Genomic DNA, 213523 nt, shown 5'->3' with positions numbered 1-213523 from the left:
TAGTAGCCATGACCACACGGGGCTGCTGAGCCTTTGAGAAGTGACTGGTTGAAGTGGAGATCGGTTGTGTCAAATACACACCAGATTCAAAGATTTGGGACCCTCAAATTGAAAAAAGAATGGAAAATACCCTTATATTTTTTAATTGACTGCATATTTTTATATTTAATATGATTGCATATTAAATCTTGTATTAAATGTCTTGTATTATCTTGTATTAAATAAAATATATTAGGGCTAACTTTACTAGTCTCTTTTACTTTTTAAATGTGGCTAATACAAACTTTTTAAGTTATGTGGGTGTCCTGCATTCTACTTCTTTTTTTTTTTCTTCCCCACATTCTGTTGGATAACACAGTTCTAGAATGCTATGGGCTGATGCTGGCCTTCATCCTTTTATAATAATATTTCACTTCAAGGTTTCCTGGGTGGCTCAGTCAGTTAAAGCCTCTGCCTTCAGCTCAGGTCATGAACCCAGGGTCTGGGGATGGAGCCCCATGTCAGGCTCCTTGCTCAGCAGGGAGCCTGCTTCTCCCTCTGCTGCTACCCCTGCTTGTGCGCTCTCCCTTTCTCTCTCTGACAAATAAATAAATAAAATCTTTTTAAAAAAAGGTAATATTTCGCATCAGCGAGGTCTTCATCTTCTCAAACTAAAGGAGTGGGCCTCACAGAACTCCAGGCCCCATGCAGCCTTTGTGGGCAGATCACTTTCAGATCAAATCAGAGATGGTTTTCAAACCTACTTAAACGGCCCTAAACGAAAAAAGTCGTGTTTCTTAAACAGATACAACAGTGTCTCTCAAGTTCTGAAGTCAAGAAGCAAAGCAGAGCTCAGGAAGGACTCAGCAGAAGCCCCTGGGGAGCGAGGAGTCACGGTTCCTCTGTTCGCCTCCTTTTGCAAAGAGTTTCATGATCTCATCTCTTGGCTCAGCTGCTTTCATTTCACTTGAAGCCCTGCACCTGAATGTCCTTCTGCTTCATCGGAGTTTAGCCAAATCGATCACTGGAGTCACCAGAGCAGAGTGGAGGATCAAGATGGCCTGCTTTCCTGATTACAGGTAATATAGTTATCTCTAGCGGTGCCAGACACTACATTTTACATCTGGGTCTCGTGGCTCTGAGCTGCGATTTATGTATTAGACTTGACAATGAGATGAGTCTGCCCTGTGCATACAGAAGACATTTCGGCCAGAATCCGAAAGTGGAAATGTTATGCCAAGGCTGGCCACTGCTTTAATGAAGGGCAAGCCCCCCTCTCTCTCCAGGAGCTGAGCTTCTGGCTTGCAGAATCAGGCCGAAGGGGATGGATACTCTTATGATAACTCATCATCACAAAGATCTCCATATGAGGAGGATTGTACGAGCAAAACCTCATCCCTTAAAACCTAACGGGACCTGGTGGGATGAAAAAAAAGCAGCCAGAGCTAGACCTCTCAGGAGAGAGGCAGGTGCCCCCCAGGTGGAACGAACAAAGCTCCACCAGATAGAAGCCTCCCCCGCCCTCCCACTCAAGTCCATCCCAGAGCCCGGACGTCTGTCCCCCACTGCGTCTCACTAGCACCAGCAACCACGTTACCTGGAAGGAACAACACCTTGCCCTAGCCAGAGAGCCTTCACCAGCTTACCTAGCCTGAGAGCACAGCCCGAAGAAAGGGGCGGAGAGCTTCCTGAGGCCGGCTGGGATGGGCAGTAACAGTGTAAGCCGGCCACAGAATGTAATGTAGAACTATGCCAGCCCAAAAGACGCCTCTTTGAGTGGAAGGCGCTTAGGAAGCAGCAAACATAGGAGAGCGCTCTCTACCTTTCCTCCTTTCTGCCTAAAGGCAGGGTATAACTTTCCCTTTGACCGCAGACAAACTCTTCTCGGCCTACCAGAAGAATCTGCAAACTACTCCATGTGTTTCCTCCCACACAGTCGCCTTTCCCGCAGTTCACCGCCCTTGGGAGCCCGAGACCCCTTGCCTTTGTCCTGTCGTCTCTTTATGAAGCAGTGCTCCTTGTTGAAGCTGCTGGCAGCCCCGGTCGCTACTTCGAGTTACTCCTTATTTGAGGTTTCTCCTACGTGATGTCACCACTGTATTAATAAACTGTTCCCTCTTGGTAAGCTGTCTTTTCGTTTGCGTCCCCACTGAAATCCTAAATGCGGAGAGGTAACATTTTGCCTCCCCTATGAGAACCTCTTTTCCAAGAAAGAGAGATGGAAACCAGCGGGGAGGATCCTGGACCTGTGGGGGAAGGAAAGATTGAAGGGGAGGGGGGCTTCCTGTAGGGAGAGGTGGAGAAGCGCCCACTGGGGAAAGTGTTTTTTCTTCTGGACAGAGAATCTGAAATCCCGCATCGGCAGAGGGAGGGTCAGGTGGAACCTCGCAGGAAGCAGACCCTGTGGGTGGGTAAAGGTAGGGAAGGAGGCGTGTTCTGACGGGAAACCCCAGGCACTGCAGGGCCCCAGAGCTTGACCTTCCCTTTTCGGCACCAGGAGCCTTTAGTAGCTCGGATGTTGCCTCCCTGGGTTGGCCTGGTTACAATCTGAAGTCTCACAGTGGATATTTCCTTGGTAGCAAAGCCTGAGCGGTTTTCTCCCTCTAAAAATTATGTTACATCATTTCCCAGGCCCGGTGGCCTCAGAGCTAAGCCGGCCTTGTACCACAAGCAAAAGGATGGCATTCCTTTGTCTCTAGTCTAGCCTGGTAATGCAGAACTTCCAGCCTTCATCAAATTCTCCACCAATAGGTCCTGTGGTCACCAAGAGGAACACCTGTGTCGGCACCAAAGAAGCCATCTTGGCCACACCTGACACCTACCATGGCCTCCCTCATCAGCTCAGGCTCTGCAAGGCCTGACTGTGATGGAGGCCTCAGACCTAATGGCCAAGTGACGGTTTCGGGGGCTGTGGTAACTGCAGGAAAGTTATGGGGAAACCTGTACAAAGCCTCTTCCAGGGACTGCCAGAGACACTCATAAATTCTCCAAGTACAGCCATCCTGTCTTTGCTGCCTCTTCCTGTGTCAAGGCTCCCCTTCCTTTGACTGAGGGAAGGAGAGGGGCTTGGTCCCCTGAGGCAAACGGACTGCTAGCAGGGCCCTCCTCATCAGCCTCCCCCCTCTGGGGCTCAAGCCAGAGTCTCTGCTGTACAAGGTTATCCCTTGGCTCCTCTTTTCCAGAAAGAAATCCTATTGACTTAAAAGAGGGAGGGGGGAAACCCTGCTAGGGTTATAGGATTAGGCTCTGTGAAGCCGCTATTAAAGTTTTATGGAGCCCAGCCTGGCTGTGAGGGGTTAGCCTGCAGCCCACCAGCTGCTCGGCCGCCCGCTCCAGCCTCCCCCTCCAACCTCCCCCTCCAGCTGCCCCCTCTGCTTCTGAAAGGCAAAGCACAATTCTGGCCTCTGTGCCCAGAGCGGTTCCTAGCGGACAACTCTCACTTGTTAACACCTCTGGCGGCTTGCCGGGAAAGCCTCCAGGATCGCTTTGTGCAATGTCTGTTTTCCTTTCTCTTTTCACACTCCTCTATGGGGGCCGCTGGCCAAAATTCATCACCTCGGTGTCTCCCCATCACTTACACCCCCACCTGCTTCAGCCCAGCCCCGGGGGAGACATTTTGTTTGCACAAACCAGCAGGATGACAGAACGGCCATTAATATTCATGGCCTGGGATCCCAGGAACTGGGTTTTTCCATGGTGTGGGGGAGGATTCCTTGAGTAGGCTGGGCTGACAGATCCGAATTGGGCTTGGAATGCTCTGCCTCAAGTGAGGACTCAGCCCTATCTTCTGTCAAATGGGTCTCAGAGCCGCCGGAAAATCCTGGCTAGTGCCCTGATGTGACCGCGTCGCCCAAGAGTGCCAGATCTTCCACTGTAGTAACAAGTCAGTAGCAAGAGAAGGGACCAGGGAGGACTACCACATGGGTGAACTCATGTATGCTAAAGGGATTTCTGTTTAAGGGGATTTGTTTAGGAGGAACTAGCCCTGGAATAACCCCGTGAGACCGCTGCACCTGTGGGGCCCCTGATTTGCAGTGGAATGTGTTATTCTTGGACCAAAGGCCAGGGTGATGGTAACAAAGGAAAGTCTTCCAGAGACTGCCCACCGCTCCGGCATCTCACCCTCTCCACAGCCACCACTCACACCATTACAGCCACTATGGCGGGATCAGCCCCTGACCTCCCCTGGAGAGCGCTGTACTTCTTTGTAACTGGGTTTGTGTGACTTGTAGCACTGTAGAGATTTAACGGGAACGCAACAAGGATGAATTAAAAACCATCAGACTGGGACTTGGTGACAAGCCCTTGCTTGTTGGAGGCCTTGATTGTAATGGCTATAAGGGATGCTGTGAGAAATAATGAGTGTGAGTGAGGGTTGTCGTGTTGGGAGATTATATAGCAGAAAGTTCTTTAAAAATTGTATATAGATCGACCTCTGTATACCTCTTAAGACGAAGGCTAATATATTCAGTTTGGGGGCTGAGATAACGGGCAAAGGAAGATTGTGTTCTTCTTCTTTTTTTTTTTTTAATTTTATTTATTTATTTGACAGGCAGAGGTCACAATCAGGCAGAGAGGCAGGCAGAGAGAGAGGAAGGGAAGCAGGCTCCCCCGCTGAGCAGAGAGCCCCACATGGGGCTCAATCCCAGGACCCTGGGATCATGACCGGAGCCAAAGGCAGAGGCCTTAACCCACTGAGCCACCCAGGTGCCCCAGACTGTGTTCTTCTACGTGAAAAATCATCAACAGGTGCCCACAGACTGGGAGTTGCTGCAGACCAAGCATCTGACAACAGGGGGCAGAAGCCAAGCCACTGGCTGTCACTCTCCATGTCACGACATGCAACCGCTGGAGAGGAAAAACTTTTCCTCTCCCACTTAGGTTCTGTGTCTGGGGTCTGTGAATTAAATTGACAAAAGACAGATTAACGAGAGGACAAGATTTATTTGTATACACATGGGAGCTGACAGAAGAAGTAGCTGGCTCTTTAAATACTTGAAGTTAGACGGCTATGCACCAAATTCAGTAGGAGAGAGGTTGGGGGAAGAAAAGGCTTTTAGGAGAAAATAAATGGGTTTTAGGAGAACACTCAAGAGATAATGTTCATGATAGCATCTTTCTAAACAATTATGAGTGAACTTTCTGTTTCTGTCAGGGCCTTAAAACCACCCTGAGGAAGGGATTGGAGTAGATTTTATTCACATTCTCCCTTCTGGGAGTAGGTCTGGCCTGAAGAAGGAATTTATCGCAGCCTTATTTCCCAGATTTTATTGCTTTTAGAGTCAGATAAGGGAAGCTCTGAGAAGGTTTCTTTCTGCATCTTTTGATTTTCAGTTGCCTTCAGCTCAAAATAATCTTTATGCCCAAGTGGTATATTTCGTGAGAGACATATTCTTATCTCTTTCAAAACTGAGAGGGGAAGTCTTCAGCAAACCACTGCAGGGTGAGGCAGCCCTCTCCTCCCACCCCGAGCAGTCACTCTAGAATTCTGCTGGGAGCACCTTGCCCCCACAGAGCACTCACCTGCCCAGAGCATCCTTGACCTTCTAGCAACACTGGTCCCCACACCCCAGCTCCCTCTGTTGGAAGAAGAGAGGGCAAAGTGGAAGACACAATGACCACTGTTAAGGGAAACACAGGCTTCTACCTTTGCTGCTGTTTTGTTCCTAGCCAGCCGGGGGTGGGGCAGTGTGGGTGGGTGATGATCTATGAAGAAAAGTTGATATCTCAAAAACCTAAGTTGTTGCCGGAAAACAGCCTCAAAATGAGTGTTAAAGGGAAAAGGTGGGGGTGGTGTGAAGGGTAAGGCCAATTCTCAGGCTTGAGCCCCCAAGATGGCCTTGGCTGTGGTGGGAGAGATGTGAGAGCAGGAATGGGAACCCTGGCTGAGACTGAGAGAGGCGCTGGTCCATGTTCATGGAATCTGAGCTGTGGGGACAAGGGAAGCAAGGGCTGGTTGAGATGCGCGATCAGATGAAGGGCCAGGCTGAAACCCGAGGGGCTGGTCAGGATAGAGGAAAGGAGAGTGGATTCCCTTCTGGGCGAGATGGACTGCAGGGAAGTGGAAATGTGGGGAAGAAGCCTCGGGATACATGCACACGTAGTAGCAGGCAGACTACAGGCCAGGAGACAGGAGCTCTGGATGCTTCCGTCGCCTGCCTGCAGCATGGGGAATGGGGACCCTGTCTGTCCACATGGCCCAATAAAGATGCTCCCAGGAGATGATAGGTCCAGAAGGGCAACATACTATGCGGTCTGGTACACACGTATGGTAGTTTAATGGAAAGCATTACTTAAAAAGGAGGAATTCAGGTGGACACACACTTGGATGGAAGCCCCCGGCAACTTCAAGAAGTTTCTTCGGAGCAAGTCTCTAAGACAACAGGAGCCCCAGACGAGAACGGACATGGTTAATGCAACAACATGCCCCATAAAATGCCCACGGGGCACAGGGCTCGGCACAGTGAGCCAAGTGCCCACTGGGGATGCAGCATGAATAGAGCCAACCCGCTCCTGCCCGGAAGGACCCCGCAGCATGGTGAGGGTAGTGGGAAACGCACCCACCATGGCTATTCCTATGCTCCGAGCATCGCCCGTCTGACTCAGGTTAATGGCCGAGCCAGCTCTTCATTTGGGAATTCGGATGCCTTCCATCTGCCATGTTTGGTGAGCTGTGCACCCCAAATTAAGTCAAATGCCTGGTGATGGAATTACCAGGAAGTACAGGGAGTATTGACTGTGGGTGTGGGGAGAAATTGAGGGGTGAGCAGCAGGCAGGGGAGGGAGTTGAGAAAGCAGCCGGCAGCTGCGGCAAAGGAGAGGATAATGAGATCTAACTGGACTGAGCGAAGGCAGAGCGTCCTGTCTGCGTCTGCTGAGCACCTGCTCCAGGCTGGAGGGGGCAGTGAGCAGTCCCACGGGCCACGCATGGGCCAGACTTACTTCTGAGCCAAGCTGGCTTTGTCGCTTCCTTTCCCACCTGCCCAAATGCTTCTACTCAGCAGAATTTGGAATTTGCCAGCCTTTAGTTCAGATCTGTAGGATATGATTTCAAGGACTTCAAAATAGGGCCCCCGGAACCCCTCACCCACTTGTAAGGTGGGGAAGGAAGCTCCACTGTTAGAGACCCCTTCTCCCTTGGGGAGGGGGCTTTGAGATGCGTATCACCTGTCCAAAGACCAATGGAGTGCCTTTGGAAACCAAGGGATTTGGTACCCTATCAGTGGTTTGCCTCTCACTGTCAATGAGTTTCTCTTAAAGAGCTAGAGAGAGCCTGCCTGGGTCTTATCAGAAGGGCTCTGGGGAGGGAGAGAAGATGCCCCCAAGAGAACAAGGAGGGGGGCTGATCCTGAGATGAAAGGAGCAGGGAGAGGGAGGGAGACAGTAAGGGCTGATGGAAAGAGGAGACTCAGAGAAAACAGGAGGGAGGGAGGGGCGCCAGAGAGACTCCTGCCGAACAGTGACATCATGTTTTTCCATTTACCTCTTCTGGCGCAAGCTGCAAAGGGGCTTGTTTTCCTGCGAATTAGAATGTCACTCAATTTGGTTTTTGTCTGTTTACCCCCACGAGCTATTCGTCCTAATGACTATCTCTAATCACACTCCCAGCCAGCTCCACGCTTCGCGACCTGCCCTTCTGGAGGCCAAGGACGGAGATCTATCCGGACACACGCAAAGCACACCCACCAAGCGGGAAAACCGACTTATAAAAAACTGTGGAAAGATGTGGGGAGAGCCCTGCGTGCTGTTGGCCCTGGGCCCCTGCAGGAGAAGTCGGCACCACTCATCTGACTCCCAGCACGCTGGTCTCTGCTCTTCCCTGCTCTGGGAGGCCAGAAATGTCTGTTCCGCCTCCGAGACCCTGACTCGAAGACCCAGCACCTGGAGCCAAACCTCCCTCAGAATCAGGGAAGAAATTAAATGAGCAGGAACTGATTGAGTTTCAGAGAGAGCAATGCCGGGTTTATAGAGGTGGTGCCCTGCTGCAGCCGTTCCCATCTGATCCTTGGACCTCGTTGTTCCAACTGAAGCGGACAGTAGGAAATGAGGACATCTGGAAGTGGAGAGGTAATTGGCAATTGGGCCAGTGTCCGTCTGAAAGTTTTCCTGTCCCTGTGAGCTTAGGTCATCCTTCTGTGCCCCTGTTTCTTGACCTGCAAAGCCAGGACAATTAAAAATTACTTCAGGGGCCTTTGGGTGGCTTTGCTGGTTAAGCGTCTGCCTTGAGCTCAGGTCATGATTCTGGGATCCTGGCTTTGAGCCCCAAGGGTTCCCTGCTCAGCTGGGAGTCTGCTTTTCCCTCTCCCTCTGCTCCTGCCCTCCCTTCCCCCTGCTCCTGCTCTTGCTTTCTCGGGAGCTCTCTCTATCTCTCAAATACATACATACATACATACATACATACATACATACATACCTTAATTATTCCTTCAATGAAAAAACATGGGGTGAGGATCTGTTATATCCCAAGGACTGGGGCAAGGGCTGGGATAACATAAGAATGACAGTCCTTGAACAACCAAAAGCACATGTCCTCCTTCCCTGTGAGAAGACTTCAGAGCTTGCAGAGGGAGCATCCATGTATGACCTCAGCCCAGACAGGGAGAAAGGCAGGAGAGTTCCAGATGGGAGCACCAAGGGAGCAGATCTTCCCTGCTCTGGCCATGACCCCACAGCGGGTCTGTGGCTGGACTGGGGTATGGAATCGGGTCCGAGCTTTAGGGGTAGCCTATGATGGGGGTGGGGGAGGTAAGTTCTATAGACTGGATGTTTGAGTCTCCCAACATTCATACGTTGATGGTGATGGTGTTAGGAGGTAGGGCCTTTGGGAGGTGATTAGGTCATGAAGATGGGTGCTCAGGTGTGGGATCAGTGCTCTTACAAGAGAGATTCCACAGAGCTCCCGCACCTTCTGCCATGTGAGGACACAGTGTGAAGACAGCAGTCTATGAGGAATTGTGTTTCCCCCAGACACTGAATCTGCTGGCTCCTTCATCTTGGGCTTCCCGGCCTCCGGAACTGTGAGACATAAATGTTTGTTGTCTTTAAGCCACCTTGACTATGATTTCTATCAGAGCAGCCTGGACGGTCTAAAACAGAAACGATCCAGGGTGCCTGGGTTTCTCAGTTGGTTAAGCAACTGCCTTTGGCACAGGTCACGATCCTGGAGTCCTGGGACCAAGTCCCACATCAGGCTCCCTGCTCAGCAGGGAGTCTGCTTCTCCCCCAATCTCTCTCCTCTCATGCTCTCTCTCTCTCTCTCATTCTCTCTCTCAAATAAATAAATAAATAAAATCTTAAAAAAAAAAAAGATAAAACAGAAATTGGTCCATGAAGTGGGGGGGGGGGGCTGCCATAATCAATATTTAAAAATGTGGAAGCAGAATTAGAACTTGGTGCTGGGTAGAAGCTGGAAGGGTTTGGGGGTTCCTGCTAGGAAGAGCCTACATTGCCATGAAGGGCCTGTCAAGGCCTATGAGGATGCAGGGGGGCCCAGAAGCAACGAGGAGAGCTGAAGAGAACGCCTTTTCACCTGATGTGCTTCTCCTTTGCCTCTCTTCCTCCTCAGACTGGCTTTTTCTGCCTTCTCAGCTGGTTGAAGCCTAAGGAGGCACCAGCTGCTAGTGGGATCCAAAGCAATGAGGAGAATGCAGAGCCCTTGGATAAAGGGGTACAGGTGAACGGCCCTGTGGAGGCAAAGCCTTCTGGTGGGGGAGAACAGCCCCATTACCTCAGGAAATTCCTGGTAACTAGCTGTGAACAGCCCTTCTTTCTTGACAGACAAAGCCAGGCTGAGCTGTAATGCCGCTTTCACGTTGTGAGCCTCGGAGTAAATTCATTCATTCATTCATTCAACAACTGTTTGTTGAGCACTTGCTTTGGGTCAAACCCCATGGGGATAGAGTGATGAAGAAAGCAGACAAAGCTCTCATCTGCAAGGAGCGTGTGGTCTAGTGCAGTAGACCCCGACTTTCCCACCTTGTGTACACCTGGGAAATGAGAACATGCATGTTGCATAGCAGGGTGAACGATGAGGTTCACCTGGCTAGAGGGGACCAGCCCAGATTCTCTGGCTGACCTGGGACCACCGCCCCACCCCCGGGCTGTGAGGATTCATGTTGCAGTAACCCACTTGCAGTAGCCCACGGGCTGGGACACTCCAGGTGGAGGACCACAGGCTGATCTACAGCCAATGGGGCAGTGGAGCTTCATGGGGGACCACGAGTGTCACCTCAGAAGAGTACGACGCTGCCACTTCTTGACACTCCTCCAAGGCAGGGGCAGGGTCTGCACCCTTCTCCTTGAATCAGAGCAGGCTTGTGACTGCTCTGACCAGAGTGGAAGTTATGCTGTGTGACTTCCAAGTCTGGGTCACGAAAGGCCAAGTTGTTTCCATCTTGCTCAGCGGAGCCTGTGCACTTGAAGAATCAAGACTCCACGTGAGAAACTCCACCTCCCATGATGGCATCCCAGGAGACCTCATGCACGTGCTTAGGTCAGCAGCCCCTGCTGAGCTGTCCTTCAGTCAGGCCCCTCATGTGTGAGCCAAGAAGCCTTCCGGGGACTCCAGAGTCCAGCTGTTTGAGTATTCCCAGACCGCATGGAGCAGAGACAGCCCTATCCTCTGTGCGCCTTCTGTATTCTTGACCCACAGAATCAGTGACATAATGACCTGCTCATGGTCTTACACCGCTAGTTGTCAGGCCGTGGTTCTGCAGCAATGGAGCAACCAGAACCAAGTCAGGGCGGGGGCTGAGGTTGCTGGACTGGCCCCAAGTGGTGAGGAAGACTCTCCGATGCATGCCGGGAGAACATGGCTGCACCTCTGGTCATTCTAGCAGCAGGAGAGACCTGTGGGAGACTTAGATGCTCTGGTCCTCCGAAAGGCGAGGCTGGTGGGGGAGGAAGGACGGTTTATAGAACCCTCGGACTTCCTGGCAGTGACAAAATGAGTGCTTCCTGAGGAGGTCAGCCTTGTGATGGTCTACAGTCCACTCCTCCGACCTTCATGAATTTGGCTAGTACCCAACTCCCCATATTAAGTCCCCTTGTCAGATAACAGCCAGAGTGGCCTCTGACACCTGCAGATGAATCTGCCTAGGACAGAGTCCACACACCTGCTTAGAGTCCCAGGGCTGACTGGATGCCTCTCCATTTCAGAGGCTGGACCTCAGCCTTTTCATTAATTCTCTGAGCTGCCCAGAATCTTTCAGTAGATTCCCTTTGCTTTGCCAAAATTGATTTTCCTTGTTTGTGGCCAAAGAACCCCAAATGATACAAAATTTAAGTTGCAAAATGAATGGCTATCTTGTATTTATTCCACTTTTGAAGAATCACTTTTCGGATGAACAGGATAGGCGAAAAAAGATTTCCATAGCACTGGAAGATACAATTACGATTTTTTTTAGTCTTTAGGAGCATCTTGTTTGTATAGAAAAGAATATTCAGGAGCTACTTTGAGATTGAAGGTTAATGTTCAAATCATTCAAAGGTCTAGTTTTCCCTACGTTTTTAAGTTCAATTTAGAGAAAAATTCTATTTATAAATTTCACAAATGTTCACAATAATTTTTAAGGAGACTTCTGTAACAATTAAATTCCTTTAAATATTTTAACTGTGTTGATAAATCCAATACACTCAATTTCCTTTTTGAACTAATTCAAATGTCTGGCAAACCAAACAGCTTTTGCAAGCTCTTAAACAATTCTTACAAATCTAATAAATGAAGTTTATAAAAATGATGGGTAAGCTCTTCTCAGTGTCGTAGTGCTGTTTATAGGCCAAAAATCTCTTGGCACTTTTTAGCTTAAAACCTAGATGAATTAATTGCCCAGTACCCTAATAAGACAAAATCTCCAAGTACTTTCCGATAACTCTCATGCTCTAACCAGAGCCTCTCAGTCACACTCAGCTGTGACTGCAGCCCACCAGCTCCTCTTAGGGGAGGCTGACAGACCCCCACACCCCCCACCTCTCTTGCTTCTCGTCCTTGTCTCAGACCCAGAGCAAAGCTCTCTTGGGAGCCACTCTGCATTCCCACATGCACATGGAGAGGAAATCCAGTGGGAAAAAAACACCAGTGCTTCTTTTTTTTTTTAGATTTTATTTATTTGGGAGATGGAGAGAATGAGCAGGTGGAGGGAAGAGCAGAGGGGAGAGGGAGAAGCAGACTCCCTGCTGAGCAGGGATTCCCAACGTGAGGCTCGATCCTTGGACTTGGGATCCCGACCTGAGCCAAAGGCAGACACTTAACAACTGAGCACCCCACCAGGGCTTCTTTCGATGCACTTCTCTACCGTTCCTTGGGCAGATCCATGGCGCATTCCAGAATGTTCCTCAGAGGTGCCGGCAGGATGGAGCCTCAGTTACCCACAGCAATAACCAGTTCACTTTTGCGCCCAGTTCTATTGTTTTACTTCTATTCCCTGGGATTCCTTGTCAAAATAAACCACCTACCCCCTAGCCATCATTGTAGTTCTGCTCTCTAGGGGGGAAATGCAGGCTAGGACAGATACCGGCTATACACGTTATTCCCAGATTTCACATAATAGTCATACTGTGGGTTTGGTTGGGTTCCTAATCTCTGTTCTCAATTGTGCATTCTCCTCAGGTTTCAAGTACCCACTAGAGCTGGCATAACGAAGTCCCACAAACTGAGTGGAAATTTATCCTCTCCCAAATCTGGAGGCTAGAAGTCTAGAGTCAAGGTGTTGGCTGGGCTGTCATTCCTCTGAGACTCTGGGTAGAATCTTTCCTTGCCTCTTCCTAGCTTCTGGTGGCAGTTAGCAATGCTTGGACGTCTTTGGCTTATACCTGCCTTCTTCCGTCTTTGCCTCCCCCTTCACATGGCCTCCCTGTGTCTTCATATCATCTTCCTTCTATATGTGTCTCTGTCCAAATTTCCCCTTTTTATAAGGTTACAACTCATATTGGATTACGGCACACTAGAATGACCTCATCTTTACCTGGATAAATCTGCAAAGACCCTGATTCCAAATAAGATTATATTCTGAGGTACTAGAAATTAGACCTTGAATTGATCTTTTTTTGGAGGATATAGTTTAATCTATAACATCCATTAAGGGAACAATGAAGTAATTCTAATCAATGAGAGGATTTCCAAGCAAACTCTGAGGTTTTCTTAAAGATGGCCATTTTGCAAGTTGTCCAGAGACTGTGGGAAGATACAAGAACAGGGACTGTCATTCTCCAGGACAAGGAGAAACAGAGCCATCTTCTATAATCATGGCGCCAATGTGAGTCTAAGTCCAAGTCCATGCGTTCCAAATTGGGATTGTGAAACACATCGTACGCCACAAATTCTTTCACTCAGCTTTGGCTAGAAAGTGTGGGAGGCAGCAGAATCTCTAAGACCCAGCTAGTTGTCGCTAAAGAAGAATTCTGGGAAAATTGCCGATTGTTGATACAGGTGCTCTGAAAAAACAAGTCTTGAGGTAACCATTAAATCTTATTAGGTAGAAGAAATAATAGTGAATATTTACACACCTGTGAACAAATAATGTAAGCTAATTCTACCCACTTTCTGCATCTTGTCATCAGAGTTAAAATCCTGTCTAGTTTGCTAAAAAGTGCTGAAAGTTTTACTCTTATATCTCAAGGATTTTGACTCACAATCTAAAGACTAACATGTAACTACATTTGGGAGAATGTTTATGATAGAAAATGGTGTTTGTTCACTTGGAGTTATAAGCTACATTTGTCACAGGAAGTTGGTATTTCCCAACAATCTTGGTGACAAATTCACTATGACATTATTTGTCTGGCTCAAACTAACTCAAAAAGATTGAACCAGTTTTCTTAACATTAGGAATATAGCTAAAGGGATAATTTTTCTGACAACATGCATTTATTTGTGAAGTGGTTCTAACAGATTAATGTTAGTCATAGTCTGACAGGGTGATCTTACTAAGTTGCTTGAATTCAAGTTGCACATGACCTCATTCTTCAGTTGAACGACTCTGTACCTAAGTCAAAGCAACTTGATGGGATTTGACTGTTTACCTGATTCTATTATGAAATCTTTCATAGTCTCCCTATAATCCATGAATCCATTTGAACCTATCAAAATGACATTTGACTGGATTCTGCAGATCTCTCTGACTGTGTATCTAGCTTACTAGTCATAACCTCTAAGGTCATACAAATGACAGGAGAGAGGTTGATTTCTTTCTTTCTTTCTTTAAAGATTTTTTAAAGATTTATTTACTTATTTTAGAGAGAGAGAGAGAGAGAAAGAGAGAGAGAGTGGAAGGGCAGAGGAAGAGGGAGGAAGGATAGATGGAGAGGGAGGAGAGAAGTAGACTTCCCCCTGAGTGCAGAGCCTGATGTGGGGGTTCTATCCCTTAACTCTGAGATCATGACCTGAGCAGAAATCAAGAGTTGGACACTTAACCAAGCCACCCAGGCACCCCGAGGTTGACTTCTTGAAGAAATATTATCAGATGAGCATCCACTTGAATCGCAGATGAGGTGAAAAATAAATAATGAACCAAGAGGTTGGATCCTTACAGGGAATAGTTAAAACCTCTTAAAGAAAATCAGTGCAGTGTTGGCAAAAATTGTGTATTTGGGTTTTATTTATATTAAAAGGAAAGCATGTATTAAATTATATCAGAATAAATTATATTAAAAGTTTCAGAGAGCTCCCTGCCTCTAGAGTACTTTGAACCAAAAGACCCTCTCTCTGGTCTCTGGAAGTAATGAAGCAAAAAAACCACACATTAGCTTCTGGCTGAGCAAGGCAAATATTGCTAACATCAACCTGAATTACCTGGGCTGCTCCCCCAACCCCTGCCCCAGGCAGGCTGACCAGCAGAGAAGTCTCCCAGGCTGTGTCTCATTTTTCAACAGTAAAATACCTCTTACTTACTGACAGGAATCTAAACTCTTCGAAAGATCAAGCAGGGGCAAAGTGGCCACTTCCAAGACACAGACAGTTGTGCCACCCAGAAATACATGCCCATGGCTGGTTGGAGGGGTGACAACTAAGCAGGTGTCAGTCAAGATGGCTAATCCACCTTGATTTCTTTGGAAGCAGGCTCTGAACAAACAAATAGATACAGTGAAGAAAGCATGGGGAGGTTGAGGGGAGCCTATGCCTCTCTTGAAGGTTTTGCTCCCCCTGATATAGTCATTTCCCTCACCTTCCTCCAGCCTGCCTTCAGTGCATGGAGCCCAGGGCCCCCCACTGCGAGGGCTGTCTGGAGGAAGTCTGGACTGTGAGGGTCCTGGGGCTTCAGGCTTGGAGTGGGAACCACATCTTTGAATTTGGCAGTTTGGTTGATTCTGGAGGCTTCTCAAAGAGCACTTGGGGTTCATCCTCCACCCACCTCCAACCCACCAGAGGCTCTCCTGGCCATTCAAGTCAGATAGCACTCAATTTACCTCCCAGGAGACAAACCTAGCTCTCAGGCTACCTGAGTGCCCCTACTCCCAAGCCTCCTGCTCCTGGGGGCAGTTCTGGACCCAACAGAACTATCCTCGCCCCTCCCATCACATCCTCATTCTGCCCCCTCTGGCGCAACTTACAATTTTTCCTGGTCTTTCCAATCTACAGTTGACAGCTGGCCATGGGCTCAAGGCTGATGCATTATCCACTTTCAAGACTCACTCAAGTACTCATGAGAAACTGTGGGAGTTACAAGTCATCATGCCTTTACAGGAGTCTCACTGTTGCTGCTTCTCTTCTGCCTTTCTAGGTTACTACACGCACATTCCTGTGGCTCTCAAGTGTCCGATGTGGGTGCGAGAAGGTGACAGTTCACTCCTTGGTTTCAATTCTGCCCAGCAAATGTGATCCCCCGAAGACTCATTCTGCTTGAAAGTCATCTTGAGGTTTTGAAATAGGATAATGGGTGTTCATCCCCTTCAACTTGGGAAACATCTCCGAAGTCATATCCTTGTAAGTTACGACCCAGTCACAGCCAGGCATGGAGACAATGTGGAGGAGCCCACACCCATTGTTTCTGAACTATCTGGATCCCTTCCTGCGAACCATGCTTAGTGAATGGGAAGATAATCACAACAGCAACACCATTGACCACTGAGCCACACTAAGACAACCACCAGGAGAGCATGAGCACTAAGGAAACCACGTAGCACCAGAGATGTGATAAGCCACTTGACAACACTTTCACAACCTCCTATAATAAAGACAGCTATTAGTGGTAGAAATGATAATGATTATAGTCAATATTTATTGTCTGTTGACCATGTCTAAATCAGTTCCATGGCTTTCTCTAGGTTTAGCAATTTTAAACATTATCTATTGACTTATTATAATATATAAAATTTTTAGGGGTACCTGAGTGGCTCGGTGGGTTAAGTGTCTGCCTTTGGATCAGGTCATGATCTTGGGTTCCTGGAATCAAGCCCTGCATGGGGCTCCCTGCTCAGTAGGAAGTCTGCTTCTCCTTCTCTCTCTGTCCCTCCCCTATCCCTGCTCACGTGTACATGCACACTTTCTCTCTCTCTCTCAAATAAATACATAAAATCTTTAAAAATAGAATTTAAGACCTCATACCACATCCCTTTCTGCTTCCACCTGTGAAGAACCTGCCCCCAATGAAATTACGATTTTGAATTAAGTCCATATTTAGAATTTATCACTGACAGTGTTTATCACTGAGCTAAGTGGTATTCTACAATTACATTTCTTTTCTTATATTTTGTTTTTCTTGGAGTTAATAACTGTCTCTTTTTAAAATGCAGTCGTTTTCTTAAACGTGTGGGTAAATTTTCCTACAAACTCCAACCATTCTGTGTAACAGCTCTCATTCAAAATGTCTATACCCCCAAACCATTTTATCAGATAACTTGTCAGGTCTATTTTCTCCTTGGGGTCCCTCCTGGAGCTCCGCATTCTCCTGCTCCACTCTGCACCAACATTCCTGACTCCTCAGCCCCGCTGCCTGGCTCTCATCCTCACACATCACCCTTCTCTCTCTGGAGCTGGCCCCAGACCCATCAGGGGTATGGGATTTATCAGACTGGGAATTTGAAACAACTATGATGAATGTATGAAGGGCTTTAAGGATGAAGTAGACAGCATTTAAGAACAGATGGACAATGTGAGCAGAGAGAAGGAAATCCTAGGAAAGAACCCGAAAAGAAATACTAGAGATAAAAAATATTGTAGCAGAAAAAAGAACGCCTTTGATGGGCTTGTTAGTAGACTGGACCCAACCTGGGAAAGAATTTCTGAGCTTGAGGATATCTCAACAGAAACTTCCAAAAGTAAAAAGCATAGAGAGCAAAGACTGAGGAAAAAAGAAAGAAAGGAAGGAAGGAAGGAAGGAAGGAAGGAAGGAAGGAAGGAAGGAAGGAAGGAAGAAAAAAGGAAAGGAAATAAAATAAAATCCCAGGACTGTGGGACACCTACAGAAGGTGCACTATTTCATAGCCACAGCAACTCGAAGGGGAAAGGGAAGTTCCCAAGCGGAGACAGAAATATTAGATGAACAGCACTAAGGACATTTTGCAGGAGGTTAATTTTTTAAAAACAATCTGCACGGGGAAACTGGGTGGCTCAGCCGGTTAAGCATCTGCCTTCGGCTCAGGTCATGATCCCAGGGTTCGTTGGGCTCCTTGCTCAGCGGGAAGCCTGCTTCTCCCTCTTCCTCTGTCCTATCCCCTGCTCATGCTCCCTCTCTCTCTCTTTCTCTCTCAATCTTGCTCTCTCTGTATCTCAAATAAATAAATAATATCTTAAAAAAAATAAAATAAAATAAATCTGCATGTCCCAAAATGTCTTTCTTGCTTTTCATACTCCATCAATAGTGCCTGGGACCAGAACTCCAGACGGGAAACAATTTCAGCTTCAAGCTGCAGGAAAGTCTCAGGCTCGTCTGTGTGGTGACACTCTGTAGCCGGACTGTGGTTGCTGGATTTTTTTTCTCCTCTCCCTGGTAGTTGATAGGATATTCTTTTATCCCTGCTGTTACAATATTTCACAGTGGCATGCCTGCATAAATATTTCCCGCCCATTTATCATCTAGGCTCTTGCTGAACACTTTTGATCTGACACTTACTCACTTCCCTTCTGGTCAATACTGTTGCATTTTTGGCTAAGCCCCTTCCTCCTGTTCTCTTGGATCTTTCTAGAGTGGCTATTAGAAGTCAGCCTCCTGGAATGGTCTTTTATTTTATCTCTACTTCCTCTTTGTTCTTTTTGTTGCCGTACTTTCTAGGAGACTTTCCAACTTCATCATCCCATCATTTGACATATTTTTAGTTTTATTTCCAAGCTTTTTTTCTTAACTGATGCTTCCCATAATGTTGGATTTTGTGCCATTCTGTAGGCAGACCTTTTCCTTAGGCTCTCTCTCCTCTTTCTGGCACCTCGCCCTCTGCTGTGTCTTGGTAACTTGTCTCATGACAACGCCATTTTCCCATTGTGCTCCAGAGGAACTGGGTGCCTGGCGACTGGTTACACTCACCATACCTCTGACAGGACAAAGTTCCAGCGTCTCTTCTCATATCTCCTACACCCCGTTAATCCCACATTTTAGGCTGTTCCACATTCAAGAGAATTGGAGCCAGAACCCGACTGAGCCAAAATTCCTGATCACTACACTGAGAGCAAAAAGATCAGTCAATCAACCAATCAATATTAAAAAAATAGTAATAACAAAAACAACTTTTCAAGATGCACATTTTTTCCCCTGTATGTCTTGTAAAAATTCAGTGTTCCTGGAACTCCTGGCTGGCTCAGTTGGAAAAGCACGCTACACTTGATCTCGGGGTCATGAGTTCAAGCCCCATGTTGAGTGTAGTGATTACTTAAATAAATAAAAGTAAAAAAATTCAATTTTCCTAGCTGTAGAGTAGATTGTTCAAGTATTTATTGAACATCAGGCCCTAATTTGGGTACCCAAGACACAACACTGAAAAAAAAGTGACAAAGTCTCTGTCCTGCTTTCTAAAGAGGGGAGATAGGCAATTATCAGGGTAATATGCAGAAGATGGCAAATATTAGACAAAAATAAAGAAGACAGTGCAGCTCAGAAGTGCTGGCAGATGGAGATGGGTGATGGAAGGTGCTATTTTATTTTAAGAAGCCTGTCTTCCTAATCAGGTCATCTTGAGGAAGAGAAGGCACAGCTCTGTGGGCAGGTGGGGCACAACATTCCAGGCCAAGGGGACACCAAGTACTAAAGCCCAAGGTGACAGTATGCTAAGCATTCAAGGACATGCAGTGTGTCTATAAGCCCTGTGATGTGCTCCAGTGTCTGGAAAGCCAGGCCAAATCATTTGTTACTGGAAGGGACCAGGTTCTAGTTGTAATAGTCATGGACACTTTCAGCCTCTAAAAGATGGTGCAAGATATTTCTTTGTGACTCCCATTAACTCACCTCATAGTCCAAAGGGATAGTCTTAGACAGAGGAAAGGGGAAGATGGAGAGAAAGAGGAGTGGGGGACTGCTAGGGTAGTGCCTTGCCATGGTCTTTATGAAGACTAGGTTATAAAGAATTGGAGGAATCACTGTGAAAGCAAGGCTGTGAGACATTTGGTGATGAGTGACACCTGTTCTCACCTATCCCCAATAATCAAGATGAGAGCTCCACCCCTCAGCCAAGGGCCCTCACTCAGACCCCCACTAGTTGTTCTCAATTAAAGTAGAGCCTGAATAGGGACACCTGGGTGGCTCAGTTGGCTAAGCGTCCAACTCTTGGTTTTGGCTCAGGTCATGACCTCCGGGTCATGGGCTTGAGCCCTATGGGCTCTGTACTCAGCAGGCAACCTGCTTGAGATTTTCTCCCCTCTCCTCTGCCCACCCCCCCAACTCATGCTCATGCTCTCTCTCTCTAAAATAAATAAATAAATCTTGAAAAAAAAAAAAAAAGTAGAACCTACGTCTCTAGAAAGAGCAAATCTCACCTTTACTGACTTCTCTGTAATGGAGTTCTAACCAAACCCCTGACCTCTTGGGCCCTGTGTGGCCCTGCCTGCTTCAGCTGACTTCCTTAGACTTACCTGTTACCTATAAAACCACTTACATTGCCCTTCCAGCTTTGTAGGTTTCCTGAAATCCTGGAATTTCCTCCCAGAACTATGGTAGCAACCAGACCTCTTGTGCCAATGAGGATGCTTTTTGTTGCAAATAACTGAAAATGCAATACACATTCCCTTAAACTCTAGGGGAATTTATAAGCTTCTATAACAAGAACACCCCAAGGTAGAAGGATTTCAGACATGGTTTGATCAGGATTAGGCTCTAGTTATCTGTTATTCTCTTAGCCGTGTTCCTCTTGATGTGTCAGTTTCTTTTTTTTTTTTTTTTAAGATTTTATTTATTTATTTGAGAGAGAGATCACAAGTAGGAAGAGAGGCAGGCAGAGGAGGCAGGGGGAAGTAGGCTGCCCACTGAGCAGAGAGTCTGGATGCGGGGCTTGATCCCAGGACCCTGAGATCATGACCTGAGCCGAAGGCCGAGGCTTAACCCACTGAGCCACCCAGGCGCCCCTGATGTGTCAGTTTCATTGCAGACTGGCTTCTTTCATGAAAACAAGAGGGCAGCCACAATTTGGGGCTTCATATCTGTATACCACATTTTGGAAAGCAAAAAAGATCATTGAAGTCCAGACTCTCCACAAAAGTCCTGAGAAGCATTCTGGTTAGAGTGACTTAGCCAGTCAAAACCAATTCCTCTGGCCAGTGGGAAAGAAGGTTCAGAAGAGCTTAGCCCAGAGGATCCTCAGTGGAAATTGAGACTATTGGGAAGAGTGAAGCAGGACCTAGAAGCCAGAGAGACAACCAGAAAGTTTCCAATGTAGCTCACTCATTGGCTCCCCAATCTCCATTTATGTCCTTCTCATAAGCCACACTTTCTGATAAGCTCAGGTCATATACTGTATGCTCAGCTCCTCCCCAAAAGAATGAGTCAGTTGCTTCATCCACCTCCAAATGCAGGATCTCTGAGAGATAAGCAATCCTCTGAGAGACCTTGGTGGAGCAGGTCAATGACCAAAGGCTAAAGAATAAGCCATCTACCCAGGCATGGCCAAAACCCAGTGGTGAATGAGAACAGGATAACTGCCATACAAACTCCCATGAGGAAAAGGGAGAAAGAACATGGGGACTGCTGGAACAGAAATAGCAGGGACTCCCTGCCTGGGTGTCAGCCCAGTCTGGCTGCCCTCAGTTCTGCTTCCTGAAGATTTCCCTTGAAGCTTGTCTTTCATGACCACTTCTCAGGTGGGCATGGAAAAGAATGTCCTTTCTGAGGATCCTGCTGGTTCAACAGCCTGTTCTATGTGAGCAACTTGATGTCTAATCTAGCGATTGTCTGCCAGCTCTGGGATTCTTTGGCAATAAAGCTTCCTTAAAATGTAATAGACCTCTGGTCCATTTCTAGTCAATGCCACATGCTCATAACTCAAAACCAGAGTTCTTGGCTAGTTTTAATATTATGATCTAGAATTGGGCCTGGAGTTGACCTGGATGTTCTGTTCATCCCCCTGGACCTAGGTTTAAAGAAAGCCCACTTTTCCAAACAAATGTAACACTGTGTGTCAACTATAGTTCAATGCAAACAAATAAATGATAAAAACTAAGGCTGCACACTTTTGTAAGTCAAACCTGCAAACTGGGGTGACCAGACTAGGAAATTAAAATTCTTCCCTCCGGCTTGCTCCCGAGCTTACATTTTCACAATAAAGGAGACTTTACCCTTTGTCCAGTGGAAGACCATTAACAGGAGTTGCCTATATGAAGTTTATAGAATCAGCATAAATAAGTCTCTATTTTAGAAAGAGGAGTACAAAATCAGACACTTGGGTATCTTGAAAACGGGATAAGCTTCTCATTAAAAGAGAAATGTGAAACACATTGTTTGGATCTGAAAGTACTTTGTTATTTCATGTAATAAGTCCCTTCTGAATCAACATCATTAACCATCAGGGAAACACAAATCAAAACCGCAATGAGATACCACATTACCCCAGTTAGAATGACAAAAATTAACAAAACAGGAAAAACAAATGTTGACAAATATGTGGAGAAAGGGGAACCCTCTTACACTGTTATACTATTGGTGGGAATGCAAGCTGGTGCCACCACTCTGGAAAATAGTATAGAGGTTCCTCAAGATGTTAAGAATAGAGCTACCCTAGGACCCAGCAACTGCACTACTAGGTATTTACCCCAAAGAAAAAGATCTAGTGAAAAGAAGGGGTACATGCACCCCAATGTTCATAGCAGCAATGTCCACCATAGCCAAACTGTGGAAGGAGTCAAGATGTCCTTCAGCAGATGAATGGATAAAGATGTTGTGGTCCATATATACAATGGAATATGACTCAGCCATCAGAAAGGATGAATACCCACCATTTGCATCCACATGGATGGAACCGGAGGGGATTGTGCTAGGTGAAGTAAGTCAAATAGAGAAAGACAATTATCATATGATTTCACTCATATGTGGAACATAAGGAATAGCAGGGAGGACATTAGAAGAAGGAAGGGAAAACTGAAGGGGGGAAATCAAAGCGGAGATGAACCATGAGATACTATGGACTATGGGAAACAAACTGAGGCTTTCAGAGGGGAGGGGAGTAGAGGGATGGGTGAGCCCATTAAGGAGGGCACATACTGCATGGAGCACTGGGTGTTATATGCAAACGATGAATCATGGAACACTACATCAAAAACTAATGATGCACTGTATGGTGACTAATGTAACATACATGCACACGTACATACACACATATATACATAAATACACACGTGCACACATGCATACACACACACACACACACACACACACACATACATACATACATAAATCCCTTCTGGAAAAAGGAGTTCGAAGATAGAGAATATTTACCACCCAGGGATCCAGAAGAAAAAACAATTTGCTTGCAAATCAGATTGACACAAGGTCTCAAGAAAGACAATTGAATTATGCTCTGTTCAAATGACACACATTTCTTTTCATGTTTTCCTGCAATTCAAAACAAAAAGAAAAGAACTCTGGCTAGCTAACTGTTTTATTCCAGGATCATTGTTTACCCATCTGAAACATAAGTCTAACATTTGCATCAATGTCAGGATTTGTAAAACGAAATTTAAATAATTACAGAGGGCGCCTGGGTGGCTCGGTGGGTTAAGCTGCTGCCTTTGGCTCAGGTCATGATCTCAGGGTCCTGGGATCAAGTCCCGCATCGGGCTCTATGCTCAGCAGGGAGCCTGCTTCCCTCTCACTCTCTCTGTTTGCCTCTCTGCCTACTTGTGATCTCTCTCTGTCAAATAAATAAATAAAATCTTTTAAAATAAATAAATAATTACAGAGAATAAAAATACGGCTCATGCAAGGTATAGGTAGTGCTAATAGTATTCTATAGCTGCATAACAATACACCAAAACTTAATACTTAGAACATCACCCATTTATTACCTCCCCATTTCGGGGGGTCAGGTGTCCAGACACAGCTTAGTGGGATCCTCTGCTTGGGATCACAAGGCTGTAATCAATGCATTAACCAGGCTGCATTCTCATAGAGGTTCAACTGGGGAAGAATTTGTTTCCATGCTCATTCTACTGTTGAGCTATATGACTGAAGACCCAGATTTTTGCTTGCTGTCCACTGGAGGTCACCTTACCATCTAGAGGCCTTCTGCAATTCTTTGCCTCTCCAACATGGCCACACACTTCATCAAACCAGCAATGAGAGCTCCTCAAACACCTTTGCCACATTCCATTGGCTAAAAACAAATCACAAGTCCTGTCCACACTCAAGGAAAGCACATATTAGCTTGAAAGACTATGGAGCATTAGGAGTTAGGAAAACCAGATGCGAAGCCCAGCCATTCCACTTTCTAGCTCTGTGTTCTTGGACAAGTAGCTGAATCTTTCCTGACCTCAGTTTACCTATGTACACAATTAATACATGAATTAGGATGTTCTCAACTGCAGGCAAGTGAAAACTAATTAAAAGTAATACACAATGATTTATTTTCTTACAAGAACTCTGGAGATGAGGCAATTACATGCTTAATCTTACCTTTCAACATCTTCAAGCAAATTTTTTTTTCCTGTTGAGTTTTTTTTTAAATTATTTTTTAAGCAGGCTCCCTGCCCAACATGGAGCAAGCACAGGGCTTAAACACAACCCTGAGATCAAGACCTGAGCTGAAATCAAGAGTCTGACGCTTAACCAGCTGAGCCTCCAGGTGCCCTGGGGTTGAGATTTTAAATTTTTTTAATTGAACTCTTTCTTAGAGCAGTTTTAAGTTTACAAAAGAACTGAAGTTCCCACATATTCCCTTCTCTCCCCTTCAGTCTTTCACATTATTAACCTCTTACATTACTGTGGCACTTCTGTTAAAGCCGATGAACAAATATTGACAAATTATTAACTGAAATCCATAATTTACATTAGATCCATTCTTTGTTTTGTACCATTCTCTGGGTTTTAACAAATGTGTAATGACATGGATCCATGTCATTAGACATTACATTACACATTACACAAGCCATTACAGTCTTGTACAGAATCCCTCCACGACCCTGGAGGCGTCCCCTTCCTGCTCCCCTTAGTGATCTCTCCTATCCTCCCCTCAAGTTTCTGATCCATAGTTTTGCCTTTTCCAGAACCTCATATGTTTGGAATCATGCAGGATGTGGCTTTTCAGACTGCCTGTTTTAACTTAGTAATATGCATTTAGGATTCCTTTGTCTGCCTTTCTGTGGCTTGATAGCTTGTTTCTTTTTATTGCTGAATGATATTCTATTGTCTGAAGGCAACACTGTTTATTCACCTATTAAAGGACATCTTGGTTCCTTCCAATTTTTGGCAATCATGAGCAAAACTTTTATAAACATTTCTGTGCATGTTTTTGTGGGGACATAAGTTTTCAACTTATTTGGATAAGTACCGAAGAGGGTGATTGATGGGTCATATGATAAGACTATGTTTAGTTTTGTAAGAAACTGACAAACTGTCTTCCAAAGTGGTTGAACCATTTTGCACTTTGATCATCAATGAATGAAAGTTCTTATTGCCCCACAGCCTCATTGGCATTTGGTGTTTTTGGTGTTTGGGATTTTAATCTTTCTCATAGGTGTGTAGTGGTGTCTCACTGTTCTAATTTACAGTTCTCTAATAAATACGAGGTAGTGGTTGGAGTCTGGGATGTCTGAAACTATGGTTATGGAGAGTGGAGTTATTGGTGAGGACAAGGACAAGGGAACAGCAGTGGAAGCTGGTGGCTGTGGTAGGGTTGGGGAAGAGTACCACAGGAGAGGAGGCTTGAGAACTGGGAGATCAGGTCAGAAAAGGAATTGTCTACACAAATAATTATATTGCAGAATCTTGGGCTAAGGTTTGGAAGGAATCACATCGTGAATGAAAAGAAAACATCAGGAGTAGTAAGTAAGAAGAGTGCCAAGGGGTTGGAGAATAAAAGAAAAGCACCTTATTCTCAAATAGTCCAGGCAGGCTTAAAAACAAAGAGAATGGGATAGAATTAGGAGTCTAGAAACCATACAGCAACGGTCAACTGATTTTCAATGAGGATACCAAACCATTCAATGGGGGAAAGGATGGTCTCTTCAGTAGATGGTGCTGTGAGAACTGGATACCACACGCAAAAGAACAAGGTTGGACCCTTGTCTCACACCATATACAAAAATTAACTTGAAATGGATCAAAAGCACAAATATTGAATCATCACATTGTATCTCAAATTAACGTAACTTACATGTCAATGATACCTCAATTTTATAAACCCACAGGGATGACACTTCTGTTTTATTTAATTAATTTATTTATACTTTAAAGAGAGAGGGAGGGCGCCTGGGTGGCTCAGTGGGTTAAGCCGCTGCCTTCGGCTCAGGTCATGATCTCAGAGTCCTGGGATCAAGTCCCACATCGGGTTCTCTGCTCGGCAGAGATCCTGCTTCCCTCTCTCTCTCTCTGCCTGCCTCTCCATCTACTTGTGATCTCTCTCTGTCACATAAATAAATAAAATCTTTAAAAAAAGAGAGAGAGAGAGGGAGAGAGAGCACACACAAGCGCAAGCATTGGGGGCGGGGGAGGGAGGCAGAGGGAGTGGAAGAGAGAGAATCTTAAGCAGGCTCCACACCCAACATGGGACTGGATCTCACAACACTGAGATCATGACGCAAGCCGAAATTAAGAGTCGGATGCTTAACTGACTGAGCCACCCAGGTGCTCCTGGATAATGCTTTTAAAAAATGGATCAAAGGCCTGACTATAATTATTAAAACTATAAAACTGCTAAAAGAAAACATAAGGGCTAATGTTTTCATTACCATGAATTTAGCAATGGTTTCTTAGATGGGACACCAAATAGCAGCACAAAAGAAAAAAATAAATTGGGTATCACCAAAATTAAAAACTTTAATGCAGCTTTCAATGAAGTGAAAAGACAACACACAGAACAGGAGAAAATATGTATAAGTCATATATCTAATAAGGTTCTACTATCTAGAATATATAAATAACTCTTGAACTTCAACAGCAAAAACACAACTAACCCAATAATTTAAAAATGGGCAAAGGACTTAGCCAGACAATTTTCTAAAGACGATAAACAAATGAAACCAGCAGATGAAATAATGCTCCCCACCAGTCATCATTAAGGAAGTGTAATCAAAGCCACAAAAGTCCCTTCACCCCCCACTAGGACAGATATAGTACTAACGTTACTGATAATAACAATAATACAAAAAGGACAAACGTTGAAGATGTGGAGAAATTGGGATTCTCATGCATTGTTGGTAAGAATGTAAAATGGTGAGCCACTATGGAAAACAGCTGCGCAGTTCCTTAAAAAGTTAAACAGAGTTACTGGGTTAACTCAGCAATGGCACTCCTAGGAGTATACCCAAAAGATTGAAAGCAGGGACTCAGCTACTTGTACACCAATGTTTGTCGCAGCATTATTCATAATGCCAAAAGATGGAAACAACATAAACATTCATCAAGAGATGAATGGGTAAGCCAACTATGGTACGCCCATGCAATGGAATACTATCCAGCCCTAAAAAGGAATGAAGACCTCATGCGTGATTGTCAAGAGTTTAGCTAAACTACATTATGGTATTGTGGCCTTGGCATACATTTTGTTTGGTCGGGCATCCTTTGGGGACCTCAAACCCACACTAACCCCTTTGTGCAAGCCCATGACCTGATAGCAGCCCGCAAAGTTTTGAGAACATGAAAGCTCCCAATAGGATTTCTGCAACAGCCATTGGGATCAGCAGTCACTCCTGCATCCCAGTGCCTGTTTGACTTATGTAGCTCTTAGATGAGATCCCAGTGGGGCTTACCAAAACCATGCTTTGGAGGGTTCAACTGAGCAAACCAGCCCTAGCTCAGGAACCCCAAAGCACTCCACCCATAGACTCTCATAGAGGCCTGCGGCTCAGGTCGTGCCCTTCTCTGCACTCTGCCTTGACCTCCTCGTGTGGCCCCTGGAGGTGTGCTTTGTCCTTCCTCCGGGACCTGAGAGTCACCAACCGTGACTGTGGTCTGTGAAACCAGGGCTTCCCATGGGTACCCTGGGCTCCACTTAACAGAGGTTAACTTCACAAAGTCATAACAATGCTACGTTGATGAACTTCAAAAACACTATGCTGAGCAGAAGCCAGACACAAGAGACCATATGTGTGTGTATACATATGGCACGATTCTATTTATATAAAATGTCCAGAATAGGTAATTCCATAGAGACAAAATGTAGATTAGTGGTTGCCCAGGGCTGAGAGGGAAGGGAAGTGAGAGTGGCTGCTTAAAGGGTAGAAAGCTCTCCATCACTGGGAAGAACGTTCTGGAGCTAGATTCTGGTGATCCTATAATGTGGAGCATGTAGTGAATGCCACTGGATTGTACACTTTAAAATGATCTCAGTGGTGAGTTCCACATTATATGAATATAACCACCAAAAAACCAACAAACAACGGGGAAGGGGCTCTGCAGAGGGAGGAAGGAGCCAGCCCGAGAACAGGAAGAGGTGGTTTCTGTGGGACAGCCCAGGTCTGGGGCTGGTGGGTGGGGTTGAGGCACAGGGCAGGGGTACCTCATAAGTCCAGAGGTTTACCCGTGGCTCCCACATAACAAGGCGGAGTGACCCACAGACAGTTACTAACCAAGCACGTCAAAGGGCTTCAAAAAAATTCTTGAAAGTCTGGAGACATGAAAGAAAGACGTTTTCTGCTGGCATTATGAAGAGCGATACCTTCCCCCTCCCCTGACTGCAGGGGGAAGACAAAACCTTTTAAATGGCCTGGAAATCCTAAACCATGCTTTGCCCTGACCAAAGAATTGCTCCTACAGGGTCAAAGGCAGGACGTTGTCGCCCTCCTCTGGTCACCGAGCAGCTTTGGTTTACTCCCTCTAAGGGGAGAAGAACCGCAGGCTGGATGGAGCGTGTCTCGCCTTGCTGGGTGTGCAGAGCTGTGTCCTGAGATGTCTGGGAGCTGAACTACCAGGGGTTATGTAGTTAGCACCTTCCTTGTCGTCCTCGCCCCGCTTCACACACACACACCAGCGTTCCTGGGCCCTCCATCCGCCCACGAAGCAGGCTCCTGGGTCTCAGCCTGCCCACTTCTCCTATATGACCCCACAGACAGCCACGTTCCTCTACTCACTGCTTGAAAGACAAGTTCATGCCCTTTTCCATGTGTATTGATGATCTCTACAGAGAACCTGGAAAGATGTAATGCTCCCAGTTTATGGTGCCCGGCTTCCTCCTTTTTAAGCGATACATTGGGCTGGGTGGAACCCCAGCTTTTGGTTCTGAGGAAGGAACTCTCCAACACCCTGTCATCCAGTCCTACAATCCTCCCAGGGCCAGATGGACTCTTCACCAAGAAGGTCCCTCTCCCCAGGCCGGTGATAAAGATCGGACTGGGCAAAACGTGTCCCTTTGTCTCAGGTGGTCTAATTTCCTCCACGAAGACCTAACGGGGTGTGCTGTCCAGTTCACCAGAATGTCCACCCTCCCTCTGGATCCGAGACGGCCTGGCCTTTATGTAGCTAAAGAGCTGCGGGCTCAGGGTGCCTGCAGAGATCTTCACTATCTTGCCCACCCAAAGATAGTTCCCTTACCAGCTGACCACTTCACCTTGATGAGTCCATCAGAAAGATGTTCCGACTCACAACTAAGAGAAATGCAAAATAAAACTGCTCAGAGATGTCATTTTTTACTGAGACTGGAGCAGATCCAACAGTCTGATAATTCCTCATGTCAGTGAGCAAGTGGATAAACACAGACACTTCCCTTTCCGTTGCACATGAAGGTGCCCATTGGTACAGCCTCTACAAAGACTTACAAAGTAAGTCGGCACTATCTGTCAAAATTTTTAATACGTGTTCCAACAATTCAAGTTCTGAGTATTTATTCTACAATGTACTTGCACATGAATCCAATGACAAGGCTGTGTGTTGCAACACAGTTTGTAGTAGCAGAAGAAGAGGGAAATCCTTGACATTCATTGTTAGGAGACTGGTCAAATAAATCACACCACAACCACCCACAGAACATCATGCATTTCTTTTGGTAATGAGGCTCTTTACTATGTTCTAATGGGAAAATATCTTCCAGGTTTATTGTTGGGTGAAAAAGGTAGTGGGTCATACAGTGTACTGTTTCCATTTGAACGGAAGTATGTAGATTTATGAAGATATATATTTATATGTGTTTATAGATGCACAGAATATGCCTGGAAGGAAACTCAATAAACTGATGATATGATTTTTATGGAAAAGAGAATGAGGGGATAAGGAAGAGAAAGTCACATTTTACTCAATATTTCCTTTTCTAAATTGTAGTAAAATGCATATAATATAAAATTTACCATTTTAACCGTTTTTAAGCCTATGCTTCAATGGCGTTAAGCGCATTCACATTGCTGAGCAATATCACCACCATCCGTCTCCAGGACTTTTCCATCTTCCCAAACTGAAGTTCTCTCCCCATTAAACACTGGCTCCCCATTGGGGAGCCCCCCCACCAGACCCAGCCAACCCTTATGAAACGGACTACTCTAGGTCCCTCATGTAAGTGCAGTGATACAGTTATTTGTGGTTTTGTTTCTGGTTTATTTTACTTTGTATAATGTCTTCATCAATACATTTTTCTATCTTTAAAAGCACCAGAAGAGCTTTTTAAGAAACACTGATGCCCAGGTCTTCCCCCTAGGAAGCCCGACTTCAAGGTCACCTGGTTTTTAAGATGCTCCAGGGGATTCTAATGTTTGGCCAGGCTGCGCATGCTCCCAGATCAGACTCACTTGAGATGCTCCCAGAGCCCCCAGGTCCCACCTCTGACCGACTTATTCAGAATTTTCAGGAATATGCTGTTTTAACCAACACTCTGAGTGACCCCCAGCAAACATCCTGGAGCTGAGAAGCCTCTGGGAAGCATTTTCCCATATCATGCTCTGCCGGGGGAGTGTGAGAACTCAGCATGCAGCCCGGACCCCGCATCAGGGATTGACGTGCATGGGGGCTGTCCTGCCTGGGTACTGTGGAAACAGAATGGGGAAAATAGACTATTTATGGAGAGAAAGCTGAGAGAAGTTCCTACTTTTTTTTATAGTGAGAATGATCATTTTCACAGTTCCTGTGATAGACTCGATTCTGAAATGATCCGATTTGGGGAGGGAGGTTATAGGAGCAGACATTCTGTTTCTTGTAACCTCCTCAGGGTGGGATCTAAGCAGCCCTGGTGTCAACCTCCAGCTGCCTGAGGGCAGAGAGAGGAGTGGGAATAAATGCACTGTCCAGAACACCAACCCATACAATCTCTCCTCACTCCTGTGTCCCTTCCCAGGGACAGTTGCTGCTCCAGGGGAAGCTGAGGGAAGGCGCCAGGGAGTGGTGGTCTCATCCATCCACATCCTTACTCCTCCACTCACTGCCTCCCATGCACCGCCCACCCTCCCCCACACTGGCCAGTTAGTAGCTATTTAACTTTCTAGTCCCAGCTGAGCTCTCCGAGGCAGGGTGACCCTGATTGTCCCAGGTTAACCCTGAAGGTCCTCTGACTCAGGAAACCCCTTTATCCCAGGCAGACTGGGGTGATCAGTCACTCTGGGGGACACCACTAAGGTGGCGAACTTATGACGGGTAAGAGAATAGTGGGTGCAGGACGAGAGGGGGTCCTGTATTAACACCTCCCCTGATTCTAGATCAGCGAAATGAGCCCCAGTGATTCGTCCAAAGTCACAGAGCTGTTGTCAGGGCCAGTGATGTACCAGCCTGGCTCTTCACCACCTCGGTGCCAAAATGACTTAGTTGGTATTTCCCAGAGGCAGAGGGACAAATTGAGTTTGGCCTCCCAGCCCTGGCTCCTAGTCAAGGAGGGCCACCATGAGCCTCAACTACAACTATCTCCTCCAGCTTCGGGAATTGGTGCCCCTACCAATGGCTTACTTCCCTCTGTCCCTCCCTCCCTCCTTGCCGGCTGCACAGGTTATGGTACAGAGACTGCTGCATTAACCCAAACACACTGAACCCCCATCAGAGCAACCTTGCTCTTAGAGAGCGCAGGTGACCGTCCCCAAAATCTGCTTGCGGGGGAATTCCTGGCTCAAAACCATCTCCTGGCCTGCCTGGCTTTGAAAGCGTATGTTGGAGCAGCCCCGTCCAGGAGAAAGAGAAGGTGAGCCACAAACGCAAACCCCAGAGATGACTTTCAACTTCTGAGCAGCCATACTGAGAGACAGTAAAAACAAACAAATGAAATTAATTTTGAAAAGTATCTTTTATTTAACTCAACATAGCTAAAATATTGTCATTGAAGGTGTGATCAGTAGAAAACATTATTGAGATGAGATAGTTTATATTCTTTCTTTCATATAAGGTGTTTGAAATCCAGTATGTCTTCCACGTACAGCACATCTTAATTCAGATGAATCATGTTTATTTACCTATTTTTAAGATTTTATTTATGTGAGAGAGAGAGAGAGCATGAGCAGGGGGAGCAGCAGAGGCAGAGGGAGAAGCAGGATCCCTGCGATGTGAGGCTTGATCCCAGGCCCTGGGATCACGACCTGAGCCCACCCGGGTGCCCCTCAGATGAACCGTATTTAAAGTATTCAGTAGTCTTATGTGGCTGGTGGTTACCATGTTGGATGGCACATATGATGGGCCCAGGACACAATGCAAGTATCCCTGGGAAGAGGGTTACCACACAACCTTGCTCAGGGATTGTTGCTCCAACAACTCTGACCCCTTGAAGGTCATAGAGAACAGGGTTTTCACAAAATAGGTTATGCAATGATTCGTTATTGATCTTAGCAGAGAGAAGTCAAGGCCAGGACAAGAAAAGCAAATTCAAACTCATATGGGGCTGCTGCCACCACCCGATGCTGAGCGGGGGACCCACAATACAAACTCTCTGCCTGGGTCCGTGGTCCAGGACAGCAGGCTAGGGGGCTGCTAAGGGTATTTATACAGGACCGAGGGCCCCTGATGAGCAGGACTTTGAGAAGAAGGAAGTGAGAAGGGGTGTCGTAGAGCCGTACAGAGAATTGAGGAGAACTTCACGTGTGCCTTCCTCCCTGTTCAGCTGAGGCTGCCTGCTGACATCTCCGTGAGCCATAATCCCACACAGAGCACCTCTCCTCCCAGGAGCATTCCACAGAGGCCATTACACCAGACTGCTATGGAAGCAGAATCTGTCAGGCAGCGCTTCCAAGTGCGGGGCCCAGGAAGAGATGGGCAGATCTTAACAGAGAACACCTTCTTGAAGAGATCAAAAGAACGCAAAGGACCTGGCGGGTCTCTAAGGGCCCTGAATTCTGAAGACTGTAATGATGGATCAGAGAAGGGATTGATTCTTGAGCCTAATGGTTAAAATCTCAAGTGCCTCAGGGAAAAAAAAAATCTATAAAATAAAAGGAACCCTGGCAATATTGGGCTCTCTGTGGTGGTGGGTTGGTGGTGGTTTATAAACAGCTCCACCGAACTTTCCAGCAACCTCTTTGAAACCCTGGTTCTTTGATAAGTGGTATGTGCTTGGAAGAGGTTTTCTCTCTGCAGTTGCCCAAACATACTTGTATGCACGCACTCACCACACACACACAGACACACACACACACACACACACACTCCATAGGTTTTCGGAATGAACGGCCTTTGGTTGTGTTGAAGTGTCTGAGAAGTCAAGCAAAGCAATGTGCTTCCGTCTGGTTAGAAATGACAGTCTGATGGCGTGAGGGGCCGGGGACAGTGATCCTGACTGACCGCACTTGCCCTCCTTGCAGGTTCTGGGCCCCGATGATACCAGCCACACTTCTGGATAGTTTTAGAAAGGGCAGGGCAGCAGGAGGGATCCGGAGTCCTCGAGGCAGCCTTCCAACTTGCTGCAGGAGGTGACGGGCTACAGCGAATCATCCAGCAGAGAAGTGCGAAGCCTCAGCTGAGTGATTCGTGTTCCCTGACAGAGAGAGCCTCCAGTGAAAGGGCCGTATTCAGAAGAACAAGGGAGTGTGCCTGGTGGGGCCCTAGCGGGGGCTGTGTTCATCATGGGGAGGGAGGAGTTAAGCTTTGAGGCCAGAAATAACTTCAATCACCTCACGGCACATACCCAGCAGGAAAATCCCATGGTCGCCAACCCTTGCCTTACAGTAAGCTGCACGTGACGCCTTGCCCACCGTGTTTTTCTACAAGATACCACACCTCGCTAAGCTGGATGTATTCCCTCAGTAGAGCCAGGGAAGGGCCAGAAGGAGAGTGGGTGCGCGAGCCGGAAATGAGGCAAGGGGGGTGTCAGTTGGTGTTTTTTTGTTTGTTTGTTTGTTTGTTTGGGTTATTTTTAATGGTTGTTTTCTGCCCAGCCATAAAAAAAAAAATCTACTGACTGTTGCTCTCATTAGTTGAGAGAGATCACCGTTAATGATCTCTTACTAAAGAACTCTGAGGGGGAAGGACATCCGGAAGCTGAACCCTCTGCCTTCAGCTGCCTCCCGCTGGCTCCACCGAAGGCTCCACCTAGGAACACTTAGAAGCAGAGAGGGTGAGATCTGGATGCCCCTGAGAGAGAACGTAAACCATCCTCCTCCTCAGACTCCTCCCCATTCTAGTCAGAAGAGAAGGGCTTTCCTTGAAGCCAGGTGGGGACCGTCCTGAGCCAACACTGGGGAAACCAAAAGATACCAGGCTTTGATTTCTCAGGCTGACTTCATTTATTGACATATATGTTTAAATCAGATTTAAGAAAAAGTCATGTGAAATCCAAAATGCTAGGCCTGCCTTTCCTTTTCTTGGGAAAGGTAAGAGCAAGGAGGTCAACCAAGAATTACGTTGAAGTATAAACACAGATCTAGGTAGGTCAAAGGGCCTTTAAGATTAAACAGACTTGGGGGCGCCTGTGTGGCTCAGTGGGTTAGGCCTCTGCCTTTGACTCAGGTCATGATCTCAGGGTCCTGGGATCAAGCCCCGCATTGGGCTCTCTGCTCAGCAGGGAGCCTGCTTACCCCTGTCTCTCAGCCTACTTGTGATCTCTCTCATTCTGTTAAATAAATAAATAAATAAACAAATAAATAAATAAGTAAAATCTTAAAAAAAAAAGATTAAACAGACTTAACTGTGCATATTCTATTATCTTCATGATAAAATCCTTTCTTTGTTTACTGAGAGTTAATGAGAAGCAACAGTTACAAATAAGATAGGTTAACCATCTAAACAAGTAACCCCTGTTTAATACAGGAAATTGGGTTTGCTCTCTTAAGTCATACAATTTTTGTTTATGAAATTGAATCTACTCACTAAAGTCAGAAAATGAGCTCATTTGCTTTGAGTTCATTTAATCCAGGACTCTGCACATTGTATAGATTTTCTTGCTGGTCAGGAAAATCTCAGATCCTTGGGTTTAGTCTCCTCCGGCTTGTAAAGGGTTAGTAAATAAACTGTCACTCTGAGAGTTTTAAATCCAAACAGATCAAGATTTTCATTTTTCCCTAACAGAGTCCTAAGTATCTTGAATCGAATTTGATCCCAATATTAGAATAGTCCAAAGAAAGAGTTGCCTGGGTTTCCACAATTTTTGAATGTTAGTCATTATCTCTTATCCAGAAAGTTTGGGTGTAACTAAATTATATAAAATAGATACATGTTAAACTTGTAAACTGATCCTAATTCACATTGTGACAGGGGTACTTGTTATCTGGAGAAGCACCCTGATATATAGAACAATGTATTATACCCAATTTTACTGTTTTCATATTTTTAAGATTTTTTAATATTGCATATTACTTTTAAATCGGGGTCTCTGTTAGTGCTGTCTTTCCTTCTTCCCACAAATTCCCTTGTATAAAAGTCTCCATTGATCAGTGGCCACCGTGCCCATGAGCACACCTCATCATGGGCTAACACCTTACCATTTCCACCCACTGTCTCATTTTACCATCACGGGACCTTGGGTGGTAGGTTCTTCCTCCTGTTTCACAGATGAAAACCCTGAGGCGCTGAGAGGTTACGTGACTTGATGAAGGTAACTGACGCAAAACCAGGTTTCCTGACACCAGCTCATGTGTCCTTCCAGCACACGTGACGTCACCTTTGGGACTGAGCTGCTTTCCTTCTCCAAGGAAACCATGCCTGCTGATGTAGTCAGTCCATGCAAGCATGTCGAAAGGCCCTGGATTTCCTATCGCATTTTCGCCTGGGCAGAGGCATGTGCCTCTAGCCGCATGGCTTAGGAAATGACATTTTAACTCTCTGATCTACATTTCTGAAAAACATTTTCTTCTTGCAGGGAGACATTTGGGCCATTACCTGGTTAACATTTGCAAAGTGCTGCAGGAAATTCATTAGCTTGAAAGGAACATGATTACAGTAATCACACTCAGAAACAGAAGGTGGGGTATTAATTATTAACAAGAGATCGCCCAAAAGATACAACACAGAATTATTAACGGAGCCACTGGGGCTGTTCAGACAGAATGAAAAGAGCCTATTGAAGCTGGCTCTGGAGCATAAAAAGCCACTGCTCTTGCTCTGAACACACATGACACCCAGACAAGAGCCCAGTGGGAGAAAACGACTTGCTCTTCTCATTCAGTTACGATTCTCATTCTTATGAAAATGTATTGGGCCATTCTAAAGCCAACTGCGAGGTACTAGTTTCATGCTCAGGCAAGACACCAGCATTAGCAACTCCACAAATTCAGTATTCTTTATTGAACACCCATGGTGGGCAAGGCTCAACGCTACAATCCTCAGGACGTGGGGAGGATAAAGAGGCAGAGCTGACTCTAGGACTACAATCTCTCATTGGGGAGGATCAAGATGACATTCCCGGGACGCCTGGGTGGCTCAGTTGGTTGGACGACTGACTGTCTTCGGCTCAGGTCATGATCCCGGGGTTCCAGGATCAAGTCCCACATCGGGCTCCCAGCTCCATGGGGAGTCTGCTTCTCCCTCTGACCTTCTCCTTGTTCATGCTCTCTCTCACTGTCTCTCTCTCAAATAAATAAATAAAATCTTTAGAAAAAAAAAAAAAGATGACATTCCCATCCCACACTGAAAGCCAGGATGGGCCTCGCTGGAGACCTGGGCAGCATCGAAAAAAGAAGGAACAAGAACTGGAGAGCTGGTTGGAGGTCAGGAGCAAAATTAACCAACATTTTCTGAGCATCTTCTATGTGTCACGCACTATGCAAAGTGTTTGATGTTGTACAATTGGATCTTTGTAGCATGCCACCACTGTGGGTAGGATTATTATGCCCACTTCACTGATCAGCTAACTGAGGCTTGGAAGGCTGCCTTACCCAGGTTTATACCAGTAAGTGGCAAAGCCAGATTCACAATGAGGAGGGCCTGATCAGGACCCATCTTGCCATCTTCCTAATTGCTCTGCTCTACCTCTGAAAAAGAAGGACACTCGGAATGGTCTATCCACCCAGTGAATGGTGGATAGAAACAGGCAAATGGAGGGTGAAGCACTCCAGGTAGGAGAATTTAAGAAGAGCCAAGGGAAATCATAAGTTGGCGTCTGTTACAAAGAATCTTACGTGTCAGGCTTGGGAGTCTGCTTAACTTGATAATTTAAAGGGGCCTTTGCAATATCAAACTCTCTCTCTTCGGTAAACTGGGATGCACTGAGTTTCTCTAGAACCCCGAGGTTTTTCTAAGAGCGTTTAACACATAAATAAAAACAGGAACAAAAGACTTATTCTCCTATGGTCATAACAAAAGAATGTGAAGTCAGTAAACATAAATACACTGATAATCATAAGTCACTTTATTTGTCATTGATAGGCTAAAACGACAATGTCACAAAAGGACAAAGGCAAACACATGCTACTGAGAATGAGCGAAAACCATCCCAGGCTCTCCGAAGCACGCCGCCTTACACACCAATAAGCAGCACGCCCCTGACACACCAATACGGAGTCCATTTTTACATGTGTTCTATGATTGCAAAAGTAATACATGCTTATTGCTGAAAACCTGGAAAATGCAGAAAAGCACAAATACATATTTGCCTTATTTCTAGCACTATCTGCTAGCTGTCCACACAGCTGCTATTTCTGTCCTTGTAAAACACACTCGTGCTTTTTATAACTCAACATTATGGACCGGAATTCCACTGGATTCTGTTCACAGTGAGTTCCAGTACTGATTTTACTCGTTAGATTTTCTACTTCCTTCTTTGTCTTTTTCTCCTTTCTCCTTCCCTTTAAGAAAGGTTCATCATTGGGCAATGGGAAGTAGTGACCATGTTTTATGTGCATCTCTACCCTGAGCACATAGCACGGTAACACCTGAACATTCCTTTTTCTTTCTTTAATTCACTCAACTGTTGCATATCTAGTGTTTAAAAGTAAAAAAAATGTCAAAGCCTTACCTTTAGAATAGCAAATTAACAGGCATCTTACAGGGAAAGGGTTACTTAAGTAAACAAGCATATAAGTCACCTACAGATGGGTTATAAGGAGAGAAGTGATGGTCCTCATTTGACAAAATGGGCTTCTCCCAAGGGGAAGTAGCTTCAGATGACTTCCAGACTTTTTCCTCCCCAATCCACATTTATTTACTAAGCACTTACTGAGTACCTTTGAGGTCATGTGACAGACACAAAGCTAGATGTGTAGGATCCCTCCTTCAGCAGCTTCCCTTGAACCAGGGGGAAAAAGACATGGAGGTAAAAACTTTCAAAGAGATCAAACATGTCAAGCAGCATAAGACTGCTAGAATGTTCTGGGAATTCAGAGATGCGAGCTCTTTCCTGATTGAGGGAATCGGGCAATGATCAGTCTTAGAGTACAGAGAAGATATACACCTGAGATGTGTGTATGCATGGCTGGGGGGAGGGGATTCAAAGCAAAAGGAGACTGAGCAAAGGCAAAGGAGCCTAAGAGACCAAGAAGGGTTTAAAGAGAGAGGAGCCAAACTTGGCTAAAGCAAAAAGAGTAACAGAAGAAAAAGCTGGAAAGGAAGAGTGTGAGCCCATGGCTAAAAGCCCAGAGTAGCAAACTACTTTGGATGCTGTTCCCGCTACAATTTGCAACTATTTAGTCATTGAGCAAATGTTTCTGGATCAGCTGCTGCATGCTGGGTCCTGTGATGCACAGGGTGAGATAGAAAAAGGAGAACAAGGCATCCAAAGGTCCAACAAGGTCCAAAAAAAGGCATCCCTTGCTCTCACTGCAGAATTCCATCATAATATAACTTTCTAGAAATATAGTTTAAACTCAAAGAGGACTTAATAAGAGCAAAACAAAACTGGCCAAATGACAAAATTAGTGATTAGGAACCTCTTTTGGTTACTTATTGCCAGGTGACAAACTATCCCAGAAGTTAGCGCTTTAAAACAGCAATCATTTGATTCACTTGCTTACAATTTTGCAACTTGGGATGGGCTTCATGGAGACAGCTGGTGTCAGCTGGGTCATGTGGACAGCCGGAGTCTGGCTGGAACGGCCAACGTGAGTCACGGGTCTGGACCTCAGACTTCACTGTGGATTGGGTTCGTCATCTCTCCACATGGCATCCCATGCAGTTAGCCTGGTCTTTCCTCCAAAATGGTGATCTCAGACATTCTTCTTCGTTCCTGGTAATCTGGCATCTTACATGGCGGCTGGCTTCACCTGGAGCACAAAAAAGGAAGCTGCCAGGGCTCTTACAGAGTAGCCTGAAATTGGCATACTGGTATTTCCAGCACATTCTCGTGGTTAAAGTGGGCCACAAAGCCAGCCCAGATGCAACGGGAAGGGTCTGCACAGGGCATGAGTGTTAGGAGACATGATTCATTGGAGGCCACCCAAGTGAACAGTCCACCACAAATCTTAAAGCCAATTCAATAGCATCTTCCACAATTTTATCCAACTAAGGGGCATTAAGTACATAGATGTCTCTGCTCTAGTGCACATAACCTGCCTGCCCCATTTCACCTCCAGCTTTGTCAAATGCTGGCCAGATGCAATTACTTAGCCTGTTCATGAAGGAAGACCTAGTGGAGGGACAGTGACCTTCCTTGGACCTTCCCTGCATTACCCGAGTCTGTGGAACTCAGTGCTCACACCTTGGAAGCCGACTGCCCCTAGAAGTCACCCTACTGAGGAGCCAGCTTTAGAGTAATAGTGAAAGGCTCTGGTCATTGGGTTTCCAGGGAATCTTATCATTTTCAATAAATATTTTAAAAAAGATGGGGCGCCTGGGTGGCTCAGTGGGTTAAGCCGCTGCCTTCGGCTCAGGTCATGATCTCAGGGTCCTGGGATCGAGTCCCACATTGGGCTCTCTGCTCAGCAGGAAGCCTGCTTCCCTCTCTCTCTCTCTGCCTGCCTCTCCGTCTACTTGTGATCTCTCTCTGTCAAATAAGTAAATAAATAATCTTAATTAAAAAAAAAACTTTAAAAAAAAAATCGCTTAGCAGCATTCTACTGGGACCTTGCAACATAGTTTCAAACAGGCCAACATCTGGGAAGGGAGAGGGCTCTCAGCTCAGAACCATCCCAGAGTCTTTGTTCATTCCCGAGTCCCTGGGTCACGTACCCCAGCCTCAAAATAGGAAGGAAGAAAATTCGTTCATGTCTGGTTCCTGCTTCCCCTTCTGCCATCTGCCACATTCTTGTCTCCCCTAGGAGACACCCCTCATCTGTGTTATACAGTCCCGTCTCCGGAAAGCTAGAGCGGAAGATTAAGTTCCCAGTTTTCAGAACAATATTAAGATCCCTCTGCAGCACTTATGACCCACTTGTGTTTTCCATTTCCCAAACTGGACACAGTCGTCCCGTATGGCCTGAATGCCAAGTTTGGTGATAATATCAGGATTTCTATAGGAAAAGCGTGTAAGGCAAACTGGTTGGAGGGAAAGTAGGAGGGGCTGAGGTTTTTCTTGAAACTTTTTACATGAGCCATGTGATCCCTCCTAGAATTAGAATTGACTGCCAAAAAAATTGACATAATTAGCCAAGAGGTGACAAGTAAAAATATGTACTTAGACCACCAATTAAATTAATAGAGATGTGTACTTAGTACATATAAAAGCAAAAGTTAACTGAGTTAAATAGAGCAGAAGCTGAGTGGTTTTTTTAAATTTGTTTTGTTTTGTCTTTTTTTTACGTTTCTATCCATCTGTCAATTATTCTACACTGAGGCAGAATCATATGGTGATTGAATATGGGCTCCAGAAGTCAGACGGTCCGGGCTTGAATTCCAGCTCTGTCTCTCACCGGGTCTTAATTTCCCTGTGCCTTAGTTTTTCTCACCTGGAAAATGAAGATAATAATAGTACCTTTCTCATAGGGTTGTTGTAAGTATTAAATAATACTTGCAAAGCGCTTAGTGTCCAATAAACATTGTCTATAAATGTTACTTATTATTCCAAACATTACTGTTAGCCTGAGGTTTTACAACACACACTTTCTAGATTTTTTTTTTCTCTTTATTAATTTGTGTTTGGGATGATCCTGGAGGCAATGACTGTTGAAGATTATGAGAAGCTAAAGGTAGTCTCCAAACCCCCTTCTTGGGCCTTTCACCAACTTTAAATAGATCCTGCCAATAAAGTCATCCATAACAAATTGCGAAGTACCAATGACAGATTAAAAAAACCACTTGAGGTAATATTTCCTAAACCTCAGAAATTAAAAATAAAATGAAAAATACAAGATAGGTGACAGAGACGAACTTAAGCAGCAAAAAGAACAAGAAGCATCGAATCTACATATGCTTTCAATGTTTTCAACAAAGCAGGTACCTTCTCATCAAATTTGCATGGGGAGGAAATGAGATACATAAAAGCAATTGAGAATTTACTTCGGATAGAATCATACAATTCCATGCAATTGCCATCAATTGTTCTCCCAGCATCCCGTTTTCTATTACAATCCCAAGAGGCAAGCAGAAGCATCCGAAGAGTTAAAAGAGGGCGGACTATCAGCCCCCCAGCAAGGTGCTCACTGGAACAATTTCCCTGCGGCTCTGTGTTTACAGAATCTTATTTGCATAGAAGAACTGCAGGAGCTCTGGATGATAGTGGCTCTGAAAGAAATCAGCAAAAGCGCTTGTGAGGGACGGGTTCAACACAGCTCTTTGGCAGTTGTCAAAGGCAAAGCGTGAGGACCATCAGTCTTCAGACTCTCAGATCATGGCCTGTGTTCATCTAATGGTCTACACTAAGAGTGCCAATAGATTTTGTGTGTAATCCTCTGGGCGTTTTGTCATTTACATTGCATGACGGGTTAGTTACAAGGGAAACACAATTGGCCTGAGTTCTTTTATGGGGAGTAACCCCCAAGTGTGGCTGCCCACCCTCTGGGTTGACACCAGGAGGGCAGGGACCTCTGGGAGAATTCTCTCCCACCCTCTCTCACTCACCAGCTGCCGGCAGAGTTTAGGGTTCCTTTGATCTTCTTCGGTCTGGAAGCCGGTTTCCTTTCTTTCTTTCAGATATGGAGAACAGGCTCTAAATGTTGTTTTGCAAGCCTGAGAAAAATAATATTACCATGTTATTGTCAAAAACATTAGAGAGTTCTAGAATCCAACTGAGGAAGAGCACTGCACCGGATCTGTGGTCTGGGGGCCACTGAGGGTATGAAAGTAACTTCCAGAAAGTCTGAAGACGTCAGCCTTAAAGGATTTTGCTTCTAAAATAACCATGTCTATAAGTTGGGGCTGGTGAGGAGAGCAACACTTTATAGTTTACCACCGGTTATCATCCCATCAAAAGTAGTTCTGGATTCCTAAATTCCCAAATTCATTCTCTCTCTCTCTTTCTCTTTCTCTCTCTCTTTCTCGTGTGCACTAATTTATTTATTTTTTAACCTTTTTTTTTTTAAAGATTTTATTTATTTATTTGATAGGCAGTGATCACAAGTAGGCAAAGAGGCAGGCAGAGAGAGAGGAGGAAGCAGGCTCCCTGCTGAGCAGAGAGCCCCATGCAGGGCTCGATCCTAGTACCCTGGGATCATGGCCTGAGGGCTTGATCCTAGTATCCTGGCATCATGACCTGAGCCAAAGGCAGAGGCTTTAACCCACTGAGCCACCCAGGCGCCCCCTCGTGTGCACTAATTTAAAAAAGACAAGCGGTTTAGTGGAACCTTTCACTCTCGGTGGTTTTTGAAAACCTACATAGATCCAACCCTATTAGGACATGTTTTCTCTAAGAATAAAACAAAAGCTCTAGAGGGGATTGAGAAGCCAGGGGTGGGAAACATACGCAGTGACAGAAGCTAGCTGGCATGAGCTCATGTCCTCGTCATGTGGGCTACTGCCCCACAAATTAGACCCAAATTAGGGCCTCTCTGCCCCCAACACTCCAGTAACCTGAGTTTATCTACCTCTGGCAGGCACTGGATCAGGCCCGTGGGGCAGGAACAGATGCAAAAGAGCCCGCTGGCTCAGAGAGAGATGAGTCCCTGGGCAGGGACCTTTCCAAGGATTCACTTCTTTTCTTTTTTTTTTTTTTTAAGGTTTTATTTATTCATTTGATAGACAGTGATCACAAGTAGGCAGAGAGGCAGGCAGAGAGAGAGAGGAAGGGAAGCAGGCTCCCCGCTGAGCAGAGAGCCTGATGCAGGGCTTGATCCCAGGACTCTGGGATCATGACCTGAGCTGAAGGCAGAGGCTTTAACCCACTGAGCCACCCAGGCGCCACACGTGGATACACTTCTGAGTGTCCCTAATGGAACCGGCAGGAAGAGGTCTAGCGGCTCAGCGCAACAGGGCACCACTGCAGCCCCTTTTAGGAATGGCCAGAGCTTTAGCACAGCCGGTGGGACTCTCACAGACTTACCTTGGCAACCTGCGGATTTCTGTCCTGTAAATGTATCAGGAGGGAATCTTGAGTCTGCTTGACCTGGCTGGTGAAAAATGTCTTCCATTTCCGCCCAGCAAAGGCCGCCAATTGGCCAAACAAGACGAAGGCTGAGTATCTCAGGTTGTCATTCTCCTGTGGATCCCCGGTGAACAAAACAACAGAACCCAGGTCATGACCGAAAGGGCACTGCATCAGAGGACATCCCAGTCATTGTGCTTTGTTGCATGGGTGGGTGTGGATCACAAGATCCAGTCTAAAGCACTTAGCTGGCTTGAACGACAGTCTTGACCGACTGTCTTCTCCAGAGGACAAGACAAGCAGACTGGGGGAATCACTGTGCTAATCCAAGCTTCCCAACTCTGTTCTTTATTACTCAAAGTTTTGGAGATAGAATACATTTGTATGGTTCAAATTTCAAAATAATCAATTCATTTTATTAACAAAAGTAAGTCTCCTTCTTACCCCTTTCTGCCTGCCACTCAATTTCCCTCCCATGAATGAACAAAGTTATAAATTTTGTGTGTATCCCTCCAAAAGATTAAGAAGAAAAAGAATAAAATATGCATCATATAGTCCTTTCTCACATTTTTAGGCAAACAGAAGCACACCATCCCATTGTCATGTACTTTGATTTTTCATCAAATGATCTATCTGGGAGCTCTTCCCATGTCACTACCTAAAGGAATTTAGGGTAGCTGCATTTTAATTCATTTGACCCATCTCCTTTTGATTATTCCCAGTGTTTCTACTAGGGCATCTCCTTCACTTCTGGTCTGAATTTCTCGCTTCTGTGGTAGAAATAACAATTGTTTCTTTCCTGACACCTTGCCAACTTTCCCTCTTTTTAGTTAGCGGAATGGTCTCTGAGGGCGTCTCAGTGGGTGCAGTCCTTTCTTCTTCTCCAAGGTGAGAGGTCTGGTCCAAGTATCTCCCTTTCCTGATGAGTAGATCAAGGCTTAGGGCATTTCCGTGACTTGTGGAAGTCTCGTTGTTGGGTGACAAAGAACCGGGGTAGCACCCAGTCTCCTGACTGTTGGCGAAGGGATTTTATATCAGCGTTTCCTGGTCCCATGAAATCTCCAGGCAAACCAAGAGGAACTGAGCTGGGCTGAGCCTCTTCAGGGGCAAGAAGCACCAAGAACTGGGGGTCACAGACACTCAGCAAGACCAAAGACCACTGACCATTTCATGAAGAACTGAAAAATATTTTTTTGGACATGGGACACTCACACAAATTGCTTTAGTGGTGCACTTTCTTCACTGTTCTACCAGTGTGTGTGTGTGTATGTGTATGTGCATAATTCAATTCATTGCTACCCTTCCACTCTAAGAGGTACAAGACACATAAGATGGGTGCCTGGCCTGCTTGGGACCTGACAATCATATGACAGGGAACACATGCACGAGAGAGCACAGGGAGAGATGGGCAGTCAAGAAGGCTCCACTAGATACACACTGTCAGGAAACAACTCTCCACAAGTATCTCCAGGTTACTATATACCCAGGGCTTTCTGGTCAAAAACTGTAGTTCATCTGGGTATAAAAAAGTGATTGCATGGCAAACAAGCCCTGGAAATTAAATTAGACCTGCAGAGAGATTTAGACATCTCTCTGGAGATATTTGTTTATATTCCAGGGAGGTAGAGACCTTCCTCTCCCCACTACCCACAGAGATGACTAGTTTGCATTCCAGAGCAAAGGTATCTTCTGTTTCTCTGAGCAGGAGGAGGGGCAAATGGGTCAAAAGCTCCTATATAAACTCTGAGTTTCATAATTTCAAGGTTTCTGTTCCTCTCATGTGGCTCAGGTCCATCCGGAGAATTCAGTGTGGGGAACTAACGCAAGGTGCTTTGTGAGTAAATAAAAGGTCTGTAGGTCTGTTTCCTATTCTAGGGGGTATTATCTCTCTGTTAGAGGGTGTGTGTGTGTGTGTGTGTGTGTGTCTGCAGCAGGCTAACTGGTCAGATTGAAAAGAAGGTATCTCAGAGTCCCCACAGTTTCAGAGCAAACAAGGTATCAGTGCACTTTTTACTTAGCCCACCTTGTCCCGTGTGAGTGAAAAGCCCAGGTCCTGTAGTCAGAAAGTCTGGGGTCATATCTGCTCACTGGTTCTATGAGTCTTGGGCAAGTCACCTAACCTCTCTGCGCTTTTGTTTCTTCATTTATAAAGTGAAGATAATAATAGTGCCTACCTCACAGGGTTATTGAGAAGATTCTATGGGATAACCCACGAGAACTGCCTAGCAGTGGGCCTGGCACACAGTACTCGCTCGCTAAACACTAACTAGTGTTATCGTCACACCTTAACAGAGCACTCAATACATGTCAGCACTGTTACCATCACCTTGACCATCATCTTCATCACCATATTCATCATCAGTGTGTATATATTCACTTCTCCAGAACAACAAAAACTCTTCCTTCTTTATATGTCTTCCATAACTGCCAGTATGATACTAGTCTCTCAATGATTTCTTAATAAAGAAGTGAATAATACAGACCATGGTCTCTGAACAACACACCAGCCAGGGCTCATATATATCTCATCCTACCTCAACTTTAATAATCCAGAATTCTTCCAAATTGTCTCACTTACATCATCTAATAAAGTCCTGGTCTGGAGAGTGATGTCTACGAAGAAAGAGCCTAGACTTTTCCCCTGGATCTTGCCCAAGATGATGGTCAGTGTCTTCAAGCTTTCGTGGATGACTTCAGCACTCACAGGGTCATACAATCCATGCACCAGCAGGTCTAGGACAATTTTCTTATACTTTCTCACCTGTTAACAAGTTTGAAAAGCATGAGTAGTCCAGAAATTGCTCCCTGCGAGTTGAAAAGCAATCCTACTTCTAATCCCCCAATAACCTAGGACTTGGACTGAGAGCGCAGCTTTCTTCAGGTACTACAGCAACAACACTCATTGAAATACAAATGCTTTCCATTAACCTGACCCAACATCCAGCTCAATCTTGGAAGAACAACAGGAAGAGCAGTCTGGAGCTTGGCTTATGAGCAGATGAGGGCGGGAAGGGAGCATCAAGGAGTGCGGTGGGCTGGATGATCTAGGCCTCTGGGGCACAGCAGATACTTTTATCAGGGGTGAGATGAAATGATGACTGAAGTTGACAGTTGCTAAAAGAGGTGGGGAAAACATCTTTTACTACACAGGCATAAATTACTCAAAATAAATTAAATTCACCCAAGAGGGTGATGTCCAGGTGTGTGTTAATCCCATCTGCCACTCTATTTCCCAAGGCTGATACTACTGAGGTGTAAAGATCCCCCAAATAACCCCAAATGAGTCACGCCCTTGTCCAGTCTTCTTCTCCTGAATGTGGAAGGAAGCAGTGACTTTTCTTCTAGCCTCTAGAATATGACAACAAGGATGGGATATCATTCCCATGGTTGTATCACATTACATAAGAGTTCATCTGAGCAGGCATGAGCGGGTGAAGCTCTCCTGCTGGCCTTGAAGAAGAAAGCTCACATGCTGTGGGAGAAGAGCCTCAAGGAGTTGAGGTGGCCGGTCAGCAAGAGAGCAGGGACCTTGGTCCTACACCTAGAAGGACCTGCATTCTTCCAACAGCCACAGAGGCTTGGAAGAAGAGCGCAGGCTTCAGAAAGGAAGGCAGTCTGACCCACACCTTGGTGGTAGCCTGTGAGATCCAGGGCAGAGAACCCGGCTATGCTGTACCTAAACTCCTGACCCAAGGGAACTACAAGAGGATGAATGCTAGGTCTGTGGTGATCTGTCGCACAGCAGCGGGTAACTGGTACGTGGAGCACCGTCTCCCGGTCCTGGGGACTCCAGGCCATGAGGGCCAGTTGGGTGCCACCTTCCCCTCCTACCTTGTCAGGGGTCTCACAGGCCATGGTTCCCAGGCCTCTCATTGCCATGTGGCGCTTTTTAGCGTTGGGGTCCTGGGCTCTTTCTGCCAAGATGGAAAACACATTCTTCAGAGACTCCCGCTTCTGGAACCTCAGTGACCAAGAGACCTGTGTAGTAAGTCAAAAATGTATTGATCTGGGGAATGTTCGGAGTCATACCTATTCCAACCCCAATCCCTCCCTCTAAAGAAAATCCTGTGTGGCCTGCTCAACTCAGCCCTTCTTTCTCCACCTAAAGACACCTGATCTGGGGTGCCTGGGTGGCTCAGTCATTAATCAACTGCCTTTGGCTCAGGTCATGATTCCAGGGTCCTGGGATCGAGCCCCGCATCGGGCTCCCTGCTCAGGGGGAGGCTGCTTCTCCCTCTCTCACTCCCCCTGCTTGTGTTCCCTTTCTTGCTGTGTCTCTCTGTCAAATAAATAAATAAAATCTTTTTTTAAAAAACCACCTGATTATTCCTGGAAATACATTAGTTTGATCTACATAATGAAGAATTTTGGTGGAAGAGGAACTAGGTAGAGACAAATAATGCAGGGCTGGTGTTGAGGTAGGTTGGGGGGAATATGGGGACAGGTGCTCTAAGATCACTGAGGGTGTGCTAGAGCTCAGAAGAAAGGGGGCTTCAGGGGCGCCTTCAGTCAGTTAAGTGTCTGCCTTGGGTTCAGGTCATGGTCCCCAGGTCCTGGGATCGAGTCCCACATTGGGTTCCCCGCCCACCATTTGTGCTCTCTTTTGCTATCTCTCTCTCTCTCTGTCAAATAAATAAAGAAAATCATTAACAAAAAAAAAAAAAATAAAGGGGGCTTTAGAGAGTTGATGTGAGCTGAGACCAGGGATCCTTCACAGGACGAGAAATGCTGGGCAGCTTCCATCTCAAAGAAAAGCATTTTCCCAACCCTTCGTCCTCCTCCAGCTCTTTCCCACTTTCCTGCTCTACCTTGAAAGATGTGTTTACGCTTGTTTTCTCCAATTCCTCTCTCCTTTATCTCTTGAACCTTCTGCAGTCAGATTGATGCCCCCTCCCCCACCTCCACGTGACTACATCCAAGGGTTAATTCTCAATGCTCGTCTTCCTCAACCTCTTGAGCATTTGGCCCGACTAGCAAAGCACACCTACAAACATTTCAGGACACCTAAAGGCTGTCCCACCCCAGAATGCGTATATCTGAGCAACTAAGATTAGGAACAGATATGCATAAGTAAGGCAAATGGGAAACACCGTGCGGCTAGCACAGGAAGCCACATCAGGGACTAACTGTCACTGCAGGGCTAGAACCGGGTCCCCTCTGTGGTGAGCCTATGAGACCAGGCAGGGCACAGTGTTCTGTGCCTCATACAACACAGCAACATATGCTGATGTCAGAACAAAGACAATCCAGACAAGATCCAGGAAAAGCCACCTCCTTACCGTCCTGGGGCACAAGGGGCTGCAGACTGGACCCACAGTCCTATTCGGTATTTGGGTGATTACCAGGTCTCATCATTATTTCTCAGCATGCATTGTAGCTCTTTCTATACTTTTATGATTAAGTTTGCAGTAAACTAAATTCCTCCCCGCTTATCTCGTTGCCCTATGAACCTGCGGTCTGTGTTATGAGAAGCGTCATCAAGCTTTTTCCAGAAGCGCCTCAGCGGAGCGACCACAGCCGATGCAGACCAGGCGCTGTTACAGGTAGTTGTTGGGGAGGGACCTCTGTTCATAATATTTTGTGACAGACCTTGGAAAAGAAAGACATCACTGACGTCCTTTTCTTCTTGGGCTGGGTGGTGGGGACCGGCTCGGGCTGGCCCAGGATTCCTCTCTGTGTTTGATCCATGGAACTAGAAGAAAACAGAATTATCATATGAGCCACAAACACTCTTCCAAGACTTGTCATTGACAAGCAGTGTCATACAAAACACGGTGCCAGGGTAAGAACACAGAGAAGCAACATCCCTGAGGCCTGTCCTTTAGGACCCCGTCCCCTTGGTGAGGCGACGCAGCTGCCCCATCAGTAGATAAACAGCAGGAGGAAATGCAGCAGGGGCACCCAGACCGTCCGTCCCATGGCTCCCATTCTGTCCCGGAGCCTTCTTATATCAGAATCACCAAGGAAATAAAACAAAGGTTCAGGGCCCCACCCAGATTCTCATGAGTTAAAGTAAAAAGTAGCCTGAAACTCTGTGTTTTCAAAAGCTCCCCAAGAATGTAAGTTGGTATTGCGTTTTAGAGGGGATCTTGATATCATCTCCTATAATTCTGAAATGTACATATCTTTCAGCCACTCTTGGACCCCACAGAGACAGTGGCACATCATTTACCCCAGACACAGACGTATACGATAGGCACTGCCACTTCGTAATGCGAACAATCTATAATGTCCTTTGATAGTTGTGACTAATTATTTAATATAAATAAGTTAGAACTATATATCACAACTACACAACTATAGATGACCGCAATGCTGTCATTGAGAAGAATACCGAGGGGAAAAAAACACTAAAAACATACTTGAAAAAAAGAAAAATTCATATGGATAACATGTTAATAAACATAATTTTCTGGAAGGAAAAAAAGAATATTGGGCAGACCCACCCATGCTAAAATGATCTCCAAAACATGCTGTTGAGTGAAAATCAGTATGTGCTGTTAGTATGAAAAAGAGAAACATATTTGTACCTCTATGCTTGCATGTGCATAGAACAGGGAAGAATGCCCAAGCGATTTTTTTTTTTAAGATTTTATTTATTTATTTGACAGAGAGAGAGAGATCACAAGTAGGCAGAGAGGCAGGCAGAGAGAGGAGGAAGCAGGCTCACTGCTGAGCAGAGAGCCCGATGCGGGGCTCGATCCCAGGACCCTGAGATCATGACCTGAGCCGAAGGCAGAGGCTTAACCCACTGAGCCACCCAGGCGCCCCTGCCCAAGCGATTTTAACAAAAATCTCCTGTGGGGTAGAAATCTGAGCAACCATACTTCTTATTTTATATCTACAGTTTTGTAATTTCACTGCCAGTATATATTGTTTAAAATATATATTATAAGTAAATACAGCTCACAAAGTATTGCTGATCTACCGTGTGAGTTGAAGTACACTAGTGTAAACTAGTCTGAACTAGGATAATAGAATCCATTGCCAGATCCAAAGTCATGAAGAATTCCCCTATGTTTTCTTCCAAGATTTTTTAGAGTTTAGCTCTTATATTTACATTGTTGATCCATTTTGAGTCCATTTTTGTATGTGGTATGTGGTAGGAGTCTCGCTTCATCAGAACCACTGACTTTTGTTTTGGTTAAAAAAAAAAAAATTAGTGGGAGAAATGACACACAAGGAGCTGCAGGGGTTGTCGGTCGCTAGCCACAATAAAGTCCCCTGAGGAACTTTCCATCTTCCAGATGTCCTGGTGGTGCCTGGGACGAAGTCTATCACCATCTCTGGAGGTGAGCCCCGCCATCAGTAATCTTAAAGCTCACCCAGTAATTCCAATGGGCAGTCACTGAACTAGGGTGAGTACCGACCATTCACCTCAGTTTGCCCTGCAGTATGGTGACTTATAATAAATATATACTTGGTCTCTCTCCCTGTTTCTGGCACAGAGCTCCTAAACCCGTTAGAATTTCCCAAGTGATTACAGCGATCAGGGCGTCTTTGTCATGTTAATGAGGTGACTTTCTGAAAGCCTTTTCTTACCAGGGGGACGAACCCTGTGACTGGAGGGCGGGAAACTTCAGTCCCCTCCCCTCCTGTTGGGAGGCCGGAGGGGCTGGAGACAACCCACAGTCAATGACTGAATCAACTGTGCATAGGTAAAATGAAGCCTCGACACAACCCCGAAAGGTTGGGGTTCAGAGAGCTTCCGGGCTGTTGAACACGTGGTGATCTGGGGAGAGTGGCACACTCAGGGTGTAGCAGCTCTATACCTTTTCCCCATACGTTACCCTATGCATCTCCCACCTGGCTTTTGCTGAATCATATCCTTTAATAATAAACTGGTGACTCGGTAAGTAAAATGTATCTCTGATTTCTGTGAGCCGTTCTGGCAAATTCCTCAAACCCAAGGAGAGGACTGAGGGAACGTCCGGTCTAGCTGGTTGGTCATTGGTCACCTGCCGATGTCAGAAATGAATTGAATTATGAGACGCCCTGTCGGTATCTGCTGAGAATTGGAGACTTGACTGGTGGTGTGGGAGAAAAACACACACTGAAGCCTGGCCCCCCAGGGTGGGGGGGGCTCCTGGGATGTGGGATTTTGCGTGCTAAGACCAGGGAAGTGTCAGGCAAACCTGGACATGTTGGCCACCCTACTTACTGTACTTGAATTGCAAACTTATTTAAACACGGGCGGCTGACAAAACCCAGCCCCGTTAAACAGCTTGGAACATTTGACTCCGACCTGGAGGTTCAAAGAGAGTGGTTTCTCCACTCTCTTTGCCCCTCCCTCTCTGCGGGTTCCGGTGATGCTCTCTTGGTCCGAAGACACTGGAGAGATCCATGAAAACGCCTCTTCCTCTCCACACCCTAGGCTCTTTTTCTTCTTCATCTCTGGTATTAGAGCTCCCCTCACTACCACAATGGGGATCTCAAACAAAAGCCCAGAAAAAAAATCGCCCCCACCAATCAGCAATATTTTCTTTGTTTGAATAAAGGCATTTCCATAAGTTCTACATTCCATTAAATGCCAGTGGTTCTCACACCTGAACATGGGCTAGAATCACCCGGAGGACTTGTTCTAACACAGATTCCCAGCCCTGATCCCCAGAATTTCTGATTCTGTGTGTCTGAAGCAGGGCCCCAGATCCACATCTCTAATAAGCTCCCGGGGAATACCGGCGTGCTGCTGGTCTGGGGACCACACTTAGAAAACCACTGCATTAAGAGAAAGAAACGACACTATTCCTATGTCTCTAAAATGAAGGGATTTTAAAATTCACACTGACGCCAGACAGGCTTGGCTGTTTCTTTTGGGGCTCTTCTCCACACAACCTTCTGTTTCAGTAGAACCTCACGGGGTTGAATGCTCCTGATAGAGCTGACAAGCACCTGGCTGTGGGTAAAGGAGCTGAAAATGGTCGAGCTGGGGGCTGCTCACTAAGGAGGCCTCCTTAAAAGACAGCTGGTATCTCCGTTCTGATGCATGAAAATCACACCTGCGGCTTCTCTCCGTGGAGAAGGAAAGCAGAGCCGGTTCCCTGTTCATTACACTGGACTTCTGTCTGATTGGCAGAGCAGGGAAGGGGTTTAGCCATCCAAACCGTCTGCTCCAGGCTTCAGAGGCCAAGCATCCAGCCCCGTCACTTCTTCATAGTCAGGTCGAAATTTAAGGTCCTGGGAGGCTCTCATGCAGTGCTAAGTCCGTGACGGCTGAGTGCTGTTCTTGGTAGGTTCGGTATGAGGTTAGGAAAACGCCCGGGGCTCTGCATCTAGCTCACCACCTCTGCTAGCAAGCCCTTCCTACTGCCCTACCTTCTCATTACAAGATGAGAACTATGATCTAGTTCGGTCACACAGCTTGTCAGGGCTCATCTCCATTTCTGGAGCAGGAAAAACAAAGCCATTTCTCACCATGTCAGCCCAGCCTCCAACATTAGAATCCCCCACAGTGCTGGGTATTAACCCCAGGCCTACCTCATTGTTACTGGATCAGAATCTCAGAGGGCACAGGACCCGACCCCAGCACTGCCTTTTCTTTCTTTCTTTTTTTTTTTTCCCTCCCTGCCTCTACAGTGGAACTTAAATAACTCCAGAATTGACATACCCCACACATCGGGAGAGACCCCAGAAGTCAGAGAAGCAGCTGGGGTCAAGGGGATAAGAGAGGAGAGAGTGTCAGGGTCTTTGCAGAGGACACGGTATTGACATCATGTGTTCGTGAAGCTCCTTGAATTTCTTTCACGATAAAAATCACATTGAGCTATACAGGCTATGATTTGTACCCTCTTCTTGGATACTATTCCCAAATAAAAAGTTCCCTTAAAAGTAAAAAGAAACATAAAAGTTAGCTTGGGGTCCCAGAGCCCCTCACCCGGAGTTTTGTGGCATGTGAGCTTGCCGCACCTCCTACCCACAGGCCCTCCTTCCTGCCTGCGGTGTCCTCCTCTCTTCTCCTTTCCAACCCGTAAGTCCCTTAGACCCAATGCAGCCAAACAAAAGGACAATTTCCGTCTGTTGTCACGCAGGATCTCGGAGAGGAGGATTTTAAACATGGCCTATGGAGTCAAAGATTTCTTAAGTGTTCTAACTGGAGCTGCAAAGCCTACTCATCCCCACACTTTGCTTTGAGGGGTTAGGTTTTTCTGGTGGGTTGCTAGGGTCATCCCAGGTGCTCAGGCCAGTGTGATGGAGTCTGGGAGGCCACCTGGCCACAATGAAGCCAAAGGCATGGCTCTGCTTATAGTTTCGTTCATCCCCGTGTGCATCCTTCCTCCAGGAAGTCCTCCCTTGGTGTGTTAATACCTTGTGCCCTGGTTTTCACTATTTCTGAAAGCCTGGAGCTTGTCTTCATCACCATGGTGTGATTTTTCCTGGTCTTCCTGAACAAACATGGATTTAGGGTGACCTAGAAAACTGCTTTGTGCTTTGGGCTGACTCCCAAATGCCTCTGTAATTTTAAATCCTTCTGACTCAAAATATTAGGTTTATGGTCAATAATCCTTTTATTCAGTGAAGCCAAAAGGTATATTATGAAGGCCAAAATTATAAAACACTTTGATCATTTCTGTAAAACAAGGGGAAGAAATTGTTAGATTTCTCTTTTTTCTTTTTTAGGAGGGGAGGAGGAGAAGGGGCAGACAGAGAGAATCTCCAGCAGGCTCCATGCCTAGTGCTGAGCCTGACGCAGGGCTCGATCTTAGGACCCTGAGATCATGACCTGAGCCGAAATCAAGAGCCGTGTGCTTAACCCACTGAGCCACCCAGGTGCCCCCAAACTGGTAGATTTCTAAAAACCCTCCCAATACTGACCTTATTAATCATCATAATAATATTAACAGCTACCACATATTGGGCACTGTGTATGCTAGGTACCACATTTAGCGCTTTGTCCACACTGCAGGGAAAACCGTTTCAGCTGACCTCTGCTGAGCCAACTTGCCAGGGGAACCGTGTTTTCCATACCCTCGTGACTTGCACCAACCAGTGAGTGTGGCTGATGGTGCCCACTCCTCACTTCTCCTTTTATGCTGACCAAGAACCAGTTTCTGACACCTGTACTTCTTATCATAACTGTGGCATTTAAGCATTCAAGAAATTGATGAAAAATGAATACACAGAGAAAGGAAGTTGTTTCTATGAATGCAAAATGGAATGTTTTGGAAAGATCCAACAACAAGAAGCTGCTCAAACCTTGCTGTCTACTTAGAAACGGTGTGGACAGTAAGCACTGGGGAAGAGTCTTCATGGAACCATGACTGGGATCTGAATGACCGTGCAGAAGCGACTTTATACGGGTCTCCCCTGGTGCCTTTCAGATTTCATTCCACTGAATGAAACCCAAACCAGAACTCACAGATGATGTGTGTGCCTCAAAAGCCACCAGCTCGTGGATCCATATTCAAAGAAAAGACCACAGCTCTACATTAAAGACCGGGGAAGTCTATATTTTAAGGTAAACTATGTGAGGCGTGTATGGCCTTCTCTGATTCTCTGCTTTAACAACCCTCTTCCATTAGCTCTCTCCAATCCAGTCCCAGTCTCCCAAATAAGGGGCTTTTCTTGCACTTGATTTAATCTTCGAAGTAATCTTGAGAGGTCAGTTTAATTATGTCCATTTTAGAAAAGAGGGAAATGATGCTTAGAGTAAGGTCAATAACTCAGGTCAAATCTCTAGTAAGGACACAGCAGAGACCATGACCTGTACTTCCACGTGCAGCGTGTCACCGTGTGTAAGGCGGATGTCCGGTCCCCAGACCGCCCTGCGTGCTCGCTGGGGAAGGACATGCTGTGTCCACATGTTGGCACCAACATCTCCCCTTCAGTGCCCCTCCCGCTTCCTAACGCTCTTTGATGACTTGATATAATGACCTATAATCTACCTATTGGACAGAGGTGGACTGACAGTTTGCGAACAGAAGAAAGATTGGCTTTATGGCCAACATTGCCCACTTCAGTTTTATAAAGACAATGTCAACTGCCCCTGATGTCAGTGACCCGAGTGACATTCCAAAACCTCCCGGGATATCCCGATCGACCTTGGCCTCCTCTAGGCGCTGGGCGGGTTGCCGGGAGCCCCGGGGGCCCTTACCTGGCGGCGGTCACGTGGTCAGCTGCTGCAGGTGCGGCTGGAGCCCGGGTCGGATCCGCTGTGGTCGCCAGGTGGGGTGACTAGGCTCAATTTTCCCAGCCCTGAATTCCTAACGTAGAAGAATGGGAATGAGAAGGTGAAAGAAGATCTTTTCGGGATAACGGGTCAGCACAGAGTGTTGGAAAGTGAGAATCCCGGGGCGGGGGCGGGGGGGGCACAAAGTTTAGATGACCGCTTTGCGGTGGGGGAGGGAATTGCGCTCGAATACCGACGAGATTGTTCTTAGTGGTTGCAAGCATCACTTGTGTCCTTTACTTTCCCAGACTGTGCTGAGGTGTCGTTCCCCCTTCCCCTTGCTGTCTTTTCCCCCTTATTCTTCCCTCCGTTCGGGTCTCACCCACACTTTTTAAAGAAAGGACTGCAATTCCGAGGCTCTGCCCCTGCACCAAATGAAGGGCTCTGCCCAGAGCAGTTCCCCGATGACACCATTAGATGGCAGCATCACTCAATGGACGGGTTCCAGGCTCCGCGCACAGCTGCAAAGCCTCCTTCCCTAATCCAGTTCCAGCAGCATTAATCTAGGGATGGGACACTGTGTTCCAGGCGGAGCAGCTTCTCTGTGATTGGTTGGTGCACCCACAGCTACAGCTTTAACGCTGACGCCCCCTTCTGCTCCACAAACACCATCGATGCTAGGAGGACAGATTTAAACTCTCAACAAAACTGTTGATTTATTGGGAAAACAAAACAAGAAAACTGGGAATTAATTGTACTTGCAAATTTGGAGACCTCCTCTCCTCCCCTCACTTCTCCCTCCCTGGACTTCCTATAAATCTATTTATCACTAATTATTTATTGTCTGGCCTTGTGTTTGGCAAAGTGAGCAGGCTATATGTCCTAAGAGAAAAGAAGTCACATTTTCAAAGCTCTTGGAGTTTATTGTTATGCTAATAAATGTTTATTGGGTATTTCTACGTGCCAATCGTTCAGGTAAATATTTCGTAGACTATCTTGTTTGATTCTTACCACAAATCTAAGGTAAGTACTCTAATTATGAACCCCATATTAAGGATGGGGAAACTGAGGCACTGGGAGATGTCTTTGCCAAATGTCATGCAGTTAACTGGTGGCAGAGTTAGAATTCAACCTTAGGTTAATGTCGGAGCTCAGACTCAGCCATGATGCTGTGTGGTGAACAACTTTAGGAAACACGATTAGTTGACACACACAGTGTAAGCAGAGAAGTAGGTCAGAGTGGAAGTGTGAAAGAAAAAGTAGAGAGAAAGAAAAAGTGAAGCTTTTGAGAAAACAAGAAGGATGAGGCTAACACAAAACCCTCTCTGGCCTGGGCCCACCCGGCACCCATGGTGACCTCTGAGAATGCAATTTCAATAGTGAAAGAGAAAGGAAGCCATAGCACTAACCTCTGGGAAGAGGAAATTGAGATGTCTTGCTAGAGGAAGAAGGCAATAAATAGACAGGAAGAGAGAGCAAGGTCAAGCTAAGGCGTTCTGGTGTTTGTGTGTGCTTTTTATAATAGAATGGAGATTGGGCGCATTTGAAAGCAGCTGCAAGGGAGACCGGGCTCATGCAAGTACTGGAAAGTGGAAGAGGAAGAGGCAAAACCAAACCAAACCAAAACAAACAAACAAACAACAAAAACATCCCCCCCAAAACAACATAAAACCCAGGGGAGGTCAGTCCAGGACACAGGAGCAAGGGTGAGCTCTGGAGAAAAGGGAGAGAGAGGCCCCCCTTTCATCCAAAACTGGGAGGCAGCCACAGAGATGAGTAAATTTAATTCTTCCAAGTGAGCCTTAATCTTCTCAGTAAAACCAGAGTTGGGTTGTCTGCCAGGAGTGGGAATAAGATTTGGGAGGACATTTTCTTATGGTGAACTAATCCACAGAGAGCTCAGAATGACCAAAAAGCTGATAAAATTAAACCAGGCAATGGAGGTGGCTGGAGAAGGGAAACTGCCCTGTAAGGGTGTGGATTCCCTGCCAAATCTCGCCCCAGAACCAGGACTGAAATTTACCCACTGCACGGACAGGAACACAGCTGATACAATGCATGACCCCTTACATTTTAAGTTTGCTTTCTATTCAGGTTTTAAAACATTTGCCAGATAAATACTGTTCTTGTTGCCTGCCAAAGGGGAAAATTAAAAGGCAGACATGTTCTCCCTGTTTGGCTTAAAGCCACAGAGAAGATCACAGGCAGAAACAGAACCGGTGCCCAGGAAACTCACCGATCCAACTCCAGTTCTATTAAACACTTCCCACAAAGGGCATAGGCACAGCTAATAGCCCCAGCGAGTTCCAGACACAGCACAAAGCTGGGAAGCCTCCACATTGGGATGTGATACCCAGCAGAGCTAAGCTTCTCCTAACGTGGCCTTAGGACACAGCACCATTCTAAAGGGAATTAGAGAGAGGAAGTGTCTTTGATAATTTGATTGCAACATATTGATACACTGATGACACAATGTCCTTCCCACACCATCATTATTTAATTTTATTGCTTAAACAACTCCATTTTCCTTCTCAACTAATATTTCCTTATCAGCAAAAGTCCATTACTGGGGCTGATGTAACCAAAAAATCAAAGAGGATGATGACTTGGCCTGCATTACTGATGAAAAGGGCAATAAGAAGCACTAAATTAATCAACAACAGTTCACCTTCCCTTTAGACTTGGGAAATGAGGACAAATCGTCACCGATCTAATGGTTTTTCTCCAGCGTGAGCATTTTCAGAGTTCCCTCCTTCTGTGTCAGTGCATTGTCTAGGTGAGAAGCTTGTCTTAAAGAGGTGGTATTCCATTTCCTCCCTCATCTTCTTTTAGGAAATCCCTTCCAGCTCAGGCCAACCCCTGCCCCCTTGGTTTTCACTTCCAGAAAGAAATAAAATCAGCTGCTTGCTCAGTCACAAATGGACAATACCCACTTCTCACTCATCCGTTGTTCATTCTTCAAATGTTTACGGAGGTCCTACTCTCAACAGGGCACGGTGCTCTCCAGGTGGCACAACTCTCAGACTGTGCTCTCCAGGAGAGCCAACCGAGAGAGGAGTTGAGACATGGTCTGGTGTGTTCGGAGGAATCCGTATGTGCTGTAGACAGGAGCTGACAAGGAGCACGGAGTCAAAGCCTAGTCCATCAGGATGTCCTTTGTAAGGGAAGGAGCATCTGTCCCAGGGCTTGCCAGAAAACAGAGATTAGCAGAGGCAGACAGAAGAGAAAGGCTTTCTAGGAGGCAGGTGCGGCATGGGTTTAGGAGCCCAGATGGATGAACCAGATGACCCAGGGAACCTCACCTTTTCAGATTCTTCCAGAAGCCACCTGCAGCAGTGTTGGAGCCCAGAGCTTCCTGCTGCAACAGCTATCCTGTGAGAGGCTCTTCTCAAACTTCAGCACTGGGTGCTTCCCACTCTACTATGCATCTGGGTTTTTCCCCCCACATAAAAACCATGGCCTTTTGGTCTCAAATCTTTGAATAAGTAAATGCCATAGGGAGGAGCACCAAGTTTATTCCTTGGCTTCAAATACCCTCTTGCACAGGGAAGCAGAAGCCTCCTGATACCCAGGTCGGGGGAGTGGAGTGAAGATTTTCCAGCCCGACAACCTCGAAGATCAGAAACTTGCCGTCAGCCATTTGCTTGTCTAACCCACTGTCTGGCTGTCCTGCCTTCTGTTTTCCCGACTTTGTTATTTGACAGGCATTATTAGTACCGGATTGTGAGAAAAGTTCCAGCTCTTCCCTACGTAGCCTGAGATGATCTCTGAAAATTGTTCTCTATTTGACCCAAAAAACCCTGACCAATCATGCAAATCAAGAGGTTCAAATCTCTGTGTTTACTTTAAGAATATCCACGAAACAGCCCAGAAGATCAAAGGTACGCGTCTCTGAAAAGCCACCAAGTCTCTGAAAGATGTCACATTACAGAAGCCATGCACACCCCTGCATCATTGCAATGGTGTGGGACTCAGGCCAAACGATGGGGCTAGACACAGGGTCAGTGGCCCCAAAAGAGGGCTGAGTTTTGGCTGCACGTGCTTAAAAATGGAGAGAGTAATGCTGAACTTAAGAATTTAGATGTTGAGGGGCACCTGGGTGGCTCAGTCATTAAACATCTGCCTTCTGCTCGGGTCATGATCTCGGGGTCCTGGGATCGAGCCCCACATTGGGCTCCCTGCTCAGTGGGGAGGTTGCTTCTCCCTCTCCCTCTTTCCCTCCCCCCACTCATTTTCTCTCTCTCTCTCTCAAATAAAGAAATAAAATCTTAAAAAAAATAGAATTTAGACCTTGATTCATCAGTCACTGGGTTCATCTAGATGAACGAGTCCCCAGAGCTGCACCTCGGGATTTCAGAACTCCTGGTCAGATGAACCCCCCATAAGCTCCTCTGCCCGCTGAGATGACCCTTACTGAAACAGAGCAGATTATTGAGCTGAAGAAAAAGACAACCCCAGAATTAACTGGAGAAACAAAAATTGATGGCTCAGGAGTAAATTCAGCATAAGATAAATGCCACTAGAGGCTTAAAAAAAAAGTTCAAGCTCAAACACCTTTCCTATCTGACTCATGAATTATGCCCACATCATCACCAATGCCCCGACTTCCAAAAAATAATAATAAATGTACATAAACATCTTTCAAGCTAACTGGTTAAATCTATAGCAATCATAGAACTGTAGAGTTTGGAATCAGTTGAATACAGGAGATGTTCTGTGCGGTCTTACCTGAGCTAGGCAGTGAGCAGCGCCGCGGGACTGGCTTCTGCCTCAGACCTCATCCTGACCAGAGGTGAATGTAACTAACCCCAGGAACATCGCAGTCCTCTAACCAAGCGTGGGGCTGGCCAAGCTGCATTTTGTCCTTGAACATGAAACATAGAATGAGTTGGAGTTTTATCACGAGAGGGAAATACATAATAAGACCTTTTTAGGCTATCTACCCCGGATAATTGCTAGAGATACGTTTCGGGCCGTGCTGTTTTGCAAACTTTGAGGATTCTTACGTTAGTTTCCTACTTTTCAAGGGCCCCCTGAGAAAGCTACGTGTACCTATTGGTGAAGGGAACCGGAACAACGGACATCACCATGAGAGGCCAAATCCATTCCACCAGTAAGACTGGGTGTCAGTTTGTCCCTGCTCTTAACGGCCCGAGGCATTGTTAAGCTATTTGTCATGTTGTCCTCACAGTCCTGGGGGAAAGGGGGGTCATTCTCATGCCTCCTTGACAAGCAGAGAAACTGAGAGGCAGGCTGAATGAGTGGGTCTTGCCCGAAGTCTCAAAGACAGTTGGTGGGACTGGAGACTCCATGCTTGGCTTCCTCTCCTGTTTTGACCAGCTAGCAGCTCTGTGGATCTGGCCACTCACCTCTAGAGGCCACTCTTATTCTCTGTGGCCTTCCTTCCGGAAGATCTTCCATCCCTTCCTGCCATCCCTTTCTTCTCCACCCTCTGCCCCACCTTCCTGGTGTCTATTTTCAGTTCGTTGTGGACACTGCTTAGTATAGTCCTTCTTCTTAAACTGGACAGTCTCGGAATTGCATTTACACTTACAGTAGAATCCCAAATTCTACCGTAGAGAGTGAGTGACAGAGTGTGTGTCACAGAGAGTGTGTCAAAGAGTGACAAATGTGTCAGCATTTTATGACACGATTTCAGACACACCTTTACCAACGGAACAACGCGCCCATGTCCAGAAGTGCTTGACAATGTGTGCTTCTGTCATTAGAAACGCAGTCTGTGGTTGGGATAGCTGACGCTTCCTTGAGCGACAGGAGAAGGCTATCGTACTAGGATGTCTTTAACATAGTCCGCTTCCTAATCCCGTCTTTGATCCCGCGATCCCAGCCTCTCACCGCAAGTCCATCACAGCTGACTGTGTCTTTCCCAGCATTGCTCATTTGATTCCTCCAGAAAAGAACACGAGAAGACAGTTTTATCAACAGACAGGAATCAACTCTGTGGGCCTTAGGTCTCCAGCAGCTTCTTCTCTCTCCCACCGATCTCTCCGTGCCTTTAAGAGACTATACATTAGATTGTCCCCAGAGAATAAAGGAAAGTAGGTAATAAGCAAATCACCTAATACCCACTGGGATTTTTTTTTACTAGTTTTTTTTTTTTCAAAGAGATTTTATTTATTTGAGAGAGAGACGTCATGAGAAGGAGGGAGGGGTAGATGGAGAAGCAGACTTCCCGCTGAGCAGGGAGCCTGATGTGGGACTCAATCCCAGGACCCTGGGATCATGACCTGAGCCGAAGACTCTTAACAGACTGAGCCACCCAGGTACTCTTTTTGGGTAGCTTTTAAGTATTCCTGTTCTCATTCTTTCTTATAATTTCAGGTAAATGAACATTGATCATGGCTTAAAACAACACAGCAAGTTTTTGACCTTAGAATCCACTGCTATCAGGGGCGCCTGGGTGGCTCAGTGGGTTAAAGCCTCTGCCTTTGGCTCGGGTCATGAACCCAGGGTCCTGAATCGAGCCCCGCATCAGGCTTTAGGCAGGGAACCTGCTTCCCTCTTTCTCTGCATGCCTCTCTGCCTACTTGTGATCTCTGTCTGTCAAATAAATAAAGTCTTAAAAAAAAAAAAAAGAAGAATCCACTGCTCTCTGTCAAAACTGGTGCCTATTAGTACAAACATTTTAGAGGGGAAGTTGACAATATCTATCAAAAGTCCTTGTGGATATGCCCTTTGACATAGTAGTTCTGTTGATAGTCATCTAGCCCCAGGTGCTGTGGTGATTTTGTGCAAATCAGGAAAAGAAACCCTTTCTTTTTTTTTTTTTTTAAAGATTTTATTTATTTATTTGACAGATAGAGATCACAGGCAGGCAGAGAGGCAGGCAGAGAGAGAGAGAGAGGAGGAAGCAGGCTCCCCGCTGAGCAGAGAGCCCAATGCGGGCTCGATCCCAGGACCCTGGGATCATGACCTGAGCCGAAGGCAGAGGCTTTAACCCACTGAGCCACCCAGGCGCCCCAAGAAACCCTTTCTTAAGACATTTTATGCTATCTGCCAGAAAATTATCATAATAAGTATTTAAAGTTATGATATCTACAAAGATACTGTTGCCCACATAGATGAAGTGCTTTGTGCAATGTACAACCAATGCAACTGTATATGTTCTCTCCAGTTCCTTATGAATACATATGAAGGATGACATCAAAATATGTGTAAAAAGTATTCATAGAACCATTATTTGTAATACCAAAAAATTGTTGCAAATGTCCATCTGCAGGGGACAGGTTAAATAAATATAGTAGGGTACCTTTATATAATGGAATACTAGGGAGCGGTATTAAAAAAACAGAGTAGGCCTATGTATGCTGATACAAAACGATATTCGAGGCATATTATTAAATGAAAAAAGTAAGGTGCAGAGGAGAATATATTAACAATTCAATGTATGTGAATGTCTTTTGAGGAAAATTTGGCTCTATCTGCAATTTTTTTCTCAAAAGACATTCAAGAAATCATTAATAGGAATCTTCTAGGAGGTGAGTAACTGGCAAGAAAAAAAGGTTTTAGTTCAAATGTATACTTTTCTGCATTGTTTGAATTTTCTTACCAAAAGCATTTATTACTTCCAGTTTTAACAATCAACAGGGATAATCAGAATAGAGACATCAGAATAGAGATAAACAGGGACACCTGGGTGGCTCAGTGGGTTAAAGCCTCTGCTTTCGGCTCAGATCATGATCCCAGGGTCCTGGGATCAAGCCCTGCATCAAGCCCTGCATCAAGCCCTGCATCGAGCCCCAAATCAGGCTCTCTGCTCAGCAGGGAACCTGCTCCCCCCCCCCCGCCCCCGCTCTCTCTACCTGCCTCTCGGCCTACTTGTGATCTGTCAAATAAATAAATAAAATCTTAAAAAAAAAAAAAGAATAGAGATAAACAGAATAATCTTTTTTTCCTTGCACTTTTAAGCATGAAAAAAATCCAAGAAATTTTTTTTTACATCTTTTAAAAATTCAAGTTAGTTCACATGTAGTGTAGTATTGGAGTAGAATTTAGTGATTCATCCCTTACATATAACACCCAGTACAATTCCAACAAGTGCCCTCCTTAACCTTCCAGTAACCTCAGTTTGTTTTCTATATTTAAGAGTCTTATGGTTTGCCTCCCTTTCTGTTTTTATCTTATTTTATTTAAAAAAAATGTTTTTTAATTGCTGTGCACATCTCCCAACAGAATATATTTAAAAATAAACTGCAGTTTTCTTGGCTTTTGGATGTTTGGGGTTTTTTGTTGTTTTGTTGTTGGTGGTGGTGGTGGTTTTTTCTTTTCTTTTCTTTTCTTTTTTGGTTTTGTTGTTGTCATTGTTGTTTGGTTTTGTTTGTTTCTAGCAAAGGGGCTGAGGAGGAGAAGGAGGAGGGCTGATGGAGAAGCAGGAGAGCAGAGCCCTCTCTGTGCCCTTCCACCTTTCAGTTCTTGTTTGAAATTTGTTTCCATTGGCCAACCAATATATTTAATCACAGAACAAGAGTATCTTGAATCTCATCTTCTTTTATTGATTCAGGTCTAGTTGAGTGTAAACTCAGGGCGTCCAGAGTTGCCAGGGATCCGTTAGAAAGCTACTCATTGTGTGCTTCCTTCGTCGAATGGTACTAAGAGGGGGTAGAATAATGAGATTAGCTGTCTTTCTCTTTCGTTTTGATCCCTAGAGAAAAGCAAATTCTAGCTTTCTCTTTGTTCCTAAAATTTTAAACATGTTAGAATAAAAGTAAAGCTTAATTTGTTGTGACAAATTTTATATTAAAAATCTATTCCCTGGGACTCCTGGGTATCTCAGTGGAGTGGGCCTCTGCCTTCTCCTCAGGTCATGGTCTCAGGGTCCTGGGATCAAGCCCCACGGAGAGCTTGCTTCCCCCTCTCTCTCTGCCTGCCTCTCTGCCTACTTGTGATCTCTCTCTCTGTCAAATAAATAAATAAAATCTTTAAAAAAAAAAGAATCTATTCCCACAAATGAATATTGATTTAGTCTTATTCCAAAAACAAGAGTCTGAAAAGAAAGATTTCGTCTTTGATGAGCAGAAATAACATTTAATATAATTAAGTAACATAGCAATCCCAAATCTAACAGTACAGTGACTTTGATATCTTTAAAAAAAAAAAAAGAAAAAGGAACTATTTGTATTTCTTAAGAAAAAAATTTCAGGAGCGGATGTAGGAGGGGAGCACTCTGAATGTTATAAATTTTACAAAGTATTTTTTTACTTTGGGGCTTTGTATTTGAGTCATGCATTTGTTCCAGTGTCAAGGGTACCAGACCTTGATTCTGATTACAAGTGATACATATTTTGATGATAAGTTACATACGTTCTTGTTCCTCCACACGTTGGGAAATGGGTTTTAAATACTGAGCTGATTCCCGGGTAAGGTCTTCTCTAATTACTGATGTAATAAATACCCTTCTATACCTCGCTGAGTTTCTGTCTGGAGACTGATCATTTAGAGCCCCAGTGTTTGTTTGCTTACCTTGTTTGCCTTGGTTGCCCTGACTGTGTCACTAACCAAGTATTTATGCATTCAATAAACATTTATTGAGAGTCAGAGTCAGTGCCAGGCTCTCAGCCCAACACTAGGGCATGAGGGAATATAAAGATAACTCTACAGATAAAAATATATGACCCCTGCGCTCAGAGAGCTCACAAGCTGCCAATCCATGGGCTCTTACGTCCGACGTCCATTATGAGGTTTGTTCAATACAATCCGGGCCTGGGCTAAAGGAGAGGGAGAGAAATGTGGGACAAAATTTCAGGAGACTTTCCCTCTCAGGAGTATGTCAGTGCAGGTGGGTGCCTGAGAGGGAGGGCCTCGGCAAATGGTGAGCTCTAGGGCTACTGGTTTCACCCTCCTCCTCCTGCCAGTCCCCTAGCCTGGCCGCCTGACCTTCCCACATGGCCTCCTCTTCTCTTCCGCTGCCCTTCCTCCAACTTACTGACATGGTCGCCCTCAACTCAGCTCCTTGCACTTCCCTGAAAATGTCTGCCCTCAGGGTCTGTTTTTTATGCCTAGAGCTATGCAACTCTCCCTCTAAGCCATCCTGGTCGTGTTCAAAACCCCCTCACCCCCCACCCCCCACCCCCACTCCAAAAGTCTGCCCCAGACCTAAGCGCCTGATCCATTTCTTCCCACGTTCGCTCACTCCTGCTACGACCTTTTTCACTGGCCTGTTAGTATTCAAATTATTATATAGAAACCCACCTCCCCACCCCCCCTCCCCACCCCCAGTTCTGAGTCTTTGTGGAATGTCACTCCAAACCCGCGGCACCCAGCACAGTGTTTACACAGGGTGGGTGTCCTAGTCCCTGCGGGCTGCTAGAACAAACAGACTGGGGGGCTTAACAACAGACATGTATTTCTCACAGTTCTGGAGGTTGGAAGTCCAAGGTCAAGGTGCTAGGGGATGTAGGGTCTGGTAAGGGTCTGCTTCCTGGTTTGCAGATGGCTGTCTTCTGGCTGGGTGCTCACAAGGCAGAAGGCAGAGAGGAAGGGCGCTATCACTTGTGTCCTCTTGTAAAGGCACTAACCCTGTTCCCAAGGGCCCTGCTTTCAGGACTTCATTATCTCCCAAAGGCATTTAGCCATAGGGTTTCAACATAGGAATTCTGGGGGGAACACACACACTCGGTCCATTGAGTGGGCTTTTAGCAAATGATTCCCCCATTTACCTGAATCTTTATAGCCTTCAGCACATTTTTTTAGTGTTTCTTTTAACAAAAGCAAACATTGGTTGGAGACATTCACGATACTCAAATTTAACTATACAGAAGCAAAACAGGAATTACAATGAGTTAGTTTGCTTTAAGGGGGGGGGGCATTTTTTGGTATTTCCCAGCAGCTAATTAAGCGCAGTAGTAGCTTAAGTAAAAGGACATTTCATTTAGCGCTAATTTTGTTTGTGTGTAGGGAGGCAGGGGCAGGAAGTGGGGGAGGCAGGGGGTGGGCAGGAGGTTGTGATTAAATTGTAATGACAATAGGCTTTCTCTGCTCTGCATACAAGATAGTCACTGGGTAAAGAACTACACAACCACTCCTCAGGCAACAGTGCTTCTGAATGGCTTCTGATAGAGGCTGACACTGTGGACCCCTGTTCAAGTCCGGCAACTCTTAATGACAGCCAAGAGTCTCCCAGAGGAGCCGGTGGCCTGGGACACTTAGCATAATTTTACTGGTGGCATTTGCTTTATACAAGGCCATGGAAGAGATTATCTATCAAAACTGTCCCAGTATCAGGGCGCCTGGGTGGCTCAGTGGGTTAAGCCGCTGCCTTCGGCTCAGGTCATGATCTCAGGGTCCTGGGATCGAGTCCCGCATCGGGCTCTCTGCTCAGCAGGGAGCCTGCTTCCCTTCCTCTCTCTCTGCCTGCCTCTCTGCCTACTTGTGATCTCTGTCTGTCAAATTAAAAAAAAAAAAAAAAAAATCTTAAAAAAAAAAAAAAAAAAACCTGTCCCAGTATCAACCCCACCCTAAGCATTTGTGAAATCCATCTTGGAACTGATTTAATGGCCAAAGCTTGAATTTGTCCACCCATTGGAACTAAGGAGTAGCCATTCCCTCTTCTTACTGTTTGCCTGAAAGGACCTGTTGTATGAGACTTGTCTTCATGGTGTGATTTCACAAAGCAGCTTGGAGTTATAGCAACTCCAGTAAAACATTTCAAGTAAATTCAGAATACTGAATGAACCCTTATCTTTCTTGGAAGGTCTTACCAAAGCCCTTTGTGATATGTTTCTTCTACTTCCTCTCTGCACATGCAGGCATCAACCCCCTCCACCTCAGATGTGTAAAAATTAGAATGAGCTCCACGTGCTAAATGTGGAACGTGGCAGGATTTTCTGGTCCGTGGTGACTTTACTGCAATTTACGCAGACACTGTCAACCAGGAACGTTTCAAACTTGGAAGTCCTGGCATACATTGAGGAGACATGACTTGAAATGCAGCTATGTTGTAGCTGGAGGGTAAATGAAGAGAAACTCACTACTCAGTGTCTGGGCTTCTGGACAGCTAGCTGGGCAAACACTGAAATTCTGTCAGATCAATGAGATTTTAAAAAATTAGTTAATGGGGGAGTTGACTGTGTTAAAAGAAATATAAATGAAGAATCATTGATTTTATCTGCCTTCCAAGTTTCGACTTTAGGGTTTTCTAAAAGTATGGCGGTTCCTCAAAAAATTTTTTAAAAAGAGAACCACTACATGATCCAACAATTTCACATCTTGGTATTTATCCGAAGGAAGAGGGAAACCTTGCCATTTGCAACAATGTGGATGGATCTTAGGGCCATTTTGCTGAGTAAAAGGAATCAGAGAGAGGAATGGATGAAGGTAGTGAAAAAAAGGAGTATTTTATGACTCATGAAAATTAAAAGAAACTTAAATTTCAGTGTCCATTAGTAAAGTTGGATTGGAACACCAAATAAGCAAGCCAGCAAGCCAACCAGCCAGTTAGTGCTTTGAGACTCAGATTTCCTAAATACAGACCTGAACCACAGAGAAGGTGATGAAGGGGAATCTATACACATGTCCCTCATTTGAACTGGTAATGACGGAAAGAAGACTAGCTCGCCCTCTGTCTTGGACTTTGTCTCTGCCACCACACATTCCATTATTCTTTGCCTCAGTGGGTTCACAACCTAAAGTTAGGATTATCACAAAATTACTGGATTGAGAGTAACTGCCAGGTACAGGTCAACTGCCACCAAGTAACCCATCCCAATTGTTGGTCATTTGTTCTTAGAGATCTCCTACAAAGTTTTGCAAAAGAATTCCAGAATCACCTTGTGATTCGCCTTGAGCATGTGTTTCTTTGTAATATTGTCACTTCATTGGTTTGGAATGAATAAACAATTTTGAGGAATAGTTTTTGAGTGCATATCTTGGACATAATGTGATTTATACACATATGTACAACATATAGATAAAAGATGAAGCCTCTGCTTTTGAGAAGTTTATAGATTCAAAAATCAAAACGAATTTCTCTGACTTCATTCTCTGTGCACTTCACATTATCCCGCAGTGTGACTCTAACTAATCCTCCAGAACCTTCCAGAACTTTTCAACATCAAGTTCGGGATCCTCATACTGATGACCCAAACTTTCCAGGCTCTGCCCCATTTTATCTCTCCAACCTTATCTCCATGGTCCGTTTTCTGTACACATTCCATCTCCCCCCAGACCCAATCCTCCTCTGGGCAGCCCAGGGGTCTCCCCATCACTCCAATGGCATTTGTTTGGTTCAGCCTCCCTGTCATTGTTCATTCATTAAAGATCATCATCACAATGGCACCAGTCCACAAGGCTTTACATTCAAGAGATGGTTCTAGAGAATGAAAGCCTATTTTAAAGATTTCCTGTGCTGTCCTGAGCTAATTAGCTTCTGTCTCTTCACTTTAGATATGCTCCTTTTTATCCAGACAGTATATTTTTGTGTGTAGTAAAACTTAATTGATGCTCATAATTTGGAACTTATGGAGAATCTGAAGTTTGACTTTTGCTATTGACAAATAGCAACGATTAATACACAAGCAAATTTAATGGGGGGGGGGAGGTTTAAATATCTTAAAACTCAAATATTTTTTGAGCACCTTCAAGTATGCCTGGGATACCCTTTACCAAAAAATAACTGGTGTACTATTAAGAGACAAATCTTACCTATTTATCAAAGCAAGATTCATAAGGTAATCTGCTAAGACTTCTATTACCTTCACTGAGGTATCCCATACATACTTCTAAGTAATCAAAATCCATTCTCTTTACGTATCTTTTAACTGAACTTTTCCCTCTCATTCAGATCCCCTTCAATTTAGTGCAAAATAAATAAAATTTTATTCATTTGGAGATCATTAAAATAATTCTCTATGCCTGATTCCTGGCTCTAAAATGTTCTGTGTGACCTTGAGCCACAGTTATTTTAGCAGCTGTAAAGGTCAGGCCTATCATCCACAAAATAGAGAAGATAATACCTCTTGTGAGATTTGCGAGGAGTACATGTGAAGACATGTGGTGTAGAGCCAGGCCAGTGGCAAAACACAGTAAACATCAGTTCCTTTTTCCGTGAGTCATTTGTCATTTTACTGTACATTTCAGTGATTGTTAAAGGATGACCTGTGTGTATTTTTTTCATTGATCTGGGGGCACTATATTTTTATTCTGGGCGCAAATGAATTACTTTTGTAAGTCCCAAATTCCCTGACTAGCATTTCATTAAAATTCCATAAATGCTCTTTGTCAGGGATAAATTATTCCTTTTACTGGGGACACCTGGGTGACTCAGTCAGTTAAGGGTCAGATTCTTGATCTCAGGTCTTGAGTTCAAGCCCTGCAATGGGCTCCCTATTCCTTTTACTAGGACTGCCTCATAATCTTTAACCCGGCTTAACCCCCACCTACTGTACAAAATAGACCCTGAAGTCTCCAAATGATAGTCAAAAAAGATGTTATGAAAACAGAAGGTGCAAATGACCTTAGCAAACACGGCCTTCAGAGCCTCATCTGTCCAAACCCTTCCATCTGTGCCGGTCTCCACAGTGTCCTTGCCCCAGGCTGAGATGATCTCACAGATTCCTGTCCCCAGTGCTCTTTTTCAGGTGTTGGGTGCTGAGTGCTTACCTTTTCTGGCTATAATGACTCCCCACCCCACCAGCACTGCCAGCAGAGGCTTTGCTCTTCCTGGAAGCCACATCCTTGCTGTCCCTCTGTGGGCAGAGCCCCCACTGTCCAGAGCCATCGCAGTTCTCGGTGCTCAAGATGAGCCCCCGAGGGTCCCGTGCTGTGCCCAGGAGACTAGAGCTTGCCAGATCTGGCCCAGCACCATCTGCTCTTCCGTCTCCCTGCCTGCACGTGGTAAATCCTCCGGCAGGTGCCCGAGGCCTCCGCCTGCCGCAGACAAGTAGGCCCAGTGGTGGCAGAGGCATTGAGTATTAAGAATGCAGCGACCACTACGACATAGTGTCTGACCTGACTGTACCTGGCAGAGGGCATGGCATCGTGATGATCCGTAGTTATGTGAGCAACCTGGGGGTTGGGCAAGACTCTCAGGACCCCCCATCCCATCTTTCCCCCTCCAAAAGAGGTACACACCTGTGCCCACCAGAAGACACCAGGGCTCTCAGGCCTCACAGCTTCTGCCACAGCCTGTGTGAGCGCTGGCTGGAGCAGGGGCTTATCACATCCCCACTCTGCCTTTGAAGGTCATATCACCATAAGCCCTGAGGCTTAGGTCAGCTAGCTCTAGACTGTTCCATTCCTGAACTCTCTGGCCCTGGCGCACAGGCAAGGGGTGAATGCTTTCACAGTAAACAATCAACACTCTGAAAGTCATCTTTTCCTACGTCCTAAACCAGATCCACCTTACACGATGGGTAGTGGATCCATATGGGTGTATCTCAGCCTCGTCCCCAATCAAACCCTTGGCGGAGGGCTGGTCCTCCTTCCTCCACTCTGCCTTGACTGCCCCAGACCCCTGGAGTCCCAGAGACCTCTGTGTTTGCCTCTCATGTGAGCTCACTCCCACCTTGAGTCAGGAAAACAGCATTCCAGTCCACAGGCAGCTGGGGCAGAACTGTCCAAGGAAACACAGCTTGCCCTTTCTTCCGTCCCTTACAATTCCCTGCTAGGGGCTCGTCACTGTGGATATTGCCTGGTTTGTTCTGTGGAGAGTCCGGGCCTTCAAGGGAGGAGAGTGGAGAACAGCAGCAGGGGTGGCTTCTGTGGAATGGAAAGCCCGAGCCTGCTCCCCGGAAAGAATCTGCAGAGGCTCCATCTGGGTCTCTTTGGTTCCAAATCCAAACATCGCAGCAGGTTGGTGTCTGTCTCTCAGGCAACCCTGAGTTCTAGAACCTCCGGGTGGCCTACTCGTGGTTGCAGCAATACACAAATATTCTAGATGAAATAGAGTCGCTGAAACTCCCTTAAGGAGCTCTTCTTCAGAACCTGAAGAGGATAGTTTTGATCACTGGAGAATTTTCTTCTAATTAAAAAAATTCAGCAACTGGCAAGGAGTTTTTAAGCTGTCAGTTGTCTGGTTTGGGGCATGCAGCAAAATGGTTAAAAACTTGTCCTTGGAGGGGGCACCTGGGTGGCTCAGTTGTTTAGCGTCTGCCTTTGGCTCAGGTCATGATCCCAGGGTCCTGGGATGGAGCCCCGCATGGGGCTCCCTGCTCAGCGGGGAGCCTGCTTCTCCCTCTCCCTCTGCAGCTCCCCCTGCTTGTGTTCCCTCTCTTGCTGTGTCTTTCTCTGTCAAATAAATAAATAAAATCTTTAAAAAACAACAACAACAACTTGTCCTTGGAATTTGATCTGGGGTCAAATCTCAGCTTTGCCACTTAACATTCCGTAACTCTTGGAGCCTCAGTTTCCCTGTCTAGAAAATAGGGACATGACCACAGCCTGCCTCGCTGGGCTGTAATGAGGACTGATTGAGAGGACCTATGCTAAGCGCTGACTATAGCCGGGGGCACTTAGGAAACAATACATGTTAACTATTGCTGTTACTATTAGTAGCACGTGCGAGAATCGAACCAATGGATGAGTGCGACAAGGTAATTAAGACTGAGACAAATGATACAGAGTATATAGAGTTGGGTCCTAACTTCAGATATTCTTTTTTTTTTAATTTTTTAAAAAATATTTTATTTATTTATTTGACACAGAGAGAGAGACAGCAGGAGAGGGAACACAAGCAGGGAGAGTGGGAGAGGGAGAAGCCAACTCCCCGCTGAGCAGGGAGCCTGATGCGGGGCTTGATCCCAGGACCCTGAGATCATGACCTGAGCCGAAGGCAGATGCTTAACGACTGAGCCACCCAGGTGCCCCCTAACTTCGGATATTCTTGAGTATTCTACTTGTTTGCTTGTCCACATGACAATGCATTAGAGCCATAGAACATTCATGATGGAAAGAACATGCAATTCACACTCCTTTCTTATTCCTGAGAAATATGGGCAAATTACTTATCCTCGTTGAGCCTCCATCCACTCAACTACAGAATGGAGTAATTCTAATTAACTCTAAGAGGCCTCATCTTGTCCCCAACTCTCCGGGGCTAGCAGCCCCTCCCTTGGGCACCAACAATTCTCTTACCCCGTGGGTGTCCTTATTACCTTGTACCACGTTGTCTCCTCCACAGGAGTGTAGAATGAGTCTATTTTGTTCGTTTTCAATCTCTGGTATTTCCTGTACCCCTTGGACACAATTGGTCTTCAGCAAAGGCTTGTTAGATGATGGAATGAACGAATAACTGAAAATGGCAGAAATAGAGTTGGTAGGAAAAATGAAATTCTTCCATTGCTCGTGTTCCAGGGGGCAACCCTAGTCATTGTACTGTGAGCTCTCTGTTGTATGCTGAGGTTTTCTCACTGTAGTAGATGTAATTTGGTTTCTGTTTACCCAAGTCTTTGTAGTAAGTGGTATTTTGAGGCGGTCCAACAGATCCCTAGATCCTCTGGGTTCTGTGTTATCTAACCTTGCTTCTAAACATTCTTCTGAACGGAAATCTTTTCTTAAATCATTATACAGATAATACATGTGTGCAGGGGCATGCTGATAGGGTGGCGGCCGGGGCTGCGGACAGTGGAAGAACTCACCCAAGGCAGAACAAAAAAGATCCAGGTTTACTGCATACACCACAAGGGAGCAGCAGGTAGGACAACTAAGGAGTGACTATTTGTGACAGGACAAGGGTGAGGGGCCACAGCTAGAGGGTGGAGTGTGGAAATACAGGAACCTATGGACTTTTCCCTTCTGTGGTAACTGCCTGGTTGTAAGCAGCCCATTGGTTAGTCAGGGCCTCTGGCTAGTTCCAGGTAGGGCACTTAATGAGACTATTTGTGTTCAGCTGGGGGGTCGCTGGGGGCCCTTGTCCCTTGCTCAAATTTCCATAGGTCAAGCCCATTGCCTAAAAGCAGCCTCTACAACACAGTCACCAAAAAAAATCACAAGTCTGAATGAGCTTGACCTCATAATAAACCTAAAACACTCCAAATCAGTAATTCTTGTTAACATTTTGAAGGTAATCTTCTGATTTTTTTAAAACAGCTTTCTTGAGATATAATAAACATACAGTATTAGCTTGCTAGGGCAGTATATTAGGGTTCTCCACAGAGAAACAGAAACAACAGACTGTGTGTGTGTGTGTGTGTGTGTGTGTGTGTGTGTGTGTATGTGTAGAAAGGGAGAGAGATTGATTATATATTAATTTTCAGGAATTGGCTTACATGACTGTGGAGGAGCAAGTCCGAAATCTGCAGAGTTGACAAGCAGGCTGGAAACCTGGGGAAGAATTACAACCCAAAGACAGTCTACTGGCAGAACTCCTTCTCCCACAGGGGAGGTCAGTCTTTGTTCTCCGAAGGGCTTCGCTGGACCAGGCCCACCCACATTAGGAGGTTGCTCAAAGTCTGATGATTCAAACGTTAATTCATCCCAAAAACACCTTCCCAGAAATGTTCGAGTTGACGTTTGACCAAATACAAGGGCATTGTGGTCCAGCGAAAGTGGACACGTAAAAGGAACCAGTGTAGGCTGCCTTACATAACAAGGTACCACAGAGTGGATAGCTTTTTTTCTTTTTTTAAGTGCCAAAATAAGAATATCCCCAAGGATGCTCCCGTCTGTCAATAAATCTCACGGCTGAACCAACTGGATGATTGTGCTGCTAGATATGTGCTTCTTCTATTCTAGTTCATCAGCATGTTACCTGATATTCTGGCATAATGTTTATTACCCCTGAGAAATAGATGCAGAGCGCCCTTCTCAGAGAGTGAAGTTATCCAAGCCAGAAGTTTTCGCTTTTCACCCACATACCTAAGGTTTAGCTCCTAACACAAATGCCAGCAAATAACTACGATAGCAAATGCTCAGAAATGCCTCCACAATATCTCCACTTGGAAGAGACAAATCAACTTGTTTTATTTACATTATTTAGAAAAGACAATGGGAAATGTCAAGACAAAGTATGTGACGGGTATATGGTTCCTGGGTTGAAAAAACAAAACACAAGGAGAGGGGATTTCCCTTCCAGTTATGTGAGTCCCTAAGTTGCTGGTTACTTTTGACATTTAGTTACTCTTACTTTCACTTTCACTAAAGTGACTTCAAGCAGAGTGGTCAGCGGCTACCTTCAGACTTCCAGTCCTATGAATTTCAAGCATTATCACCGTGTGGTTTGAAGACGCGTACTCAGTATACACTGTTGTATAAAATAAACAAATGAAACAAATTAGTAAGGTTAATTCTGGGGTGGTAGGGTTTCCCATAAAAGAAAGCATTATAGGAGACAAAAATTACAAGATATGGAAAACGCTGTGGGATAAATGTTGATAAAAGTGAAAGTGAGTGCCTTTCAACCAAGCTAATGTCTTTTTTGTGGAACCTAGTTTACTAGATATAAGGGCCTCAAAAAAATTAGGAATAATATACTCTGCATTATCATAAATGCAACTATGCTTTGTTAGTACTTCTTTAACTATATTAGGGCATTTAAGACGCATCAAAGGGTTATAGAACGAAGGCTGAATGAAGCCCAATTATCAGAGTCAAATATCGGCCAGTGAGAAAGAACTATCATCACACTCTGGCTTTGCTTTGCAGTGCGAAGATTTTCCAGGCCTAAAATCTGGAAACAGGCCCAACATCTCTTCAGTCAAAAGTCAGAGCACGGTCAAAGTTGTTGTTATAGCCCTGTTCCAATACATGCGGCTTCTGGCTTGACAAGGCAGTGCACACCCAAATTTCCAGCTCTTACATCCAAGAATAGAACTAGAGACACGAGCCACCCTCATTCTGGAAAGAGACTTGGATGCCGCAAATTTCCCTGCCTCCACCCAGGCTCTATGCCTCTCCTGCCGGCCAAAACAAACGCATACCTTGTCGACTCCCGACTGAGGCAGTCAAAAAGAATAATGCAGAAATTTACGACAGATCATTTTTGCTTCTCTATGATGCAATTGTCTATAATTAATAAAAAAAAGATACCATTAAGAGCTGGTATCGGCTTTCAGAAGAATTCACTGACATATAGGATCCTGGAAGTACAGACAGATCCACACCAAGAAGAAGCAAGCTGTGCTAGGACCCATACGGGTGCAGCAAGGTGGAGGCTTGCTTCCCAACTCCTCTGTCTTGTCTAATGCTATCACCAGTTCTCAGTCACTTGAAATTCCAAAACTTGGGGGATCTTTGATTCACTGTTCTTATCTCCCTTGTCACCAAAGTCATCAATTTATAGGCACTGTTTCCTTGAAAATTCTCACATCCTCCCTTCTGTCCTCAGCCAGGGCAGGTGCTCAGTAATCACGTGCTGATTATGACAACCCCTACCCTTGGGTCCTCTCTGTCCCATCTGCTCCATACATCATAGACAGGCGTCCCTGAAATGCCATCTTTTTTTTTTAAAAGACTTTATTTGTTTATTTGACAGACAGAGACCACAAGTAGGCAGAGACACAGGCAGAGAGAGAGAGAGAGAGAGGAGGCAGCCTCCCTGCTGAGCAGAGAGCCTGATGCGCGGGGCTCGATCCCAGGACCCCGAGATCATGTCCTGAGCCGAAGGCAGAGGCTTTAACCCACTGAGCCAACCAGGTGCCCTCCTGAAATGCCATCTTCATTGGGTCATTCCTCAGGGTGAACACAAAGAATGGCAGCCCTCTGGCATCCCCAAGATCATTTATAACCCACCGCTGAGATTTCTCCATTAGCCTCCCACTTCCTAGATGACAAGGCTGGTCTTACTGATCCCCATGGTGAACTGGCACAGTGTGGAACATGGAGGAGGCAGGAAGTAAATTCCAGCCAAATGAACCAACAAACTTTGAAGCCCATGGAGCCGGTTATATCACCCATTTCAAAATATTATTAGGGCAGAGTAGTTAATGAGTGGTATGAATGTTTTGCTTTTGTACAGGTGAGAAGGCATGGGAAGGGCATTTTGACAGGTCAATTGCTTTGCCTCGTCTTATAAGCTCTTGAGATCTTTCTTGAGTGAGAACAATAAAGCACAATTAGTTCATGAGTATGTATAAATAGCAGCTATTTATACTGCTCAGAGGAATCAATGTCAAAAATGTCTTAAAGTTTACTATACATAATTTGTGGTTATTATAAACATCCTGTCTGATAAGAGCCCATGGACCTTATTATTATTTTTTTTTAATCATGAGCACTTATGCAGAGATCAGAAACACTATAAATAGGGCTACTTGAAAACATAAAAATACCAGGACAGGTGACTTTGGGCAAGCCACTGGATGTTTTTGAGCTACAGATTCCTTGTGTGTAAAATGAGGAGGTTGCGCAAAGCGGATGATTTCCATGTTCCCTTCAATTCTTATTTTATTCTACATACAAAACAAACAAGCAAACAACAATGACAACAAAAACCCCTCTGCTCCTTAAAGCAGCAAGTTTATTACTTTGAGCATTTAGTCTTAAGATTTCATGGGCCAGTAAGATGCCCTTGTCTCCCGTGATTTTCTGTGGACTCTTCATAAAGTAAAGAGCCTTTTATTTTGACAAGGAAGAAGTTTTTTTAGTTTTAATACCTCCATCCTACCAACTATTACCATCATGTCATTTTTTTTCATTAAAGTATAGTGTATTTCTTTCTTTTTTTTTAATTTTATTTTTTATAAACATATAATATATTTTTATCCCCAGGGGTACAGGTCTGTGAATCGCCAGGTCTACACACTTCACAGCACTCACCATAGCACATACCCTCCCCAGTGTCCATAATCCCACCCCCCTCCCAACCCCCTCCCCCCATCAACCCTCAGTTTGTTTTGTGAGATTAAGAGTCACTTATGGTTTGTCTCCCTCCCAATTCCCCATCATGTCATTTTAACAAGCCATTTTAAGACCAGCAATTTAATCTCTGGATAAAAGATAATCCTTGTGCTTCATACCAAATTCATTGCAGCCTCCTTATTTTTCTCATTCCACCACAGACTGGTGACAGCCTTGTCCCAGACTGATAACCGTTGTCATCCAGACTTATCATTTTGATTCCTCTGTGTGACCTAGGTTGTAATAAACCCAATTTCCCCAACTGCAGCATAGGGCTATGAGTAAATCCACCATTTTATCATCCACAAGAATGATAAAATCTCAAATTTCAGCATTGGAATGTATATTAAACAGAAGTAAGGGTAATTGGGTCCAGCCATCCATCAGAAAGATATTTATGTTCTTTCTACTACATCACTATAGACAGTTATCCAAACTGAACGCTGACAACTGGACAGTTCTCTCTCTGTGCTATGCTTTAAAATGCTTATTTACCAACAGCTTCCCTTTTACAAGTCCCTTATTGGTGATTTACTCATTCTGAAATGAGACTGAGAAACGTGAAAGTGGTTAAGTGTATACATTTGACGTAATACAGATAAAATGCCCCATTTTTGCATGTTTAAATGGGCTCTGTTTTTTTAAGGTTCAACGCAATGTCCTCTCCTCCAGGAAGACTTCCCCATCTCTCCTGCCAGAAACAATCTTTTAAACTTCCTCCATGGTGTTTGACCATGTCTTATGGTACTACTTTCCGGTTTCTTCTACCTTTGTGTTATGGTAAAATATGTGAAAATCTTATTTCCTCTATTTGATTGCAAAGTCCTTGGTGTCAAGAGCTATGTCTTTGACTGTTCATGTAAGGCCAAACACATTTAGCAGAGTATCCTGCAGGAATCAGATTCCCTGTATATTGAGGCAAGAATGAAAAAAAAAGGAGAGGAAGCAAAGGAAGAAGGAAAAAAAAGTCTGTGATATATCGGAGAAGCCTTCCTACCTGGAAAAGACCTTTAAGGGAATGTTCAAGACAAAGGGAAACTGAAAATGAAAGTGATCTGAGTTAAAAGCCAACCCATCAATGAAAGGGATTACGCCTAAGCAAAGGGGCAGAGGTTGGGGTGAGGAGCTGTCTGGGAACGTGTTATCGTTATGGGGGATACTTTATAGCCTGACTTTCCTTCTTCCTTAACCTGTTGCTCTCAAGTCCACTTGCTGAATGAGTACTTGCTGCCCTTAAGGGGGTGAGAGGTAGCGAGATGCTATAACCGCAGGCTGGCTTAAACTCCAACAAGACAGATTAATTCCTTCCCTAGAGTGTAAGCGTCATCTCTCTGAGAGCAGTCAACTGACAGAAGCAGAAACTTTTCTCCACTGCAAATGCACAGATTTGTTCCTGCAACGAAATCACTGGAACATCTTGTTCAGTCAAATTCCTTTTTCATCAAGGAAACCTACGCCAGGCTGTTCCTCCCCAACCCAGGACACTGTCTTGTCAAATCAGCTTAGCCTGAGTCAGCAGGGGCAGTAGGCAAACCCTCTGTCTCTGATTGGATGAGAAGTCACATTGCTCACACAATGCCCCTCCGGCCACCCCTCCCAACCCAGAGCTTATTTTCCTTTGTCCCTAGCTTGGTTTCAACCACTGAGCCCATTAGTCCAGATCTGGCTCCCCATGACTAGATTGTCCTCGTAGAGCCAGCACCTCAAACCCAAGTTGTCCATAATGGAACCCTTCACCTCCTGCTTTTCTTCCTGGTTTCTCAGTCTTTGCTAAACATACCTATTTCCCAGGTCAGGAAGTCTCAGATCTTTCTACTACCCAGCTCCCAAGGCTCCCTCTTTCCTGGGCTTACTCAGAGACAGCAATCTTCTCCCATCTTTGCTGCAAACTCCGGGGATGAAGGCAGGGTTCCCTTCCTCATGCCAGGCTTGTCGCCAAAGCCAAAATTAAGTCAAAGAAAAGTGAATGACTTTTCCTAGGAAGAGTTTTTTTTTTTAATTTTTTTTATTTTTATTTTTTTTAAGATTTTATTTATTTATTTATTTGACAGACAGAGATCATAAGCAGGCAGAGAGGCAGGCAGAGAGAGAGGAGGAAGCAGGCTCCCTGGTGAGCAGAGAGCCCGATGCGGGGCTCGATCCCAGGACCCTGAGATCATGACCTGAGCCGAAGGCAGCGGCTTAACCCACTGAGCCACCCAGGCACCCCTCCTAGGAAGAGTTTTATAGCTACTCCCATGGCACAGGAAAGAGTTCATTGTAAGAAAACAACACATAGTTTATAGAATTCAAAAGGTCATAGTCTAAAGGGGCTTCCAATCTTTACTCAAAAGTAAAGCTCTTTAGACCTCACCATTCCCCTTTCTTCTGGCCTGACGTTCAGCCCAGAGTGTGCAAGGCTCACAGAATAGAAGAACTGCCCTCTCTCAAGCAGGTGGTTTGTATTTCTAAGACTCTTCTCTTTCTGGGACTCTGCTTGACCAGTAAAGATCACTTTACATTTTCTTAACACCTTTTTTTTTTTTTTTTAAACCAACCAGTCTTAAAACTTTAGAATAACTCTTCCCTCTTCCTCTCAAAATTGTAATACTCTATTCTCTACCCCTTTCTTTCTGTTCCCATCCCATTGTCCTGAGTTTGGCTCTCTTCATGGTTTAATTCGTCCAGACTCTTGCTCTACCCTCTTAACTGGTCACCTGATTTCTGATACCACTCTAGAATGATACTTCTTCTTTTTTTTTTTTTTTAAAGATTGTATTTATTTATTTGACAGACAGAGGCCACAAGCAGGCAGAGAGGCAGGCAGAGACAGAGAGAGAGGAGGAAGCAGGCTCCCTGCAGAGCAGAGAGCCCGATGTGGGGCTTGATCCCGGGACCCTGGGATCATGACCTGAGCCGAAGGCAGAGGCTTTAACCCACTGAGCCACCCAGGCGCCCCTAGAATGATACTTCTAAAGCACACTTTGGTCATGTCACTACTTTTACTCCCTCCCCAAATTTCCAATAACTGCCTATTACTCACAAAGCAGAGGCAGAATAACTTAGCATGGTAGTCAAACTTCCACATTTGCTCCCAACCTGTCGGTCTACTCTTACATTCTCATACTCTAAATTCCTGTCAATGGAACAAGCTCTGAGATTTTAAATGCGCCTCTGTTTGGAATGCACGTCTACCCAGTAAACCCTAACAATCATCCACACAAAAACCTGCACACGGATGTTGACAGTAGCTTTATTCATAATTGCCCAAACCTGGAAGCGACCAAGATGTTCTTCAGTAGGCGACTGGGTAGATCAGCGGGTACCTGCAGATGATGGAACACTATCCAGCACTAAAAGGAAACGAGCTATCAAGCCATGAAAGGCATGGAAGAAACTTAAACTCATGTCCCTCAGTGAAAGAGGCCAATTTGAAAAGGCTACTCGCTGTATGATTCCAACTATATGGCAACCTGGAAAAGGCAAAACTTTGAAAACCATAAAAAGATCAGTGGTTTCCAAGATGGGGTGGGGCGGGGTGAGCAGATGACTAGGCAAGAGCACAGAGAATTTTTAGAGCAGCAAAGTTACTCTGTATGGTACTATGATGGGGGATGCATGTTACTTATTGTCCAAGTCCATAGGAAGTCCACACCAAGCATGAACCCTAGTGTAAACTATGGACCTCAGGTGCTGGTCATGTGTCGATACAGATGTAGGCTCACTGACCATAACAAGTGTGCCACGTGTTATTTATAATGGCGGATCATGGTGGAGGTTGTGCCGGTGAAGGGATTGGCTTATATGGGAACTCTTTGTACCTTCCTCTCAATTTTGCTGTGAACCTAAAACTGCTCTTTTTTTTTTTTTTTTAAGATTTTATTATTTGAGAGAGAGCAAGAGAGTGAGAGAGAGCATAAGTGGGAAGAAGGAGAAGCAGTTTCCCTGCCAAGCAGGGAGCCAGATGTGGGGCTGGATCTCAGGACCCATGACCTGAGCTGAAGGCAGATGCTTAACCAACAGACCCACCCAAAAATTGCTCTAAAAAACCAAAAACCTTTAGCTATCTTTGAAGGCTCAGATAAAATGAAGCCTGCTACACAAACCTTCTTAACTTTTCCCTGTCTGGAATGCTCTCCCTGAACTCTGTGGGCCAACGGCACTCCCACACACCTCCTCCCAGCACTTGTCACCTCGCGCTTAGTGTTACAATAATTGGTGTGCGCATTCTATCTCCTCTGTAAAATACAAACTCCATAAGGTCAAGGGAAGTGTATTGATTTTTATATCCCTTTCAATCCCTCACACATTTCCTCGTAAAATTTACTTAACAACTTTTGTTAATAGGTAGGTAGCTTCAATTTCAACCTACCACCATTTTGAATTTATGTATATTTTATCAGGAAATTATGTTAATCATTACTTATGTAATCATTACTCTCAGTCCAGAGGTTAGTCATATGGGGATGGACTTTAATTACAAATCCAAGCGAGTTCTAGTCCAGATAACTGTGTCACGCCTACTTAACCCTCTACATAAGAACCAACTCCTTGGTACTCCTCGTGCGTCAGGGGAGAGGGAAGGAGACCAGATGGGTGAGGAACACAGTCAAGGTCCCCAGTAAATGAGGGCAGAGATTAGATATAGAACACTGCAAGGCTGGGGGAAAGGTTTGGGTAAGTCCCTGGGGTAGCATTCTCTGAGCAGCTGGTGAGTCAGCCATGAAGGTGCTGATTAATACACAGTAAGGGGGCACCTCAGTGGCTCAGTGGGTGGAGGCCTCTGCCTTCGGCTCAGGTCATGATCTCAGTGGGATTGGGTCCGAGTTGGGCTCTCTGCTCGGCGGGGAGCCTGCTTCCCTTCCCCTCTCTCTGCCTGCCTCTCTGCCTACTTGTGATCTCTGTCTGTCAAATAAATGAATAAAATCTTTAAAAAAAATACACAGTAAGATTCGGCCAGCATTGTACACACAATGCCAAAGACAGCTAGCTCGTGGGCAGATGGCTGGCCTGTCAGTGTGGTCAGTGGAAGGGAGAGCTCTGGCCCAGCAGTCAGGACAGCTGGGTTTTAGCTGGTCTTGCCCACTGCGGGTCCTCAGGGGACTCCTTCACTCACTTGTCCAAGTCTTACTGCACCTCCAGAGAATGGTTAAGGATGTCAGACTTAGGGAACCACAGGCTCTTTCTGGCTCTAAGTCTGTGATTTTTAGGAATTCGTTCACTCAGTGAGTAGACACACTGAGTGAGTGCCTTTGTTGCATCCCTGGGAAGGGGGAAAAAAAAAAAGAGCCTGGAGCCCAAATGGGGAGGGAAAAATTACCACACCTGAAAAAGAAAATTAATATCTAGGTTGGGGAATAAAATAGGGAAGGAATAAAATGAGGCCAACTCGTGGAGAGTCTGGGGAGTCGGGCTGTGAAATCTCAACTTGACAGAGGAAAGGGATAAGAGGGGGAAGAAGAGGGCAGAGAACATCAGACTTTGGATTTTATAGAACCTCCCTTATCTCATCTGAGCCTCACGGTGAGTACTCTAGGAGTTGGGTGACATATAGAGACAATGAGCAGGTTCACTAGAGTTAAATAAAATATTTCATGACCCCCAACAATAATGTCCCAGCTACAAATCTGGATAGGGGATAGATTCTAGGCCCCTTCTGGACTAACAGGCTCCTGAAATTCATGCTGGCTTTTCACTAGCGCTGGTTTCTTACGGCACCTCCCCAGATCCCAGCAGACAAAGAACCTAAATGAGAGAAATAACGTTTGCTAGACTCTTGATTTGAAGGTGACTGCTTCCTTCCACTGCCCTGACATGGGGGCATGATATGACATCAGTGATGTTTTTGAAAGGTAAGTTAGGCATCCATTTGTAAGAATGATGAGCACTGGAAGAGGAAGGAGACAAAAACATGACCAGTTAGCTGTGGGGGGGTGGGGGGTGGGCAGTGGAGAAGGTAGGGGAGGTAATTCATAAGGGCCAGGGAAGGCATTGTAAAGAGCAGGGATTGGGTCTTCCTTGGTGATGCATTCAATGTAGGAGGTGAAGGTAAAATCATATTCAGGTTCCATTGTTATCTACTGAGCATTTATCAGATTTCTAATTATACACTTGGGTGCTCTCACATGCCCATTTAATTTGGTCTTCAGAGCAACCAGGCAGAGCTAAGTTCTATAAGAGATGTTGAGAGAATCATTTGTGGTCTCTGGCTAATAAATGTGGAATTTGAATCCAGCCGTCCTAACTCCTAGACCCATGTTTCCTTCATGACACGATGGATCTAGAGAGATGTGGCATTTACAGAAGCAGCACAGTTGAGAGGAGTGGCCCATGGAGAGGAAGTATGCTGGGCTTGATGTTGGACCCACAAATATGAGCCACAGTGAGACATCCACCCAGTTGGAGATGTTCTCTACTGACTTGGCTCCGTCTTGCCTTCCATCCCAACTCTTTAATGCAGCCCCTCAACAGGGCCTGTGATCCCCAGTGCATTTGTCCCCCTGAATGGCACCAATCCTACCATCTCAGACAAATGCTCTGCCTCTTCCCAGCCCACTTTCTGCTTGTGACTCCACAGCCTCCCCAGCTTCCAGTTCTCTTACTTGCATTACAAATGGCTTTGGCCTTTTGGAAACATCAGTCCCCTGATCTTTTTCTTTTCTTTCAACATTTTATTAGTTGTTCCAGGTTTCTCCATCTCCCCAAATCACCTTAGGCTCCTAAATCCTGCTCTTACCAGCACTTCTGATTCCCCTCTACTCCCTCTCTCTGTAACCTCTCTCAGACAACACCCCAACCTTGGCTCAATATTATCATCTACCTTCACGCTTAGCTAGTTTCCAGAGAAAAATTTCTCAGCCTTGCAGAGTACTTACAGACCTGTGATCCCAAACTCACCTGAGCCCTCAGCACTTCCCTTCCTCCTTTCCCTGCCCAGGGTCCCTCTCTGTTGCCTCCTACATTGTAGAGAAAACCTCCAGACCATCACACATGCTTTCCCCATGTCCCTGCCATCTATACATGTATCAGTATGTCCCCCCTCCTCCCTGTTTGTCCTCCCACAACAGAGAATCAGCCTTCCCTTCTGCCCAAGGCCCCAAGGCTAGGCCCCATCTTCCTCTGCTCCCTCATAGCACCATAGGTCACCTCTCCTCCTCTGCAGGCCTCTTTCTTTCAGTTTATAAACATTCTCCACCTTTTCTTCTTTGACCTTCTGTGGCCTCACAGTCCTCTTAGCCTTTGTCCAACTTCTCTTCCCCTGCTTGTCCAAACTTCCCAGAAGAGTCAGTCTCTACTGCCTCATCTCACACTTGCTTCTCAACCCACAGCCGTCGGACTTTCTCCTCCACTAACTCATAGAGCCTCATTCCTACGAATTGATATGTATAATTTGTATTTTTCCAGAGCTCTCTGCTCTACTTTTTTTATTGCAGTAAAATGCACATCACATAAAATTTACAGTCTTAACCATTTTTAAGTGTCAGTTTAAGAAGGTTAAGTACATTCACACTGTTACATAACCACCTTACAAAACTAACTCTGTACCACATTCTCCCCACCCCTGGCAATCACCTTCTACTTTCTGGTTTCTATGAATTTGACTGCTCTACGTACCTTTTTGTCTTTTTGTGACTGGCTTATTTCACTCAGCAAAATGTCCTTAAGGTTCATCCATCCTATCACATGTGTCAGAATGTCCTTCCTCGTTAAAGCTGAATCATATGCCGCCGTATGGATGGGCCGCGTTCTGCGTTTCCACTCATCTGCTAATGGACACTTGTGTGCTATGAACACACATGTACAAACCCCTCCTTGGGACCCTGTTTTCAATTCTTTCAGATGCATACCCAGAAGCAGTATTGCTGGATCATATCATCTCCTTCGTTTTTTTAAAGTTTATCATTTCCTCCTTCCTGAGGCTCTCTGCTACACTGTTTCCATGAGGTACTGTCCTCATTCTCACTCCCAGTTCCTTCTGTTGCCTTCCTTCTCCCACTTTCTCCATTTCCTTCCTTCCAAGGTCTCCCTCCACCTGCCCTAGTGGTCTGTGTCCGTCAGCATCCAATTAGAAAAACAGAAACCACCTTCCAAAGAGAGGGTGTTAGGTGGGCTGTTGGCTCCACAGATGTTGGGAAGCTGACAGAGTAAGAAGGGGAATGTTGAGGGAGCCCAAATCAGTAACTGCGCGGTCAGTCACTGCCGCTCCTCCCACAGGGCTGGGCAACAAAGGAAGAGGTGAGGATGATCCTCACTACCAACGCTGGTGACGAGAAGCTATCAGGAAGCCCTGTTCTGCTGCATGGTCCTTGGACCCTCACGCATGGCGCTCAGCCTGTGAAAGCTGGTAGTGCCGATCGGCCAGTGCTGGGAGTCAGTGAAGAAGCCTGAGGCTGGCACTGTGGCCACCTTCTGTGACTTGAGTGACAATGACAACAATTAGAAGCAGGAAGAGAGTCCATTCTGTCCTCCGCATACCTTCCTGTTTTCCCTTAATGGTTCTGTGGGCAGAAGCCAGAGGACATCCACCTGGCAAGGGAGACTGGGGAGCAAGCCACTTGCCACTCTGGCCATGGCCTCTAAGATCACTGTAGAGGGTGACTGGGAGCTGAGTGACAGGGCACAAAGGACGAGCCAGGGCTCCACCCTGGGTCCACTCCTCTCCCTCAGTCTACTTCCTGGGAGTGGTCTCAGTTTCCTGGGATTGAGCTCTCACAGCTCCGACCACCACCTGTGCGTGCTAACACCCTGATCTGCCCACCCAATGCCGACCTCTGACCGAGCTTCAGATGCACTGTCCCTTCAGTTGGGGGCTAGAAAGCTCCACCCTGGTAGTTCTCGAAGGAAACAGGCTACAGATGGGCCTTGTTATCTCTCCCCTCAGCCTGCTTCTACTCCTCTGTTCCCTGTCTCAGCTGGTGGCTTCGTCTCTGCCAGTGAGCTATTCCAGAAGCCTGGGGGGGGTTCTCCTCACTTCACTGGCTTCTTCACCCCCCAAATACCTCTGCAGTGCCCTCCGTCCCCTCTGCCCTGTCTGTACCACTGTCCCAGCTCAGGCTTTCATTCGGTTCCCCTGTCCACTTCACAACCTCCTCAGTGTCCAGTCAGACTTTCCTCTTGCCTGTCTGGACCTCACACAGCTGCCTAGATGGCAGTTTTTTGTGTGAAAGCAAGTAGGCACTCTAAAAATGCTTTCTGAATGAACAGAAACTTGGGGAGGAAAGGCGAGGATCAAAGGTGAAAATTTGCAGCAGAGGACCCAGACTCGTAAGCCTTCATGATGGATTAGTTTAGTATTGAACCTCGGGGATCACCCTTCATTATGGGGTAATAGGAGGAAGAGATGGCAAATGGGAAGCCAATGATGGAGAGTATTGTGCCACAGGTGCCAAAGGAGGTGTTTCAAGAAGGGGGGGAAGGCCAGCTGGGGCAAATTTTGCTTGAAGAATAAGGAAGTTGAGGATTAAAAAAAGGGTTTGGGGTGTCTGGGTGAACCAGGGTAGAGCATCTGACTTTTAGTTTTGGCTCAGGTCATGATCTTGGGGTCACGGGATTGAGGCCCATGCTGTCTCCGTGCTTTGTCCTGCCCTCCCCACTCCACTCTCTGTCTCTCTAAAGAAACAAATAAATAAAATCTTTTAAAAAAGGTTTTTTAGTGGTAAAAAAGAGCAAGTTTTGCAGTTTTAATAAAGCTGTGGAGAAGGAAGCCAGACTATACACAATAAGGAAGGTTTCCACAATGAGATACCACCTCACACCAGTCAGAATGGCTAAAATTAAGAAGTCAGGAAATGACAGATGTTGGCCAGGATGCAGAGAAAGGGGAACCCTCTTACACTGCTGGTGGGAATGCAACTGGTGCAACCACTCTGAAAAACAGTATGGAGGTTCCTCAAAAAGTTGAAAATACAGCTACCCTATGACCCAGCAATTGCACTACTGGGTATTTATCCCAAAGATACAAATGTAGTGATCTGAAGGAGCAGGTGCACCCCAATGTTCATAGCAGCAATGTCCACAATAGCCAAACTATGGAAAGAGCCTAGATGTCCATCGGCAGAAGAATGGGTAAAGAAGGTGAGGCATATATATATACAATGGAATATCACTCAGCCATCAAAAAAATAAAATCTTGTCAACTGCAATGATGTGGATGGAACTAGAAGGTATTATATTGGGCAAAATAAGTAAATCAGAAAAAGACAATTATCATGTGGTCTCACTCATATGTTGAATTTAAGAAACAAAACAGAGGATCATAGGGGAAGGGAGGGGAAAATAAAACAAGATGAAACCAGAGAGGGAGAGAAACCATAAGAGGTATTATATAAGACTGATGAATCACTAAACTCGACCTCTGAAGCTAATACTATATTATATGTTAATTGAATTTAAATTAAAAAAAAAAAAAGGGAAGGGACTGGTTTCATAGGAGCAAGCAAAGCTGTAGAATCTTTGTTGAAATGGCTGAATACGGGGCGCCTGGGTGGCTCAGTGGGTTAAGCCGCTGCCATCGGCTCAGGTCATGATCTCGGGGTCCTGGGATCGAGTCCCGCGTCGGGCTCTCTGCTCAGCAGGGAGCCTGCTTTGCTTCCCTTCCTCTCTCTCTGCCTGCCTCTCTGCCTACTTATGATCTCTCTCTCTCTCAAATAAATAAATAAATAAAATCTTAAAAAAAAAAAGAAATGGCTGAATACTGTGGAGACAAGTCAAGCTCCCCCATTTGGGTGGAGTAAAATGTATACCAGAATGTTCCTTCTCTTATTTTCTTCTCACTTCTCCTTTCCACCCTAATAAGTACAGAATGGGCTGAATTCATGACCAAATAGTTCAGTTTCCCTTTTCTCATTGTTGGCATAATGTTTTTTGAATGTTATTTTCACAGCTGGTATGAAATAAAATTCTATCCCTTTCCAAACTTACAGAAGGATGAGAGTTGCTTTTCATGTCTACTCAGAAAATGTGGATGAAATAAAAAATATGAACAAGTCATTTTTCTTCACAAAAGGAACTAAGATACATTTTTCTATCAAGAAAAAAATTGTAAAATGCTTTAAAAAAAATCCTCATGGCAGGCTTTCAAAAATGTATTCTAGAACAATTACTCCAAGAGTGAGAATGTCAGTAGTAAATTACTTTCTTAACAGGTCTAGCAGTATGTGCCTCTGGCACAAGGAGAGACATGAACAAATTCCTCTTAACGAGGAGCAGAAGATGACTAAGGGAAGTTTCCTAAATTATCAACCTGGGAGGCTGGGAAATTTGGCCAATTTTCAAGTTGAAAGCAACCTCTGCAATGCGAACCAGGTAAATCCAAGTTTGTGTCATAATGGTGAGTCATTGGGCCACAGGAAAGCCCAAGTGGAACTGTCCCAGGTATAGCTCAAAAAATTGAAATGGAGTAGAACTTACTGTGTAATTCACTGTCACAAAAGACCTGTTGACAGGGAATGTCTCCGCATATCCTTGAAACTGGAGCTCTGACAAAAGAAACTGCTACAGAAAATTATTTTCCAGTATCAGAAGTTGAACTCCTAAATTGCTGACAGGTAGAAGGAGGTTCTTAGCTGAACTTGAGTAAAAACTGTCCTGTACGGGGGGGGGGGGGGGGGGGGGGGAGGTTCTTTTGTTGTTGTTGTTGTTGTTTTTAATTTTTTAAGGATTTTATTTATTTATTTGGCAGAAAGAGAGAGAGGAAGAGAGAGAGAGAGAACAAGCAGGGGGAGCGGGAGAGGGAGAAGCAGGCTCCCCCCTGAGCAGGGAGTCCTATGTGGGGCTCGATTCCAGGACCCTAAGATCATGACCTCAGCCGAAGGCAGGCACTTAACTACTGAGCCACCCAGGCACCCCTCCAGGGGTTCCTAACCACAGGTGGTAGGTGAATTTGGATTGAGAAAAATATGTTGGGGCACTTCAGTGGCTCAGTCAGTTAAGCATCCGCCTTTGGCTCAAGTCATGGCCCAGGGTCCTGGGGCTGAGCCCCACATCGGGCTCCCTGCTCAGCAGGGAGTCTGGTTCTCCCTCTACCCTCCCCCCACAACTTGTGCTTTCTCGCTCTCTTTCTCTTTCTCAAATAAATGAAAAATAAAATTTTTTTAAAAGAGAGAAAAATGTTTATTTTCACTATCTCTAACTGGAACTTAGCATTTTGTTCAATTATAGATGAAAGCAACAAACTGCTAGGATTAACAGAAGCCCCAGATTTTTCATACCACCTTACAATTGTTGCAGATACTTTCAAATATCATTTATATTCATCATTATTAGTTATTAGATTAGTCTATATAGCTAGTCTATAACTAGATTAGTTATATTACGAGTCTATAACTAGACTAGTTATATTACTAGTTATATTACTAGTTGCTAGATTTTTATTTAATGTATTACAAAGTAGTATGTGCATTATTGTATCAGGAATTTAGAATTTAAAAATATTTTAGAGGCACCTGAGTGGCTCAGTAGGTTAACCATCTGTTTTCAGCTCAGGTCATGATCCCAGGGTCCTGGGATCGAGGCCCAAGACAGACTCCCTGCTTAGCAGGGAGCCTGCTTCTCCCTCTGTCTCTGCCCCCAAATCGTGCTCTCTCTCTCTCTCATTCTCTATCTCAAATAAATACAATCGTTAAAAAATATTTTTATCTTATTTTATTGTAATTATATTCTTTGGTTATTCTACATGCTTTATTTCATAAATTAAAAAAAAAATTCTGAAGAGTCTCTAGGCTTCGCCAGACTGTTGGTAATGTCCATTGAATAAAAGAAGATGAAGACACTCTGATCTGGTGTTTTATGAATAAAGCTTATGGTTCATTTCTAGCTGCAGGCACAAAAATATGAACAAGAGATTATGTTTGCACCATTTGGTGCCCTTAATAAGCTGGAATCTAGATATAATTTTCCAAAGTTGTGTTGTTTAGGACTAATCTTTTATTCTCTCTATATTTTTTTAAGATTTTGTTTATTTATTTGTATAAGAGAGAGCACAAGCAGGGGGAGTGGCAGGTGGAAGGAGAAATAGGCTCCCCGCTGAGCAGGAAGCCCAACTTGGGGGTGATCCCAAGACTCTGGGACCATGACCTGAGTGGAAGGCAGACACTCAACTGACTGAGCCACCTAGGTGTCCCTTATTCTCTATTCTTCTGTGCAATATGCTTTTGGTTCAAGTGCAAAGAAGAAAAGATATTCTACTTCCCTTCGGATGCGTATTAACACAGAATTCTCCAGTTAATTGCTGGAATTGGTACAGACCCCAAGATGGCCAAGTTCTAATGTGAAACATCAGCACTGAGTCAAATCTCCAGGGAGGCCCTGGGGTCCCCAGACATTCATGAGGTAACCAGTGGCCATGGAAAGGACATGTGAAAGAATTCCCAGCCGAGGTACAGCTGGCGGGGGGGATGATTCACTTTGAGAAACATTTCAGAAAACTAGCAGGTCTAAAGTCAAATAGTAAAGGGTGGGAAGGCATGCCTGGCAGATTTCTTCTATGGTTAGACCACACCTTGTTGACCTAAAAGATATGAAATCTTCAACTAAACAATATTAAAGCTGTTTTTAGGATCCTAATATCCCTTGTGCCAAAGAATCCACCATTTACTGCTCAGTAGGAAACTATATTGGATAATCAAACCCAATTTACTAATTCATGGCTTTTTTTTTTTTTAAAGATTTTATTTATTTATTTGACAGAGAGAAATCCCAAGTAGGCAGAGAGGCAGGCAGAGAGAGAGGAGGAAGCAGGCTCCCTGCTGAGCAGAAAGCCCGATGTGGGGCTCGAACCCAGGACCTGGGATCATGACCTGAGCCGAAAGCAGCGGCTTAACCCACTGAGCCACCCAGGCGCCCCAATTCATGGCTTTCTTAAATTACTGTATCTATTGTAGCTACTCTCTCTCTCTCTTTTTAAATTTATTTATTTGACAGAGAGAGACACAGCAAGAGAGGGAGCACAAGCCGGGAGAATGGGAGACGGAGAAGCAGCTTCCCACAGAGCAGGGAGCGCGATGCGGGGCTCAATCCCGGGACCCTGGGATTATGACCTGAGCCACAGCAGATAGCAGATGCTTAACGACTGAGCCACCCAGGTGCCCTGTAGCTACTCTCTTGGCCACAGAAATTTTGGAAACTTTGTAGAAAAATGTCCCAGTACTGCCCCCAAGAGATAGAATCTCAGAGGTACATTTTTATCCCATGTGGTCTAAGAACTATGAAGTGTGCAGGGTCTATTACTGTATGTACAGTAATGCTCAAGATACCAGGGATGCTATTTGGGTGATCAAGGCAAACATTTCTGGGATTTTTTTCCCCCCCCTGACATCAGACAGAGACCTCGCCTACATTCTATTTGGTACACATTTCTACCTGGTATCTAGACCATAACTACATATCTGGTGAATGAAGAATAAAACTGTGCTGCCCGTGGTTTAAACATAACATATTCTCAGTACGGGAAGGAAAGAACAACTACATTTGCCTTGGCACAGGAACTTTTGAGGATAAAGTTTCATAGGTTTCTAGAAATTAAAAATTCATTCACAGCAACATGAATTCACAGAATCTAGAACTTCAGAGGTTCTTTGTGCTTCTCAAATGTTAATGTGCATGGAACTGCCTGGCCATGTTGGATTGATTCTGGTGCAGTAGGTCTGGGTGGGACCCAGATTTCATTTTTCTAACAGTCTGGTGATGCCAATGTTGCTGCTCTTTCAGTCCTCTCTTAAGAGCTTATAGCTAATGATGGAGCCAGACTAGGATTTAGAATGAGTAAACACTGAGCTGCCAATGGCTTTAGAAAATTTTAGAGGTGGCATTAGGAAAACTGAATCACCTTCATAAAAGAAAGAAGGTACTTCCACAATGACATGACACTAGCAAATTTTACTGTCCAGATTACCTAAGTCCTAGAGGAAAATCAAGAGGTAAAATATTATGCACAAACACCAAAATGTTATTTTCTTTAAGGAGTAAAGGTCCTTCTATTGTTAGTAAGCCTATAATAGTAACTTCTTTGTTCTTCACAAAAGTTTCTAGAACTTCCCTTAAGATATTTTGGTAATGAAGGGACTGCTTATTATGGTATTAATTACTGCTTATTATGGTGTTAGTTTACTCTTTTAGTAGCCTGATAAATTACATTATTTTAATTATTTAAAAAATAGTGCTGCTTTTTAGCGGTAATTACTATCATTGGTACTTCATTGTATTTTATTTTTTTTTAAAGATTTTATTTATTTATTTGACAGAGAGAAATCACAAGTAAACAGAGAGGCAGGCAGAGAGGAGGAAGCAGGCTCCCTGCTGAGCAGAAAGCCCGATGTGGGGCTCGAACCCAGGACCTGGGATCATGACCTGAGCCGAAGGCAGCGGCTTAACCCACTGAGCCACCCAGGCGCCCCACTTCATTGTATTTTAAAACATCATTGTTTTTTAATGATAGTACTTACCTATACCAAATGCCTTTTTTTTTTTTTTTTTTTTTAAAGCATCAAATGCTTGTGTCGCTTCCAAACTAGGCTGACTGGAAACTTGTTTCTGCAGTGTCTGGCATAAATGCCTTCAGATACACTGTTTATTTTCTCTTGTATTTTTAAAGAGTTTGCATTTTTAATGACCCTAATTTATTTAAAGATAATTCCCAGTGGTGCAGTCAGCATTCATTATTAGTGTTTTCTAGTCTAAGGCAGATGGAGTTGTGTAAACCTAAACATGTGATTAGCACAATCTATCCGCTTTTGCTCTAGACGATGTGCCAACCTAAAACCAATGCGTCTACCACATATATTCTCTTTATAAGGAGAATGACCCTCTGTAACTCTCTGAAAACTCAATCATATGGGTTTTCCTTAAGAAAACACACTTGTGCTTAGATGAGATAAAGTTGCTCTATTTTCGTGGTAATTGGTCCTGGTGTTTCTCCAAGCATCTTCCTTTAATTTTGAGAAAGGTGGGCTAACGTGTGTCCATCTTGAGATAACCGGCATATATAACACTTTGAGCTGCCTATTGAAGAGCTTTATAAGGAAGTTACCTGACCAGGTGTGCCCTGGAAGTCTGTCCCTTTAAGGCTCCTCCCACTTCATAGGTGAACTGGCCAAACCGGTGACAAAGCCTTAGATGGCAGCCTCAGCTCCCAAAAGCACAGGACTCACACAAACTTACCACACCCATGTCCTTCTCTATTTGTTTAGTGACCAAGCCCTATTCCTATTTCCTCCTCCTACTTTTCCATTAATTTGGGCCTTGGCACCTTGTTTTCCCCGATCCCCTGCCTTGTAACCTACCTTTCTTGGAAGAGCTTGTGCCTTCTTTCCAGACTTGTATGTTGTCTGTCATTTGACAACCCTGCAAGGCCTGGTGAGCTACACTCCGGACAGCCAGCAATGGTCCCCTGCTTTTTCTGAGAGGGTCCAATGGAGGACACCAAGGAAGAAGCCCAAAATAAGGGTATAGGATTCACAACCAAGTTCAGAGGCATTGACGTCAAAATGAAATAGCAATGCACAATGAAAATGGTTTATTTTATACGCGGGTTGGGGTAGATCTAAAATTCATGCAGTGAGGTATGTAAAGCACCTCATTCAAGTGTGGTGAACTTTAACCTACATGTACACCTGTGTAGTCATCATGCAGGTTGAATATAGAACGCTCCCTTGTTTCTTTTCAGCCAACCCCAACTCCCCCATTAAAGCTAACCTCTTGGGGTAGCTAGGTGGCACAGTCATTTGAATGTCCGACTCCTGGTTTTGGCTCAGGTCATGATCTCAGGGTCATGAGACTGAGGCCCGAGACGGGCTCTAGGTTCAGTGCAGAGTTTGCCTGAGATTCTTTCTCTCTCTCCTTCTGCTTCTCCCGTTCATGCTCTCTTTCTCTCTAAAATAAACAAATCTTTTTTTTTAAGATTTTTAAAAATTTATTTGACAGACAGAGATCACAAGCAGGCAGAGAGGCAGGCAGAGAGAGAAGGAGGGGAAGCAGGCTCCCCGCTGAGCAGAGAGCCCGATGCAGGGCTCGATCCCAGGACCCTGAGATCATGACCTGAGCTGAAGGCAGAGGCTTAATCCACTGAGCCACCCAGGCATCCCTAAAATAAACAAATTTTTAAAGCTAACCACTTTATTGACCTCCATCGTCAACAATTTCTCCTTAAAAGCGAAGTTCTTATAACTCACCCAGTTGTTTTTGTGCTCATGGCACCAAGTAAAATGTCATGATATTCTTTGTGAATGCACAATAAATTTAGCTTGAGTATTATAATAAACAATATTTAAGTAATACATTATCTGCTTAATTCCAACAAAACTGAAGTTAAGAACTATACATAGCCTTGCACTAATTTATTGTACCACAAGGATTGCATTTTTGGATCATACAAATGGATGAAGCCCTTGGAGCCAGTTGGACTTGAGAACTTGGAAAATTCTGGATTTGAAAAGACATTAAAAGAGCATATACTGTATGTTAAATTCTACCTGCAGTGGGGTCTAGGGCAGAGTGCCTCATAAAAATATTAGTCATTATTACAGAATATGTACTATACAAATAGGTAAGAACAGTAGCATAAATACAAATATTTACATTATATTGGGGAAATATAGACCATAAATAGCTTTGTGACAACTCTTATTTGCCAAAAAATAAATTCCGGCACCATAAAAATTATGGATAAGAGTTTGCGGAGTTGTAGGTAATACATTACTTAAGGAAATTTTCTACCGAAGTCAAGCCTTGCTCTCATATTATATCGTCCACAGAGCTTTCTAGGTAATCCAAGTATAAGAAATGGTTGCTTCTTTTGAACTACTACAGCATTTTGAGTTTATTTTTCACATATTGCCTTAAAATTTTTTTTAAAGATTTTTATTTATTTATTTGACAGAGAGAGATCACAAGTAGGCAGAGCAGCAGGCAGAGAGAGAGGGGGAAGGAGGCTCCCTGCTGAGCAGAGAGGCTGATGCGGGGCTCAATTCCAGGACTCTGAGACCATGACCTGAGCTGAAGGCAGAGGCTTAACCCACTGAGCCACCCAGGAGCCCCGCCTTAAAATTTTTTTATAATGAAATGTTCAATTATACAAAAAGTGGAGAATATAGTATAATAAACTCCCTTAAAGATATCACCAAACCTCAATAATATCATTTTGCTAGTCCTGTTTCATCAATTCCCATTTTTACCCCTAGAATAATTTTTTTTAAAGATCTATTCATTTATTTTAGAGAGAGAGAGAGGGAGAGAGACAGAGAGAGGAGAGAGAGAGGCAGTGAGTGGCGGGGTGGGGACAGAGGGAGAGGAAGAGAGAAACTTTAGCAGACCCTGTGCTGAACCTGAAGCCCAACGCAGGGTTATACTCCAGGATCCCTGGATCCCAACTTGAGTCGAAACCAAAAGTTGGCACTTAAATGACTGAGCCACCCAGCCGACCTTCCCTAGAATCATTTAAAACAAACCCAAGATATCATGATCCTGTCACCTCACCTGTAAATACTTAACAACACATTGCTTATTAAATTACATTTACATGAGTAAACATTTTGTCTCCATATTATAATGTAGACTCTGCCAGGGCAAGCATTGTATCTTTTTCATTCTTGTTTCCCAATGAGCTCTTTTCAGTAGGAAATGCTACACAAAAACCTAAATTAGATTCTTGATCAATGCATGGCAGCAGACAATGGTTCTTAATTTTAAAGATTTTTTTTTTTTTTTTTTGACAGAGAGATCACAAGCAGGCAGAGAGGCAGGCAGAGAGAGAGGAGGAAGCAGGCTCCCCGAGAGAGCAGAGAGCCAGATGCGGGGCTCGATCCCAGGACTCCGAGATCATGACCTGAGCCGAAGGCAGGGCTTAACCCACTGAGCCACCCAGGTGCCCCCAGACAATGGTTCTTAAACTTGAGTGTGTATCCAGAGCAACTGGAGGGTTTGTCAAAACAAACAGTGCTGGACCCCCACCCCAGAATTCCTGATTTGGTAGGCCTGGGGTGGGGCCCAAGTAGTCATCTTTCTAACAAGTTCCCCAGTTCCCAAATGATGGTGGTAGTGGTGGTGATGGTTATGATGATGGTGATCTAGATTCATACTCTGAGAACTCCTTCATTGGAACAAGGAAGATGTTGACATTTCCAAACCTGCCTATTAATTAATCAAACATTAATCATATGTGAGGGCTTGAAAGGAATACAGGGAGAAATAATTTTTTATAGTTTTTATAAGCCCCTACTCTCATGGAACTTTTACTATATGAGTAATTAAAAAAGAAATATAGGAGAAACATGGGTGCTGGAGTCCCATATCAGAAGATTTTTATTTAATTAGTATAGAATAAGCTTTTTTTTTTTCTTTTTAGTGTTCCCAGGTAATCCCAATGTGTATTTACATACCATCACACCAGGCTTTACTGAAGAGGTGAGATTAGAATTTGTCCTTGATTTACGAAGAAGATTTTATTTTATTTTTTTTAAAGATTTTATTTATTTATTTGACAGACAGAGATCACAAGTAGGCAGAGAGAGAGAGAGAGAGAGAGAGAGAGAGAGAGGAGGAAGCAGGCTCCCTGCGGAGCAGAGAGCCGGACGCGGGGCTCGATCCCAGGATCCTGGGATCATGACCTGAGCTGAAGGCAGAGGCTTTAACCCACTGAGCCACCCAGGTGCCCCACGAAGAAGATTTTAATAGACAGCTTAAGTGGGAAGGGCCTTCCCACTTTCTAGGGGGGGGGCTGCAGTGGCATAAAGCTCCAAATGCTTTTTCTGGTCTTTCCAGGACATTGACCTGTACATAAAAATATTAAAAAATATTCAGTTTGTACAACACAGTTTGTATCCTTTTTTTTCTTAGACGAATCAACCTCTAAATCCTCAGATTTCCCATATGTTAAATGGGAATAACAATTGTACCTACATCATAGTATTGTCGAGACAATTAAATGATCTTAGTATAAATAAGGAACATTGTTTAGAATAATGGTTAGCAAACAAGTGCTCAATGAACGCTAATCATTATTTATTGAACATCATCTATATGCCAGGCAGGAAACCAGAATGAGAATACTTTGCATTTGTATTCTTTTGACTTTACAAAGCTGTTGTATATTTTTAAAGTCTTTTTTAAAAAAGATTTTATTTATTTATTTGAGAGAGATATAGATTGCGAGAGAGAGCAGGAACAGGGAGGAGAGAGAGAAGCAGGCTCCCCACTGATCAGGGAGCCCATATAGGACTCCATCCCAGGACCCTGAGATCATGACCTGAGCCGAAGATAGATGTTTAACGACTGAGCCACCCTAGCACCCAGGCACCCCAAAGCTGCTGTATATTTTCTATCACACTTCCTCCTTCCAGTGACCTTTGCAATAGGTAGAGAAAGTTTAATAGCACCTACATGACAGGAGAAAGCTGTGGAGTGACTTTTTAAAAGAGTGCAATAGTACATGAACTCCAGTGTTTCACACTCCCAAAGTGTGCTCTTTCCTTCAATAAAATAAGGAAGCAAACAAACAAAAACCAAAAACAAAAGCAAAAAACTGTTGAAGAACTGAGGCATTTGTTCAGCTAATTTGTACACATACTCCACTTTACCTAGACAGAGGTCCATAAGAAACAATCTTCCTTCTGTCATTCCCAGGTTATCCATAAGGGGGACATTTAATTGGCGGATAATCTGTACTCTGCTCGGAATTACATTTCTTTTCTTTTCTTTCTTTCTTTTTTAGAGATTTATTTATTTGAGAGAGAGCAGAAAGAAAGGAAGACAGCACAAGCTGGGAGGAGGGGCACAGGGAGAGGGAAAAGCAGACTCCCTGCTGAACAGGGAGCCCAACGATGTGGGGCTGGATCCCAGGACCCTGGAATCATGACCTGAGCCTAAGGCAGGTAGATGCTTAACTGACTGAGCTGTCCAGGCACCCCAGGAGCTACATTTCTTATTCAGCTATATTTCTAGTCAAGGATTGTCAGATAACTCCGTTTACTGGAGAGAACCCTGCCTTTAGGAGTTCTTTCATTCTCTTAAGGAACATCCAGCAAATGGAAAACCTAAAACTAGGCAAGTTGGAACAAGAAAGTTCTCTTCTTCAACATACACATACAAAATGGAAAAGTTAATATAGCAATTAACATGTTCTTTCATGTAACACGTACTTGGTGACCTCTTATGTGTATTATATTCTTGGTCTGGACAATACAAGAGTAGGAAAAATATAATTGGAAAAACATGAGTAATCATTAATAGAGACATAAAGTCTAAAACCTCCCAAGGTTTCCTCTACTGGTTTCTACAGGTGAGAACTACCGTGAAGGATACAGCTCCTAGGTTACATGATGTGGCCGTTACTCTGTAACTGGTGGCAAATTTTCCACATAACTGAAAACAGATGTTTAGAAAACCTATTATTATCATTACTCCTACTGCTGCTACTACAACTTTAGATTTGCTATCCTCCATTTGAGTTATGAGCTATTCTAAAGAAAAAAGTATAAACTAAGATATTATGGCAGGGAACAAGATCTTTGTGCATTTTAACAGTATTTGTTAGAAATTATTTTTAGCCCCAAACAACAGAAAACCCTATTTGGGTTGGTTTATACAGAGGCTTATTTCTCAAAATAAGAAATATAAGGCAAGGAGCCAAGGCTGAATATGACTCGACAATACTACCAGAGATCCAAGGTCTTTAATTCTGCCAATATCTTTAGAGTATATGCCTTCATCCATTTGCTTGTCATCTTATGGTCCAATGATGGGTGCCATGCATTCAAACTTTTCTGGCAAGAAGTGGAATGAAGCAAAAAGCCAAAGTACACACCACCTGAGCCTATTTTTTAAAGCGTTTCTATAAGTCCCACCCAGCAGCTTCCGTGAATGGGACTTGAACAGGTTCCTCTTGGACTAGCACTGTCCAGCTGAAATATAACACAAGCCACAAATGGGAGCTACATATAAAATTTTACATTTTCTAGTAGCCATGTTTTAAAAAAGTCAAAAAGAGAGGAAATTAATTTCAATAACATATTTAACCAAAAATACCCCCCAATTTTTCTGATGTGTGACTAATACTTTAAAGATCAAATCAAGACACACATTTTACATTCTTTTTTTGTATTGTTTTCATAGTCAGTCTGTATCTCAGTTTAGACAAGCCGCTTTTCAAGTGCCCGATAGCCATATGTTACTGTCTTGGGTAGGAAGCCTCAGGCCAATCACCAAAGTGTCTCAGGAGGATATATTAATTGGGGTGGGCCATCCAAATAGCCGTGTTTGCCTTCTTGACAGTAGCAAATACTTCATTTAAGGAATGAAATGACCTGAATTTAACCAAAATCAGCCCCATCCATGATAGCTCTCTACAACGCTTCAGACCAGGGTTATTCAAATGTAGGACAAACTGGCTTTCCAAGACAAAACAATTTTACCACTCCTAATGAAGTATTTATGATGCTTGTACTTTTTGAAATTTCCCTCATTCAGTTTGATGTTCTTGACAATTTCTGGCGAGCAGGGTTATTTGAGGTGATGCTTATATACAGTCCTTTTTACTGTGGTGCTGACTATAGCAGCCATACCTATCATTTATCATCTAACTACAGTGTTCCCAAACATGCCCGCCCTTTGATGTTTTCTCAGTGGCCTGGTTGCTCCAGATTTTATGTAATTGCCAGTGTTTAGGAAGGGACAATGCACTGTTCTCTACTTCCAATTTTCTCTATTTTACGTTTCCATCACTTTCAGTTTTCTTATTGCATCTTCCTTGACTCTTTTTGCATCCTTTACATCTTCACTTTAACATTATCATTCCCAGGGGCGCCTGGCTGACTCAGTCCATGGCGCATGCAACTCAGGATCTAGGGGTTGTGAGTTTGAGCCCCACTTTGGATGTAGAGATTACTTAAAAATAAAATCTTAAAAAAATAATAAAATGATCATTATCATACTTTAAAAGTGCACAAACTCATTTGTAGCAAAGAACTTTTGGTGATAAGATTTTTCTGAAACAAGAGTGAAGAAAAATCCTCCAATGTCATAACTGTGAGTGGGTCAAGGGGCACTAAGGTACAGTCCCCGCTGCTTTCAAGATGACAATTTAGTGTTTCAGTGCTTTTCTGAGAGAGGACATTGAACATCTATTTATGGTGACTGTGATGATAGAGATTAGTAAATCCCCTGCGGGCCGGTAATTGTGCCAGCAGGCGTGGGGAGTGGCAAAGAATTCTGCAGAAGATGGAGGCCTAGGCACACAAACAAAAATAGCTCAGAAATAGAAAGCATTCCTTAAGTGCAGAGGCCTCACATTTCCCGGTCCCACCTATTCCGCTTCTCCAGCCACCTGACCTGTATCCAGCTCTTAATCTCTCCTTCATCTTCTGCCTGCCTCCGCTCGCTGTCCCTGATGGACCTAAACTCCCAGCCTTCCTCTCGTCCCCTGGGGCTGGGAGACTGGTACCCGCGGATTTCCCGGGCCCGCCCGCGCCTGCGCAGAGCCTCTTCTCGCGCGAACGTGTAGCCATCCCCCCTGGAGTACCCCGACACCTCGGGGGATGCGGGGTCCGCCGTAAACTAGCCTCCGCTCCTTTCGTGGAACAAACGGGCGTCACCTGGGTCTGCTGCGGACTCCTTCAACTCTACAGGCCCCCCTCGCATTCCACGAGATCGCGTCCCCACCGGCGCGCGCCGGCCTCTGAACAGTAACCTCAAAGAACCAGATCCAGGAAGGTCCTTGGGGGAGAAGGAACGCGGTCGCGCCGGCCGCGAAGTGGCGGCTGGAGCCCCGCCCCCCGGGACTACTTTCTGCCTCCGCATTGGTCCGCGCACCGGCCCGCCTCCCTGGCTCACTACGCCGCCTGCCTGGCTACTTCGCCGGCTGTCTGCCGTTTCTGCCTGTAGGGACCTGAGCTAGCGCCAGCGCCGCGAAGCTCAGGGAAGAGGGGGGCGGACTCGGCCGCCGCTGAGCATCGCCTGTGTGGGCGGCAGGGCCGCTGCCTCTCCGCCGGCAGCACCACCTGTCGCGGGCCGAGACTTCGGGTAAGGCTCCGCGCAGCACGCGGTTGCTGGCGGCCTGGCGTGGCGGGGCCGGGGCGGGAGCTCCAGGAGCGCAGCGGGGGCCGCCTCCTCCCGCCCGGCCCGCCCACCCGATTGCGGACCCGCCGCCGGCTTTCGCGCAGGCGGCCAGCAAGGACCCGCTTGGCGGATGGGTGGGGCGAGGCGAAGGGAAGCGGCTCCCCGAGCCCGGGGGAGGGCGGGGGAGAGGTCAGGTCGCGGCGGTCCCCAGTACGAGCGCCCGCGGCTTTTTCCCGGGCACGGTTTCGGGGCGCGACTTTCCCGTTTCTCGACCCGCTGGTCCCAGGGCGGCGCCCTTGTTGCCCGGGATGAGGTCCTGTGGCTTCCAAACCGGGAGCGTCGCTCTCTCCTGCGCCCTTTAAAGACTGGTTTTGTGGCTTGATAACCTTTTTATCAAATCTCCTTCTGCAGGGATGAATTAATGACAGGAATTAGGCTGTGTGTGTGTGTGTGTGTGTGCGCGCGCGCGCGTTTGTTCGTTCCTCTCTTTAAAGGAAGTTTGCTACAAGCTAGAAAGTTCTACGTTTGGACAGTTCTGCCCATTCGTGTGAAATGGCATAAATAGACCAGAACTGGCAGGTGTTTCTTTGACACTGGTGATGACCACCTCTGCTTGTGTGGTGGTGTTACATTTGCGGTCCAGGAATTGACTTCTTTCGTGGTTACAAAAACAATTTTAGAAAACATGTTGCCTTTTGATGAGAAGCATAATCAAAATGATACATCTTAGCAGTAGTGCTTCCTTACAAAATGCATTATCTCCCTATCTGATTTATTTTCCTAATGCTTGTGGCAGCAGCTTCTAAGCAGAATAGGTAATAGCATTGTTGTTTCTTTTAGTGTTGCAATTGTTAACAATAGAAGCACGTTTTAATTGTCAGTTCTGGGCCTGACATTGTTCTGTAAATGAATCATCTCAAAATAACTCTTTGAGGTTGGTACTGTTATTTCTACTTAACAAATGAAGAAACTAAGGCTTAAGAAGGTTAAGTAACTTGCGCAAGATCACAGATTTTATAGGTGGCCAAGTCTGGATTTGAACTCAGGCAATTTAACAAAACAGCTCCAGCTCAGTCGCTCCTTAAGCATTGTTCATGTTGTTCAAGTAATTGCAATGTTGTACTCATTAATTTTACTCTTAATGTTTACTCATGAATTTATTCTTTAGTTTCCAGGCATCCTGGAAGTTAGAGAAGAAACATTTGCTTGCACTTTCCTCTCCTCACCTTCCCGGTGTGTGTATTTGTATGTGTATGTATAATCTATTGTGTAACTACTAAAACTAAGTTACATGATACTATGTTACATGGTTTGCAGAAATACAGAAAAAAAACAGCTTAACTCTTGTCTTCCAATGTTGGACCTTTAAAATAGCTTTGGACTTTGATTTGCAATCTGTGTTTGGTTCTCTTATGGTAGTTATAAAGATTTAATTAAAAGTTAAGTATAGAGCCCAGATATGCTGATAGAACTTTTATCATATATTAAGGAAATGTTGGGCTATGCTTTTGGAGAAGTTCTTCATTCTCTTGAGAATTAAATATACTCTTGCTCAGTACTTACTTCTGAGAAGGAACTACTGACAGGTTTGTCTTATAGGGTGTTTTTGTCTTTTAAAATACTCTTGTTATGGAAATACGTCAAAAATTCATAAAAGAAAAACTAATTTACCATTTAAGAATTTCTTTTGCAAATTAACTCCTATAAAGCTGCTCATATATAACTTGTATCAAGTTTCCTATAAAAATAAGCTATTCTTAACTATATTAAATTTTATATTAAGTTAAACTAAAATAAATTCTAATTTATGTTGGTGAATTTTCGACAAACTTAGTCATATTTCATTTATTTATTTATTTTTTAAGTGGGATCCACACCCAACTTGGGGCTTGAATTCACGACCCTAAGATTGAAACTTGAGCTAAAATCAAGACAGATACTTAACCGACAAAGCCACTCAGGCACCCCAAATTTAGTCATATTTTAAAACATAAATAATAATTGAAGCCTATAGTTGTCTACTGAGGATCAATTTTAGAAGGAGGACAAAATTCATACTATCAAAATCATTCTACATTTAATTTCCTAAAAATCTATTTTATAAAAAGTTAACTTTTATTTTAAAGTCATCATTTTGGTTATATGGCTCTATATTATATTTCCTTTGATCAATGTGTACAAATTGCAAAAGTAATGAAAAATACTATATTGATTCTGTAGATGTTGTTCAGAATGACATTTGATGTTGCCTGGCTCTGTATATCATCCAAATTCTAATCACTGACCTAGAGATTTAATTCGAAATAGTTTAAATAAGTGCTAACCGTGAGTATCCTTATAGCCTCAAGGATTTCACAGTAGAAGATATTGATGCAGAAACTAACAGGCATTCAGAACACATCTTCTGACCACCATAGTCTGTCACTACTACTAATAGTGCTTAAAGAACTAACATTTATAGAGCACTTAGAGGGCACTGTGATAAGCATCTTACATGGATTATCTAATTAAAATCTTAAAATGGCACTGTTTAGTAGGTCCTGTTATTATCCCCATTTGAGTGATGAGAAAACTGCAACAGACTTATTCAAAATCAGAGTAAGAATTGGCCAAACCAGGATTTAAACCCAATAGTTTGATTCCAGAGCTTGCCTTTGACTACTCTGCTAAACTGCCTGGATATGGATTTTATTGAATAAACTTTCATGTCAAGTAGTCAGGCTCTTTATGATGATGATAAAGCTCTTAATTGCTTGATACTTTGTAAATATCATCATTACTACACACAGCTCTGCAAACCAGAGTTCCCTCTCCCTTGTTTCATTGATGAGAGAAATGAGACTTCTAAGGCAGTCCTGAGACTTTTGGAGTTGATGGGCAAGTGTGTATAGGGGGACAATTGGGACCAGACATACACTGCCAACTTTTAATTCTGTAAGGTTAAGGACTCTTTTAAGAAATATTGCAATCCACCATCACCATCTTTTCATAAAAGAAAGACGTTTTTATCACCAAACAGATAAGGAGATCATAATTAAAATAGGAAAACAAAGAGAATAAATTTTGTTTTATTAAGAACTATATTGTATTGCTCAGTTTTTCTCATTTGGCCACTCAGCAGTAAGTAATGTGTCCCAGGCTAGCACCAATTCAGAAGCCATTGGGAATGTCTGGGTGATAACAACCGCATCCAAAGTGGTGATGGGCTGAGTCCAGATTCCAGTCCCAGTCAGACTGCAGAGCTTGTGCTCATTGCACTCAGTCACGACCTCTAATTTCTGTCTCCCTTGCAGTAACCTCCTTTAACCCCAAGTAGGGGGCCAGGGAGAGTTGTCTCCAGCAGCCAGTGGCCTAGCAATTCCTGTCCTGGTCCAGCTTGTAAACACCAGAGAGTAAGTTCCAGGGCAAGGCCATGTGAATGACACACCGGGGGTAGAAACCAGAGGCAGATCTCAGTATTCCAGAAGCTGTCAAGGAAGCAAGTGGCTTGATTTTACATGTCAATTAAAAATTAGAAACGCTGCCTTTTGGTTCCTGTTTTTACTTCACTCATTCTCAGAGTTCTCCTTCCAACCCACCTGCATAACAGCATTTTATCTTGTTGCCTCTCATTGTTCTTATTACTGGTATTTAAGCCTACCTGTCTATCTCTTATTCCTTGGTTTTAGTTTTGGCAGATTTTTTTTTCCTTAATTCTTTTTTTAACTTATGACCACTGTTTTCAAGACACTATTAAAATTACCTTTACATTTTATTTTATTCTCTATCATTCACTAACAAAGTAATTTTAGTGATTAAACATTCTTTAATTATAATACTTTTTTGCATATAGTCTCATTTGATCATCATAATTATCTATAAGGTAGATTTGACAAGTGATGTTGTCTTTATTATACAGACTAAATTCAGTATTAGGTAGAAGCAAAACTTTAACCAGGAACTGAAAATAGATTTCATGTATTAGAATGCTGCTCTTAAGTTAAATACTGAAAGGAAAAACTTTAATCTTCCTTACTCGCAGTGTCAGTTCTTCTGGCCACTAAATGTGGGACTTCTCCCCCCCCCCCCCCCCCCCGCTCCCCCGCAATTCTCCAATTCTCAGCAGATGCTGATTGGGTTTGCTTTAATGTAACTTAATTCTGACACTGTCCATATGGAGATAGCTTCAGATCCCATAGGTTAAGGATTAGGTCCCAAAAGACAGCCCCTACTTGAGATGCCAATTGCAAGTCCCAGGTTGTGACCCATACTTCTGACCAACTCTCTATAAATTGAGGCTTCGCACAACCCCCTCTGTTTCGATGATTTGCTATAATGGCACACAGACTTACTTACATTTGCTGGTTTATTATAAAATGATACAACTCAGGAACAGATGGAAGGGATACATAGAACTATGTATTGATGGGGGTGGGGGTGGAGAGGCATAGAGCTTACTTGTCCTACCTGAGTGTGCCATCCCCCAGCACCTAGATGTGTTCACCAACATGAAAGCTCAACAGATCTCCTTGTTATAAAGGGCCCCTGCCCACTTCCCTTTCTGGAGGTTCTGGAGGGGGGCAGTAAATTTCTACTCTCTAATCACTTGTGTTTCTGGTGTTTCTTCAGCTCTATCTGAGGCTTTGCAGTGGTCTACCCTAGGTCACCTCATAAGCATAAACTCAAATGTGATCAAAAGTGTCTTCTTATGAGTAACAAAAAATACTCCTCTATCATTCAGGAAATTCCAAAGATTTTTAGGAGCTCTGTTCCAGAAACTGGGGACAAAACCCAAATATATTTCTTTTTTTAAAAAAGATTTTATTTATTCATTCATGGAGGGGGTGCAGAGGGAGAATGAGAGGCAGTGAATCTGAAGCAGACTCCGCCCTGGAGCCTGTCTTGGGGCCCGACCTCAGGATCATGAGATCATGACCTGAGCAGAAATCAAGAGTCAGACATTTAACTGACTGAGCCCCCCAGATATATTTCTTATCATACCACAAGTACTAATGACAAAAAAATTTTTTTTCAGATTGCCTTTGATTTAAAGTAAAAAGTATTCTATACTATATCGTAGATTTGCCTACCTCACCAATATACTGGAATACTAATCCAGTTTTTTGGTACCAAAGTTTTAATTTTGACAAATAATGCTGTCTTTCCTGGAAAAACCACACAAACACATAATCAGTGCTACCATTTCAGTCTTTGAAATTTATTTTGAAATGATTTGAAAGGCTTTGGTTGCATATATCATACTTCTTGGCCCCTTAATACTTCACTGTGTTTTCAGGACAAGTATATCTCTTCCATATGGTTATCAAATACAGAAAATTTAATATTTTATAGTACTTTTATTTAAGCTACAGTATATCTTCTAGTTTTGCCAGTTGTCCCAATAAGTGTCCTTGATAGCATTTTTTTTTGATTCAGCCTTTGCATTTAGTTGTCGTATGTTCAGTCTTCTTTATTTTTTTTATTTTTTTTTAAAGATTTTATTTATTTATTTGACACAGAGAGAGAGAGATCACAAGTAGGCAGAGAGGCAGGCAGAGAGAGAAAGGGGGAAGTAGGCTCCCCACCGAGCAGAGAGCCTGATGTGGGGCTCGATCCCAGGACCCTGAGATCATAACCTGAGCCGCAGGCAGAGGCTTAACCCACTGAGCCACCCAGGCACCCCCTGTTCAGTCTTCTTTAAATTGCAGTAGTTCCTTAGTGTCTGTCTTTCACTAACATTTTAAAGTGACCCAATTATTTTGCTGTATATCTCTCATAATTCTTTTTTATTATTGCTGAAGTATATTTGGCATATGACATTGTATAAATTTAAGGCATATAACATTAATTAGATATATTTATATATTATAATATGTTTGCCATTGTAGTGATAATTGTCACCTTTCATGTTATATAATTATCTTTTTTTTTTTTTTTTTAGTGGTTGGAACAATTAAGACCTAGTCTCTTAAAAAGTTTGATGATTATAGGGGCGCCTGGGTGGCTCAGTGGGTTAAAGCCTCTGCCTTCGGCTCGGGTCATGGTCCCAGGGTCCTGGGATCGAGCCCCACATCGGGCTCTCTGATCAACAGGGAGCCTGCTTCCTCCTCTCTCTCTGCCTGCTTCTCTGTCTACTTGTGATCTCCATCTGTCAAATAAATAAATAAAATCTTTAAAAAAAAAGTTTGATGATTATAATACAATGTTATCTATATTCACTATACTATGCATTAGATCTTTAGGAGTTATTATTTCTTAGGACTCACTGCAAATTTGTATCTTTAAACATCTGTCCTGTCCTCCCACCCCCAGTCCACATCTTTCATGATTCTTGATGTCCTTGTAATCATATAAATTTTTTGTTTTTGTGGACACATTTATGCACCACATTTATAGGAAATATCCAGAATAGGTAAATCCATAACGACAGAAAACAGGTTGCTGGTTGCAGGCACTGGAGGAGGAAAAGAACTGCTTAAATGGGTAGTGTTTCCTTCTGGGATGGTGAAGATGTTTTGGAACTAGGTAGAGGTGGGTTGCACATTATGGATTTTCTAATCCCTCTCAGTTGTTCACTTTGTTTGTTTTTTTTTTTTTTTTAAAGATTTTATTTATTTGCCAGAGAGAGAGAGAGCGAGCACAGGCAGACAGAGTGGCAGGCAGAGGCAGAGGGAGAAGCAGGCTCCCTACAGAACAAGGAGCCCGATGCGGGACTCGATCCCAGGACGCTGGGATCATGACCTGAGCCGAAGGCAACGGCTTAACCCACTGAGCCACCCAGGCGTCCCTCAGTTGTTCACTTTGAAATGGCAAGTTTTGTTGTGTGAATTCACTTCCATAAAAATTAACTTAAAAAATAATCTCACTGTAATGGTTTGCTGCACTCCATATACAAACCTTGATTTCTTTTTTTTTTTTAAAGATTTTATTTATTTATTTGAGAGAGAGACAGTGAGAGAGAACATGAGCGAGGAGAAGGTCAGAGAGAGAAGCAGACTCCCCGCGGAGCTGGGAGCCCGATGCGGGACTCGATCCCGGGACTCCAGGATCATGACCTGAGGCGAAGGCAGTCGTCCAAACAACTGAGCCACCCAGGCATCCCCAAACCTTGATTTCTAAGCAAATAAAAATTCCAGTAAAAATCTTATTGTGGGGTAATTGCAGTGATTTGTAATGATTAAGATAAATGAGCTTTGCAAGTTCATTTTGGGTGGGAGAATTGATATGCAGAAGAATCTATTGTATCCTTACTTTAAATATTTAATGTGCAATATATTATTTGGAGTTTTCCATTTTGAAAAATTTCCATGTGTCTGTGATGGTCGTGAAAAGGCAAAAACATGTTTTCTAGCCAATTTGCGTATTTTTTATATTAAGTAACAGGTTTTTTGAAAAGAAAAAATATTTAGTATATTACCTTTAAACACTGACTATATTAATACATTAAAATTATACAGCTAGATTAAGAGTTTGAATGGCTTCTCTTCCTCTGGATGTTTATGCTCCAGGATTTCCTGGTAACTTACTTTTCCACCTTCAACCTAAACTCCCATACGCATTTACATGGACCATACCGTAAGTCTTTGTTTACTAGATGTTACCTTGTTTCTTTTTTTTTTTTTTTTTAATTTTATTTTTTTATAAACATATATTTTTATCCCCAGGGGTATAGGTCTGCGAATCGCCAGGTTTACACACTTCACAGCACTCAACCATAGCACATACCCTCCCCAATATCCATAACCCCACCCCCGCTCTCCCAACCCCCGTTCCCCGTTACCTTGTTTCTTAATTGCTGGATTTCTTTCTTTCTCTCACAATCAGGAGATACATACCTTGCCACACTTGTGGCTTAGAAAAAGAATAAGTGTTTAGCACACTGTAGTATACAGTACATGCAAAATAACAATGATGACTAACCAGGGACTTAGAGTATTATCAGGAAAAGTCAGTCATTGTTACTTTTGTCACCCAGTTACATTGTTACCCAGTTACTTTTTTACAATGGTTACAACCTGTAGAAACATAAATGTACTTTGGTAAAGCTTTTTCAAGTGTGGAAAATTAAGCTTTCTGTATCTGCTTTTGAAAACTGATACCTAATGTACATGCATTCTGTAATATGTTTCTCATCTGTTATCTGCTGCTTTTCCCCAGGTGAAAGGAAAGATGTTGTCCCGGTTCAGAATAGTCGCTACTCCCTGTACTCTAGCGTGTCGTCATATGCACATAAAAGAAAAAGGCAAGACACTCATGTTGAACCCAAGAACAAACAAGGTTAGTAACATTAATATGACATAACATTTTCTCCCTTCCTGGTAAAGATTTGATATATTTTAGGCTGATAAAGTATGAACTTTTTAAATTTTGTAGCTTTATACTAAAATTATTCAGAGGTATTTGCTTTTTCGGTGTGACTTTCCGCTTTTCTCCCCATGGCAAGAATCACAGCTACTTGATGGGTCTGTTTCACCCCTCGGATTCTACTGCCGGAAAAAGATTGACTTTGTTTCCTGGCTTCAGCTCAAAAATATCCCTCGAATAGCAGTCTGCCCAGAACTTTCAGGCAGTGGGGGACACTTAGATCTACCCAGCTCAAATCCAACTGAGCCCTTGGAAGATGGGGTTAAAACTGTAAAATGAACTATTGTCTAATGTCTGCACCTCCACCCAGCTTCTTGGACACAGATCATTGCACACAAGTGCTTTTGCCCATTAATCTCACAGTACTGCTTCACGGTGGAGAGACTTCCAGCCCCCTCTTTATGGTCTTGGGGTAGAGGTGATGGGCATTATTGATACATAGTCTTGCCTTTACTCCATGGCCAAGCTGTGTTCAGTGGGCAAGTCCCTCTCTATTTTCTAGTGGAGATAGTAATTAGTAAGTACATGTATTTCTAGAAAGAGACTTCTCACCAAAAGCTTGTAAGAGGATACACTGAGTTCATTGTAATGGGTGAAATTTACCTCTTAGGAATAATGCATACAGGTTAAGGTATGACTTATTTTAAAACAACGGTCATCAGAAATTTGCCAATGCTGTTTATTTCCCATGGTGGGGGTTGAGGATAACTAATTGTACAGTATGATATGCTTTGAAGGATTTCAGGCCTACAAAGGGAAATTGACCAGGGGCCACCCAGACTGCCTTATTTTTGCATTTTTGGTACCTTAGACAGAATGAGAATTCAGCAGGTAGTAGTGAATTGAATGAAGCTTAATGAGGGATATTCTAATGCTCTCTTGTTTTTGCCTCACTTCCCCAAATCTTGCTTGCTCTTCAAGATGCAACTCATTCAAAGTCCAGTTCTCCTGTAGCAAATTTTCCTACACCATAGACTGGAATAATGGCTCCCTTCTCTGAAGCCCTATAGCAGTTTTTGTCTTCCTGTTCCTGTAGCAAGTAATCAGCATCTTGCTGTGTGCTTCCTTTCATGCCTTAAGTTGTCATTGAAGTAATTGTTGGTATTTACGTTTTCATGAATTTATATTTCTTACCTATATTTCGGGACCATTCAAAATTTTATGTTTTTTACAATGCCATGGGTATAGTAAATATTTGCTAATTATGTTGGTCTTATTTTTTTATCCTTAAACTACTTAAAGCATACTATGAGGGAATTGTGAGTAATTTATAAGGTAGTGTAAGTAGCAAATTAATTTTAAGGAGGAGGGTAGTCTAAAATGCATCACAGTACTTCTGCAAAGATAGTAACTAATGCTCTGGGCCTCTGAGATCTTGACGGTTGGATAGCATCTGTAAGGTTACCTCACTGAAGGATAATTTTTAGAAACCCCTTAAACATCAGGAAGAGTTTTTTGTTGTGCATGTTTAAGAAGGAACATAAACTAGGGATTCCTGATTTGAGGGTCATGAAATCCTTGGGGACTTGAAAGACATCAGATTTGTGCTTCAAACATCGTAGGCTAAATGTTTTAAGAGTATGTTGCTCCTATGATTAATAAAATAGTAATTTTAGACAGTATTGAATTCTTTTGAGATTGTCTGTGATTTTTTTTTTTAAAGATTTTATTTATTTCACAGAGAGAGAGAGAGAGAGAGATCATAAGTAGGCAGAGAGGCAGGCAGAGAGAGAAAGGGGGCAGCAGGCTCCCCGCTGAGCAGAGAGCCCAATGTGGGGCTCGATCCCAGGACTCCGAGATCATGACCTGAGCCGAAGGCAGAGGCTTAACCCACTGAGCCACCCAGGTGCCCCTGTCTGTGATCTTTTAAGATGTCTGTAATCACTGTCTACTAAAGGCAGAACTGTTACTATGTCTTTAAGGCTTTTTCAGTGTGGTAAATAGTGTACAAGTCAGTGACATTAAGAACATTTACTGTGGTGCCTCCATCACCTGAAATGGAAACCCAGAAACCATTCTGCAGTCACAGCCCCCATCCCCCAACCACCTTCTCAGCCCCTGGCAACCACAAATCTCTTTTCTCTTCCTATAGATTTACCAATTCTAGTATGAATATGAAATTCTTTATGACATTTTTAAAAAGTCCTTATATGTTAAAGGAGTGGACATCATTGTGCCAGGTTTATATGCAGGTGTTCTGGTGTGCATTTGAATTCACTAGCCATGAAACTTTGGGTCTTTATTTAACCTCTCCAGATCTCAGTTTTCTCACTTAAATCATGTAGGTGATACATTTTGAAATGTTCAAAAGGCTGTGTATGTGGAAGGTTGGCTTTCCCCTTCTCTCCGTATGCTCATTTGGTAACCTTTGTAGATAACTTTTTGAACCTCATCTCTGTATCCTGTAGGAATGTATGCACTTTCCAGTTTGTACTTGGAGCTCTGGTTTAATGGTTCTTGGTTCTTTGGGGTTTTTGTTTGTTTTTATTTTAACTCCCCTGGCCACACATCTAATAAACTAATTCAAAATTTTCTTTTTTATTTGCATAAGTAACAATTACATTACAACTAATAAAAGAAAGAAAGATCACATTCCTACCGTCCCAGTAGATCATCTGTTTTTATTTTGCCAAAGCCCCTTAAAAGTATATTTACTTTGAAGATCCTAGGATACAATTTTACATGTCATTTTCCTACTGGGAATAGTATTTTACAAATAATCTCTATGATGTCTCATAAGCCTTCTATATATGGCTGCATCACAGTCCAGTAGGTAGATCTAGACTCACAGAGACTGAAGAGAGACCCAGCTTGACCCTTACAGGCTGTGTGATCTTCAGTGTAGATACAACTTCCCAGATCCCAGTTTCTTCATCTGAACTGTTGTGGAGAAAAAGGAATATTGTAAAACTACTTTAGGCACTGTAAATTCTATGTAAGTGTGAGTTACTCCCTTCAGGGGATGTTTTATAATTTGGTTAGTCATGATGCTATTGTCGAATATTGTTTTCAGTCTTGACATTATGCATCATTAGTTACTAGTTAGCAGTTTTGTAAGTAGGTATTTGGTGACTTCTTAATTCCTGACGGTTTATTCTAACTACACTTCAAGGGAAGCAAATAGAAGGGGCTTTTTCTTTCTTCCCAGTATGTTTACCTGTATATTCAAATCTAGTTAATGGATTTTTATCAATATTGGCTTATGTGAAGAAATTGAGTGTGTCTAGAGGAAAATAGCTCAGGGGATCTTTCAGGATCAGCCAAAGAGACACACTTCCACGCTGCGAAATGGGAGGACATTGCTGTGGCATAGATGAGAAAAGGGCAGACATGGAGAGACAGGTGACCTGGGGAGATGGAGGAGGAGGAAAAATGGACTGTTAAAGAACTGATCGAGACGTTCATTTGAAGCTAATGTCATCTTTGTGGGCGTGTTTCACTTGTTAATACCAGGCTGGCAAATTTAAGCATTTGATCAATTACTAACTTAAATACTTACTATATGAAAGTGTTTTTAAAATCGTTTTAATTTCTACCCTGCATTATAAATAAAATGCTTTCTTTTTTAACTTTTTTTTTTTTTTTTTTTTTTTTTTTTTAAAGTAGGCTCCTCACCCAACTTGGGGCTTGAACTCATGACTCTGAGATCAAGACCCAAGCTGAGATCAAGAGTTGGACACTTGGGGCTCCTGAGAGGCTCAGTTTGTTAAGCATCTGACTCTTGATTTTGGCTCAGGTCATGATCTCAGGGTCGTGCAGTGGAACCGCATGTTGGGTTCTGTACTCAGCTTGGAGTCTGCTTGAGATTCTCTCTCTCCTGTCCCTCCCACTGCTCATTCACTCTCTCTCTCAATAAAGAAATAAATAAAATCTAAAGAGTTGCACACCCAACTGACTGAGCTACCCAGGCACCCCAAATATACGTTTTTGAGTGTCCCTTCAACCTAACTTTTGAGTGTCCCTTGAACCTCAGTAGGAGATAGGCAGTGACACCTTGTGTAGCCAAGTCACTTACCTTTGCCGGTAGGGTAGGTAAGGCACCTTTAAGTGAAATAATTAGTTCATTTAAATCTAAATTTTAGGGGTACCTGGCTGGCTTACCATGTGACTCTTGATCTCAGGGTCATGAGTTCATGCCCTGCATTGGGTGCTGAGCTTACTTAAATAAATGGGTAGTTTAATTTAAAAAAATAAATAAGGTTTAGCTTTTCCACTTTAGTCTTGTACTAGAGTGGGAAAAGGAAGTAAGGGTGAAAGTTTGGGTTTTACTTCTTTTATATATCCCAGCCTTAGGTGAAATCTTAGAAGGAGAAACACGAGTTGCAAAGATTTAGAGATTTCAGTCTTCTCCCTTTCTCCTTTTTCCAATATAGCTAAAGGTTTGTCAGTTTTGTACATCCTTTCAAAGAACCAACTTTTGGGTTCACGGATTTATTTTTCCAGTTGTTTTTTCTGTTATCTGTTTCATTTATTTTCATTCCGATCTTTTTTGTATTTCCTTCCTTTTTACTTCAGGTTTAGTTTGCTCTTTCTCTCCCCTGCTAGTTTCTTTTCTTTCTTCCATTTTTTTTTTAAGATTTTTATTTATTTATTTTGAGAGAGAGAGAAAGAGAGAGTATGAGCAAGGTGAAGGGCAGACGGAGAAGCAGACTTCCTGCTGAGCAGGGGGCTCAATGTCGGATTCGTTCCTGGGACTCCAGGATAATGACCTGAGCTGAAGGCAGACACTTAACTGACTGAGCCAACCAGGTGCCCTCCGCTGGTAGTTTCTTAAGGTATAAGTTTAGATTATTGACTCGAGATCTTTCAACCTTTTTAGTGTGGGCATTTATACCTGTGAATTTCCCTGTAGGCATTGCTTTCACTGCATCCCCATAAGTTTTGGTATGTGTGTTTTAATTCATCTCCAAGTATCTTCTAATTTCCTTTGTGATTTCTTCTTTGGTCAGTTGGTCATTTTGGAGTGTGTTGTTTGAAATCCACATACTTGTGAATTCCCCAAATTTCCTTCTATTACTGATTTTTAATCTCATTGCATTATGGTAGGAGATCATATTTGGATTTAAATCCTTTTAAATTTATTGAGACTTGTTTTATGGTTTAAGACTATGTTTTATGTTTAATTCCATGGGCACTCAGTTTGAAGGATGTGTTTCCTGCTGCTCTTGCGTGAAATGTGCCATACGTGTCTGTCAGGTTTAGTTGCTTTATAGTATTGCTCAGGTTTTCTGTTTCCTTTTGATTTTCTGTGTAATTGTTTTCTCCATTATTGGAAATGAGGTAGAGAAGTCTCCAACTTATCTTTCTTCCTTGGATTCTGTCAGTTTTTGTTTCATGTATTCTGGGCTTTTTTCACAGATGCATATATATTTATAATTGTTACATCTTTTTAATAGATTGACCTTTTTATCATTATAGAATGTCCTTCTCTATGAACGATGTGTATTTCACAATCATTTTGTTTGTTATTCATTTAGCCATTCCAGCTCTCTTTGGGTTACTATTTACATGATGTATCTTTTTCCATCCTTTTACTTTCTACCTAATTGTGTTTTTTTTTTTTTTTTTTTTTTTTTTTTTTTTTTTTTTTTTTAAGATTTTATTCATTTATTTGACAGAGAGAAATCACAAGTAGGCAGAGAGGCAGGCAGAGAGAGAGGAGGAAGCAGGCTTCCTGCTGAGCAGAAAGCCCGATGTGGGGCTTGAACCCAGGACCTGGGATCATGACCTGAGCCGAAGGCAGCAGCTTAACCCACTGAGCCACCCAGGCGCCCCTACCTAATTGTGTTTTGAATCAAACTGTGTCTTCTGTAGACAGCATAAAATTGGATTGTGTTCTCCATCTTGCCAATCCATACCTTTTTTTTTCAAAGATTTTATTTATTTATTTGACACAGAGAGAGATATCACAAGTAGGCAGAGAGGCAGAGAGAGAGGAGGAAGCAGGCTCCCTGCTGAGCAGAGAGCCCGATGCGGGGCTCGATCTCAGAACCCCGAGAGCATGACCCGAGCCAAAGGTAGAGACTTAACCCTCTGAGCCACCCAGGTGCCCCAATCCATGCCTTTTTATTATAGATTTTTATCCATTTACATTATATAGTGGTTGATAAGATATGTTATGTCCGTCATTTTGCTGTTGGTTTTCTAAGTGTCTTATCTTTTTTTGTTCCTCTATTTCTCCATTGTTCCCGTCCTTTGTGTTAAACTACATTTTCTAGTATACCATTTTAATTCCCTTGTCATTTCTTCTACTGCCTTTTTCTGAATTATTGTCTTAGTGGCTTGCTCTGGGGATGATAATTACGTTTTTCATAACAATTTAATTCAGACTGATTCCAACTTAATTTTAATAGTACATAAAAATCGTTCTTGTATAGTTCCATCCTTCTGTCTGCTTTGTCATAAAAATTACATGTTTATACATTGTTTGATCATCAATACAGATTTATAATTATTTCTTTATGTAGTTGTCTTTTAAGTCAGTTGTCTTTTAAGTCTCAGGTAGAGAGACAAAGAGCTACAAACAAAAAAAAAATACATTCATACTGACTTTTATATTTACCTATATGGTGATCTTACCTGTGTTCTTTATTTCTTTGTATAGATTTGAGTTACTGTCCAGTGTCTTTCTGTCACCCTAAAGGACTCCCTTTGATATTCCTTGTGAAACAGACCTGCCAACAATGAGTACTCTATCTTTATTTGAAAACATCTAAATTTCTTCTTCATTTTTAGATAATTTTGTAAGGATTTAGAAATTCTCGGTTGACAGCTTTTTTTTTCCTTTCAGCACTTTTAATATGTCATCCTGCTGCATTATGGCCTCTGTGGGTTCTGTTAAGAAATTAGCTGCTCCACTTTTTGAAGGTCCCCTGTGCATGTTGAGTGACTTCTCCCTGCTTTCAAGTTTCTTCTTTTAGCTTTTAACAGTTTGAACGTGACATTTCTAGATGTAGATCTCTTTGAGTTTTTTCCCTGATTGGAGGTGTTGAGTTTCTAGGATGTGTGTTTCTTCTAGGGGTAATGTTTCTCACCAAATTTGAGAAGCTTTTGGGCATTACTTCTTCAAATATTCTTTTGTCCTTTTCTCTTCTTGCCTTCTGGGACTCCTGTTATGCATACGTTGGCACACTTGATGGTGTCCCACAAGTCTCTGAAGCTCTGTTCATATTTACTCATTGCTTTTTCTCTCTTCTCAGACTGGATTATCTCAATTGACTTTTCTTTATGTTTGCCGATACTTTCTTCCACCTGCTCAAATCTGCTGTTTAGTCCCTCTGAATCTTTTTATTTCAGTTATTGTACTTTGAATTCCAGAATTTCTATATTTGATTCTTTTTTTACATCTCTTCATTGATATTCTGTAGTTAGTGGGATATCATTCTTGTACTTCCCTTTAGTTCTTTAGATGTGGTATCCTTTAGACCTTTGAATATATTCAAAATCACTGAAGTCTTTAGTTAGTATAATGTTTGGGCTTCCTCAGGGACAGTTTCTATTAACTAACTACTCTTTTTCCTGTGTATGAGCCAGACTTTGTCTTTTTGCATGTCTTACAATTTTTTGTTGAAAACTGGACATACTCAATAATGTGACTTCTCTGGAAACCAGATATTCCTCCCAGGGTTTCTTGTATTGCTATTGTCTATTTAGTGACATTTCTGAACTAATGCTTTTAAGGTGTGTAAAGTATACTTGAACTATTTAAAATCTTCATCTTGTTTTGATATGCCCACTAAAGTCTGCTTTGTTGGTGTAGTCATCAACTAGTAATTAGAGACTTAAATACCCAAGGGCTCTGTGTACATTTTGGGGCGTGCTTTTCGTACTTAGGCAGTTTACAACTACACATCAGCCTTCACCTCCTGCTTACACAGAGCCTCAAGATTAGCCAGAGATGGGAGCTAAGGGCCTTCCCAAGTCTTTCCTGGACTTGCCTATAGCTTCCAGTGATCATCTAGATTCTTGGGAACATTTGAAGCTTTTCAAATTCCCACCTACCCTGTGGACATTTTGTTCCTGGGCTTTTCCTTTTCAGCTTTTTGGTTAGCCTATTGTTTGCCTTAGCTGTTATCCACTGCCTTAGGCTGCTCCCATGTTAAATAATTACTTCTGATTGTTTTCAACAAGCTCTTCTGGAGAAAAACCTATTCACACTGGGTGAACTCCAGATCATATTTAATAAAGCCTTGCAAGTGGGGTTGTCCACTAAACCACCAGACGGGCCAAAAAATGACAAATTTCCTGAGTATGGGACTGTAGAATTATCTCCAACCTCTCTTTAGTAGCTGCCAGGCTTTGTTTTTCAAAGCTTATTGTTTCATAATGATTGCTGTTTTCTAGGCTACTGTGGAGCTGGGGAGGAAAGCATAGGAATAATACAAATAAAAATGTCATGAAGCTTGCTGTTCTTATGAGAATTTAGCTGTTTTTCTTGAATAAAATGTTCCCTGATTGCTGAAGCCTTTGATTAGTTTCAGAATTCCAAAGAAGTTTATTCTGATCACTTGGCCAATGTTCTTACCGTTTTTGTAGAGGAAAAGATTTGGGAAATCCTTACTTTGGCATTTTCACTGACATCACTTCTATGAAAAGAATTTAACACACAACTGAATATCAGAAATTGGAAAAGATTTTCTTATGACATAGGTTCATTTCTTCCTAAGTACCATTGCTTCCTTTGCCCTCTTTAACTCAGTCTCTCTTTCTAGTGAGGGTAGCTCTGTCATCAGTTTGGTCTGTGTTCTTTCAAGCTGTATTCTGTTAATTTCATTTCTAACGTATGTATGTATCTGTGTATATGTACTTTATGTGGGTTTTCTGAACATAACAGTCAACAGTGAGTGTGTTTGATTTGCAATTTGCTTTTTTTTCCTTAACTATATGTCTGGGAGGTAATTGTACATAACTGGAGATCTGTGTTTAAGTGTATGGTATTTCATACACATACCATAGGTTCCTTAACTATTCCATAATTAATGGGCTTTTAGTTAGCTTGTAATAGTCAAGAAAACTAGAAACAGTACTATAGTCTTTTTGTATACTTGTCTTTATTTTATGTATGAATATTTCTCTAAGAAGGCTGTCTAGATGTAGTGGATGTAGTGTATGTGCATTAGATTTTAAAAATATTTTTAAGTTGTCTTTTAAAAAACTTAAACCTGTTTACACCCCAGCAATGATATGTGAGAGAGACTCTTTTACCACACCATTGCCATTATTAGAGATGACCAGTCTTACGGATTTTTGACCGTGTGGGCAAAATGATATCATACTGATTTTTTAAAAATTTACATTTAAATTACATTTTGTAGGATAGCACCATTGCAACCTCAGTAAGCAATAATTTTTCATCCTTTTCTCCTTTTTAGGGAATGGCATTTACATTACAAGAACGACAAATGCTTGGTCTTCAAGGACTCCTACCTCCCAAAATAGAAACACAAGATATTCAAGCTTTACGATTTCATAGAAACGTAAAAAAATTGAATGGCCCTTTGGAAAAGTAAGAATCGATTAAATGTTTAGTTCTTTATTGATGCTCTGATCAGGAAAATTGGGAACATTATGGTTATTGTTGCATAAGAAATATGCAGTCTTATAATGAAGTTTGTGTTTTAGGCAGTTAACTGTTATTTTTATAATGATTATGTTTCCTTTATTTCACTGAATATTTGTGTTCACTATTGTAAAATTTAGCAGAAATCTATTATTTTATTTATTTATTTATTTGACAGAAATCACAAGTAGGCAGAGAGGCAGCCCGCGGGGGGTGGGGGGTGGGGAGCAGGCTCCCTGCTGAGCAGAGACCCCCCCCCCCACTGCAGGGTCTCAATCCCAGGACCCTGAAATCATGACCTGAGCTGAAGACAGAGGCTTAACTCACTGAGCCACCCAGGCGCCCCAGAAATCTATTTTTTTAAGCCTAAAATCGCAGAACATTTCAGCCGTGATTGGAATATTAGAAGCAAAAACTGTCATCTGATTTGTACCCTTTCTCTTCAACAACTTTTATTAATCCTCTGCCTTGTGTGTGTCACTATACTAGTCACTGAGGTTGTGAAGTAAGTAAAAGATAGGTGATCAGTTAATATGTCATCCAATCCAGGGGAGTGAAAAAGAGAAGTAACTGAAACTGTCCCAGGTGAAACAGAGTGTATTGCCACCCCATAGCACACAGCCCTGCGTTCTAGGAGCTCATCAGTAGTTATACTGTGATCATCATCATACCCTATACTGCAGTGTGCAGCAGAGAAAAGGTACATGCAGAGGATATTCTGAACTTAAAGAGTAACTAACCAAGCTTAAAGAGTATATTAAGGCTTCCTAGAGAAGTGATGCCTGAGCTGAGTTTTAAACAGTACATTCCAAGGGATAGGTAACATGAGAAAGAAGGGCAAGGTATTCTGTGTAGAGAGATCAGTCTGAATGCAGAATTTAAAATATCTTTTGGGGAGCACCTGGGTGGCTCAGTGGGTTAAGCCTCTGCCTTCAGCTCAGGTCATGATCTCAGGGTCCTGGGATCAAGTCCCGCATTGGGCTCTCTGCTCAGCGGGAAGCCTGCTTCCCCCTCTCTCTCTGCCTGCCTCTCTGCCTACTTGTGATCTCTCTCTCTCTGTCAAATAAATAAATAAATAAAATCTTAAAAAAAAATCTTTTGGGGGTTGGCACCTGGGTGGCTCAGTTGTTAGGTGTCTGCTTTCCGCTCGGGTCATGACCCCAGGGTCCTGGGATTGAGCCCCCTGCAATGGCTCCCTGCTCAGTGGGGAGCCTGCTTCTCCCTCTCCCACCACCCATGCTTGTGTTCCCTCTCTCACTCGCTCTCTCTCTCTCTCTGTTAAATAAATAAATAAAATCTTTGAAAAATATATCTTTTGGGTTTGTTAAGTACAGGAGATTATTGTTTGATGACAAGTAAGAGTAGTTTCTTTGATCTGATGGGGCAAAAGGAAGAGAACAGTAGACTGAGAAATGATTGAGACAAAAGGAAATCCAGACTGTTTCAAGAAGTTAGATAAGGGGATAGGAAGGACACTGAGCACTAAGTAAAGCAAGACTTGGGTTTCTAGTCCTCCTTGGGGACTATATTTGGGGGGTGTATATTTCAGGCCAGAAGGAGGTTTAAGGTGCTCATGCTGTGAGGAATGAGCCCAGAAGAAAGGGTAACTGATAGAACAAGATCCCAGAGAATGGAAAGGGACAGAGGGACAAGTGCAAAGTAGAGCTCATAGGGTCAAAGGCAAAGATAGAGGGCGTAGGGTCAAGTGCAGAGGTAGAGGCTGGCCTTGAACAAGAAAAAAGAAAAGCTCATTCTGTGAGGCAAGAGCAAAGATAAAATACAGGCACAGGTAGGGGTAAACCCTGCCGGTGGTGGAGCAGAGCCATGAGATCCCATCCCACCTGATGACCTTGATTTTCTATGATGTAGAATATGAAGGTCTTGGCTAAGATTTGTAAGGGTCAAGGTTAAACAGAATTGGTGAGGACAGTAATAAATGTTTAGAATAGCCATTTAGCCAAAAGTGAAGCTGAACAAGGACAGATTAAAGGCCTGGGTAGGCCCGGAAGGCCTCATAGCATAATCTTATTTTTATTGATGCTACCCTGCCCAGCAATGTTTTTTTCCTCAGAAAAGATGCAATGTAACGGTAGTTCAGGTTTGGGATTTGCTGGGCTGGCAACGATGCTACATTAACTCATTCAGCTAATATTCATTCAGGGCTCCTATATGCCAGGCATTGTTTTAAGCTCTACAGCTACAAAAATGAGAAATCCCAGCCCTTCCCTTCAGGGAGTTCATGGCTGCAAAAGACAGACACCGTGGCAGGGTAGTGCCGTGATAAAGGTGCGGGGGTGTTCCACAATGGTGAGGATTTGTTGAGGGTGAGAGGCTTGATCGTGGATCCAGTGTGGGGAAAGAAAAAATGCCAGCAGAGAGCCTAATAGAACCGGAGAAAATGAAGTGATCCAGGAGCCAGGGCTCTCCGTCAGAACTGTGAGGCACGGCATTGTATAGCTAGCTAAAGAGGGGAGGGTTGCGATCAGAGGACTGCATCGGTGGCATTCAGGATTTCTGAGCTGTAACAGTCCTCGGTGAGGACAAGATCCAGTGGGAAGCATTCAGAGGAGGTGAAAGTGAATCACATGTGCCTGATAAGTCATCTGTTCTTGATGTCTTTGCTGTTTCATAAAGCTAGTCCATCTTCATTGTTTGTTTTCTTCCCTAGCCTGAGGAGCCATCTCCTTCCCTTTGCTACCTACTGGCATTATTTCTGTCTGCAGTAGCTACATAGAAAATATTATTCCTTTTATAAATGGAATTACTTCTCCCTATTTATTCACCAAATATTTGCACACCACTTATATTGCATTTACTTTGGTAGTTACTGGAAATAATAGATTTATATAAGGCAGTAGTCCCTAGCTCATAATATCATCCAGGCTGGGGGAAGACAAAGTCAGGAAGGGGACTGAGAATTGCAGAAATAGGACTAGGGTGTTGAGGGGCCTGAAAACAGGAAAATCTGTGTATATATGTGTGGTGGGGGAGGGAAACGGGCAGAAAGGGAGAGCATGCCCTGTGTTGCATTCAGGGAGTGTAAGTATGGGACTGTGCATGGGTAGAGGGTGATCCAGGCAAAGGGTGTCTTGTGTATAGCGACACCAAGGTAAGAGATGTGGGGCATTTGAGAAACTGAAGTTCAGCAGGAGGATAAAGCTAGGAAGTAGACAGAGATCTGGGTAACTATTTTAGAAGCATAAGCCTATTTAATGGGTGTTTGGAAGACAAGGAGAATAGAAATGGTTAGAGTTACTTTTTATTTTTTTATTTTTATTTTTTTAAAGATTTTATTTATTTTATTTGACAGAGAGAAATCACAAGTAGGCAGAGAGGCAGGCAGAGAGAGAGAGGAGGAAGCAGGCTCCCCGCCGAGCAGAAAGCCCGATGTGGGGCTTGAACCCAGGACCTGGGATCATGACCTGAGCCGAAGGCAGCGGCTTAACCCACTGAGCCACCCAGGCACCCCTAGAGTTACTTTTTAAAGAGAAGAATAAATTCGAGCCAGGGAGCGGGGGTGGAAATTGTGTGTATAAAAACTAGTTAGAAAGTTCTTGAGGTGGGGCACCTACATGGCTCGGTCAGTAAAGCGTCCGACTCTTGATTTCACCTCAGATCATGATCTCAGGGTTGTGAAATTGAGCCCTGAGTTGGGCTCCGTGCTGGCATGGAGCCTGCTTAAGATCCTCTCTCCTCCCTCTGCCCCCACCTCTAAAAAAAAAAAAAAAGGAAGAAAGTTCTTGAGGTAGCCCAGGTGAGAAATGATGCTGACTTGGACAGGGTGAGGGTAGAAGGGGGATATAAATATATTTGAAAACTATTTAGCTGGTGCTTATTGATTTTTTAGACTAGGGTAAGACAGAGTGGGCAAGGAAGAAATCAGGAATGGGATCTCAGATTCGAATTCGGTCAGATGATAACGGGGACAGACAAGTTTGAGTAAAAAGTAGTAAGTCTGTTTTACACATATTTAATTCAAGATGATTGGTGGCTTTTTTTCTTTTTCTTCCTTTTTTAATAGGAGAATCATCTATAGCTTTTTATTTATTTTTAAAAAGACTTTATTTATTTATTTGTCAGAGAGAGACAGCATGAGCGGAAGCAGGGGGAGTAGCAGGCAGTGGGAGAAGCAGGCTTCCCACTGAGCAGGGAGCCTGATGTGGAACTTGATCCCAGGACCCTGGGATCGTGACCTGAACTGAAGGCAGGCACTTAGCAGACTAAGCCACCCAGGTGCCCCTTACGACTTTTTATTTTTAAGTTGATTTATTTTATTTATTTATTTGTTTTAGTCATCTCTCTACCCAACATCATACTTACAACCCCCAGATCGAGAGTCGCACACTTTTCTGACTGAGCCAGCCAGGTGCCCAGTCACTGGTTTTTTTCAAGTCAGCATTTCCCAGTTTTCTAAACTTTATTCTTGAAAAGCCATTATATATATGTGTGCTAATTGACCATTGCTTTTGTGGTACCTCTGCACTCTGTATAGACCCTATAATGCCTTAAACCTACTGGATTCTAACTCCACAAGGACAGGGGTCACTTCTTAAAACCTGGGAGCCCAAAATAGTGCCTGGCACATAGTATTTAGTAAATATTTGAATGAATGCCACTTTATTTTGCTTCCATATTTACAGGTCAATAACCTTGAAGGTTCTTTTCTTTTTTTTTTTTTTTTAAGATTTTATTTACTTATTTGACAGGGAGAGAGAGAGAGAGCGTGCACAAGCAGGCAGAGGGAGAGGAAAAGCAGGCTCCCCACAGCAGGGACAGCTTGATGTGGGACTTGATCCCAGGACCCCGGGATCATGACCTGAGCCAAAGGCAGTCGCTTAACCAACTGAGCCACCCAGGCGCCCGAAGGTTATTTTCTTTTTCTTTTTTTTTTTTATTTTATTTGACAGAGATCACAAGTAGGCAGAGAGGCAGGCAGAGAGAGAGAGGAGGAGGCAGGTTCCCTGCTGAGCAGAGAGCCCGATGTGGGGCCCGATCCCAGGACACTGGGACCATGACCTGAGCCGAAGGCAGAGGCTTTAACCCACTGAGCCACCCAGGCGCCCCCGGAAGGTTATTTTCTTAAGAGTAGGGTGGTGTCATGGTAGTCTTTGCATTTCTAGTGCCTGGTATAGAGCCTGACTCACAGTGAGGACTACGTGAATGTTAGCTGCTGTTTCTGCTGTTCTTCTTCTTCCCCTCTTCTTTGTTATCATCATCTACCGTTTAAGTACATTTTTATTTTTGTTAATTTATGTCCTTGGTGTCAAATAATGATAATTTAGAGTTTTGTTTTCTGGTAGGGAGGGGAGTCCTGTTTTAGATGTTTACATATAACTTCTTATTCTAAAGGCCAAAACTTTGAGTGTAAATGCTGACTGATGTAGACATTATTTACTGTGCTTAATTTCAGATACATCTATATAATGGGAATACAAGAAAGAAATGAGAAGTTGTTTTATAGAATTCTGCAAGATGATATTGAAAGTCTGATGCCAATTGTATACACACCAACAGTGGGTCTTGCCTGCTCCCAATATGGACACATCTTTAGGAGACCTAAGTAAGGCTTATTTTTAAAGACATAAATTTGTAAATGATTATCGTATGGGAAGAATGGCACTCCCTAACAGCTCTTACATATTGCCATCTTATGTCAATCACCGTTCCCTCCTCACCAAAGCTTAATTTGGACAAGAAGGGGTTAATAAAAACCCAGAATGTTCATATCTTGTTGTGGTAGAAATGACAACATTCATTCCTAACCTTCTGCAAGTTATTATGATTAGTAGAAGAATCGTGCATTTCTGTACAAAAAAGGGGGGGGGGTTACTCTTGATTTTGGTGGCAGGTTTTCCAGAATTATCATTAATAACAGTTTGACAATCTGCCCAAATTAAAAGATTCTCATTTTTTTGTTGGCTTTAATTTCTGTTGTTTGTTCTTTTTTATGAGCTTCTCCAAATTTTAATATCAAATAGTTCTAGCGCCTCAAATATTTTAAATAGATAGAGTAGGGGAATGGACATCTACTTAAGTCTTTCCATAAGTCATTTTCTCCCTCTAAATCTGTTTTCTCGTAAAATAGGGATGCTAGTGCCTGTTAAAGAGCAGCAGAGAAGGTCAGATGAAGAACTGATGGGAACAGTTCTTTGTAAACTTGCGATTAATTTGTGTTTTCTTGTCGTGTTCCTCTAACCTGTTAGCATTTGCAGCAGTCCTCACCCCTTTCCCATGTCCTGCTTATGTATCGATGCAAATGATGGAGACATTCAGGCAATGCACGATAGCATCGATCTTCAGTCTCCCCTCATCTAGCCTCGTGGCTTTCCGATGTTAATGTGTGTACAAAACACCCGTGGGACTTAAAATGCTGATCCGAGCCAACCTTCCTGTCCTTCCCATTCCTAAGATTCTAATGAAAAAGAGAAAGATGTGGCGGGTCTGGGTTTTAATGAACACGATTGGTGACCGCATTGCACATGCTCCCTGGAAGACACTTTGCAAACAGTCTCTGTCCTACGTGCTGCCATCAGTTAATGTGTGTTAAACATTCCTTAAGTTAACCCGGCTGTTTAGTTCATTTATGGTTTCTTTTTCATTCAGAATAGTGGTTCTCAATCCAGATTAAAGAACAAGGAGAAACTTAATTCATTTATGCTTGGGCCCCACCTATACAAGTTCTGATTCAGTCAGTCTGGAGCTGGGGACCGTGTAGGTGTTCCAGAAAAGTTCCTGTGTCGTTCTGATGCATACCCCGCTCTCAGAACCGACATGAAGCAAAAAGAGCAGGGCTTTGAGACGACACAGATACTGTGTTTTTTGCATAGAAGATGGTCAGTAAATCTTGATCTCAACTCCAGGTCAGTTTAATCAGAATCTCTGGGGCTGAGACCCCTGGCATTTTTTTTTTAAGCCCATCAGATGATTCTATTATGCAGCTACAGCTGAAGAACGGTTTAAACTGATTTGAGTTAGGATAGCAGTGCCAGAGCTGAGACGCTAGTGAGAAAGTCAAGTGTAAGAGCCAGTTTGAAGGCACTGGGGGCCTGTTGGCCTTCATCCCTACCTAACCCTGTGTTTCTACACACATGTCTACAACCTGTGTTTCTCCCCCACCCCGTCCCCTTCTTCCTTCCTCTCTTCCTTTTTAAAAATCTAGATTTATCTCAGTTGGATAACAATACACAGTGTGTTTAAGATAACTTTTCACTTTTTCCTAATGCTTCAGAGACATCCTCTTTTGTGTGAAGTTACTGTACTTTTTCTTCTTTCCCTTCCTGCTCCTTCAAATTTCACATTTTCAGTTTTAGTGAATTTTAATAGTAGTTTTTATAGCTTTATTATGCTGTCCTGAATTGGTGGTTTATTTTTACACTGCTTTTTACACAGGTGTATCGAGTTTCTTCTTGGGTAAAACAGTCATGTCATTTAATAATGATCTTTGTTGCAGCTACTGTGTGCGCAATGCAGTTACAGTTTGGAGTAGTTGAAAATGTTTGAAAATAATCCAGTATGATTTAGCTAAATCTGTTTGGAAATGATACTGTGTCTTGATGTTTTATTAAAATACCTAAATATTCCAGTTATGAACAAAACTTAGGAGAAAACAAAAAACTGTTGTGAAATGCAAAGGTGTTTTTGTTCTGTTGCAGGGGATTATTTATTTCAATCTCAGACAGAGGTCATGTTAGATCAATTGTGGATAACTGGCCAGAAAATCATGTTAAGGTACTACTAATAGCACAACCTTCCTCTTCATAATCTTTTTTTCCTTCTTTGTAAGATGCCTCTGAATTTCCAAGAATAGTTTTCATTGTTGCTCTGATTTATTTTGCACTTGCATACATGCAGATTTAGTGCTCTGAGGAGATCATGACAGTAATAATTGCAAAATGGGTCACCAGTACAGAGCTCGACTCTGGGAACGAAATGGGAGTTAGTTCACAAGGTGAACCTGTCACTATTGATACCATGGTATTTCTTGCCTTCTCTATATTCCTTTTCAATATTATTCTAGGTAGAGAAAACACATTAAAATGCCATAAAAGCTTTCATTTTTGTGGGTGGTGAGAGGATTTATGACACTTCTTTCTTATAAATCTCAGATGGATTTAGATCCTTAAGCAAATATAAAACTCTGTAGAGTTTCAAATTTAATAAATATAAATCTTGGTCCACGTGGCTGTCTTTCATAAAATAAAATCCAGTGATTTACTTAAGATCTTTTGGCAGGCTTTAGAGCTTGTTATAGGCAGTAATCTTACTTGCCTTTGTAACATGTCTTCCTCACCAAAATAATCTTCGATGAATAATCATGAGCTCTAATAATCTAGAAAAAATTTGGCCAGATAATTAAACTGTTAGTATGACCTTTAAACCTTGTAGATAGGTATATTTTTTATTTTAGATCTTCTTACCCCCACTGTTGTTAAGGTGTTTCTTGTTTGGCCTAGGTTATTATGTGGGAATAGCATATCGTTCCATTCTAACCTTGTTTTTCTCTTCTGGTGACTCTCTATCAGAAGTTTGCCTGCCTCTCCCCAGTTTAGTTTTTGTGAAGACACATAACTGCGCCTCTAGTCAGAAACATTCTGTTTCTAAACCAAAGACAAAGGGAAATCAGATCTAGTTCATCTTTGTTTCACACCTAGATTCTAGAAATCCTACAATTTTAAATACGCTTGGTTGGTTTACTTTGGAAGTTAGTCAAGAAATAATCTTACTTTTAAAAGTGAGAGTGAAAATACACAAAGAGAATCTTTTTTCAAATGCTTTTTAGTACCCCACTTTTGACAACTTTTAATTTATATATTTTTTTGTAATTAAGGCTGTTGTGGTGACTGATGGAGAGAGAATTCTGGGTCTTGGAGATCTGGGTGTCTATGGAATGGGAATTCCAGTAGGAAAACTTTGTTTGTATACAGCGTGTGCAGGAATACGGCCTGATAGATGCCTGCCTGTGTGTATTGATGTAGGAACTGATAATCCAGTGAGTAAAACCATTTTCTGCCTTTGATCTTCCTCCCATATTTAAAAAACAAAAGCTTTACATTCTTCTCTCGAAGATAATATAAGATGGGAAAATTTCATGATTAAAGTTAGTCTTTTCTTAAACTGTGCTTTTAATATTTATACAAATAACAGTAAATTAAATCTATTAAGTTTCTTGAAAAAATGTAGTAAGGTTTTAAAATTTACCTTAGTAATTTTTTTTGTTTTACAGTTTTTGTTTTATAGAATATGTTTAAGCTGGTTGTGTAACAAAATGATTTTATTTTTGCATTTGATCTATGTTATAGGCACTCCTAAAAGATCCATTTTACATGGGCTTATATCAGAAAAGAGATCGATCACAACGTTATGATGACCTGATTGATGAGTTTATGAAAGCCATTACGGACAGGTATTTTTTTTTTAAGTTGGAGTAAATGAAAGCATCTTTAATTAATAAAAGAAAGGAACCACAGTTTTTTCTTGATCTCTGATAAAGATGCATAGAAGGAGATACATTTTTGAGAGCTTGGGTTCTGTCCTGATTGCTTAGGTGTGCTGATACTAGTGAGACCTTTTGCATTCTGCCTCGCTCTCCTGAGTTGTCTGACCTCCTGCGGGAAGTCTGCGCTCCCCGCTCCTGCCAGACCCTCACTGCTCAGCTCTCCCAGCCCTAGGCAGCCGGGCTCACGTCCACCCTTCCTGGGACTCTTGGGCAGCTTTCGTGTTTCAGATTCACTGACCATGGATCCTCCTCTCTCTCTACTTCTGCAGCATCTGATCAGAATAAAGGCCCCATTCCTACTTTTGCATTCAAGAGTCTCCCTTATCTGGCCCCAACCTACCATAACCAACTTCTCCTTATCTTCTCACATAAACCCTGAAATATATAGCCTGACTGTTGAAAATTCAGGGTCACCAAAATACACCTTGTTTTTCTTCCTATCTCTTTACTTTTTGTTCTTTGAGGGCCCAAATAAAGTCTTACCTCCTTTTCAAGCCTTCCCTTACCTCAGCTCACCAGGGTGATTGGGGTCTTTTTTTGAATGCCAGTGAACTCTTACAAAAATTACTTTTTAACCTCTTATTTAATATATACTTTCCTGTGTTGCTGTTTAACTGCTAATATGGTGAGAATACACATATCAAATATATACTTTATGAGACTGAGATAAAAATCTCTTTCTTTTTAGGAAGTTACTTCATGCTTACATGTGCTGGGCAACCTTGTAGGCACTTGGAAATAGTTTATACTGATTAATATCACATAGATTCACCCCACAAATTTTTCTGAATGAGTAATAGATTTCTGCATTTCAACTCCAGTTTTCAGAGGTTTTGAAAATTGCCAGGTGGCCTTAAATGGACTGACTTGAGACATTATTTCAAAATGGAATCATAAGGAATATTAGACAGGAAAGCTTTTTAATAATGATATTTTCAATACCACCATTATGGATTTTGCTGTTTTAGATACGGACAGAACACACTTATTCAGTTTGAAGACTTTGGAAATCATAATGCATTCAGGTTCTTGAGAAAATATCGAGAAAAGTATTGTACCTTCAATGATGATATTCAAGGTAAAGCAAAAATAAAACCTTAGATTTTTGATCCCTACCTTCTTTAAACCTTTTTAATCTGCCCTTTTGTTATCTTAAAAAATCTTTATTTGAGCGGGGGCTCCTGGGATGCACAGTCGATTGAGCATCTGACTCTTGATCTTGACTCCAGGTCATGGTCTCCGGGTTGTGAGATGGAGCCCCACATGGGCTCTGCACTCGGTGGGAAGTCTTCTGGAGATTCCTTCCCTCGGCCCTCCCCCCCCACCCTGTTCACGAGCGCTCTCTCTCTTCAAAATAAATAAATCATTTACAAAACATCCTTACTCATCTTACAGGGACAGCTGCAGTAGCCCTAGCGGGTCTTCTCGCCGCACAGAAAGTTATAGGTAAACCACTCTCAGATCACAGAGTCCTATTCCTTGGAGCAGGAGAGGTACGTTTTTGTGCGCTTTGAGCATTTAAATCTAAAACTCTCCTTTAGAATTGGAAAAATGGGACATAATGAGCTTCTCATTTTGTTGTGATCTTGTATGAATGGAAGATCTCTGTTGTAAAGTAGGTAATTTAACATATGTTTAGAAATACTATGTTTAGAGAGAATATCACAAAGAATCAACTTTTGCGGGGTGCCCAGGTGACTCAGTCATTAAGCGTCTGCCTTTGGCTCAGGTCATGATCCCAGGGTCCTGGGATCAGGCCCTGCATCGGGCTCCCTGCTCGGCAGGAGGCCTGCTTCTCCCTCTCCCACTCCCTCTGCTTGTGTTCCCTCTCTTGCTGTGTCTTTCTCTGTCAAATAAATAAGTAAAATCTCAAAAAAAAAAAAAAAAGAATTTTTATGTGATTTGTTAGAGAATAAACCAAATATTCCTCATAATGCATAATCCTCATATATAAAGTAATTCAAGCATTGTATTATACCCTGGTCTTTATTTTTTAAATTTATGTTTCATTGGATAGGCTGCTCTTGGAATTGCAAATCTCATAGTTATGGCTATGGTTGAAAACGGCCTCTCAGAAGAAGAGGCGCAAAAGAAAATTTGGATGTTTGACAAGTTTGGTTTGTTATTTAAGGTAAGGTATTTAAATCTTGGAGAAGCAAAAGAATGTTGTTAAAATGATACTTTTAGTTTGACTTTTTAAAAATATTATCAATTCCTAAAATACTATATCGCACTGGACTATCCAGATTGTACCCATTGGGGGACCTTCCAGTATATTCTCAACAGAAATCCTCCAGTCTCCTTTCTGTCTTTTATAAAGACTCTTGCTTCATATTCAAGTCATAATCTCCATGTTGGCACCAGACATATTCTTTCTTGCTTTGTTCTCTTTAAGAAATCAAGTAACCATACAAATAAGATTGTACTTGGCCTTTCTAAAACTAGGTTTTTAATTGGAACTCAGAAGTTCCTAATTAAATTGTTAGCAGGACATCTGACATTTGAGCAGAAATTCCTTAGCCATTTAGAGATTATAGGCCCTTGTAACAGTCCAAGAGCAATCCATGGATCCTTTCCTGAGGCCAGTTCATGGATAAGGAAGAGCTTCCAACCCAGATTAATTTAGTATCCTTTGTACCTGCCTGCTTTCCTAGCACTGATTGCCATTTTTAGTAGCTTAAGAAATGCATTATATCTTACACTGTGTAACACATTAGGTAAACCATTTCACAGTTGAACCTACAGTACCAGCACTGTTGTATTTTTGCTCTATACAATGACAGACAGCAATTACTTGAAGCAGACCTCTTCAGAGCAAGCTTATTTCAACGTACTTTGTTTCAGTTCTGAAATCTTTCCTTTTTAACTAGTACTCACAACTGTTGACACGGAAAATAAAATAAAGTGTTTGAATGAAAAATCTTGAGCGCTTAAATTATACATAATTTAAAATAGTAGTTTAAAATGTGCCAGACCTTATGATAAGATTCCGTAGGTATTATCTCGTTCAGTCTTCTGTGAAGTTTTACAAATAAGGAAACCTAGGATTTAAAAGGGCAGGTGACTTTCCAAGGTCATTAGCGTAAGTAGTGGATGTCAGAGTCACATCCAAGCAGACTATGAAACCTGTGCTCTTGACCATGAAGCTGTGCTGCCTTCCAAGTGAGCTGTCACCACTGTATTTGCTTGTATCTAAGATACAAGGATTAGAAACTTTTTACTTTTAGAAGGCCATTGGCAGCATACATATTTTTACTGGTACACAGTTTGGTGCTTCTTTTTGTGGTGTTGGTTTTCACAGATGTTTTGTGTTTCTTTTTTATATTTGTAGCAAGTCAAGTCTAGAATGAATATGCTGTTGGTTAGCGTAAATGTGAATCCCGGAATATCTGCAAGTTCGGGGAATATTTTTCTTTTAGGGTGTGTGAATAGCTTGACTTACGGGTTTTAGGTGTCTGGACTCCCCTGCTGACCCAAACACTGCCCTCCTTTTTGAGACTCTGAGAGTTTCCTGTTAAACCTACATATTGGAGAGCTGTGGTCCTCCAGGGGGCAAGTATAAGAAGCCACTGTTCTGAGAACCTGAATCTGTTGAGGCTATATGTCAGTCCTTTAGTTAACTTCCCATCTAACTGATTATGGTGTGCTGCTTTTCCCAGACCCTGCTAGTTCTTATCTGGGGGTATTCTAGCGTTCTGATAGAAAAATTCACCTCTGCAGTGGGTTCTCCTCTTTTGCTAAAATAAGGATGCGGATTTCTCAGCCTGGTTGGATTTTGCATTTGATATATTTTTGACTGCTTTAAATTGTTGAAAAATTCTCCATTGTTCTAGTTTGTCAGTGGTATGTCTCCTGGCCTTATAACACCACTAAGGATTTAATTTTTATAGTTTTTGGCTTGGGATTTAGGGAGGAAAGCATGTTTCTCCATTCAGCCATCTTGGACTAGAATTCTCTGTTCTTATTTCAGAACTCTTACTAGTACAAGTCTATGATGTCTATCTGCAATTCTAAAATCCTAAAAGCTCTGAAATCCCAAAGTTTTTTTGAAATTGGTAACAAATATGATTGACTTGGACTTATCTAGTAGCAAAACCAGAGAGGTATTTGTAGTCTTGACCTTTTGTACTTAGTGTACTAAATTTTCTTCAGTTTGGGGTGCCCATGTTGGGGGATTTTAATATTTGATATATTACCACAATACGCTTCTAAAGTATGAAAATATTTTACATCTAGCCTAGATAAGGGATTGTAAGCCTTTGTGCCATATTGGATTTAGAAGCACTTCACAAAGTAAATGAGTTTTTGACAGGGACTAGAAAGTTTCTGGTTAAGGTGGGATTTATGTTTTATATCTGGGTTTTGTGGACACTGGAAGATAGTGGCTGAAGAGGAAAGTAAATGAGAATGAAAAGGCATTCCTATTGTAGAAAGAATATATGACTCATAATGATGTCTTTTCCTTAATCCTCAGTAAGCATTTACTAAAAAATACTGTATTTTTCCCAAAACTTCAGGGGCGGAAAGCTAAAATAGACAGTCATCAGGAACCATTTGCTCACTCAGCCCCAGGGAATATACCTGATACTTTTGAAGAAGCAGTAAATATTCTCAGACCTTCAGCTATAATTGGTAAGTAGAATTGTCGACATGTCATCATATCACTTAACAATATGTTGCTGGTCATCAGTACCATGCAGGAGTACTAAAAATGAAATGACCTATTTTATCTAACTTTCAGCATATAATGTGTTTTTCTGTGATAGCCTTTTTGTGTAAAGTTCAGTTAACAGATGTTGCCTGTGATCTTAAGTGTGGGAAACTGTACAATTTATCATGCTTTGCTTTTAGACTTGGTGTGACTGCTGTGCTCAAAACCTGAAAAAGACCAAGGTCATGTGATAGACTAAACCAAGAAGTCCTATGCAGGGTCAAATCTTTGCACTGGCAGCAAAGCAGAAAGCGTTGTTATGTTTTGAGAGTAAGGCATTGCATAGCTGACTTCAGAGTATGCCAAAATGGTACTGGGTTCACCCCAGAAAATGTAAAAGTATTTTGTTTTTTATTTTTTATTAACATATAATGTATTATTTGTTTCATGGGTACAGGTCTGTGATTCATTAGTCTTATACGATTCACAACATCACCATAGCACATACCCTCCCCAAAGTCCATCAGAAAGTCTTTATTTTTTAAAAAAGATTTTATTTATTTATTTTAGAGACAGAGAGAGGATGTGAGCAGAGTATAGGGTGGGTAGGAGGGGTGGGAAGAGCAGAAGGACAAGCATACTCTGTGTCTAGGGCAGAGCCCGACACAGGGCTCAATCCCAGGACCCTGAGATCATGACCTGAGCTGAAACCAAGAGTCAGATGCTTAACCAACTGAGCCACCCAGGTGCCCCAGAAAATGTAAAAGTCTTTAAAAGAGGAGCTATTTCATTTCCTATATAGCTGTGAGATTTGAATCCATAAGTTTTTAATAGTTTTATCACTTTCTTGTAGAACCCCTATTGAATGTTAAATAGAAAACAGTCACAAACAGTAAGGTTCTGTGGTCGTTAGCTTCTTCATTGATTAGAACACACAATTTCTTAGGGCAAGGGGACATCTTGAAGATCACCCAATTTCTCTCAAAATTCAATATGAAAACCTAAGAATCTGTCCACCGATTTTCTCTCTGGAGGGTCAAGGAAACAAAAATTGAAAAAGTTTAATTCCTTTAGAACTCATAGACTCCTAAAAATATGTCCATACACTTCCCTATAGAGAAACACTGAATATAAATTCTTTTTTTACATAAGAAAAACAAGCACAGAGATGTTAAACAACTTGCCCAAGATTTGTGAATATTTCATATAGTAACAGGAGTGACAGAGAACACTAGAACTCTAGTCTCCAGATCAGTATTCTTTGTTACATATCAGTTTTTAAAGTAGAATTGAAAATTAACTATTTTGATTGTTAAATATAAGTCATCTTATTAGATGAACTGGAAAAGGACTCAGCTGAGGTTTTGCTTGGTTCCCGTCATAGGCTGAGTGCTCTTCATGCTTCTGTAACACTGCATACCTGGCACCTGTTACAGGTTTTCTCATTTTCTGCCTACTTTGTTTTTCTCTCCCCTGTAAGTTGCATTGTGTTCATGTTTATATCCCAGTAGCCTAATGCAGTGTCTGAGACATTGTAAGGACTAAAGAAAAGGTCATTAAATTGCGTCAAGAAAGTAGATTGCTTTAGTCAAGATGATTTTTTATCCCTTCTGAATTCCTATTATTTGTTTAATTAAACCCGAGTTTAACAATTTAACATTTGAAATGCAAGTTTTTAACTTTTTTTTTTTTTAGATTTTATTTAGTTATTTGACAGAGATCACAAGTAGGCAGAGAGGCAGGCAGAGAGAGAGAGGAAGGGAAGCAGGCTCTCTGCTCAGCAGGGGCTCGATCCCAGGACCCTGAGACCATGACCTGAGCTGAAGGCAGAGGCTTAACCCACTGAGCCACCCAGGTGCCCCAAGTTTTTAACTTTTTAAAGTTCATTTTTAATTGTGGTAAAATACACATAACATAAAATGTGCCACCATAACCACTTTTTAAATTTAAATTCAACATATAGCCAACATATAGTAAGTACATCATTAGTTTCAGATGTAGAGTTCAGTAATTCATGAATTGTATATATCATAACCCTTTTTAAGTGTATGATTAGGTAGTGTTAAGTGCATTCACATTGTTGTGCAGCTGGTTTCCAAAACTCATTTTGCAAAACTGAAACTCCATACCAATTAAACAAATACTTTCCCTAGCCCCTTGTTGCCACCTTTCTACTTTTTGTGTTTATGAATTTGACTACTCTGGGTATATCATGTAAGTGGAATCACATAGTATTTGTCCTTTGTGACTGGCTTATTTTACCTAGCATAATATCCTTAAGGTTCATTCATGTTGTAGCAAGTTTTATCTTAATTAGACAGAGATGGAGATAGTCATACTCTTTTTTTTATTTCCTAGAATTTACTATGTTTGGGGTAAACAATAAATATTTTAGTAAAAACTTTCAGCATTTTATTGTTTTCAGATTCGAGATTGTGTTCCTATGGCATTATCTCAGCAATACAAAATATGTGTTTTGTTGTATTAAATGTATTGCAGAAATGCTGTTGATAAGAATTGTTTTATGTTACATGTAAGGAAGTTGCTTTTCCCCCCCTTATGTATTATAGGAGTTGCAGGAGCTGGCCGACTTTTCACTCCTAGTGTAATCAAAGCCATGGCTGAAATCAATGAAAGGCCTGTAATATTTGCATTAAGCAATCCTACAGCAATGGCTGAGTGCACGGCTGAAGAAGCATATACACTTACAGAGGTACTACTAATAATTGACTGAATTGGTTATGTCCATTATTTTCCTTCCATTGGCCTTAGTTATACATTCTTGCATAATTCTTTTCATGGTTAACTGTAGAGATTACAGTATGCATCCTTGGATCATCAAGTTCTGATATAAATTATTGTGTGTATGAATTCTGGAACATAATTACCATACATCTCCATTTTAACACCTTTCTGTCTTGTGGGCTGTTGTTGTACATTTTAATTATATTTTAAATCCCAAAAGACAGTCTTGTTCTAAACACAAAATAATTGATTTTGATACATTTCGATACATTGTAATATCTTCTCTTGCTTGTCTGCTGTGTATGTCTGTGCTTTTATCTTGGGTCATTGTCCTTCTACCAGAAGAACTTTCCTTGAGTGTGGGTCTGATGAATTTATTTTAATAATCTCTTTATTTTGCCTTCATTTTGAAGGATATTTTTTACTATGTATAGAAGTAAAAGTCAGTGGAGATAGTATTCTATTATTTCCTGACTTCTGTTTTCCTTTTGATACATCGTTTTGTCTTGGGTTTGGCTATAATGGACGTAGTTGAGTTTGTATTTATTCCAGCTGGGACTGTAGAACTCTGTATCTTGATGCCCTCTTTTGTGGCCTATGTTGGAAGTACCTGGGTTGGCTGCATTCTCAGTCTGCTCTTGTGGGTCTCCGGTTGGAGAGTGTCAGACTTGTTCTCATATCTCGGGTATCTCTTACACGGCTTTTTGCATATTCCATCCTGCTGACATTTTGTGTGGTCTTTCTTTCTTTCTCTCTTTTTTTTTTTAAAGATTTTTATTTATTTATTAATTTGAGATCGAGAGAGAGCAAAAGGAAGGACAGAGGGAAAGGGACAAGCAGACTCCGTGCTGAGCGCAGAGCCCAATGCAGGGCTTGATCCCATGACTCTAAGATCATGACCTGAGCTGAAATCAAGAGGTGGATGCTTAACCCACTGAGCCACACCAGCACCCCTGCATACTGTATTTTAATATTTTCTTTGGGTATATCTTCCAGTTGCATGCACTCTTTTTAGCTATGCTAATCTATTGCTAGGCCCTTAATTTTATTGTATTTTTCATTTGTAGAATTTCAGTGTGACTGTTTTTCTAATTAGTGAAACAGACTTACAATGGCATATTATAGAAATAATCAATTCATAAATAAATTCTACTTCCTTGCCGTCACATTTAATAAAACAATTCTTTTTACTCTTCAAACATAGCTTCACTGTTGGTATTTGTCTTCATGAAAGCCATTGTTTTCAGTCATCTGACAGCTGTTGGGAACAAGTTTTTACTTTCATCCAAATCATTTAAGGTTTAGTACTTCTGAATTCTTTGACACTGCCCCAGGACTATATCCCAATTACAGGTGTCTGCTCATATACCATTAGGACAGTTAGGTTTTCCCCACTGTTCTGTAGGGATATATTTTTAATCTCCACAATGTAATCTGTATTGTTCTTGTAAGTGGTCTTTAAGGGACCCCAGGAAGTAGTATTTAAAGGCTTGTTTACAGTGACACCCAACAGGAAATTATTAGGTCATATACTTCAGAATAGGTAACCAATCTGTGATGAATGCTTTTTTCTGCACTCTATTAAAAATGTCTTTTACTATGGAAAATTTCAAACATATACAGAGGTAGAATAGTCTAGTCAACTCCCATATGCCAGTACCAGCTGTGGAAATATCACCTCCTTCTCAATCTTGTTTCTTCTACGTCCTTCCCACCCTAAACAGATCTCAAGACATCGTACCGTTTCATTGTAAATCTCTCAAAAGTTAAGAGTTCTTTTAAAGATATAATCATGGGATCATTACCACACCTCACAATTTTTAACAGTATTTTTCACATACTTATTTCATCTTTCTACGTAGCTTATAGTTCTCTGCTAAAATAGTCTATCTTATTATTTAATTTCTGAAATATATGAATCATGATGAAAGTTAATGTCTGATAGCAGGAAATACATTACTCTCTGTGAATCCATTTCTGTCCTCTTTCTTTTTCTTGGTTATGCAGTCTTGTATTTTTGTAAGCCTCGTTTTATTTTTGTTTTTTGTTTCCTTCTTGAGTGCTAGATGGTGTGGGTAAACAATTGTAGCGGTAATTTGAGGCTCTGGAGGAGGGGGTCTTCCCTTTTCCTGTGGTGGGGGTTGGTCTGGAGCAGCTCACCTTAATCTGATCAGGATGCGGTCCATGGGGTGCCTGCTCTCTTTCCATGGTTTACGCTTTCTCCCAGCGTGTAGTCCAGGGCTATTTATTAGCAGCCATCACCCCCAGCAGGCCCTGAACTTTTCTCCCTCTGTCATCGTGAGGCTCCTGATAGCTTTGTTGCTCAGGTTCTCAGCCACAGATACCGCTTCTTTTGAAATCCGCAGTCTTCATGAGGGGGAAAGCTTCAAATAAGTGCTGGAATCACATGTATCTTGTTTTCCTCCTCTTCTGCATCTCCCACAGCCAAGCTCTCATGATTTCGATAGCACTGCTGCTTGCTTGCTTGCTTGCTTGCTTTCTTTCTTTCTTTCTTTCTTTCTTCCTTTCTTTCTTTTTAAGATTTTATTTATTTATTTGACAGACAGAGAGAGATCACAAGTAGGCAGAGAGGCAGGCAGAGACAGAGGAAGGGAAGCAGGCTCCCTGCTGAGCAGAGAGCCCGATTCAGGGCTAGATTCTAGGACTCCGGGATCATGACCCGAGCCGAGGGCAGAGGCTTAACCCAATGAGTCACCCAGGCACCCCACCCTGCTGCTTTCTTAACAGATATTTTTAATGTATTTTATCCAGTTTCTCTCATTGTTATCAGAGGGAGACTGGGTGTGAAACAGCCTGGATCATTGCCAAAGCAGAACCTTCTCAGAACTTTCCAGACTTAGTATTCATGCTCCTTAAGTCTTCAGCATTCTTTTTTTCTCATTGCCAAAGTATTTATTTTGATACATACATTCCCTCTAAATTTCTTTTGCTTCATATTGCCGCTCAGTTTAGTCAAAATGAATTCTGACTGCTGGTTTCCAAGTTATAGTAATCACTGAAACTTCTAATAGTTATTGAAATCTTTTTCTTTGAAATCATCCACAAAATCAGCCTCCAGATAGCAAAGTAATAAATAAATGAAAATCAGTCTCTTTTAGTATACTGCCTTATCTTTTTACCAAAGTATGGTATCCTATTTACCAGTCTTTACTACTTAAAATTAATGGTTATTGCCCCCAAGATTAAGTCTTAGTCTGATACAATGACTGATAAATATACTCAATTTGTCAGTAGGTTTTGGCATTTTAGAAATATAAAATATGTAAATGTTTTGGGCAGTAGTAGCATATCACTGGAAGATGGCCCAAACATTTAAGAATTTTATTTTTTGAATAAATACCATCATGAGAGCTGTGTATTACTAGAATAAATAAAAATAAAAATCCAACAAGGAGACTAGTTTGATATATTGTAGTCTATCAGTTCTAAGATGCAAATTTTTTCTCAATATTGTATTACCTCCTAAAAATGATAAAAAAGCATTGTGTCATAGTTTAATTTTACATAAATTTCTTCTTAGTCTTACATAAAATGATGGCATAAATTACATATTTGCAGTCACCTCTTAAATTTTTAGTGTCCTTTTGTTTTCAGTAGAGAGAAGTCTTAGTGTTACTCTAACACCCTCTGCTGCTTAGTGAGAAAAATACTTCTTTTTAATTCTTGAACTTCAGAATGAGAACACTTGGTTATCATTAAGATCCAGCCATATTTGATTGATCATGTAAGACAAAAAAATATCCTGAAGAACTGCTGTAGAATCTTGCCATTCTAGAGAAAATACCCAAGATCTTTCTAAATCTAAAAATTTACTGATATCATGAGAATGCAATTTTTTTCCTATAAAGAGCTTATATCATATAAAGCATTTTATAAAGCTATTAAAATTAATGATATTACAAAAATAATTATTATATGCATTATCATTGTAATGTTATATGGCATTAACCATGAACTGACTTTAATCTTCAAAGAAACACAATTTCATCACAGTCTCTGTGCTTAGAACAGGTGGAGAATGATCATAGCTCTCTGTAGAAAATGATACAGCCGCTTGACATTGTAGCATCAGGATAGTCACCTGGGGCCACCCCTAGCATAGTTAGATAGCTTCTATACTTTGTGTCATTTTGAAACTGAAAGTATGTCTTGTAAAAGTAAAAATTAATATACATTGTAGACCTTCAGGTGGTCCAAAGGGTCAGACTGATGAGTGTTAAATCCACTAATGCCAAGGATTCACTATACTTCAGAGAATAATCAGCCTTGATAGAATACCCATTTTTAGATCTAGAGAAAAGAAGACAAAATATTGTCTAAACACTTATTATTCTGTCCAATGTTCAGGTACCATGTGAGTTTGTCCATCCTTCTGTGTGGAGATAGTTCAGTTTTCTGTAAACCATCTCATACTTAATCCAGGTAGCTGTTCAAACATGACTGACTTTTGGCTCAGTCGGTTAAGCTTGATTTCAGTTTGGCTCATGATCTTGGGGTTGTGGGATTGAGCCCAGTGTCAGGCTCTGTATTTGGTGTGGAGTCCGCTTAGGGTTGGCTTTCCCTCTCCCTCTGCCCTTCCCCGCTGCGCTCTCTCTCTCTCTCTCTCTCTCTAAAACACATAAATCTGGGGCGCCTGGGTGGCTCAGTGGGTTAAAGCCTCTGCCTTTGGCTCAGGTCATGATCCCAGGGTCCTGGGATCGAACCCCACATTGGGCTCTCTGCTCCGTGGGGAGCCTACTTCCTCCTCTCTCTCTGCCTGCCTGCCTCTCTGCCTACTTGTGATCTCTGTCAAATAAATAAATAAAATCTAAAAAAAAATTGCTAAAATACAGACATCTTTAAAAAATAAATAAAAATTAAAAAATAAAAGAAATAAACATGACTTACTTTAGTCATACCTCAAGCATTCCAAGATAGATTATCCTGTTTGAGAACTACTGTTTTCTTGCTCTTTGCGGTTTTTTGCCAAAGAGGAGTGGAGCAGATGGGATTTGTGGTGGGAAAATGATATTTAAAGGATTTATGGAGGCACCTGGGTGGCTCAGTTGGTTAAGCGTCTGTCTTGGGCTCAGGGCTCAGGGCTCGGGTCATGATCCCAGGGTCCCTAGGTCCCTCCTCAGCCGGAAGCTGCCTCCTTCCTCTCCCTCTGCTGCCTCCCGGGGTTATGCTCTCTCTTTCTCACTCTCTCTCTCTCTCTCTTTATCTCTCTCTCAAATAAAGTCTTTAAAGAAAATAAGAGATTCATAAATTTACTTTCAGGTACTTTTCAATTTCACAGGTATCTAATTCTCCTAGAAATATTGAACATGGGGGCGCCTGGATAGCTTAGTCAATTAGCATCTGCCTTTGGCTCAGGTCATGATCTCAAGGTCCTGGGATGAGCCCTGCATGGGGCTCCCTGCTCAGCAGGGGAGTCTGCTTCTCCCTCTGCCCCTCCCCTGCTCATGTGCACTCACTTGCTCTCTCTCAAATAAATAAATAAAATCTAACAAAAAAAAAAAAGGAAATAATGCATATGCTAGTAACATTATATTCCATTATTGAGCACAGTACTAAAATTGGTACTACAAATTTGGAGACTTATTTTTCTTTAACAAGGCAACGTGCTGTATTTTTCTGGGGTAATACTGTGGTTATACCATACATAGGTTTTGTAAACTGTCCAACAGGAGCATTGTTAGCATAATAGAAAGACCATGGGCTTTGGAGTTACAAAAAAAAAAAAAAAAAAAAAAATCTGGATTCAAGTTTAACTACTACAATTGTAACGTGACTTTTTACAAAGTATTCGGCAATCTAAGTTCTAGTTTTTTGAGATTTTTTTTTTATATCAGTGAGGTGGAGATGATGATAATCTCATAAGGCTTTTTATGCAGGCTAAACTGGGGGAACACATACAAAACACCTGGTACAGAGCCAAAATTAATAGATGTATGGTCAGTGATCACAGTTTAACCTTTGGTGTGTTCCCCTTCATTCACAGATGTTTATAGCAATCTTCATTATTCAGGATGGTATTTGTTGGCCCATCTACATTTTAAACTTTTTAAAGGAAGTAGAAGGGGCACCTGGGTGGGTCAGTGGGTTAAAGCCTCTGTTTTCAGCTCAGGTCATGATCCCAGGGTTCTGGGATTGAGCCCCACATCGAGCCCCACATCGGTCTCTCTGCTCCACAGGGATCCTGCTTCCTCCTCTCTCTCTGCCTGCCTCTCTGCCTACTTGTGATCTCTGTCAAATAAATAAATAAAAATCTTAAAAAATAATAAAGGAAGTAGAAGTGTGAGGATTTTTAGTTTCCTGATGGACAATTTTCAATTTTATTTGAACATGTGCCTCTGCATAAAAACTCATTCTGATAAGAATTTTAATGAAAGATTATGTTATATAGTAAATTATGACTGTTTGCAAGTAATACATTGGTCTATTTTAGTACAGGATTTAATTGTGTTTTGACTAACCTCAGTGTTGGTCCACATTAAGTTACAAATTGAGGTTATTTCATTTCTTACCAGGGAAGGTGTTTGTTTGCCAGTGGCAGTCCATTTGAGCCAGTGAAACTCAGTGATGGGCAAGTCTTTACACCAGGCCAAGGCAACAATGTGTATATTTTCCCAGGTAAGTGCCACCATGATTTATATTAAAGAGTAATAGGTAATTAAGTTAAAATACTTAACAAAATTATGTAGAATTTACGATTAAAATGAATAATAGTATTTATAGAATTTTGCTATGTATATACAGGGAAACTCAAGGAATTCAGCAAATCTAGCTTGCTTTATTTTCCCTGTAAATGTATTTATTCATCTTTTCCATTAAGCTTGTTCTTATTATAGAAATAATGTAGTACATGGTATATAAAAATGCAAAAGGAACAGAATGTTATAAAATTATTTAGTCTCTGCCTTCAGTACCTCTTTTTTTCCTAAGTTTTAATTTAAATTCCAGTTAGTAAAAAAATTTCAAAAAATAAATTCCAGTTAGTTATACAGTGCAGTATTAGTTTCAGGTGTACAATTAGTGATTCAGCACTTCCATCCAACACCCAGTGCTCATCAGGACAAGTGCTCCTTAATCCCACCACCTGTTTAACCCACCCCCCCCACCCCCACCCCTCCTCTGGGAACCATCAGTTTGTTCTCTATAGAAAGAGTCTGTTTCTTTGTTTGCCTCTCTTTTTTCCTATTGCTTGTTTGCTTTATTTCATAAATTCCACATATGAGTGAAATCAAATAATCTTTGTCTTTCTCTGACTGACTTATGTTGCTTAGGGTAATACTTTCTAGCTCCATCCATGTTGTTGTAACTGGCAAGGTTTCATTCCTTTTTTTTTTCTTAAGGGCTGAGTAATAGTACATTGTATATATATACCACATCTTTTTATTTTTTTTAAAGATTTTATTTATTTATTTGACAGAGATAGTGAGAGAGGGAATACAAGCACGGGGGAGCTAGAGAGGGAGAAGCAGGCTCCCCACGGAGCAGGGAGCCCAATGCGGGGCTGATTCTCAGGGTACTAGGATCATGACCCAAGCTGAAGGCAGACACTTAACAATGGAGCCACCCAAGCGCCCCTGGCCCACACCTTCTTTATCCATTCACCAGTTGATAGGCAACCTACATAATGGGAGAAGATATTTGCAAATTACATACCTGATAAAGTGTTAGTATCCAAAATATATAAAGAACTTATAAAACTCAACACCCAAAACCCAAATAATCCAACTAAAATATCAGCAAAAGACATGCATAGACATTTTTCCAAAGAGGATATACAGATGGCCAATAGATACATGAAAAGATGCTCATCGTCACTGGTCATCAGGGACAAACAAGTCAAAACTACAATGAGATCATCACCTCACACCCATCAGAATGGCTAAAATCAACAACACAAGAAACAGCAGGTATCAGTGAGGAAGCGGAGAAAGGGGAACCATCTTGCACTGCTGGTGAGAATGCAAGCTGGTGCAGCCACCCTAGAGAACAGTATGGAGGGTCCTCAAAATGTTAAAAATAGAACTACCCTATGATATAGAATTGCACTGCTAGGTATTTACCCAAAGAATACAAAAATTCTAATGCAAAGGGATACATGCACCCCAATGTTTATAGCAGCATTATCTACAAGAGCCAAAGTGTGTAAGCAGCCCAAGTGTCTCCTTGGTACCTCCTTATTGTACTTCTCAGCTATAACCACTGTCAGTGGTTTGCTTTGAGTTTTTCTGATGGTTACCATCATAACTAATACCCTTATCTTCCCTTATCTTGATTCTAGCCATGGACTGTATGTATGAACTTCCCACTGTTAAATAAATAGTGTACACATACCTCCTAATACTTTGCTTCTCTACCTTTCAATTTGTGTTACTATTTTTAGTTTTCCTAGTAGTTACCTTTATTTTTATATAACACATCTAAAAAACTTTTGATAGCAACTTAACGATAGTTTGCCATGTTGAAAAATCTGGTGTTTAGCTGTATCTGTTCTTATTCCATCTCTCCATTTTGGTTAGTTAATGTTTCTACATTGTAGGGCTCCTGTGCGGCTCAGTCAGTTAAGCATCTGCCTTTGGCTCAGGTCATGATCCCAGGGTCCTGGGATCGAGCCCCGCATTGGGCTCCTCTCAGTGGGGAGCCTGCTTCTCCCTCTCCAGCTCCACCATGCTTGTGTTCCCTCTTGCTATCTCTGTCATAAATAAATAAAATCTTTAAAAAAAATTTCTACATTGTAGAGAGGGTTTTTGGACATGTAGGTTGTGCTCTGTTATTTTCTGTGCTTTGTAGATTGATTCTGAAATTACATGACTATTTATGTCTAAACGGGTTGATTTGATAAATATAGTAGAATATGTAATTCTATATTACAAAATTTTTGAAACTCAAAGTAAAAGTCTTTCAGGTATCAAGTATCATGAATCAATCTTTCATTTCCTGCCAGCTTTCTTCATTTCTTCTGGATCCTGCTCCACAGCAGACTACTTTCTCTTTTTCTTTTTTTAAGATTTATTTATTTGAAAGGGAGAGTGTGCGTGTGCATCAGGGGAGGGGCAGAGGGAGAGGATCCCAGGCAGACTCCCCCCTGAGCAGAGAGCCTGATGGGGTCTCAATCTTACAACCCCGAGATCGTGACCTGAGCTGAAACCAAGAATCAGATGCTCAACTGACTGAGCCCCCAGGCGCCCCGCACAGCAGACTGCTTCTTGTAACCCGTGTTGTTCTCCCTCTCATGCATGCGCTGTTTCTGTCTTGCTGCTATTCCTCTCTATCTTGATCTCGTTTTTCGGGAGTACATCTTTTGACAAAGTGTTTTCGTTAAGCATGGATGAAAAACTTCCTGAGTTTTTACATATTCTAAAAATGTCTTAATTTTGTCTTCTCGCTTGATAGTTTGGTTGGGTAGAGGTTTGTAGATTGAAAGCCCATTCCCTCAGATCTTTGAAAATATTTCTCCACTTTTAGTGTTGCTGTGAGAAATCTGATGTCATTGAGATTCTCATTTCTTTATCCATACTAGCTTTTTCTCTCTAAAAATACTTAAAATTTTATCTTTATCTTTAGATTTCTGAGGGTTCCTGGGATGCATCCAGGTGTGGGCTTATTTCCATTTATGATGCATATCTGTGTGGGGGCCAGGTCACTATATATTCTTTTCCAAAGGATTTTTTTAACTTTGTTTTTTCTTTCTTATTTCCTTCCTTCCATCATTTGTTTTTCTCTTACGGAACTTATGTTAGATCATGGTCAAATACTTCTGTTGTCCTTGACTTGTAATTTTTATTTTACATTTTCAACTCTGCCTTTTTAAATTCTGTAATGTGGGGGAGTTCTATTCATGTAACTCTTGATTTCAGGGCTGTGAATTCAAGCCGCATGTGTGAGTGGGGAGCCTACTTAAAATAAAACCTAAAACAACAACAAAAAGTCTTTTTTTTTTAATTATAAAAATTTTCAAACATACACAAAAGCAGAAAGAAGAATGAAGTCCCATGTTCCTGTCTCCCGCATTTCAGCAGTTACTAACATGTAACCATATTTTCCTACCCATTCCTTCCTCACTGAGTTATTTTAAAGCAAATCAGAGAGATCATATAATTTTATTCTTAACTACTACAGTATATATCTCTTAAAAAGTAATTTTTTTTACAGTTGATCGAAATTTTTTTTAATTTTATTTTTTTCAGTGTTCCAAGATTCATTGTTTATACACCATACCCAGTGCTCCATGCAATACCTGCCCTCCTTAATATCCACCACCATGCTTACCCATCCCTCAGCCCTTCCAAAACCCTAAGTTTGTTTCTGAGTCCACAGTCTCTCATGGTTCATAATTTCATAATATCATACCACATAAAATGAACATTTGTTTGAATCACATATCATCAGTTCAGTAGGCTCAAATATTATTTTTTTTATTCCCAATACCTTTATCTTATCCTAAAATCACTCTTTTTTAATAGCCACTTTTATTTTTTTAAAGGTTGCAGGCTCTTTTTTAATTTCTTCTGAGAACTAAGATTCTTTTAAATATTTCTTCCTTTTTGCTGTTCATTTTCTATAAATTTCTGGTGATCCTTAATTGTTCATTCATTTTAATGAAAGACTGTGTTGGATTTGGCCTGAATTTCCTTAGTCTTCTTGTGGGCCTCTCCCTGAGGAGCTGACAGTAGGCGCTACGATTTCATGACAGGTAGATTTTTAGTGTACATAGGCTAGCATCAAGCAAGCACATTTTAACTGTTGTCAAAGTAAAGAAGACTTCTAGCCTGTGAATACCCCAATGCCTTTGTGTGTGAATTTTCCTCCATTTCCTCCTATGTAGCTGTTTCGTGTCTAGAATTCTACCATGCTTGGCTCTTGAGACCTCGTGTCTGTAATAGAAACTCTCTCATCACCAATGATCTCTTTCTAGAACTTGATAATGTTCAGAATCCATCCATTCTATCCAGCAGTATTCCTGTGGCATAAAGGCATAAGAGTATGGAAAAGAATACTTTTCTGCTCATTTTAACAAAGTCATCTTCTGTATCTTATTTGACTAATAAGGAATTTGGCAATTGATTATTTTTATACAACACCACAAAATCCTAACTTTATTATTAACCATTACCAGCATTATAAATACAAATGTAAAAATGACTTGGTAGTAGAGGTAAACATGGACTTTAAAGCAGGAGACCAAAAGTCTGTTGATTAAAAAAAGGTAAGGCTCTGATAATGTTTGAATTACCTGGTCCAGCAGTTATAACTGGATGAAGTAACAACAAAACTAAAACCTTAACAGGGTCAAAAGGCTAATAAGATATTGACTAATAAAATACTCGGGAATTCTGGATCAAGAGTAGGGGGAGAACTTGAGCTTCAAAAACCAATTGTGAAGGCCTTTAGCCATGGTGTTCTCTCATCAGCAAGAGGGGGCTGAGCAGTCCAACAACAGTGCTTTTGGTGGAAGGAGGGCAAGCGTCAGTCTGGCATCTGCCAAGAGTGAGATTCTGTTTGAACCTCTCATGCTGTAGCCCTAAAGGCTGTACCGTGGAATATGGGTCTAGTTTGCACTGTCGCGTGGATGATCTAGAAAACCTCAAGCCTTTGTTCTGGCTTACCAGCACGCACAAGTAACTGGCAGAAGCGAACAGAAATCTACGGAACAAGATAAACACTATCCTTTTCTTCAGGTTACTTTCACAAATTTTGAAATACACCTCCAGTTAAAAAATTAAAGATAAAGACACACGTACAGAGACAAGACAGCAGAAGCCAAAAGTATCAGAAATAACAGGAAAACTGGAATTCTGGCTATCATACAGGTGCTGTGAAACAAATATGCTTGTTGTGTTTATGGAGATAAAAGCCAAGCTTGAAAGATTCGGCCAAGTAACACTAAATTGTAGAATTGAAAAAGAAAATAAATTTAAGAATTCAGTGAATGAGGCTTATGGCAGATTAGACTAAAGAGAATTAAACTGTAAAGTCAGAAGAAATGATCGAGAGACCAAAAAAAAGAAAAATATAGAAAAACTGATATATACCTTTAATTGATATACTTTATTGTATGGTCCCAGAAGATGAACATGAGAATGAAGCAGAGGCAATATTTGTGTCCTGATGGCTGAGAATGTCTTAGAACCTGATGAAGTCAGTACACAATATTGACACGAAACTAGTGAAACCTGTGTGGGATAAATAAAAGGCCACATCTAGGAACATTGTTGTGAGGCTTCAGCAAACAATAACAAAGAGAAGACTATGAATGCAGCCAGAGCAAAAGGATTTCCTTGAAAGGAGCAACTATAATAGTTTATCAGTTAAGCAGATTGAAACTGTTAAAGGGACATGCATTGTCTGGCAGGAGAGTACATTAGAGATTGCCATGAAGTTTTCATAGGGTACAGGTTATAAATTTTAGGATAATCATTAGAAGGCTAGAAGAACTTCCCAACTATGGTTAGAGACTGTTAAGGGAGGAAATGAAATGATTTAAAAAAAAAAAAAATTCGACAGTCAAGAATGAAGAGGAAAGGAAGGAACATGGAATAGACAAGACAAATATAAGAGGACAATAGATTTTGCTCCCATCATTTAAGCAACTATATTAACTATGGATGGAACAAATAAATGCTCTACTTTCTGAAATATATCTATTGTCTAGAGGCTAGATTAAAATAAGGAATCTATTAGCCATCTGTTTTTCTTCTCATCCTTGATTAATTGGATAACTGTAGTGCCCCACTCTGACCAAAGACTATTGTGATACTCTTTGAATATTGTAAAACAGAATTTCTAGACTGGAAGACACCAGAGAGAGTTGAGGAAGGAGGTGTCAGAAAGTAGGGTGATTGAAAGCCAAGTCACCACAGTGATGCTCAGAGTGGGTAAGGCCCATCCTCGTCCTCATGGCTACCAATCTTTCTTTTAGTTCCTAACCCTTACATATGAAAAACACTCAAATGTTACTCGTCAACTAAGAAAATTTCTTATATAAACAATTTATCTCATGAGAGACTAAAATAGACAGGAAATAAAAAAGCTGTTTAGGAAGAAGCAGGGATTGATTCGGTGGGGAGAAGGAAAGTTTAAAAATTATCAATAACCACATGGAGACAAAAATAATATGTTCCAGAAACAGGAGAGAATTTTTTTTAAATTAGAAAACAAAAATGAGCTCTTGAAAAGTTTGATAGCAGAAGGATTATTTAAAAAAAAAAAAAAAAAAAAGCTGAGGAAATCACCTAAAAACAAGCAGAGAACAAGGGATGGAAAACAAAAGAAGAAAATTAGAAGACTAGTCCAGAAAATACAATATCAGAAAAAAGAACTGGAGAGAGAGAGAACAGGTAAGTGGAAGGAAGAATATTATCAAAGATTTCATGAACATTTCCCCAAACTGAAAGACCCAAGTTTCTAGATAGGAAGGGGCTCCCACTGAGTGCCGTATGTGAAAGTCATGCACCTCAAAGCCCATCACTGGGAAAATGCAGAACATTTGGGACGAGAAAGGTTCCTAATACTTCCAGAAATGCAGTAAAAAGATAATCACCAAAAAGGATCTGGAATCGAATTGGCACTGGTTTCTCACCAACAGTTCGGGCAGTTAAAAGGTATTGAAGTCATGACTCACAATTCTGAAGGGAAATTATTTCCAAACTAGAATTCTAAACCCAAACAATCAAAAATAAGTGGACAGCAGTTAAAAAAAAAAATGGGGGGGGGGGCATCTTTGGAAAACTGCAGGAAAACATGTCTGACCAAAAAGAGGGAGTAACAAAAAACTAGGAAGAAGTGGGATTTAGGAAGTGAACTCAGAAAGAAAGAAAGGGAATCCCTATGAACATAAAGGATTTTGCAGGAAGACTGCTCCAGATCCGGGATGGAGAGCAGGATCTGGGCTGGAAAGCAGATGGTTGTAGCAGCAGAGGATTCTTCTAGAGGATGAAGGAAGAGAGTACATGAGGTGACTGAGTTACTGGATGATTCAGGCAAACGAATGACTGTTTCAGTGTGAAATAATTTTAAGTACTGAAAAAGTAAAATAAGGAGAATAGGATAGTGACTTTAGGGAAAACCAAAAGTTTTGCAGAAGAGGAGAAATAATCACGACACGGTGTTAATAATGGCTCTGCTGGAAGTAACACTCATGAAGTCATAATAATATAAACGTTGACTGCTGATTGATTCAGCCAAAATGGTGCCCTAACCATAGCGGCAAAAGGGACAAGGCTGGAAATGGGAAAGAAAGCCAAGTACTTAATTCCTGCAGGAAGGAGTGGGTGATATTTAAAACTCAGAAGTCAATCAGGAGAAATACAAGCAAGCTGTTTGAGAGAAAGAAATATAAAAATAATCAGCTAAAAGAATTGAAAGTAGCTGCCTTTATAGGGCAAGAAGTGGCAGGGTTAGAGGTGGGCTGGGAATTGATGTTTTTTATAACAAGTGTTGATAAATTATATGCATTGTTATTTTGCTAATTGTAAAAAACTAAATTGAGAAAAGCCATTTGATATTTCCTAAGTTATTCTAGGAGGTCAAAATTCTAACAGTTAACAAAGATTATTTGATTTTAACTCTCAGGTTTCTGTTTTCTCTTGGCTGCTAATTTGGGGGGGGTGGCTGTCTGGGGCTAGCGGTCACCATTAACTTGCTTCAAGTCTGGAATTTGTTTGGTTCCTTTCATAATTTGAAAAGTGACCTTACTAAATAAACTATTTAAAATGTTTTGTAGGCGTGGCTTTAGCTGTTATTCTCTGTAACACCCGGCATATCAGTGATCATGTTTTCCTAGAAGCTGCAAAGGTAAATGTTTTAAATATTGTTTGGCTCTTTTATTAGGATGAATTATAAAGATAAATGGATCTTAATTAAAAGCAGAGAGAGAAAATGAGTTAAATCTGCCTTATGAATGGAAAGGAAGTTATTCATCTGTTGCTTTTTTGATTTGGCTCTCTACTTTTGCATGAGATTAATTTTATATCATGATTTTTCATATGTTTGAATGTTAAGCTATGAATCCTTTCATATTTATAACAGATACTGTACCTGTTGTGTATCTGTATCTGAAGGTACTATATTGTGACGGCATAGATAAAATGTAACACCTTCATTTTTTAATGGACAAATACTGGTTTATTTGGAGTGTGCTGGCCTGTTAGAGTGCCAAACTGTAATATGAATTTTGAAGAACTCACATTAATACAGATTTTCATGCTTATTTTCATAGTAACTAATGTAATTATGCCACACTTTGTATGTGTTAAGTAGAATATGTCAATAAACCTTTCAATCTGGTTATTTCTTATTTAGTGGTGAACAGTTTTAATCTCTGCAGTTGCATATTCCTGCTAAAAATAAGGAGAATTATCTTACCTATATTATTTTCTGCTCCCCAAACCCCTTTTCCATTTTATTAGGTCCTTATTCTGTGTTACTTAAACAAAAATAAAATGCTGTTTTTCTCTTCAGGCTCTGACAAATCAGCTGACAGATAAAGAGCTAGCTCAAGGGAGACTTTACCCACCACTTGCTGACATTCAGGAAGTTTCTATTAACATTGCTATTAAAGTAAGTATTAATGTATACCTCTTCACATAAATTTTAATGATGTTTTCTTTTCTTTTAAGATTTTATTTATTTATTTGACAGAGAGAGATCTCAAGTAGGTAGAGAGGCAGGCAGAGAGAGAGGAAGGGAAGCAGGCTCCCTGCTGAGCAGAGAGCCCGACATGGGGCTCGATCCCAGGACCCTGGGACCACGACCTGAGCTGAGGGCAGAGGCTTTAACCCACTGAGCCACCCAGGTGCCCCTTAATGATGTTTTCTTAAGTAGCATAAGTTTATTAGAGAAAAGTTTGAAACATTTCAAGGGTGCAAAGAAGAAATTTTAAATCACACATTTTCTTACTACCAGAATATAACCCACGTTATATTTTTTTAAAGATTTATTTATTTATTTGAGAGAGAAAGAGAGCAGGGGGAGGGAGAGAATCTCAGGCAGACTCCCTTGCTGAGCAGGGAGCCTGATATAGGGCTAGATCCCAGGACTCTGAGATCATGACCTGAGCGAAAGGCAGAGGCTTAACCCACTGAGCCACCCAGGTGCCCCTGGGGACACCCATGTACCTTTGAAATTACTGTGGTATGGGGGTACCTGGCTGGCTCAGAGAGTAGAATTTGATCTGGGAGTTATGAGTTGGGTATAAAGATTACTCAAGGGATGCCTGGGTGGCTCAGTTGGTTAAGCGGCTGCCTTCAGCTCAGGTCATGATCCCAGCGTCCTGGGATCGAGTCCCACATTGGGCTCCCATGTTCACTGCAGCATTATTCACAATAGCCAAGACACAGAAACAAATTAAGTGTCCGTCAACACTCAGTGTGGCATATATACACAAATACATGTACACACACACACACACACACGGATATTATGCAGCCTTAAAAAAGAAGGAAATCCTGCCACTTGTACAAGGATGAACATGGAAGACTAAATGAAATAAATCAGTCAGAGAAAGACAAATACTGTCTGATCTCACTTATAACTGGAATCTAAAAAAGAAACTAAAAAAAAAAAAAAACAGAGTAGAATGGTGGTTGCCAGGGGCTAGAGGAAAAGGGGAAATGCTGATCAAAGGGTGCAAACTTTCTATAATAAGTTGTTTAAGTTCTAGAAATCTCAATGTACAGCATGGTTTAATGAAATTTGCTGAAAGAGTAGATCTTAAATATTCTTGCCACACACACAAGAAGTAAGTATGTGCAGTGATGAAGAGGCCGGTTGGCTTGGCTGGGGGAATTATTTCACGGTGCACACATACATCAGAACATCTCATTGTATTCCGTAAATACAGGATGATTTGTCAATCCTATCTCAGTAAAGTTGAAAAAAAAATAAAAATAAATAAAATAACATCTTTTTTTTTTTTTTAAAGATTTTATTTATTTATTTGTCAGAGAGAGAGGAGAGAGAGAGCGAGCACAGGCAGACAGAATGGCAGGCAGAGGCAGAGGGAGAAGCAGGCTCCCTGATGAGCGAGGAGCCCGATGTGGGACTCGATCCCAGGACGCTGGGATCATGACCTGAGCCGAAGGCAGCTGCTTAAGCAACTGAGCCACCCAGGCGTCCCTAAAATAACATCTTAAAAAATAAATAACAGCCAGTCCACTTGAGCTGGAATCTAAAGTATAGGTAGGAAAATGGCACAAGAGAGGATTTGCAAGTTTTCTTGAGGCCAGCTTATTCAGATACACAAATGCCAAGCTAAGGAGTCTCAATACCTTACTGTTGCAAAATAGCCGAAGATTTTAGAGCCCAGAACTAGGATGAACAGCGCTCGGTTTTGGAACTTATAGAATGATACTATATTTGGGACATATTTTGGAACATATCAGTCAGATTACCAGTGTGTCAAGCTGAAAGGTCATATGAAAGAGAGACCTGGGGGTGCCTGGGTGGCTCAGTGGGGTAAGCCTCTGCCTTCAGTTCAGGTCATGATCCCAGGGTCCTGGGATCGAGCCCCACATCGGGCTCTCTGCTCAGCAGGGAGCCTGCTTCCTCCTCTCTCTCTCTCTGCCTGCCTTTCAGCCTACTTGTGATCTCTGTCCGACAAATGAATAAATAAAAAAATTTAAAAAAGAAGAGAGAGACCTGTGCTTATGGGCTGGTACAGGAGCGTAGCCCCAGGTTGATGCCTCTTCTCCCTTCCCCAGGGTAGAGAATTTGCTCTTTCATTGTCTTAAGACTTGCCTTTTTAAGAGCAAGGGATCAGGAGACTATCAGTGCTTTGTTTCTGTCCCTCACCCCATCCCGCAGCCAGTGAGCATCTCTGATCTCTCTTGCTTTGCCTCAGCCTTTTCTGTGGGTACAAATATGTTTCTTATAATAGGCTAGAAAATAATTGAAGTACATGTTCATCACAAAATACAGTAAGGTTGAGCCCCTGGAACGGAGTGTTATTTTTAATAAACTTCATTTCTTTTTTAAATTTTTTTCTTAGAAAGCTGAAATAAACTTGAATAGTGGTCACCGTTTAAATGGGAATTGGAGTAGGAGGAGAAAGACAAAACTGAAATTTTTTAATCATGTGTTACAATATTTTTTTAAGTTAAAATGAAACCATAACTTGAGAATTTACTATATAATAAGCACTGTGCTATCCTGTGAGGAAGCTTTTCCTATTACCTCATTTCACATCAAAACTCAGAGAGGGTGGGGCGCCTGGGTGGCTCAGTGGGTTAAGGCCTCTGCCTTCGGCTCAGGTCATGATCCCAGGGTCCTGGGATCGAGCCCCGCATTGGGCTCTCTGCTCAGCAGGGAGCCTGCTTCCTCCTCTCTCTCTGCCTGCCTCTCTGCCTACTTGTGATCTCTCTCTGTCAAATAAATAAATAAAATCTTTAAAAAAAAACCAAAACTCAGAGAGGGTTTATCCTCATCACCAGTCATGGTGTATGGCTTGGTTACAAATATCAGAAATCCATTCGAGCCAAATGAGGTGGGAAGTAATAAGTAATCTGGCTTCACTGTGTAGGGCCTGGGATCTATAGTCTGAATGCTTTAGGTTTGAGACACAGCTCTCACTTAACTACCTTGGGCAAGTTACTTACTTGTAACTTGTTACTTATTATTACTTACTTACTCCTCATACTTCAGTGTCCTTATATGTAAAATGAGGATAATACTATCAGTACTTAACCTTATAGGATTGTTTTGAGGATTAAATGAGCTGTACATGTAAAGCACATGCAACATGCCTGGCACTCCATGATGGTGGTGGTGAGTTGCCATGTGTAGGTCCCAGCCCTCACTTTACTTGACCTTATAGTTCTAGTGTCCAACACCTGATTTATAATAATCTCTGTGTCTCTTAATCTGAATTCCAGAGCACAGACACCTGGCTCACATTAGGTTAGGTTTTCACCCCAGTCCAGTCAGCTGTGGATAGGACGTAGACTCTCTTACCTGCTGTTTGAAAGTGGGGGAAGGACAGGGGCTAGGCGGGTCACCCAAGTAGGGCTGCCTGACTGACACAAAACAGAGCTTAAAATTGTTTGTTACCTTGAAGTATTAAGGAAATGCCAATAGTGGGGGGGGGGGGTAACTTTAAAACACATCAAATTTACATTGAGATGGCAGATTATTTTTATTTCATCTTTCAAGTTTTTAATAGCTTCCAAATGTTTTGAAATGAGTCAAAGTAATGTTATTTTTTTTATTTTGAAAAAAAAAAAACGTCATACTTTCATTTGACTGTGTTTTAATAGTACTTTTTCTCTCCGGTTCCTATCAGAGTCTGCACAGCAATCTTATTTATTTTGCAGGTCACAGAATACCTGTACGCGAACAAAATGGCCTTCCGATACCCAGAACCTGAAGACAAGGCCAAATACATTAGAGAAAGAATCTGGCGAAGTGAATATGATTCCCTGCTCCCGGATGTCTATGACTGGCCAGAATCCCCACTAAGCCCTCCCTTGATAACGGAAGAGAAGCACACCCACTGAAAAATACTTTCCATGCTTCAGGGAACCCCCCTTATTTTATTTTTTTCCAGAGAAAAAGAGATAATCTCAAATTTATGGGTTTTTTCCTGTTTTATTCTCCCCCACTGCTTTGCTTGACTTTTTTTTTTTTTTTTTTTTTCATGAATCTCTACTTCCTTAGAGGATCAACATCTTGGCTGCATTGTGAATGCCCACCAGTGCCCTGCAATCAAATAACCATGATGCTTTTCTTCTGATTCGTAGCTCATAGCACATCGAAGAGATGTCACAGATGTATTTGTAAATGTCTTCACTTGTGCTCTTGTTCATGCTTGCCAAAGTATTTGCTATTTACTATTACAGTAATGATCTTCTCTTCCCAGCTCTTTTAGGGCTACTAAGAAATTTACTTCTATGGATACGAGTATAGAGTTTTAAGAAGCCAAATTTAACCAGATTATAAGGACAAACTGTCAGTGTCTAAAAGTTCTTTTATTTCAGCCCTATTTTATCTTCATGCTCTGAAATTCCTTTCCAGCTGATAAATCTAGAGAAATGTGAAAAATCTACCCTGTTATTTATTTTCTGGACCTAAATTGAGGCCCAACTATAACATCAGGAGAGAGAAATGGGAAGTACTGCTGTCTTTAGAGAGATAAACAAAATAGTCATTGTTTTCAACAGTGTATAAAAATCATAGTGAAACTTTTTTATTTAATAAAGGTATTATCTTAAATTTAATTGCTTCAATTAATGTGATTTTATTGCCCAACTAGAAATTTAGATTTGCTTATTATGAAAAACACCTACTTTCATTTTACTTATTTCTAGATGATTCAAAGGAGGTGATATAATGTATAAATTATAACTGACATCATGTGACTTTTAACCAATGAGTCCTGTTGCACATTTGAATGAAGCATATTTAACTGGAGATGCTATACCCCTTATTCCAATAGTGGTGCTCTTTATTGTTTGGATAATTTTGGAATGTCTTTATTCCTTTGAATACCATTAGTGACAACTCTTCCCACTGAAGATGGATTAATTTTTTGAAACCACCAAAATTAATTTAGAACTAAGGGGGATGAATGAGGTAGGTGTACAGACCAAGAAATGCCATTTTTAATACCAGTAAAATGGGTAACAATTGGCGAGTAAGACCAGTTTTCTTATTTGGCTTGTGGATTGGAGGGTTCTAAAGGAAAACGCAAAAGCCTTTGGAGAGTTAGTAGTATCACTTTTTGTGTGCCTAACATAATTGCTTTGAAGGAACAAAAACTTATTTTAAGTGCTCCTTCTAGAAGATCAACTACAAAAAGTTATTCTTAGCTACATGTAAGGGTGTACATTATTTGGTATTTCTCTCCACAGTCCTTGATATGTTAGATGTGATATTCTATAGGGGGAAAAGGGCATCTTTGTATGTTCATATGTCCTATGTATAGGTAGAGATTGATTCATACTAATTTTGGATATAATTTAACATTTTAAGAATGCTTGAAATGGCACTGCCATTTGGAGTATTTTAAAATGCAGTTGATTAATCCATTTAACAGATGAGTAAAGTCAGAAGTCTGTTGTATAAACCTGTTGTATAATATAAGCAATTGGGTCACTATTTGTTTCTTTTAATTAAGAGTGAAAGTTTTATGTTTTTCATGTTACCTTTGTCAAAACAAAAATTGCCCCCAAAAATACTCTCTTGATTTTAGTTTAACATTACAAGTATAATAATTACAAATCCTGTTTTTTGCTTGGTGCTTACTGAAGGCAGGATCACATGCTGAATTAATGTAATTTTACTAAGATGTTTGCTTAGTAAATATGCCTAGTACAGTCTTCATGGAAATTATATTTTAAAGAAAGAAACAAAGCCACCTGGCATCTAGCCTGCTTATTTATATAACCCGTAATGTACTGGTTGGTAAATAACACATGAGAATAGGTGGTTTTAATGAGCACATATTTATCTGGAGAAGTAAGACACATTTACACATACTATATGAGATATATAATAAATGTATTAGAATATATATATAATGTGTGTTTATTAAAATCCACCTGCTCTCATGTACTATTTACCAACCAGTATTTCACCAAACAAGAAACAACTGTTGGATGTAAATTGGAAAAAAAAAAACAAAACAAATTGGGAATACAGGCAGGAGCTACCAGCATGGTTGGAAGAGTTTGGTGGCATGACGGTATCAGATTGGAAAAGAAACATTCAGATCTTCTAAGGAAATTTTTTACCGAGCAAGAAGGTAATTATTTTTAAAGACAGGAATGGAGAGTCATTTTCATTCTTTTGAATGGGGAAGAAAATCTGTAGGTTTAGGGTTAGTAGGGAGAAATGAGAACACATGTTCTAAACTGGCACCAGCACCCATGGTGTGAAAGAAACTGGGTGAATTGTGGGATAAGGTTTATTGACTTTAACATGGCAAACATGTTAAAGATTTTGGTTAAAATCTTTTTAAAGGATGGTTTCTTAACTGGGAAGTTGCTTCAGAATCCCCCTGATGCTTCTTTAACATGCATATGCCTCTGTCACCTCCTTTCAGGCCCCCGGGACCACCAGGGGCAGAGCGCTGGCAGCTGAATTTTCAGCAGGGGATTCTGACGCACACTTCCCCTGCCTCGCACTGGCTGCCCTAAAGTGGATATCCGAATCACCTGGAGAGCTGATTACTCCTCTGGAGGGCAGTGGGTCCGGGGTAGGGCCCGAGAATCTGTATTTCTTACCCGCTCCTGGGTGATGCGCAGGTTGCTTGCACAGAGAAGGCATCGAGGACTGAGCGTGGTATGCAGTTTGTTTAGTGCTCATATAGTATGTACTTTAATATGAAAAAGATAACTGAAAGTATCTTCTTACATGGAACTGGTTTCATTCTGTCTTTGTTATGTCTGGTTTTTATGGGATGTTCATAGGCACAAAAATACAGAGCTTTTAAATAGATTTCTCTGAAAATATGTAACTAGAATACTGTTCAATTCTCAAGTATTGTTTTTAAATTCACATATTAGTAAAACCTAGCAACCAGTTTTCATTTTTGAAAAGGTTAGCTATCAAATGGATACTTGTTCTTCTCTATTGGTTGTCTTTTAATATGACTTACCCTATCTTTTCTCTTTTCTTTCTCTAAAATTACCAGCTTCTGGAGAAAGAAGACTCTATATTCGCCTTTGCAAAGGAGTTGCTAATGAATTAAGATGAAACCATAATTATTAAGGGGTGTGGAGCATTATTTACTGCTTGCTCTCAGATAACTGAGAGCCCATGGGGTGAGGGGAGTGGGAAAGCTTTGCCTTCATCAGATGTTCTGTAGCTTTTTTCCCCAAGCCCATTCAGTGTCCTTCAAAGAGAAATTTATATTCTTGAAGAGTTCCAGGGTTCTATTGGATTCACCAAAATGGAATCAGCTCTGCTGAGCCTAAATAACACTTGAGAACATTAGTGTAAATATCAAAGCTCTCTACTGGGATTTCCTTTACAGGAACTATCGTAAAAAATGAAATAGCACCAATGTCATATGTCCACTCAAAATAAGACCACACATGTTCAGGTGCAGGCATATTGCTGACTTTATAGAAAACACAGATTCATTATCTATTTTGGTTCTCAACTGATGTGTGATTTGCACTTTAATGTGCATCTAAATGTTAAAATGAAATAAATCGGGGCCCCTGGGTGGCTCAGGTCATGATCCCAGGGTCCTGGGATCGAGCCCCGCATCGGGCTCTCTGCTCAGCAGGGAGCCTGCTTCCCCTTCTCTCTCTACCTGCCTCTCTGCCTACTTGTAATCTTTCTCTCTGTCAAATAAATAAATAAAATCTTTAAAAAAAATAAATAAAATGAAATAAATTCTCTACAGCCAAGTTGAAATAACATTTAATATTTAAAATATTCAAGATAATTTAACTACAGACAACTTCCCCCCCCCCCAATCTGAAATGAGGATGTTTTAATATTAGCAGAGAAAAAGCTCAATGCTTTGCTTCAAATTTGAATAAATTCAACAGGGCCTATTTAGGACAAGACACTTACTTATTGCGTAATTATTGCCAGGAACTTCTCTGGTAAACTGGTGATTAGATTTTAAAATAATAATTTCCCCCCTTTCTTGGAAAAGTAAAATTGTGTCTCTCAAAGAGAAAAGTAACATATGCTATAATATGGAAATATGTTCATAGTTTAGTTGTGTACAATATACAAATTAAGTCAGATGACTTTGGATTGTTTGTATATGTAACTGGTTTTTACCAATAAACACTTTTTCATATGACTATTTAATCTTGTTTTTTTTCCCCCCAAATAAACGCTTATTTGCCACTTCTGTGGGAAGTCATCCTTACTTCAGAACACTTTTTAAAGTTTTATGACTAGGGAAAATTTGTGGATATCTATTCCCCAGTTTTCAGTATGTCCTTTTATGTCCTAGAAAAATTATTTTCCCTCTCCTAATTTTAAGTGTATATTCTAGTAAATGGATTCCTGGAGAGTCACTGAATGGTCACTAATATACTAGGTATGTACAGTTAGCAAATGATGCTGAAGTAAACTTTATAGACAAGCACCAGGCCTTGTTCTAAGCACCTCTTATGCATCAGCATAATTAATTCTCAGATCCCCTCCTGTCACTACACCTGTTTTACAGAGAAGACCACAGGCACAGGGAGGTTAAGTGCCTTGCCCAAGATATTAGCTGGTGAGAAGCAAAGCCAGTGTTCTTAACCTTAGCCCCTCTCAAGGAAGAAGGGCCGCAGTGACAGGTGATTTTACTTGGATCTTAAATAAAGAATTGTTATTTCAGATGAAAAGTCTTCAACTATTCTTACAAGATAAGGCTTGGGTCCTTTTTAATGTGTTTTAGCAGTTTATTTGATTTTTTTTACTTTGTTCCCATTTGTAATTCAAATAGAATATAAATGTATTTTATTCATTAGTCTTCAGCATTTTAAGTACTGGATGTAAACATAAAAGACTTGGTTTTGAATTTGGTAAATTACACCAAAGATTCTTAATAGCCAGCTGCCTAACATCTTTAGATTTGGTAATCTTTCCAGAACTACCAACTGCTATCACTTCTATCCAAACCAGTTTCAATAATGCTTGTATACTTTGTGACTCTGCCAATGTCAATGTGAATTGTAAGATTCTTGATACAATGATATTCTGATACAATGATAGCTTTTTTATTGTATGCATACATATAACTTCTTCCATTAAAAAGTAGAAGAGCTGGGGTGCCTAGCTGGCTTGCTGGTAAAGCATGCAATTCTTGATCTCAAATTGTGAGTTCAAGTCCCAAGTTGGGTCTGGAGCTTATTTAAAAAAAGAGAGAGAGAGAGAACAGTTAAAAAGAAATACAAGATGTATATGTGGAATAAGGAATTTCTGAGACCTATTTTAGCTAACTATTTGACAAACATTTTTGCTTAATGTTTTATTATACTTTGTCTAATGACCTTTTAAAAAAAAAAAAGATTTTATTTGACAGCGAGCACAAGCAGGGGGAACATCAGGAAGAGGGAGAGGGGGAAGCAGGCTCCCCGCTGAGCAGGAAGCCTGATGCAGTGCACGATCCCAGGACCCTGAGATCATGACCTGAGTCAAAGGCAGACACTTAACCAACTGAGCCACCCAGGCACTCCTGCCTAATGACCTTTAAAATTAACTGAAATTAAAACCATATTTTTGCAATGAATAGTGTTCCTTTTGATAATATCCCAGCAATAATTATTAACTTCGAGGAAACCACACATTGCAAAATCACTGCTTAGCCTTTCTCACCTGTGCATTTAAGATTAAAGAATGGAATAAACAGACTTGTGATAATTGCTTATGGGAATGCCAGTATAAGGGGAAGTGCCTTGCATAGAGTGTATTATAGTAGATCAACTTACCATAGATAGTTCCAGGAATCCGTCTAAATGCTCCATAATGATGTGAATTGTTTTTTCTCTTGTGATATATAAATTGTAATGAGATGTGTAAAATTCCCTTAGTAAAATTCCCCATGCATATAAAAATGTGTTATGACCTTGTTTTTAGAGGCTGCTGTATAAAGGGCACTTTTAAAATTCAGTATTATCTCAATCCTTAAAACAGCCCGGCCCCCAGCCCCCACCCAGAGCACCTGCTCCCTTGGAAGTGCTCTGTGGTTAGACTGAGAAACACCGTGGAGCACTACTTGTGCTCCCCCATCTTTTCCTTTCCTTTTGTTCAGCTTCCTACTTTATTTCTCTTCTCATTTAGTTTAATCCTAGCAGTAAAGGAACTATTCCTCACCTCTTCTCACCACATACACATTCCACCCGAATGCTAGAACACTAAGTCAGGAAAGACTGTATGTTGAGTTTGTGGTAAAGGGACAAAACGGTACAACAGCTAATACCTACTGAGTGCTTGCTTCAAGCCAGGCTCTAAGGCCCTGAGATCTATTTGCTCATTTCTCATTTCACCTTCCCAACAACTTTCAAAGGTGTACGTGCTAACATTTCCCCCGTTCTGCAGATTGTGAGCTGCAGAGCCCTTAAAGTCATGAAACTACCCAAACCAGCAAAGCGACGATTCAGACCTCTTGCCTCTGATGCTGTTTAAACTACCCTCTCCCTACAGTGAGCACAGCCTGTGCAGCAGAGCGTGGCTGCAGCCCATCTCACTTGTCATAATCACTCACTTCCAGGAAACCTGTAAATCTGCTGGCATTGCGGGCCCCCAGGACTCTGACGCCTTCCCTGCATCAGACCTCGGACATCCTCCTGCATCCCCACTTTGGGCAGACAGTCCTGCTTCCTGTTTCATAGGAAAATAGAACAGTCAGAAGAGGATGTCTTCAAGCTCCCCCCTCCCCATCCCCCCAAGTTCCGTGAGAAAGTGGGAAAGTGAGAGGCAGCGACTAGAGCAGCTGGCCTGACACCATCGGCCAGCCTCGCTGGGGCTAGGAACTCACCGCTTGGCCTTGGTGTTCTCCTATGGAATGGAAACCATCTCGCAGAGCACCAGCATCCGCCAGGGCCATTCTGAACGTCAGCGCTTCCTCCCCAAGCCTTCTCTTTTAGGATCCCAGGATACATAAATATCTCCAGTCAAAAGCCATGGAGTTATCCTTGACTCCATCTCCTTCTCTCACACCTCACATCAAATCCATCCGCAATTCTTGTGGGCTCTACCTTCAAGTATATTGAGAACGTGACCATTTCTAACGTCTCCCCCGCTGACTCCCTAGACCTAGCCACGATCATGGTCACCTGGTCTCCCCCCACCCCCCCTTCCCGGCCACCTACAGGCTATTTTCAGCAGAGGAGCCAGAGCCATCCTTTTCAATCTAAAATGGAGCAAGTCACTCTGTTCAAAACCCTAACTAGTTGAGCCAATGTCCTTAGAGGGCCACAAAAGCCCTGACATGCTCCCCCACCACTGCCACCACTCACTTCTCTACCTTCATTATGCTGCTGTCCCTGCTCTCTTGCTCTATTTCAGCCCTACTTGTCCTGAGCACACCAGGCAAACTCCAGACAGGACTCAGCATTTGCGGTACCCTCTGCAGGGACATTCCCAGTATCTTTGCTGCTGGCTTCTTCACCTTTTTTGGTCTTGTCACAGATGTCACTTCTCAGCAAGGTTTTCTCTAACTCACCCTTTTCAAGTCTGCAACCCAGAGTCCCCAGCATTCTCTCTCTCCTCCCTATTTTTCTCCATTGAACTTATCACCTCCCCTCTATGTAGAGCGTTGCAGGGGATAGAATGTTCTCCTTTCCTTTGTGGAAGCCAAAGCTAGTGAGGGGAAAGCTCCTATCTCCCTACTTCGTGGCTGCCCCAAACAGTGGCAAGTATCAAGTGGTAGTTTGAAAAAGGTGGTGCCCTAAGAAAATTCAGAGGCAAGACCTTGGCTCTGCTACCTCCATTAGTTCATGTTTTCTGTCAGTTCTGTGGGCTCTCTGATCTCCTTTCAATCTGCAACTTAAATTAGCCAAAATTGATTTCTATGCTTATAACCAAGAATTCTGATTGATATTGAATTAAGATGTCAGTTACTTATAAGTATGTAAATATTAGCCTGTCCGACAATACTTTGAGCAAATCAAGGACTGGGTCATGTTTTTTGTTTATTTTGTATAGTTTCAAAATCTCTTCCTCACCCCATTCAGCGCTCTTTCTCTATATAGGTTTAAGCAGTGATTGATTCCAAATAATCGAATGATTAACAAAAAAGTTTCTGAGTATAATTTGAATGAGAAAAATAAAGTCATGGAGTCTGCCCTGTTATTGCTTTTTTGGGTCTGAAATTTACCCACTGCTTTTACTAATTTGTGATTAGAGCCATTATCCTTCTCTCTTAATTCCAGGTTGGTTACTATTGTAGATGTAATGATAGGTTGGTTCATTTACTGATTTGAGAAGACCACCAGTGTATTATATCTAGGTCACATCTAAAATGAGAATGGGAGAGAAAAGAGAGGCCAGCTTTCTCATACTTGTATAAATTATATTATTAGATGTGCTAGGTATCACTCTGGAATGACTCATATTTGAATAACACTTTACAAACCATTTTCAACAAACACCATTTAGTCTTTATGACAAAAGTTTGAGGCAAGAAGAGCAATTATTATCCTCATTTCACCAAGGGAAAAACAGGGGCTCAGGGAAGTTAAATAACCTGGCCAAGGTCACCCTACAAAGGAGCAAAATCAGGACTCAAACAGTCTTTTGGCTCAAAAGTTTATGCTGTTAAGCAATGTAAAAAGACAAATGACAAATCTGGAAAATATTTGCACCTTCCATCATAGTTAAAGAGTTATTATCCCTAATATATATAAAGCAGCTAAGAATTCATAAGAAAAAGACCACCATTACAATGAAAAATTGGGCAAAAGTTATGCACAAAAAGTGCACAGAAAAAAAGTCAAATGATCCTTAAACTTATGAACAGATACTCAACATAGTTCAGTTATGAAAGATAAATGCACGTTTGAACTCCACTAAGATGGTAGATTGGCAAAAAAAAAAAAAAAAAAAAAATCCCAGAGTTTGACAACATTAGTGGTAGTGAGGCTCTGAAGAAAAAGGTCCTCTGGTAAGTTGCTAATAAAAGACAGAATGAGGGGCACCTGGGTGGCTCAGACAGTTAAGTGTCTGCTTTTGGCTCAGGTCATGATCCCAGAATCCTGGGATCAAGCCCCGGGTCGGGCTCCCTCGTCAGCTGGGAGCCTGCTTTTCCCTCTCCCTTTGCCTGCTTCTCCCCCTGCTTGTGTCCTCACTCTCTCTCTGTCAAATAAATAAATAAAATCTTAAAAAAAAAAAAAAAGAAAAGAAAGAAGAAAGGCAAAGTAACATAACCCCCAGAACAGTACTTTTAGCATTATCCAGCAAAATTATGTATGTATTTATCAGTTGAGTCATCAATCCCACTTATAGGAATCTATGCCAAAGATATACTTGCAGAAATAAAAAATAACTTGTGCAGAAGGTTATTTGTTACCATACTATGATAGCAAAAGACTGTAAACAACCCAGAGAACTGATGGAATAAACAAATTATGGTATAGTCATTCAGCATGAGACAGCTGTGAAAAGTAAGGAGGAAGAAATTTGTATGCAGATACATGTCATGGTAGCCAAGACCACGTGCTGCTTGGAACTTCCTTCCCAAAATAACCTGCTGCAAGGAATGCACCTTTACTGATGCTTTTCGGCTTTTTGTGTTTTTAAATCACCATCTGAAGATGACTTGCTTTCAGCTTAAAGAACTTCCTTTAATATTTCTTATAAAGCAAGTCTACAAGCAACAGACTCTCAGTTTTGCTCATTTGAGGATGTTTTTATTTCACCTTCATTACTGAAAAATAGCTTTGATGGAAATAAGATTCTTGGTTGACAGGTTTTTCCTTTGAGCACTTTAAGTATATTATACCACAGCCTTCTGGCTTCCACTTTTTCTTTCTTTTTTAATCATTTCAAGGTTGTTTTTTTTTTTTATTACTTTCAGAAGTAGAATTTAGTGATTCATCAGTTGGAAATAACATCCAGTGCTCTCCTTAATGCCCATCAGCCAGTTCTCTTCCCCACCTCCCCTCCAGCAACCTTGTTTGTTTCCCAGAGTTTAGTGTCTCTTATGGTGTGTGTCCCTCTCAATTTTCATCTTATTTTATTTTTCCTTCCCTTCCTATGTTCATCTGCTTTGAGTCTTAAATTCCACATGAGTGAAATCGTATGGTATTTCTTGTTCTCTGACTTATTTCGCTTAGCATAATACCCTCTAGTTTCATCCACATCTTTGCAAATGGCAAAATTTCATTCCTTTTGATGGCTGAGTAATATTCCATTGCATGTATGTATGTATGTATGTATGTATCTGTCTGTGTGTATACACACACACACACACACATCTATCTCACAACTTCTTTATCCATTCATCTGTCGATGGACATCTGGGCTCTTTCTTTTTTAGTTTGGCTATTGTGGACATTGCTGCTATAAACATTTGGGTGCACGTGCCCCTTCAGATCACTACATTTGTATCTTTGAAGTAAATACCCAGTAGTGCAATTGCTGGGTCATATGCTAGCTCTATTTTCAACTTTTTGAGGAACCTCCATACTGTTTTCCAGAGAGGCTGCACCAGCTGGCATTCCCACCAACAGTGTAAGAGGGTTCCCCTTTCTCTGCATCCTCACCAACATCTGTTGTTTCCTGACTTGTTAATTTTAGCTATTCTGACTGGTGTGAGTTGGTATCTCATGGTGGTCTTGATTTGTATTTCCCTGATGGTTAATGATGTAGAGCAGTTTTTCATTTGTCTGTTAGCCATTTGTACGTCTTCTTTGGAGAAATGTCTGTTCATGTCTTTGGCCCGTTTCTTGACTAGATTTTTTGTTTTTTGGGGTGTTGAATTTGATAAATTCATCATAGATTTTGGATACTAGCCCATCTGATAAGACATTTGCAAATATCTTCTCCCATTCCATAGGTTGCCTTTTGGTTTTGTTGACTGTTTCCTTTGCTGTGCAAAAGCTTTTTATCTTGATGAAGTCCCAATAGTTCATGTTTACCCTTGTTTCACTTGCCTTTGGAGACATGTCTAGCAAGAAGTTGCTGTGGCTGTAGTCAAAGAGGTTGCGCCTGTGTTCTCCTCTAGGATTTGGATAAATTCCTGTCTCTCATTTAGGTCTCTCATCTATTTTGAGTTTATTTTTGTGTATGGTGTAAGAAAGTGGTCCCGTTTCATTCTTCTGCATTTCCAATTTTTCCAACACCACTTGTTGAAAAGACTGTCTTTTTTCTATTGGATGTTCTTTCCTGCTTTGTCGAAGATTAGTTGATGATAGAATTGAGGGTCCATTTCTGGGCTCTCTATTCTGTCCCATTGATCTATGTATCTGTTTTTGTGCCAGTACTGTACTGTCTTGATGATTACAGCTTTGTAATAGAGCTTGAAGTCTGGAATTGTGATATCTCCAGCTTTGGCTTTCTTTTTCAACATCACTTTGGCTATTCGGGGTCTTTCTGGCTCCATACAAATTTTAGAATTGTTTGTTCCAGCTCTGTGAAAAAAGTTGATGGTATTTTGATAGGGATTGCATTGAATGTGTAAATTGACAATTTAGCCTGAATGTCTAATGATTCTACCAATCTTCCTTTCACCATCATCTCCATTCATTTTAAGAGTGCCCTTAAGTCTGAGGTCTCCACAGTCTATTCTAAGTGAAGCCAACATCTTGGAAGAGAAGGTACATTTGGAAGGTACATTTTCGGTCCACTTCTCCCTCCAGGCAAAATCTCTGAGCTAATGCTGTGGAGCTGGAGACAATGGCATGCTACTGACTTAGTGACACCACCAATTTAGGAGCTGGGCACTTGAGGAGTGGGGTAGAGACTTCAGGTCTTTTTGACTGGCCTCTCCCTGTATGGAACCACCACTTTATGAGCCAGGGCAAGGCAGTCAGGGCCCTTGTATTCTCACTAGGCCATGCCTAACCTAAAGCCTCCATCCCACCTCTTAGCAACACTTGTCTGGAATTTAGCCTCACCAACCAGCAGCTGGGGGCAGTAGGAGAAACACTGCTGTGCCAGCCCTTGCGAGAAGGTAGCTCTCTGACTGTGAGCTGGGAGGACAGGGAGAACTGTGTTGTCAGTTGCACCAGCCTAGAGTGGAGGTTTGGTCTCACTGATTAAGAGGGGAAAGGGGGGGAAGCAGATCTCAGTTCAAATACTATTATCTCTCACTGTTCCTACCAAATTTTGGTAGAGTTTTTGGAAAAAAAAAAAAAAAGTTTCTTCATTTGCTAAATTTCCTTAGGACCACTTCCAGGGATTTTAAATGATTGTAGGGATTTTTTTTTAAAATTTTGTTTTGTTTTCTTTTGGTGGTGGTGTTTTGTTTTGTTTTGTTTTTTATCACTTTAACCAGTTTTTCTGGGGATAGGGCCCATAGAGCACTTCATGCTGTCATATTCGAAGTTCCTCTAACACTGATTTTTAATCAAGTGTCATCCATGCAGGGAAGTAAGTAATACTTTCCTGAATATAATCTTGACTTTGGAACCCATGTAAGTAATTTACATAGTTTAAATAAAATTTTAAAAGAAATACCTAAAAGTGGAAAATAAATAAAAGAATCTACCTGTGTATCAGGTTGGTGGCATAACAACAGAGGAAAAAAAAATTCTTAAGTAACCTAAAAATAGTTTTTGACCATACATACCTAGTGTCATATATCCATGATTTGCTGGAGCTACTTTACTGGAGCTAAATCAAATTACATTAATGTTATTAGGAACCAAGTTTTTTTTTTTATATAAGTGACATCAGTATACAATTAAAGAAAAGTAAAAACTCTATAATCTTACACTTGAGTTGAAAAAAATCAGCATGAATTCGTGACTTACTTCACTTAAAAAAAAAAAAAATATATATATATATTAGCTCTGTCTGCTAAAAAGGTTTAGAACAAGCCTCTAGATGTAATTCCCATGTGATAGGAAATGCAAGAGATAGAGAACATGTTAAATGATACCATGGAGATGCAATCAGCCCCGTCCAGAATTTGGGAAATTCTAGAGGACAAGGGACCCCATTTCTTCCACAAATAAATTACAAGAAAAAAGCAGAGGGAAAAGAAACTGTTAAAGTTAAAAGAGGGGCACCCGGGAGGTTCTGTTGGTTAAGCATCTGATTCGTGGTTTCAGCTCAGGTCATGATCTCAGGGTCCTGAGACTGAGCTGCGTGTTGGGCTCTGCGCTCAGCACAGTCTGCATGAGATTCTCCCCCCTTTTCCCCCTCCCTCCGCTCCTCTCCCCACTTGGGCTCTCTCTCTTAAGTAAATTTTAAAAAATGTTTTTTAAAAGGTTTGAAAGAAACTTTAGAGACTTATACTATAAGCAGTGTAACTTTTTTTTTTAAAGATTTTATTTATTTTATTTGACAGAGATCACAGGTAGGCAGAGAGGCAGGCAGAGAGAGAGAGGAGGAAGCAGGCTCCCTGCTGAGCAGAGAGCCCAATGCTCGATCCAAGGACCCTGGGATCATGACCTGAGCTGAAGGCAGAGGCTTTAACCCACTGAGCCACCCAGGCACCCCCAGTGTAAACTCTTTTTGAATACTGATTCAAACAAACCACCTACATATGAGACTCTTTGGGAATAATTAGGGAAATCTGAACACTGAACAGTTATTAGATGATATTCATAAGGAATTGGGTGTTTTAACAAATCATCAGGTGAGATGATAGCATTGTAGTTAAGTTTTTAAAAAGAGACTTTTGATGTTTTTATCATATATTTTTATTTTTTGACTTGAACAAATGAGCCTCAAAAAGTTATGAGATGTGGGGCACCTGGGTGGCTTAGTGGATTAAGCCTCTGCCTTCGGCTCAGGTCATGATCTCGGGGTACTGGGATCGAGCCCTACATTGGGCTCTCTGCTCCGCGAGGAGCCTGCATCCCCTGCCCTCTCTCTCTGCCTGCCTCTCTGCCTCTGTGTCAAATAAATAAATAAAATCTTAAAAAAAAAAGTTATGAGATGTGATCAGGAAAATTTAAACAATGAAAGAATATTTGATGTTAAGGAATTATTGTCATTTTATGATAATATTATGGTTGTATTTTAAAAAATACTTACCTTGGGGCACCTGGGTGGCTCAGTCAGTTAAGAGTCTAACTTCAGCTCAGGTCATGATCTCAGGGTTCTGGGATCCAACCCCTGTTGTCTCCCCACTCAATAGGGCGTCTTCTTCTCCTGTTCCCTCTCCCTCTGTCTCTCTTCCCACTCATGCTCTCTCTGTCTCTCTCTCAAATAAATAATATCTTTAAAGCAAAGAACAAAAAACAAAAAACTTATCTTGAGGTGCCTGGGTGGCTCAGTAGGTTGGGTGATGACTCTTAATCTCAGCTCAGGCCTTCATCTCAAGGCCATGAGTTCAGGCCCCACATTGGGGTCTACACTGGGCATGGAGCCTACTTAAATAAAAATGAATAAATAAATAATACTTATCATTTATATTTATATACTAAACTGCCCACCATCATTATGCAGTGTTGAGACTTTACCAGAAAAAGGAGTCTTAAATGTTTATAGAAGTATTTATGGATAAAATGATATTGTGTCTGGAATTTGCTTTAAAATAATCCACATTTTTGTTGCCTTTGAAGGGGAAGGGTTTGGTGGCAGGTGAAACAAGATGAACCAAATGTTATTAACTAATGAAGGTGAGTGATTGTTACACATAAAGGTGCATTAGACATTTTTCAAGTTTCATGTATATTTAAAATTTCTCATATAATGGAAAGGTTTTTTTTTAAAGATTTTATTTATTTATTTGACAGAGATCACAAGTAGGCAGAGAAGCAAGCAGAGAGAGAGAGTGGGGGAAGCAGGCTCCCTGCTGAGCAGAGAGCCTGATCTGGGTGGGGCTCGATCCCTGGACCCCGAGATCATGACCTGAGCTGAAGGCAGAGGCTTAACCCACTGAGCCACCCAGGCGCCCCATATAATGGAAAGTTTTAAAAATAAACAAAAAGTTCTATCTGTGATAAAGATATAACAGCCCTGAGGAGAAGAGTTGTAAGAAGCCTTGATGGGTAGGCAGAAAGACCCGGAGTGGAGGAGTCTGTGGCTAGTACTGCTGTGGGCAACCCCTATCCTAGCTCAGTTGTGACCAGGACCTAGCTGTGGAATGATGTGTGTCTTCCTGGGAGCTTCTGAGCTAAGCAAGTGTCAGGATAAATAAAGTTCCAGTTCTGGTGTTTAATACTGGCTAAGAGAGACCCCATGTGACCAAATCCAACTTACTGTTCCATTTTGGCAACACCAATCCAAATCTCAACCCACCCTACCAGACCCAGCTCAAGCCCCACCTTTTCTTAACTAACTGCATATCCACTAATCTCCCTTTGCCTATATTCTTATTCATTTTGTCTTCTCATTTGTTCCCTCATATTGTTAGCTGGTGGCTTCCCAATACATACTTTTCCAGCCTCAGTGTATACTCCTAAAACCAGGGACTGTAACATACTTAAAAAACTCTTTCGGCCTCAAAAACAACATGATCCAAAAAGCTAGAGCTCAATTAATACTTGAATGAAGGCTTTGAAGAGGCCAATGTAAAGTGCGTAATGGCCTATTGGGCAAAGCAGAGCGGGTGGGGCAACATGGCTCTTGATTCCTCTCTCCGGGGGTTTCAAAGACTCCATAGGCACAGCACCTCTATTCCTGTTATGAAGCTGCCGGATGCTTTGACCACCTCAAGTATGTCCAGCAAAAATCTGTGCCATTTGGCACTGCATAGGAGCTTTAAATAGCATTTTTTTTTTTTTTAAGTTGGAATTTAAACCGAGTTTTTTGTCCTACTGATAATCACCACGTTCAGTTTCTGCACAGAGCAGGCCTGGGCTTTTCACTAGACCGTCCAGCAGGCTATGCTGTGCCCAAGGAGAACACACCTGCAAGGCTTGCGGCGAATCCCTAAATAAAGTGGAACAGAAGGGAGGCTCGGGGTCTACAGTAATGCTGCCATGAACTCTGATTCAAAGGCACATTGCTTTTTCTTAGGCATCGCGGGCTTAAACGTTTAGATTTAGTGATTTAAAAACAGACTCATCCCAGCGAAAGAATAGAAATTACACAAACCTATTCGGGAACAAAATATCGAGGACAACACTCTTCGAGGAGTACGCTGGAAAACAAAAGTAATAAATAGTAAACGTTTCCCCTTTGAGGGCTCTGGTCCTCACAGGTGACCACTACCACCTTACTCAGATAATTGTGCGGACGAGTGAAGACGGACGGGGGACCAGTGGGCACCAAGAGCGTGCCCGCAATCAGCGCCGAGCCCAACCGCACTGGCCGGCCTGGCCTGGCACCACCGAGCGCGGACCTCCGCCTCGTCCTAGAGCGGCCACACGCGGTCACAGCCCGCGGCGCACTTCCGCCCGTGCCGGCGCCGCCCCGTGGACGGCTGGGCCTTGCCGCGGGCCTGCGCCTCCGTCGGCTCCTGCCGCGGGCCTCGGGGAGTGGGTGAGTGGGACAGGGCGCGCTGGAGAGGGGCGGGCCAGGGTCTGAGCTGCCGCCAGCCCCGCGTCCGCCTAGTGGGCCGATACGCGCGGGCAGGCACGCTTCCTCCAGACTCCTGGGCCGGGTCCGGCGTGGACGACCCAGGCCCGGGGAGCCCCGGGGAGCGAGGACATGCCTTGTCTACCCCCTACCCCGAGGCGGGAGCCCCCAGTCGCCCTGCGCCCCTGCCGCCGCCCACCCCTATTCGGGAGACTGACATTGACTTGGGGGAGAGCCTGGGCTCGGAGGTGGTCGGAGACCTAGCCTCTGGCCCGGACTCGGCCTTGGCCTCTCCATTTGTCTCTCCCCGGTCCACGGTTCTTTCATCTCTAAAATGGAGGAAGGCAGTATCCGCCCTCCCGGTACCACAGGGTGATTGCAGGGTTGGCGCTGCCTCCATGGAAACTGGTTCTCAATTTGGCAACCTTTAGAGTCATTTGGGATGCTTTCCAGATGCTGAGTCCCCAGAATCACCAGGTGATTGTGATATGCAGCGGGGACGAGAAGCACTGGCCCGAGGAGTGTCAGGTGACAGTACTGTGGACGTGTGCTCTGTTCTCGGCCGGCCGGAATGTGCACTTGATCCACGGTGGATCATAGCCATGAGAGCAAGCGGCTCCTTTTGTGTTCAAGAAGACAGGGACCCAGCCTGGTCTGGTTGCTTTTAATTCCTGGTGCCTCGAATGGCGCATGTCACAAAACATGGACATTGATTAAGCAAATTTAACTTCTGATTCCTTCCCGACCTGGTGGAAGGGTTTTGATTATTTGGCTCATTTTTAAACTTTTTATTATGGAAAATTTCAAACATAGGAAAATAAGATCAGTCTTGTTTCATCTGTTACCCTCACCTCACTGGATTATTTGAAAGCAGATCTGAGTGTACCATTTTATTCGCGAAATACTTGCTTATGTTTGTAAAACAGAATAACTCCTTTTTAAAACAAAGCCATTCTCAATTTAATAAGCGTATCATGTTATCATTTATCCAGCCAGTGTTTACGTTTCCCCACTTGTCTCTTTTTCTCCCAATTCTCTTTTTATCCCATTTTCTCTTTTTAAGTTTGTCCAAATCCAGGTCCAAGCAAGCTACACATGCCACATTTGGTTGACCTCTTTTCAATCTCATTTAATCTTATGGCTTTTTTTCCCCTTGTATTTTACTTGTTAAAAAAACCTATTCATTGTTCTGTGATGTTTCCTACATGTTGGTTTTTGCTTCTTCCATCCCTGTGGTGTCCTTTAATAAACTGGTGTTTGGATTACAGTTTTTTTCAGATTCAGGTTCTACTTTTCGGCAAGAAAACTTCATCGGGTTATTGTGTACTTCATACTGCAGCACACCAGGAGTTAGATAAGATCTTGTTTCTCTTTGTGGTGTTAATATTGGTCACTGGACCTTTTCTGTACAGATTGCACTGCAGGGTAACTAAATAATTTACCCAGGATTTACAGAAGGATTCCCCTAATAACTTCAGAAGAATGAGAGAATATCACCTTTGGCAGCCTCTAATGAAATAGTGAATCCTGACAATGAACGTTAGTGGCTGTTAACCTCAGAGAGACAGCCAGACAGCATGAACTTCCTAATGGAAGTACCAAATACCACTTAATCAGGTATTTTTGGATAATTGCTGGGGGATATAGACCAAACAAGATTGCCCATGAGTTGATAATTGTTGAAGCATGGTGATGGTTACATGGTAATGCATTACACTAATCTCTCTACTTTTGTGTTTGAAATTTTTCATAATAAAAAAAAAATTTTTTTAAGATTGGCTTCTTGACTAGTGAATTTAGGTCAGCCTGATCTATTCTTTGTAGTTCTCCATTAGCCTTTCACTAAGTGATTCTCAAACCTGACTGCACATTAGAATCACAGGGGAAGAATTTTTTTTTTTTTAATACTAAAACACATGTCTTACTTGCAGAATTCCTTTTTAATTGTTCTGGGATGGAGCCCAATTATTGATATGGTTTAAAAGCTCTCCAGGTAATTCTAATACGCTCAAGGGTTCTGTACCAGTGGCCTAGATCCATTATTTGTTAAGGATTGCAAAGTGATTATATTTTATTATTCCTTCTGCATTTATTAGCTTTTAAAATGTTTAACTTTCCACATTCTGTTTTCTCACCTCTGTTGAAAACTGCAATCCAACAGGAAAGCCTCTGCAAATTAAATTACCTAATTATCAGAGGAAGGCTTGATCTTGGAAGTGAAAGTGTGGAGTTACACATGGAAGGGACACTAGCAATTACCTAAAACCTGTGCATGGGTTGGAGAGATATACCATCTGTATGTGTGAGGTGTGTGTGTGGGGCGAGGGGGTAGGAGGGCTGATTGTATCTCCAAATAGTAAGAAAGATTAGGTGATGTGTAGTTAGAAAAGTATGTTCAGCCTTATGACACATTTCTTTTAAATAATCAATATTAAATAAATTAAATATAAAATACATTGAAAATAAAGACATCAAATGCTTTTCATTGCAACCAAAACCAATCCAAAGATTTAAAAGAAAACTTAACCACTCCCCACCATCACCATTTTAATCACCCCTGAGATAACCAATATTAACAGTATGGTATATATCCTTCCACACAGACCTTCTTTGTCTTATGTAAATGCAGCAGTTCAGGGCATTTTAAAAATGAGATCATGCCATAGCCATCTATACATTTTATCATTGTCACCCCTCCAAGACAAGAGTTATAGACCTGACTTAAGTGCAGAACAAATAGTTCTGAATGTACAATAAAATATTCAGTCATTTCCCTGTTGAAATATATTCAGATGGCTTCCAAATTTTAGCCACCTTAAAAGTACCACCAGAAACATCACTGTACATAGGTCCTTTATTTCTGTAGGGTAGATTCTCAAAAATGGGGTTGTGGGTTAAAACGTGTTGATAATAGCAGCATCGTTATTTTTGGTAATGTATATTGCCAGCTTACTCTCCCAAAACACAAAAGCAGTGTATACCTCCACCACTAGTAATACAAGAATACCTTTCCCCCTGTGCTTCACCTACGCATTCTTCCCTCCTCCCCAAACCACTGTCAACCATTGGTGTTTTTATTATCTCCGTAGTTTTACCTTTTCCAGAATATTAAATAGTTGTGGTTCAACTATAGTTTTTAATTGACTGGATTTGGCAGTTTTTAAACTTGTTTTTGTGTGTGTGTGTGAGCAGTCATACAAAGTTTGGTAACTTGTGGTTTTAACTCACTAAGAGTTATTAGAATCTTACTTGGTGTTTCTTTGGGAAACTATTAGAGAGCAAGAATCCAGTCTTTTCTGAATAATTTATAAATAATACTTATGGATAACATAAATAACAGTAAATCTCAAAAGAACATGTTTTTGGTGATTTTGAGCAGTGATGTGTAATAATCCCTGGATGATCTTTTCATTGCAGGGTGGAAGATGTCTATGGATGTGACATTTCTGGGTACGGGTGCAGCATACCCTTCCCCAACCCGGGGTGCCTCTGCTCTGGTCCTTCGGTGTGAGGGCGAGTGCTGGCTCTTTGACTGTGGGGAGGGGACGCAGACACAGCTTATGAAAAGCCAACTTAAAGCAGGTTAGTGTGCTTTCAGCCATCTCATTAAGTCTATTTGTTATTCATTGTCTTGGCTCTCCTTGGGCCTTTTGCTCAGAAAGAGCCCCAAGAGTTGCATTCCCACCTCAGTGCTAGAGCCCTGGCCAGATTTGCAAGGCCCTCAGGCATCCAGCCACATCCATTGAACTTTGTTTATTTAGTTTTTGTTCTTCCTGTAAATGTTGAGAGCAAGGATTTATATAAGCTTGGGGGTGGAGGATGGAGTGGGATACATGAGGCATATTACATAGATACTCCAGAAGCAGAGGAGCAGTGTACACACTTATTTCCACCAGGAGATAGTTGTAAGTATCATAAGAGGGTATAAAGAGCTGTAGATGCTCAGGAGAGTGAGATGTTCTTTTTCATTTATGGTTATCAGGGTAGGTATCTAAAAGAAGGTGACCCTTGAGTTATTGGAGGAGGAGGGATTCGCTGGGCTGGGGAGAAGACGAGCATGCCAGCCAGAGGCAATGGTATGAGCAAAGGCCCACCAGAGTACTCCACCAGGCCAGGGAATGCAGTGGTACAAAGCCTTGGCTCAGAGTCAGACCAACCTGGGTTGCAGTCCCAGCTGTGTCTTGGCTTATAGCCTTAGCAGATCAACAAACTTAAGCTTTATTTTCTTAACCTTGAAAATGAAGATAAAAACTCAACTTAGAAGGGATGTTGTAAGAGTTATATAAAATAATCCCTTCTCTGTGTGCTTGTCTCTCATCAGTAAATCTTAGTTCAAATGCCATCTCCTGAACCTCTGGGGTTAAGTTATTCCTTGTTCATCCCAGGTATTCTACTGCTTTGTGCTATTTTTATTGATTTCTTAGCATCAGTATCTAAGATTGTTATTTAAATAGTTGTTTCTGTGTTTATTGTGTATTCCCCTGTATGATAGAGTAAGCTCAAGGATTGTGTGTATACCTAGTAGATGTCTAATAAACAATTCTTCAGGTGATGCATGAGTAAGGTATTCAGCACTTAGTATGTGCTTCTCACTTACTAGGTCTTGATAAATGATAGTTATTGAAATTATTCCTGTGATTCATTGCAATGTGTGGCATTGATGACTGAAATAAAGTTAGTTCTAACATCTAAGGATTTCATAGTCTAGTGGTGGAAATTGGTATGTGAATAGACATAGTGTAATGTGATAAAGAGAACAGTGGAACTATATTCTAAATACTGTTGGAGCACAAAGGAGGGGGGCATCAGCTATGTGTTCAGAGAAAGCATCCCAGAAATTGTAATAGTAGAGCTAGGATCTAACTGATGATTAGAAGTCTTCTCTGGTGAGAAAAGTAGGGATGCACATTGTACACACACACACACAATACCTATACCATTAACATCTCTACATCTACAAAAAAATTTACCTATAAAAGTGGAGGCTGTAATCTTTCACATTTTAGACAATAGGGATTGAGGGTGTGGGGTGATGAAAACAGAAACAAGAAACTTTTAAGTGTGGGTGCCAGAGGTTTGGGTGTGGGGATAGTCTTTTTATTTAATACCTGTACCACTTATCAGTGCTGCATATCAGATTACAAATTTAGTGTCTTACTTGCATTTATTATCCATAGTTTCTGTGGGTCAGGGAGTTTGGGCCTGGGTTGGCTGGGTTCTCTGCTTCAGGGTCCCACTGGGTTGTAGTCCATGTTTGGCCAGGGTTGAGATCTCATCAGAGGCTCCACTGGGGGAGAATCTGCTTCAGAGCTCACTAGAGTTGTTGGCAGAATCCTTACAGTTGTAGGACCAAGACTGGCACAGATCCTAGAGGCCTCTGGTTCTTGATCATGTTCATTTTGCTTCATGGTAGTTTGGTCCCTTACTGCCAGCCAGGGTGAAAGAAACTCAAGAGCAAGCCTGCTAGCAGGATGGAGTCTTCTAATGTAATCCACCGTATCCCTGTGTCATATTTGCCTGGTTAGAAAAGTCACAGGTCCCACCCACACCGAAGAAGAAGGAATTGTAGAGGGATGTAAACCTCAAGAGGTAGGGGCTATGGACCGCCACCTCACGTCTATTTGCTACAATACCTTTCTCCAATATTTTATATTTTATATATGTTTTTTTTTTTAATTTTTTTAAAGATTTTATTTCTTTATCTGACAGAGAGATCACAAGTAGGCAGAGAGAGAGGGGGAAGCAGGCTCCCTGCCGAGCACAGAGCCCGAAGCGGGGCTCGATCCCGAGCTCGTGACCTGAGATCATGACCTGAGCCGAAGGCAGAGGCTTAACCCACTGAGCCTACCCAGGCGCCCCTATATATGTCTTAAGTAAACATTTTTGCAAAGCTAAGCCTCACAAAGAATAAATAAAATAAAGCCTAAGGGAACCTTTAGTTTACTAAATTCTTACTGGCTAAAAAAATTCCTGGCCTCAGAGAAGAGGGTAAGATGATAATCACAGAATCTTAACTATGACTCTATAGCATTCCAAAAGCCCCCATTCTCAAACTGGAATGGAGTACTCAGTTCATCCGGTACTCTTAACGCAATACGGACCTACCATTATTTGATCCATTGAAACCCTTTCAGCTTGTAGTCCTCCTGGGGTAATAATATTTTATGAGTTTCATAAGGGATTACTTTTTGTTTATCTAAACATACTTCTTTTAAGCTTCCTTGGTCCTCATGTGCAAGCATCTGATCAACGAGTGTGGGTCTGTCATGTCTATTTCTTTCATAATTTTATTTTATTTTTTAAATTTTTTTAAGATTTTATTTATTTATTTGAGAGAGAGAGAGACCATGAGAGGGGAGAGGTCAGAGGGAGAAGCAGACTCCCCGCCGAGCAGGGAGCCTGATGTGGGACTCTATCCTGGAACTCCAGGATCATGACCTGAGCCGAAGGCAGTTGCTCAACCAACTGAGCCACCCAGGTGCCCTCTTTCGTAATTTTAAAGCGTGAGCTTAAGCCTTCCTTTTTCTTCCCTTAAAAATGATTATTTAAAGTATTACAAAAGTGTAATGAAATGATTATAAAAAGTATACGTGCAGGACACCTGGTTGGCTCACTCAGAGGCGAATGTAAGTCTTGATCTTAAGGTCGTGAGTTTGAGCCCCACGTTAGGTGGAGAGGTTACTTAAATAAATAAATAAAAACTTAAAAAGGAAAGGTATACATGCTCATTGTAAAAATTCAAACAAAGCAGAAACATAAAATAAGCCTGAATTCCCCTTATAGGTAAGTTTTTTTTTGTCGATGTGGATATGTTAATGGCATAGGTGTATTTGTGTGTGTGTACAGTTTGCATAAATGGTATCATACCAGGCGTAACCTGCTTTTTTTCAACTGAACAATTATATTGCAGGTGTTTTCCTATGATGGTAAATATAGCCGTGTCCTAAGGGGTGTTTAGTGTTCCACTTCTCTGTGAATGATATATCCCCCTGTAACTTCCTTGTCCTCAAGTGAAAGGGAATTAATGTACTCTGCTTTCTTCATTTGATAGCATCTTCTAACTTTGATCGTTATGGTTGCCATTCCTTCTCCCTCTGAAATCAACTTTCTTGACAAATGAAATGTTTGTCTTCCCTGAAACTGTGATAACTGTGGGAAGAAATTTTTGACTTAATTTGTCTCACTTACTTTGGGCTCACAGATTGTTTTGGTGTTCAGTGTTGGCTTTGTTGTGCGCTATATAGGGAGAGGGCCCAGAACGTCGGACTCTGCTGTTGTAAGGTCAGCGTGAGGTCATGACTCAGTAACCATCATAGTTCTGTCTGCAGAGGACTCAGGTCACACTTAGGGGTGCATCAGCAGCCCAGACAGCAGGAAGGGGAGAATGAAAGGGTTACAAGAAGTCTAAAGACAGTAAAAGCAAGGCCTTAAAAGAGAAAACTAAAGGGAGCATAATGAGGAAAGTTCTAGAGTGTGTCAGAATTCTCTAGATATCAAATCAGCCTCTGTCCATTCTATTGTTCCTGCCACTGGGGCCTGGGTTTGGTGTATTAACTCTGGAAGGCTTACCTGGAGAACACTTTTGCCTTGATGTTGCTGGACAAATCACTTTGCAATAAACTATTCCTATTCTTTTATGGTATCAGTATACTGGTCCTGTTCTCTTATGGTATCCAATATTTGAAATAGGTGCCCCAAGAAGCTAGGACTAGAAGCCTCTGTTATACCAAAATTGTGTTCATTGTGATTGTTAATTTTAAAATGCCTTGGTGCATCTCAGAAAAATGCTAATGTGGCATCCTGTACATACCAACTGTAAATTCAGTTTACCATTGGCTAAGTCAAGTTACAACCTAAGCCAGTATGCACTGAAAAAGACATTGTGTTAGCTCACACTGAAGAGAAGGGATGGGCCCACATACCTTTACATAACACCATAGAGGATCCGCCCTCTGATCTACATTGTAGCGTCTGTTGCCCACCTCCCCTCTGGGTTCTTCACCCCTATCCTCTCCCACCTCCTCCTTTCTCCCTCCTGCCTCATCATCTTCCTTTTTTCTCCTCCCTCTTCAGACTCACTCAGACAGGCAGGCTCTTTCTTGGTTAGTTAATCTCTCGTCCAGTGTGGCGAGTCCTTAAATGGTAGTTTGGGGTTCAAGCATTGGTCAGGTTGGAGCCAGGGGAGCGTTTGTTTTGCTGGAAGTACGTATTTGTTATTCTCAGAGGAAGCAGCAGAGGGCATTGTAACTGTCAGATGGCTTTTGACATTTGAGGCCTGTCTAGTTTAAGTGAACTATTTTATACACTTTCTTACTTTTCTCTATTACTTCCTTTTCTTTTCTCTTCTCTTCTCTTCTCCTCTCCCCTCCCATCCCCTCCCTTCCTTTCCTTTTCTTTTCTTTTCTTTTCATTCAGCCTGCCTGCCTGCCTGCATTCTTCCCTTCTTTCCTTTCTTTCAGCAAGAAGATAATGTAGGAAAATACTCTTAAAACTACAGTACTATGTAATTTGAAGATGTTTCATTAAAGAAGTTATATCTTATTAAAATCATAAAGGCTATCTTTCTTCTATAAAGAAATAAGTTTATGGTGATAAATAGAACTCCAAATTCATTTTGCTGCTTTCGGTGTTTTAAGTAGCATTGCATGGGTTTTTACTTCTGGAAAAATTGCAAATTTTATTTCTCTGCCTCAATCAAAAGGGAGAATTACCAAGATCTTCATCACACATCTTCATGGAGACCATTTCTTTGGCCTTCCTGGCCTCCTTTGCACAATCAGCTTGCAGAGTGGCTCTGTGGTCACTAAACAGCCTATTGAAATCTATGGCCCTGCTGGGCTTCGAGACTTTATCTGGAGAACCATGGAACTCTCTCACACAGAGTTGGTCTTCCCCTATGTGGTCCATGAGCTGGTGCCTACAGCAGATCAGTGTCCTCCAGAAGAACTAAAAGAATTTATGCACGTGAATAAAACAGACAGCCATCCCAAAGAGGGACAAGGAAGAACTATCCTTTTAGACTCAGAAGAAAACTCATACCTTTTGGTTGATGACGAACAGTTTGTTGTAAAAGCATTTCGCCTCTTTCACCGAATTCCCTCCTTTGGGTTTTCAGTTGTGGAGAAGAAACGCCCAGGTAAACTCAATGCACAGAAACTAAAAGACCTCGGTAAGTGATGTTTTTTTTTTGTTTTGTTTTGTTTCCCCCTCCTCCTCATCAATTAAGCTGTTGTTAGCTGAAGCTGCTAGAAGTGTCATAATAACCTTCGTTTCCTGTCTCCCAGGCCTAAAACTGAGATTTTCTCCACTTATGTCTTTTGCCCAAAGTTTGTTTATTAAGGGAAATATGTGGGGCCCAAAGATGCTATTCAGACCCATACCCACATATATATGTGAATCCTTTTCTCTTCAGCTCCCTGGATCCACATTTTAGTCTGTCTTACCTTTAGCTAGCTAGCTTGGTTGGCAGGGTGGTGGTGGTTGTCTTAGGTCTAGGCTTTTATGTTTTCATGTCTTCCTTCTGAAGTATGTTTTCGGTGACCTCTTTGGCCCAAGTATTTTTACTGTAGTTGGTAGCCGTGCAACTGCAACCAGCTACTTTTAGGGTTTTCCTTCTTTGTCAACCTTGCCTACTCATTCAACCTTGATTAAGTTAATCTGGTGTTCAGAACACCATGCCTCAACTGTTTCACACGCCTGGGTTTGTCATAGGTGGGAGCTAGCGCACAGAGACAGACTTGGGCCCCCTCTGAGGCTTTGTACCTCCTCCAGGCCAGGCTATCTTGCATGAGGGGGTCTTCAGTCCTCTCAAAGCAGCGTCCAGGTCCCTTCTACCCACAGCATCACTGCCTTCCTTTTCATGGCCACAGCAGAGCCCCTAAAAAGCATGATGGTGTCTTTTGTATATTTGTCTCTTTATACAATCTCTTTCTTCTTCCCCAACTAAAACAAAATACTAAATAATGAAGAGAAGTGACTTATGCCAAAGATATTTTTTCTTATCTAAAAGCCTGTGGAAATGCTGTTGTATTGGGAAACTTTAAACAGGGTGAATGCTGGAATTAGTGAACACTTTCTGTTTGTTTGTTAGGTGTTGTACAAGGTGATGGTCACGTGTTGTTATAGATGACTATAAGATAATTAATACAAGAGGAACTGCCTCTGTCCACAAAGAAGATTGATTATGTATGATTGTCAGAAATGTTCCTTGATCTTGTGATCCAGATGATCCTCTCAAACCATTTTTTTTATTAAGTTAGTCAGTTTGTAGGTACTTTGTCATTATTTAAATGGACTCATTAAATTTACTCAAACATGAGCTTGTTCAATAAAGCAGTCTCAGAAACTGTTACTCCATTCACAGCAGAGAATCAAAGCTGGTAGCTTGATTGTAAGAAGGTCTTAGTCTTAGTGGGACTTAAAACTCAAAGCTCATCTGACACGTGTGCTTGGGAGATGTTTTAAGTACTAGGGCATCACTAATATCAACAGCCAACACCGAACTTTTAAAAATGTATAAATATTTCAGCTTTCCACAAGTAGTAAAATATTTATAACAATTATGAAAAGAATTGGATGCCTTTTCCGTTTGCTGTGCTGTTAAAACAGACTCTCTTAACAAGTCATAAATTCCATTCCCATGATGTGATGTTATCTCCCTCCATCATTAGGTGTGCCGCCAGGTCCTGCCTATGGGAAGCTGAAAAATGGAATTTCTGTTGTTCTGGAAAATGGAGTTACAATTTCTCCCCAAGATGTCTTAAAAAAGCCTATTGTTGGAAGAAAAATCTGCATTTTGGGTGACTGTTCTGGGGTTGTGGGTGATGGAGGAGTGAAGCTGTGCTTTGAGGCAGACCTGTTGATCCACGAAGCTACCCTAGATGACACGCAGATGGACAAAGCGAAGGAGCATGGCCACAGCACACCACAGATGGCAGCCACATTTGCAAAGTTGTGCCAAGCGAAGAGGCTAGTTCTGACTCACTTCAGTCAGAGGTACAAACCAGTTGCCTTGGCCAGAGAAGGAGAAACAGATGGGATTATAGAACTAAAAAAGCAAGCTGAATCAGTGTTAGATCTCCAAGAAGTGACTCTAGCCGAAGACTTTATGGTGATTGGCATTCCAATCAAGAAATGAACCCGGTATTCCAGAATGCATCCTGACATGTCTGTGAATATGTTACTGAACCAGCAGTCAAGTTGGTTGTTGTGGTGGTGGTGGTGGTTGTGTTTGGTGTTTTGGTCTAAGATTATTTGGGTCCTAATAATCCTAAAAAGGATAGAGCTGCATTGCTGAACTGACTCAGCAGCGAGAGAGAGCAAGCTTTTTGATAATAAATCATTTTAAAAAGAAAGAAAAAACCAGCACCTTTCTTAAAGACCAAATTTGACAAAATGATAGACTATTCAGGTATACTTTTTGTTTTGTGGTTGCTGCCTCAGATATAAGCCAGTACCCCCATGCAGTTCTGGGCTTGCTTCTGCCCAGTTTTATTGGTGTTGTTGGCAAAGTACAGAGAGCTCAGCCCTCTTGGCTAAAAATGGTGTTTTAGCAGTTTGTTGAATCTGTCCATGTTATTAACAGAATAGAGAAAAATGTAATGAGACATTATACATGCAGGATTGAAGCTAGCATATTAAATCACGATTTGTTTGCTGGGATACTGAATGCAGGATCAAGGTAGGTGTTTATCCTTCAATTAATGTTTTTTTGGAACTTTCTGATTCGTTCTAAACCTGTGGGTCTCAGCAGGGGGTGATACCATTCCCTTAGAAATTATGGGGGTGTTTCTTGTCAAAATGATGGAGTGGGGGCTGGAGAAGAGTATCATTAAAATTTAGTCAAAAGGGGCCAGGGGTGCTAGATCCTACAATGGTGGGGTCAGTCTTGTATGATGAAAAATGATCTCACCCCAAGATGCAAATTGCAGGCCTATTGAAATACACAGCAAGTTAAAAATTATACTCCCAGTGTGAATATGCTTTATCAAAATTAATGACATGAATTGAACTGGTTAAGTCAAATTCTTGAAACAAACATTAGAGAACTAGCTAAGGAGATGTTGGGGTTGTAATACCATGTCAGATATTTGACAGAAATGAGCCATGAACTGTAACTTAGGAATCTGGAGGTAAAGAAATTGTATCTATTAAGCTGAGGTTTAATTTATGTGTCCCTATGAATAATTCTTTGAGCTCAGTTTTAATAACCTAGCTTTTCCTTCTGAGCTGCCTTCCACCTCCCTTCTGTCTGCCGTGGGATATCTCTGACTCATTTGACCCACAGTTTTTCTCAAAATGGAAAGCTAGTCTCAAGCACAGATTCATTCAAAAGGATTTCCTTATCACAGTTTGGGAAACGCTTTATGTTGTGTGTCCCTCTGGAGGCGTTCTCGTGCCCATCAGTATCATAAAAACAGTACTGCTTGAATGATCACAAACCTGTCTTTGGTGCCAGAAAGACATGATTTCAGAGTCCCGTTCTGTACCTTGTGGTCTGGTGCAGTTTACTTAGTGTTTGTGAGCTTTAGCTTGCTCGTTTCTAGAATGGAAAAACTAGTAAGACCAACTGTGTAGGATCGCTGTGAAGATTAAGACAGTGCATAAAAGGAACAGCACACATTGCTTACAGGTGCTGAGAAGTCCTGCAGTAGAGGGGCCTGTCAACTGTTTTGAACCCCTTTCTCAGTACTGTTCCACCACATACTATCTGTTAACCTTTCAGGAACCTTGAGAGTTTTATAATAGACATATTTAGAAATTCTATCTTGGTATATACTGTTAAATTCTTTTGGGTTCTGGGGCTTCTCTCATAAAAACTTTTGACTCCTGGGTGGTTCTAGAGTCTCTAGAGTAGTGATAATCAAGATGGGTCTCATTACTCAAGATCTCAGGCATTCTGAAGCCGTTTCCAGAATGGTCTGATTCTGCCCTACTCCAGGCTCTTGTGCCGCTGAAGTCTGACTCGCTTAAAATGTGTCTTGGTTTCTGAACTCAATTAAAAAAAGTATTTATTAGACGCCTAATGTGTGCCCAGACCTGTACATCTGGGAATGGCTGGCTGGTAGTCCTACTGTATGGAGCTCTTAAGGGTAAAGACTGTATCTTAGTCACCTCTGCATTCTTGGAATTACCGGCTCACAATAAGCACTCAGAAATGTTTATTGAATGAAATGAGGCCTGATATATGAGTGCATGAACTTTAGGACCTAAAGTTTAGGACTTGTGCCTAGCCCATTTCATTATTGCATTTGTCCAAAAAATTTGACCACCTGTTTGGTGGTGCTCTGTTCAACTGAGTACCAGCTAAGTGCCAGTGCCAGGTTTTACTGCGTTGGGACTAGGTAAGTGAATGTAAGACAAAAATTTCAGGCTCACTGTCTAGGTGGTAGATACAGATAGTAAAAAACAAAAGTAAATATACAGGTCCTTCAAGTACTCTAATCTTGTAGCCTGGCACTCACTTTTGCTCTTCTTGAGCATTCTTTGGTAGCTGACTTGAGCTGTGCCCTTAGAGTCAGGCCCTACTACTATATGGGCTAAGCCCTCCGAGACCATGGGAATATGGGAACAAATTGATACAGTGAATCGATCAAGCATAGGCTATAGATCCATGCTGAGAATTGCTTCTTAGGCTCTCTTCTGGCCTAGAATTTTTTTCTTAGTGGTAGGCCACATTCTAAGAATTTGTGGAGCTAGAATTATGAATGAAGCTTATACTGGACTTCCCAGAGCCTGTAATCTGCTCATGGTTATATGACTCTTAAGAGGGGATTAGAAAATGTATTGTACACCAAACTTACTTGATCACTGAATTCTCTTTCGCCAAGGAACATCTTAGAACACGGAGAAATATTATTACCTAATAATTATTACCTAATTATTACCTAATATTATTACCTAATTATTACCTAAAATTACTATATTTACATTTTTTATCTGTACAATTTATTGAGGTAATGAATTCCATATCTCTGCTTAGTGTTTTCCTTATCATAAACTGGCTCTTCAGTTGTCAGGGATTTAGAAGTACCTGCTTACTTTAGATTTCCAATGCTCAGGAGGTGTTTAGACTTGCCCAAGTAGACCCCAGATCTGCTCTGTTTTTCTAATACTCATGCTTCACTAATACACTTCTAATGAGCTTTTATTTATAAAAAGCAGCATACGCTTGATAGATAATCTTTTTTAAGGATTCCAGAAAGAAGATGATTACTCATCATTCCACCACCCTGAGAGCAACTACTTCTTGCTCAGTGGTGTCAAATGAAGGTGTGAGTCAGTATCAGTCAAGGTAGTACGTAGGCGGACAAGGTAGTACGTGGGTGGACAAGGGTGTGTAGGTATGCAAAAATACTTGGGCTGTGATTCCAAAACCTCTAATTCAGTTGGTCAGGGGTGGAAACCAAGGATCTGCATTTTTAGCAAACCCTCCGTCTGGGTGGTTCTGAGATATATGGGTAGCAAACCACACTGGGAGAAAAAACTGTCTTTTTCTATGCACTAAAAAAAAAAAAATTGAGTGTGCATAGATATTTTATATATATTTAAATATACTATGTTTATATATGTGTGTATGCTTTTATATGTAGGTTGACCTCAAATGTTTTTCTCATTTAACATTATCAGCCTCTTCCACGATGTTAATTGTTCTTTGAAAGCATGAATTTAATGATTTTATAGTATTCCATTCTATAGATGTAACATAATTTTCCTATTTTGGGGGCATTGAGATTGTTTTCCATTATATATAAATAATACTATCGTGAATATTCCTGGGCGTAAATCTTTGTATCTCTGCATATTTCCGTGGGATTGATTTATTGGAAGCTCAAAACACCTGACTTGTCCTTTTAGACTCTGCATGGGAATCACCCACTTGTTTTCTAGCTCACATTCTGCAGCAGCAAGAGAGAGGCCTATTTCGCTCCTCTACGGGTGGAGGATACAGTTCATCAATTAATGACCTTTCGAACACTTCTCTTCTAAGACATTTGTCTTATAAAGGTTACTTTGGCCTCCTTGTGCAAAAAGCTTTATTATGTCTTTTAAACAGCACATGTAATTCAACTGTAATTTCCTTGAATATTCTTAGGCCAACTTCAAAATTTGAACAGTTTTTACTCAACGGGGTACACGTTTTTGCTGCTTCAAATATGTTTATGACTGATGTATAGGGAAGGTACTTCTGTCCTCACAAAGATACCAATTTATAGTGAAATGTAGCGGTTCTGTCCTTATTGATTGATGGATTTGTCAGGTAATGAATGACTCAGAGTATCTTTTCTTACATGGGAAGAATAAAAAGGAAATGCGAGTAATGCTTCAAATGCTCACTCTTGGCAGGATAAGAATAGAGTTTGGGCATGGTGGGACATGCCAAGTTTGGGCATGGGGTAAGCTCAAGAAATTCTTGTCTTCCCTAGTAGAAAGTAAACAATGCTTAAAACTAGAAAATAAATAGCACTTTAAGCAAATCATGTTAAAAAGAAAAAAGAGGGATTGTAGTAAATACCAGATGACTAGTTACGAGTAGAGGAAAGGATCCTTAGTGGAAGGTGTCCAGGGTGTGAGGAGGGATGGTCAGAGGACTACTGTTTTTTACGAGCCTAACAGTACCAGTTCTAGTTGCTATTTTGAACATTTTATGTGTGTATATATTCATTTAGTTTAAAAATTATATTAAAACATACCTCGATATGATTATTCTAAATAAATAAATATTTAGAATAATCATGTCAGTCGCTGGTTTCCACATGGGTGCCTCAGGTACTTGACAGCTCCCCTCAAGCCTCTTTTACATTCCAGGCCGGGGCGCCTGGATGGCTCAGTCTGTGAAGCAGCCAACTCTTGATTTTGGCTCCGGTCGTGGTCTCAGGGTCGTGGGATCGAGCCCTGCGTCAGGCCCCACGTTCAGCAGGAGGTCTGCTTGAGGATTCTCTGTCCCTCTGCCCCTCCCACTCCTGCTCTCGCTCCAAAATAAATAAATTAAAAAAAAAAAAAACATCCCAATCCTTCCTCTATATTGCAAAGAGACTTCAACATGCAAATCTGAGCCTAGCATCCCCCTACTTGAAACTTGCCTTACCCACCGTTTGTGACCTAATCGCTTTCCACAGTGCCATTCATTTTTGCCCCGCAGCCACGTGGGCCTTCTTTTAGTCCTTTGTCAGAGGTTTCTGTTGTTGCACAGTCTTTGGGAACTTCTCCCTCTGCTTGGAATGTTCTTTCTCCTTCCCACAAGTTAACTCTTTCTAGGCCTTCAGATCCCAGCTGTGCAGTCACGTCCTCAGAGAGCCCTTCCCAGACTTCCCACTTGGTAGCTTATTATTCTAACAGCACCTGCACCACACCTTCCTGGTGTGACGCTCATATTTTTGTTCTGTTTGTTTATTTGATTAACGTTCCTCTTTCCCGCTAGCACCACAAGCTTTCCAAGAGCAGAACTGTGTCTGATTTTGTTGCCTTTTGTGCCCGAGCTCCTAGCTCATTGCCTGGAGCATACCAGGCACTCAGTAAATAGTTGTGACTGGCTCAATTTTCCTTGCCATCCTGTTCTATTAAGATACAATACCTCATTCTAGAGATTTTTCTGGATCAATATGAAAAGCAAAGAAGAATCCCCACCCTTACTCTCTGAACTAAAACTGGAGAGGAAAAGAATGGTTGTCTGTGACCCTAATGAGGCAGATCCTTATAAATAATAATTACGAAGTTTTAACTTTGTGTCCTATATATGTGGACAGATATCTAGCATCAGAGAAAGGGCTGAGAAAAGAAGTTTCTGTGCCTAAGAAATTGGGATGTTGGTTTTTGCTGTGCATGGACAAGTCAGAAAAAGGTAAAAAAGAATGAGAAGAGAAGGCCAAGCACCATGCAGGAATCTGGAGCCCCACGCGGGAAACTGGGAGAACCTTAAAAACACAGGTGTCTGACATTCAGTGTGATGGTAGCTGTGTTGCTTGAAGTAAGTCCCTCCAGTTATCCCAAAATGTCTTTGAAGTTTGATAGACACATAGGATTTAAGGAATCTCTCCCCAACCCTGCACACCAAATGAGAGCAAGTTCTGAATTCCCTGACTGGGTTGACCTGGGTGGAAAAGGGACAGCCACGGGAATCTGGGTGACTCAGTCCGTGAAACGACCGACCCTTGGTTTCAGCTCAGGTCATGATCTTGTGGTTGTGGGATCCAGCCCTGTGTTGGACTCCAGAGTTGGCTTCAGATTCCCTTTCCCTCTCCTTCCAGCTCATTTGTGCTCTCTCTCTCTCTCTCTCTCTCTCTCTCTCTCTCTCTCTCAAATAAATAAAATCTTTTTTAAAAAGGGGGAGGGAGGGACAGAGCAGAAGGGAGAGAGGGAGACAACCCTGAACTAGTATATTCACAGGAGCTGGAGTCGGGTGAATACAGAGCCTAAGTCTCTCAGGAATTTTCAGAAATTGTAAGGAGGGCATTGACCTTTATGTAGCCCATGGGATGGGGAAGGAGGAGAGGTATTGAGCCAGTTTCATATGTATCTTAAAGGGCAGGGCAACTTTAACAGCTGGGTACAGATATTTCTGTGCCCTTGACAGACATTCTAAGGATTAAAGAGCTGTCATATTCAGGATAATAAGGAAGTTGAGGGAGGGGTGCCTAAGTTTACCCAATGTAAAAAATTTTCCCACCCCTAAATAAAGCTGAGAAACACTGTTGTTCAGATGTCAGCATGCTAATTATACACTCAGCAGACATGGCAGGTACAAAGATTAAATTCGCCCACGAGAAAGTAAAAGGGGAAAGGCAAGGGATCGAGTTCCCCAGCTGTATAAATCCCCCTGTCACTGACAGAAACTGTTTGGGCAACCTCAGGTAGAGCTAAGCCACATTTAGTTTGGTGTCACCAAGTGAAACCAAGGTTATTTTGTCTAGGTCGTTCTCTACATTGTTGTGGCTTCCAGAGATGATAGGTTTGTCTATATGAGACCATATCTCTGGCAAACATCCTGGACCGAAGCTGACCTTGTAGAAGTACCCGTGTCTGGGTCAGCAACCCAAATGCTGTTCCTAATTGGCCAACAAAAGGCCTTGCTGTAGAACACATCTTCATACAGCTGGTAGATACTGGGACATGATTGATTTTCTCCCACAGGCCTCTACTAAGAGGCAGTATACCCGACTGCAGTGGTATTCAAACTAGGATATTTGTATCTGTAGGGATATGCAAAGACTTTTCTAAGCATACACAGGCGTGCTTCCATATGAAGAATTTCCTAAAATCAATCTTCGTGAGAACTAGTGAGGCAAAATACCTTTCTAGGTCCATTGCACAATGCTTCAGGATACCAAAGAAGGGGATAATTGAAATATTGGCTTTGGGACTAAAACATGAATAATTGGGTATCAGTTCTTTTGCTTACTGGGTAGGTAGTTTCCAATCTGTTCTTTGAACAAAATTGAAGGAGGATCTAATCAAGTCTAGATCAAGGAGTATCTAATCTGTCCAATGATAGATTTTTTTAAAATATTTTATTTATTTATTTGACAGAGATCACAATAGGCAGAGAGGCAGGCAGAGAGGGGGGAAGCAGGCTCCCTGCTGAGCAGAGAGCCGGATGCGGGGCTCGATCCCAGGACTCTGAGATCATGACCTGAGCCGAAGGCAGAGGCTTAACCCACTGAGCCACCCAAGTGCCCCCAATGATAGATTTTTTAAACTGCTTTATTGAGATATAATTCACATACCATGCAATTCAGTGGTTTTTCTCATATTCAGAGAGTTGTACAAATATTACCACTACCCATTTTAGAACACTTTCACTATCCCATAAAGAAACTGTACCCTTTGGCAGTCACTCCCACTTTCCTCCCAAACTTGATAGCCCTAAACTACCTTCTACCACTCATCTACTTTCTGCTAATCTGCTTTCTGTCTCTCTATATTTGACTATTCTGGACATTTCATTGTAAACAAGGAAGAAATATACCTTTCTTGCACAAATACTTCCCAAAAATGGAAAAAGAAGGAATACTTCCCAATGTATTTTATGTGGTCAACATAACATTGATGCCAAAACTTAAGGACATTAAAAGAAAGGAGAATAATTACATGCAGCACCTGGATGGCTCAGTCAGTTAAGCATCTGCTTTCAGCTCAGATCACAATTCTGGAGTCCCAGGATAGAGCCCTGCATCAGGCTCCCTGCTGGGTGGGGAGTCTGCTTCTCCCTGTCCTCCTGCTCCTCCCCCGCACTTCTACTCTCTTGCTCGCTCGTTTTCAAAAAAAAAAAGGAAAATTACAGTCCAATTTCTCTCATAAAAACCCTAAAGAAAATAATTAGTTAACTGAACCCAGTAATATATAAAAATAATAAGACATCTTGACAAAGGGAGTTTATTCAAGGAATGAAAGATTTATTTAACATTTCAAAATCAATATTGTTAATAACTTTAACAAAATAAATGGAGAAAAGGAGGTAAGATGATCTCCATAAATACAAAAGATTTTCTGATAATAGTTTTTAAAGATTTTTTTTTATTTATTTATTTGACAGAGAGAGATCACAAGTAGATGGAGAGAGAGAGAGAGAGAGAGAGGGAAGCAGGATCTCCGCCGAGCAGAGAACCCGATGTGGGACTCGATCCCAGGACCCTGAGATCATGACCTGAGCCGAAGGCAGCGGCTTAACCCACTGAGCCACCCAGGCGCCCTGATAATAGTTTTTAAAAATATTGATTTATTTGAGGGAGAAAGCATGTGAGTGGGAGAAGGGGCAGAGAGAGAGGGAGAGGGAGAGGATCCCCAGCAGACTCCCTGCTGAGCTTAGAGCCCAATGTGGGGATCCATCTCATGACTCATGAGATCATGACCTGAGCTGAAACCAAGATCAGACACTCAGCCCAACTGAGCCACCCAGGCCCCCCTCTGATAAAATTTAATACCTCTATGATAAGAATTCTTAGCATATTAAGAACAGGAATAAATAATCTGATGAATAGCTGCAAAATAATAGAATAAATATTACACACATTTAATAATAGAATATTGAAAGTTCTCCTCCTGGGATGAGAAACAGACAAGGATGCTCATTTAATACCCATTGCTTTGAGGGTCTTAGTGCAGTAAGGCAAGGAAAATGAATTAAAGGTATAAGGATTAGAAAGGAGGAAATAAAACTGTCATCGTTAGATGGTATGATTGTGTACATAGGAAAATCCAAAAGGATAAGCAGATAACTTGTTAGGATTATAAGTGAGCTTAGCAGGATGTCTGGATACTCAATCAGAATAGGGAAAATCAATTTTATTTCTATATTCCAACAATAAACAGATTTAAATTTTTAAAATAAAACCATTTAAAGGAACATCAAAAAAGTAGAAATAGATCTAATGAAAGATAGGCAAGGCTTAATTGAAAACTAAAAGATTATTGAGATACATTACAGAAGACTCAGATACATGGAACTATATACCATGTTCATAAATTTGGGATATTTAGTATTGGAAAGATGTCATTTACCCCTAAATTTATCTGTCATTTCTTGGTGTACGTGGAAGTTATATGGGTGTGAATATAATTTTCACAGTGTGAAAATAAGGTGCTCAGTTGTGATTTGGACATTTTTCTATATGTACATTACACACCAATGAGGATTTAAGAACATTTTTTAGTTGTATATCAATTATATCTCAAAGCTGAAAAAAATGGGGGAACTTTCTTAAAGAAAAAATTCTAGACAGAATTCTAGAGATTCTTATTTCCTGGTTATTCAAGCATCTATCTAGGTATTATGTGAAATTTGCAAATATGATTAAAGTCCCAATCCAGGTTACCTTGCGATACAGAAATTATCTGTGTGGATCTGATCCAATCTGGGGTGCTATCTGAAAGCAGAGAATTTTCTCTGGCTAGTAGAAGAAGGGTAAGTTAGAGAAGTCTGCAGCATGAGAAGGATTTGAGAGTCCATAGCTGGCTTTGAAAATGAGAAGGGCCACATTCAGGGACCGGAGAGCGGTCCCTGGCCAGTAGCCAGCTGGAAAACAGAACTTCGGTCCTTTACAACTGCAAGGATCCTAATTCTGCTAATGATGTGAATGAAGCATTTTCTTCCCCAGAGCCTCCAGATAAGAACTCAACCCTACTAATACCTTAATTTTGGACTTGGGAGACCCAAGCAGAAAATTCAGTCACTAGCTCTTTCTCTACCCACCATGGACTTCTCTTCTACAAAATAGTGAGATAATAAATGGGTACTGTTTTAAGCTGCTAATTTTGTGGTATTTTGTTATGCAGCAATAGAAAACTAATACAACCGCTATATAATTTTAAATATATTTTTGTTTTATTGAGATATAATTCACATACCACAATTCACTCCAAATGTACAATTCAGTGACTCTCACTATATTCATAGAGTTCTACAACCACCACCACATTCAGTTTTAGAACATTTTCATCACCTCAAAAAGAAACTCCTCCGTCTTTAGCTATCACCCCCTAGCTTCCCATCCCCCTAGCCCTAGGAAACCACCAAGCTACTTTCTGTCTCTATGGATTTGTCTATTCTGGACATTTCATATAAATAGAATCATACAATGTATGATCTTTTGTGTTTGGTTTCTTTCACTTAGTATGTTTCAAGGTTCATACATGTTATATCTATGTATCAGAACTTCATTTCTTTCTGTGATTGAATAGTAAATATTCCCATGTAGGGACACACCATATTTTGTTTAGCTATTCATCAGTTGATGGAGCAGTCTTTTCCTTCCTTCCTTCCTTCCTTCCTTCCTTCCTTCTCCCTCCCTCCAGCCCCTGACAACCACCAATCATATAAAATAATAAAAAATATATGGTAAATATTAAATGAGCTTCTAGGACAGTCTATTCCTTCCTGTCTGTGTCTTTCTAGAACAGTTGTTTAGCACAGTGGCTAAGAGAATGATCTTTTAAATTCCAGCTGTATCACTAGTCGTACAAAGTCCCTTAATCTCTGATTCATTGTCTTCTCATTACATTGGGTGATAGAATAGTATCCATCTCACAGGGTCATTGGCTGGCTTAAATGACTTGATAAGAGTATAACCCTTAGAATAGTGCCCAGCACATAGTAAGTCCTCAATAAATGCTATCAAAACAGTATCATGTCTAAATTATATCGATTATAAATGCCTTAAAAGCAGGGCCCCTGTCTTCGTTACAGCTAAGTGTAGAGCCTGTTCAAGCTTTTTCTACTTGCTTGGCTCAGCAGTATTACTTTATTAGCAGATGCAGGCATTGTCTTGCTTGCTGGTTTCTCCATCTGCTTTAAATTTAGGACTAAATAAAGACACTTGGTGGGGGGAAGGAGGTTTTAGAGATCTCTGGTCCAAATCCATTGGGTTTTTGTTTTGTTCAAAAGCTGTAATCCAGAGAGAATTTGGAAGCATCTGCTGAAGACCATTTTAGGCATGTTTTGCAGAAATCTGTAGCATCTATTTACATGTAATGTGCATCTGCACTTTGAATCTTCAACCATTTGGATATAGTAATATCCTAACTGGTGTTCCAAATTTGATGCTACTTTATATATGGTGATTCCTAAGTCATAACAGATGGATAGTAAATAAATTGATTTATGAGAAGCAATTTACTTTTTCAATCTTGGTAGTTAGAATAGTCACAATCTTACAATCCCAGATTTGAATAAGGATGGCTGAGAATATGCCATCATAATTAAACTTTACATTTGTATAGTGCATAATAGTACCTTAATCTGTATACCTTGTTTAATGCTTACAAGCACTCGGTGAGGCAGGCAGGTCGGGGAATATGATGAATTCCATTTCATAGATGAAGAAATTAGAATTCAGAGGTGTTAACTGACTTGCCAGAATTTACTAAATGGTAATAAATGGCAGAGCCGAGACTATGCTCAGGTTTCCTAACTGCTAGCCAGTGCCCTTTCCATTCCGCTGGCAGAGGAAAAAGTTAGGAATTCCCACTTTCTTCCATCAGGTTTTACAGCCCGATTCTACCAAGGACCAGGCAGTACTTGCCAGCAGCGGTCTGTGTGTGAGTCTTCAGTAAAGCCCTGGCCTGCTTTGGTCAGTCTCATTTTGAAAATGCTGTAGCCTCATCCCCCTGGCAATGAGGATTTATGCCAGGCAAATGTTACAGGTAACGGTGTTTAACGGCAGGGTTAGAACTGAGAAACTTTGGAATTGAAAGATCAAAAACAATCATTGATTAAATAATTTGAATAATGGGGGAGAATCTTCTAGTCAACACTCAATCTCTTGCTCCTCACCTCAGGCTAACGAAGCCTATAAAACACGATGTAACGTGGCTGCAGAAGGTATTTTATGGACGGAACTTCGAGTAAAAGCAATCCTGGGCGTTTTGCAGTTTGTTTTCTCTGAAAGGGAGTCCCCCTCCCCAAACTGCCAGAACTGCTTATCATTGCATAGAGGAGAGGGAGTAGGATTAGAAGTAGAAAAAGAAGTAGCCAGAATATCCAGTTGATGGGGACTGCTTCTGTGTGGTTGAGAGTATTTATAATGTAAAGGAGTTGGCTTGAATGGCAGAGACAGAATAACTAAAATCTCTCTGCAATTAGCATATAAAGTCCGACCCGACAAGTATGTACTGGCATAGGCAAGTATGAAGCATTTGATGTTGGGCAGAGAAACAGGTCAAGAGAAAGCCCGTGTAAAGGATCCACGTCGCATAACATGGCAGTATGATAGGAGTCTATATTTCAGAGGACTAAACCCGAATTGAATAAGACTAAACAATAACAATTTATTGATTTCTTGTAAGTCAAAAGAACAGGGATGGTACCAGCATCAGATGCAACCGAATCCAGAGCTCAAAGGATATCAGGGTTTTTCCTTCTCTCCTACCTTTTAACTCTGCTCCCCTCTGTTTATTATCCTCATTGCTTCTGCAGATGGCCTTCCTCTATGGAGTCAGAGAACATGGTTGCCAGCAAGGGCAGACAGATGCTCCATCTTAGCCTAGTAATCTCAGCACAAAGAACATGGCTCCCATGTATAAATACCCAGAGAAGGATTGTTATTGGCCAGTGGAGGCCATGTGTCCTCCTGTGGACCAGTCTAAGACTCAAGGGCAACCGAGAGCCAGAAGTGGTCAATTCTTCCTCGTGTCTCCACATTCAGATCAAAGCAGATGGAGTCGAGTTACCAGAAAATTGGTGGCGAGGAATCTGCCTGGGCTAGCACAGTCCACTACAGCCATAGTTCCCCAAATTACCTGAGGATAAAAATCACCTTGACCCTTGTTATAAAACAGATTCCTAGGCTCCCCACTCAGACTAATGGATTCAGAATGTAAGGAGAGATGGATGGTAACTTGGATATTGAACAAGTATTCCAAGTGTGTTAGCTTCCTGTTGCCACTGTAACGAGTTACCAAAATCTTAGTGGCTTAGAACAACATGAAGGTACTGTCCTATAGTTCTAGAGGCCAGAAGTTCAAAATCAGTGGGCTAATGTCAAGGGGTTGATAGGACTGTTTTCTTCTGGAGGCTCTGAGAGAAGAAACTGTTTGTCATTTTCAGCTTCTAGTGGCTTTCTGGTGGTGGTCCTTGGCTGGTGGCCCCTTCCTCCATCCTTATAGTACAACATTCCAATCTCTCCTTCCATCATGACATCATTTTTCTACTCTGACTTTTCCTGTGTCCCTTTGATGAGAACCATTGTGATTACTTCAAGGCCCACCAGAATAATCCAGGATTATCTCCTCACCTCAAGATCCTTAACTTAATCACATCCACAAAGTCCCTCTTGCCATAAAATGTAATATTCATAGGTTCCAGGGATTAGGAATGGATATAGTGGGCCCCTATTCATGCTACCATCCTACATAGTTATTATTAGGTAAATTTGAGAAACACTGCAAGGAATGGCTAGTTAATCTTAGAACTACAAGGTAAATATTCCAAACCACAAATATACTAGCATAGTTCATTACTTAACTGTGTATAATATACAGGTGCCCAAACTGGGTGGCCCAAACACCGCATTTTTACATGTGTCAATAATTCATGCCATTTTATTTTTGCATAGTAGACCACTCAATGAATTTCCCACAGTCTGTTTGTATATTCAACCATGGATGGACATTTGGTTTATTTCCTTTTCTGTTTATTTTGAATAAAGCTAGTCTGAACATTGGTGTACACAAGTCTTTGTGAAGATATATGTTTTCCTTGGGGGGTGGTAAATATCTACAAGTGGAATTGCTGGGTCATATGATCAATGTATATACCACTTTTTTTTTTAAAGATTTTATTTATTTATTTGACAGAGAGAGATCACAAGTAGGCAGAGAGGCAGGCAGAGAGAGAGGGGGAAGCAGGCTCCCTGCTGAGCAGAGAGCCCGATGAGGGACTTGATCCCAGGACCCTGATATCATGACCTGAGCCGAAAGCAGAGGCTTTAACCCACTGAGCCACCCAGGAGCCCCAATGTATATACCACTTTTAAAGATAGTGCCAGACCATTTCCTAAAGTGACTGTAACCATTTTACTCTCCTCCTAGCACTTCCAAGTACTCCACATCCTTGTCAACACTTGATATGGCAAATCTTTTTAATTTTAGATATCCCTGTGGCCATGAAGCAGTATCTCATTGTGGTGTTGTTGGGTTTGTTTAAGTAAGCTCTACACCCATTGTGGGGCCTGAACCCATGACTCTGAGGTGGTGAGTCACAGGCTCTACTGACTGAGCCAGCCAGCCCCTCACTGTGGTTTTATGAGACTGACGCGCTGCCTACTGCGCTAAGAAGGCACTCTCACTGTGGTTTTAACCTGCATATGAGTGAGCCTCTTTTCCTGTGCTTTCAGTCATTTGTCTATCTTCTTCTGGCATATTTGGCCTTTTTTATTTGTACTATTTCTCCCCATCTCCCTGTCCCGGTTTTTGTTTGAGATCCTATTAATGCAAATGCCCTTGAGGCAGCAGTGGTAGTTCCATAGGGGGTGGTTTCTACTAAGTGAGGCCTTGGGAGGAAGGGATGATGGTAGATGAGGTTGGGGAGACCTGGGGATAGGTGGGGTTTGTGCTTAGGGCAGAGTGAGGAACAACGAGGGGCTCTGGATCCGGAAAGTCAAGACTAGCGCTGCTGTTGTTTGTGTAGATGTGAAAAGGTATACAGTGTTGTTGCTGCTATAAGTTTTAACCTGGACGTGATTGACAACAGGTTTGCTTTGGCAATCACTCGGGATCAATCGGCCTGTGGGATTGCATTTCTAGATCCCTTTTGCCAACCTCATTACCGCCAGGTGAAAATGTCTGAGAGCCTCATGGAAATAAGTTTGCCAAAAAGGATGGGACAGAAGAACAAACATTTGACTGATTCCTGAATGGAACTCACTCGATTCTCACAACAACTTTAAGTTTCTTTCGAGGATAAAAACTCAGGAGGGGAACTGCTGGGTTTCAGGGATACCTTGTCCTATTTCCATAATGCCAGCTGCTCTCCGAAACGACTTCCCAGTTTATGCTCTGCTCCCACCAAGTGCACCTTAAATGTCCTGGGCCCCACTCACTGCCAGCAGGAAATGGTAGCTGATTCTCCTTTTTCTTTCTTCCAATCTGAAATGGTATTTAGCTTTAATTTACATGTCACTGATTACTAATGAGCTTAAACATCTCTTAGTAGACTTGTTAGTCATTCAGATTTCTTCTGTGAATTGCCTCATCATATCCTATGCTCATTTTGTTTTCTGTTGGATTTCCTATCTTCCTTAAAGCTATCTCAGATTTTTAAAAATATTATAAATCTTTATTTTGTGTTGGTTTTGAAGATGACAAATAACTTTTCCCATTTGATCACCTATTAGTTGTGATTATGATGGCCTCCATAAGACAGACATAATTTAATTTAATCAGACCTATGGATTTTTTTTGGTCCCCTTATAATTTGTATATTTGGCATCTTTTTTAAAGAAAATTTTCCCACCCCTAAAGTCCCAACAATATTCTTATACATTTCCTTTCATTGGCTTTATGATTTTGTTTTTCAAATTTAGGATTTTTTAATAGATTTTATTTATTTGTAAGAGAGAGAGAAAGAGAGAATAAGCAGGGAGAATGGGAAGGCAAGAGGGAGAAGCAGGCTCCCTGCTGAGATAGGAGACTGATGTGGGACTCCATCCCAAACCCTGGGATCATGACCTGAGCCAACGGCAGATGCTTAACAGACTGAGCTACCCAGGCATCCCTCAAATTTAGGATTTTAATCTGTTTAAGGGATTTTTTTTGCATATGTTATGAGAGTCAACTGAATTTTTCTCCTTAGAGCAAAACAATTTTTCTGTCTATCTACTGAATAATTCATCTATTTCCCATTGATTAGTGGAGTCTTTCTATCCCAAGTTCACCATATTAATACCTGCTCCATTTGCTCTTGCTATGCCAGGAACACAACTGCTCTGATGATTCCAGATTTGCAACGTGTCTCATTATTTGGTAGGGTGCATCCCTCCCCACCCCCTTTTGCTCTTCTTTTCAGATGTATCTCAAGTATTTGTAGATATGTGTTCTTCTGTATATATTTTAGAATCAATTTTCTTCACTTAGGATTATGATGCAATTACATTTAATTTATAGGTTAATATTGGGAGAATTACTGTTTTTATAATGTTAAATTCTTCTAGCAGTGAACATAATAGTATGTTCTTGTTTATTCAGGTTTTCTTTTATGCCTTTTAATTGAGTTTTACATTTTTATGTGCATTATTGGGTAGTTTAATTTCTATATATTTTTTAGTTTCATAACTACTGTAAATGGTATCTTGTTTACAGGGTTCGAAGGTGTAGAGGAATGCTGTTGCTTTCTGTATGTTCCCCTGCTATGTGGCAACCTTCCCAAACTTGTGTGAGACCTAATAATTTGTTAATTCTCTTGGGTTTTCCATATAAGTGACAATAACACATTTCTCTCTTTCCTTCCAACCCTTAAACCCTCTCATAGCATTACATTGGTCAGTCCTCTATCTCTGGCTCAAACAGCAGTTGTGGCTAGCAGGTCTGTTTTGTTTCTGAACTAAAAGTGATCACACCTACGGTGCCTGGGTGGCTCAGTGACTTAAGCCTTCGGCTCAGGTCGTAATCCCAGGGTCCTGTGATTGAGCCCCACATCGGGCTCTCCGCTCAGCGGGGAGTCTGCTTCTCCCTCTCCCTCTGCTTCTGCCTGCTGCTCCTCCTGCTTGTGCGCTCTCTCTGTCAAATAAATAAATAAAATCTTAAAACAAATAAATAAATAAAAGTGATCACATCTGAGGGTTCACCCTCTAGAGTCTTTGACCTCTAGATCCTCTTTTAAAGGGCAACCTGGTTAGGTCAGGCTCACTAAGGTCAATCTTTCTTAATTAATTAATTGTATTTATTTATAAGATTTTATTTATTTATTTGACAGAGAGAGAGAAAAAGCATGAGTGGAGGTGGGAGGGGCAGACGGAAAAAGAGAAGCAGACTCCCTGGGAGCAGGGAGTCAATGAGGAGCTTGATCCCAGGACCCTGGGATCACAAACTTAGCCAAAGGCAGACGTCTTTTAAAAAGACGTCTTTTTAAAGCCTAAGCCAGAGTCCTTAGGCTTAACCAACCGAGCCGCCCAGGCGCCCCTTGATTAATTTAAACTTAACTGATTTCAGAACTTTAATTATATGTCTAAAATCCCTTCATATCTTTTCTTATCATATTCCTTTGCCATATAATGTGACTAATCACAGGAGTGATATCTCATCATATTCACAGGTGCTGCCCACACTCAAGGGGAGGAGATCATTCCAGGGTTTATCTCTGTGGGGCTCATATTAGAATTCCACCTACCACATCCAACTCAGATTCAGGACTGTGTAACCTCATCTGTGTAACATCTATATCTCCTTTCTGTCATGTCAAATCTCAGTTCTCAATAACACTAATATAATTCCTCATTTACTTTATCCTGCAATACACACCACTAACAGTCTCGGAATAATAATGCCAAGACTCTACCACCAAAGTGATTGTCAAAAATAGGTTTTAAGATGTGTATTTGTATGTTTGTATTGCAGTTTTTTTGTCCTTAGGCTATGTCCCGCTAGGGATGTGGAGTCCAATGCCTTGTTTTAAAGTCACTTCCATGTGCCGACAACTTGAGAGAGTGAGGTTCATTTGTTTCAATTTGTCTTCACTTCTTAGGGATTGCTTTTTAACTTAAATTTAATTTTATTTCATAATTATGCTAAAGATTTAAGTAGTTTTATAGTGAAATTCACACAACGAGGTACATTTAGAGCATTCTAGTTTCTCACTCCTTGTCTCTTTCCTCCTCATAAGTAGTTTTTAAAATTTTTTATGACTTTAGTTCCCATTGTTCTTCAATATCAGCAAATATATATATTTTTATATAGTTTATATATATATATATATGTTTATATCTGATGGAGCAGGGGAATCTCATCATGATTTCAAATTTTTTTAAAGATGTTATTTATTTTTTTGACAGAGAGAGATCACAAGTAGGCAGAGAAGCAGGCAGAGAGAGAGAGGGAAGAAGGCTCCCTGCGGAGCAGAGAGCCCGATGCAGGACTCGATCCCAGGACCCTGAGACCATGACCTGAGCCAAAGGCAGAGGCTTAACCACTGAGCCACCCAGGTGCCCCACAATTTCAAATTTTTTTAATGGTTATTTTTCTGTTTAAAGTTTTCTGTTTCTCCATGGGTCAATAGGTATTTTCTGTTTTCCTAGCTGTGTATCCCCCTCATCGACATTTTCAAATTTATTAGTGTGTAGTAGTTCATAATCTTATTAAAAATGTCTATTTTGTCTGTAAATTATTTTTTCCTTTCAATTCTGTTTTCTGTTTACTTGTATATCTTCCTGCTTTTTATTGATCTTATGACAGAATTTTTAAAAATCATCTTTTGATTTTGTTATTCATGTTTATTGCTTTTCCCTTCCTCCCCAGCACCTTGTATCATTGATTTTTGCCATATCTTTATTATTTCCTTCCTGTTTATTCCTTTGGGGTTTGGCACTAAACACTTAGCTCATTTGATTTCAGTATTTCTTATTTGTTAAATAAATGTTTGTAACACTGCAAATCCCATTAAGCACTACCTTATGTACACTTTGACACATGGTGCTTTCATTATATTTTATAATTTCCCTTATTATAATTTCCTTTTTCTAGTATTTAATAGTATTTTTAACATCTCCAGATTTTTAGGAGTTTGAAGCTATTCTTTAAAAAAAAAAAAAAGATTTATTTATTTTAGAGAGACAGAGAGTGAGTGAGTGGGAGGAGGGGCAGAGGAAGAGGGAGAAAAGCAGATTCCCAGAGGAACAGGGCCCAACCACGATGCTGGCCCAATCCCAGGAACCCTGAGATCATGAAATGAGCCAAAATCAAGAGACCACATTGAACCTCCTGAGCCACCCAGGGGCCCCCTAAAAGCTATTCTTTTATTAATGATTTCCAAATTTATTGTTTGTGATAAAGAACATGGCCCATATGTTGTTAATTTTTAAAATTCACTGAGGAGTGAATAAGTGGCTAGTAGGTGAGTGATCTCTGGAGTCTTCCATATATTCTTCCATATATTCTTCCATATAGTCTTCCATATATTCTTGAAGAAATGTACATTCTTTATTTGTTGAGTACAAAGTTCTTTACTGGACTGAGCTCACTAACTGAGTCAGTCGACTGACCTCCAGGGCATGTAAGGTCTTCTTTGTCCCTTAGGATGTTTTCCCCCTGAAAGTCTATTTTGGGTGACACTGAAATTGCTACTCTGGAGGTCTGTTGGTTCATATTTACTCTGCATCTCTTTTTCCATCTCTTACTATTCAAAGAACGATTCACTGGGCCCTTTCCTGGCCAGTGCTGCACAACAGCAGGGCAAGCATCAGGATGCCCTGGAGCTAAGTTCAGCCCCTCAGCTCGCAGGAAGGGAGCCTTGGCTGTCTCTGAGCCTGCACAGCACCCTGCTCATTTTCTTATTTTCCTCTCCCACATCTGCCTTGTTCATTTCCATATTCTTATCTTGCAGCACAGTGCCTGATATCTGGTGGGCACTCAGTAAATATTTGTGCAATGAATGGAGCATACAGCCTTCTTAGGAAAATAAGACCCCTTTAAGAAGTTGGAATTTATGGAGCGCTGAGTGCATGTTAAAACTTCTCCCCACATATGACCTCTCTGATCTTCACGCCTACCTTGCTCTTCTCTCGTACCCTGCCCTTGCTTCATTGGTGTTACTGTTCCGTGAACACACCGACCTCATTGCTGCTTCGGAATCTTTATACCTGCTCTCCCCAGGTGTTGGCACAGCTCATTCCTTTGCATCATTCAGGTCCCTGCTCAAAGGCCACCTCTTCAAACATCTTCCCTGAGTCACCCCATCTAAAATACTACTACTCCGTACCTCTCCAAATCTGATCCAAATCCCATCACTCTCTATGGTCTTTACTTAAGAGAGCAATTATCACTAATATGATTCGTTTGGCTCCATATTTATTGTCTGTCACCCACCAGAAGTTCTTAGAAGACAAGGACTTAGTCTGTACACCACTGTACCCTCCTCTATAGTAAGTGTCTGGTAAACAGTAGACACTCAGTAAGTTTACGCCGGGTGAGAAAATTTTCCTTTAATCCTCAGGGAAATAACATTTTTAACAAGCATAATTATACCTAGTTCTGTAGAGGAAGTCATTAAAGCTGAGAAAGGTTCCGTAGCTTGCCCAGGAGCACAGGCAATGGAGCCAGGATTTGAACATGAGCTCATTTGACTCACAAGCCCATCCCTAACCTCCACCTCTAAGCTGTTGTCTGCTAATGAAGTAGAATGTAAACACGCAGGATAGGAGGAAATCAAGGGCGGGGGGGGGGGGGGGGGGGTAGCTTGTGGCTTTCTGGATGAGGAGAGTTGGGCCTCTGGATGAGATGGGGAATGGTGGAGGGAGGGAGGGAAGCAGGGTAGGCCGACCCTGGGCCTGGGCCTGGGATGGTCCACGTGGCCTTTTCCTTGGCTGAGGGATCGGTTGGGACTTGCTCCTGGGGGAGCAGCGAGGACGGAGGGCAGTTTGTAGGGGAGCATCGCACAAGCCTGCATTCCTGGGCCTTTGGGTCAAACCCTCCACAAAAAACCTCTGCCAAGGAGCCTTTGTGGACTGTGGCTAAGGGAGTCAGGCCCGGCATTCTAACTAACATCCCCCTCCCCCGGCCCCCGTGGCCTCTGGCAGGATCAGACCAACTCCCGAAGCCCGCTCACCACGCCAGCGATCTGTGTGCTGGGAAGGGCGGGCCGGGCGTCCAGGCTGCAGAGGCACTTCGGAGCCAGAGCATCTTTCTTAGACCGGGTTGGTGTTCCTGTCGAACCAGGTGAGAGCCCACCCGTGAGCCAGCCTCCCTGAAAAGCGGGCGGGAGCAAACGGCTACCACCACCAGGGGCCCGGGCTGCCTGCGGCCGGCAGGGTGTAGAGTTCTCCCTTCCTTGCTGATGAAAGATGCGCGCGCGTGGGCGCAGGTGGTCAGGCCGGGGAGGAGGCTCCACCCGCAGCAGCGCTCCCCCACGGGAGTCACCGTGCGTGGGCGGCAGGGGGTGGGGGGGTGGGGGTAGGAAGCGTAGCGACAGTTCAAAGGCAGCAGCTGGGTGCAGCTTGTCAAAAGGGCCCGGGAAGTGAAAGTCCACCAGGCATAGGAAAAGGGGAAGAGAAAACAGAGAGGGGAGTGGCAGCAGTCACTGGGGGCAAGGGAAAGGCAAATCTCGGAGTGGCAGGTGACGTGGGAGCTTCTGCCAGGCACCTTTTCTTGGAGGAGGGGACAGACAGCAAGGCTGAGTCTTAGAACCAGGGTCCTGCATCCTTCCCACAGCCCGTTCTGAGGGAGGAGCAGACGCCAGATAAGTGCTGTTCAAACGCACACAGCATCCTTCTTCTCCTTCAAAAGCCTCATTTCCACCTCTAAAAAGTGGCACTTGATTATACTCGAACCCTTTAAAAGAAAATAGTAACTGCAATTTTCGTCCAAGATAAAGTTAATTACTTTCCTCCAGTCTGTCTCCCCAGAAAATTGTTTTAAAAATAAGAGGGGCACATGGGTGGCTCAGTCCTTAAGTGTCTGTCTTCAGCTGAGCTCATGGTCCCAGTGTCCTGGGATCAAGCCCCACATCAGGCTCCCTGCTCATCAGAAAACCTGCTTCTCCCTCTCTCACTCTCCCTGCTTGTATTCCCTCTCTCTGTCAAATAAATAAATAAAACTAAAAAAAAATAAGAAAAGATTTTGCGGATGGTAGGGTAATCTGCTTTTCCTTTGAGTTGAAAGTTCAAACCCTTTGCATAAATATTCATTATAAGAATCTTTTATCACTAAAAGGATGCCAACTCTACCTTAAAAAAAATGTTTTGTTTTTGCGTTTGATGTAATTGTTATTTCCAGCACCCTCCACCCTGCAATGTTCCCTTTTGTGCCTGTGACACCAAGTGAGACAGATGCCACGTTCACTTGTTTGGACCAAAAACTATGTAGTTTTAAGGCTGATTTGGAGTCTCCTAGGAGAAGAAAGAGGCTGGATAAATTTTAGGTGGTTCCGTTAATGTTCGTCACCATCCAATTCCTCAACCAAAATAAAGCATGGCACCTAGTAGGCTCACTCAGCATGTTTCCTGAATGAGGGATTTTGGAAAAAAGAAAGCCGAGTTTATCATTGAAAAGCATTGGAAGTAGATGGCATCACAACTGTGGACTGCCTCCTGAATCAGGTGGTGTTCCTTCCTATTCCCCTCCTCAGGAGATTTGGCATTCAAGGCCCTAGAGGTCTGGGATGTAGAGTCTAGAGTCTTGCATCTAGAACTCTGGTCCAGGGACGAGCTGTATCATCTCCTCTAGGAGCCTGTTAGAAATGTGGATGCTCCATTCCTACCTTGGAGTCGCTGAATCAGAATCTGCATGATCATGTTCAAGATCATGTTCAAGGGCACCTGGGTGGCTCAGTGGGTTAAGCCTCTGCCTTCAGCTCAGGTCATGATCTCAGGGTCCTGGGATCAAGCCCCGCATCAGGTCCTCTGCTCATCAGGGAGCCTGCTTCCCCCACCCCCTCTCTGCCTGCCTCTGCCTAATTGTGATCTCTGTCTGTCAAATAAATAAATAAAATCTTAAAAAAAAAAAGATCATGTTCAAGTGGAAGAAAAACTGTTTGAAGATACCTGGGCCTTCCTTTTGGAGGCACCTGGTCAGGAGGCCCTTCTGGGTCTTGACTTCAGATCTGGGTTGCAGGACAGTTCCACACTGCACTTTGTACAGAGCGCTGGAGACCACAGAGGGTTCCAAATCCAGCTCTCCTTTTAAAAGAACTTCATTACATGGGCAGGTGACTTAAAAAGCTAAAAAAATAAAAAATCAGTCTTAGAGAAAACTTACAAGAATAGTACAAAAACCTTCTGTATATCCTTTACCCAGATTCACCAATTGTTAACATTTTCTTTCTCTACTTATATATTATTTAGGAATTAATGGAGGGCTAGTTATACAAATAGGTCTGCCTTTCCCCTTAATACTTCAGTGCGGACTTACTAAGATTAAGGACATTCTCCTACATCACCGAAACACCAGTGCCAGATTCAGGTGGAGGCAAGGAACATCTGAGTCAGTGGCCCTGAGAGGGCTTCCTAGGAGCCTTGCTTACCGCACCTTAATCCTGGCCCTGCACACTATACTTACCCAAATCGGGAAACCTAACATGGATTCAATACTATTATCTAATCTACTGTCCGTATTCCAGTTGCATCGGTTGTCCCAAGAATGTCCCAGTTTTTCCATACCCAACTCAAGACCATGCACAGCATGGTCATGTCTATTGGGTGTCCTTCAGTCTGAAACAGTTCTTCAGTCTGTTTTCCATGACGTTGACATTTTTGAAAGCTATAGACCAATTATTTTATAGAATGGTCCTCCATATGGCGAAAAGTTATTTTTAATGTCTTGACGGTTCAATTTCACCACCTATAGATTGAGAATCGTTCCTGCTTCATGTTGAATTGAATAAATCCAGCCATCTTATAGTCATGACACATGGCTGGTGTACATGGATTTAAAAAGTTAGCTAATACTAATTAGGTTCTTGTCAGTACCACGTTAAGTGCTTCACCAGCATGATCTCACTGAGTCCTCCCTATAGCTCAGTGACATAGGCTCTGTTTTTGTCTCTGTTTCACAGGTGAAGAAATGGAGACTTAGAATGATTTGTCTACTGTCTTATAGCTAGTAAGGAGTGAATGGGGACCTGAACCAAGTCAGCCTGCCTCTGAGGACTATTTGCTTAGTAACCTTGTTAGAGATGCTTACCTAAAATGTTAAGGGTTTTTTTTTTGTTTGTTTGTTTATTTGTTTTTAAAGATTTATTTATTTATTTGAGAGAGAGAGAGAGAGAGACAAGGTGAGGGGCAAGGGAGAGGGAACAAATCTCAAGCAGATTCCTGCTGAGTGTGGAGTGTGGAGCCTGACTTGGGGGTCGATCTCATGACCCTGAGATCATGACTTGAGCTAAAATCAAGAGTTGGTCACGTAAGTGACTGAGCCACCCAGGCACCCCTAAAATGTAAGATTTAAGATAAAATTTACATAATATAAAATTTACCATTTTAATCATTTTATTTTCTCTTACCTTTATTGAGATATAGTTGACATACATTGTGTAGATTTAAGGTATACAATGTGATGATTTGGTACAGGTACATATTGTAAAATGATTATCATTATAAGGTTAGTAACATATTATTCATTTCACATAATGACTTTTTTTTTAGGTGGTGGAAATATTTAAGATCTCTCAGCAGTTTTCAAGTATATAATACAGTCTTGTTAACTAAAGTCACCATGCTATATGTTAGGTCCCTAGATCTTATTCATCTTATAACCGAATATTCGTACCCTTGGACCAACATTTCCTCATGTCTCCCCCAGCCCCTGGTAACCACCATTTGACTCTTTGTTTCTATGAATTTTAACTATTTTATTAATTTGTTTGTTTGTTTATTTTTAGTGAAGAATGGTTGACACACAAAGTTACATTAGTTTCAAGTGCACAAGTTTATTAACTATTTGAAAGTGTACAACTCAGGGTCTTTTAGTATAGTCACAATGCTGTACAACCATCAGCACTAATTCCAGAACATTTCCATTACCTCAAAAAGAAACCCGTGTCTTTCAGTTCCCCTCCTTCTATCCCCTGATAACCACTAAATCTGCCAATCTTTCTGTTTCTATGGATTTGCATATACACACAATGGAATACTACTGAACAATAACAAGGAGCTAACTACTGATATACACAGGAACATTTTGGATCTCAAAAACAACACGCTGAGTGAAAAAATCCAGATGCAAAAAATTACCTGTTGTAAGATTCCATTTATATGGAATTTTAGAAAAGCCAAAATCTTAAAAACAGGAAGTGTGGCAGTGGTTGCCTGGGGCCAGGAATGTGGGGTTGGGGATTGACTTGACCGCAAAGGGGCAGAAGGCAGTGTTCCAAACTGGATCGTGTGATGTATATACCTTTACCCAAATCCATCCAACTCTCTATGTTAAAAAGTTTGTCAATGTAAATTGTACCTCAGTAAAACCATAAAAACACAAACATACATGTTCTCCATACTTACCAGCATATCTTCCTTCATAGTCTGGCTCCATATCTCTTTCCAGCCTCACCTCACCTCACCTCTCACCTCTCTCCTCTATGCATTCAGTCAACAAACATTCTCTGACACTTGCTGCGTGCAAAGTCCTCAAGAGAACTTCTGCCCTCAGGGAACTCACAACCTAGTCAGAACAAAGATAGGGCTCCCAATCCTGATAAACATCAGGGATCCTAGAGGATCACCAAATCTTTTTTTTTTTTTAACTCATCTTATTTATTTTTGTAAAATAATCTCTACACCCATCATAGGGCTCAGACTCATGACCCCAAGATCAAGAGTCCCATGCTCTTCTAACGGAGCCAGCCAGGAGCCCTGATTATCGATTGAGTCTTAAAGGAGAGGAATGAGCATATACGTTCCAGTCACTTTGAATTTCAAGTTTGAATCAAGTTTCAGTTTAATTTTTTGAAGAAGTAGTGCATTTTACAGGGTTCAAGAATAAACGATATTAATACAGTGAAAAGCTTCCTCCCATCCAGTTCCCAGTCTACCCTATACAACCTATACAACCATTGTTGTTATAAACACATACTATTTTTCTTTCTTTTAACAGAAAAGATAATATACATATCATTTTGGACTTTGCATTGTCATTTGGCAGTAAACCTTTGAGATCTTTCCATAAGGGTACAATGAAAATTACACTCTAATTATAGTTATGTAATATTTCATTGTTTGGATGTGACCTAATTTATTTTATCCAGTCTCCTTTAGGTAAACATTTGAGTTTTTCCAACAACCTGTTATGGCAAACAATGCTGTAATGGGTACCCTCTTATAAGTGGTGTATTGGGTTTTGTTTTTTGTTTTGTTTGTATATATGTGTATCTATGGCTATATATTGAATTCTTTTTTCATCCATTCCATAAACACACCAACCACTTTCATGTCTGTAGCCTGTTTCTCTGCCTTGAAAGTCTTTACCCAGTCCTTTTCTATTGGCAAACTCCTACTTTACCTCAAAGTCCAACTCAAATGCCACTTTCTTGTGAAGGCTTCTGAACTCCCACAGCCACGTGTTGTTCCTTCTCTTGTTTTCTCATGGTATTCCATGACCCCATCATCAGAATGATCTATTAACACTTCTTTCTTGCCCCAGTAGAGTAGGAGTGACTCAAGGGCATGGACTATAGTAAATTTATCTCTGAATCCCTTTGTAATTGGTACCTGGTAAGTATTGAGGAAAATGTGCATTGCAGGAATGGTTCAGACTGACAGAGGGGTCTGTACTGCGCCTGTCCCTTGCTTTCAGCAGCCTCTTGGTTTGTGTTGCTACTTAGAGGACTGTGGCCAGACAAAGGTGGGCTGTGATTTCCCTTCCCCTCCCACCTAATTCCTTCCTTCCTGCCTCCACCCCTTCCCTACCCTTGGGATTCTGTCCACAGCTGCCTTTGTGGCCCTTGCTGGATCTGGCATGGATAGCAGTTATTATAGCTTTTCAGTAAATTAAGATAGATAAATAAATAAATAAATAAATAAATAAATAAATAAAATGGAGCATTGGCTCCACCCATCTTCTCTTTCTTCATCAAGTCTTTGGCCTCTTATAAAGCTGAAAGAACATATCACTTGAGGGTCAAATGCACATCAGTTGCCCTCAAACATAATTTCCTGCACTTTAAGTCAAAGGAGATAACAGAGTTTACTATTGTGCTTTAGGAATGTGGGAAATGCTTATAGTGCTTAGGTTAATCAATCTTAAATGATTTTCAAGGGCAACTTAGATTCTTTTTTAAAAACATTGGGTTAACTCTGAAATGTCATGAAACTCATGGCTGGACCTGTCAATTGCTAGGTCACTTCTGTATTAAAAATTATTCTATTTCTGCCTGGCTGGGCAGTGCTGGAGGTAGGAGCTCTGGAACGAAAAGCCAAAAGCTCTATATTCTCTCTACCCTGGAGAAGCTCCAAGTCCGGGATGTGAGCCATCAAAGAAAACAACAGGGAAAGAAGGCTTTCAAGCCTTTGCCTCCCCAGGTCAGAGATGGATATGGATTGAGATGTTTCACCTGAAGAAGTCTCAGGAAAAGTGGTAGCTTAGGTCCCTTGGAGTTCTTTGGGATTGTGGTCTTCAGAATTTCTTGCTTGCATGTCTCTTAAAAGAAATTTGAGAAACCACGCTTCTTCTTGTACTTTTAAAGGTCATATCTAAAATGTTTCATCTTAAGTTTAAATAATGGCAAAGTTTGTTATTTATGGCATAATAAGTATTGGCATTTTAAAATAAGATTGTTACATCATTCTGTAAGTGTATCCAAGGGGATCTAAATATCATAATGTACCTATCATCCATTTAAAAAATACATGAACAAGCTTTTCTTAAAAAGAAATCCTACATCACTCTTTTTCTCGTTATCTTGTATTTCCATTCCACCTGCTCCTGAACATGATAATATGAGATTTTAGGCTGGAAAGTCTTTTATTGATCAGCCTATCATATTTCCCTAAAAATTAAAAAAAAATTTTGATTGAGTCTCCAAGTTTAAAACATTCATCTTGACTGTAATATTAATACAATCTCAAGGGGCGCCTGGGTGGCTCAGTTAAGTGTCTGCTTTCGGTTCAGGTCATGATCTCAGGGTCCTGGGATTGAGCCCAGAATAGGCTCAGAGGGGAGTCTGCTTCTTCCTCTTCCTCTGGTTCTGCCCCGCTCCACATTGTGCTCACTCACTCTCTCTCTCTCGAATAAATAAAATCTTTAAAAATAAATAATTTTGAATACCTAATTGGTATAAACAACATAAAATATTATACATTTTGATGAACTATTAAATTTTTAAAAAAATTTTATTTATTTATTTATTTATTTATTTGACAGAGAGAGAGAGAGAGAGAGAGAGTGAGAGAGGGAACATAAGCAGGGGGAATAGGAGAGGGAGAAGCAGGCCTCCTGCTGAGCAGGGAGCCTGATGTAAGCAGGGCTTGATTCTAGGACCCTGGGATCATGACCTCAGCCGAAGGCAGACGCTTAACGACTGAGCCACCCAGGCACCCCGATGAACTATTAAAATTAAAATTTAGAATAGTTTTTACAGGAATAAGATACAGTTTAGATAAACTCTATTGCTAGTTTTCACTGTTTTTTGGAAGAAGCATGAAACACCTGTTCATTTATTCAACAATTTATTAAGCTCCTATTTGCCAACAGCAACTCTAGTCACTTGGGATATGTTAGTAAACATTACAGAAAAATCCCTGACCTCGTGGAGCTTACATTCTAGTGGGAGGCAATAGATAATAAGCAATAAGCATAATTATAAGTAAATAATACAGCGTATTAGAAGAGCTATGAAGAAAGAGCAGGGCAAGAGGGATCTGGGGTGTAGTGTAGGGTTCAAAATGAGTTGTGATTTAAAAAAAAAGTTAGGGTGGGCCTCATTGAGAAGATGGCATTTGACTAAAGATGAGTAGGGAGTTAGGGAGTTAGCACTGCAGATACCTGGGGGAAATGTGTGCCACGCAAAGGGAAGTGCCAACACAAAGGCCCTAGCTCAGGAATGTGGCTGGTATCTAATACTAATAAGGCTGTAGCAGATTCATCCAGGAGAATAATAGGAGATGAGATTAGAAAGGTAATGATGGAGTGCGGTGGTGGTGCAGATCTTGTAGAACCCTGTAGACTACTGTAAGAACAAAGACTTTTACTCTGAGTAAAATGAGGAGTCATTGTGGGGACTTAAGCAGAGGAGTGACATGATTTGACTTATGTTTTGGGAGGATCCCTTTGGTTAGTATGTTGAGAATAGACTCTAAGGGGTAAGACTGAAAGCAGGAAGAGCTTTTAGAAGACTAATCCAAACATGAGATAATGGTGGCTTAGACCAGGGGGTAGTAGCAGTGGAGATGCTAAGGGAGGCTCTGAATCCAGACTAGATATGAGATGTAAAAGAAAGAGGGAGGTCCAGCATGACTCTAGGGTTTTTCATCTGAGCAATTGGAAGGATGGACTTGTCATCAACTGAGACAGGAAAATTGGTGGGTTGAACAGTTTGAGGGAGAATATTTTTCAGTTTGTGGCAAAAGTTTGAGATGTACAGTAGACTGCTGGGTATTAGAATCTGGAGTTCAGATGAGAGGTCTGGGCTGAATACATAAATTTGGAAATGTCATCATATATGATGATATCATGTATCTCTGATACTGGTATTGAAAGTTAGAAGGCTTAATGAGACTCACCAGTGAAATGAGTATAGATATAAAAGAGAAGAATCCAAAGAATGAGCCCTAGGTCATTGCCAGGCCCTGGGTCTGGGAAAAGAGAATCAACAAAGAAGAAATAAGACAGGGAAAGAGGGACCAGTGATGAAGGAGGAAAACTGAGATGATATGGTTTAAAAAAATGTGAATCAAGTAATTAGCTGTGTTAGCTGTTACAGACAGGTCAATCAAGATGAGAGTTCCAAATAAATCATTGGACTTAGGCAATATGAAGTTCATTGTTGACCTTGATAGTTTTGATAATGTGGTAAGGATAAAAGCATGAATGGAGTTGCTCTAAGAGAAGGTGGGAGACGGGCTCAGCTGGACCCCTAAAATATGCCACATATGTAACCTTGTGTGCATTGTTATGATTCTATTATATATGTATATAGTCCTATCATAAGCATTGTATTTGGCATGTTTTTGAACTTTTTATAAATTGTATCATATGGCATGTATTCTGCTACAGAGAGGGGAGAACTAGAGACAGAAAGCATAGAAAACTCTTTTAGAAGTTCTGTTGGAATTGAAATAGAGAAATGGGGCAGTAGTTGATGGTGGAAGTGGGTCAAAGAGATTTCTTATGATTAGAGAAATAACTTCTTATAAGTAATTCGAATGACCCAGCATAGAGGGAAACATTGAT

The 213523-nt window shown here is 42.1% G+C and overlaps 3 protein-coding genes and 1 long non-coding RNA gene across 13 annotated transcripts; 2 read left to right on the top strand and 2 right to left on the bottom strand.

The window, feature by feature from the left end:
• Positions 1-37207: 37207 nt before the first annotated feature.
• MRO (maestro) lies at positions 37208-100855 on the bottom strand. 6 transcript variants are annotated; one of them, XM_047697029.1, is made up of 12 exons: positions 100445-100855; positions 95640-95743; positions 61217-61374; positions 60089-60224; positions 55346-55454; positions 48844-48946; positions 47086-47232; positions 45833-46015; positions 43213-43368; positions 41796-41903; positions 41379-41459; positions 37208-39064 (listed from the first exon to the last, which is right to left on the bottom strand). In XM_047697029.1, the coding sequence occupies exons 6-11, from the start codon at positions 48940-48942 to the stop codon at positions 41406-41408; spliced, it is 747 nt and encodes a 248-aa protein (XP_047552985.1). In that variant the 5' UTR covers positions 48943-48946; positions 55346-55454; positions 60089-60224; positions 61217-61374; positions 95640-95743; positions 100445-100855; the 3' UTR covers positions 37208-39064; positions 41379-41405. The 6 variants fall into 6 exon arrangements, with proteins under 6 accessions (XP_047552985.1, XP_047552989.1, XP_047552983.1 ...); XM_047697033.1 differs by lacking the exon at positions 41379-41459 and having other exon boundaries at positions 100445-100854; XM_047697027.1 differs by lacking the exon at positions 37208-39064 and having other exon boundaries at positions 40660-41459.
• A 148-nt stretch (positions 100856-101003) lies between these two features.
• On the top strand, positions 101004-157666 carry ME2 (malic enzyme 2). Of its 2 annotated transcripts, none has more exons than XM_047697025.1 (16): positions 101004-101134; positions 109307-109426; positions 118885-119018; positions 124483-124632; positions 126725-126800; positions 127900-128061; positions 128372-128475; positions 129537-129646; positions 129964-130061; positions 130586-130699; positions 133086-133200; positions 135790-135932; positions 142498-142600; positions 150702-150772; positions 151439-151537; positions 155287-157666. In XM_047697025.1, exons 2-16 carry the CDS (start codon positions 109319-109321, stop codon positions 155467-155469), a joined length of 1770 nt encoding a protein of 589 aa, XP_047552981.1. In that variant the 5' UTR covers positions 101004-101134; positions 109307-109318; the 3' UTR covers positions 155470-157666. The 2 variants fall into 2 exon arrangements, with proteins under 2 accessions (XP_047552981.1, XP_047552982.1); XM_047697026.1 differs by lacking the exon at positions 101004-101134 and adding an exon at positions 104544-104562.
• A 14194-nt stretch (positions 157667-171860) lies between these two features.
• On the top strand, positions 171861-185873 carry ELAC1 (elaC ribonuclease Z 1). 4 transcript variants are annotated; one of them, XM_047698261.1, is made up of 4 exons: positions 171861-171970; positions 175424-175588; positions 180708-181175; positions 182677-185873. In XM_047698261.1, exons 2-4 carry the CDS (start codon positions 175432-175434, stop codon positions 183141-183143), a joined length of 1092 nt encoding a protein of 363 aa, XP_047554217.1. In that variant the 5' UTR covers positions 171861-171970; positions 175424-175431; the 3' UTR covers positions 183144-185873. The 4 variants fall into 4 exon arrangements, with proteins under 4 accessions (XP_047554217.1, XP_047554218.1, XP_047554216.1 ...); XM_047698262.1 differs by lacking the exon at positions 171861-171970 and adding an exon at positions 172361-172483; XM_047698260.1 differs by lacking the exon at positions 171861-171970 and adding an exon at positions 174176-174313.
• LOC125082529 (uncharacterized) lies at positions 185821-186079 on the bottom strand. Its single transcript, XR_007122001.1, has 2 exons — positions 185906-186079; positions 185821-185867 (listed from the first exon to the last, which is right to left on the bottom strand). It is a non-coding gene; the product is annotated as an uncharacterized LOC125082529 (long non-coding RNA).
• Between the last annotated feature and the right edge of the window lie 27444 nt (positions 186080-213523).

Source organism: Lutra lutra, chromosome 12 (assembly GCF_902655055.1).
Source record: "Lutra lutra chromosome 12, mLutLut1.2, whole genome shotgun sequence".
NCBI lineage: Eukaryota > Metazoa > Chordata > Mammalia > Carnivora > Mustelidae > Lutra > Lutra lutra.
The sequence above is the reverse complement of the archived record's forward strand: the minus strand, read 5'-3'. Positions and strand labels throughout refer to the sequence as shown.

Coding starts and splice junctions, on each gene's coding strand:
- MRO (XM_047697029.1), bottom strand. CDS start 48,942: ATGGATCAAACACAGAGAGGAATCCTGGGCCAGCCCGAGCCGGTCCCC. Junction 46,016..47,085: donor CCTGTGAGACCCCTGACAAG/GTAGGAGGGGAA, acceptor ACTTGTTAACAG/GTGAGAAAGTATAAGAAAAT. Junction 43,369..45,832: donor CCAGGACTTTATTAGATGAT/GTAAGTGAGACA, acceptor GGGGATCCACAG/GAGAATGACAACCTGAGATA.
- ME2 (XM_047697025.1), top strand. CDS start 109,319: ATGTTGTCCCGGTTCAGAATAGTCGCTACTCCCTGTACTCTAGCGTGT. Junction 126,801..127,899: donor GGCCAGAAAATCATGTTAAG/GTACTACTAATA, acceptor TTTGTAATTAAG/GCTGTTGTGGTGACTGATGG. Junction 128,062..128,371: donor ATGTAGGAACTGATAATCCA/GTGAGTAAAACC, acceptor TCTATGTTATAG/GCACTCCTAAAAGATCCATT.
- ELAC1 (XM_047698261.1), top strand. CDS start 175,432: ATGTCTATGGATGTGACATTTCTGGGTACGGGTGCAGCATACCCTTCC. Junction 175,589..180,707: donor GAAAAGCCAACTTAAAGCAG/GTTAGTGTGCTT, acceptor CTCAATCAAAAG/GGAGAATTACCAAGATCTTC. Junction 181,176..182,676: donor ACAGAAACTAAAAGACCTCG/GTAAGTGATGTT, acceptor CTCCATCATTAG/GTGTGCCGCCAGGTCCTGCC.